Here is a 273,028-nt window from a genome sequence, read left to right as displayed (position 1 = left end):
ACAGGAGCAGAGCAGCAGACCCGCAGGTGGCGCGGACTAGCAACGGGGCACGTGCTGCCGGAGCGGCAGGCGGCGGGGCACGTGGCGGCAGCTCGCTGGTGAGGACGAGGCCTCAGCACCTGCCTGCTGCCGGAAGAGTCAGGCCTCCGACAGACCTTTTTCCACCCTCCCTCCCCTCTCCTTTGCGTTCCAGAGAAGTTTCAACGCAGATAGGACTTTAAAGTTAAACTGCCCAGTTCCTGGGAAAACGAGGTGATGTTCCTCGCTTTCCCATCACCAAATCCACAAAATCTGCTGCACCTGCTCCCTCCTGGTGCGAAGGAAGAGTGGCCTGGATCCCACCCCCGCCTGCTCGTGCCTGGTCCTTCCGCTGGTGCCTGCTCAAGGGCTCGACTCCTTTGGGTACCTCCGCTCTCCTGCACCAACCTTGCCTTGACTACTGGAGCTGCTGTGTGTCGTAAGAGCTCCGCTTAAAATGGACAAGCCTCCCTTTGTTCTGCATCGCTCTCCTGCTACAGGTGGTCCTCTTCTTACTCTTCCCAGAAAAACTTCTCAGAGGACTTGCTACGGAGGCTTTCTCACTCTTCTGTCTCCACCTCCTCTCCCTCTATTTTCTCTTCAGCCCACCTCCACACCGCTTTCCCCTGCTCCCTGCCACCGACGCCACGCTGGTTGCCAGATCCGTGAGACACCAGATTACTAGACTCTTGTCAGCATTTGATGAAGTTGACTTCTCTATTTTTTTGTGAGGAATGCTGGCCCTGAGCTAACATCTGTTGCCAGACTTTCTCTATTTTATGCAGGATGCCGCCACAGCACGGCTTGACGAGCGGTGCTAGGCCTGCACCCAGGATCTGAACCTGCAAACCCCGGGCTACTGAAGCGGAGCGAGCAAACTTAACTACTTGGCCCCGGGGCCAGCCCCCAACTCTGACTTTTAAATGCTTTTTTCTCTTGGCTTCTGTATTAGTTTTCTATCACTGTTAGAACAGATTGCCACAAAACTAGTTGTTTAACGCAACACCTGTTTCTTTTTTCATGGTTCTATAGGTTAAAAGTCCAATTCTGGTCTCACTGAGCTAAAATCAAGCTGTTAGCCTTACTGGAGGCTCTGGAAGAATTCACTTCAAAGCTCTTTCAGGTTGTTGGCCGCTGCAGATCCTTGCAGCTCAAGGCCACAGGTCCCTGTGTCCTTGCTGGCTGTCAGCCAGTGACCTCCCTTAGGTCTCAGAGGCCTCTTTCTGGTCCTTGCACAGGGGCCCCTACATCTCAGAGCCAACCACAGCATGCCGAGTCCTCCTTGTGCTTGAAATTTTCTTTTTTCTTCTTCTGCTGAATTGCTGACTCCAGCCAGGGAAAATTCTCTCCTGTTAAGGGCTCATGTGATTAGATGGGCCCCACTGGATAATTCAGGTCCATGATGGTAATTACGTCTTCAAAGTCCCTTTTGCTATGTTAGGTAACACATTCACAGACTCACAGAATTAGGGCATGGATATCTTTGGGGGCCATTCTGCCTGCCACAGCTTTCTTGTGACCACACTCTCCTGGTTTCCTCCTACCTCACTGGCTGTTCCTTCTCAGTCATCTCCTCTTCCTGACCTCTAACCGTTAGCAACCTCAGGGCCCTGCTCCTAGACCTCTGCCCTTCTCTAGTCTCAATCCCTGAGAGGTCCCGACCATTCCCACAGGCTTACATATGTGATGTACTTAAGGTGACCAGCGTAGCGCCTCCCCGAGCACCAGAATTCCAGGTGCCTGTGTCCAGTTGCCTTTTTCGGTGGTTCTCAAAGTGTACTCCCCACCAGCATCGGTGTTGCCTGGGAACTTGTTAAAAATGCAAATTCTTGAGCCCATCCCTGTAGGCACACCTCGTTTTACTGCGCTTTGCAGATATCGCAGTTTTTACAAGACCCTCCACCAGCAGAAAGATTATCACTCACTGAAGGCTCAGGTGATGGGTAACATTTTTTAGCAATGAAGTATTTTTTAACTAAGATATGTATGTTGTTTTTAAGACATGATGCCATTGCACACTTAATAGACTACGGTATAGTGTAAACGTAACTTTTATATGCCCTGGGAAAGCAACAGCTTCACGGGACTCGCTTTCTTGTGATATTCGCTTTATTGCAGTGGTCTGGAACCGAACCTGCAGTATCTCCGGCGTCTGCCTGCCCCTGAATCAGAAACTCTGGGGGTGGAGCCCAGAAGTTTGGGTTTTAACAAGCCTCCCAGATGGCTTCTGTTGTTTGCTGAAGTCTGTAGACCACGGGGCTACTCGGTCTCTCCCCAGGGTCCTCAGACATCTGACTCTGGGCTCCGCCATCTACCTTTTTTGCTGCGATCTCCTATATCACTTGTTGGCTTCAGCGTCCGTCCATGCAAGGGCTCAAGTCACTGTGATCCATTATCTACCCAGCGGCCAGAGTGATCTTTTAAAAATATAACTCAGATGATATTCTCTTGCCTTGAAACCCTCCAATGGCGCCCACTGCTCTTGAGATTAGATCCAAGCCTTTGCCCTGGTCTACAGAGCAGCCCCTGCTAATCCCTCTGGCCTCGTCTTCTCATGTTCCCTTTCACTTACTGTGCTCCAGCTGCCCAGGTCTCCGCTCAAGTGTATCTCACCAACACCGAGCTCTGTCCAGCCTCAGGGCCTTTGCACTTGCTGGCCCATTGCCTGGCCTGCCCTCCTGCAGCCTTTCAGGTGGCTGGCGTCTTTGCATCCTTTAGGTCACAGCTCAACCATCCTTCCTCAAAGACATTGCCCTGCCCTGTCTAAAGTGTACCTCACAAACCCACCAACCCCTGCCTTTCTCACCACACTGTTTACTTCTTGCATAACCTTTCACACTATTGTATTAACTTGTTTATTTATGACCCTACCCCACTCCTACTCCCACTATATTATAAACTCCAAAAGGACAGAAACCCTGTCTGTCTTGTTCTCTAATGTATCTTTAATACCCAGCTCAGTGCTTGACACATAGCAGGTTATCAACAAATATTTGTTGAATTAACAAATAAAATTAGCTTTTACCTGCCTCTGCCAGGTCTCCCTTGTTATGAGGTAGAGACCTCCCCTGCTGGCAGACTGGGCACTTGGGCCTGTGGGGGTCATGGCCTGCCGGCCCCAGAGTGCCTTGTTTCTCCACATTCCTGGACAGCCTCTCCCACCACTGTCCTTTCCAGTTAATCATTTCCCACCTCCCCCTATGATATGTGTAGTCTATTATGACCATAATATTTATTAATTATAACAAAATGTCATTGAACTTCTAAACCTTTGAAAGGCTTTATATGAAAAAGTTCATAATTCAATAATATTGAGTAAAAAGTCAGACACAAAAGAGTACATACTATGTATGCAATTCCATTTCTTTGAAATTCAAAACCAGGCCATGTTAATCTATGATATGAATCAGGATAGTGGCTGCCCTTGTTAGGGGTTCTGACTGGGGGCACATGAGGGAGCCTTCTGGTGCTGGAAATGTTCTGTATTTGATCTGGAGAGTGAGTATACTTCTATAAAGTGTGCACCAAGTGTATGCATGAGATTTGTGCACTTTATAGAAGTTATACCTCAATTAACAAATCTGAATCAGTAAATAAAAATACCTTCAAGAAAGGAGAGAGACTCAGAGAGAATTGTGTCAAAGCACAAGTCTACTCCTGTTTGGGGTCTGTGAGGTGTGGACAGGTGCCCAGTCCCCCTGTCCCCGCCCCTCCCTCTTGCCTGGACAAGGCGAGCACCTGCATGTTGCAGTTATCAGAGCCGGCCCGGCAGAGGCTGCCTCCCCAGTCCCGTGATGTGGCCCCGTTTCCACCTGATTCTGTATGACCTTGAGGACACGGGGGTGTTGCTGGGAAAGCAGAGGAGGAAAGGGGCAGATTCTAGGTGGTGGAGCAGGCGTCCAGCTGCGGTCCCCAGGTCTCTGTGCCTGCTGTCCCGTCCTGGGGAGAAGAGGCCCATTGGATCGGGTCAGTGATGCTGGTTTGAGGTCCCAGTGGGAGGCTTGGGGGATTGTGGGAAACCAAGTGGTCCAGTGAGGGGGCTCTCTTGGGGTCTACTGCTGACTCTGGCTCAGTGCTTCTCCTCTCTCAGTGACAATTGGTTTTCAGAGGGGAGCAGGGTGGGAGACTTGGAGAGAGCCCTGCTAGGTCCCAGGTTCTCTGGACTAGTGTTCTAAGACAGCACTCTCTGCCTGAGAACGGCCTGGGGCTGTCTGTGTAAATGTGGATTTCCGGGTCTCACTGGAGACGTGTGAAGGGGTGACTCAGGAATCTCTATAACCATGCTTCCCATGGTTCCCCACCAGTCTGAGCACCGATCTAGAAGGTGGGAAGGACCTTCGCTTGTTTTTGCTGTCCAGCTCCAGCTCAGGATGCCTGCTGGGCTGGAGTTTGCATTATTAGTGTCATTCCAAATGACCCTGAAGATGGCCCCTTTTGTGTTGACCTCCAAATCTGAGTAAAAAACGTAGAATCGTGTCTCCAAGTGACTACTTCTTTCATTTAAGTCCTTTGTTTTAAAGATGGAAAACAGGCCCCAGGTCATAGTGGGGCAGGACTGGAATCCCGGACTGGTGGCCTTAAGAGCCTCTAACGTCTAGGGGCCCTTGGAGGTTGGAAGCAGAGGATCGCAGGGAGCAGGCTCGACTAAGGCTGCCCTGCGTTGCAACCCGGCCCGTGCATGGCGTGGCAGGTGAGCGTGCCCGAGCTGGAGGACCGCCTCCAGTGCCCCATCTGCCTGGAGGTCTTCAAGGAGCCCCTGATGCTGCAGTGCGGCCACTCCTACTGCAAGGGCTGCCTGGTGTCCCTGTCCCGCCACCTGGACTCGGAGCTGCGCTGCCCCGTGTGCCGGCAGGAGGTGGATGGCAGCAGCTCCCCACCCAACGTCTCCCTGGCACGGGTGATCGAAGCCCTGCAGCTCCCCGGGGACCCAGAGCCTACGGTCTGTGCACACCACCGGAACCCGCTCAGCCTCTTCTGTGAGAAGGACCAGGAGCTCATCTGCGGCCTCTGCGGCCTGCTGGGCTCCCACCAGCAGCACCGGGTCACGCCGGTCTCCACCGTCTACAGCCGCATGAAGGTGGGTAAGGAGGCTGCTGCGGGGCGGGGAGCCCGGCGCCCCGGGGGACCACCCAACCCAGCTCCCGCGCTCTCTGGCGCCATTGCCCGGCACAGAAGGGTCCTGGGTCGGGACTCGATTTCGCTCCAGCCCTGTCCTGGAGCAGAACCCGAAGCCTTCACTCATTCATCACGTTTTGCGCAGCTGCCCGAATGCCTGGGTGCTGGGGATTACCGCGCTGGCATGAGCGGGCGCCCCCTTGCGTCAGGTGCCAGCTCCTCCTGCTGCTTTAGTTTTCTCTGCATCTCTCGTGTGTTTCTCGAGCGCTCCCCGGACCACACTCTCAGGCACATGGGGGCAGGACTTTGCTTTGTTCCCTGGGGTATTTCTGAGCCTAGAGCTGTGCCTGGCACGTAGTCAACGCTCAGAATGTGTTTGTGGAATCAGTGGATTCCTGCCCTCCTGGACCTTTGCCTCAGATCTAGCAGATTGTCATTTAAGATGAATAATGATAATGATGATAGCATCTTGGGTTAATACATTGATCTCAGGTTCATGAAGGGTGGGGTTATTATTGTATTTTACAAATGAGGAAACTGAGGCTCAGAGGAGGTAAGCGTCTCACCCGAAGTCATACAGCTTGTCAGTGGCAGAGCGAGGACTCAAACGAAGGCGGGTTTTCTTTCCTCCGCTAACGATGAAGAAGGGCAGGCGGGGCTCTTGGGACTGCATCGTTACAGGGCACCTGGCATGGTGTTGGGCGGGGAGAGGAAAGGTGAGGAATGACAAAATACAGGCGAGGGGCAGGAAGAGGAACGAGCCGGGGATCTGCAGGCAGAGGGCCCCTGGGAGCTGATCCAGGGCTTCTCTGGCTGAGCGCTCTGGGCAGCATCTTTTTGCTCCTTCAACCCTGGGAGGCAAGTAGGAAACATGCACAAGGCCAGCCAGGTGGTCCACCAGCCGCTCCCACCCATGGACGTTTACGGGGCCTCTAGGATGTGCTAGTGCCCTGGGGGAGCTCACAGTCTGGCGGTCTGACAGAGAGTCCCACGTGTCGGGTGCTGCTGTCCAGGTTAAATACAGGCAATGGTGAGATCCTGGAATGTGGATCCTGCATGGTCTCGGGCGGTCAGGGAAGGCTTACTGGAGGAAGTGGGCTGCTAAGCCAAGACCTGAACCACAAGGAGGACTTGATATGAAAAGAAGAGGAAAAGCATTCCAAATACAAAGACATCACGTGCAAAAGACCAGGAGGCAAACAGCATGGCTATTTGAGGAAGTGAAAGTCGCTCCATCAAGTTCAAGGGAGAGTGAGTTGGAAGTGAGATGGGGCAGGCTAGGTAAGCAGGAGCCAGGCCATCGAAGGCCTGTGTGACACACGAAGGGACTGGGGGTTTATTCCGTGGGCCATAGTAGGGGTTGGGGCACTGGAGGGTTTTAAGCAGGCTTGTGATATGGTCCGATCCCTCTGCAGGAGGGAAGATGGAGAGTGAGGCTGAGTGGGCATACTCTACTTATGGGTGGTAGCTGAAGCCACAGGAGTGGAGAAGACCAACGAGGAGAGTCTGCAGAGTGATAAGGGAAGACACACATGATGCCCCAAGGAGCACCAGGGTTTAAGATCTGGGTACAGAGAGAACCCCAGAAGGAACTGACAGAGGGAGCAGGAACACCGCCTGAGTACAGCTGTCTGGGGATCAGAGGAACCCAGCACGTTACCGGAAACGAGGTCCCCTGTGTGAACTGTCTGCCGAGGACTGAAGAGTCTGTTAGATTTGGCAGTAAGAACTGATTCTCTTGGCCAGAGTAGTTTTAGGGGAGTGTGGAAGGAAGAAGCTAAATTGCTTTGCAATGACATCGAGCCCACGTTTTATTAGCAGAGGGCTGCCCAGGAGAGGAGACACGGGGGAGCTTGCTCATCATTTCTGGCTAGGAGCTGGGGACAGCTTGGGGCCCAGTTTTAGAGCTGGCTTTTTGTGATCCCAAGACTCTTCTCTGTGATGCAACTAAATTCCCTTCCTTTATCAGAGCTCTTCACACATTCCTGCTTTCTCCTACTGATTGAGACCTGGGGACACTTACTTTACTTATTTGCATAATTCTGTTTCCTTTCACTGTGGCCCAGGTGACGGGAGAGAATTAGTCCCACCTCTCTCTGACTCCTCTAGAGAGGTACCGTTGGAATGCCCTTCTCGGGCCGCTGTGAGATCTGATGCCTCGTGATCCCGAGCAGGTCTCTGTGTCCGTTTATCCCCACACTGGCTTCATTCTTTTCCCAGCTCCTTTCCTGAAAGGCTCTTGCAGCTGACTTCTGCTTGGAAACTGTCTAAGCCAGAGTCCGTACACTCCACGGGCGCAGACCCGCGGGGCTCTGGGCAGGTAGAGCAGCCAGATGGTGGACCTAGGTCAGACTAGGGGCCAGGGCCGCCCAGGAGAAGTGAGTTTACTTCAGCCTGGGGAGGCCCCAGATCCAGATCCAGGCTGGGTCCGAGCCTGCTGGGGATGGATGCAGGTCTTTGTAGCGAGGGGGAATCACCAGGTGTAGCCTGGGCCCTTATGCGCTGTTGACCTCACTTGGGCCAGCCTTTCTGTGCTGACTCTTGATCAGATGACTGCTAGTTCTGGACGGGCTGGTGACCAGAGAATTTACTTGGTGGGTTCCCTACAGGCGCCATCCCATGCAGGGAACATTGGCTTCAGATTGGCAGGCGCCCCTCTTGGATGTTGTGTGGTGACTTCTGGTGGCTGTAACAATGTTTAGCATATCTCTTCACATCATGGAGAGATGCCTCTCCATGCCTGGGAGGTTCCTGCTGTCAATGCAAAAATATTCTTGAATAGTCTTGCCTATTTTGGGGTGAAGTGTACCTGGATAGCTTCCTAGTTCCACTAGGAGTGCTTATGGCCATTGGGATGCTCCCAAGAAGGTGAAGCCCAGGGCTGGCCCCATGCAGCTGAGAGGGTGAAGTGATCAGTTGCTCAGGGGGCCATGGCACATTGCCTCCAGGAGGAGCTTGCGGCCCTCATCTCTGACCTGAAGCAGGAGCAGCAGAAGGTGGATGAGCATATTGCCAAACTGGTGAACAACAGGACCCGGATTGTCGTGAGTGCCCTTTCCTTCTGTCCCTCTCCTGGGACTGGCCATATCCCCTTTCCTGCAGAGCCCAGTTCTCATTTGTCCTTTGCAGAAATCCTTTCCATATAAAGCCAGAATTCAAAGCATTCCAGGGCGGGGTGGGGAACGTGCAAATCCTCTTAGGGGAATTCACCACAGTTGTCAGGACTGTCTCCAAGTCAGCTTGTGTCCTCCACGTCCTTGGGACTGAGATAACCCAGAACCCAAGTCCCAGAGGTAAACAGCCCAAAGCGTGGGAGTGACTGCCCGCCCCCTGCCACCTGTGTCTGCTTGACCTTGACAGCTTATGTGGTGCCGTCCCAGTACCTTGGAGTGCAGACGTGGAAAGGTGTGAAGCCCTTGGTGGCTGGCTGCTTTTCCTAAATGAGAGGCACACTGGGGCTGGGAGGGTGTGGAGTCCCGGCTCTGCAGGAGGTCATAAAACAGGAGCAGGAGACGGTGTCCCCTGACATTATCTCATTTAACCCTCCTCACCCTTGAAAAGGAGGTGGCATTACTCCCATCTGATGGGGGCAGAGCTCACGGCCACACAGGGCTCTCTCACTCCAAAGCCTGCTCTCCCAGAGCCTTCCAGACTCTTTTCAGCTGTGGAACCCTGTGATAAAGCAAAATCTTATGTGCACACTTAACAGTCAAGACAGATGAAAGCAGAGCCACTGCATTTGAAGTAGGAGCTCGGGGCCCAGCCTCTCTCCTGCCACTATTGCCCTCCCCCCACAGCCACATCCGGGATCCCCAGGCACAGTGTGAACACCCTGGCAGGAGTCGGCCCTGGGACTCAGGTACCAGGACCAGCCCAGTCAGGAAGGCCCAGGAAGGCCTAAGCTGCCAGGCTCTGGTGACATTGTCAGTCATAGCCAGGTGGCTCGTTGAGGCTCCAGCTGTGACCAGCCCCTCCCTGTCCCAGAATGAGTCCGATGTCTTCAGCTGGGTGATTCGCCGAGAGTTCCAGGAGCTGCACCACCTGGTAGACGAGGAGAAGGCCCACTGTCTGGAGGGGGTGGAGGGTCACACCCGGGGCCTCGTGGCCTCCCTGGACATGCAGCTGGAGCAGGCCCGGGGCACTCGGGAGCGGCTGGTCCAGACCAAGCTTGTGCTGGAGCAGTTCAGTAACGAGAGTCACCACGAGTTCATCCGGGTGAGTGGACAAGGGAGAGTCCCCCATGATGAGGCCCCCAGGGTCCCAAGAGTCTCCCCCTTCCCCACAGATTCTGCCTAGTCTCCCCCATACCCTAACCCACCTCTCTTTTGTCTTCCAGAAGTACCACTCCATGGTCTCCAGGTAATAACCTCGGAGGGAGCTCTCAGTGAGGGTCTGGTGGCTGCGGGCACGGGCATCTCATCTCCATTAGTTTCCTCCTTCAGTTTCCCCAGGGCCTTGGGAGCAGCTGCCTACATCTGGCTCTGTACTGAGCCCAAGGGAAACAGAGATGAAAGACATGTCCCTGCCTTCAGGGTCTCAAAGACTGGTGGGAGGCAGACGGTGAACTGTGGCTATACCACCGTGGGCACTAGAACAGTACAGGTTCACACAAGCTACAGAAACATCCAGAGGAAGAGGTGACAGTGCCCAGGACGGAGAGCTGAGAAGGGCAGAGGACAGGAGTTTGCCAGGCAAGCAGAGCCACATGAAAGGGTGAAGTAGGGTACAGACTTGAGAGTATTGTGAGAAGTTCATTGTACCCAGGCATAAAGTATGACGCAGGGCAGAATGGGAGATGAGGTACGAGATGAGACGTGGGTAATGGGCGGAATGAGGGGCCTCGAAACCCGCACTGCGGCTGGTGGGCAGGAATGGGATGCACGTTCTAGTCCCTAACGTGAATAATCCATGAGTTCCTGGGCCTTCCTCAACCCGTTTAGGAGAGTCTTCTTGTTTCCTCAAATTTCCTTTAGTTCTAAGGACAACCCGTTTAGGAGCGTTGGTTTAAATGAATGGACAGAATCTCACTGGCTGAGTTTGGAGCAGGTGTCCACTCCAGCTGTGGCTAGGAGCTGGGGTCACCTGAATTAGAGAGGTTAGCGTACATCAGCACCTGGAGGGCTCATTAAAGCATTGAGCACTGCGTCCCAGTAATCAGTTTCTGATTCAGCAGGTCTGGGGTGGGACCCAAGAAAATCTGCATTTCTAACAAGCCCCCCTTCTAGCTAGCGGGTGATGTTGCCAGTCCCAGTGGTTTGAGAACCACTGATGTGGTGTTTACCCTTCTGGGAAGGAGGCAGGTCCTCTGAGAGTGGGGTGGCGGGAGGAAATGATGGGTGTCTTGAGTGTATGGTCTTCTGGGCTTGGGATTGGCTGGATGGACTTGCATCCGGACGCGGGGGTGGGGTGCACAGGATGCAGCTCCACCATCACTGTGAACCGTCGCCCCCAGAGCAGAGCTCCAGCAGGCCCGGCCCTTGGAAGGCGTGTTCAGCCCCATCTCCTTCAAGCCAGGCCTCCACCAGGCTGACATCAAGCTGACTGTGTGGAAAAGGCTCTTCCGCAAGGTTCTGCCAGGTGAGGCACCGGCCCATCCTCCTTCCTGAGGGCTGCCCCCAAGGGTGGGCAGCAGTTTGTCAATTGCATCCGAGTTTAAGATATAGAGAACTGGAAGTGAGGCTTGCATAGGCTGGTGGGGAGCGCACGGGAGGAGGTTGCCCCAGACAGCTTGGGCTCCAGCTCAGCTCCATCCCTTACCAGCTGGGTGACAGGGCGAGTTGTGTGATTTCTCAGCCTCGGTTTCCTCATCTGTAAAGAGGGGCTATTAACACCCACCTTGCTGGGCTGCACAGTTTATAAATATGCAAACATATGTGTGTGTGTGTGTGTGGTTTAGTGCTTTAATAAATGGTAGTTATTTCTCGGTCAAAAAATATCTCAGAGACATTTAATTAACCCCTTCATTACCAGCACATAAGGGAGGTCAATCAATAGACTGATTTCATCCAACAAAGGCAAAAATAGGGCTTATAAGAGAAATGGGGAGAGGAGAGAAAAGACTGCAGACATTGTCTAAAGTGTGAATGTTGTTTGCACATTTGGGGTGTGAACTGATTAGCTGGCAGCTGGCAAAGAGGTCAGTTGGGATAGTTTGTCCTTGAATAGGCTGCTCGGGTATCAGAGAAAACAACTGCCGTTGTTACGAGTTCTCTAAAAAGCCAGAGGAGTTTAGCCCTGGAGCACACATCATGGGCTATCTTCCAGATCCCCCCATCAGCACCTCTGCCCTAGGACTTCCCAGACTGCCTCGGCTCACAGCTGTCCCTTTCCTCCATCCTTCAGGCATCATTCATTCATTCAGCAAACATCCTTGGCGTGCCTCCTCTGTGCCTGGCCCCTTCTAGGCCCCACGATACAGAGATGAGGCTGACGCACTTCCACTCCTGAGGAGCTCAAGGCTTCCAGTCAGCCTCCCTCGGGGCAGGGTCTGCTGCCTTCTGGGTGGCTTGAAAACATGCCTTCTCTGATCTTTCCTAGCCCCGGAGTCCCTCAAGCTGGACCCTGCCACTGCCCACCCTCTCCTGGAGCTCTCCAAGGGCAACACGGTGGTGCAGTGTGGCCTCCTGGCCCAGCGGCGTGCCAGCCAGCCTGAGCGCTTCGACTACAGTACCTGTGTCCTGGCCAGCCGGGGCTTCTCCTGCGGCCACCACTACTGGGAGGTGGTGGTGGGCAGTAAGAGTGATTGGCGCCTGGGGGTCATCAAGGGCACAGCCAGCCGCAAGGGCAAGCTGAGCAAGTCCCCAGAGCACGGCATGTGGCTCATCGGCCTGAAGGAGGGCCGGGTGTACGAGGCCTTTGGCTGCCCACGGGTGCCCCTGCCTGTGGCTGGCCACCCCCACCGCATTGGCATCTACTTGCACTATGAGCAAGGAGAGCTCACCTTCTTCGATGCTGACCGCCCTGATGACCTGCGGCCACTCTACACATTCCAGGCTGACTTCCAGGGCAAGCTCTACCCCATCCTGGACACATGCTGGCACGAAAGGGGCAGCAACTCACTGCCCATGGTGTTGCCCCCGCCCAGTGGGCCTGGCCACCTCACCCTCCCACAGCCCACCAAGCTGTAGGGCTGCTCGCGGCGCTGCCTGACCACAGGCTTTCCCAGCTGGGCAAGGGGACTCAGAGGCTGCACTGGGTCCAGCCAGCAGAGGTGACGTCTTTACTGTTTAGGAAAGTCTTCATGCCTGTGTGTCCCTAAAAACATTTAATGATAAGGAGAAAAGGACCATAACCCCTTCCCCATCAGCCAGGGGCGTGGTTATTTGCCAGGTTACTAACCTGCTTGTTAACCAGCAAAGTCAGGCCTTGGTGTCCACGGGTCAAGCTGGGCTTCCCTGGGTCCCTCCTAACCAAAGAGTAACCTCTCTGCTTACTTTTCCGGGTGAGGATGGAAACATTCCCACACGTACTTTTTCCTTATCATTGTGAACTTAAAATAACTTTAATAAATTTGACATTCTTTCGTTCTCTTTAAATGATTTGCCACTTTCTGTCCCTACATACTGCTTTATGCTCAGGGCTTTAAAAGCAGCTCCAGTCTCTCGTGGAGCCAGATCTTGCTTCCACCCCTGTTCATTGGTCTACGGTTAGAGTCACATCAACTGCTCCGTCATTGCTCTGTCCTCGAAGACCTCTCTTGACCATGGGAGTGGGCCCAGAGACCCTGTCATCCATGGGGAGCCTGCCCCTGGCCACAGTTGATGGTGTCAACCCAGGCCAAGGCTGGGACAGCTGAATTCTCTCCCAAGAATCTGAAAATTGGAAGAGAGAGCATGGTTGGGGCTGAGTCATCTGCAGCCTGGTGCTTTAGAGAGAAGCTCCTCAGTCCTGTGCTCCTGAGGTCTGTGGAGCTGCTTGAGGGCCTTCCACGGAGGATGGCTCTTCCCTGGTGTGCTGGCATGTATCCACATGGGCCACATGGGCAAAGGTTTGACCCACAGCCTAGCTGAGTGACCCTCCAGGAACGGGAAAGGATGGGAGGCTTGTGACGCACTACCTCAGGGCCATCTCCACTGACCTCCTTATCCCCATGGGACATTCACACAAGCTGTGCGCTTGATACCTTCCAGACCTGGATTTTGGATGCATCTCTTCCTTCAGTTCCATGATTGGGCTAAAGAGTGTCGCGCCTCTAGACGCACGCTTCTCCACCCTGCTCTGTGTCCTGGGAGGCGGGCCCCAATGGAATGCAAAACTTCTGGCTCCCTGTTGGATTCCACTGATGGGAGGGACTGGCAGGAGATCTGAGGGCGGGAGGAGGGAGTTCGAGGTGCTTCTTTTCCTGGTTTCTTGCCTGCTGGTCTACGGCTTGCCAGCCAAAGACTCCTGGCAGGCAGCCCTCTCCTGTTACTCCTTCCTGCTCTTTCAGGCCCGGTGGTGAACAGTGCTGTCGCTAGCCCAGAGTGCTGCACTGTCTCCTGTAGGTTCCCTTAACTCTGACCATTTTTAAACAGCCCCCTCTTTAAACTCTATTCAGCTATCTTTTGTGTGCACCTTTCTGCCTCCAGCCAGACCCTAACAGACACAATGACATCCCTCTGCACCTATTTAATAAATCCCCCCCTTTTTTTTGGCTAGCCACTTAGTGTTTGTACTTGCAACCAAAAGATCTTAACTGATCCACATCCATATGGAGAAGGCAAAGGAAATTCTTCATGTGGAGTTGGCATTTGGGCTGAAAGAAGTGGAATACAGGCAGAGGAGAAGAGCCTTTGGGAGTCTAGGTTTGCAGAGGGATGCTGCAGCTGGGGCTGGACCACGGAGAACCATTGATGCTACTTCAGTGTATATGGACTTTATTGTGTGGTCATGATAGTGTGGGAGTGGGTGAGTCTGCCCAGGGAGAAAATATCAGACTGACAGAAAAGGTGGTCAGGAGATGGGACACCAGAAGCTAAGGAGCAGCTTACACAAGGCTGCCAAGGAAACTTAGAAATGGGAGAGTATGCCAGCAGGAGAGGTCATGGAAGCCAAAGCTTTTCAACAAAGAACGTGTGCTCAAAAGTGCCATGAAATCCCAGATTCAGCACGAAAGGCCTGAGGAGTATTAGGAGTCTCTTGGTGGCCTTGGAGGGAGGCATTTCAGTGTGGTGGGTTGGGAGACAGACTGCAGGGAGTTAAATAGCAAGTGATAAAGAAGTAAAGACAATGATTGCTGATTCCCTTTTTAGAAAGTTTGATGGTGAAGGGAAGAAGAGAACTGGGTCATGAGTCTGAGAGAAGGTGGGATTAGAGAAGGCATTTTTAGGATAGAGGAGACTCTCAAACAGAATAGAAATATATGAGCCATACATATAAATATATGTATGTTTAAGTTTTCTAATGGTCACATTTAAAAAATTAAAAGAAACAGGTCACCTAGTACCCAGATCTTGGTTTCTAATATCACTCTCCAATAAAAGGAGCCACAGCTCCTTGGGGAAATGGCTGATTTTAGCACTAGAGAGGACATACACAAGATGAGCCTTGAGTATCTTCTTGTGCCAGAGGCAAGGAAGTGCTCAAAAACAAACAATGATGGGGGCTCTCAAAAGGACTTAGGAGCCAACTGAAAGCACTCCCAGGAACAATTTGAGCAACAAAATCAAGTAGTACTGGTTTGTAACCCAAAGTATAAAATAAATATCCATGAGTCCATACTGATATAAATAAATGATCGACCAATTAAGTAAACAGGGAGAAGAGACCAGTCTGTGCGGAAGAATTCCGAATAGTTTATGTAGCTACTCCACCCTCAGGGAGGGGGAGCACAACCCCGACTCCTTATGTGTGGGCTGCCCAGAGTGACTTCTTCCCAGAGAGGACAAAGGGATAAAGGGTAGCTTTACAGTGGAGACACCTGACAAACACCACCTCAGCAAGGTGATCAAGGTCAACGCTGACAGGGACGTCATGTTGATACTATGTGCCCTGGATATGATGAGATGAGAATGGTACTTTATCTGTGGTCTTCCTCCCCAAACCCATAACCCCAGTCGAAATGATGCGGGGTCGGTGAGCTGAGGAGTCGAAAGAAAGATTTCTTGGACTCTCAAGATCTGGCAGTAGTGCTCGTTTTATTTAGAGAATAGTGTGGAATAGCATGGGGACAGGACCCATGGGCAGTCAGAGCTCCTGCTGCTGCTGCATGGGGACAGGACCCATGGGCAGTCAGAGCTCCTGCTGCTGCCCTGAGTTGAGGGTTAGGGCTAATTTTATAAGGCATGGGTACGTGACTTATTTTTACTGGAAAAAGAAAAGATGATGTAAAAAGCCATTAAATGATTTCAGTGCAGACGGGGTCTGGTTATTGTGCGGTCATATAACTTTTAGATACGAATCTGGCCATATAGATCGGCATGTAGGTGAGGATGCCCTGGCTTCTCTCCCTGGGGCGGTCCTAATTCATACCATAAAAAAATCCACTGGGTCATATAGTTTGGCATGTAGGCCAGGTCACCTTGGGCTTCTCTAGCTGGGGCAGCCTTAATCCACATCATAACCATGAGAAAAACATCAGACAAATCCCAACTGAGGGACACTCTACAAAATACTGACCAGGCCCCTCAAAACCATCAAGGTCATCGAAAACAAGGAAAGTCTGAGGAACTGTCACAGCCAAGAGGAGCCTAAGGAGACATGACGACTGAATATAACGTGGTATCCCAGATGAGAGTCAAGGACAGTAGGTACAAAGGAAATCTGAATAAACGGTGGCCTTGTGTCAACATCGGTGCACCTGTTACTCCCCTGAAGGAGGGGGATTGTCTTAGGATGGGTCAACTCTGCCACAGCTGGCTGTCCAGCGCCACATCATTTTGCGGTCCATTCATTCATTCGCTCCTTCACCAGGTATTTATTAGGTCCTTATCGCGAGAAAGACAGTGGTGTAGGAGGTAGGAACACATGACCGACCAGATAGACAAGGATTTCCCCTCATGGAGCTAGCTGGAGAGACGAATAATAAATCATTAAAAAAAAAAGCGAGGAGCGGGCGAAGAAGTGGAGAACTGCGCTGCCAGCGTCGCCCTCCTCGCCCTAGTAGGAGCGTGAACACACACACGCCCTGGGGGCACTTGGTTGAGCACTGGAGCTTCCGGGTCTGGAGCCTCCGTGCCCTTTGACCCCGGAAGTCTGGGCGCGCTTCGCGGCAGAGCCGTAAAGGCGCGCGGGAGCGGAGCATGGCTGTGTACGGGGTGGCGGCGGCCGTGCTGGCCAGCGTGGAGAGCCGCCAGGGCTCCATCAGAGGGCTGGTGTACGCCAGCGGCTTCCAGGTAGCGGGGTGGCGGGTGCGGGTCTGGGCGGGGGGCTGGCCCGGGCCGGCCCCCGCCTCAGCCTGTGTCCTCTCGGCCGCGCCAGAACGTGAAGCAGCTGTACGCCCTGGTGTGCGAGACGCGGCGCTACTCCGCCGTGCTGGACGCCGTGATCGCCAACGCCGGCCTCCTCCAAGCCGAGAAGAAGCTGCGGCCGCACCTGGCCAAGGTGACGCGCGGGCTGGGGCGGGCCATGAGCCTCTCCTGACCCGGTCCCAGCTGCGCACCGTCCTCAGTGTGACTTTAGCAAGTCGAGCCCCTGAAATGAGTCAGAGCAGCCCCTCGCTGGGTTATGAATTGAGATGGGAGGAAAATGCCTTAACTTCCAGCCTCGTGTGAGAGATTAAATAAGAACAGAAATGCAAAGTAGCAACGGCAGGGACTCTTCAGGTAAAACAAAAGGGCGATGTTGACCAAGAGGTGGGTTGGGATCCAGAGCTCTGCAGGTGAGCAGCCATGGAGAAAGGGTTCAGGACTGGGAAGCAGGACACCAGGTTCAAATCCTGATTCTGCTCTTAATTTCTGCTGTGATCTTGGACATGGTACCTCACTTTTACTGTCTGCACCGGTGGTCCGCTAGCCTTTCCAGTTCCGACACTCGAGTTCCAAGGCATTAGTGCTTAGGGTTTTTTCTCTGTTTCTGCATCCCCAGGTGCTAGTGTATGACCTACTGTTGGGAGGAGGCTTCAGAGGGGGCAGGGGCCGATGGAAGCGTCTGCTGCACCGGCACGAGGCAAGGCTGAAGGCCGAGTTGGCTCGGCTCAAGGTTCATCGAGGTGTGAGCCGGAATGAGGACCTGTTGGAAGTGGGATGCAGACCTGGCCCAGGTGAGCTGGAAGGAGTTGTGGGGGTGCGGGATAGCCATCGGGCCCTTAGAGGAGAGGGCCGTGTCCTTGCCCACTCACTGCTGCTTGCCCTCTAGCCGTGCAGGTGCCTAGATTTGTGCGGGTGAACACTCTCAAGACCTGCTCGGATGATGCAATTGATTATTTCAAGAGACAAGGCTTCTCCTACCAGGGCCAGGCTTCCAGGTGAGCCTAGAACTCTGCCTGGCCGCCCTCCTCCACGAAGGTGCCTTGGGGCATTGGGGAAACAGCAATCCACAGGAAGAGAGGCAGGGTGGTTGTGATTGCATGTGGGTTTTCTACCTACTTTTCCGGCAGTTTCTCCATCTCCTTCCAAGGACTATTCCTCCATCCCTTAAGCGCTGATTCTCCTAGAGTCCCATCCTACATTCTTCTCATGTATCCCTCAATTTCTTCTCTAGCTCTGACTCCTCCTTCTCACCTGATGATTCCTGTGTCCCAGTTTAGACTTCTCTTCCTACCCTCAGATTCATATCAGTGCTTCACAGACACCACAATCGCAGCAGGGGTCAAACTGAATTCGTCTTCCCTCTGAACTTTGCACTTTCTTCTTTTTTTTAATTGTTAAATCATGTTTATTCAAGATTTAAGAGAAATCCCAAACAATATTCTTGAACGTGTTATTGGGTTATTTTGCAGCACTCTCTCTTTTTTTTTGAGGCATAACTGACATATAACATATCAGTTTCAGGTATACAACATAATGATTTGATATTTGTCTTTAGGGCTGAGATGTGTTTCCTGGAGGCAGCATGTTGTTGGCTCTTGTTTTCTTTTTTCTTTCTTTCTGTTTTTTTTTTTCATTTTGGTGAGGAGGATTGTCCCCGAGCCAATCTTCCTCTATTTTACGTGGGATGTTGCCACAGCATGGCTTGATGAGCGATGTCTAGGTCTGCACCCAGGATCCAAACCTGTGAACCCCAGGCTGCCAAAGTGGAGCATGTGAACTTAACCACTCACCACTGGCCCAGCCCTGGGTCTTGTTTTTTAATCCATCCAGCCACTCTGTCTTTTGATTGGTGAATTCAACCCATTTACGTTTAGAGTGATTATTGATATAATCACTTATATAATCACTAAGGGCTTAATACTGCCATTTTATCTCTTATTTTCTGGTTGTTTTATATTTCCATTGTATCTTTTCCTTTGTATTTCTGACTACATTTCAGTTTGGTGATTTTTTTTTTTTTAAAGATTGGCACCTGAGCTAACATCTGTTGCCAATCTTCTTCTTTTTTTTCTTCTCCCTGAAGCCCCCCAGTACGTAGTGTATATTCTAGGTGTAGGTCCTTCTGGTTCTGCTATGTAGGATGCTGCCTCAGCATGGCCTGATGAGTGGTGCCAGGATGTGAACCGGTGAAACCCTGGGCCTCTGAAGTGGAGCATGCAAACTTAACCACTTCGCCATGGGGCCAGCGCCTCAGTTTGGTGATTTTCTGTGATGGTTTTCTCAGTTTTCTCTTTATTTATGATTTTTGGCTCTGCTCTGATTTTTTGTTTAGTAGTTGCCATGAGGTTTGTATAAAAGATCTCATAGGTGAAATAGTCTGTTTTCTGGTAGCCTCTTATTTCCATTAGCCTAAGCATGACCCATCCCATTTCTCTTCCCCTTTTGTGTTATTGTTGTCACAAATTATTCTTTTTCATCTTGTGACTTTGTGACTAAATTGAAGTATTTATAGTTTTTTTTTTTTAAGATTGGCACCTGAGCTAACATCTGTTGCCAATCTTATTTTTCTTCTTCTCCCCAAAGCCCCCCAGCACGTAGTTGCATATATTGTAGTTGTAGGTCCTTCTGGCTGTGCCATGTGGGACACTGCCTCAGCATGGCTTGACGAGCGGTGCCATGTCCACGCCCAGGATCCAAACCGGTGAAACCCTGGGCCGCCAAAGCAGAATGCACAAACTTAACCCCTCGGCCATGGGGCTGGCCCCTCTAGTTATTTTTGATGGTTTCCTTCTCTTTATCTTTTATGTTATAATAGTTTGCTAACCTGTTCTGATACAGAACTGTAATTTTCTGATTTTGTCTGTTTCTCTCCTTGCTCAAAGCTTTGTAAATCTTTGCTTTTTTGTTTCAGGTAGAGGGCTTCCTTCGTTGTTTCTTATAAGGCGGGTCTAGTGGTGAAGAACCTCCTCAGCTTTTGTTTATCTGGGAAAGCTTTTATTTCTCCATCATATCTCAAGGATAATTTCACTGGATAGAGTGTTCTTGGCTGAAAGTTTTTGTCTTTCAATATTTTGAATATATCATTCCACTCTCTCCTAGCCTGTAAGGTTTCTGCTGAGAAATCTGCTGAAAGGCTGATAGAGGCTCCTTTTTAGGTTATTTTCTTCTGCTTTGCTGCCCTTAATAGTTTTTGTCATTGACTTTTACCACTTTTAATATTATATGCCTTGGAGGAGGTCTTTTTGCACTAATGTAATTAGGAGTTCTATTGTCTTCATGTCCTTGGAAGTCCAGTTCTTTCCCCAGGTTTGGGAAGTTCTCAGCTATTATTTCTTTGAACAAGCTCTCTGCTCCTTTCTCCCTCTGGGATACTTGTAATCTTTATGTTACTTTTCCTAATTGAGTTGGATATTTCTCAAAGAATTTTTCAAAAATCTTAGTTCTCTCTCCTCCTCCACCTGAAGCATTTCTATATTTCTATCTTCTCATTCACTAATTCTGTCCTCTGTAAGGTCTGCTCTATTTTGTATGGTTTCTGCATTATTTTTTATCTCATTGATTGTGTTCTTCATATCCACAGTTTCTATATAGGTTTTTTTAAGGGCTTCAATCTCTTTGGTGAAGTATTCCTTCTGCTCATTGATTTTATTTCTGAGCTCATTGAACTGTCTTTCTGTGTTTTCTTGTAACTTGTTGAGTTTCTTTATGACAACTATTTTGAATTCTCTGGCATTTAGATTCTAATCTTCTGTGACTTCTGGTTTGGTTTCTGGAGAGTTGTCATTTTCTTTCTGTTCTGCAGTGTTACTGTAGTTCTTCATGGTGTTTGATGAATTGCTTCTCTGCCAGCGCATTTGTGGTAGTATCAGGTTGCAGATTCCACCTGCCACTGCTGGGGGTGGGGGCAGGGGCCCATCTCGCCGCTCTGCATTCCTGCAGGCTGGCCGCTGCCATTCAGTGGGGCGCATTCATGTGTGTGGGGCTGCCTCGGTAGGTGGGTGCTCCTGCAGGTGGGGCTGCTCCTGCCTCCACTCACAGTTGTGCTGGCTGCTGTGTGAGGATCCAGAGCCTGAATGGCTGGCGCTGGAGAGGAGGAGGGGTCAGCTCACCTAGTTCCACTGCTTCCTGGGGATCCAGTCCACTCACCTTCAGATGTATGGCTGCATGGATCTCTCAGGCATCCTGTTGTGTTGTGTAGGGAATCCTCTGCTGGTTAATGGATGTCTGTTTAGTTGTAACTTAGAGGGGTGAGACAAAGGGAACAACTTACTCTGCCATGGTGCTGACATCACCCCCCCTTTATTTCTGTATAGTGCAAAATGATCACTACATTAAGTGTAGTTAACATGTCACCACATAATAGTTTCAAAATTTTTTTTTGTGATGACTACTCTTATGATTTACTCTTAGCAGCTTTCAAACATACAGTCCAGTAGTGTTAACTATAGTTGCCATGTTGTACATGACATCCCCATGACTGATTTACTTTATAACTGGAAATTTGTACCTTTTCACCACCTTCACCCATTTTGCTCCCTGCACCTACCAATCTGTTCTCTGTATCTATGAGCTCAGGGGTTTTTTTGGGTTCCAAATATAAGTGAGATCATGTGGTATTTCTCTTTGTCTGACTTATTTCACTTAGCATAACGCCCTCAAGGTCCATCCATGTTGTTGCAAATGGCAAAATTTCATTGTTTTTTTTTTTATGGCTGAGGAATATTGCATTGTATATGTACCACATTTTCTTTATTCATTCATCTATTTATCAACACTTGGGTTGTTTCCATGTCTTGGCTGTTGTAAATAATGCTGCAGTGAACGTGGGGGTGCATATATCTTTTCAAGTTAGTGTCTTTGTTTTCTTTGGATTAGGAATTGCTGGATCATGTAGTATTCTATTTTTAATTTTTTGAGGAACCTCCATACTATTTTCTATAGTGGCTGCAGCAGTTTACATTTCCACCAGTGGTGCACAAGGGTTCCCTCTTCACATCCTCACCATCACTTGTTATTTCTTGTCTTTTTGATAAATAGCCATTCTGACAGGTGTGAGGTGGTATCTCATTGTGGCTTTGATTTGCATTTCCGTGATGATTAGTGATGTTGAGCATCTTTTCCTGTACCTGTTGGCCATCTGTATGTCTTCTTTGGAAAAATGTCTATTTGATCTTCTCATTTTTTAATGGGATTTTTTTTTTTGCTGAATTGTATGAATTCTTTATATATTTTGGATATTAACTGCTTATCAGATAAATGATTTGCAAATATTTTCCTCCATTCTGTAGGTTGCCTTTTCATTTTGTCAATGGTTTCCTTTGCTGTGTGGAAGCTTTTTAGTTTGATGTAGTCCCACTTGTTTATTTTTGCTCTTTGTTGCCAAATCCAGAAAATCATTGCAAAGACTGATGTATAGGAACTTACTGCCTGTGTTTTCTTCCAGGAGTTTTGTGGTTTCGGGTCTTACATTTCAAGTCTTTCATCTATTTTGAGTTAATTTTTGTCTTTGGTGTAAGATAATGGTCCAGTTTTGTTCTTTTGCATGTGGCTGTCCAGTTTTCCCAACACTGTTTATTGAGGGGACTGTCCTTTCCTCATTGTATATTCTTGGCCCCTTTGTTGTAAACTGACCATATATGCATCAGTTTATTTCTGGGCTCTCTATTCTGACCCATTGACCTATGTGTCAATAGCTTTGTAATATAGTTTGAAATCAGGGAGCATGATGCCTCCAGCTTTCTTCTTTTTTCTCAAGATTGCTTTGGCTATTTGCATCTTTTTTGGTTCCATACAAATTTTGGGATTGTTTATTCTATTTCTATGAAAAATACCATTGGAATTTTGATAGGGATTGCCTTGAATCTGTAGATTGCTTTGGGTAATTTGAACATTTTAACAATATTAATTCTTCCAATCCATGAACATGGACTATCTGTCCATTTATCTGTTGTCTTCTTCAGTTAATCACTGTTTTGTAGTTTTCAGTGTACAGGTCTTTCACCTCCTTGGTTAAATTCATTCCTAGGTATTTTATTCTTTTTGATGTAGTTGTAAATGGGATTCTTTTCCTAATTTCTCTTTCTGCTACTTCGTTGTTAGTATATAGAAACACAGCAGATTTTTGAATCTTGACTTTGTATCCTGCAACCTTACTGAATTAGTTTATTAGTTTTAAGTTTTTTGTGGAGTTTTTAGGGTTTTCTATATATACTATGTCATCTGCAAATAGTGACGGGTTTACTTCTTCCTTTCCGATTTGGATGGCTATTTCTTTTTCATGCTTAATTTCTCTAGCTAGGACTTCCAATGCGATGTTGAATTGAAGTGGCAAGAGTGGGCATCCTTGTCTTGTTCTTGATCTTAGAGGAACAGCTTTCCACTTTTCACCGTTGAGTATGTTAGCTGTGGGCTTGTCATATATGGCCTTTATTATGTTGAGGTCCATTCCCTCTGTATGCACTTTGTTGAGAATTTTTATCATAAATGGATGTTGAATTTTGTCACATGCTTTTTCTGCATCTATTGAGATGATCATATGATTTGTATCCTTCATTTTCTTAATGTGCTGTATCACACTGATTGATTTGTGGATTCTGAACCATCCTTGCATCCCTGAACTCTGCACCTTCTGCATTCCTTATTTTAACCTAACAGATATCACCATTATGTGGCCATTTGTTCAAGCCAGAAACTGAGTCATCCTAGATGCTTCCCTCCTCTCCTTACAGTCATTTACTACTCCGCCTTCTGCATCTTTTTCAGGTCCACTCCTTTCTTTTCGTCCTCCTGGACAGTGCCTAGGTTTACACACTCTTCATGATTGGCAGAAAAATCTAAACTGGTCTCCTCACTTCCAGACTTTCTTGCTGTTTGTCCTTGTGGTTGGCTGCAGACAGATCTGAAGCCAGATCTGATGTGTCACTTACCTGCTGAAAACCCTTTCTTGGCTCTCTGTTGTGCTGCTGCCTCTTCCCTTCCAGGCCCATTTGCCATTGTGCTCCATGCCCCTCGTGTTCCCACAGTGGTTGCCGCTCTCCGCCGCATTCTTCCCACACTCTCCCATGGACTCAGCTGCCTCCTGGTCTGTACCCTGACAGCTCTGGGAAGCTGCCTCTGCTCCCTCCCTTTCCTTCCATCTGTTCTAGATGTTCCTTCTGCTTCTAACATGTTGCTTGCAGACCAGGTGGTAGAGTAGAGAATGTCTGTTTAGGTTTGAATTCCAGCTCTGCCACTTGATAGCTTTTTGAACTGAGATGTTATTCTCTAGGCTTGTGTCTACGTTGGTCCGCTGGAGTGGACAGTGTTCTTCTGCAGAGTTTAGTGAATGTAGCTTTCACCTCAGCTCCTCACATTACTAATTTCTCATCAGAAATTAGCTCAGCGCTCCCCTTGCATAATGTAACCTCTCCCCGAGGTTATGTTTTAATGGTACTGGCTAATATTGAGTGCGTAATTTATACCAAATGTTTTCCCAAGTGTTCTGCATGTATTCACTCATTTAATCCTCACAATGACCATTTTCCAGAAGTGCAAACAGAAGCTGAGATGAAGGCACTTGCCCACGTTCCTGCCACTGGTAAATGGTAGAGGTGGGATCCTGAACCTGGAGTCTGGCCTGAGAGCCCATTCTCTTAACTCCTGCCTCTATCTTATCACCCTGTTTATTTCTTCATAGCAGTTTTAAACATTTGTTGCATGAGTGAACAGTTAAAGAGAGGTAAAGTGTAGAATGTCTAGCCTGGTGCCTGGCATGGAGGAATTTGAAAATGTTGAATGAATGGTTCTTATTTCCTGGCAGCCTCGAGGACCTAAGGGCCCTCAAAGGGAAGTGTTTTCTTCTGGATCTCTTGTTGCCAGAGCTGCTTGTGTTTCCTGCCCAAACAGATCTGCATGAACATCCATTATACCAAGCTGGTCACCTCATCCTACAAGATAAGGTAGGGAAGATGGGTGGAAAAGGGAAGAGCATATGGGAGTGACGAGCCTTTTCACCTCGCTGCTGTGCTCTGCCTGCCAGGCCAGCTGTCTCCCAGCTATGCTGCTGGCTCCACCACCGGGTTCGCATGTCATCGATGCATGTGCTGCTCCAGGCAATAAGACCAGTCATTTGGCTGCTCTTTTGAAGAACCAAGGGTGAGTGCTGTGGTCAGACAGAGGAAGGGGATGGGGCCTGATCGCCTGTACTTTGTATGAAGATATCAGGAACTCTTTATTCCTGATAGGTCATGAAGGCTGAAAGGAGGATTTTTCCTTTAAATACTTCCTTCTAGACCTAGGCCAGTTCATGGTATAGCCCCAAGCTGAGCTTCCCAGGGGGTTGCAGGTGTGAGATGTGAATCCTTTAGCCCTTCAGGCCGAGTCCCCAGGCCAGTTACCTCTGACTGCTTATCTTTGTAGGCCATTTAAATATTTTCTGTGCATCCTGACTTAATGTACATGTTATTATATGTTGGAGCTGTGGGCCCTTAGCTGCTCCATAAATTCTCAGGTAACCTCTACTCTGCCCTCTTCCCTAGAAAAATCTTTGCCTTTGACCTGGATGCCAAACGCCTAGCATCCATGGCTACTCTGCTGGCCCGGGCTGGAGTCTCTTGCTGTGAGCTGGCCAAGGAGGACTTCCTGGCAGTCTCGCCCTCAGACCAGCGTTATCGTCAGGTCCAGTACATCTTGCTGGATCCTTCTTGTAGTGGCTCTGGTGAGATGGGGAGAAAGCATGGCCGGTGGCCCCACAGAACCCGAGCAACCTTAGAGGGGAAGGGGTAGTCGTTCACTTTGGCCTTGGGTTTAAGTTCTGACTGTAATCATCTTGTGATCCCGGGCAAATGTTATCGTGTCAAAAATGGGGATTTCAAAATAAGGCAGTCTGTGATGAAAACACCGTTTTCCTTAGGTATGTTGACCAGACAGCTGGAGGAGCCCGGGGCAGGCGCACCTAGCAAGGAGCGCTTGCATGCCCTGGCGGGGTTCCAGCAGCGTGCTCTCTGCCACGCACTCACCTTCCCCTCCCTGCAGCGCCTCGTCTACTCCACATGTTCCCTCTGCCAAGAGGAGAATGAAGATGTGGTACGCGATGCCCTGCAGCAGAGCCCAGGAGCCTTCAGGTGGTGGCTCTCTCCCAGGGTCTCGGGGCGGGAGGCTGCTCTCTTTTGCCTACGAGCCTGTGCTATTTCTTCTCCACAGGCTGGCTCCTGTGCTGCCCTCCTGGCCCCACCGAGGTCTCTGCACTTTTCCAGGTGCCGAGCACTGCCTCCGGGCCTCCCCCGAGACCACGCTCACTGGTGGCTTCTTCATTGCTGTGCTTGAACGGGTAGAGGTGCCAGGGTGAGTGAGTAGGGGGCCTGCTTGGAAGATGCTGGCAGATGGGGACACATCTAACTGATGTACTTTTCTTGTAGCTCTGTCTCACAGGCCGAAGCATCAGCACCGGAACTTGTACCCGGCTCCGCCCCAAAGAGAAAGAAGAGGCGGCGAAAAGCAGTGGCGGCTCCTAGCACGTTGCCTTGCACATAGCAGGTGCTCAAGCTGGGTGCGCGGGAGGAAAGGAAGATACTAGTTCTCCCCTCAACTCAGCCTGGGGTCCTCAGCCCCAGGCAGCACTTTTGTTTTTGAAAGGTTCTATTCTTTTTATTGCTTTAGGAAGGAAACTGGTAACCCTGTTTCTCCAGCTGGACAGACAGAGTGGATTTCCTCGTCCTTTGGGTCCCCTCCCTGGGCTGTGTTCTTGCTGGCGAGAGAAGTGCTGCCCACAAAATAAAAAGCAGGACATGGTCTATGATAGATCACAGTTTTTTTTATTCTTAATGACATAAGCAAGGAGAAAAATGTCACATTCATACTAAAAATCCCAACTAGACTCACCAGGAATTAAGTCCATTTGTAATGGGGAGTCCCAGCCTCCGTTCCGGTCCAGTGCTCGTGCATGCACACATACACTCCACACACGCACACTCAGGCTGTGCCAGGACACCCTCTTCGGGGCTTTCCTGGACCAGCTGTCCTGCCTGTGGAACTGAGGTAAACTAGCTCAGAGTACTAAAACTAAGAGGATCTACCTTACGTAAGGTATAGGTAGAAGCTTGATTTCTAGACCCGTGCCCCACCCCCACCCCTCCAATCCTAACAAGTATTTGGGACTTGAGGTCAGGCCCCTCCTCAGCATCACGCACAGTGAAGTCTTAACAGAGCTCTTCCTGGGGGTGGGGAGGTGCAGCCCTGTGACAGAATGTTCAACCTCAGTCACAAAGGGAGGGGGGACTACTTACACCTACGTCACATTATTCATAAAATAAGAAGTACATTTCATATAATGTGTTCAGAAGGAGCTCTCGTCCCTCAGGAAAGCTGCCTGGGACAGCATTTGAGCTGCTTCTTCACACAGGCATAACTTAACTGTACAGCTAATTCCTAGTCAATAGCATTTACACTTAACCACCTCAATGAACCAAGCTTGAAGGAATTTAAAGGCAATTTAGCTTAAATACAAAAATAAATTTTTATTTTGTTAAAAAATGTTTAAATATTTTTTTCTTTTAATTTAGACACACGCATTCATACTTCTCCCAAAGAGGATGGACATGGCAGCAGGGCTCTTGGGCCTGGGGTACATGGTTTGGGAACAAAGGAAGAAAAGGGGAAGGGTTGGAGGCTTTGTTGGGGGGAAAAAACTAAGAATTTTAAAGTGTGGTTCGTTAGTTTAGGTTTCCTAGCATACGAGGGGTGATCTAGCCTCCATGGAGGTCAGGTAGGTGGGAGAGAGACAGGGAAGAGGTCTTTGCTTCCCCTCGGCCCCATCCTCCTGGGCTGCCAGCCCTTAAAGTCAAAACACCATTTGAAATCCAGGAGCCAGCACTTGCAGCCATAAAGTGGTGCTCCTTTCCACATTCAATTAGCTAGGCCCCAGAACTTGGAACAGTAAGTCCGGCACTACCAACATGCCGCCACTCATACAATTCAATTCTTCCTCCAAACTCGATTCAAAGAGCAATAGACATGAGCATCAGACAAAGTAACACAGGACAAGGCTTTAACATACAATCCCGGAGAGAGAGAGAGGAGCCCAATGAGGCCAGTGGGGCAGGTGGGTGAGGAGGCAGCTGGAAGCGGTGGGCATCCTGCCTGCTCCAAGAGCTTCCCTCCCTGGAGCGAGGTATCACCCTGAATCTGCCAGGCTAACAGTCTGGGCCACCAAGCTTTTAGGGGCCAAACTGGCAGAGGGTTGGGGAGAAAACATTGACTCAGACTTGAGCAGGAAGTGGAACAGCAGGAGCAGCACCCACTGGGGTTTCCAAGGTAAAGCAGATTCAAGGTCATTTCAAAAGGAATCGATCCTGCAAGGAACCAGTGAGGGACAAAGCAGCAAGAAATGGGGAAACAGAGTCCCCTAAAGGGACTAGAGGAGAACCACTTTTTATAGCCAAGCCAAGCAAGGTAAAGCTTTAGGGATAACCCATTTCCCTGAATCTCATCAAATGCATATCAGAGATCAAGTGGGTGAGGGCGGTACCTGCTACCCTCCAGCAAAGATGGGCTCTTGCGGGGGGGGGGGCGGAGCGGGAAGGGAGGCTGCCTGACTAAGCTTACACACTAAACGAGTGAGGGACACTATGTACAGATGTTTCCTTAGTTCTCTCCAGCCTCACCGGTGGAACTGTTCAAGTACAGGCATCAGGCGTCTGCCCTGCCACATCCTGCCTTCCCTTCCCTCAAGAGGCCTGAGGCTTCTGCTTCCTCGAGGAGAGGGAAACAGCCCCCAGGGCTGCCACTGCCTCCTTGGTGGCTGAAGCCAGGAATCTGGGGTAGGATTGCTTTATGGAACTAGAAGGGTCAGAGGCTCTTCCTAGCAGGTGATGAGGTCCAGATTTGGGTAGGGGTTTGGGGGGTGGGGGCAAGGGACAAAGTCTACTTCTTGCGGTTGTGCTGCCTTCGGGCCTGCAGGCGCTGCCGAGCCCCTGGCGTCTTGGATCCGGCACCAATGGAAAACGAAGGGGCAGCCGAGCCTGGAAAGATTCAACAAGATCTCATCAGGGCAGCTGTCACCTGAGAACACTTCTCTGGGTGCCCTAATCCCCAGGTTAGCCAGCAGAACACTGGGTGCTGGAATAGGTCTTCCTGAGCTGTAGCAATCGCTTTGGGGGAGGGGCCTATTTAAAATGCAAAATCCCAGAGTCCCAGATAGTCTGGGAGTGAGGCCCAGGAAGGCATTTTTACCTGGCTTTCCAGTGGTTGGGAAATTGTGCCTGAGATGGCTCCTCACTGACTCCTGCTGCCCAACTGCAAACCTGGGTTGTGCTGGATGCTCAGCCCAGCCGCATCTTTCTCATGCTTATGAGCCTGACCTTCCCTGGAGAGCCAGGAACCTGCTGTCCCAACCCACTCCCTCTTCCAAGAGGAATAAGCAGGTCATGCTGATGTGGATTAAGGCTGCCCCAGCTAGAGAAGCCCAAGGTGACCTGGCCTACATGCCAAACTATACGACCCAGTGGACTTTTTTTATGGTATGAATTAGGACCGCCCCAGGGAGAGAAGCCCAGGGCATCCTCACCTACATGCCGATCTATATGGCCAGATTCGTATCTAAAGTTATATGACCGCACAATAACCAGACCCCATCTGCACTGAAATCATTTAATGGCTTTTTACATCATCTTTTCTTTTTCCAGTAAAAATAAGTCACGTACCCATGCCTTATAAAATTAGCCCTAACCCTCAACTCGGGGCAGCAGCAGGAGCTCTGACTGCCCGTGGGTCCTGTCCCCACGCACCAGCTCTGACTGCCCATGGGTCCTGTCCCCATGCGGCAGCAGCAGGAGCTCTGACTGCCCATGGGTCTTGTCCCCACACACCAGCTCTGCCTGCCCATGGGTCCTGTCCCCATGCCAGCGGGGGCAGCAGCAGGAGCTCTGACTGCCTGTGGGTCCTGTCCCCACGCACCAGCTCTGCCTGCCCATGGGTCCTGTCCCCATGCCAGCGGGGGCAGCAGCAGCAGCTCTGCCTGCCCATGGGCTCTGTCCCCATGCCAGCGGGGGCAGCAGAAGCGGCAGCAGCAGAAGCGCTGCCTGCCCATAGGTCCTGTCCCCATGCTATTCCACACTATTCTCTAAATAAAAGAGCACTACTGCCAGATCTTGAGAGTCTAAGAAATCTTTCTTTCAACTCCTCGGCTCACCGATCCCGCATCAATGCTGGTAACAGAGAGACCTGCTGCTTACCGAAAGGTCCGACTCCAACAAAGCCTTGGGTGGGTGTTGAGGACGCTCCAAAGGAGAGGCTGCTGCCCGACGTGCCCACCCCAGGGGCAGGGGTGTTCTGACCAAAGGTGGGTGTGGAGGTGCCTAGAATGAAGAGGCAACAGAGAACTGTAGAGAATAGGCCTGTGAGCGGAGGGCATCAAAGCAGATGGTAATAAACCTAGCGGGGAGGTCTGCTCTCCTTGGGGGCATTCCATTCCCCAGAGGATACCTTCACCCTGGACCACTCTTCTGGTTCGCCCCACCGTAAGGAACTGTGTGGGATAATTAAGTCTGAACACCTGGTGCTCCAGGGGAGCCTACCCATCTCCCAGCCTGCTAACCACTGTGCTGCACCAGAAAAAAGGCCTCTTGGTGTTGCCTTCTGGCCACCTAAGGAGTAAGGTCTCTGTGTTTCCTTGGCCACCAAAGCACAGCAGAGGGGGACACCAGGTGGACTCCAACCTTCTAGCTTGACCAGGTTACCTCCCTTCTTCCATCGGCACTAATCGCTTTATGCCTCTCCTCCCTGTTTATTGGTCCCCTCCCCTCCAGACACCTGAGCCTTCCACCAAACTCCTCACCATTCCACCCTGTTGGTCCCTCGGAACTCAGTCATCAGCCACCACCTCCCTTGCCCTCACCAAACCCTGATGTTCAGTGCTGATGCTGCTTTCCCTGTGGCCCCTTCTCAGGACAGCCTGCGTACTCACGTGCAATTGTCTCAGCCTGGGCTGGGCAGGTATCTTTCTTGCTACCTGAGGCCCTGGCCTTGCCACCTCAATCTTTTCTATGCTGCCTCCGCCATCCACTCCTATGGTCACTTGTCACCACCAGGAACTGGTCTAGCTCCCAAATCTCCACTCTTAAAAGTCCTGACTTTCTTCCAGCTCGCTCTCTCTAGTGCTCCCTCCCCTCTGTCCCCTCAACCTCATGCACACCAGCACTCCACTGTCCCTCCTGCTACCCCTGCTTCAGTTTAAACAGGCTGGGTCTCACCAGCTGTCCACTCATTTGACGTCGACACCTCGACGGCTGAAGCTACTTGGGAAAGACACACAACAGTGCTGACTGGCCTCACTTTAAATTCACAACCAGTTTCCCAGCCCTCAAAACTGCCTGGCAACTCTCTTGCAGTTTCTCATTACATTACTTTCTCCACTCTCCAAAATGACTATTTCAAGAGGCTCTTCTTTGTATACATTTCACCCTAATCCACTCCCAAGATCTTCTCTCACATTTAATGAAGACGACAGAAGTTATCAGGATCAAAACTCCTTATAATCCATCTTCCACATGTCAATTAAGATCGCTTCATTCTTCTGCTTGAAATTCTAGTGATTTCCCTCAGTACTTCAAATCCAAACATTGAACCCTGGCCGTGAATGATCGCAACTCCGTCTGCCTCTCAACCTCATTTTATACCATCTCCGCTTTGAACCCTCTCGCCACCCCCTGCTTTTCTGTTTGTGAACACACCAGGCTTGTTTCAGCCTCCAAGCCTCTGCACTGGCTCTCTCTGGTGCCTGAAAAGCACGCTCTCACACACGCACCTACACTAACCCCTTTCTGTCACAAATACAGTCTTGGCTTAAACTTATTTCCTAAGAAAGGCCTTCTTTGATTCTCTAAATAGCTCCTCCAGTCATTAATTGCGTATTTTATTTTTTCAAGACAGTTATTGCTACCTGACATTCTATTTGTATATTTAACATCTGTCTCTTCACCACCACATAAAGCTCCATAAGAGCAGAGGCTATGTGAGCACTTACCACAGCGCCTGGCACAGTAGACCAATTCCTAGTCTTACCTCCAAACACAGGTTTGCTCTCAGGTGTGCTGGCCACATTGAAGGCAAAGGGTGTGCTCTGGCCGGGTGCGCCCAACGTGGTCTGACTCAAGCCTGCCCCAAAGGGGGTTGTGCTGCCAGTGGTCCCGCTCTGTCCTCCTCCAAAGCTGAAAGCTCCAGAGGTTGAACTGGTGCCTGGGGTAGCCACATTGATCCCAAAGCCCGCACTGCCAGCTGGGGCTGCTGATCCCCCAAATGTGAAGGGTGATGACGTTGTGCTGCCAAACATTGAGCTACTGGTCCCGCTGCTGGTGGTCTGGGTTGTAGCTCCAAAGCCAGAGGTGGTGGCTGCACCAAAGGAGAAAACAGCCGTGGTGCTGCCAAAGGCTGGCTGAGTGTTGGCAGGGGCACCAAAGGCAGAGGCTGCGGGTTTCAAACCACCAAAAGCCGACTGCCCAGCACTGCCGAAGGCTGGCTGGGCAGGGGCTGGTGCTGGAGTTGCAGTCAGGGCTGCGGCTGCAGAGTTTCCAAAAGTGAAAGAGCTGCCAAAGCTGGGGGCAAGAGCTGGCTTGGTAGTCCCCTGCTGCTGCCCATCAGTGGCCCCAAACGCTGGCTGGGCATTGGCTCCTGGATATGCTGGGAGAGGCTTGGTGCTTGAGCCAAAGGGAATGTTAAATGCTGGGGTGGTAGTGCTACTGAATGTCAGCGTCGGCTGGCTGGTGGTGACTGGGGCTGAGGTGGTAAGGGTGTTACCAAAACCACTAAAGCCGGCAGTGCTGCTGCTGGCGGCTGTCTGAACGGCACTGGGTAGGGACTGGCCAAAGGTGGTGACTGTTGTAGAAGTAGGCATGGCAGAAGGCTTGCCAAATTGGAATATGGAGCCCACGGCTGGGGTAAAGCTGGCCCCAGAGGCAGGGGGAGTCCCGAAGAGGAAAGACTGTGAAGTGGAAGTGGTGGTGCTATTCATGCTACTCAGGGTGCTGGTCACATTGCTCACACCAAAGCCAAATGCAGGCTTTGGAGCAGAGTCTGCGGATGTGCTGGCTATAGTCACAGAAGCCACTGTTGAAGCAGCACTGGCCTGGCCAATGAATAGAGGGGTGCTTGTGGTAGTGGCTGGAGTAGTTGTCTGATTGAAGGAGAAGGGAGTTGATAAGGGCACAGATGTAGGTGGACCCATGCTGCTAAAGATAGGCTTAAAAGTCGGGGGAGGGGTGCTGGTAGTCATGGGGAGGGCAGACGTGGAAGTTGTGGTGGTGGTGACCTTGGAAGGGCTAGCCTGCAAGGAGCCCTCATTCTCACTGATAGCTGGGGCCACAAAAATGGGCTTGAACATGGGAGATGCTGAAGACACAGCAGGAGCCACAGAGGCAGAAGGGTTAGCAGGCGGGGTGCTCAGCATTCCAAAGAGAATACTTTGCTTGGGGGTGGGGGATGGGGCAGACAGGGCTTGGGATTTGGCAGATGTCTCGGCTTGAGGGGCTTGAGGTGACTTGGTGGTGTCAGTGACTGGTATCGTGGAAGAAGCAGGGGTGAGCCCCAAGAAAGTGACCGTGGACTTGGAGTCTGAAGAGGTGCCTGGAAGGGGCCCTGACTGTGAAGACCCAAGAGAGGCCAGAAGGCTGGCTGTCTTCGGAGGCAAATGGGCCACAGTGGTTGCCACTCCAGCAGATTCTGGGAAGAAGAACAGAGAAAGTGAATTCGGAATACAGACGGTCCCCAACTCATAAAGGTTCGACTTACAATTTTTTGACTTTACAATGGTGTATGATGGTGCGAAAGCAATACGCGTTCAGTAGAAACCATACTTTGAATTTTGAATTTGAGTCTTCTCCTGGGCTAGTGATGTGCGGTGTGATACTCCCTCCTAATGCTGGGCAGCAGCAGCAGCGAGCCCCAGCTCCAGTCAGCCACGTGATCAAGACGGTAAACAAGTGATACACTGACAAGCATCCTGCACCCATACAACCACTTTCAGTACAGTATTGAGTAAGTTACATGAGATATTCAACTTTATTATAAAATAGGCTTTGTGTTGGATGATTTTGCCCAACTGGAGACTAACGTCAGTGTTTTGAGCACATTTAAGGTATACTAGGCTAAGCTATCATGTTCGGTAGGTTATGTGTATTAAATGCATTTTTTATTTTTAGGTTTTTTTTATTTTTTGAGGAAGATTAGCCCTGAGCTAACATCTGCTGCCAATCCTCCTCTTTTTGCTGAGGAAGACTGGCCCTGAGCTAACATTCGTGCCCATCTTCCTCTACTTTATATGTGGGATGCCTACCATAGCATGGCTTGCCAAGCGGTGCCATGTCCGCACCTGGGATCCAAACCGGTGAACCCCAGGCCGCCAAAGCAGAACATGCAAACTTAACCACTGCGCCACCAGGCCAGCCCCTAAATGCATTTTTGACTTGGGATATTTTCAACTTATGATAGGTTTATCAGGATGTAACCCCATCGTTAAATCAAGGAAGGTCTGTAACTCAAACGTGACAGTATTCGATGCTTTTGTATCCCACCCTGTGCCTAGCACAGTGCTAGGGATTCAAGAGTTGATTAACAAATATGACTAAATCTATTCCACAGGCCCTTAATGTATTCCTTCTTTAACATCAAGGAAGTGTTCATTATTTCTACCCTTCACAGATCATAAGAAAGATGGAAGGGGATAAAACTTGCCCTAATTGAGGGGGCTAAATGTGTGAAAACCAAGAAAAATCCAATCACTTGAACTGAGGTCCAGTTAATTACCTACATACATCTTACTCATCTAACAAAGATTTACTATCTTTGCCCACCATGTGTTAAGCAGAGCACGTAACCATGAATGAGACAGTCTCTGCCTTGAGCCCTGGGAGAGGCTGATACCTAACATGTACTACTTTATGATAAAGTGCAATAACAGGAGTGTGTACATATGCAGGGCCATACGCATGGGGCTGGCATAAGCAAGAGACCCTTGGCAACCTAGAGGGAAAGTAATTAATACTATCTTGTGCCTGTGGTCAAATAAGCACGTGACAAGACATCTTAACTATGTGACCACATTTACACTTCAGAGACACCTCACGAGGTCAGCATTATTCTCATTTTATAGATGATGAGAGTAAGACTCAGGAGCAGCTAAGAAACTGGGTTTCAAATCAAGAGCCATTTGACTACCACAACTGAGCTGCCCTCCTCAGCTGTAAGTATCGCAGCCCGTTTCCCTACAGTTTCCTGACCAGAGAATTCTGAGCTCTCAGGCTTGCACCAGCTCAGGTCTGGTAAGCCAGGGTAGGTTCTGCCCTTACAACAATTCCCAGTGATGCTTTTACTTCAACCTAAACAAAGGCTGAGGTCATTATATGCTCCGCAGGACGCTCTCCCACTAACCTGGGAAGGATGGTAAGCCCGGGGAACTCTGCATCTTCTTCAAGCTCTCCAACAGTGGGTTAGCACTTGGGGCTGGGAGGGAGGTTGGGGAGGAAGTAGTCCCAGCAGCAGGCAGGGTAAAAGGAAAAGAAGGCTGAGTGGTGGGTGGGTTCTCAGTGACAGAGTTTGAGGCAGTGTCTAAGGAAGAAAGAAAAGATTAAATCATCATCCACTGTTTGGGAAGTCTTTCCAGTGGCGTATCACAGAGCATGGGGATGCTCAGGTCTCACTATAATTCATTTAGAAAGGCTTCCCCTCAGTCTCAATAGTCATTCTTCTTCAGATTCCACTGAGGACCCAAATGGATATCTCAGATGAGAAAGACCAAAGGAAACAAACGCTCTCGAGTGTGTAACGGATCTATATTCCTTACCAGTCTCGTCCTCCAAGACCTTGTTAAACCATTGTAACGAAGCTTTCTTTTCCAAGTCTAGGTCTTCAGCAGTAATTGAATAACCAAGCTGGGGAGGTGGAGGCTACCAAAGAGAGAAAGAAGTCAAGTCAATCAGAAGAAACTAGAAGAAACCTGTATTTAGCCCTCTGAAGACTTAGGAGAGCTAAGCTGGGAGCTAAAACCTAAGCTGTGTTGAGCAAGAGTAGATAAACAAGACCGTACCAAGGTCAGCTGGTCCCCTCGCCTGGAGGGCAGCAGCTGAATCTTCCGTTTACGTTGCCCAGAGCTGCCAGGTGTAGATGGGGAATTCCACGAGTTTTGTTTCTTCCATGCAGTTGCATCTGCAACTAAAGAAAAATACAGACTTGTTTTCTTCTTTCTCTCTTCCAGAAATAGACAGGTTTGTCTATACACCTGGTTTTTAAAGTTGAATTTTCACTGAGTATCTCTGAAAGATTCTGTCTTCCATGGTTTGGGCTCTTGGATGGTGTTTGCAAGATTATTCTAACAGTCATGAGAATATAAAGAGAAAATTGCTCCAAATGCATGCATGTAACTTACTGGACAGTAATTACCTGGATTGCTCACAGATATCCCAACCTAAGCTTGTCCTTCCCTCAGTTATCCTGGGTTTTACTGTATTCGTCTGTGCCACCTTTCTCCCTTGCCGGACTATAAACTTCTGAGGACAGGAACCTCTATCTCTCTATCTACCAGACCTTACATATACCAATAATGCTCAATGTGTGTTTTCAAACTGGCAGAAGTCCATACATCCTCCATAAACACTTCGACCACCACCACGAGCCACTCCTGTGCATTTATCAACTCACCCTTTTCTCCCTGGGACTCCTTGTCTATTACCAATGGAGTTGAAGAACTAGAATGATGAGAAAGCTCCTCTTCTCTGTAGGAGGAAAAGGCAGAATTAAGTTTAGAAAGATTTTCTGACACAAAGTACTTGATAATTTCTTATGCCTTCCTAACTACCAACTGGCCAAAGTCTAGTACAACCATGATTTACAATCTCAGTATGCCAGGACAAAAAATTAAAAAAGTCAAAAGAAAACCTACAGAAGTGAAGGGAGGCAGTTCATGGAAGCCACGGTAAAACCTCTGTCGTAAAACAAGCACAAAACAATCATCTTCAAAACCTTACTTACAACCTGCCAAGTTCCTGAGAGTTCTAGTCACAGATCTGGTCCCTTAGAGTGGCATTCTAGTTGACTGTATGTACCTAAAGGGTCGGCTAGACTCAAAAACATGAAGTCTACTGCCCGCTGACATTATTCACTCTGTTCAGTCTATTCTGTGTGGCCTCTACTCTCACACCCCCATCACTCACACTGCAGTATGAGGAAAAGAGCCAGAGGCCTCTACAGCCAGTACATAAGAACTAGAAGAGATGAGAGCCACTCACGTTGCTACTTCACCATCCTTCTGGAAATAAATTTCTTTGGTTCTCCAAATCAGAGTTGCAGAAAGGCTAAGAGCCAAGTAAATTTCCCTCCTTTCCTGACCTCTCATTAATCCACACAGTAAATAATAACTGATTACCTTATTTTCTTTGCTGGCCTCTCTGGAGTCTGGGATCGGGATGAGGCCGGGCTTGAGAAGGGTGATGAACTGGGACCACTTCCCTTCCACAGCTAAAAAGTCAAATAAAAGTAACATGACTGACTCTAGTTTTGATAGTTTAGCATTCCACCTTCAATATAATATATATATATTTTTTTTTACCAAGGAGGTGAAAAGCTGACAGGGCAGGCAGAGACAGGGAGACTCCCGGGGAGAGCACGACGGACAGAGTGGGGGAAAGCCACTTAGGGTGACCGGGCAGGAGACCCGGGAACCCGACTCAGCACGAAGGTGCCGTGCGAGTTCCAGAGAGCAACTGGCCCGGCCAAGTGGCGCCTGCCCAGCCGGCGGCCATGCCAGCTTCCTGCCCTGCCCAGGACTGTGGAACAGTTGGGGGCATGCAGGCTGGCCTGGAATCGCAGGAGGACAGCGGGGGTAGGGAGGAGGGCGCGAAGCCAGAAGTTAACCATGACTAGAACTTGCTGCACACACCACCCGCCCCAAGGTTGGGCCCGGACCCGGGGCCTGTGGGGCGTCGGCTCCGGGCTTTTAACCTTGGAGAGGGGAGGGGGGAAAGGCTCAGGGAGCTCCCCCGTGCGGAAGGTGGGGGACAGTCTGGGGTGTCTTTCGTCTCACTTGATGACTGCTAACTGGTTGGGCTCCCAGGCCTGCCGTGCCGTTCTGAGGGGGTGGGCCAGTTCGGCCCTGGCAGGTAGGAGCGGGCAAGGGGATGAAGTGAAAGCAAACCTGGAGCTCGCTCGGGCAATATAATTTTATGGTTCTGGTCATCACTGCATATAAAGTCTCCTTTTAAGTGACTAAAAAATATTTCTTTGTGAAGAAATGCTCCGGAAAAAGAAGTCAGTTGCCAGTATTAGCTATGGGAAAAAAAGTCTGAAACAGTAATGGAATGCTAACTAATAAATGTAGAAGGAATGAACGTACTTTTTGCATATACTAAAAAGTGGAATATTACATTCATAATGGTTTAGAGCTACGATGCAGGCACATTTACTCTATACTGCCTATGGAAATAATAAAAATAAATTAAGAAACTGTTCCAGTGAAGATAAGCCAGTAAATCTAATTTAGTCTTGTTTTCATTAAATTTCCAGTTTTACCTTATTCATTTTTAAAAATATGCTATCATGACATTTATGACTTTTGCAACATCTATGGTATTTATTGTTACAGTGTAACTGTCCATACATCTGTCTCTTCTATTAGGCTGAGTCCCTTGATAGCAGAGTGTCTGTTTTCATCTCTGCCTCCTTCATAGGGGCCCAGCAGCAAAGTAACTGAGAAACAGCAAGCATTTTGCAAAGAGTTTCAATAAGTCTTTAACCTAATTACAAAAATACTAAACTATCACTGTAGACATTTTTCCTAGACAAGCCTCTACTGATTTCTTACTCACTTAAGCACAGGAAGACAACAATACTTAATAAAGTTCAAAAGAGGAAAAGAGGGATTTAAAATCAAAGACAAGTGGTAAGACAGTAGAACAGTTCCATATCAGAAAACCAAAGGCTCAGAATGACCTTGAGAAAAATGCTGAAATTAATAACAGTTTTTTATGTTATTCTTAGGTGAAGAACAGGCATTTGAAAAACAACAAATGCTTGGGCCTCACACTTTCCATTTTTAACCAAGTGCCAAGGGGTTCCAATGTTTAGCCAGGGTTGAGGACAACCTGCTTCAACAATTAGGGGGAAAAATGTTTTATCTCTACTTCACAGAACTGTACATACATACAATCCAGGTATACTAAAGATTTACATGTAACAAGTGTAACAAACAAAGAACTATACAAAAAAAATAGAAGGTGTTAAATAACTTGGGGTAGGAAAACGACTTTCTATTCCAAAAGCAAAAGAAAACAGACAGACTGTTACATAAAAACTAAGAACCTTTCCATATAAAAATAGTGCCACGCGGGAAGGAGACTTTATTGTATACCCTTTGTACCATTTGAATTTTCAACCATACTAATGTTTCCATAAAAGAGAAATAAAATCTACATGGGCAGAAGACAAACCCCAAAACAAAAACAAAACCACAAATAAAATTAAAAGGCAAATGTTTTCAATTAAAGTGATGAGTTAATATCCTTAACATGTAAAAATGGGAGTCTTGCAATTACATATACATACAGTAAACATATCAAGTGAAAAGTGGGCAAAGACTACAACAAGGCAAGTCATAAAAAGAAACAGTCCATGTGTCTAGCAGCCCATTTAGTTCTGGATTGTAATTCAGTTTTTGTCGAGTTTCTACTTCACACAGGCACTACACCTTTATACTTTACAAAGAATGCATAGATAAGCAAGACCATTCCCAACATCAAGAAATTTACAATCTGGAAAGAGATAGAATGGTATACAAATTGACTATAATAGCCAAAAGATAAAAGAGGTCTCTAAAAAGGAGCCCAGAAGAAACAGATTACGCAGACTTTGTTTAGAAGAATCAATAAAGGACGAAGGTGACATCTGAGATGGCTCTTCATGATTTGGCAAAAAACACTTGAAGAAAGACAAACTTTCCGGACCTGTAGTGGGATGGACACATCATTCCAGATGGAGAAGAGAACAAGCAAAGAGAAGGAAGCAGAAAAATTATTAAGTGCTCTTAGAAGATAATCAATTTTCTGGTTTGGCTTAAATATAGGGTATATACAAAGGAATAATAAAGGACAAGGTCAGAAACGCAAGCTAGAGGTTTAAAGTTTTAAAGGCCATGGTAAATATTCCTACTTTGGAAAATGACAAGTCTTATAAGACACATGGAGATATCAATGCCATGCACAAGGAGGTCAGAGGAGGGTTCACTTCCTAGAATTGGTACCAGTCTAACATTTGTAATGATTTTATAATATCAAAGCTAGAACTTTTGGTTTGAGCAGCTGTAGTTTGGGTCTTTGCTAGTGTTCCTCCGGAAAAATACAATTAAGTCAAATATCTATACTACCACTTGCACCTATCCATACTACCACTTGCACCAAATATAAGGGCTGTCATCTATATTGACTACTGGGGATATTCACTACTTCAGCGCACATTTCTTTCAAAGAGAAGCTTCAACATAACAAATTTTCATATTACGTTAATCTCCCCTTCCTAAGACTTACTTGTGAGAATTTAGCATATACTTAAATAACACACATCAATAGGGGACCGGTAAGTACTCACAATAGACTGCCCACCAGCATTAGTGTCAGTGTATTTCTTGCAGTAGATCACAGGCTCCCCTGGAAGGAATGGTGCTTAAAACAAAATGTGATCATGTTTCAGGCAATGGCTGATTATGTTGTTTTAGACCAACCCTCCTGCTGCGGACAAGCAGAAAACGCTTGAAGAAACACGAAATACATCTGTTTGAAAGTATGGTGGTATGGAAGAGCTACCAAGGCAATGAGGCCTTGTGGAGACAAGACAGAGAAGAGCAGCCAAGAGGTAAGCCCCACATTCCGGTTGACTTTTTCCCTCATGGTGATTGCCAATTCCAAAAGTAAAAGCTGCAGCTAAGAGGCTGAGAAAACTTTTTGGCAGTCTCACAAGGCTAGAAAGACAAAAACTGGAATTCAGGGCTTTCCAAAGTAGAGAGGCCCTAATAAACACCTCAGGCTTTTGGTTGGGATCCCAAAGGCTACACACTAGAATACAGGGCAAATCAGAAATAAACTAGCCCTGACAACAACTGACAACCGACTCACAATCACGTCGGTTCCGACTGGACAGAGGCAATCTGCCCCATCCTAGCTGCCCAGAGGCAAAAGCACCTTCCCTGGAGGAAGACACCATCATTCAGAGCTTCAAGTCATTGTTACATGTGTTTTTCAATATCCGACAGAAAATGAGAAACAAAACAACGAAATCAAGCATATAAAAAGATAACGATAAATTTGATCAACAACCAAGAGAAGAAAAACCAGAAATGGGAAACAGACCACAGAAGATTCAAACACTGCAGTTATTGAACAAGACTTTAGAGTAATTGTTTATTATAAGAATTAAACAACAACATGGAGAATCTTGGCAGACAAATGCTAACTAAAAAAAGAATACAATAACTGAAATTAAGAATGCAATAGATGGGTTAAATGGCAGGTTCCACAAAGCTGAAGGAAATTAGTAAATTAGGTAACAGAAGAACTGAAGTTAGGGAGACAAAATAATGGAAAACACAAGAAGAGACACACATGGGACACAATGAAAAGGCCTAATGTGTCCTGGAATACTAGAGACGGGTGAGAAAATAGGGCAGAACAGTATCTGAAGAGAACAACTGAGAGTTTTTCAAAATCATCAAAAGACATCAAGCCACACAACAAATGCCAAGGAAGATAAACCACAGCTGAGCACTTCATAATAAAATTTCTTTTCAAGTGAACTTGGAACATTTACCAAAGCTAAACATGTGCTGGGCCATAAAGCACATCTCCAAAGATTTTAAGGATTGATTTGAGTACATCTTGTGACCTAGTGGAATTAAGCTGAAAAACAAGTAACAAAAAGATAACTAGAAAGTTCCCAACCGTTTAGAAATTAAGCAATGGTCTCCTAAGTAACTGATGAGGTCAAAGAAATCACAAGGAAATCAGAAAATATTTTGAACTGAATAAAAATGAAAAGTACTTCTATTTCAAAACTTGTGGGATACAGCTAAAATTGAGTTTACAGGAAATGCATAACCTAAATGCATATATCAGAAAGGAGAAAAGGCTGAACAAACAACTGTAATCTAACAATCCAAATTAAAAAATCAGAAAGAGGGGCCGGCCCCGTGGCTGAGTGGTTAAGTTCACATGCTCCGCTTCAGCAGCCCAGGTTCAAATCCTGGGTGCAGACATGGCACCGCTCATCAGGCCATGCTGAGGTGGTGTCCCACATGCCACAACTAGAAGGACCCACAACTAAAAATACACAACTATGTACCAGGTGGCTTTGGGGAGAAAAAGGAAAAATAAAATCTTAAAATCAGAAAGAAATCCTAGAAAATCAAATGTGAAGAGAAAAAGAAAACAATATCTATAGGGGCAGAAATTAAAGAAATAGAAAAACACATAATAGAGTGGCTTCTAAAATTGGTTCTTTTGGCAATACAACTTTAGAAAAGGAACTTGCTTAATCCAATAAAGGCTATCTACAAAAAACCAACATCAAATGTCATATGTAACACAAAACATGGAAAATGCTCCCTCTCAGATTAGGAAAAATAAGACAAGGATGTTTCCTATCATTTCTACTCAAGGACAGAGGCCTACTTTATTGTACTGGAGGTCTTGTCCAAGTGCCACAAGGCATAAACAAACAATATAAGGATTGGAAAGAAAGGAAAAAAACCTGTCATTATTGTAGACAACATGATGTACACACAAAAATCCTAAAGAATATACAGATGAATATTCAGAATTTAGCAAATTTTCTGAATACAAAAATTAGTTGTATTTCTATACATCAGCAATAGTCAAATTTGTAATGTATTATCTATAATAGCAGCAAAAACATATACCTATGAATAAACTTGTTAAATCTATGTAAAAACCACTTTACAGAGAAATTAAAGATGATGTAAATAAATGAAGGATATACCATGTTCATGGATTGGAAGATTCAATACTGTAAAAATGTCAGTTCTCTCCAAAATAATGGCAGATTAAAGGCAATCCTAATCAATATCTTAGCAAGTTTTTTTTTTTGGTGGAAATTGACAAGTTCATTCTAAAATTATACAGAAATGCAAAGGGCTAAGATCCAAGACAATTCTGAAGAGGAATGACAGAAATGAGAAAGTTGGATGACTTAATTCTACTAGATATCAAAACTTAAAGACTGTGTGGCATAGGGTGGAAAAAAGACAGGCACAAGAGTAGAAAAACAGACCAATGGGACAGAACAGAATCTAGAAATGGATCCACACAGCTATGGACACTTAAATTATGACGAAGGCAGTGCTGTGGAGCAATAGGGAAAGGATGGTCCTTTCAATAAACGTTGCTAAGTCAAACAGATATTTTTATGGAAAAACACAGATTTTGATCCCTACCTCACACCATACACAAAAATCAATTTCAGATGTATTACAGATCCAAATGTGAAAGGAAAAAGAATAAAGCTTCTAGAAGGTAGCATAAAAGAATATCATCATGACCTTAGGCAGGCAAAAATTTCCTAAACAGTACACCAAATACACTAACTAAGTGAAAAGATTGAAAGTGCGTGAAATGGTGAGCCAGAGAGTAGGACACTTATTTGTTGCAACACACATAATTCCCAGAGAGCTTGTATCTAGAATATATAAAGAACTTACACAAATCAGTAAGAAAAAGACAGACAATCTAATAGAAAACAGCCAAGAAACAGGAATGGGCACTTTGTAAAAAAGGATGTACAAATGGTCAATGAACAGTTCATATTTTTATTTCACTATTAATCAGGGAAATGCAAATTAAAACCACAATGAAATACTAATTCACACCCCCTGGAATGGGTAATTAAAGAGACTAGCAACACTAAATGTTAGTGAGGACATGTAACCACAGGAACAAAATCTCATACTGCACTGGCAGGAGTATCTAGGGAAACAGCACTTTAAAAAAAAGTTCAACAGCATCTGCTAAAACTGAACATACACATACATTATATATGTGCAGCAAAAGACTTATACAAGAATGTCCATAGCAGCCTTATGCATAATAGCTCCAAACTGGAAAGCCAATTGGCCAATGGTAGGATAAATTAATTGTGGTATATTCATATAACAGAACAGTAGACAGCATTGAAAATGAAAGACCTGCTGCTACATGCAACAACATGGATGAATCTCACAAGTAAAATGTTGAGTGAAAGAAGCCCAACGTTATATAAAGTTCAAAAACAGGGAAAACTAAACATGGTGCTAATATTCAGGAGGGAAGGAGTAGTGAGTGGAAGTGGATATGAGAAGGGTGTTAGGGTGTTGAAAATGATTTATTACTTGACCTGGGTGGTAGTTACACGGAGCTATACACTTATGATATTTGCTTTCCCAGACTTATAATGTAATAAAAAAAAAGCCATTAAAAAAAGTAAGACAGGTTACACGACATGTAATGTTATGCAATATATAATGATTAAAATAATGGCAAAAAAGCACATATGCCATGATCCCATTTGTGTAAAACAGTCCAAAAACTCTCTATACTATGTTCATGCACACAGTAGGAATATTAACAATAGGTACCTATGAGATGGAGACTGGGATAGTCAGGACAGGGGGATTTTACTGTTTACTTAACAGTTATCTATACTTAAAAAATTTTGAAACGAGGAAAGGTAATACTTGTAGCACATGTTACAAATTCCAACAAGTAGAGCATACAGTAAAAATTAAGTTTCCCTCCTATCTCAATAGTTACTACCAGCTTCCAATATATCCTGTCAGAAGTATTCCACGCACATTAAAAGATTAAAGAAACCAGCAGCACAAATAACAGAGAACATTATACACGTGGTTCTGCACCTTGTTTTTATAACAATGTATTTTTGAGATCATTCACATCAATGCCCATTAAGCTGCCTTATTTTTTCAATAGTTACGTGGTATTTCAACTTACTGTAAATACTGGAAATACTGTAAGTTAGTTACTCAACCAGCCTCCTGAAAAGGTACATTTACATTGTTTCCAAGCTTCTGCTATTAAAATAATGCTACAATCAACATCCTTGTATATGTCTTTGAGTACATGTGTAGGATTAATTCCTAAAAGTAAATCTGCTGGATTAAAGGGCATGTGCATCTCTAACATTGGTAAGTACTCCCACTCTGCCCTCTAGAGAACTGTACCACCTGACAGTCCCACCAGCAATGCATGAGAAGCCTGTTTTCACAAACACTTGTACAGTTTAAATCTGTAGTTCATTTGGAATGTTTTTCTAACATATAAAATGCTGTTCAAACTCACTCAAGAGACACAAAATAAATACGATTCCTCACCTGTCAAACCGATAAAAACCCAATGGTATAACAACCTAATTTGTTGGTTGAGACTGTAGAGAAGCAGTCACTCTCAAACCATGCTGGTGGGAACACTAAGTGGTACACACTCTAAAGAGGGGAATTTAACAATATCCAGCAAAATTACACATGCAATTAATCTTTGACCTGGGAATCTATCTTCTAGGAATCTATCCCAGAAGTACAATGGCCACAGTGTGAAATGACATATGAACCAAAGTATTATCTGTAGCACTATCTGTAAGAGCTGAAGATTGAAACAACCCACTGTTTACCAATAGAGGACAAGAGTAACCACATGGCTGGAAAAAAAAAAAAAGAAAAAGAATGAATTTCTATATATACTGCCTACGGAGTGACCTCTAGTATACAGTAAGTGAAAAGAGCAAGGCTCAAACTTGTATGTATTACAACCTGAGATATTAGAAGGTGGGGGTTTAGAGATGGACACTGATTTGCACATAGTTTAAAAAAACAGACAAACAATGGAAGGATAATAAAAATAAAAATGGAGAAGACAGGAACAACGTGGAGTGAAAAGAGAAGAAATTGGACTTCGAGTCTATCTTGTTTTATTACATGTTTTTTGGAACAATTTAAGTATTTTACATAACTGAAAACAAACTATATCAAAAAGAAAAACATAGAAATCCCTAAAATGTTGAAACCTACTGAACAAATGAACTTCATTGTATATCAAGGCGGTCATGTAACCAACTGAGAACAAATTAATTCATGTTACTTTAAAAAACATACTCTGATTGTACATTCTCAGTATCTGTAGAGGGATATACACTAATAACAAAATGAACTACAAATACTTCTTAAGCTGATTTCTTAAGTCTTACTTTTAATAATGACACTACATTGTTATTTTGAAATTGTGTGTACTAGGATCAAGCAAATAATATGAACCAACATTTTTTTGTATAAGAGTACATAAAAATATAAAATCAAAGAAATTATGTAAAAAATTCTGTAATCCTAAATCTGAATTTGAAATATCAATAAGAATTAATGATTTAGAGTCCTCTTTCTAGAGGATATGTATATCTTAACTCTCCTAGAACCCAGCTGGTAGTCTCTAAATATCATCTCGAACTGAAAGAAACCAAGGCTATCTGAAGAAATAGCCAACATGAGTCTGGGTTGGAAATGTACAAGAAGGATTTTGGGGGCGAGGGGCAAAAAGCAATGAAGCTATCTAAGACTACTGAGGTCAAAAGGATACAGGAGCCAATTTGAAAGGGCTCCCACTGGCCAAAGTTAGAAAAGTTTGCACATCAAAAAGAACAACTACAATGTATTACGGATCATGTATTAAGGATCATGAACTTTACAAAAGTTCATAAATTCATAAAGATAATCAATAACAGCAGCAAAACCTTCATTGGCCAACTATGGAGGTAGCTACAGAATCAATGCCTTCTTATTATCCCGTCATTCCTACAGGTAGGGCATGTTCTTCTATACAGAATTTCAGTTAAAAATGCAGAGGGAACGATAGATTTAAAATATCACCATTTTGCAAACAATGGACCTAGGCAAAGATGATAAATGGCTGCTAAAATCATCAGATGAAAAGCTCACAGGAAAATTAAAATGAAAGGATCAGACGGACATCGCCTGAATGCTGTGATCATATTAACATCCCCAAAGGGAAGTGACCAGACATCATGTGCTCCTGAGGTGATGCAACAGGAAGTACACAGCCCCACCTACACAACATTCTGCCAAAATGCTGAACTTGAATGTAACCAAGCCTCAGGGTCCAACTACCCATTTACAGAGAAAGCAGGGGATAGAGTGTATGCTAAAATGACAACATAATGACGCAAACTAGATCCAGAATGTGGGGAATTCTACATAACAAAATGATCCAGTTTTTTCCAAAGTATGAAAAAAAGAGATGTAGTAGTACCACAGATTAAAAGAGCCTGAGAGACAAGTGAACCAAATGGAATGAATTGAGTTTTGGTCCCTGATTCAAACAAAGTAACTAATAAGATAGTTTGGGGTAATAAGGGCAATTTGAACATGGGGTGATATTAACTAATAGAAAGAATCATTATTAATTGTTTAAGAGGAATAATGATATTGTGGTTATTAATGTTAAAAAAAAAACATTTAAGGCACTGGTCCCATGGCTGAGTCGTTAAAGCTGCAAGGCCTCCGCCTCGGCGGTCCAGGTTCGCAGGTTTGGATCCTGCGTGTGGACCTGCTCTGCTCATCAGCCATGCTGTGGAGGCATCCCATGTACAAAGAAGAGGAAGACGGCACAGATGTCAGCTCAGGGCAAATCTTCCTCTCAGACACACAAAAAAGTTTAAAAATACACTGAGGTACCTATAGGTGAAATGACATTTGCAATTTACTTTAAAACAGAAGAGCAAAAACAAATGGGGGGCAGGACGGGAGAGTGGGGGGAGTAACGCTGATGGAACAGGACTGACAAAATACTGTTAACTATGAAGCTAAATGGACGTTCATCATATTTTCTTTCCTTTTGTGTACATCTGAAATTCGACAAAATAAAAAGATTTAGAAAATAAGGATAACGAGTATGTACTTAATAGGCCTGTTGTGATGATTAAATGAATAAATGTATGTAAAGTGCACAGCATAATGCCTAGCATAGAATAAGTGCTCAGGGTAAAGGTTACTATCATCCTCTTCTTTGTATTCCCACAACTGCTCTGTCTTGGGCCTTCATATTTCATTTATATTACTGTAAGAGCCTTCTGGATTGATTAACTTATCTCAAAATTTTTCTCCCCTTGAAAATCTTCCTCCACACATGCTTTATTTTTTCCTAGCTACTATATATTGGGTACCCACTTACCGACAAGCACTGTAATGGGCACTTTTCAAACATTACTTCCAATCTTTACAACAATCCTTTAGAGATGAGAAAAAGAGAGTTTAAGTGATTTACTGCTCAAGGCCCTATAGCTACTAAGTGTTGGAGAAAAGATTTGAACCCAAGTCCGTCTGGTAGCAAAGGGTGCTCGGTTCCCTATGTTATACCAAATTCTCTTTCCAAAAAAAAATTACAACCACTTCTCGTCTAGAAAACTTTCACTAAATTCTCAATGCCTATAGGATGAATTTCTTTTATGACTCAATGCAATCCGGACTCGATCTACCTTTTCAAATTAATATCATTTATTGAATTATTCATCTTGTGTCCATTTATCTGCAATCATGGCTCTGTCTTGCATCAGGTTTCCACAGATGCAGGGATTTACTCTCTGGGCTTTCTATTCTGCCCATTTGTCTACAGTTATCATTCAACGATTTGTATCTTCTGTTAGCTTAGAGGTAATCCCAACATCTGACAGATGGAAGGTGGTTAGTAAACACTGGCTAATCAATGAATGAACGCTGGGAGCCCATTTCTCCCAGCCCACAGGGTGAACGAACCTGAGAGAAACCTCGAGTCGAGCTGTAAGAACTGGTAATGGCATTGCGGCTGGAACTAGGGATGCCACCCGTGTACGTGCTTGTCAAGGAGCTCACAGAGGAGGTGCGGGATCTCTTATTCGAGTGGTCATCTGAGCTCTGGGAATTGAGACCTCTCTTCAGAGACCCAGGCCTAAAAAAGGGAAAAACATAGTTAGATGTGCTATTGAAGGCAACATTCTTTTAAGGCTTCATTCACGGTTACATTTAAGTTTCTTTTTTTTTTTTTTTTTAATTTTTTTTATTATTTTTTTTTTTTTAATTTTCTTCCTTTTTCTCCCCAAAGCCCCCCAGGACATAGTTGTATATTCTTCGTTGTGGGTCCTTCTAGTTGTGGCATGTGGGATGCTGCCTCAGCGTGGTTTGATGAGCAGTGCCATGTCCGCGCCCAGGATTCAAACCAACGAAACACTGGGCCGCCTGCAGCGGAGCGCGCGAACTTAACCACTCGGCCACGGGGCCAGCCCCACATTTAAGTTTCTTAAATAAACTTAATAAAAAGGCATACTGCTCTGAATTTTATTGTTAACAATTTGGCTAAATATATCTGACCAAAGTCAGAAAGGGAAAGCCAAATATTTTAAAAATTAGAAGTATGATTCCACTTACATAATATTCTAGAAAATGCACACTAATCTATAGTGACAGAAAGCAGATCAGAGGATGCCTGGGCATGGTGGAAGGACTGGAAGGAGGTATCACTAGGGGGCATGGGGAAACTTTTGGAGGTGATAGTTATGTTCATTATCTGCGGTAAAGGTTTCACAGGTGTATATGTGTCAAAACACACCACCTAAAACAGAACTTCCCCATATCTTTCCTGTGGAATAGTCATCCACGTTCTGTTACAATGCAGACAACTCACTGTCTCCTAGAGTGATGGATGTCCACCACGGACCACTTTATTCTTACGGTGAACGAAAATGTATTTCCTCCAACTTTTGCCCATGGAGCTGAACCAAGTAAGTTGTCTTCCTTCTTTCATGTGACAGTCCTTCAGTTTTTGGAGACCAAATATCCTTCCCTCCTTTGTTTCCTTATTCCCTTGAGATTTTTCTCCTCTGGGCTAGTACTTCTACACCTTCAAAACTCCCTCAGCCACCATCACCCCCCTTAACACCTTAGTTACTTCACTGAGAATGAATTTCAGTTTGTGAATTTCCTCTCTCCAAGTGTAGTACACTGAGCCAAAGGCAACATCCCACGGACAATCTGAGGCAACTAAGGAAAGCAGGACTACCACTTACCTGCCTCATTCTAGTCTTTGTTCTTCTAGGCACAGACTAGGAGCACATTAGCTTTTTTGGCAGCCATATCATACTGCTGACTCAAATTAAGCATGTAAGTTACCCCAAGTCCTTTCAAACATATTTCTGAGCCACTTTCCCTTCCATTCGATTCTTTCTCGAACGTAGAAACTTAACATTTATCTTAAATTTCATATTGTTGCATTTTATCCATTGCACAAACCTTGTGCTCTTTCTGTTTATATACTCATATATTAAATAAATTTACAAATCCTCTTAGCCTTAGTATATTTTATCCATATTAATGAAAAAATATTAAAAGGAATTAGAAGATAACTATTGTGGCAAATTACTGAAAATGTTCCTCTCTCATTTCCAAGCTTTGACCCTGAACTAATAAAGCAACACAAAAACCAAAGGAAAATCTCCAGGTCAATAACTCTGATAATGACCTTTTCCCAAACAGTCTCTCCCATCCAGATGGACTCTTACTTACTTAGGCACAAAGGAAGCAGGGCCTCCATTGGCCACCAGGGGCTCAAACGCTGAATGTCCACTCCCACTGCTATCATGGCGCCTGTGACAAATCAAAAAACTCTCAATTGAATGACTTTTTTTCCTAAAGTATAGTGTCACATTCCTGGGACCTTTCACTATTTCTGTAGAGCATAGGTTTCATGCTAGACAAGGAAAACGTTGCTTCAAATCCCAAAGATTCTGAAAGGTAAATTTATTCTAAGATTGTCCTGGCAATAAGGAAAGTATGAAAATACTTCAAGACTTTTTGAACTATTCAGGTTAACAATTATTTGCTAACTTCTCACCAAAGTATTACAATCACAAATTTAACCTACCATCCACAATTAAAAATGAAACACTTTAGGCACCAACCCACACATTCCATAGTGCTCTGGAGGTCAATAAGGCAAATCTGTCAGGGAAAAACTTTACATACCACATAGAAGCGTCTACGCATGGTGCACATAATCACTGCTTATGCCAATAATGGGAAAGATATTACAGAATCCTCAGTTATAGGCTGACTAGGATCAAGAAAAATTAGCATCCTGGAGAACACGAGAACCTAACAACACAGGAATAGTTATTCTTCTCCCCACAACTCCTGCTTAGCTAGCTGACATTAGCTCAAATGGCTCACTTGTAAATCATAACCTAGTCATCACCACCTGATCTTTCTATGATACATAAATGCACTTGCACTGATCAATATTTCCCTACTTAATTTGGTCACCTACAGTATCAAAGATGGTCAACTTTGAACCTGTCGGATCCACTGTCTCCTCAGAGAGGCTTCCTTGACCACCTTACACAAAGAAGCCCCCTTCTCATTCCTTGGTTATATCACCCTGGTTTTTTTTTTATCTCCATACACCTATAATCTATAATGACCTTGTTTATTTTATCTTTTTTTTTTTTTTTGTCTCTTTCCCTCAACAAGTCCTGTGAGGACTCTGTCTTGTCCACTGCTCTATCCAGTTACCTGTAATAGGCTCTGGCATGTAGTGGCTGCTCAATGTGTTGAATTAAAAGATGAGCGGAATCCTTAGCTGACTTCTTGGAAAGCCACAAGCAATTCTGCAGCTTAATTAGTGACTTTAACCTCCTCTCTTTCCAAACTTAGGAAACAGATTGTTTACTCCATTTTCATTAAGTTAAAGAAAACCAAATAATGAAATTGGTTTTACTCTCATTACTGACAAATCCACCATGCTCTAATCTTTACTTTTCTTTGCCAAGCGTTCCCTTCAGCACAATTATGTCATTTAAACTGGTGATTACCCAAATAATTGAACAACACAAGATTGTGGGGGAAGACTTTCAGCATTCTCCCTCAAAAATAAAACTTAACACATTTCCATCAAAAGTACAAGACTAAAGTGGCTAAGACTTCTTGGCTTATCTCTAGTACTTATGGAAAAGATAAATTATAAAATTCATCTAACCTGTGCATTAGGAAATAAACAGCATTAAAGCCCTATTACCAAGCTCTTCCATGAAAGCCAAAGAAGGGACCCTACTAAAGCTCATCACCTGCAGCTGGCCCCTGTGTCCCTCTGGGAGTGATCTCTAGCTCAATAAACCCCAGCAGTCCATGCGGGAAGCTGGTGTAGTACTCTGCTGGGTCTGTTACCTTCTTTTATTTTCCTGGCTGTCAGTGAATATTTGGTCCTCCTCCTCCTCCACTGTCCTTTTCTTCTTCTCTTTGAGGGCACTCAGTACAGTCTCCTTTGCACATGGGTCTGGGGCATTACTTGATGGTGAGGACAGTGTTGAGCTGATCATCTGCTCTGGTCTGCAACGAAAGACAAGATTCTCGCATTAAGATATTTTAATTATCATGCCATATAGCATAGACTTCAGTCACTGGAAATCAGAAGCTAATCAACAAGCAAAAGTATAATTTATACACTCAGAGAAATTGCCCTGAGTAATTAAAGCTACAGTTGAAGGCAAAAAGCAAAAAAATAAAAGATAGTTCAACTAGAATTTGGGATTTCTCATTTGATAAGCAGCTACTTCCTTTTTTTTGCTTTATAAGTTGTTTTGTCAGAGGAACCACCACAGAAGAATAAAGTAGACAAAACAGGAGTCAATTCTCCCAACAATTATACTCACCTTGGAGAACGAGTCAGTTTGCGGTCGGGAGGAGCTATCCTCACCGTCACTGGGCTGCACACCATCCTGGAATTCCGAGGAGAGAGCACAGCCTTCTTGTGACAACCATTCCAGCACACGGTGGGAAGCACCCCCAGAAAGGAATATTGAGGCTGCTGGATTGGATATCGTCTTCGAGGTGTTATTACAAACCGATTTGATAAAGTCCCACAATCCCTGTGGAGAACGAGACACGTTATGGAACCAAAGAAGGATTAAAAAAATATCAGAAAATTTAAATGACTAACGAAAGAACCATGTGGGTTGAGATTATTTTCCAGAGAGTTTAAACTTATTTCTAAGCAACACAGAACCAGTCTTTTTATGGCAACTTTCCCCCATTCCATCTAAGGGCATAAAGCGGCAGCTGCTTAACAGCTGTCTCTACAATGGACTTCAACAATTTGAGAGGGAAATTGAAAACCTTGCCCACACACGTAAAACTACAATGGAAGAAAAGTGTGCTTTAGGACACGCAGGGGGGAGCTTTTCAAATCCTTCAATCTTTCATGCCAAGTCATCAGTAATACACACCCAAAGTCAAACATTTTTAACGCCTAAATGTTCATCTTCTCAACTAAATGTATTTTTCAAGAATCTAGTATTTTCACCAAATTTTTGTGTTCTCTTGTATCACTCAGCTATCTGGACTAAATGAAAATGTCTCTTTAATTTGAACATCTTTATCAATCAAGTTTTACCAATCAAAGAGGTGTTTCTTGGGAACACCTCTTTGAGTTCGGCTGATAGAATTTCTCTTATTGGTCCAAAGAAAAAAAATATTAACAAAACATACTATGTGAATACACTGGAAAGATAAAGATATTTTCACCCGAAGTAGGGGTATTTTAGCGGTTTACCAGTATACTGCTAAATCTCTACTGTACTGAAATGTAGACAGTTTTATGAACAGCAAAGAAGGCAACAGCTTTGCCATTACATCTCCTTCCAAAGGTTAAAGGGGGGCAGGAGATGGGTGACACCCACCAAGGTGTTTAAAGAGCACAAAACGAAACAAGCCACTTTGGACTTAATGAAAAAGAAAATCGGATTCAAAGGTCAAGTGCTCAGTTCAAAGCCAGTCGACAGAAAGGAGGGTCTGGGGAAGGGTCAGCGTATCTTACCGGTGGGAAGGCCTCCTAGGGGATCGGAGAAGAGGGGTGGGGAGAGAGGGGTGAATGTGGCGAACGCGATGCGCCGAGGGAGCGGGCGGCGGGGAGCGGACGGGTGGGCGGCGGCCAGGCCTCTCTCGCAGGTCCCTGGCCTCCGGAGCGGGGGCAGGCTGCGGGGGGCCGGGCTTGCCCAGGTAACTGCCCATAAGGAGCAGTTCAGCGGGGTCGGGTCCTTCGAGCAGCGTCCGCGGCTCTAGGAGATTTCCGTTTACTGCCGACTTGGCCGGAGGCGAGACGAGCAGCGTTCGCTGGCGCCGCGCGTTCCGAACGAGCGAGGAGAAAGCGCGCGAACCTCGGGGCTCGCGGCTCAGCCCCCACCAGGCCGCGGTAGCCCCCACAGCCAGCCAGGCCAGCGCGGCCGCAGCCGGCACCAGGTACAGCACGAGGCCAAGCAGCGACAGCCCGAGGAGCGCCGCCCCAGCCGGCCCGCCGGAGCCCCAGCCCCGGCCCTGGGCCTCCCTGACACTCGCTATCGGCCGCCGCCGGTCGCCTCCTCCAGCCGCCGCAGCCGCCGGAGACATCGCGGCTCCGCGCCGCGGAGAAGACTTAAATATCCCAGCGTGCACCGCGCCGCGCGCCGCGTCACCGCGCGCCGGCTGCGTCACTGCGCACGCGACTTGAATGCGCGGCCGCGAGGGGAAACGCCGCAGCCTGGCCGCGAGCTACGCCCGACCCGATTCGAAAAATGCGGCCTCCTGGAACACCGAGTTCTGATTCTGGAGGTTTCCCGCGTGTTCACCCGCACAGAAGCCGTCCACAGGTGAGCCTGTGGAAGAATCGCGTTAAAAATAAAAGCTCCAAAAATAAACACTCCTGTAATGCTTAATCCACGGTATTTTCTAGTTATCAGGCACTTTTCACAATTGCTACCAGAGGTTGTGAGTCTTTTCAGTTACCCTCTTTTCTGCCAAAACTATAACCAGCTAAAGGGGGTTTACTTCAAAAGCAACAATGAGTAAGCAAGACCAACCCAAACCATCTTTGTTAAATGTGGATCTAGTTTTAATAAACTCCCGATCTGTCTAATAAAAAGTAGATCATACCTGAAACTGCAGTATGTTTAAATTTCTGCAGTGCAAGTTGGTAAAGTGGGGCAACTATCTTCCAAATTTCATATTATCGTCCAAAATCGGGTAGATGTTGAGGATTTGTGGTCAATTTACCTATGTTCAGTTTGGTCGTCTGAGAAAGTAGATTAGTGGTTGTCTAGGGCTGGGGAATGTGTTGGGGGTAGGAGAATGGAGAGTGACTGTTAAATGGTAGAGTTTTCTTTTGTGGGGTACAAAAATTTTTAAGAATTAGATTATGGTGGTGGTTGTACAACCCTCTGAATTGTATGGTATGTGAATTACATCTTAATAAACTGTTTTTAAAAACTTGGTGGTCTCCCAATTCTGACTTTGGCCTAGCTCAGCTTCCTCTGTCATTCATTCATTGATTTATTCATTCCATTGTTGATAATACATTAAAGAGATTAAAGGAGAAAAGACAGGGTCTCTGATCTATAGAAATTCTCACTTTAGTAGGGAAGACAGATGTGTAAATAGAAGGTTACAATTCAGTGTGGTTAAGTGTGATAATAGAGATACAAAAAAAGAAGGAATGATAAAGAGGAAGGTGGGCTGGGAGGTGCTACTTGAGCCAAGAGAACTGGCTAAATCAAGTTCAAGACAGATGAACGAGCATTGTGCAGAAGCACAGAGATGGAAAGGATACAAGAGTCTCCAAATAGTTCAGTATGGCTGGAGATTAGGATGTTTGCAGGAATAGAGAGGTTGGAAAGATAAGCAGGGCTCAGTAAAGGTGCCTCTGGAGCAACTTGGAGAGATGAGAAAAGTGAGCATTTCTTATCCTCCCCAAGCTATTGCCAAGGCACTGCTGCTTCTATCTGTTTAATATATTGTGATTTCACCTAAGACTTGATTTGAAAAGAAAAGGGAGTGGGCTGTGTTGCTTAAGAAAAAATCTCAACAGTATCAGTCAGTGGAATAGTAGGACAAAAGCCAAGCTGCTGTGGGCTGAACAGTGAGTGGACAACGAGGAAATGGAGGCAGTGACTGCAGACTTCCCATTCAGGAAACTTGGGTAATAAGAGAAGAAAGATAGTATCTAGCTCAGCAGGGGTCCTTTAAACTATTGTATATGGCTGGCATTCAGAGGAGGAGCTAGGTATAAAAGCCATCAGTGTACAGAAGAAACAAGATTAGATTACTTGGGTATTAATGTAGATAGAGAAGTCTGAGCCCTGAGCCTGTTCAAGGCTCAGTGTTCAGAGGCTGAGGAAATGGACACACAAAAAGCACAAATCGTTTAGTAAAATATAAATAAATGTGATTACATTAAAATTTAGTACTTCTGTATGGGAAAAGACAACCTGGGCAGCTAAAAAGATAAGCCAAGACTAAGAAAAATGAACTCATATAACCAAAAGAGGATTAGTAACTAGGATTTATAAGGAACCCCTAAGAATCAATAACAAAAAGATGACCCAATTGTATACTCCCCTATAAAAGGAGCTGTAAATTAACCACTTTTCCAGCAATGATTAAGTGGTACCAGGTTATTCCTCCCACCATAAACAACTATAAAAATGGACAAAATTTCTGTGGTAACTACTTACAGACAGGACAAAAGGAAGCACAAGACCGATCCTAAGAGAAAGGAAACTCATGAGGTGAGCCCCCAAATCACCTAGCTCCTCTACTTGGGCACAGTTTCCCAACTGTTATGCACAAAGTGAGAGTCTGAGCAGAGTAAGGAGATCCAACTGGGCTGAGGAGGCAGAGATCAGACTTCAAGACAGTTGAAATGGCTGGAAACCATGGGGCAGTGCAAGGGAAAGGAAGGCACCATGCAAAGGGGGGGTTCCAGAAGTCTATGTGTGAATCCCCCACAAAGCCATGGCTGAAGGCTGAGGTGATGGTTAATTTTATGTCTCAACTTGACTGGGCCCTGGGGTGCCCAGATATTTGGTTAAATGTTATATTTGGGTGTATCTATGAGAGTGTTTCTGGATGAGATTAATGTTTGAATTGGTAGACTGAATAAAGAAGATTGCCCTTTCCACTGTGGGTGGCCTCAACCAATCTGTTGAAGACCTGACTAGAACAGAAAGCCTGAGTAAGTCTCTCTCTCTCTCTCTGCCTGACTGTCTTTGAGCTGGGACAGCATTCTTCTCCTGCCTTCAGACTTGGACTTGGACTGGAACTTACGATTGGCTCTCTGCTTCTCAGGCCTTTGGCCTTGGACTGGAACTATACCATCAGCTCTCCTGGGTCTTCACCTTGCTGACTACAGATCTTGGGACTTCTCAGCCTCCAGAATTGTGTGCACCATTCCTAAAAATGATAATGATAAATATATCCTATTGGACCTCTTTTTCTGGAGAACTCTGACTAACATAGCTGGGCTATATATGCAGAGTAAGACCACCTGAGGCTTACCAGAAAGCAGGTACTATATGGAGTTAAGATTAGGATAGAGATACTAGAGTTAGAGCAGCCCTCGAATGAGAGTGTTGCTAGGGGAATTCTTGTAAACACATCTTTAACATCCTTAGCATCTAGCTGAAACGGCAGAAAGGTTACAACTTGGGGTAAGGATCATATTCTAGAGTAAGACCTACTCTAGATCTGCCCTAATAAAGCCTAAAATCAAAGCATAACAAGATCCACAGGAAAAGAGTTTGGCGGTTGAATCTTACCAGGTTAGAGGGGCTTGGGAAACACTTTAAGCTCTCCACTGATCTCTAAAAACAAAACAGAAAGCGAAGCCTAAATAAGTGTAAGGTCATCAGCCAGTAATTACACTGCCTGTTAAAACAAGAATCCATGGGGCTGGCCCCGTGGCCAAGTAGTTAAGTTCGTGTGCTCTGCTTCAGCAGCCCAGGGTTTTGCTGGTTCAAATCCTGGGTGCGGACATGGCACCGCTCATCAAGCCATGCTGAGGCAGCGTCCCACATGCCACAACTACAAGGACCCACAACTGAAATGCATATCTATGTACCCTGGAGCTTTGGGGAGAAAAAGGAAAAAATAAAATCTTAAAAAAAAAAAAGAATCCATATGCCTTGTGGAAGGATATCAGAATCCAGAGTGTTGTTCACATGTACAGTATTCAATAAAAAATCATTTAGACATACAAAGGAACAAAAAAGTGTGATCCATAGTCAAGAAAAAAGCAGTATATATAAATGAACCCAAGATGGTCAAACTCTTAGACTTAGCCAACCAAGATTTTAAAGGAACTATTATAAATATGTCCAAAGGATTAAAGGAAAACATGGTCCCAGTGAGTTGATAAGGAATCTGTAGAGAAATAGAAGTTGTAACAAAGTAACAGAAGTGCTAAAACTAAAAAATGAAATAATTGAAAAAATTCCCTGGATAGGCTTAACAACAGATTAGATACAGCAAAATAAAGTCAGTGAACCTGATGACAGATCAGTGCAAATTACCTCATAAAGACCTATGAGGCAATATAAAATAGTCTACCATATGTATAACTAGACCCATAAGGAAAAGTGAGATTGGGGCATAAAGAAATATTTTTAAAATAATGTCTGACTTTCCCAAATGTGAAAAATAATGTAAAGATTCATGAACCTGAACAAACTACAAAACTAATAAAAGAATAACTGCAGCTTCTCATCAGAAACAAGGCATGCTAGAAGACAAACAGTTTCTTTTAAATGCTGGAAAAAAAACCCTGTCATCCCCAAATTCTATCTTCTGCAAAAATATCCTTCAAAAATGATGGTGAAATCAAGACACTTCCTGATAAATGAAATCTAGGAGAATTCATCATTGGTAAAACTGCACTACAAGAAATGTTAAAATTTGCCTTTTAGACCAAAATGAGCTAAGACCAGATGGAAATCTGGAACTATAGGAAGGAATGAAGACCATCATGGTAACTGAGTAAATAAAAAAGACCTTGTTTTTTCATGATTTACTCTAAGAACTGATTGTTTCAAATAAAAATAGTAGAGACATTGTGAGGTGGGGTTTATAACAAATATAGAAGTAAAAGATATAATAATCACCACCAAAAGCTGGGTTGTGGAGAGGATAAATACATTTATACTATTATAAGGTTATTACATTTGTTATATGGGAAGGATGAGGTGGAAAGCAGGAAGTGGGACATTTGAAGTGCGAGGTGTGACATGAGAAGGGGTATGCTGAAATAGGAAATTGAAGTGTGAAGATGTTCAATAGTGACTATATTCTGGCTCATAAAACAAGCCTTAATAAGTTTAAAAAGATTGACATAAAGTATGTTCTCTGACCATAACAGAATTAAACTAGAAATCAATAACAGAAACATAAAGGAAAATCTCCAAACACTTGATAATTAAACAACACAATTCTAAATAATCCATGGGTCAAAGAGCAAGTTTCAATGGACACCAGAAAATATTTTAAACTGAATTAAAATAAAAATATAATCTGTATCAAAATCTCTGGAATGGGACTCCCACTTCTGACAATGATGGAACAACAGGGATGCCAGATTTGCCCTCCCACCTAAAACAAAAACAACAAAAATCAGACAAAACACATGAAACAGTGGTCTTCAAGTTACTACATGTTGGACAACAAAGGGCAGTGATCACTGAGAGTTGAGACACAAGGTGAACCCTACGATCATCTCAGCTCACTGTTGTGTTTCTGGGCAGTGGCCCAGAAAGGCAGGGAACTGAGGAAGATCCCGATGGACTCCCTGAATTGTGCAGATAGAGCTAAGGGTTTGAGGAGACCAAAGCAGCTAAAGTTGAAAAGACAATACCAGAGAGGAGAGAGCTGTGCACAGAGATCGCCAGAGATCTATAGAGGTTCTCCCTTGAGTATTCAGCACAGTACTCATTAGTACATACTTATGAGGGAACTACCCAAAGCCAAAGAAAAAAAACATCCAAAAGGATTAGAAGAAATAGAATCTAGCACTAACAGAGGGCCAGGAATAGTGTCTGTTCCCACCAGCCAGAAAAAACTCATAATTCTTAGGGCGTTGGGTAGAGTCCTGAGGAAGGCGTTGCCTCAGTAATGGGAAATAATCAGCGGTAGACTGAGCATTACTCTGTACCTACCTAACAAATCATAAAAGCAAAACTTGAAAGGATCAAACTGTTTCCAAGGACCTTAACTGCATTCCAAAACAAAGTTCAAGGAGATGTGCAGGAGGGCCAGCCCCAGTGGCCTAGGGGTTAAGTTCGATACGCTCTGCTTTGGCAGCCCAGCTTCGGTTCCTGGGCACAGACCTATACCACTTGTCTCTCAGTGGCCATGCTGTTGTGGTGGCTCACATACAAAAAGAGGAAGATTGGCAGCAGATGTTAGGGCAAAACTTCCTCAGCAATAAATAAATAAATAAAAGAAAAAAGAAAAGATTATAAAAAATAATTTTAAAAAAGAACATGCACAGGAATAAAAAATGACCAGTATTCAACAAGGTAAAATTCACAATGTATGGCATCCAAACAAGCAGGAAAACACAATCCATCATGAGAATAATCAATCAAAACTGACCCAGAACTGACATAGATGTTAAAATTAGTGGAGAACAACATTAAAAAAGTTATTTTACCTGCATTCCATATGTTCACAAACTGAGGTAGAGATATGGAAAAATATAAGAATAATGGCCAAAAACTTCCAAACATAATGAGAAATATAAACTCATATCTGAAGCTCAATCCCAAGAACAAAAATATAAAGAAAACAATGTCACATCATAATCAAATTGTTCAAAACCAGTGATACAGATAAAATCCTAAAGATAGCTAGAGAAAAAAGACATTACTTACAGAGGAACAAAGATAAGGATGATACCAAATTTCTCATTGGAAACAATGCAAGTGAGAATACAGTAGAGTAACAACTTTAAAATATTGAGAGGAAAAAATGGTAAACCTAGGATTATATACCCAGTGCAAATAACAAGGTGAAATAAAGATGTCTTCAGGCATACGAAAGCTAAAAGAATTCATCACCATCAAACTAACATTACAGGAAATGTTAAGGGATGTCCTTTGGGCAGAAGGAAAATGATCCCAGATGGAAGTCCAGATCTACACAAAAGAATGAAGAGCACTGAAAATGATAACCACATAGGTAAATATTTATGACTTTCCCCCTTTATTATTTAAATACTTTTTAAACATAACTGAGTGATGTAAGCAAAATAGCAGAGTAGGCAGCTTCAAGTTCCCATCCCCCTAGAGAAACATAAAAAAACAAGCAGTAACTGTTAGAACCAACCTTAGTAGAATTCTGGAAAACAGTCAAAAGGTTTACAACAAGCAAATAAACGCTGAATCAAGAAAACAGCAACTTAAAAGTAGTGGAAAGCTTTGTGGGGTTTCTACTTTCCCTTCTCCCACCCACTCCCTGGCTTAGCAGCAAGCTTGAAGACAGAAACTTGGATTCTTAGTTTGGGCCCCTGGTCCCTGGTGCCAGTGGAGCAGAGCAGACCTTATGCACAAATTATTGTGTATGTCTGCTCTAACCTATACAGGGGTTACCTGAAGGAATGACACAGGCACTTGTCTCTGTTTTGCTGAACTTAGAACTCACTGAAGCTGGAAAAGCAGCGGGCATTGCTCGAAAACACTGTAAGGCAAACAACCACAGATGCCTGGGGCAAAAGATTATAGTTGAGTCACACCATCAACTGCTGTTATGGACTGAATTGTGTTCCATCAAAATGTATATGTTGAACACCAATCCCTAACATAAGTGTATTGGGAGATAGGGCCTTTAAAGAGGTGATTAAGGTTATATGAGGTCATATGGGTGGGCCCTAATCCAATATGACTAGTGTCCATAGAAGAAGTAGTACAGACACCAGGAATGTGAATGTACAGTGAAAAGGCCATGTGAGAATACAGTGAGAGGGCAGCCGTCTGCAAGCCAAGAAAAAAGGACTCAGGAGAAACCAGCCCTGCCAGATATTGATCTTGGACTCCTGCATCCAGGACTGTGAGAAAATAAATTTCTGTTCTTTAGGCCACCCACTCTGTGGCATTTTGTTATGGCAGTCCTCTAGTAGACTAACACAGACTGCCTAAAGTGCTGGAGGTAAGCCCAGAGAGTTTCTTTGGGAAACCAGGGCATTCATAATCACCCATGTGTAAGAGAGAATTTAGAAGGCTACATGCATGCCCAGGGCAAGACACATGCTCAGAAAATACCTGACAAGACCCTAAGCTTTATGGTGGACTAGTCCCTAGGATCAGTGCAGGCTTGGTTGAAGAAAAGCCGTAGCACATAGGCAATCTGCAAAGACTAGAAGAAGTGGTTTTTTTCCTTCTACATTTAGCTCCTGGTGTTCAAGGAAATCTCTGTTAAAACATTAGCTGAACACAAGCTAACATGAGTAAGACACTTCAGTGACCATACAAGAAAGATACAGTCTTTACAAAAATAGTTTGGAAAAGTCACTAAACAAATAGGCTACTACACATCAGTGATTTAATTGAAAAAAAAACAAAAACAGCAAACATTTGGAGGGGGAGAACCAGATTCCAGAGTTACTACATTATATTATTCAAATGTCCAGGTTTCAGTGACAATCAGAAGTCATGCAAAGAAACATGACAGTATGGTCCATTCAAAGTAACAGAATAAATTGGCAGAAATTCTCCCTGAGGAAGCCCAGATATTGGACTTACCAGACAAAGACTTCAAAAGAACTTAAATATTTAAAGTCTTAAATATGCTCAGAACTAAAGGAAACTATGGACAAGGAACTAAAAGAAATCAGGATAATGATGTATGAACAAAATGAGAATACTGACAAAGAGATAAATTATAAAAAGGAACCAAAGAGAAATTCTGGAGCTGAAAAGTACATTAACTGAAATAAAACTTTCATCAGAAGGTTTTAAGAGCAGATTTGAGCAGGCAGAACAATCAGTGAACTTGGAGATAGGGCCATTGAAATTATCTACTCTGAGGAGCAGAAACAAAAAAGAATGAGAAAAAGTGAACAGAGACTAAGAGATCTGTGACACCATCAAGAAGACCAACATATGCATTATGGGAGTCTCAGAAAGAGAAAATATTTGAGGCAGGAAAAATATTTGAAGAAATAATGGCCAAAAGGTCCAAATTTGATGGAAGACATGAATCTGCACATTCAAGAAGTTCAACAAACTCAAAATAAAATAAGCTCAAAGAGATGCACACCGAGATATTATAATCAAACTATTGAAAGACAGTCTTGACAACATCAAGAGAGAAGCAACTTGTCAAGTACAAGGGATCCTCAATAAGATTAACACCTGATTTATCATCTGAACCATGGACGCCAGAAGGCAATGAGCTGATATATTTACAATGGTGAAGGATATTTGTACTCTGTTTATTGCAGCATTATTCACAATAGGCAAGATATGAAAACAACCTAAGCACCCATCAACAAATGAATGGATAAAGAAAATGTGGTACACACACACACAGACGCACACACACACAGGAATATTATTCAGCCATGAGAAAATGAAATTCTGCCATTTGCAACAACATGGATGGACCTTGAGGGCATTATGTTAAGTGAGAGAAGTCAGACAGAGAAAGACAAATATTATATGATATTACTTATATGTGGAATCCAAAAAATCTGAACTTGCAGAAACAGAGAGTAGAATGGTGGTTACCAGGGACTGGGGGTGGTGGTGGATGAATTGGGGAGATGTTGTTTAAGGGTACAGACTTGCAACTAGTAGATACACAAGTTCTGGAGAACTAATGCAAGCATCAAGCATAGTGATTATAGTCAACAATAGTGTATTATAAACTTCAAAGTTACCAAGAGACTAGATCTTAGTTGTTCTCGCCAAAGAAAGAAATGATAATTATGTAACATGATATAAGTGTTAGGTAACACTATGGTGGTGATCATATTGCAATATACACATGCATCAAATCAAAATGTTGTACACCTTAAACTTACACAATGTTATATGTCAATTATATCTCAATAAAAAAATTAAAGTGAAAGAAGTAACTTGTCAATCAAGAATTCTATATCCAGCAAAATTATCCTTCAAAAATGGAGAAATTAACTTATTCACAGATGAACAAAAGCTGCTGAAGTTTGATAACACTAGTCCTCTCCTATAAAAACTGCTAAAGTGAATTTTTTAGATGGAAATGAAGGATATTAAATAGCAGTTTAAAGCCATATGAAGAAACAAAGGTTTCTGGTAAAGGTAAAAACATGGGCATATATAAAAGCCAGTATTATTGTATTTTGGTTTGTAACTCCAAATTTTATTTCTTTTTTTTTTAAAGATTTTATTTTTTTCCTTTTTTTCCCCAAAGCCCCCCAGTACATAGTTGTATATTCTTCATTGTGGGTCCTTCTAGTTGTGGCATGTGGGATGCTGCCTCAGCATGGTTTAAGGAGCAGTGCCATGTCCATGCCCAGGATTCGAACCAACAAAACACTGGGCCGCCTGTAGCGGAGCACGCGAACTTAACCACTCGGCCACAGGGCCAGCCCCTCCAAATTTTATTTCTTACACGATTTAAAAGGCAAATGCATAAGAAGTAACTATAAGTCTGCATTGGGCACAATAAATTTAAAGATGTAATTTGGTGCAGCAACAACAACAAGGGGGGTAGGGTGGTATAGGAGCAGAGTTTTCGTGTGCTATTAAAGTTGTTGTCAATTCAAAATTGATTTTTGTAAATTTAGGATCTTAAATAATTCCATGATAACCACAAAGAAAACTATCTAAAAAATATGAACTAAAAGAAATGAGATGGGAATCAAAATGGTTCACTACAAAAAATCAACTAAATACGAAAGAAGGCAGTAATAGAGAAAATGAAGGACAAAAAAAGTGTAACACATACAGAAAAAAATAGCAAAGAGGCAGAATTAAGTCCTTCCTTATGAGTAATTATTTTAAATGTAAATAAACTCTTTAATCACAGGCAGAAATTGGCAGAATGGATAAAAACATGATCCAACTAGGTGCTGTCTACAAAAGACTCACTTTTAGGTGAAAAGACACAAATAGGTTGACAGTGAAAGGATGGAAGAGATATTCCATGCTAACAGTAACCAAGAGAGATCTGGGGATTGCAGCTATACTAATACCAGGCAAAATAGACTTTAAGTAAAAAACTGTTATAAGAGACAAAGAGATCATTAACTATTGATAAAGGGCCAATCTTATCAAGAAGATATAATGATTATAAACATATGCAACAAATTATATGAAGCAAAAATTGAAGGAATTGAAGGGAGAAATAGACAGTTCTACAATAGCAGTTGAGAGACCTCAATATACTACTTTCAATGGATAGAACATCTATACAGAAAATCAATAGGGAAGTAGAGGACTTGAACAACACTATAAACTAACTAAACCTAAAAGAAATATGTACTGTACTCAAAAACAGCAGAGTACATATTCTTCTTAAGTACATATGGAGTATTTTCCAAGCTAGAGCATAAGGTAGACCACAAAATAGTTCTCAACAAACTTTAAAAGACTGAAACCGCACAAAGTATTTTCTCTGACCACATGGAATAAAGGTAGAAATCACTAACAAGGAAAACTGAAAAGAAATTACAAGTATGTGGACGTTAACACTCTTTTTTTTTTTTTTTGGACGTTAACACTCTTAAACAAACAATGAGTCAAAGGGAAATTAGAAAAAAACTTATAGATAAATTCAAATGAAAATGAAATTCAAATGAAAACATAATTAAACTTATAGGATGGTGTGAGGGCAGTTCTCAGAAGGAAATGTGTAGATGTAAATGTATTTAAAATGAGGAAAGATCTTAATGACCCAACTTTACACCATGGAGAACTAGAAAAAAAGAGCAAACTATACACAAAGCCAGCAGAAGAAAGGAAATAATAATGATTAGAGTGGAGATAAATGATATACAGAGCAGAAAACAATAGAATTAATAAAACCAAAACTTTAGTTCTTTGCAAATATCAACAAAATGAACAAACCTATAGATAGACTGACCAAAAAAAAGACAAATAACTAAAATCAGAAATGAAAATGGAGACATCACTACCAACATTACAGAAATAAAAAGGATCATAAGAGAATACTATGAATAATTGTACACCAACAAATAAGATAGCCTAGATGATATGGACAAATTCCTAGCAATATGCAAATTACCTAAACCAACTAAAGATGAAATGAAAAACCTCAATATACTTATAACAAGTAAAAAGATTGAATCAGTAATCAAAAACCTCCCCAAAAATAAAGACAAGAACCAGATGGCTTCACTGGTGAATTCTACCAAACACTTAAAGAAGAGTTAACACCAACCATTCTCAAATTCTTCCAAAAAACAGAAGAAGAAGGAACACTTTCTAAGTCATTCTTTGAGGGCAGATACCAAAACCAGGTAAAGATGTCGGAAGAAGAGAAAATTAAAGTCAATATCCTTTATGAAGATAAATGCAAGTATCCTCAACAAAACAGTAGCAAACCAAATCCAGCAGCATGTAAAAAAGGATTATACACCATGACCATGTGGGATTTATCCTAGGAATGAAAGGCTGGTTCAACATATGAAAGTCAATGTAAAACATCACATTAATAGAATGAAGGAAAAAACATAAAATCAATTCAATTGATGCAGAAAAGGCATTTGACAAAATCAAACATCCTTTCATGATAAAAATTCTCAGAAAACTAGAAACAGAAAATTCCTCAACATGATGAAACGTATTTATGAAAATTCCATAGCTAATAACATACTCAATGCTGAAAGACTGAAAGCTGTATGCATAAGATCAAGAACAAGACAAGGACGCACATGTTAACTGCTGCTACTCAACATTGCACTAGAAGTTCTAGCCAGAGATATTGGACAAGAAAAAGAAAGAAAAGGCATCCAATTCCAACGGAAGAAGTAACACTATCTTTATTGTAGATGACATGATCCTATATGTAGAAAATCCTGAAGAATTCACAAGGAAGCATTAGAGCTAGTAAAGTCAACAAAGCTGTAGGGTATAAGACCAACTTACAAAAATCAATTGTGTTTGTATTTACCAGCAATAAATAACCCCAAAAGGAAATTAAGAAAGCAATTCCATTTAAAATAGCATCTAAGATAAGAATAAAATACCTAGGAATAAATTTAACCAAGGAGGTGAAAGATTTGTACAATGAAAACTACAAAACATTGCTGAAAGAAATTAAGACCTAAACAAATGGAAAGACATCCTATATTGATTGGAATACTTAATACTATTAAGATGGCAATACTACCCAAAGTGATATACAGATTCAATGCAATTCCAATAAAAATTTCAACAGTCTCTTTTGCACAAATGGAAAAGCCAAGCCTCAAATTCATATTTGAGGAATTGCAAGGGGCCTTAAATATCCAAAACAATATTGAAAAAGAACAAAGTTGGAGGACTCATGCTCCACAATTTCAAAACTGATACAAAGCTATGGTCATCAAAATAGTGTGGGTTACTGGCATAAGGACAGATATATAGATGAGTAGAAAAGAATTGAGAGTCCAGATATAATCCCATACATCTATGGTCAGTTGATTTTTGACAAGGGTGCTAAGTCCACTCAGTGGAGAAAGAAGAGTCTCTTCAACAGATGGTGCTAGGACAACTATATTTCCACATGAAAGAAAATTAAGTGAAACCCTACTTCACACCATACACAAAAATTCACTCCAAGTAGATCAATAACCTAAATATAAGAGCCAAGACCATAAAACTTCTTTAAGAAAAAACAGGGTTAAATTTTCGTGACCTTGGATTTTGTAAGAAAAGTATTAACAACAAAAGAAAAATAAATTGAGCTTCATCAAAATTAAAAACTTTTGTGCATCAAAAGACATTATCAAGAAAGTGCAAAGACAATACATAGAATGAGAGAAAATATTTGCAGATCATATATCTGAGAAGGGTTTAATATCCAGGATATATAACAAAACTCAACAATAAAAAGAGAAACAGTCCAACTAAAAAATGGGGTAAGGGGGGCCAGCCTGGTGGCATAGCAGTTAACTTCACCTGCTCTGCTTCAGTGGCCCAGGGTTCACCAGTTTGAATGCTGGGCACGGACCTATGCACCACTTACCAAGCCATGCTGTGGCAGGCGTCCCACATATAAAGTACAGGAAGATGGGCACAGATGTTAGTGCAGTGCCAATCTTTCTCAGCAAAAAGAGGAGGATTGGTGGTGGATGTTAGCTCAGGGCTAATCTTCCTCAAAAAAAAAAAAAAATGGGGAAAGGACTCAGACATTTCTCCAAAGACATACAAATGGGCAGCAAGCACATGAAAAGAAGCTCAGTATAATTAGTCATTAGGGAAATACAAATCAAAACCACAATGAGATACCATTTCATACCCATCATAATGGCTATAATTTAAAAAAAGGAAAATAAGTGCTGGTGAGGATGTGGAGAAATTGGAACCCTCATATACTGCTGTGGAAAACAGTTTGGCAGTTCCTCAAAGGTTAAGCATAGAATTGCCATATGACCCCATAATTCCACTCCTAGGTAAATGCCTCCAAAAATGGAAAGCAGGAACTTGACCAGATACCGACACACCAATTTAAAAAATACACAAATTAGCAAGTGGACAGAGGACTTGAATAGACATTTCTCTAAAGATGATATACAATGGCCAACAAGCATATGAAAAGATGGTCAACATCACTAATCATTAAGAAAATACAAATGAAAACCACAATGAGATATTACCTCACATCCATTAAGATGGCTATAATAACAATAATTTTTTTTAAAGATTTTATTTTTTTCCTTTTTCTCCCCAAAGCCCCCTGGTACATAGCTGTATATTCTTCGTTGTGGGTCCTTCTAGTTGTGGTATGTGGGATGCTGCCTCAGCATGGTTTGATGAGCAGTGCCATGTTCGCACCCAGGATTCGAACCAATGAAACACTGGGCCGCCTGCAGCGGAGAGCAGGAACTTAACCACTCGGCCACGGGGCCAGCTCCTATAATAATAATAATTTTAAAAAAACAAATAATAAATGTTGGTGAGGATGTGGAGAAACTGGAATCCTTGTGCACTGATGGTGGGATTGTAACATGGTGCACCTGCTATGGAAAATAGTATGGCATTTCCTCAAAAAAATTAAAAATAGAACTACCATATGGGGATCCAACTGTCCCACTTCTGAGTATATGTCAAACAAGAATTGAAAGCAGGTTCTCAAAGAGATATTTGCATACCCATATTCACAGCAGCACTAGTCACAACAGCCAAGAAGTAGAAGCAACTCAAATGTCCACCGACAGATGAACGCATAAACAAAATGTGGTATTTACATACAATGGAATATTATTCAGCTTCAGAAAGGAAGGAAATTCTGTTCAATGCTACAATACGGGTGTTTCTTGAGGACAACATTATGTTAAGTGAAATAACTCAGTCACAGAAAGACAAATACTCTATGATTCACTTATATAAGATATCTAAAGTGTGAAATTCATAGAAACAGATAGTAGAATGGTGGTTACCAGGGCTGGGGGGAAAGGAAAAAAAGGGAGTTGTTGTTTAATGGATATGGATTTTCAGTTTTGCAAGATGAAAAAGTTCTGGAGATCTTTTTCACAAGTATGTCAATATACTTAAGACTACTGAACTGTACAGTTAAAATTGGTTAAAATTGGTTTAACTGTACAGTTAAAATGGTTGGGGCTGGCCTGGTGGTGTAGTGGTTGAGTTCATGTGCTCAGCTTGGGCACCCCAGGGTGTGCAGGTTCAGATCCTGGGGACAGACCTAGTGCTGCTTGTCAAGCCACACTGTGGCAGCATACAACTCAATAGCAAAAACCAATCTGATTAAAAAAAATGGACACAGGACTTGAATAGACATTTTTCCAAAGAAGACATACAAATGGCCAATAGGTACATGAAAAGATGCTTAACATCACTGATCATCAAGGCAATGCAAACCAAAATCACAATGAGATATCACCTCACACCTGTAAGAATGGTTATTATCTAAAGACAAGAGACAACAAGTGTTGGTGAGGCTGTGGAGAAAAGGGAACCTTTGTGTACTGTGGGTAGAAATGTGAATTGGTACAGCCATTATAGAAAATTCCTCAAAAAATTAAAAAGGTGACGTCAGCGACATGGCGGAGTGAGCTCACCCGGAACTCTCTCCCCTCCTAATTACAACCAAAAAGAGAAACTGCTTTCCAACCAAAAAACAAATCCTAATAACAGAAATTGTCAGAGACCCACAGCAGCCAAACAACAGAGGGTGGAGAGGCTGGAGCCCCCCTTGGAGGAGCTGCAATGGGGTAAGAGAGAACTTTGCTCTGTCCCCCAGAGACTAGGATTGCAGCCATGGGTGAGGGAAGGAGTGGGGGAGGGGCCACGCATCCATGGAATTGTCCAGGACTCCCACCACCCATGCAGTGGAAACCCTCTAATGGGGGAAAACTTTCGTGTGGGGGGACCCCATCAAGCCAGGGCCCCAGGAAATCAGAAAGTGAGAGCTGATCAGAATCCAGGTCTGCGTGTGAGAGAAAGTTCCCCTCCTCCCCCAACCTGCCGCGCTGTGCACCACCATCGTGGCTGAAGGCGGAGGGCTCAGAACGCATGGCTCTCGACCACCCCCCCCCATCTAGTTGTGACAGGCTGTAACTGCAACCAAATAATAGCATCATGCACAAAAACCACTCCTCTACCATCCAGCAATTTATAAAAGCTCCAGTCGAAAAGGAAAACAATAAAAACAGAATTATGTCCTGAGGACTTGGAAATAGGTAAAGTAAGTGAAAATGAGTTCAGAATAACTATCATCAAAAAACTCAATGAGGTAAAGGGAAATATAGGGAAACAAGTCAACGAGTCCTGGAGTTACTTCACACAAGAGATTGAAACTATAAAGAAGAATCAATCAGAAATACTACAGATGAAAAATACAATGGATCAGATAAAACAGAATACGGATTCCCTGAATGCCCATGTAGACACCACAGAGGAGGAAATTAGCATAATCGAAGATAGACAGGTTGAATGGCTGCAGACAGAGGGAGAAAGAGAACTAAGAATTAAAAAAACTGAAGAAAATCTCTGAGAAATAGCAGACTCAATGAGGAAACGCAACTTAAAAATCATTGTAATTCCTGAGGGCATGGAAAAGGAAAATGGAGCAGAAAGTGTGCTCAACGACATAATAGCAGGGAACTTCGCAAATCTAGGGATTGAGAGAGAAATGTGTGTGGAGGAAGCTTTCAGATCTCCTAGATTTGTCAATGTAAAAAGACCTACTGCAAGGCATATAGTAGTAAAAATGGAAAAATGAATGACAAAGAATACACAGGGCAGCAAGCCAGTAGAAAATAAACTACAAAGGAACCCCTATCAGACTTTCAGCAGATTTCTCTACAGAAACCTTACAAGCTAGGAGAGACTGGAATGATGTATTTGAAACTTTAAAGGACAAAAATCTTCAGCCAAGAATACTCTAACCAGCAAAAATACCCTTCAGATATGAGGGAGAAATTAAATCTTTTCCAGACAAACAAAATCTAAGGGACTTCGTAGCCACAAGACCCCCACTACAAGAAATCCTCAAGAAGGTTCTCATACCTGAAAAAAGAAAAAAAGGGAGAAAGGGAACACAAAACACAGAGTAGGGAGACAGATAGAATCAGAATAGGATAGCAAATATTCAACTTTAGTATTAGGATAAAGGGAAGTAAATCACCAAAGCAAAGACGATCTTATCACTCTAACCACAAACTCACAACACAAGTTGGAACAGGAGATGAAAATAATAATTTAGGAGGGGACAAGGAAAGGGACTGAATCGGTCTAGGCTAAGGAAGTAACAGACCACCAGAAAATGGACGATGTTATACACAAGATTCTGAATACAAACTTCAGGGTAGCCACTAAACTAAAAAACAGAACAGAGACCAAAACATAAATAAGGAAAAATCTAAGAAACACAGCATAAGAAACTGCAAAACTCAATGGGCAGGCTAAAACACACAGGACGAGAAACAAAGGACACACAGGAAAACTGGAAAACGAGCAAGAGAATGACAGCATTAAGCCCTCATGCATCAATACTCACCCTCAATGTAAACGGATTGAACTCTCCAATAAAAAGACACAGAGTGGCAAAATGGATTAAAGAACAAGATCCAACAATTTGTTGCCTCCAGGAAACACACCTCAGCCCCAAGGACAAACATAGGTTCAGAGTGAAGGGGTGGAAGACAATACTCCGAGCTAAAAGCAAACAAAAGAAAGCAGGTGTCGTAGTACTTATATCACACAAAACATTTCAAAATAAGGCAGGTAAAGAGAGACACAGCGGGACAATATATAATGATCAAAGGGACACTTCATCAAGAAGAAATAATGCTTATAAATATCTATGCACCCAACACAGGAGCACCCAAGTTCATAAAGCAACTATTAACAAACCCAAAAGACGATATCAAAAATAACACAATAGGGGCTGGCCCCGTGGCCGAGTGGTTAAGTTAGTGTGCTCCACTGCAGGTGGCCCAGTGTTTCGTCGGTTCGAATCCTGGGCATGGACATGGCACTGCTCATGTAAACCATGCTGAGGCAGCGTCCCATATGCCATAACTAGAAGGACCCACAATGAAGAATATACAACTATGTACTGGGGGGCTTTGGGGAGAAAAAGGAAAAAAATAAAATCTTTAAAAAAAATAACACAATAATAGTAGGGGACCTCAACACCCCACTCACATCAATGGACAGATCATCCAGACAGAAAGTCAACAAAGTAACAGTGGAGCTAAATGGAAAGCTAAAACAGTTGGACTTAATAGACATATATGGTGTTCTCCATCCAAAAACAGAAGAATACACATTCTTCTCAAACATGCATGGAACATTCTCAAGGATAGAACATATGTTGGGAAACAAGGCAAGCCTCTACAAATTTAAAAAAACTTAAATAATAACAACCATCTTGTCTGATCATAATGCTGTAAAGCTAGAAATTAATTACAAGAAAAAGCTGAGAAAGGCACAAGGATGTGGAGATTAAACTATATGCTATTGAACAAGCAATGGATCATTGAAGAAATTAAAGAAGAAATCCAAAAATACCTGGAGACAGATGAAAATGATAACATGCCATACCAACTCATATGGGATACAGCAAAAGCTGTATTCAGAGGTAAATTCATCACAATACAGACACATCTTACCAAACAAGAAAAATCCCAGATAAGCAATCTTAAACTACACCTAACTGAATTGGAGAAATAAGAACAAACAAAGCCCAAAGTCAGCAGAAGGAGACAAATAATACAAATCAGAGCAGAAATAAATGCTATTGCAACGAAAAAGGCAGTAGAAAGGATCAATGAAACAAAGAGCTGGTTCTTTCAGAAGATAAATAAAATTGACAAACCCTTAGCCAGACTTACAGAGAAAAAAAGAGAGAAAGCTCAAATAAACAAAATCAGCAATGAAAGGCAGAAATAACAACAGACTCCACAGAAATACAACGGATTATAAGAGAATACTATGGAGAGCTATATGCTAACAAAATGGACAATCTAAAAGAAATGGATAAATTCTTAGACTCTTACAACCTCCCAAACTTGAATCAAGAAGAAATAATCTGGATAGACCAATCACAAGGAAAGAGATTGAAACAGTAATCAAAAGCATCCCAAAGAATAAAACCCTGGGACCAGATGGCTTTCCTGGGGAATTCTACCAAACTTTCAGAGAGGCTTCAATACTTATCCTTTTCAAGCTATTCCAAAAAATTAGGGAGGATGGAACGCTTCCTAACACATTCTATGAGGCCAACATCACACTGATACCAAAGCCTGACAAGGACAGCATGAAAAAAGATAACTACAGGCCAATATCGCTGATGAACATAGATGCAAAAATTCTCAACAAAATTTTGGCAACCCGAATTCAGCAATTCATCAAAAGGATCATACATCATGATCAAGTGGGATTCATACCAGGGACACAGGGATGGTTCAACATCCACAAATCAATCAATGTGCTACACCACATCAACAAATTGAGGAATAAAAACCACATGGTCATCTCAATAGATGCAGAGAAAGCATTTGACAAGATCCAACAGCCATTTATGATAAAAAAAACTCTGAACAAAATGGGCATAGAAGGGAACTACCTCAACATAATAAAGGCCATATATGACAAAACCCACAGCCAACATCATACTCAATGGGCAAAAACTGAGCACCATCCCCCTGAAAATAGGAACGAGACATGGATGCCTTCTATCACCACTCTTATTCAACATAGTACTGGAGGTTTTGGCCAGAGCAATGAGGCAAGAAAAAGGAATAAAAGGAATCCAAATAGGGAGGGAAGAGGTGAAACTCTTACTGTTTGCAGATGACATGATCTTATATATAGAAAACCCCAAAGAATCCATTGGAAAACTTTTAGAAGTAATCAACAACTACAGCAAAGTTTCAGGGTATAAAATCAATTTACATAAATCAGTAGCATTTCTATACTCTAATAACGAACTAACAGAAAAAGAACTCAAGAACACAATACCATTCACAATCGCTACAAAAAGAATACCTCAGGGTGAATTTAACTAAGGAAGTGAAAGACCTATACAACGAAAATTACAAGGCTTTTCTGAAAGAAATGGATGACGACATAAAGAGATGGAAAGACATTCCATGCACACGGATTGGAAAAATAAACATAGTTAAAATGTCCATTCTACCTAAAGCAATCTATAGATTCAATGCCATCCCAATCAGAATCCCAATGACATTCTTTACGGAGATAGAACTAAGAATCCTAAAATTCATATGGGGCAACAAAAGACCCCGAATTGCTGAAACAATCCTGAGAAAAAAGAACAAAGCTGGAGGCATCAGAATACCTGACTTCAAAACATACTACAAAGCTAGAGTAATCAAAACAGCATGGTACTGATACAAAAACAGGTGCACAGATCAATGGAACAGAACTGAAAGCCCAGAAATAAAACCACACATCTCTGGACAGTTATTCTTCAACAAAGGAGCTGAGGGCATACAACGGAGAAAAGAAAGTCTTTTCAACAAATGGTGCCGGGAAAACTGGAAAGCCACATGTAAAAGAATGAAAATTGACCATTCTTTTTCACCATTCACCAAAATAACTCAAACTGGATCAACGACCTAAGGGTGAGATCTGAAACCATAAGGCTTCTGGAAGAAAACGTAGGCAGTACACTCTTTGACATCAGTATTAAAGGATCTTTTTGGACACCATGCCTTCTCAGACAAGGGAAACAATAGAAAGAATAAACAAATGGGACTTCATCAGACTAAAGAGCTTCTTCAAGGCAAAGGGAAACAGGATTGAAACAAAAAAAACCCCTGCTAACTTGGAAAAAATATTTGCAAGTCATACATCTGACAAAGGCTTAATATCCATAGTATATAAAGAACTCACACAACTCAACAACAAAAAATCAAACAACCCGATCAAAAATGGGCAGGAGACATGAACAGACATTTCTACAAAGAAGATACATGGATGGCCAATAGGCACATGAAAAGACGTTCATCATTGCTCATCATCAGAGAAATGCAAATCAAAGCTACACCAAGATATCACCTTACACCCATTAGAATGACAAAAATATCTAAAACTAATAGTAACAAATGTTGGAGAGGTTGTGGAGAAAAAGGAACCCTCACACACTGCTGGTGGGAATGCAAACTGCTGCAGCCACTATGGAAAACAGTATGGAGATTCCTCAAAAAATTAAAAATAGAACTACCATACGATCCAGCCATCCCACTACTGGGTATTTATCCAAAGAGCTTGAAGTCAGCAATTCCAAAAGTCCCATGCACCCCAATGTTTATTGCAGCATTATTTACAATAGCCAAGACATGGAAGCAACCTAGGTGCCCATCAACTCATGATTGGATAAAGAAGATGTGGTATATATATACAATGGAATACTACTCAGCCATAAAAAAGAACAAAATTGTCCCATTTGCAACAACATGGATGGACCTTGAGGGAATTATGTTTAGTGACATAAGCCAGATAGAGAAGGACAATCTCTGTATGACTCCACTCATCCGAGGAATTTAAAAATGTAGACAAAGAGAACAGATTAGTGGCTACCAGGGGAAAGGAGGGGTGGGGGGTGGGCACAATGGGTGAAGGGGTGCAGCTACAACACGACTGACAGACAATAATGTACAACTGAAATTTCACAAGATTGTAATCTATCATTAACTCAATAAAAAAAAATTAAAAAGAGAACTACCATATGATCCAGCAATCCCACTTTTGGGTACATATCTGAAGGAAGTGAAATCACTATCTTGAAGAGATAGCTGCATCTCTATGTTCATCACAGCATTAGTCACAGTAGCCAAGACATGGAAACAACTTAAGTGTCCATCAACAGATGAAGGGATAAAGAAAATGTGGCACATATATCCAATGGGATATTATTCAGCCAATAAAAAAAAAGAAGGAAACCTTGCCTTTTACAACAACATGGAAGGACCTTGAAGGCATTATGCTAAGTGAAATAAGTCAAATAGAGAAGGACAAATACTGTATGTTCTCGCTTACATGTGGAATCTAAAAAAGCTGAACTCATAGAAATAGGGAGTAGAATGGTGGTTGCCAGGAGCTGGGGGGTGGGGGAAATGGGGAGAGATTAGTCAAAGAGTACAAACTTCCAGGTGTAAGATGAATAAGTTCTGGGGATCTAATGTACAGTATGGCGACTATAATTAAGAATACTGTATTATATACTTGAAAGCTGTTAAGAGGGTAGATCTTAAATACTATCATCACACACCCAAAAAATGGTAATTATGTGAGGGAATGGAGAGGTTAACTAACCTTATTGCGGTAATTATTTCACAATATATCCATGTATGAAATCACATTGTACACCTTAAGCTTCTGTATGTTATATGTCAATAATATTTTAATAAAGCTGGAAAAAAGTAATAATGTATTGTGGGGTTCATATCATATGTAAAGTATACATAACAATAGCATATGGGCCAGAAGGGCAGAAATGAAAGTATAATGTTATAAAGTTCTTATGCGATACATGATGTGCCTACCTATTACTTGAAAGTAGGTCTGATGAGTTTAAAATGTATATTATAAACTTTAAAGTAATCACTAAAATAACAAAACAAAGAATTATTGCTAGTAAGTTAACAAAGGAGAACATGGAATATAGGCATACCTTGTTTTATTGTGCTGTGCTTATTGCGCTTTGCAGAAACTGCATTTTAGAAGACCCTCCACCAGCAAAAAAGATTATGACTCACTGAGGGCTCATATGATGGTTAGCAATTTTTTAGCACTAAAGTGTTTTTCTTTTTTTATTTTTTAAAAGATTGGCACCTGAGCTAACATCTATTGCCAATCTTCTTTTTTTCTTCTTCTTTCCCCCAAATCCCCCCAGTACATAGTTGTATATTTTAGTTGCAGGTCCTTCTGGTTGTGCTATGTGGGACGCTGCCTTAGCATGGCCTGAGGAGTGGTGCCATGTCGGTGCCCAGAATCTGAACTGGCGAAACCCTGGGCCGCCGAAGTGGAGTGTGCAAACTTAACCACTTGGTAATAGGGCCAGGCCCCCAAAGTATTTTTTTTTAATTTTTTATTGAGTTCATAATAGTTTACATCACTGTGAAATTTCAGTTGTACATTATTTCTTGTCTGTCACCTCATAAGTGCTCCCCTTCATCCCCTCTGCCCATCCCCCCTCCCCTTCCTCTGGTAAACACTGAACTGTTTTCTTTGTCCATGTGCTTGTTTATCTTCCACATGAGTGAAAGCATATGGTGTTTGTCTTTCTCAGGCTGGCTTATTTCACTTAACATAATACCCTCAAGGTCCATCCATGCTGTTGCAAATGGGATGATTTTGTCTTTTTTATGGCTGAGTAGTATTCCATTGTATATATGTACCACATCTTCTTTATCCAATCATCAGTTGATGGGCACTTGGATTGTTTCCATGTCTTGGCTATTATGAATAGTGCTGCAATGAACATAGGGGTACATATGTTACTTTGGATGGTTGATTTCAAGTTGTTTAGGTAGATACTCAGTAGTGGGATAGCTGGGTCATATGGTATTTCTATTTTTAGTTTTTTGAGGAATCTCCATACTGTTTTCCATAGTGGCTGCAGCAGTTTGCATTCCCACCAGGAGTGTATGAGGGTTCCCTTCTCTCCACACCCTCTCCAACATTTGTTATTTTTAGTCTTAGTGATTATAGCCATTTTAACAGGCATAAGGTGGTACCTTAGTGTAGTTTTGATTTACATTTCCCTGATGATTAGTGATGTTGAACATCTTTTCATGTGCCTATTGGCCATCCGTATATCTTCTTTGGAAAAATGTCTGTTCATATCCTTTGCCCAGTTTTTGATCGGGCTGTTTGTTTTCTTGTTGTTCAGTTTTGTGAGTTCCTTATATATTATGGAGATTAACCCCTTGTCGGATATATGATTTGCAAATATTTTCTCCCACTTGTTGGGTTGTCTTTGTTTTGATCCTACTTTCTTTTGCCTTGCAGAAGCTCTTTAGTCTGATGAAGTTTCACTGTTATTTTTTCTTTTGTTTCCTTTCTGTGAGAAGACATGGTATTCAAAAAGATCCTTTTCAGTTCAATGTCAAAGAGTGTACTACCTATATTATCTTCCAGGAGTTTTATGGTTTCAAGAGTTATTTTCAAGTCTTTGATCCATTTTGAGTTTATTTTTGTGTATGGCATGAAATAATGGTCTACTTTTCTTCTTTTGCATGTAGCTGTCCAGTTTTCCCAACATCATTTATTGAAGAGATTATCTTTTCTCCATTGTATGTTCTTGGCACCTTTGTCGAAGATTAGCTGCCCATAGATGTGCGCTTTTATTTCTGGGCTTTCAGTTCTGTTCCATTGATCTGTGTGTCCATTTTTGTACCAGTACCATGCTGTTTTGATAACTATGGCTTTGTAGTAAATTTTGAAGTCAGGGATTGTGCTGCCTCCAGCTTTGTTCTTTTTTCTCAGTATTGCTTTAGCAATTTGGGGTCTTTGGTTGCCCCATATGAATTTTAGGATTCTTTGTTCCATTTCTGTGAAGAATGTCATTGGGATTCTGATTGGGATTGCATTGAATCTGTAGATTGCTTTGGGTAGTATGGACATTTTAACTATGTTTATTCTTCCAATCTATGTGCATGTAATCTCTTTATGTCATCATCGATTCTTTCAATAATGTCTATAGTTTCCATTGTATAAGTCCTTCACCTCCTTGGTTAAATTTATTGCTAGATACTTTATTCTTTTTGTTGTGATTGTAAATGTAATTGTATTCTTGAGTTCTCTTTCTGTAAGTTCGTTATTAGAGTATAGAAATGCAACTGATTTTTGTAAGTTGTTTTTGTACCTTGTAACATTACTGTAGTTGATAATTATTTCTAATAGTTTTCCAATGGATTCTTTAGTGGTTTCTATATATAAGATCATGTCATCTGCAAACAACAAGAGGTTCACTTCTTCACCCTCTATTTGGATTCCTTTTATTCCTGTCTCTTGCCTAATTGCCCTGGCCCAAACTTCAGTACTACGTTCAATAAGAGTGGTGATAGTGGGCATCCTTGTCTTCTTCCTGTTCTCAGAGGATGGCATTCAGTTTTTCCCCATTGAGTATGATGTCGGCTGTGGGTTTGTCATATATGGCCTTTATCATGTTGAGGTAATGTCCTTCTATCCTCATTTTGCTAAGAGTTTTTATCATAGATGGCTGTTGGATCTGGTCAAATGCTTTCTCTGCATCTATTGAGATGACCATGTGGTTTTTATTCCTCAATTTGTTGATGTGGTGTAGCACATTGATTAATTTGCAGATGTTGAACCATCCCTATGTCCGTGGTATAAATCCAACTTGATTATGATGTATGATCTTTTCGATGTATTGCTGTCTCTGGGTTGCCAATATTTTGAGGATTTTTGCATCTATGTTCATCAGCGATATTGCCCTGTAGTTTTCCTTTTTTGTGCTGTCCTTGTCAGGCTTTGGTATCAGACTGATATTGGCCTTGTAGAATGTGTGTTAGGAAGCATTCCATCTTCCCTAATTTTTTGGAATAGCTTGAGATTGATAAGCATTAAATCCTTCTGAAAGTTTGGTGGAATTCTCCAGGGAAGCCATCTGGTCCTGGGGTTTTATTCTTTGGGATGCTTTTGATTACTGTTTCAATCTCTTTCCTTGTGATTGGTCTATCCAGATTATTTCTTCTTGATTCAAGTTTGGGAGGTTGTAAGAGTCTAAGAATTTATCCATTTCTTTTAGATTGTCCATTTTGTTAGCATATAGCTTTCCATAGTATTCTCTTATAATCCATTGTATTTCTGTGGCATCCATTGTTATTTCTCCTCTTTCATTTCTAATTTTATTTATCTGAGTTTTTTTCTCTTTTTTTCTTTGTAAGTCTGTCTAGGGGTTTGTCAATTTTATTTATCTTCTCAAAGAACCAGCTCTTTGTTTCACTGATCCTTTATACTGCATTTGTTGTTTCAATAGCATTTATTTCTGTTCTGATTTGTATTATTTCTCTCCTTCTGCTGACTTTGGGCTTTGTTTGTTCTTTTTCTAATTCAGTTGGGTGTAGTTTCAGATTGCTTATTTGGGATTTTTCTTGTTTGTTAATGTGAGCCTGTATTGTGATGAATTTCCCTCTTAATAGGCTTTTGCTGCATCCCATATGAGTTGTTATGGTATGTTTTCATTTTCATTTGTCTCCCGATGTTTTTTGATTTCTCCTTTAATTTCTTCAATGATCCATTGGTTGTTCAATAGCCTGTTGTTTAGTCTCTACATCTTTGTCCCTTCTCAGCTTTTTTCATGTAATTAATTTCTAGCTTTATAGCATTGTGATTGGAAAAGATGCTTGTTATTATTTCAATCTTCTTAAATTTATTGAGGCTTACCTTGTTTCCCTTGGTCTATCCTTGAGAATGTCCTGTGTGCACTTGAGAAGAATGTGTATTCTGCTGTTTTTGGATGGAGTGTTCTATGTATGTCTATTAAGTCCAATTGGTCTAGGTTTTCATTTGATTCTACTGTTTCCTTGTTGATTTTCTGTCTGGATGATCTATCCATTGCTGTGAGTAGAGTGTTGAGGTCCCTTACTATTATTGCGCTATTATTAATATCTTTTTTTAGGTTTGTTGATAGTGGCTTTATGTACTTTGGTGCTCCTTTGTTGGGTGCATAGATATTTATAAATGTACGTGTTCTTGGTGGAATGTCCCTTTAATCGTTACATACTGCTCTTCTCTGTCTCTCTTTACCTGTCTTATCTTGAAGTCTACTTTGTCTGATATAAGCACTGTGACACCTGCTTTCTTTTGTTTGCCATTAGATTGGAGTATCGTCTTCCATCCCTTCACTCTGAGTCTGTGTTTGTTGTTGGAGCTGAGATGTGTTTCCTGGAGGCAGCATATTATTGGGTCTTGTTCTTTAATCCATCTCGCCACTCTGTGTCTTTTTATCAGAGAATTCAATCCATTTATGTTCAGGGTGATTATCAATATATGAGGGCTTAATGCTGCCATTTTATCACTCTTTTTCTGGTTCTCCTGCATTTCCTTTGTTTCTCATCCTGTGTATTTTGGTCTACCAATTGAGTTATGTAGTTTTTTATGTTGTGTTTCTTTGTTTTCTCCTTATTTATTATTTGTGTCTCTGTTCTGCTTTTTTGTTTAGTGGTTACCATGGGGTTTGAATTCAAAATCTCGTAGATAAGATAGTCCATTTTCTGATGGCCTCTTATTTCCTTAGACTAAACTTAGTCCCTTTCCTCTTCCCCTCCTAAGTTGTTTTTCTCACATCTTATTCCATCTTGTGTTGTCAGTTTGTGGTTAAAATGACAAGATTATCTTTGTTTTGATAAACAAGATTATGTTTTGTTTTGGAAAAGATTATCTTTTCCTTCCCTTTATCTTTAATGCTATTCTTGAGTATTTTCTAACCTGTTCTGATGTATAGCTACAATTTTTCTGATTTTGTCTACCTGTTTATCTCCTTACTCCTTGCATTGTAACCCCTTTCTCCCCCTTTTTTTTTTCAGGTATGAGGGCCTTCTTGAGGATTTCTTGTGTGTGGGGGGGATGTGTTGTGGCTATGAACTCCCTTAGCTTTTGTTTACCTGGGAAAATTTTTATTTCTCCATAATATTTGAAGGATATTTCCACTGGATAGAGTATTCTTGGCTCAAAATTTTTGTCCTTCAAAGATTTGAATATGTCATTCCAGTCTCTCCCAGCCTGTAAAGTTACTGTAGAGAGATCTGTTGAAAGTCTGATAGGGGTTCCTTTGTAGGTTATTTTCTTCTGCCTTGCTGCCCTTTGTATTTTTTTCTTTGTCATTCACTTTTGCCAGTTGCACTACTATATGCCTTGCAATAGGATTTTTTTTAATTTACATATTTAGGAGATGTGGTAGCCTCTTCCACATGGATTTACTTCCCTAGGTTTGGGAAGTTCTCTGCTATTATTTGTTTGAACAAGCTTTCTGCTCCATTCTCCTCCCCTTCTCCCTCTGGAATACATAAAATTCTTATGCTGCATTTCCTAATTGAGTTGGATATTTCTTGGAGACTTTCTTCATTCTTTTTAGTCTTAGTTCTCTCTCCTTCTCTATCCAGAGCATTTCAATATGTCTATCCTCGATTATGCTGATTTGCTCCTCTATGATGTCTGTTCAAGCATTCAGGGAATCCATATTTTGTTTTATCTCTTCCACTGTGTCTTTCATCTCCAATATTCCTGATTGATTCTTCTTTATAGTTTCAATCTCTTTTGTGAAGTAGCTCCTTGTTAAATTGTCTCTCTACATTCTCTTTTAACTGAGTTTTTGGATGATAGCTGTTTTGACTTCTCTGTCATTTAGATTACATATTTCTGTGTCCTCAGGACTGCTTTCTGGGTACTTGTCATTTTCTCTCTGGTCTGGAGATTTAATATAATTTTGGTTACTGCTAGACAGTGTGGCTGTTTTTGTACATTGTGGTATTATTTGGTTGCATTTACTGCCTATTGCCACTCGGTAGGGGTCAAGAGCCACGTATGCTGAGCCCTCTGTGTTCCTCCTAGATCCCAGGCACTGGAGCCAGCACTGTGTGGGTTGAGGGGAGGCACACTTGCTTCTGTGTGCTCTCGGGCTTTTCTCGCTCTGCTCTCGCTATCTGCTCTCCTGGGTGTTGGCCCGATGAGGTCACCCCTGCGTTAGCTTTCACCTTGGTAGGGGCTTTCACCTAGGCTGCGAGGGCCCTTGGGGATCTTTGACGTTCTTGCAAACGAATGTCCCCTCCCCCATTCCTTCCCTCTCAGAGGCTGCCCACGGTCGTGGATCCCAGTCTTTTGGGGAGGGAGTGAAGTTTTCTCTTACTCTGTTCCACCTCCTCCAAGGGGTGCTCCAACCTCTCTGCTCTCCATCATATGGCTGTGTGGATCTCTCAGACGTCTTTTGTGTTGTGTTTGGACATCCTGTTGGAGTATGAATGTCTTTTTCATTGTATGGTGGAGGGGAGAGATTACTGGGAAAGCTCACTCCGCCATGATGCTCTTTTGTTTCTATAACCTAAAGCGTTTTTTAATTAAGTTATGTACATTGCTTTTTTAGACAGAATGCTATCACACACTTAACAAACTACATAAAACAAACAAACATAACTTTTATATGTACTAGGAAACCAAAAAATTCATGTGACTTACTTTATTGTGATATTCACTTTATTGAGATGATCTGGAACCAAACCTGCAATATCTTTGAGGTATGCCTGTGATAAAAAGTACAGTCATGTACCACATAACAAAAGTTTTGGTCAAGAACAGACTGCATATACAACGGTAGTCCCATAAGATTAGTACAATATAGCCTTGGTGGGTACTAGGCTATACCAGCTAGGGTTGGGTAAGTATACTTGATGTTCAAATAATGACAAAATGACCTAATGATGCATTTCTCAGAACGTATCCCCATCATTAAGTGACAAATGACTGTACTGAATTAATCCAAAAGAATGCAGAACAAGAGGGAAACAGGAACACAGAATACAAAACAAATAGCAAGATGATAAAAGCAAACTTAAAATATCAATAATCACATTAAAAGTTAATGATCTAAACATCCCAATTAAAAGACAGAGGATATAGCAAAAAGTATCTGACAAAATTCAACACCCAATCATGATTAAATAAAACATCTCCCAGCTAGCTCAGAAAAGAAGGGAACCTCCTCAGCCTAATAAGGGACATGTTAGAAAGCCTAGCTAGCATCACACTTAATGAGGAGAAACTGATTGAGACAAAGTAAGGATGTCCACTTTCCTCAGTTCTGCTCAACATTACCAGGGCAATAATGGCAAAAAAAAGAATGAAATGTCATACAAATGGAAAGGAAGCAGTAATAATGTTCTTTATTTGCAGGTGACACAATTGTGTTCACAGAAAATCCTAAGCAATCTACAAAAATACTGTTAGAACCAATGAGTAAATATAGCAAGATTACAGGAAACAAAACAGGGTCAAGATACAAAAATCAATTGTATTTCTATATGCTAGCAACAAACAATTGAAATTTTATATTTGAAAACACAATACCAATTATAATATAAAAACATGAAATACCTATAGATAAACTTAACAAAATATGTGCAAGACCTCTACACTAAAACATTATACTAAATCTGCAAAACATTTTTGAGAGAAATTAAAGAAGATATAAATAAATGGAGAAATACATGTTCGTGGATTAGAACAGTCAATACTGTTAAGATAGTCATTGTCCTCATATTGATCTCGAGATTCAGATCAATCCCAATGAAAATTGCGGCAGGGTTTTTTTGGTAGAAACTGAAAAGCTGATTTAAAATTTATATGGATATGCAGAGAACTCAGAATAGCCAAATCAATTTTGACGAAAGAAACAATAATAGTAACAAAGTTGGAGGACTTACACTGCCTGGCTTCAAGACTACAGTAAAAGTTATAGTAATCGAGACAGTATGTTGTCGGCATAAACATCAGCATACAGCTCAATAGAACAGAACAGAGTCCAAAATAAAGACTAACATATATGTGGTAAACTGATGTTCTATATTGGCACCATTGTAATTCATTGGGGAACATGCTGGAACACTAGATATACTAATTATCTATTACTGCATAACAAATCACCCCACAATTTAGTTGCTTAAATCAACAAACATTTATCATCTCAGTTTCTATGAGTCAGGAATTTGAGAGTGGCTTAGGTGGGTGGTTCTGGCTCAGGATCCTTCATGAGTTGGCAGTCAAGACATCAGCAAGGGCTACAGTCATATGAAGGCTCAACTAGAGCTGTGGGATCTGCTACCAAGATAGCTCATTCACATGGTTATTTGGAGGAGGGCTCAGTTCCTTGTTAGCTGTTGGCAGAAGGCCTCAGTTCTTTAGCACGTGGACCTCTCCATAGGGCTGCCTGAGTGTCCACAACACGTGGCAGGGGCTTCCCCTAGAGCAAGTGATCCAAGGGAGAGAGAGCAAATGGGAAGCCACACTGCCTTTTATGCCTTAATCTTGGGTCACTCACCATCATTTCTACCACATTCGATTCGTTAAAATCAAGTCGTTAAGTACAACCTGCACTTAAGAGGAGAGGAATTAGGCTCTATCTTTTGAAGGGAGGCATAGCAAAGAATTTATGGACATATTGTAAAATGTCCATACTAGATATCCATATGGAAAAAAATGAATCTCAACCCCTACCTCATACTATTTACAAAAGATTACTTCAAAATGGATCATAGCACTAAATAAGAGGTAAACTATCAAACTTCTAGGAGGCAACATAGGATGTAATCTTTGTGACCTTGGGATAAGCAAAGATTTCTTAGACAGTACACAAAAAGCACTTACCATTAAAAAAATTCAATGTTGTATACATAGCAATATGGATAAATGTCAAAAACAATGTTGAGTGGAAAAAGCAAAGTGATATGTGCAAAATTAAAGAATACCAAACAATAATATACCTAATACGGATACCTATGTGTGTATCGAGAGTATAAATACATGCATGGGAAGAAGACACACAGCTTCAACGTTGTGTTTACCTCCGGAGAGGAAGAGAAAGGGGGAAATGGCATCCAGGTGGCATACACAAAGGAACTGCAATTGTATACTTAGCACAGCATTTTTAAAGATCTGAAACATGGCAAAATATAAACATTTGGTAAATCTAGGTGATAGATAGATGAAATGTTCATTGCATTACTTTCTGTACATTTCTGAGGTTTGAAGTACTTTATAATAAATCACATTTTTAAAGGATCCAGTAGCTTTGACAATGGGGGGTTATTGGTGAACCTGACTAGAAAAGTCCCTATTATCATTTTTTATATTGGGGTTGGCAAACTGGCCTGCAACCAGGCTGCCTGTTTCTGTAAATAAAGTTTTACTGGAAGAGAGACACACTCATTAGATTATGTACTGTCTGGGGCTGCTTTCCCTCCACAACAGCAGAATTGAGTAGTTGTGACAGAGACCATATGGCCTCTGAATCTAAAATATTTACTTCCTGGCCCTGATTTATATCATCTGCAGTGCTTCACTTAAACACAGGCTCTCAAGAAATGTGCTAGTGCTCATAAACTGTGTATGTTGGCTCATTTGTTCAATAAATATTAGTTGAGCTGCTACTAAATACCAAGTAATGTGGTAGGCGCTGATTATATGTAGTCAACAAGACAGAGCTAGTCCCTACACTCTACTTTTCTTTGTTCTGGCGATCCGGCTAGCCTCAGGGTTTAATATAGTAGGACTTTATTGTGCTACTTCCCACTAGAGGGCAGCCTGAAGTTTGTCCATAATGGCACAGTAATAGTTGTTAAACCCCAACAATCTAATACTATCAGTGAAGAACTGTCATGAAGGACAAAACACCAAATTACCTAAAGTTTATATTTATTCTCAAGATTGTCATTAAAAAAACTATAAAATGGGTTATTTTTGACTTTGGATTTCCTAGCCTCCTATTTCTTTACCCTTTCTACCCTTTTCCCTGCAGAGGTGGAGTGAGCCATTATCAGTATCACCTGTAAGTAAAAAATGTGGCAGACACAGTCAGATGCCACTCTCACCAACAGATCATCAGGGTGGGGAGAGACAGGAGATTCCTGGGGAGGGATGGATGAACCCGGTAAGCCTAGACCTGCAGGCCAGAAGCAGCTCTGGAAGCAGAGACAGACGTGTTTGCCTGCTTGCACACAGCTACCAACATGGATGTGTACCCACATTAAAAGGAGAGAAGAAACAAACACCTTCTATTTATTAGTTCACTATTTATTGTCCAGCCACTACCTATTTGTGCCATTACAGATATAGCAATGAGGACTACAGACACAGTACCAGTCCTCCAGGAGCATATGGTTTAACAGGGAAGTCAGACATTAAACAAATACAGTCATGCACCACATAATGATGTTTTGGTCAACAGTGGACTGCATATACAACTGCATAATCTCGTGGTGGTCCCATAAGATTAGTACCACACAGCCTAGGTGTGTAGTAGGCTATACCATCTAGGTTTGTGTAAGTGCATTCTGTGACGTTTGCACAACAACAAAATCGCTTAAAGTCGCCTTTCTCAGAACATATCCCCATCGTTAAGTGACGCATGACTGTAGTGAGAAATGCACTGAAAGTACCAAAGAAGTAGAGTGTTTCAGTTACAAATAGTGTAAGAAACCAATAAAGAGTATAGTGGAATAAAACAATCATTTTATTATCCTCAGAGATCCTGTGATACCAGAGGACTGGCTATTGTTCCACAATGTCTGGGACCTCAGCTAGGAAGACTCAAATGCTAGGGATGATTGATGGTAGGGGGCTGGAATCATCTAGAGGCATCTTCACTCATATAGCTAGTGTCTGAGGCTGGCTGTGAGCTGGGACCTCTGCGGAACTGTGGACTAGAACATGTACATATTTCCTCTCCATGCTCTCTCTCCATATGGGCTAGCTTGGGCTTCCTCAGAGTATGGTAGCTTAGTTCTAAGAGCAAGCATTCCAAGAGAGTAAGGTGAAGTGCATGGCATTTTCATGGTCTTGCCTGGGAAGTGCCATAGCATTGCTTCTGGCCTACTTTATTGGTCACAGCAATCACAAAGATCTGCATAGCTCCAAGGGGAAGAGACATACCCTCCCCACCTACTCAGCTGAAGAAGCATTAAGATCATGTCGCAAGAAGAGCATGTGGGATGGGAGATATTACCGTAGCCATCTTCAGAAAATACAGTCTGCCTGAGGCTGTCATGATGGCATAGGATGGGGGACATAACAGCCTAAGGGGTCAGTTAGCAAAGGCCTCTCTGAGGAAGGCTTGTCTTCAACTGAGGGGCTGAGGGGCTGAGAGGAGCCTGGGGAAGAATTTCAGGTAGAAGAATCAACATGTGTAAAGGCTGCAGTCCAAAGAGGCTGGTGTGTTTGAATGATGCGTTGCAGCGTGACAAAAGCACAGAGGGCAAGGAAAAAGTGCTGCAGGAGGAGGATACAGAGGGAAGACACCATGTGCTCTGGGTCATGCCCTCTGTGCTGGACCCCCTGAGAACAGAAGCAGCCTCCAGTCAGCAGTGTCTTAGGAAAAGAGAGGCTGGAGAGGTCAGTAGCAGGCAATGACCGCTCCCAGTCTGGTGGAAGTGGGCGAAAAGCTGCATGGTTTCATCACCACCCTACCCCAGCGGCCCCAGAATGGAAGACAAAATTGAATCTGCTCGAGTCTCATCCAGATGAAGAAGGGGAAGTCTGCAGAAAATAACTATGTCAAGTCTCCATGTGCCTCTAACAGAAGCCGGAGGCAGCTATGGATAAAGAGACTGCACAAGGCCTATCAACAATGCAGTGGGGGTGGGGAGATCCAGCAAGCCTCCAGTCAAAAACCCAAGTTGCTTGGAGCCGGCCTGGTGGCGTAGTAGTTGAGTTCACGCACTCCGCTTCGGCGGCTGGGGGTTCTATAGGTTCAGATCCTGGGCGCAGACCTAGCACCGCTCATCAAGTCACGCTGTGGTGGCATCCCACATAAAACAGAGGAAGACTGGCACAGATGTCAGCTCAGCAACAATCTTCCTCAAGCAAAAAGAGGACGACTGGCAACAGATGTTAGCTCAGAGCCAATTTTCCTCACAAAAACCAAAACAAAAAACCTCAAGATGCTATCACCTGGTTATCTGCCACCATGTACTCTTTCCTCTGGTCCTCAATTCAGATGAATGACTGAGTGGGTTTTCTTTTTTTCTCATTTTATCCTTTGGACTGAAAGTGTCTCCAGCTGCTGGTCTTGTCTCAAGAGTCAGATCCAAGAAGTTTGTAAAAAATGGATACTGTGTATCACTGTACAGGTATTAATACATTATATCAGACAAAATTATAAATATCTGCATGCAAATGACAAGAGAAAGAACCAGAGAGTTAAGCACACAGTAGATCATGAAGGATTTTGTAAATTAGGTCTGGCTCTTGTGTTTCTCTAAACATATAATTTCAATCCAACTGCAGACATGACACAGATTACGTGGATACTAAACCACCTGCTGCACTCATTAAGCTTCTGAAATTCTTGCTTATCCTGCTTCTGCATGAAATGCCTTTACTCACCCGGGGAAAAGCTACTAATTTGCTAAGAGTCAGCCTAAGTGTTACCACCTCTGTGAACACTCCTCAGCCCCAAACCTATGGCCACTCCCACCTTGGTGTCCCGATTCTATCTTGTACAGACTATTTTCATTGCATTTATTTACTTTATTGTGCTCAGGCACATATATGATGCCTTACTCTAGTCTCTGGGCTCTTCGAAGGCATGGATTGTGTCTTATTTGTTTATCTTTGGATGCTCAACATGGTGAGCACTCAATAAATGTTTTCAGACTATTGCATGAGTGAAAACTTGATCTTCAAATGGACACTAACAGAAATATGACTCCCCTACATTGGTGGGAGACCACAGACAGTTTGGACTATCATTTACTTAAAGCTGAGGCTATGCCAAAATTGAAGGGTATAACAACCACCACCATCACGTAATGGCTGCTCATTCTGTGCCAGTCACTGTTCTAAGTGCTTGACATGAATTAGTCAATTTACTCCTCCCAACAGTCCTACTGCAAGTCCAGGGAGGGGTGAAGAGGCTGAGGCTGGTCACCTGGAGAGGAGGGCCCAAATGGACAGGTGAAATGAGGAGAAGATCTGGAGAGGTGTCATGAGCCAGAATATAAAGGCAGAGGGGCTGAAGAGCCGGGTTCTTTAGGAATATGGTTTGGACTGTTGACTGGGGTTAGGTTTTTACTGCCTATTGCAATATGGAATCATAAGACACAATCAATACACAAAATGGGTAGGATTTTTTCATCACACGGGAGCAAATGTATCATTGCTAAAATGAGAAGTAATACTCTAAAACTTATCAAGAAAATAATTCAAAATGCCTTATGTTGTTTCTGGTTCCATAGAAGATGGAGTAAGCACATCTTCTGGCTAATTACAACCAAACTGCTGTGCAAAACATATTAAGTGGGCCACCCTGGTGACCTAGTGCTTAGGTTCAGGGTGCTCGACTTTGATGGCCTGGGTTCAGTTCCCGGGTGTGGACCTACATCACTCGTCTCAGTGGCCATGCTGTGGCAGCAGCTCACATACAAAAAGAGGAAAAATGGCAACAGATGTTAGCTCAGGGCGAATCTTCCTCAGAAAAAAAAAAAAAGAAAGAAAAGAAAAAAAAACATGAGGCAACTATCAAAAAACCTCTTGAAAGGTGGAGAAAGAAAGGCAGCTTGGCTAGGGGCCCTGGGACTGGAGGGATGATGCAGTGGTGAGTTCTCTGGATTAAAAAAAAAAAAGGCCCAAGAAAACATATTGACTGCCTGCTAAAATAGAAGATTTACATAGGAACAAGAGACTTATAACATAATACTCAAAATGTCCAGAATAAATAAAAGACTATTCCTCATGCTAAGAACCAGGAAAAACAACTCAAATGAGAAAAGACAATGGATGCCAACACTGAGGTGACAAAGATGTTGCAATTATTGAACAGGATTTTAGAGCAGCTATCAGTAAATGTTCCAAGAAATAATTATGAACACTCTTGAAACAAAGTGAAAAACAGTCTCATCAAATAAAAAGAAGATATAAAGACCCAAATGGAAATTTCAGAACTAAAAATTACAATAAGTAAAAAACTCACTGGATGGGCTCAATAGCAGAATGGAAATTTAACAAAGGAAAGAATCAATGACCCTGAAGATATATCAGTAGAAATTATCCAATCTGAACAACAGAGACAAAACAGAAAAAAATGAACAAGTGCCTATAGGACAATAACAAAAGATCTAATGTTCATGTTACTGGAGTCCCAGAAGCAGCGGAAAAAGAGTGTGGTACACAAAATATATTTGAAGAAATAATGGCTGAAAACTTCCCAAACTTGGCAAAAGACATAAATTTATCAATTCAAGAATCTGAGCAAACTCTAAAAGAATAAACCCAAATAAATCAACACCCAGATGCAGCATAATCAAATGTCTGAAAATTAAAGATAAAGAAAAACTCTTTAAAGCAGCTGGAGAACAAGTATTACCTACAGGGGAAGAACAGTTTGAATGACTATAGATTTCTCATCAGAAACCAGGGAGGAGAGAAGGAAGCAGCAAAACATTGTTAAAGTGCTGAAAGAAAAGAACTCACAATCCATAATTCTATATCCAATGAAAATATCTTTTAGAAATGAAGGCGAAATAAAGACATTATGAGATGAAGGAAAATGAAGTTATTTGCCACTATCAGACCTGCTCTAAAAGAAGTAATAAAGGAAAAGTTCTTCAAATAAAAGGAAATGACAGAAACTTGAAACATCAGGAATGGAGAAAAAGTAATTTTTGGGGTAAATATCTGGGTAATATAATCTTCTCTTGAATTTTTAAAGTTATGTTTGATGGATGAAAGAAAAATTATAACACTGCTCATGTGGTTCTTAATGTATGTAGAGGTAATATTTAAAACGACAGTATCATAAAGGAGGGAAAAAGCACCTACAGGTAGGAAAGATTCTATATTCCACTTGAACTGGTAAAAGGCCGATACTAGTAAACTATGATAAGTATGTATAATATAATCTCTAGAATAAACACTAAAAACCTATACAAAGAGAGAGAGCTTAAAAAACTATAGCTATATTAAAATGGCACACTAAAAAATGTTCAAGTATCCCATAAGAGGACAAGGAAAGGGAAACAGAGGTACAAAAAAACAGAGAGAACAAATATAAAATAAGTAAAATGGCAGGCTTAGATCCTAACCAATCAAAAAAATACATTAAATGTAAACCGTCTAAACACAACAATTAAAAAAACATGACTCAAGAGAGATGTCACACAAAATGGCAGAGTAGGAAATTCTAGGGGTTGTCTCTTCACTGAACCAACCATGAAGCTGGGAAGAGTGAATGGAATCAACTATTTTGGAACTCTGGAACATGACCAGAAACTTTTAACAACCAGAGGAATCCTTATAACAATGAAGGGAGAGGTTGCTGATCTTTCACAAGTAAGCAGCATGTGCAAACCCGCCACCATCCCCCATGCCTCAGACATGCTTCAGCTGTATAGATAGCAGCCTGCGTTTCTGAAAAAGCTGGCTGATGCCAGGGCAGGCAGTGGGAACCTTGCCCTCCCAAAATTTGGGGTTGTGCATTTTGGTCTGATGGATCCCTGAGGGTCAGCACAGATGCTTGCCTTGGATTTGATCCTCTCAGCAGCACCGGCTTGCCCCAGGGGCATCGATCAGATTTAAAGAGACAGAATCCCCTTCCCCTGCCTCCCTATTTAGAATCAGATAGCTATGACAAGTCACCGACTACAGAGAAAATGGAACAGAAACTTCAGTGACCATAGAAAAACAAGGAATACACACTTGGCAAAAATAGTTTGGAAAAGTAACAGCCCCAGCCCTCAACAAGCAAAAATTAGCAATCCCTGATGACTAAGAGAATCACATTTTGACAGTTACCACATTATAACACTTAGAATGTACATTTCTTAACAAAAAATTATAAAGCATACAAGGAAACAGGAAAGTATAAACCATTCACAGGACGAAAAGAATTTTACAGAAACCATTCTGAGGAAGCCCAGACACTGGACTACACTAAACAAAGACTTTAAATCAACCATCTTAAATATGCTCAATGAGCTCAGGAAACCATGGACAAAGAACCAAAGGAAATCAGGAAACAACAGATGAACAAAATGAGAATACCAATAAAAAGAATTCTAGAAAGGAACCAACCAGAAATTCTGGACTGAAAAGTACATTACATGAAATGAAAAATTCACTAGAGGGATTCAACAGCAGATTTGAGAAGTAAAAGAAAAGATCAGCAAACTTGAGGATAGGTCCTTGGAAATTATCCAGTCTGAGGAGCAGAAAGAAAACTGAATGAAGAAACTGAACAGAGCCTGAAGGACCTAGTAAGAACACAAAGAACAGAATGATGGTGACAGCTGTATAGGACCTGGCGCCTCACGAAACGATGGGGCTGAAGAGCTGGGTAAGAGTCAGATCTGACAGTTTCAAGCTTTGGCGACTGTGGTGAATTTAGTTAGTGAACACACAGGAGCTGAGAGATTGGGAGAGGAAGCGGATATCTCGACTTCAGATTTAGGCAGGGTCTGAGGTATGAAAAAAGGCACATAAATCTGCCCTACAAACAGATGAAATACAGTCCTAGAGCTCAGGAGAGAAGTCCTGTTTGAGAGAGCGATTAGGAGCCATCTAAACCACCTTGGAAACTGAGGCGATGGTGCAGCAGACCAGCATCTGTTAAGAGTGCCGTAGAACAGAACCCTCAACAGGGACATGGTGCTGAGCTGAGGAGTAGAAACCAGGGAAGGAGCGGCAGGAAGACTGAAGAGGAGACTGAATGTCATCAAAGGAGTGGCATCGAGGGACCCATGAGCAGAAGCATAGGAACTAGTGACCAAGGTGACAATTGAACTGTTGGAGTGACTGCTAAGCAGCAAACGCTGTGCACCGACGACGCGCTGAGCTGCCGTGCTTGACACACACAACACTCTGCGTCCACCACCTCATCTGAGTCGGAAGCCGCCCGTGACCAGCTGAGAGGCGAGCCCGGGGGACGCGCGAGGCGTAGGCGGCCTGAGGCCGTGGAAGGGGCTTACCCGACTGCGCACCTCCAGGCGGTGGCCTAGCCACGGCCCCGCAACCGGCCAGCCCGGGCGCCGGCGGCCCGCGAGGGCCCAACGTGCGCCAGGCCGGGCCGCCAGGACCTGTCCCCAGCGTCCCAGGCCCGCCCTCTCAGAGCGGGAAACCGCGTGGTCCCGACGTGCACCGCGCGCGTCTGCGTCACTGCGGGCGACTGCTGCGAGAGGGGCGCGAGGGAGCCGGTTGCCGGGCAACGGGGCTAGGCCGCTCCCGGCCGTCAAGGACCCCCAGAGTCTTGGGTTTCCGGAGGAAGAGCGCGCGGTGAGGCTCCCGCCGTCGGTCATCACCTTGCAGACCCTGGAAATCCGATTCCATGACTCCTTTCTACCGGAGCGGGGAATGTATTCAGTCCCAGTCACCCACGCCCCCTAGGGAAGTGAGTTTCTCCAAGGCTGTGGCTCTTTGAGAGCCCAAATTCCCCCTCAGCACTGCCCCTTGCAGGTGCAGGGTTTTTCTGGGACCCCAGGTACAGAGCCCCCGCACACAGCTGGAGATTTCCCACGGTTGGTTGTTTGGGTTTTATTCTGTCTTTGTAAGTTACTCCAGTTGTAAAGACTGCCTGGAAAATGGCACATTTAGAATGAAGCGAAACCCAACAGGCACTTTTTTCCACATATGCTAAGGGTACTCCCCTCCCCCCCCCCCCCCCCCCCCCCCCCCCGTCTGAACAGCTAACTCACGTTCTACTAGTCTGAGCTTTAAAGAAAAGCCCTTTTGGTGGGTTTCCAACTCTGAAATTCCTCCCTCCTACCACAAACTGTGATTCTGTCACCTCTCTTGCTCCTTCATTTTATTGCAGATAGTTCACATTCCTCCAGTTGTAAGTCAAATACACTTTTCATCCTCATTCCAGCTCTAGGTCCCTTTTGCTCTAACTAGCAGCTCTCTGGGCTTCTCCTTTGTCCTCAAATAGTTTGTATATTCTGACCAATCATTTCAGTTCTCACCTCGGTGATTTTTTACTTTGCCCTCTCTGTCAATCTCCATCCCTTGCTAAACCAGATTGTATGTCCAAGCTGGTTGCAGAGGTTGTAAACCAGGCTGCAGAGATTCCAAGTATTGTTGGTGAAAAGCAAGGAACAGTGCTGTCGCTCCTCCACAAATGCATGCTTTCTAACAACGTTGCGCTCATATGGCAGACTGGAAGTTCTTTTATCTGTTCTTGTGACCTTGCTGTCACATTGACAACATTTGTCCCAAACCTCCTATAGGCTGCCACAAACTTTCCACTCAATCCCACTCTACTTTCAGTGAACGATCTCACCTACATCTACTTTGCATCTGTATTTCTTGTATACATCTTTTAAAGAAAAATGTGAAATAGACAAAAGTAGGAAAATAACACAGATATAATTCACCACCCAAAATAAACAAATATTGTCATATCTCTTTCAAACCTTTTTTTTCCAAATATTTTTAAATGAAAAAATGTCTAGAGGAGGAAAATCATCTTTTTCCTCTACCCTTCTAAGTTCTCAGCTAGGGCCCCTGGAACAAAATAACAGATTAACAAGAGAAAAGCATACAAATTTATTTAATGTAGGTTTTATGTGACACGGGAGTCTTCATAAGGAAATGAAGACCCAAAGAAGCGGTTAAACCCAAGTGTTTTTATGCTAGGTTTGATGAAGAGTGGAGCGTCATGGAAAAATGTGATAGGACGAAAAAGGGTGTGAGCTGAGTGTAGTAAACTGGGGAAAATCTTGAGGCCAGTTCAGCTTCCCCTCAGCATCCCTCCATCTTAGAAATAAGGGTGTTTCTTTCCTCTGCATATAAGGAGGCCACTTCTCACATGACCTGCTTCAGGGAAAGGTCAGCAAGTCCTTCCTGCACAGGCCATTTCTCAAATTCCTTCAGCTTAAAATAGTCAGTATACCAAAGTGCCATATTTGGGGGTAGTATGTCCTGAACTCTGTCAAAAGAAAACAGCTCAGGTAAAAATGAAATTTCCTTTGTGCTCCACCCCAGCGCCACCCCTCATCCTGCTTTTCTCTAGAAGCAACTATCATCATAAATTTTCTGTTTTTGTAGACACCTAGATATATATGTATCCATAAAAGTGTAACATTTTGAGTGTTGAGATAGTCCATAATTTCCTCACTGGTTTATACACCATCTGTTTTACACTGTTGCCTGGAGACAGAAGACAGATTGGCAGTTCCCAGGGGCTGTGAAGAGGAGCGAAGAGGAAGTGACTGTTCAGTGACTACGAGGTTTTCTTTTTGGGTGGTGAAAATGTTTTGGAACTAGATTGAGGTGGTGGTTGCATGACAATGTGAAGGTACTAAATGGTTAATTTTCTGTTATGTGAATTTCACCACAATTCAAAGAGCAATGGGAAGCCATGGAAAGGTTTTAAGGAAGGGAGGGTGACTCGATCAGATGTAACTTTGAGAATAATGATTAGAATGAGGATGGCCTGCAGGGGCAGAGCTCCAGTAGGGAGCAGATTTAGGAGGGTATTGAGGCTATTTAGCTGAGTGGCGATAGCTGGTGCCATATCACACCCCTTAAAATCCTGAGCATAAAGCTCCAACCCTTCAAATGGCATTCAAGACCTCTACAATTTGGCTCTTAATTTGGTCACTCGGAGCTAGCAGGAGCTTCTGTCATTCTTCAATGTGCCAAATTCTCTTTCACTGCTGTTAGCTTTGCCCGGAGTATTCTTCCCCTCACTCCTCCCCTGCCAACTTTTACTTACTCTTCAGGTTTCAGCCTAAATGTCATTTACGTCATGGAAGCGTCCCCTGGCTCCTTGAATGGATTGGTCCCTTTGCCGTGTCCTCCTTTTCATGCACCCTTTGGGTCATGCCTCCCACAGGTTCAGTGTCAGCTGCCCCGCCAGCCTGCAAGCTTCAGGAGGGGGGGACGTGTCCTTGGCACTGTATCCCTAGTGCCTTAAATACGTAGACATTGAATAAGAATTTGTGGGAGGAAGGAATGAATTTGCATCTCAAGGAAGTTGCTTCAGCATTCCTCATTTCTCTCATACTTCAATCTCGACCTCCTCTGACTTCTTGTTAGCCTTTGATGAAGACAATAAGAATAAAAAGACGTTTTCGCATACTGAGGTATATGGGGCATACTGGGGTATAAGGGGAAACCATTCTGGTTTAAATCTCTTTCGGCCTGAAACTTGTTTTTCCCGGAGAAGCCCGACTTACAGCCCATGAAACGTGCACTGCGCCTCTGCCTCAAACATTTTCCCAAAGCAAAGATGGGCTCTTCAAAGACAGGGGCCAATGTTTCTCTTTCTCTGACATCAGTACCAGTACTTCTTCGAGGATAAGCTTTTCTTCCCAGAGGACCAAGGTCAACTTGACCTCTGCATATGTGCTAACTGCAGCACGACATCCCTTGTGACTTCGGGGAAAAAAATTGTATTCCTGTCATGCTTGATTATATGGTCTTTGTTCTGAAAGAGTATGTAATCACGCTGTAAACCACGCTTCCCCGGAGTGCTTTCTTCCCCGAGGAAGAGAGCGCTTCCAGGCTAGTCCTCTGCTCAGTGTCACTCTATCTTTCTTACCTATAGCTTGGTTATTGGTTATATGCATTGACACTGTGAGCATGCATAAGTCTTCTTTCTCTTCATTATTTTTTTAAGATTGAGCTAACAAGTGTGGCCAATCCCTTTTTTTTCTTTTTTTCCCCCCAAATCCCCCCAACACATAGTTGTGTATTTTTAGTTGTAGGTCCTTCTAGTTGTGGCATGTGGGACGCTGCCTCAATGTGGCCTGATGAGTGGTGCCATGTCCGCACCCAGGATCCGAACCAGCGAAACCCTGGGCTGCGGAAGCAGAGCTCGCGAACTTAACCACTTGGCCACGGGGCTGGCCCCTCCTCTTTCTCTTTAAAAACACTTTCCTTGATGCCATTACCTATACTTCAGTTTCTAATGTATGTGTCTGTCTTTCTTCCATGTTTGGAAGGTCCCTAAAGAATGGAGCATCTCTTGCCTATTTTTCTCTCTCCTACAGTCTCCTGTGTACAATAAGAACTCAGCAATGTTTGCTGAGTTGACATGATTTGAGAGGACACAGCTGTTGCAGTATTAGTCATTTTAAACAATATAGGAATTAAAGAAACTGTTTTCAAAATTTATTTTGAATATTGGTTCCATAGGAAAAAATGTATTTAATTAGAGGAGACGTGGAGATTTCAGAAGAGATTTTGCAGGACAGTCCGGGCTGCTGCCAAGGACTTTGGTGTTTACCTTAGAGACTTACACTCTCTCTAGAAGCAGTGCTGCTGTGTTAACCGTTACAGTTAGGCTCAGAGGGAAAACAGTGCACACAGAAGGAGGGAGAAGGGTTCCAGAGCCCGTGGGCCCCATGAGACTGCCTGAAGCAGACTTGCTGAATTGTGAGAGGTGACAGGCAAAGTAAAAGGGGTGTGTGGGAGATCTCGTGGGGTGACAGAAATGTGCCAGACTGCAGAAAGTGTTTTCAGTTGGCCAGTATGACTAGTGGACACAGGACACAAGGATGAGAGGGGGCCTGTCCTCCTCCCTAAGACCCATCAATGGCTCGCCACTCTCTCTGGAACCAAATGAAAACTTAGCCTGAGTCAAAATTCCTTTCGCTTGGCCATAACTTACCTTTTCAGCTTTATCTGCCATTTCTCTGCTCACATGTTCTATGCTTTAACGGAACCAGAGTACAGACCTTTTCCTAACCTTGCTGCCTCCTATTTATATATCTTTTGTAGAATTTTCCCTCACCTGGTCTGTCCTCTTCCCTAATTTCTACCTGTTGAAATCAGGTCTATCCCTTAGGGATCAGTTACAAATGCAGCCTTTCCCGATCTTTCCATGTGGGAACAATCTCAACAGCCCCTACAGCATTTGCTCATAACGTACATTCAGAATGGCAGCGCTTGGCACTGTCTTGCAGTTCACTCCTTGAAACACTGGCTTCTTTTGGTTTTCAAATGCCATCCTTCACCTGATTTTCTTCCTACTTCTCGAGCTGCTCTTTCTAAGGTCCTTGGCAAGTTCAGCTTCCTGTACTTGGCTATTTTAAATGCTGAAATGCCTCAAGGCTCCATTCGGGATCCTTTTCTCACACTCTTTCTTTGGCCATCTCAGCTATGATTTCAGTTACCACCAAATTCCCATCACCTCAGACTTCTCTGAGCTCCAGAGGCTCAGTTAACATCTTCACCTGGATGCTCAGCGGCAACTCATTTGAGAATATTCTATCTATGCCTGGCCTCTTCTAGTGTTCCCTCTCGAGTGGATAGTCGAGAGACTATCAGTTCTCATCAGTTCCACAAGCCAGAAACCTGGGAGCTCCCTCTCCTGAACCCTCTATCTAAACCCTTTTACACATCGCTGTGGCCTGTCATTTCTCCCCATCTCTACTGCCACTACCCTTGTCTCATCTTCCATCATCCTTTCGAAGACTACAAGTTTCCTTACTGGATTTTCCCATCGACACCTGATCCACTCTGATCTGTTCTCCACATTGCAACTGGAATAGTCTTTTCAAAATGCAAATGTGATCTTGATCCCCCTTTGCCTAAAGCTGATCAACTGCTTTCCGTCATCTGCATGATCTGCTCCTGCCTCGATCCAGACTCATCTTGTACCACTCTCTGCCTGGCCTCCAGCTACACTGGTCTTTCAGTTTCTTTAGTGTCCCATCACTGGGCCTTTGCACATGCAGCTCTTTCTACTGGGAGTGAGCTTTCCCTGCCTTGCTGCCTCATTCAGACCTCCTCATGCTTTGTATCTTAGTCCAGCTGCCACTGTATCAAGGAAGCTTTCCATAGCCCCTCCTTGTATGCTCAGAGCACTCCAGCACCCCTTTATTGCACTTACTCCACTTGCAGTTATACACTTGTTTTTGTGATTACTGATTGTCCTGTTTGTTTCCCTCAATAGCCTGTAAGCTCCAGAAGGGTGGGATCACATCTCTATTTGCTCTTGACTGTGTCCCCAGTCCCTGGGAGAGTAGACACTTGATAACAAGTAATGGATGTGTGAAATCAACTTTTGAGGACAAGGAACAGCAAGGATTCATCTTTGAAAATTTCAGCGCCTGCACAATGAATGGTTGCATTTAATGTGTGGATAACTAAGAAAGCAGCGTAAAAAGAGAATTCATTCATTCACTCCCAAATGTTCAAAGGGCTACCGTTTGCTGGGTAATGCGGTAAGAGACTGAGGACAAGGGCCACCTTGGTGAGCAGGATTAAGGCTCACGGGCTGTAAATCACAACGGTATGTAGTATGCTTCAGCTGTATGCCCTCGCCTTTGCTTTCATCCAGGCATCTTCCCACTTGCCCATTCCACCCCTTTGTCCCTTTTCACTTTGCCAGGGCCGCCCCGGGGAGACAAATTCGGCCTGTATGTATAAACCGTAACTCCCCCTCCCTTCTTCTTTATGACATGTTACCATCTTTCTGGTGGCCTGATCTTACGACCCCTCAGAAGAAATACTCTGCCGGCCAGAGTGACCAGCTGTCCGGGCTGTTACCTAGAACTGGGGCTTGGCCACAGGACCCTGGGATGACCCCTCAGGCGAAAGTACCAGAACCCCTGGGGCCTCTGGTCAAGGCCAGGAGCGGGTGAGGGAGTGGCGAGGGCTGGAGTGCACCTGGGAGAAAGGTTCTGCCCGGAAGGCACCGCTGGCCCACACCAGACCCACACCCTAGAAGGTACTTCAAAGCATGGGGCTGCTGAGGTGCAAGGGCCCCTGTTTGCTCAAGGTGGTCCCTGCCTGATTTCTGTACCCCTCAGCTTCACACTTGAGCTCCAGGAGGGACCTGCAAGACGGCTGTGACCAAGAACTGTCCATTTTCTCAGTGGTGTTTCTGATGGAGCAGCATCCCTCTGCATTCTGCTACAGGGAGCCGAAAAACCCGGCCGTAGGCAAGTGTGCCCCGTCTTCTGTAGGGATGCAGATCATCGTCCCACTGGGCAGTCTCAACACAATTTTCCTACTTGTTTTCCTGGTTCTGACCTCCTTAGTTATACACTAGCTTCTGATTACTTGCCTCATTCTCTCCTTACTTGATGAGTCATTTGGGCAATTCTCCTGCTTACCAAGCCCAGGCCTTCCCCCTCTCTCCCTCCCTTGTGGGTCCCCTTGGCTTAACGCATTGGCAGCATTAGATTGCAGACAGTCCTGCTGGGGAAAGGTCGCCTTGCAACCGGCCCCATTCTGTCAGCTCCCTCTGCAAATCCCCTGGTAGCTGACTGGCTTGCTCTGAATCCTCTTATGATTGGCAGCTTCTGTTCCTGAGCAGAATTTGTCCCATCCAATTTTAAGGTGGCGGATTATTTTTGTATCTCAAGGATGGAGGAGTATCCATAACCTGAGACCCCAGATTTTATGCAGAACCCTGCTTCTAGATAAATGACAGTATCGACCACTTTGGCACTTTCTGTTTTACAATTGCCAAGGACAGGAGATTGTAGAGAGGATGGAAGACGTTTAAGGAGTACAAACTAAAGCAGCAAAGAAAATGTGATAGCTGTTGCACCCTTCAGAAAATGTCCAGTTTTTAAGATACATTCTGCACCTGAAGGTGCAGAGCTTAAGTGGATTCAGTGAACCCCAGGATACAAAATAGGCTTTTTCACTGGAACCCCAGACTTCAAAACCACTTCAATTGGTCAGTTTTCACCACTCCTCTCCATTGCCATGTTGAAATATTTATTGGAAAAATTGAAAACACAGATGCAATGTATTATACAAAGAAATGTCTTAATATCATAATAAAAGCATTGTTGGAAGGAAACAAAAGCCAGTGGCTACCTGCCCTGGGAAGGTAGGCACTCAGTGAAAAATGAAATTCATTTTTAGGAACTATTCTAATGGAAAATTGGGGAAAAGGTTAAAAACGGAAGAAAAACAAACCCAACCCCATCCCTGCAAACCTAATGTGAAAGAGTTTGTTATAAGTTTGAGACAATTGCATTATCACCAAGATTTATCCGAACCCCCTCGGTTTGTCCCTATGAGTAGTAATCAGCTTAATTTAGGGCCTTCAAACCTGAGGTAGTTGAGGGTCACCTGAAAGACATGTCTGGAAATGATCTACTCTTAGAATTGGACCCAACGGCATCTGTTTCATGTTGCTCTGCCTCCTGGGGTGAGAGGCTATGCCACCACTGTGGGTTCTGGTCCTGTATTTGGTCTGGACCCGGGAGACGAAGGACGTGAGCAGCAGACAGCTGGCCCGGCTTGCTGTGTTGATGGCTGGCAGGCCGGGGTGGTGGCTTTCTATGCTATAGGTGGTGCAGTCTCTGGAGGACCGAGGATGGTGGAGAGAGGGCAAAGCTAATCCGGTTGGAAGGCCAATGCCGGGACTGAAGGCTTTCATTGGCAGGAGGATTTCCAGAGACTTGGAAAGGTGGTAGAAGGTAGCAAGAAATTTACCAGTTATCAAAGACCAGGGTAAGTGGAGCCAGTAGACCCCTCCAGACCAAGATACTGGCCAAGAAGTGAGCACTTCCCAGGAGCAAGCTCAGAACCAGCTCCCCATCAGTGAGAGGCTGGAGCAAACCAACCTGACCGACTGACATGCATCTGTGACCCCCGTGGTACCTGGTATAAACCCTGGTGTCTGACTTGGCAGCTCAAACAATTCCAGGAAAGGATGCTCTGGACAATGTTGGTTCTTCCAGCTACTGGGTTAGGGACTCATATTCATACAGGATCCTGCTGTGGGCAGCCGAATCAGGAAACAATCTAAATTACAGTCAAATTTAAACTCCTTGCTCAGATACAAAATAACCCCACAAAGGTAGGTTTTTTACTTCTATTTTTCCTTATTATGTACACACATATCCTTACTCTAGAAGTATTAGAGCACTGTATTACAAAATGAAATAACGGATGCAGCTTTATTTCAACCTCTCGTCTATCCTAAGCCACTGCTTTGTTGTTGTCCTGCCTCGTTATGACCCATTTACGCTGACCCCTGAGACTTCAGTCACTAGCGATGCTCAGGGCCTAATTTAAAAGGCTCTTAGGTTCATTTTTAGCCTTAGGGTATGATTCCTGTTCTAATCAAGGAATTTCACACCAAGTATAATATAGTCATTTTTAGAAAAGCCAAGGCAGGACAATTTAATTCTGGCTAGAGAACAGACTAGTTTCTAATGTGAGCAATGATGAAAGTAATACTATATCTGACAGGTATTTCCTTGTATGAGACTGAACGAGCCTGTGTTCCTGTTTAACTGCTTTCTTAACTGTTTTATTACTCAGGCTAAGCCCATGAAGCTTGTACAAATTACTGTGGCTTCTTTTTAGAGGGAGTGTTATTCAGAGAATCCTAACGTGGCCCAATATACTAGATTTTTTTCCCCGCTGTTAATTTGGAGCACGACTGTGTGAATGGCTGAGATTCTGGAAGGGAGGACTAGCTACCTCTGGAAATGTTGCTCCGTGCTGAGAACACACTGATTGGCTTAATTGGCACAACTGGGCCACGGATGCCACACAGCACTCCTTCTGAGCCTTGGATGGAAAAACGCTGAGCACAAAGCAGCATTAAACATCAGAGCACTCAATTGCTACTGCTGACGCCTCTTTAGCTCAGTATGGAGAGCACAGGTCCGAGTCTTGTCATCCGAGCTAGTGGGAGACAGTGGTTTGAGTGCCCTACCGAGAAAATGCAGAGAGGGAGTGGAGGGGCTTTAGGAAGGAGGTGGGTGATTCACAGTGATCAAACAGAAGTCTCACAACCTTTCATGTAGCAACACTTCACAATGTTCCTCTGGGACAGGTCCTGGTAAGTGCTTATCGGCTACTACCTATGAGTTGCTACAGATAAGGAAGGAAGATTCTGTTTGTCCAAGATTGGAAGGTCACTTAAATGCTGGGGTCCATTTGGAGGTGGAGAAGTGCTGTCAGGCTGCCCAGCTCCAGGAGGCTGTTAATGCGCCCTCTGTCCTCATCCTGTCCACAGGGCAGAGAGGGCCCGGGACATGAGGCTGGTCCCCCTTTCTCGTTTTCCCTGACCCAGATGCTCTGAAGAACGTGCCCGCTTCGGGATCCAAGCCGTCACAGGTCGAGATGGCATCTTAGCCTTGTTTCCGCTTCTTGAAGACTGATGTCCTGGGGCAGCAACACAAGCCTTGCCATAGTCACCCCTGAAATCCTGATTATTCCAAGCGTCTTTTTGTAGGCTGCTGCTTAACAGAGGTTAGTAATAAATATTAAAGGTACCAAACCAAGCATAGGGTTCTTTCCTGCTGGGAGCAAGTTTGCCTGATCTTCTGGGTCTGTCAATTAGGTAGAACATGGAACTGTCGTCTTCAGATTCAAGAGGATGCCAAGGCAGGCATTTGGAGAAAGGAACTGGAAACCCTGCCCACACTCCCTCCTAGGGCCCTGCCTGGGTCTGAAAGAGGGTGGCATGGAGAATTCATTCCATGGGGAAGAAACGTAGCTATTCTCACCAGCTCCATTCGAGCACGTGATAAGGTTTTTCAGCCTGGTCACAAGGAGCTCCCATGAAAGGTGTCTCCTGGAGACCTGGGCCGTGTGCACCCTCCTTTCTCTCATTTGTGAAGGTGGGCAGAGGCTTTCCGCTAAGCTCCAGCTTTAGGAAGGAAAGGCACTCGCTCTGCTTCTGCCTTTGGAGGAAAGCTGTGGCTCAGCAGCTCCGCCCGACCTGGGGAGTGGCCTTGGCTGACCCGCACTCGCTCAGCAGGACACTCAGCGTGGAGGCTGATGTGGAGCACCAAGGTGAAGCCTGAGCAGCACCATCGCTGTTAACTGCTGTGGTCAGGGGCCCCTGAGAGCTCAGAGCTCCAGGCGGGTTCCCTTTGGGAGAGTTGGCTATATGAATGACACTTGAAAAAAGAAAACCAAAAAACCCAACCAACCACCATAAGAAGCAGTGGGAATCCATGGAACTGCCAAAAGTGGGGAGAACTGCCTTGGCATTCTTAGCCAGGACACTCGTGCTCTTCTGACTCTGCGCACAGATTCAGGGTAGTGTCCTGGTTTGGAATCCACCAGCCCTCTGACGCTCGCAAGTTTGTGCAAATGATGAAACTGAAAAGACTGAGAAGAAAATAGAAAAGAAAATGCATAAGCTCTTCCCTCTCCGGGCTCCCCACAAGAACAACAAGCCAGTCTGACAAAGACACCGATTGTTTGGGGGTAAAACAGCAGGCGGGACTTGGAGGGAGGTCCTCTCTGTGGGGTGGCCCTGCTGCCCCTCCTCTCTAGCCCTTGGCCAGCCCGGACACTAGGGAGGTGGTGAGAGAACACAGATCACGGGTTCTAACACAAAGGGTGTCACTGTGGAGGGAGTCTTTGCAAGGCCATGCAGGTCCTCAGCACTGGACAATGAGAGTGGTGTGGCTGCCACTGGGACCCCCAAGGTTTAGCTGGTGGCTGGGGAACAACAAACACAGAGATGGGCGACAAGGATTTACACTCTGATGTGTGGGGCGTTGGTGTGGCTCTACTCTTTTTCGGTCACTGCTTCTTGCACTGCAGGTGGAGATGCTTCTGTTCCTAAAAGACAGTAATAATTTATGTTTCATAGCACTTCATGCATGCACGCATTCATTTAACCAACAAAAACTGCCACCATGTTGGGCTCTAAAATACACTATAATCATAACCCTCTATTCCCTGAGTTCAGCCTCCAGGAGTGACTGGGATACATCAGTGGTAGGTTCCCAAAGTCAGCCAAGTTCAACAAGAATCAGCCATCTTGGTTGTGATCAAGTTGGCCAAGCTGGATATCTGGAAGAGCTCCCTCCGGCCGATGAAGAGTCTCTGGGCTGGTGGGCTGAATATCACTCCACTCCACTCCACTCCATTTCTAGCTCCTGACCCATTGCTGCCCACTGCTGGCTCTAGACAGTCAGAACCTTCTAATTCACTAGCCCCTGTCTGCTAGATCTTCACTGACCAGCATCCATTCACTATTCAACTCTGCTGGCCAGAAACTAAGCTCCTGGGGAGTAAACCAGGCTAACTGGGCCTGGAAGGGAACGGAGGTGAGTGAGGGACCAGTCCACTGGTCAACGTTAAGGTCTTGAAAGGTGACAACAAAAGCTTTCGATTCGCAACAATTTATGCCAGTTTGGGGCTTGAAGGTAACCTATAACTGAAGACATAACATGCCGTGTGAGTAGAGAAGCACGGGTCCTCATTCTGTTACGTTTTCAGGGAAGGCCCTCATCATAGTGCCCTCCCCTCACTCTGGCCAGTGCCGATCCTCCGAGGCCTACCTTCTTCCCAGCCCTCAGCAACACCGGCAAGCTCATAGTGCTTTTTTCGAAGCTCTCCCAGTTTTTGGCGCTCCTTCTGCAGTTCATTTTCTAGCTCCAGCACCCTCACCTGCAGGGAAAGTGAAATTTTCTTTTGAGTAGCAATCTCAGAACTGTCTTATTTTGACTAATCCCTTTCCTCCACGTTCCGTTCTCTTCCTCCGTGTTGTTCACTCTGTTTCCATAGCTTACCCAGTTCTCAGTTTCGACCTGGCTCTGCTGATTTCCCCATGCTCTCAGTCATCATCTATCCCAGTGGCTCCTACGCTGTCTCACTGGGACCCTCTACAGGACATGAACGATGTTTTACCGTCCAATGTCTGACCGGCAGTAGGGCTTATCAGATGTTCCTCTGATACATCACTATCTAAAAACAACTCTAATCTTCAGCTTATCTGCATGGTGCATTCCAATTTACTTGTAACCCTTCTCCTTCAACCCCAGTTCCCTGGAAGTCCAGGCAGGAACCAAGTATGATGGTGCTGGCTTCTCTGAGGGGCTGGTGCAACTTACAGTTATTATTGTACAGGAAAAGGCACAGCCAGTCTCACTAAAGGTTGGTTCTTGGCTGTCCCTACTCCTCATTAATTTTAGTTATTAATTCAAGAAATACTTGCTGAGCGCCCATCATGTACCCCAGGCTCTGTTATAGCTGCTGGAGACATAACGGGGCCTAGACAGACACGGTCCCTGCTCACCCTGTGGGGAGAGACAAACTAACGAACAAGAAAAGATCAGACGTAAAGAAAATGACAGGACGATGTGATAAAGACTAAGGGTGGTCAGCAAGGGCTACCCTCAGGAAGCAACTTTGAGCTGAAATCCAAATGGCCGTAAGAGATCAGCTGTTCAGAGAACTAGGGAAGAACATTCCAGGCAGAGGAAGCAGACTCTAGGCAGGAACGAGCTTGAGGTGTCGGAAGAACAGAAAGAAGTCCTGTGTGGTTGACGTGTGAGAGTGCGAGAGGGTCGTGAGACGAGGTAGGAGAAGCAGGCAGGGATCATTTCACCCGGGCCCACAGCTGGGGTGCGGAGTTGGCTGTCACTCTAAGGGCAAGGGAAGCCACTGGAAGATTTTAAGCAGGGAAGTGACATATAGTCATTTATGCTTTTAAAATATGTAGAGAACGAACAACTGTAGAGAGGAAGGAGTAGAAGCAACTAGATCTGGTTAGTTGGTTCCCGTTTTTTGCTTTTCAACTTTTTATGATGGAAAATGCAAAACATACATAGAAGGATGGAGACTGGTGCAGTGAATGCCATCAGCTACCTTCCACCCAGTTCCACCCGCTATCAACTCATGACTGGACTGGTCTCCGCAATTTTCTTTCCTATCCTCCCTGCCACCGCCGCCCAGGCCCGCCACGGGATTACTTTGAAAGACATACTCGCAACCATTATAATTAAGTTCTCTTGCAGTAGCTCAGTGGCTCAGGACAAAGGTGGCTTAGACTAGGTTAGGAGGATGGTGAAAAGTAGACAGGCTATGCCGTGTTTTGGACATTTAGAGTTGATAACAAACTTGCTGGGGGACTGGCTGTGGAGAGTGAGGGAAGGAGAGGAAGCAAGGATGACTCTAGGTTCAGGGCTTGGCACCCAGCTAGATGGTCGTGGTGCCATTTACTGAGATGGAGAAAGCCAGGGGAGGGGCAGATTGGGTGAGAGGGAAACCAGGAGACTTGCTCTGGACACATTAAGTTTGAGAGACCTATTGGGCTTCAATTGGAGACATCAAGTAGGCAGCTGGACAAGTACAGAGCTCAAGGAGAAGATCTAGTTTGGGGGAAGAATTTGGCATTTATCAGCATACAGATGGTATTAAAGTCAAGAGGGACTGGAGGAGCCCACTAAGCCAGAGAGTGTAGACAGAAATTTAGCCATATGACTTTTCCTTAAGATGCTGAGGGACCCACTATAGACTTTAACAGTCTCAATCTCGACTTTACCCCAAGACTGACCAGTAATTCTAGAACAAGGATGTTAGTGTTTTTTCAGGATCCCACTGATTCCTATTTTGCATGGCATAACTTTACTGAACAACTGAGAGAAATGCCATTTGGCAAGTTAACACTGAATCAGTTTTTTTTAAACTAAAGGTCATGAACAAATAATTCATATTGGAAATTTTAGAAAAAAAATTGTCCATACTAAGACTATTAAATACCAGTTGACAGTCAGCTAGGAGATCCCTGATAACATCTGGAGGGACACCAGTCTAAGATTAGCGGGCAAGATTTAAGATTCTGACCTTCACTCATCACCTCTCTCTACCGCCACTGTTTCCTCCGGCATCATTTACATCCACTCTTGGGCTAATAGATACATCTGTGCTCATTTTTCCCCCAAGTCTCTCTCTCACTGGCTTCTCACCATGGGCGTAATATTCGGGGTCGATGTCATGGTCAATAGAGACTGACTAGACTGAGAGATGGAGTTCCTACCTGGGAATCCATCTCCTGGCGTTTGATCTGGGTCAGCGTCATGCTTGAGAAGTCCATGTTGTCTGCAAGGACGAAAATAAGGTCTTGTCAAATAACACCCCTCGCAGACTCTCACCTGAGAGGCAGCCGAGGCCAACGCTCTACTGAAATGCTTGGTTTGCCATTTACCAAGACGTGTGAAAGCAACCGAGGGATGGAGAGGAAGGAAGACACAGTGACAGAGTAATGAGGACCAGACCCCCCAGGGACAATCAGGCCTGTAGAGTCATTTCTTCGAATTCAGAGAAATGGCTAAATGGAAAACTACCTGAGGCCTGTCACTATAGTAATACAAAAAAAAATGCTTATGTGGTGTCCCACCTTACGAGAAAATAAGCATGAATGCAAAAAAGATGAAAAATGAGAGATTTGGAAAGAGAACTGTGGGAGTTTTTGATCATGGCGAGGAACATGAAGAGCAGCTCAACAGGATGGATAAGGAAAGCACTGCTTCTGGAAGGCTACCTGTCTCCTCAATCTGTGATTTGCCAGAAACGGTTGAGGCCACCACGGCGGCGGTGGCCTGGTTCACCCCTCGGGAGGCCTGCTGCAGCTGGGCCAGGTTGGGGCTGTCCTTATCAGCTTTTACCTGCCAGGACCAAGCAGATTTAGGTTCACACAACACAGAGCAGCAAGGACTGAATCACACAGTTGTTCTGCTGGGTCTTGACAAAGACACGTGACCCACTGTGGTCACCAATCAGCTTCTCGAAGATCGCTGCCTACGAGGCCAACTCCTAGCATCCCTCTAATATAAAAAGTCATTCCTGCTTATTTGCTTGGTGGCCTCAAACTCTAGCTTTATCAGTTATTTTGATGAAGTATTCCAGTTGTGGAAACCAATTTGGGACAACAGTAAATAAGGATGATAAAAGACCACTCCCTGGGGCACTATAAAATTCACTGAAGGACTTTGGTGACAAGCTCTGCCTTGGGACTGGTTGGGGCCGTGGTTCACATGTGGAGACTCTTGAGGAGAAGCAGACATTGGTTCTGCAAGCTCAGAGCCGAGCCAGGTAAGCAGCTTACTGCGCTGACAAATTCCTATTGGAGTGCTTCTTAAATGCTGAGACTGCCAATCAGAGGTCAGCACAGCTGGTACCCTCAAACGTCACGTGTAACAACAGTGGGGAGAGCCAAGAGGAGCACATGCGGCGCGTGGGTAGAGGGGCTCCTTGCTGACAGATGGAAGGCATTTAGAGGAGGGTAGTGTGGGACCCTTGAGAGCCAAAATTTGAATTTGAGACCCAACCTGCCTGGACCCTAGACAAGTCATCTGTTCTTGGAGCCAGTCCCTGGTCCAAGTACCTCAAACCTAGCCAGGGCTTACGCCGTCCTAGGGAGTCTGGCCCCGGGCCTACCTTGGATGCAGCCACAAGCTGGGCTGTGCTAGCAGCAATCTCATGTGAACACACCATTAGCTCCTCGAATTTCCCTCTGCCTTGTACCACCAGATCGGCTGCATCCCTGATAGTCAGGAAAGGACCAGATGGATCATGTCACTGCCAGCTGCAACCCTTTATGATCCCCCTCCTAGCTCACCCCCATCACCCTGGCGGGACAGAGACCTGCCTGCTCTGTCCTTGTGCTGCCCTAGGGGACTCCGGCTCCCTTTTAAACTGTTATCCTATTGACTCCTTATCGACAGTTCATTTCCAGGGGGCAGCTTTTTTTCCCTTAGTTATTCTCTGGGGTGGATCAATGGAATGCGGTGGGGCTGAGGAGTCTTGGGACTGACAGACACTTACACCATGACAGTGGCTCCCCAGCCCACAGCTTTGGACGCTGAGATGAGTCCTTCTGTCCATCGAGAATTCTTGGCATAAAACTCCTTCGGGGATGCTGTACCCTAGGGAAGTGAAAAATAAGAGCAGCTGCCTTTTACTGAGGGCCAGGCGCTTTTATGTACATTATCCCACCTAGTCTTCGCTGTAACCGAGGGGCAAGCATTATTATTCCCATTTTACAGATGAGAAAACTAAGATTCAGACAGGCAAAAATACTTTTCCCAAAGTCATGCAGGGAATAAATGGAAGTAAATCCTAGGCTTTTCTGACTCCAAAGCCTATAGCATTTGTTATATCACAATATTTCTATAGTGTGTATGTAAGAATACATATATTCATTGTATATATGAATAACTTATGATCTGAGCGGTCTAGCTGCTGTGATTTTCCAAAAGAGGAGAGTACACAGTGAATAATTAAAAAAAATCATTTCTACTTGGATTCTAAGAATTATGCTTCGGAAGTGTCTGATAGTCTGAGAATCTGCAGATACTCCTTGCTCAGTCCTTTTTTCTATTTTGGGGACAGAAAATATCACCTCTCAGACTGAAAAAAAGCACCCCCAAAACAGATATGGCTTTGTTCTTTATAGGATTATTTTCAGGCTCATAAACTGTCCCTGGACCTCCGTCTCTCCGTCTCCTCCTGCACGCAGGGATGTGAGAAAGGAAAGATAATGATAATGCCAGCGAAGGAGTGAGAAGCCAAGCGAGGTTGTCAACACGAAACTGAGGCAGAGTCTGTCTGTGATGACCGTCTGTTGACTGCCACTGGAAAGAGACACAGCAGAGGCCCCTGCGAAGGCAACACCAGGTTTGCTCTCCAGATTTGCCCAGTTTTCACAAGTCTTCACTTCCTCCTCTGAGGCCCAGACGAGTAACGCACAGGGGGTTTCCAGCAGATTCTCCAATGATGTCCACCTGGGTTAAAGAGCCTGAGGCTGGAGGCCTGGGCTGATGGCTCTCTGGGGACCTGGCAGTGCCCCAGTGACTTCCCATGGTGCCTGCTGACGTCCACAGGAGTGGCAGCTGCACCCTCAGATGGACACAGGATGAGACGGCAGCATACCGAGATTTCACTGAATGTGGACGAGCACGTCAAGTAGGCCTAGCCTGTCAGTGAACTGGACATCTGTAACTGATGTCCACAGGCCCTTGCACATGCTTACCCGGCCACTCTCCACTATCTCTCTCTGGAGGTCCTTCGAGGCCACAATCAGGACCTGAATGGCTTGCATTAGGCTGGTACAGGAACCAAGAATCCTGCAAAAAAAAAAAAGGTCAGGGACACAGAAACCGACCACAACAATGAAGAAGACTGTTCTGTTTTTCATTCCTCAACACAGGCAAACTTGGACGGGGAAGAAGGCAGGGAATGCTCTGCAGGTGAAGCCCTGAAGAAAGGCAGGTGGGCAAGGAGACCTGCTGGTGCCTCTTCTTCATAAGGATGGTGAGGAACCTTGGGGTTTCTTTCCCCGTGAATGCAACAGCAATATCATCACCGTTAATACTGTTACTGACAGTTACACAGACTCAGCCCTTCTCTGTGGCTGTTAATGTTCTATTCTAATTAGGATAATCCACCGCAGGAGAGATGGATCCCCATCACGTAGGTGCCACCATGCCGCTCAGACTGACCTTTCGTTCACCTCCAATTTGACTCCTGTGTCTCCCGCTCGGGATTTGCTGAGCATCTCCTGTTAAAAGGAAGCAAGCTTTCTCACACATGATGGGGACTGAGAATCCACGGGTGTCCTGCTATACATGTGTCCAATATCCTGGGGTGGAGGAGAAACCCACATCTAGAAGAGCCCAACCACGTCTTTGCAAGAGTCAGGAAATGAATCCAGACCTCCAGGCTACTCAGTGGGAAGCTCCCCAGCAGGCTGGCTCCAGTCAGGGAGTCTCCTGACGTTCCAGCACCTAGGCTGATGTGCACAGAACTCTGAGAGCTGTGGCATCATGCCAATAGGGACAGCTGCTCCCAGGTCCTAGAGGCAGGTACTCACACCAAGGTGGGTGGCCTGAGTCTTCCACCAAAGGAGCAAATGTGACTTTTGCAATGGTGCCTTCTCAGCTTTTCCCTGAGACAATCGTTACCATTGATTTACTGAGTGCCTGGCACTGAGAGAGATGTGCGTTATCTCATTTAACTCTTACATCCCTCTGAGGTGGGTACTATTGCTATTGCCATCATCTAGAAATGGAATCTGAATCTTAGCAAGGTTAATGCCACACATCCGATGTCATACAACTGGCAAGTGGTCAATCTGGAACTTGAAGGCAGGATGACCTGACACCAAAGTATGTGATCCTTAAGGACACTGTTCACCTTGCCTTGGTGAGACCTTCTCCCTTTCCACCCCTCAGAGATGCTAGTAAGTTTGGGTTTTGATTTGTTTCATAGGGGGCCTCTGTAGCCTCAGTGAACAACTAAGATACATCCAATGGGCAATGCTGCCAAAGGGAAGCTGCAGGAGCATCACTCGGAGACCTTTTTAGGATCACTTCCTTACCTCTATTCTGGCTGTAGCAGTTTCAATGGCAGCTGAAGTGGCGGCCATCTCCTTGTCTACCAGGTCCCCCAGCTCCTCCTGTTTGATGTCCAGGCCTCTGGGCAGAAGCTCCTGTGAACAGCATCACAAAGGCTGAAATGATCCTTTGACTTCCTCTCTATTCTCCTCTGGCAGACTTGTAATCCTCACACGACAGCAGAAGGTAGGAGAGGAGCACCCCACCATGTAACACACTTCAGCAAGCCATGGAAGGGCGTCCCTCACAGGCCTTGTCTGGAACTCTCTATGTGAACTCTGGAACCTCACGCTCCACCTCCCTCTACTCTCACTCAGAACCCCCTCCTTCTAGAAAGCCATCCCCACCTAACTCCACAAGGCCATTCAGTTGTAGCTGCTTGAACCCTAACCTCACAGTTGCACAGAGTCGATTATATTTGCTGCTTGGGAGGTATTTTAAAAACATCTTCAAATGTGGATGATTCTTCCAACTAGACAGTCTGCCCTTATCTAACTTTGCTTCCACAGCAATCATGATGCAGCTACTATCCTGTTCTACAGATGGGGAGCCAAGGCTCAGAGAGGTCAAATGTCTGGACCGCGGTTACACTGCTAATGAATGGCAGAGCAGGGATTTGAACTCAGGTCTGATGGTAAAGCTGTGATTTTTAAAAATATTATGTATTATATATACAGAAGTATAAAATAGATATGAATGGTTTAAAGCATAAGAACAATGACCCATGTTACCCACCGCCCCACTTAAGGAACAGCTTAAGAAACAACACCAGCACCTTTGAAAGCTCCTTTACATCCTGCCCTGATTCCATCTCCCTTCCTCCCTACTTCCCACCTCAAGATGAACTCAGAATTCAGGAGAATGCTTACTGTGTCTTTTTTGAAAAATTCCATATGAATGCATCCTTAAACAATATAATGTTAAGTTTGCATGTTTTGGTCTTTATTTAAAAGGAATCGTACTGTATGTATCTTTCTATGACTCGCTTTTTCACTCAGCACTCTATGTGAGACTCGTCCTATAAGCTAGTAATTCTCTTCCTAGGTATACACGCTAGAGAGACTCTTACATATGTGCATCAGGACACATGTACAAGAACGATCACAGTGACACACTCATAATAGCCCCAAACTGGAAATAACCCAAATGTCCATCAACAAGAGAACAGATCTGTCAGTTCAGCTATATTCACACAACGGAATACTACAGAGCAGCAAAAATGAATGCATCCACATGGATGAATCTCACACACAGGATGGAAAATGCAAGTTACAGAAAAAAGTCTATAATACATAGAACTAACAACATGTTACTTAGAGGGGAAAAGGACTTAGTCTTTCTATTATCTTCTTCTGGAACTCTCATTAAATATTCTATATATGACCTTTATTATCCCACTTATAAAATCTGAACATTCTGTGTAAATTCCTTCAGTTCTATCATCCAGTTCACTAATTATTTCTTTAGCTTTGTTTTTAACCTGCTGTTGAATCTATATACTAAGTTAATACTTTCAATAATCACATTTTTCATTTCTAGAAGCTCTGTGGTTCTTTTTCAAATATATCTGGTTACTTTTGAAAATATTTTATTCCTTTGTCACACTTTTAATACCTTTAAAAAACTTCCTTAACATGTAAAATGTATTTATTGTGATTCCTTGGGACTTTATCTGTGAAACTTCTTTGAGGTTTAGGTTTAAAGTATATTTCTTCAGAGACAATTTGGATGTGTTTCTACCAGGTTACCGGGACCTCTAACAACCTGGCCACTTTAAACTTGATCTTCTGCTTGGGGTTTTTCAGGCCATATGGGTAGTATGAGACTTGGACCCTGAACCCACAGGAAGGAGGCCTGTGGTTAGGAATTCTCTAGGCAGCTGTCTTTCCTTCTCTTCTCAGAACCAAGGCTGAGACAAGATCTTCCCTGTAGGGCAGTCTTTTTCCCATTCACCCAAGGTATGACCCTTCAGAATTTCTTTTTGGGGAGGAAGGCTCTGCATTCCAGTCTTTTATCCTACTTGGGCACAGAGTTTGTCTCTTGTTCTCCTCTGCATGTGTGGCCATTAAAATCCAAGCTCCAGGCCACCAGAGATAGACAAACACTGGCTCTAGCATCCTTTTGGTTTCTGATTCTGAGAATTTCCTTAGTTTTCAGCCAGTTCAGATTCAACTAAAAATTTTGCTTTTCAAATTTTATTCAGTATTTCCTATGTCCTGTGCTGGCAGTCTCTAAACATCTGGTCAGCCTTGCCAGAAAGGAAGCCTGCCCAGGATCTTTCTATCACGCTTTGCTTTCCTTTCATTAATTTAATTTTTTGTCTCCTCATGGCATCCTACATACTTTGCATGTGCATTCTGAGTTCTCAATTCTGCATCACACTGGGGAAGATGCTCTATCACCAACAAAAGGCAGACTGTGTAACGCTGCCTAGGCCACCACCAGCAATTTAATATCACCACGATCACGTCATCCTATTGAAGGCAAGGTTGGCAATTCCCCATTGTCCACAGCCTTCCTTCACCCAGACATTCAAGGTTCTCCACTTCATTGCCCACTTTCTCCCCAGTACGAACTCTCCTTCCCCATCCGAGCTACCTTTTAATCTGTTTTGCTCTCTCCATGTGCATACTCAATTAATTAAACATTTGCTGGGTGTTAACCACCTGCCAGATATCATGCCAGGGACCAGGGATACAATATGAAGAAGGTATGGGCTCTACCTTTGAGGAGTCACAGGGGGAAACAGACAGGTAAGCATGTTCATTACAGTGCTAGCCACCAACACTGTAAGGTGAAGGGGGGTGGTGGCAGGAGGGACCCAGAAAGGTGACTAAGGGCCAGATTGTGAAGGTCCTTGTATGTCAGGTTACATAATTTGTTATCAAACACATGGAATTATAATCAGATCTCTGTTTTTGGAAGACAGCAGAGGAAAAAGAGGCTGGAGGCAGAAAAATTAACCAGAAGTCTGTTTTGAGTCCAAATGAGAGATGAGGAGGATGTGAACTCTGGCCCTCATCTCTTTTTTCCCTGAGCTTCTCATTGCCACATAGTTTAGGAATTAATTAAATACTGCTTTGTACCACACTCTTAAAATAGATCTCCACCACAGTTCTCACCACACTGTACAGAAATGGTTGATTTCCTTATTTTCCTTCCCCACAGAGACCCTATCTTATTTGTCCCTAAATGACTACACCCAGAACAATTCCCAGTATCTAGGACACACTCACTACATCTTTACTGAATGAGTAAATACACAGTCATCTCCATTTTAGATGTTACCTGCTCAACCAGACAAAAATCCTTGCAAACAGGGAAACTGAACCGCTTCTTCTTGCCATTGCTTAGCACAGTGACGACCACACAGGAGCTTCTCAATTAACAGCCAATGAATTAAATAACTGGAAAGTCATTCAAGGGGTCAGATTTTTCAGCTCTAACTCTCACTTTCTAGAAGCAAGTTGTAAGGGCACAAAGAACTGGCTTCGAAAATCACTGATTCCCACAAATCACCAGCACGCACAGCCGAGAACAGTAGCAACCTTCCCCAGTAAGAGCACTACGATACCTCGCCGATGGCGGTGATCTCGCTGAGGCAGCCCCTCAAGGCTGTGCTGTCGGCATTCTCAAGGGCTCCGTCTTCCCCCACGGAAGCTAGATAGATGAGGGTTTCCCTGCCATACTGCTTACAGGCCTCGGTCAGTGCTGGAGAGGCAAGGCGACAGAGACTTTTAAAGGCTCTCTCTCTGCTCCCCCTGCTTTCCGGAAGGGCCCCCACCCCTAGTACTCACAGTCCGCAGGCTCCGGTGGGGCTCTAAGGCAGGTGGTGCTACCGTGAACAATGGTGTCACTGGTCAAGTGGGCCAGGAGGGTGACTGAGTGCAGAAGCCCACTCACGTCTGCCAGGAGTTTAAATGGAAGTTTCTCAGTCCTGCTTGAGGGCTGTCACTTTCCTACCCCCTCCTATCCCGCTTTGCGAGTTGTATGCACTCCCTTCTTGGTGGCTAGGAACCCGTCACTACTTCCACATTCAAGCGTTTCCGCACCCTGTCACCAGTGACAGACCCCGTCCTTCACCTTTCTTACCTTCTGGGCAGGCCAGATACTGGCTGCAGCTTTTTTCCAGTTGCTCAATGCAGCTGGAAACAGACTTGACCGTGGAGAGAAGGTGATCTGTGAGAGGGAAGGCAGGGCAAAGTCAGAGTTGTCACAGCTCGCTTCACTCCATTAAAGCCACCTGATGATGAGCCTAGCTAGTGAGTGGCCCCAGTCCTCCAGAGGGAGGAGGAAAGACTTGTGGCTACAGTGGTATGTGATTCTCCTACCATAGCTTCAAAAGCTGTGCTTCTGATCCTATCTGGTCCCTCAGCCAAAACCCAGGGCAACTGCATGGCCAGCCTAGATTCTGCCTCTCATTTCTCATCACTGCCCACTGTATCAAATCCAGGCTTCCCTGGTAAGTCTTTCCAGGCCCTTCGACTCTCATTACTCTCAAGCCCAGACCCTTGGCTCTGGGCATACAACACAGTCATTCCCACTGCTGTGCCTCTGTGCACAGGTCCACGGAGACACTACCGCACAGGAGTTAAAATACGGGCTCTTGAGTCACACTGCATAGGTGTGGCTCCTGGCTCTACCACTGCTGGCTGTGATCTCAGGCCACCTGTGCCTGCTCTCCCTCATCTGAAAACAGAGGCATAACAGTACCTCTGTTGCGATGATTTGCTGGACCAAGGCGTGTAAAGCACTTAGAACAGTGGCTGGCACACAGCAAGCGCTTAGTAAGCGTCAGCTATTTTATTATTAGTATTCCCCACTTTTCCTCCTCTCCACAGCTTCATGTCTCTCCTCTTCTTTCAAAACGCAGCTCATAACTTCCCTTCTCAGAATCCGCCCACGACTGCCCATTTCCTGGCACAACCTCAGTGAATTAGGTCCTCAGTGTGCCCTTCATCTGTAACTGTTGTTTCCTCACAAATGGGGTGCCTGCTGAATGACAGAATAGTCCTGGCTGTACACCTCACCAAACTGAGACCTTTCTATCCGATAATAAAAACCAACCATCAGTTGTTTCCTCCCGTCTGCCTTGTTCTCAATGGGACCTCTCATTAGCTTGCCAACATGTTCCCTCTGCTTGAGAACAAGCTGTAATGAGACCTGCTCGTCTCTATGCCCATGACTTCACAAACCTCCTGGGCCTGGATGCTGTGCACAAAGGCTCCCCTCTCATCCAGAGGCTTCTCTGACTTGGCCCCTGTACCACCCACATGCCCTTAGGACTCTGGTACATGCAGAGTGGGCCCCTGTTCATGCCTGTGACTGGGGATTTTTACCGTTTCTGTCCCTCCGTGCTTTATGACACCTCTCTGTCTAGACTTGAAGCTCACGATCAACCATCCCTTGATTCAGACCATATTTTCCTCCTTAGAGAGACACAGGACAGTCTGCTCCTCCTCCTGGCCTTTAGAATTGTTATGGGGCCTCTGCTCCCAGTGGGCCTTTCATCAGTGGGATCCATGACTAAAGCAACAGTTATCACACCTGGGGGCTTTAGAAAATCCTACTGCCCAGGCCCTGTGCCACAGAGCTTCTGGAGGAACTGATCTGGGGGGCAGAGGCGGGTAGGGATCTCCAGGTGATTTGGACACGCAGCCGGGCAAGAAGCCCTGGACTCAGTGTCACAAGGGATTCGACACCAACGCTGAACAGCATTCAGCTGAAAGCTTCGGCATCTGCAGCCGGGTGAGGGGAAGCACCTGCAGATCCGGCGCAGCTGATGAGAGTGGGCTCCTCCAGCTGCCTCAGGGCCTCTTGTACCACCTGCTCCGCAGCTTTCCTCGACTGCAACAGCAGCATTTTTCGTTGGTCCTTTGCGAGCTGACCCATAGATTCCTAGAAACGGTCCAGGGAGGTAAGAGTCTGCCATAGATCTCATAATCAGCCTCCGAGCAGCAGCCACTTGTGACACAGCTGGGATTCCTGATATCTTAGCCCAAGCCAGTTAGCTTGACACAGAGAAGAACTCTTTAACTTTGTCCACAGGCTCGTGCCACTGAGCAGAGGAGGCTATGAGAATGGACCACTGCAACCAGTTCTCCTTTCTAGGCGAGAGATGCACCCCGTCTCATAGGAAAGAGAGAGCGAGCTTTGCTTTCCCTCATCTGCTCTGTGGGTGACACAGGGTATGCTGGCATTAGGAGCTGTGCTGACAGAATGCCTTCACAGTCATGCCAGAGGCCCCAAGGGCCTTTCAAGCCCCCTGCCTCCATGAATACACCACTGAGGCCCATGGGTGTGAAGTCCGACTTGGTCAGCCCAAGCGGGTGTCCGTTACTTGCCTGTGTGCTGGACAGTTTGAGCTGGGTGTCTTCCAACTGTTTCTGAAGAACAGATAATTCCTCCTCTCGATGAGCCATGGTGTTCAGCAAGCTGTCTCGCTCCTTCTCTAGTTCAGCGATCTGGGTTGCCCATTTTTCTTCTGACTGCAAAGGTGACCATGTGGGAAGAGGGAGTTGCTGGGAGAATTAAACTGTCCCCTTTCCAGAAGTCCAAACCCACCACAAGGCCACAAGGAACAGGAGGTGATATCTCTTTACTCTGTCACTTCCATTCTCCTGAGAACACACTGATCAGAGATGGGACCAGCTTGGTCATATACTGGATGGTGATGGATGCTGGGTGACAGCAATCCCAAAGCTAGAGGGGAAAGCAAGAAGAAGGAATAGAAAGGAGGAGATGCTCACCTGGGCAGAAGTTTCCAGGCTGCCCTGGACAATGTGGAGTTCCTGTTTGCTGGTGGCAAGTTCTTGCTTCAAGTTCTCTAGTACTTCTGTCTGTTCTTGAGTCTGAAAGAGAAGAAAAACAGGAACACTCGGATCTGGGTGGTGGTTACAAGGGATAAACATATGTAAAAATCCCCAAGCTATAAATGTGAGATGTGTGTACTCTTTTGTATGCAAGTTTTGCCTCAACAAAAAGTGTGTGGGGAGAGGTGATGTCAGCGACATAGTGGAGTGAGCTCACCTGGGACTCTCTCCCCTCCAAACTACAACCAAAAACGAACAACTGAATTTCAACCAATAATTCTAATATGAGATCGTCGGAGACCCACAGCAGCCAAACGACAGAGGGCAGAGAGGTTGGAGCTGCCCTCAGAGGAGCTGGAACGGGGTAAGAGAGAACTTTGCTCCCTCCCCTAGAGACTGGGATCACTGCTGCGGGTGAGGGAAGGAGTGGGGCAGGGGCCACATGTCTGCGGACTTGTCCAGGACTCCCACAGACCAGTGCAGCGGAAACCCTCTAACGGGGGAAAGCTTCTGCCCTGGGGGGACCTCATCAAGCCAGGGCCCCAGGAAAACAGACAGCGAGAGCTGATCAGAATCCAGGTCTGCGTGTGAGAGAAAGCGCCCCTCCTCCCCCAATCCATGCTGTGCGCTGCCATCATCACGGCTGAAGGCAGAGGGCTCAGAAGGCACAGCTCTCGACCCCCATCTAGTGGCGACCGGCTGTAACTGCAACTGAATAATAGCATCATGTGCAAAAACCGCTCCTCTACCATCCAGCAATTCATAAAAGCTCCAGTCCACAAGGAAAACAATAAAAACACAGAAGTATGTCCTGAGGACTTGGAAATAGGTAAAGTAAGTGAAGATGAGTTCAAAATAGCTATCATCAAAATATTCAATGAGGTAAAGGGAAATATAGAGAAACAAGTCAACGAGTTCTGGAGTTACTTCACAAAAGAGATTGAAATCGTAAAGAAGAATCAATCAGAAATACTAGAGATGAAAAATACAATGGATCAGATAAAACAGAATACGGGTTCCCTGAATGCCCATGTAGACACCATAGAGGAGAAAATTAGCATAATCGAAGATAGACAGGCTCAACGGTTCCAGACAGAGGAAGAAAGAGAACTAAGAATTTAAAAAAATGAAGAAAATCTCTGAGAAATAGCAGATTCAATGAGGAAATCCAATTTAAGATTATCGGAATCCCTGAGGGCGTGGAAAAGGAACAGAAAGAGTGCTCAAAGAAATAATAGAAGAAAATTTCCTAAATCTAGGGATTGAGGGAGAAATGTGTGTGGAGGAAACCTTCAGATCTCCTAGATTTGTCAATGTAAAAAGACCTACTGCAAGGCATATAGTAGTAAAAGTGGCAAAAATGAATGAGAAAGAAAGAATACTGAGGGCAGCAAAGCAGAAGAAAAAAACCTACAAAGGAACCCCTATCAGACTTTCAGCGGATTTCTCTACAGAAACCTTACAAGCTAGGAGAGAATGGAATGACATATTCAAAACTTTAAAGGATAAAAATCTTCAGCCAAGAGTACTCTATTCAGCAAAAATATCCTTCAGATATGAGGGAGAAATTAAATCTTTTCCAGACAAACAAAATCTAAGGGACTTTGTAACCAAAAACCTCCACTACAAGAAATCCTCAAGAAGGTTCTCATACCTGAAAAAAGAAAAAAAGGGAGAAAGGGGGCACAAATCACAGAGTAGAGAGACAAATAGATAGAATCAGAATAGGACAGAAAATGTTCAACTATAGCATTAGGATAAAGGGAAGGAAACCACCAAAGCAAAGACGATCTTATCACTCTAACCACAAACTCACAACACAAGTTGGAATAAGAGATGACAATAATACTCTAGAAGGGGAAGATGAAAAGGACTAAATCAGTCTAGGCCAAGGAAGTAAGAGACCACCAGAAAATGGACTATACTATACACGAGATTCCGAATACAAACTTCAGGGTAGCCACTAAACTAAAAAACAGAACAGAGACACAAAACACAAATAAGGAAAAATCTAAGAAACCCAGCATAAGAAATTTCAGAAGTCAATGGGTAGGCTAAAACACACAGGACGAGAAACAAAGGTAATGCAGGAAAACCAGATAACAAGTGACAGAATGACAGCATTAAGCCCTCATGCATCAATAATCACCCTCAATGTAAACGGATTGAACTCTCCGATAAAAAGACACAGAGGGGCAAAATGGATTAAAGAACAAGATCCAACAATTTGTTGCCTCCAGGAAACACACCTCAGACCCAAGGACAAACACAGGCTCAGAGTGAAGGGGTGGAAGACAATACTCCAAGCTAATAGCAAACAAAAGAAAGCAGGTGTCACAATACTTATATCAGACAAAACAGATTTCAAAATAAGGCAGGTAAAGAGAGACACAGTGGGACAATATGTAATGATCAAAGGGAGACTTCATCAAGAAGAAATAACGCTTATAAATATCTATGCACCAAACACAGGAGCACCAAAGTTCATAAAGCAACTATTAACAAACCTAAAAGAAGATATCAAAAACAACACAATAACAGTAGGGGACCTCAACACCCCACTCACATCCATGGACAGATCATCCAGACAGAAAATCAACAAGGAAACAGTGGAGCTAAACGAAAAGCTAAAACAATTGGACTTAATGGACATATATAGAACACTCCATCCAAAAACAGCAGAATACACATTCTTCTCAAACATGCATGGAACATTCTCAAGGATAGACCTTGTTGGGAAACAAGGCAAGCCTCTACTAATTTAAAAAAATCAAAATAATAACAAGCATTTTCTCCGATCATAATGCTATAAAGCTAGAAATTAATTACAAGAAAAAAGCTGAGAAAGGCACAAGGATGTGGAGACTAAACAATATGCTATTGAACAAGCAATGGATCACTGAAGAAATTAAAGAAATCCAAAAATACCTGGAGACAGATGAAAATGATAACATGCCATACCAACTCATATGGGATACAGCAAAAGCTGTATTCAGAGGTAAATTCATCACAATACAGACACATCTTACCAAACAAGAAAAATCCCAGATAAGCAATCTTAAACTACACCTAACTGAATTGGAGAAAGAGGAACAAACAAAGCCCAAAGTCAGCAGAAGGAGACAAATAATACAAATCAGAGCAGAAATAAATGCTATTGCAACGAAAAAGGCAGTAGAAAGGATCAATGAAACAAAGAGCTGGTTCTTTGAGAAGATAAATAAAATTGACAAACCCCTACCAGACTTAGAAAGAAAAAAAGGGAGAAAGCTCAAACAAACAAAATCAGAAATGAAAGAGGAGAAATAACAGACTCCGCAGAAATACAATGGATTCTAAGAGAATACTACGAAAAACTATATGCCAACAAAATGGATAACCTAGAGGAAATGGATAAATTCTTGGACTCCTACAATCTCCCAAAGCTCACTCAAGAAGCAGCAGACAATGTGAACAGACCAATCATAAGGAAAGAGATTGAAACAGCAATCAAAAGCATCCCAAAGAATAAAACCCCAGGACCAGATGGCTTTCCTGGGGAATTCTACCAAACTTTCAGAGAGGATTTAATACCTATCCTTTTCAAGCTATTCCAAAAAATTAGGGAGGGTGGAACACTTCCTAACACATTCTATGAGGCCAACATCACGTGATACCAAAGCCTGACAAGGACAGCATGAAAAAGGAGAACTACAGGCTAACATCGTTGATAAACATAGATGCAAAAATTCTCAACAAAATTTTGGCAACCCGAATTCAACAATTCATCAAAAGGATCATACATCATGATCAAGTGGGATTCATACCAGGGACACAGGGATGGTTCAACATCCACAAATCAATCAACGTGATACACCACATCAACAAACTGAGGAATAAAAACCACATGATCATCTCAATAGAGGCAGAGAAAGCATTTGATAAGATCCAACAGCCATTTATGATAAAAACTCTGAACAAAATGGGCAGAGAAGGGAACTACCTCAACATAATAAAGGCCATATAGGACAAACCCATAGCCAACATCATACTCAATGGGCAAAAACTGAGCACCATCCCCCTGAAAACAGGAATGAGACAAGGATGCCCTCTATCACCACTCTTATTCAACATAGTACTGGAGGTCCTGGCCAGAGCAATCAGGCAAGAAAAAGGAATAAAAGGAATCCAAATAGGGAGGGAAGAAGTGAAACTCTTACTGTTTGCAGATGACATGATCTTATATATAGAAAACCCCAAAGAATCCATTGGAAAACTTTTAGAAGTAATCAACAACTACAGCAAAGTTGCAGGGTATAAAATCAATTTGCATAAATCAGTAGCATTTCTATACTCTAATAACAAGCTAACAGAAAAAGAACCCAAGAACACAATACCATTCACAATCGCAACAAAAAGAATAAAATACCTCAGGGTGAATTTAACTAAGGAAGTGAAAGACCTATACAATGAAAATTATAAGGCTTTTCTGAAAGAAATGGATGACGACATAAAGAGATGGAAAGACCTTCCATGTACATGGATTGGAAGAATAAACATAGTTAAAATGTCCATTCTACATAAAGCAATCTACAGATTCAGTGCCATCCCAATCAGAATCCCAATGACATTCTTTACGGAGATAGAACTAAGAATCCTAAAATTCATATGGGGCAACAAAAGACCCCGAATTGCTAAAACAATCCTGAGAAAAAAGAACAAAGCCGGAGGCATCATAATCCCTGATTTCAAAACATACTAGAAAGCTACAGTAATCAAAACAGCATGGTACTGGTACAAAAACGGGTGCACAGATCAATGGAACAGAATTGAAAGCCCAGAAATAAAACCACACATCTCTGGACAGCTGATCTTCAACAAAGGAGCTGAGGGCATATAATGGAGAAAAGAAAGTCTTTTCAGCAAATGGTGCTGGGAAAACTGGAAAGCCACAGGTAAAAGAATGAACATTGACCATTCTTTCTCATCATTCACCAAAATAAACTCAAAATGGATCAAAGACCTAAAGGTGAGACCATAAGCCTTCTAGAAGAAAATGTAGGCAGTACACTCTTGGACATCAGTATTAAAAGGATCTTTTTGGACACCATGTCTTCTCAGACAAGGGAAACAATAGAAAGAATAAACAAATGGGACTTCATCAGACTAAAGAGCTTCTTCAAGGCAAAGGAAAACAGGATTGAAACAAAAAAACAACCCACTAAATGGGAAAAAATATTTGCAAGTCATACATCTGACAAAGGCTTAATATCCATAATATATAAAGAACTCACACAACTCAACAAAAAAAATTAAACAACCCGATCAAAAATGGGCAGGAGACATGAACAGACATTTCTCCAAAGAAGATATACGGATGGCCAATAGGCACATGAAAAGATGTTCATCATCGCTGATCATGAGGGAAATGCAAATCAAAACTACACTAAGATATCACCTTACACCCATTAGAACGGCAAAAATAACCAAAACTAATAGTAACAAATGTTGGAGAGGTTGTGGAGAAAAAGGAACCCTCATATACTGCTGGTGGGAATGCAAACTGCTGCAGCCACTATGGAAAACAGTATGGAGATTCCTCAAAAAATTAAAAATAGAACTACCATACGACCCACCTATTCCACTACTGGGTATCTATCCAAAGAGCTTGAAGTCAGCAATTCCAAAAGTCCCATGCACCCCAATGTTTATTGCAGCATTATTTACAATAGCCAAGACGTGGAAGCAACCTAAGTGCCCATTAACTGATGATTGGATAAAGAAGATATGATATATATATATATATATATATATATACACACACAATGGAATACTACTCAGCCATAAAAAAGAACAAAATCATCCCATTTGCAACAACATGGATGGACCTTGAGGGAATTATGTTAAGTGAAATAAGCCAGATAGAGAAGGACAATCTCTGTATGACTCCACTCATATGAGGAATTTAAACATGCGGACAAAGAGAACAGATTAGTGGCTACCAGGGGAAAGGGGGGGTGGGGGGTGGGCACAAAGGGTGAAGGGCTGCACCTACAACACGACTGACAGACAATAACGTACAACTGAAATTTCACAAGATTGTAACTTATCATTAACTCAATAAAAATTTTTAAAAAAGTGTGTATGGGCAGGTGAGAACCCAGAGTATACCAAAATATTTTCTCCTGGCTAAGTGGAACGTCACGAGGGGAACTGTAGCATTTCCCAAATGTCATGCTTGAGCCCACAATACTAATTAAAGTAGAACTGGATTTGTTTGTTTTTTTAAGATTGGCACCTGAACTAACAACTGTTACCAATCTTTTCCTTTTTCTTTCTTTTCCATCTTCTCCCCAAAGTCCCCCAACACATAGTTGTATATTCTAGTTGTGAGCACCTCTAGTTGTGCCATGTGGGACGCCGCCTCAGCGTGGCCTGATGAGTGGTGCCATGTCTGTGCCCAGGATCTGAACGGTGAAACTCTGGACCGCCAAAGTGGAGCGTGCGAACTTAACCACTCGGCCATGGGGCTGGCCCTGAACTGGATCATTAATTCAGGCTTCCCAACACCTGGTGTACAGCTGAATCTCAACATCTTGAAATGATTCTCCTTTCCTTGCTAAGTGGTGTTTTTCAAAGAGTGGGTTGCAACCCATGAGTAAGAATTCACAGCTAACATTTTTAAAAAAATGAAACAGAGCAAAAAAATAGCCAAATGCATTCACATGGTAAAAATAAGTATTGTTTTGTGAAACTTTTATTTCCGTTAGGTAGATGTATTTTTTACTTTGGGTCACAGAAAAGTGTGCAAACCACTACTCTAAGTGTAAGGCATTCAGTTTTATCCACCTGACGTTTCTTCCTCCACCTTCACCTGCCTGCCCACCCCACCCCAACACACGTGTGTTCTCCTGGCGATAAGTCTTTGTCAGTGTTCATCCCGCTCTCTGATATCCATGTGCTTTTAATTCTTCAGACTCTCCTCGAGTTTCACCCTTGGAAAGCCTTTGCTGATGAACCCCCCTTGACTCGGGTCCCTTCAGCACTTTATGCCTCTGACCGTGTGTGCGCTGGGAACCACGTTGTGTCCTACAGGGCCTCTTGCAGCCCTCTCACAGGCTCTAACCCACAGAGCTGCTGTGGAGCAGACGAAAGGTCTTTCGATCTGTGAGGTGCCCAAGGTCCACCTCCCTCATTCTCCACATACCTCTCCTTCCACTCACCTTCCGCTGGGCCTGCTCACTCAGGCGCTGGAAGGAATCCTCTAGCTCTTTCTTCTCTCGTTCCAGATCCACCTGGGCTTGTCTGGCCACAGACACCTGTTTGGTCACCTCTGCATTCTGTAAGGGAAGAACAGTGCCTTGAACTGGCTCACCTCAGGCTTACAGGACATCTTCCTTCTAGAACAAATGACAGCATTCAGACTGTGAGTGTCCTAGCGTTGGACATAGAATCACTCTCCCACCCAGCAGGAAATCAGAATAAAGCTGTCATCTTCAGACACTTGACTCTCAAGTATTTACAAGAATAATAAAGCTGAAGGATAACGCAAGCAGGGTGGGCATCTAGGGTGGAGCTCGAGAGATGGGAGGCAAGGGAGCCTGAAGACCTGTGGTTCCCAAGAAATGGTGGTGACCCATTAGAAGCTGGTAGGGGCACTGGACTTGGAGAAGCCACGAGGCCTGAGCTGCTCTCTCCCCTGTTGTGCGGGCTCTGCGTGCAGCAAGGGGGCGCTCGAGGGTCCTACCTTGCGCAGCAGGTCAGCGTGGCTCTGCACCAGCTCGCTGTACTTTTCCTTGAGCTTGCTGTACCGCTGTTCATTGGCTTGGGCTTTCCCTGTATCGTCAAGGGCTAGGTGAGGAGCCCACCCTTGCTGGGACCCTCCGCCCGCCTTCCAATAAGCCTGGGTCCCTGGAAGATCCTCCTTTCTTTTCACAAATGCATACACCTTCTCCCTCAAAAAATCCTACTTCAACTCCTCTGGGAAGTGTTCTTGAATAAAGAATTCACCTGATTCAAACACTCACTGACTCGTGCCTCCTGAGCACTCACACCTGGCATTTACTGTACCAGGCCATCACTCCTCGGAGATCCACTCCCCCGGGCAGGCACCCCATCACCATCTTCTTCAGTGTTGCCCATCCCTGCACCTCACATGGGCTCTCCACTTGCGGGACTCCAATCCGCCCTCTGACTAGTGACAAGAGTTGGCATTCCTGACAGCTCTTCTGGGCAGAGGCAAGCCTGGGGCTCGGCCGCCCAGCCTCATCCTTCATCCTGAGTCAGCTAGACTGCACTCTGGACCCCCACCCTCATGCCCACACCCCCTGGCCTCTCACTCTCGATTTCTGTCAGGCTCCGCTGAGCCTTCTCTGTGTCTTCTCGCTTCTTCTTGAGCTCGTCCAGCTCCGCCCGCAGGAACTCGCTGTCGTCAGCTGCCTGCTGCCGCAGGTGCTGCTGCTCAGCCAGCTCAGCCTCCAGCTCGCTGATGCGGCCCTTCAGCTGCAGCACGGCCCGCTGGCTCTGTGGGAGGGACATACGTAACGCGTCCGCTCGCCGCATGCCTGGTCGGCTGTGCTGGGCAGGAGAAGCAGGTTCCACCACGTTTCCAGCACTGACCAAATACCTCAGTTTTCCTAACAAGTCCACTCCCAAGCCCTCATGAGAGTTGAGCCTTCTGGTCATACAAGCTACCCAGCCAAGAACAACAGGGGATGACAGCAGGGGAACTCTGGTCCTGTTAGAGTGGCCTGGGAGCAGCGAAGGATGAGCTGGAATGAGGAGGGAGAGGATGTCCACCTGCCCCCGTGAGTACCACCTCTGATCAGCCATGGGTCTGAGGGGCAGGCGCATTTACAGCACCAGACATGGCCAACAGCCGTTTCAGATCAAACCTTATTGCCATGTGAGAAGCACAGGCCTTTCTCACCACGGCGTCACAGCCAGTAGGTGCTCATGTTGATCTCTGAGGATCACAGGGACAGGGGAGTTTGGCTTAAATGGCATTCTCAAGGCAAGTGCAATGGAAATGCATTACAGTCCAGACCACGGGAAGACCAGGTGCTTCTGGCTTTGGCATTTCTACTCATGAACTCCCCCTTAAGATGCAGTCCAACAAGCATCTATGTGAAGCAAATTTAATATGAAAATCTGTCATGTAGTGGGGAAGCCAAGGAATACACTAGAGCCCGACTCGCACCTCAGTCTTCAGGTTCTCCAGCTGTGCTTTCAGCCCACTGAGCTCTCTGTACAGCTGCTCGATTAAGTGATCCCTAGGGACAGAAGAACAAGTTTGCTTCCACCTCCTTCTAAACGCGAACTGGGAGATCAGGGGAGGAAGTTAAAAGCTGGTGTTAATTTGGGGACAATTCTTTGAACTTCTGTAAATTATACCCTAAGACTATCAGTGTTACCAGATACTCATCTGACACTCACGGGTCCTCAGTTATTTCCGCCTCATTTGATTTTCCTCTGGGATTGAAGGGGCCAATATTTGAGGGTCGACCTTTATCTAAGAGCCCAAGCATCATTAAGAGTCGCTCTCTGGTTAGGTGTTGGGAGACAGATCATGGCTTAACTTAATTTCTGCACCATCTGGTTTACCCCAGCTTGGACTCACTTCTCATCCTTGTTCACACCGTTTTGACTGTTGAAATTGAAGGGATCACTGCTGAACGAGCTGCCAAAGATGTCATCAAACTTGTTGTCAAATAAATTCTGTGGTGACCGAAAAAGATTGAGAACAAAGTTAGAGATGCAGAGAATTCTGTGTGGGGGGTCAAATGAGTGACAAGGAAGAATGGACCCTTTCTGAATTCCATTCAAACCCATTTATGATTCCTCCTAGGGACCACGGGGCAGGGTGCTCAGTCTAGGTTACTGCTTATGTTAGAAGGAGGCGGAATCTGGCTCCAGCCAATGAGACTCGGCCAGAGCCTCTCCCGTCCTCTCCTCTGCACTTGGGGGCAACAGGAAGGGCCAGGTTTCTCTCCTAAGTGGTCCTCACCTGCTGGGAGGCATCCATGTCCATGAGGTCATCCTTCTCTAAGACGGGCTCGCTGTCAGGGGACGAGGCCTCGGCTGGGATTACCACCACAGGGCTGATGTGTTCTGACAGGGCAGAGGCTCGTAGGAAGTTGGGTGGGTTCTGAAGAGGGAAGACACAACCTCAAACCATGCTTACCTGCTGGGCTTGCCAGCCTGGATGCAGCAGCTCCCAGGGTGCAGCTGGGCGCGCTTACCTCAGGCAGCTGAGGGATCTGAATGAGCCGCTTGAAGTACTGTAGGTTGCTGGAGCGGTAGAAGAGATCTTTCAACCTAGGGATGGAGAAGGGCCTGAGCGGTGCTGGGAGACTTCCCCAGCCCCATGGAGGGGACAGTGCAGCCACCTGGCTTTCCTACTGCCTGCCCAGCCCAAAGGCACAGGCTGTCAAGGAGACGGCCTCCACGGCACCGGGCTTCAATTGTGATGCTACAAAGAAAGATGGTTTATAGCCAGTCCCCACTTATCTGGTGGTGAGGAAAGAGTAATTCAAACTGCGAAACCCTTTGGATGAGTAGATAACCCAAAAACTAATTTCTGTATCACTGTAGAATATACGGTATTGTTTGGCAGATGTATCTTCCCAGGAATGTTTGGCTTAGAGTGACATGAAAATAAATTTACTTTCTCTGAGGACAAACCAACTAACCATAGCAAAAGGGAAGGAAACTTAATTATTAAGGTAGATCTCCTTTTAATTAATTCCCTTTGTTTTAGAGCTTTGTTATCTCTCCAATTAGACTACAGTCATGCACTGCATAACGACATTTTGGACAGCAACGGACCACATGGGTTACAGTGCTCCCACAAGATTAGTGCCCTGTAGCCTAGGAGTGTAGCAGGCTATATCAGCTAGGTTTGTTAAGAACTGTAGGGGAGGAAGAAATTTCTCTGTACCCTTCTAGGTTCTTCTGGCCGATCTAAGAATTAAATTGACATGAGACAGATAAACAGGAGAAAAGCAAACAAAAGTTTACTAACACGTACACATGGGAGAAACCCAGGAAATCTGAGTAACTTGCCAAAATATCTGAAACCCTCACCTTAAATACCATCCTCAGTTAAAGACAAAAGATGCTGTGGGTGGGAAGACTCAGGGACTTCAAAGGGAAGGAATGCAATTCACAGGTAGGTGAAAAGGAGCAAATGTTTGGAAAGCAAGTGTTTGAGCACACAGAAACAGAAGGACACTGGCAGAAGCCCAACAAACAGGCCTTCCTAGCTTCCTCCCTGTGCACCACCTAGTTCACGCAATGCTAAGATGAGAGCTCGGTTCCTGAGGTAGGATTTTTTATCTGAATTCTTTCAGACAGTTAAGCGGGAGGTAAAAAACCTTTGAATCTTTTTTTTTTCCCTTAAAAAAAGTCAGCCTAAAATAATCCTCATGTTAAAGAGACACATATTGGGGTGGCAAATTTTGTTCCCCTTCAGCACGGTCTATGATATTTGCACGACAACGAAATCACCTAACAATGCATTTCTCGGGAGGCATCCCCGTCATTAAGTGGTGCACAACTGTGTGAGCTTCTAGAGGGCAGAGACCGGGCAGGCAAAGAGGAGTGGCTTAACAAGTACGTGGTGGAGAAAACACTCTATTTACACTGTGTCCTAATCTTGCATGAATATGCCAATGAAGAAACCAAAATCTTTTCTTATCCTCAAGTCTCTATTTTGAATCTAAATATGGAAGGCCAAGAAAACTGTGAACACAAGACATATTTTCTGAGATGAAAGAGGATCATGGATCTCAGCACTCTCTCTGCCTCACAGAATTTTCTCTAGCCCAGCCCAATGAACTAAACCCCTGGGGTCTCATGACAGCCCCTGGGACCCCAAGGTTAGGACTGTCCCTATGACATCATTGCTGCTTTCCTGAAATTTGAGGACAGGGAGGCCTCAGAGAGTCACCATGTCTGCGTGGAAGAGAAAGTGAGGCGGCAACTCAGGGGAGATGTTTCCATAAGCTAGAAGAAATCAAAGGAAATAAAATGACCTGGCCACACGTGCCCCTCTTTCTGGGCCGGAGCCAACAGTAATAGGCTTTACTGCTTTCATAAGCTACCGGAATTCAACGTTCCAGGAAATCAGCTCCAGGGCCTGTCTCCTAGGATTTAATAAGTCATTTATTATAGAATAAACATACAAGGCTTTCAAATGGAACAAGGAAACCAGGAGGTTAGTACGACCCCAAACTTGTCCTCTGATTGCAGCTCGGGAACCAGCAAGGCAAGCCTAAGCTTGGGATTTGCCTTCCCTGTTGTCAAGGATGGAGAAAGTAACAGGAAACACAGGAGGGTCAAAATAGACGGGGCTAAGCCATGAGGCCCTCTCGCTTCCTCAGGTCTCCCGCCTCTCGGGCCACTCCTTCTCCTCTTCTTGGACACACTTAATTGAAAGACGAGCTGTATTTCTCTTCGAGTCACCTATTGTCTTTCCCAAATGCACCAGAATAATTTACCCCTCTGTCAGACAAGCTCTTCCTCTTCTAGACTAGATAGCTGGCTTATTAATTCATTCAAATATTTACTGAACACTCTATGCTTGACTGCTATGTATCAGACGCTAGGGATGTACTAACGGACAAGACAGTCAAACAGAAATAAAGTTGTGCTAAGAACGATGAAGGAGATAAACAGGGTGCTGTGATGGAGAACACAGCGGGGGTGCTGGAGCTCGAGGGATAGGAGATGGAGAAGGCTCCACTTAAGTAAGGTGGCCAGACACCGCCTTTGTGAGGAGGTGACCAAAGATGACCTGGAGCTGGCCAGGCTGGAAGAAGAGCCCAGGGAGAAGGAAGAGCAAGCCTGAAGGCCCTGATGAGGGAATGTGCTGGGTGCCTCCCAGGAACAGGAAGAGGACCCCATGTGGCTGCAACAGTGAGCTCTGGGGACGAGGTCAGAGATGGCAGGCAGGGGCCGGGTCTTGCAGGGCCTTGTAGACCATGGAGAAGAGCGTGGATTTTACTCTCAGTGTAATCAGAAGACAGTAAAAGGTTCTGAGCATGGATTTATGTTTTCACAAGGCTCTTCTAACTGCTGGGTGAGGACAGGATGGTAGGAAGCCCCAGGTATCCTGTCAATGTTAGAGGGTCCTGTCAGGCAGCAATGGGAGCTGAAGAGATGGAGAGATGGGTGGAACCAAGATATATTTGTAGAGCATCAACTGAACCTAGTAATGGATGGACATGCGGACGACGAACATGCTGAGCTCCAGACCTCTGGCCTAAGTGGATGGTGAGGGTATTTATTGAGAGAGAAAAGACGGGAGAAAAAGGTTTAAATTTGGGGTAGAGATGTCAAATGATAATCGAGTATGTGAGACTGGAATTCAGAGGTGAGGTTCGGCTAAAGATACATATTTGGTAGTTGTATACATATTTGGCATGCATATAGTATAAGACCAAGAGAAATTATGGAGAAGAAAAAGCAACGAGATGAGGCCAGCCCAGTGGCGTAGTAGTTAAGTTCACACACTCTGCTGTGGTGGCCTGGGGTTTGAGGGTTCAGATCCTGGGTGCAGACCTACACACTGCTCATCAAACCATACTGTGGTAGCATCCTATATACAAAATAGAGGAAGACTGGCACAGATGTTAGCTCAGGGCCAATCTTCCTCACAAAAAACAAAAAAAGGAAAGAAAAGAAAAAAAAAACAAAGAGGATGAAACCCTGGGCATAGGGCAGGCGATAAATGAATACATGAAATCTCCTTCTTCTATGTGCTTCTATGGGATCTATTCGAGAACTGACAGCCTCCTCAGCCCCTGGAAGGTTTGCCAGCATCATAGTTATCTTCCTTCACTTTATTGCCTTTTTAAATGCAGATACCCTCATCCCTGCATTATTTTAAAGCAAGTGCTGTTGCATGGATTAGCTGATTATAGAGCACTTTTTGGTTCGCCTTCATTTCTAACTTAAGCCACTTACTTTGTGAACTGCTCCATGAAGCGGTCCCGGTGGCCTTGCAGGGTGTCAGCTGGGAGACCTGAAAGAAAGTGGAAAGGAATGAGAGGGAGAGGAGGACCAGTGGGCAGGCAAGCCACAGCAGGGCTCCGGAGGGAGGGGACCACCCTTCCTGGGGCTTGTGGCCAGCCCTGCGGGGGGACACTGCTGGCCTAGAGCTGCCCCAGGGCTGGTAACCACGGGGGCCCAGCAGGACAAGCAGGGAGTCTGGGGGCGCCTATCCCTCTAATCCTTCCTTCTCCCAGAGTTTGCTCCCAGAGCGCGACCCATTCTGGGCACAGTGGGCTGGGCGCTGTGTTCCTGACCACAGAAGCAGCAGCAGTGGCCTGACCAAGCAGCGGGATGGACGACGGCGGCCCTGGCGGTGTGGTTCTCTCCCAGGGGTGCATGCACTGGGGGGGCCCAGGGTGGACGTTAGTCTGGAAGAGATCCACAGAGCCTGCCCGGGAGGATGCCTGGCAGAAGGCAAAGACTAAGGACTACGACTCGGGGATCCAGGTCCACTGCCCGCCAGATGGGCAGTGGCCTCTTAGGGCCAGCCTCCTCCCCGACAGAGTGGGGTGTCTGAGGTCTTTTCACCTCCCAGATTGTGTGATTCTGTGTTATCTCAGCTACAGATCACAACTCAGCGATCTTTTTATTTTATTTATTTATTTGAGGAAGATTAGCCCTGAGCTAACTAACATCTGCCGCCAGTCCTCCTCTTTTTGCTGAAGAACACTGGCCCTGAGCTAACATCCGTGCCCGTCTTCCTCTACTTTATACATGGGACGCCTACCACAGCATGGCTTGACAAGCGGTGCATAGGTCTATACCCAGGATCCAAACCAGTGAACCCCGGGCCGCCAAAGCAGAAAGTGCAAACTTAACCACTGCACCACCAGGCCAGCCCCTGATCTTTTTATTTTTTAAATTTAAGTTTTAGTAATTTTTGAATATTCACTTGGTATAAAGAAGGAGGACACATATACAGTGTGATAATTCAAAATGGTAAAAGTGGACAGTGGATGACAATGGCACTTTACGTCAGCGATCTTTCTCTCAAGAGCCCTTAACCCCAGTTCAATCATGAGAAAAACATCGGACGAACTCAAATTCTACAAATATCTGATCAGGCCCCTCAAAACTGTCAAAGTCCTCAGAAACGAGGAAAGTTCAAGAAACTGTCACAGCCAAGAGGAGCTAAGGAGACATGACGACTGAATGTAGCCTGGTTCCTGGATACATCCGGGGACAGAAAAAGGACACTGCGTACAAACTGTGGAAATCTGGATAAAGTATGGACTTCTATACTCTAATAATAGCACATCAAAACGGGTTCATTAACGGGGCTGGCCCCGTGGCCGAGCGGTTAAGTTCGCGCGCTCCGCTGCAGGCGGCCCAGTGTTTCGCTGGTTCGAATCCTGGGCGCGGACATGGCACTGCTCATCAAACCACGCTGAGGCAGCGTCCCACATGCCACAACTAGAAGGACCCACAACAAAGAATATACAACTATGTACTGGGGGGCTTTGGGGAGAAAAAGGAAAAAAATAAAATCTTTAACACAAACAAACAAAAAACTGGTTCATTAGTTGTGACAAAATTATCATATTAATGTAAGATGTTAACAATAGGGGAAACTGGGTTCAGGGATATATGGGAACTCTCTGAACTCTTTATAACTTTTCTGTAGATCTAAAACTATTCTAAAATACAATGTTTTTTTAGAAGAGTATATACTGTGTGCAGTGTCCCCCCCACTTTTCCCCCAGGCACACAGTCGCCCCCCCCAGAGGCAATCTGTGCAGGTCTTGTGAATAATTACTTGTCTCTTCTGCTAACTCGCCACCTCATAAGGAAGTGGAAATGTTCCAGCGGGCCACTGGGTTCCACAGCACCTCAGAAACAATTAGAGGTTCGTCTATTCAGAGCTTCTGAGCGACCGCCGCCTTCTTTTCTTGGGCTTGAGTCCAATCTCTGCTCCCTTCAAGCATGCCCACTGCTCCAGAGCCTTTCTAACCTTCGAACGTCGAATTCCAGCCTCCCTTCCACGAAGCCCTCCTGGATTAATCAGAAGCATGCTGCTTCCCCTGGCCTGACTAAAGAACCAGATCTACTGCTTTTCAGGGACCACAGTTCCAGAGCGTCCCTTGTCCTAGACTTCTAAGATAAAAACTTGCTAGCATCCATTCATGCTTTGATCTCTCTTGGTTTTCTGTCATCCACATACTTTGCACGTATATGTCCTTCATGGTGGCCACCTCAGAGTGTGGCCCCGGGACCACTCCCATCAGATTCATCTAGGAAACGGTTTAATAATGCAGACCGTGAACCCGCCAGATCCACTAACAGGGACCTTGCAGGACCCACACACACCATTTCAAACAACAAGTACACGAAAGTATGAGAAGTTCTGCAAGACCAGTAGTTCCCAAACTACGCTGTGCGAAGCGTCCCAGGGGTCTGTGGCTAGGTAAGCGATGGCCCTCCATTTGCCTGAGCAGCTGTTTGATATTTTATATTTCTCCACAAAATTCCATTTGTACAAAGAGACTGTGATGATGAACACTTTAGAAACCACTGCGCCTTTGCTCCTGTGGTCTAGGCAATGGTGTGGTTCCTAGAATACGTGACACGCATGTCTGGAGATGAGATAAAGCCAGCAGTGGAGGGAGGGGACACCCTGGGACACCACTATGGCAAGCCAGGTGCTCACTGGGCACCCCCAAGCTGATGCCCTGCTCTTAAGATGGTCAGGAGCTCCAGGGCCTTCGAGAGAGCCCTGAGGGGAGCTGTATTTTTCCAGGGGCAGCCTCAGGCTGTGACCCTCCTTCTGGCCAGAAGCTCAAGGAGACGACCCGGCCCAGGGTACTCACAGGAGTGGAGTTTGAAGAGCAGCTTGACGGTGTAATCATAGAGGTGGCTGCAATCCAGTATGACCTGGATCAGCGGGGCAAGGCGGCACTGCCCAGCTGTCGTCACCGACACGGAGCGGGACATGTCCAGGGAGTTGAACACTGGGGAATAAAAGGCGGAGAGAGGCCGTGGGGCTAGGAATTAAGGTGAGCGTCTTAGGGGGGCAGGAGGCAGGGGTCTACCGTCTACCGAGGGCCTATTCCATGCACACACGGTCTCACGGAATGCATTTAACCCTCACGACACTCCTCCAGGACAAGTAAAGGTGTCCCCGCCACACAGATGAGGAGACTGAAGGGAAGTGACCTGAAGGTGGTCGCAGAGCCACGACGTGGTGTTGCTGAGAGGTGGTGGGCTAAAGGACAGAGCCCACGTGGTCAGCAGTGGCTAGACCAGGAGCCTGCGCTCCTGATGACCAAGAGGCCCCATGCGTCCTGGACGAGTGAACCCCACTCCACCCTGTGCCCAGCCCCACGGAAGCCCAGACAGAAGGACTCACTCACAACTGGAGGAGTGCCTAGAATGAGGAGGACCCTTCCGTCCTGTCTTTGAGGAACTTCGCGGTCCCTGCTCCCAGTGTGGTCAGAAAGACAGAACGCACCATCTTTCAGAGAGTCTGATTTAATGCGGAGACGGGCTCTTGTTCAAGGGAAGCCCTCCGTTCTATGGGAATCCCAATTTCAGGGTCGAAGGGGCTGCTGAGAGAGCTAATCCAGCCCCCCTCCCTCGCATGAACTCAGTCTGATGGTAACCCGGACCCCAAGAAGCACGCCATCCGGTGCCGCAATAGTTAACATGTGGGGAAAATAGCACAGATTGGTCGGAACACGAAGAAGGGAGTAAGTCAGCCTTGGCTTCCTGCTGGCCTGCCACAGGGTTGCTGGGACACCAGAAGGGGGGATGTACCGGAGCCCTGGGTGGACGACTGGAGAGCCTGCAAGGGCCTAGGCAAGGGGCTGGGAGGAGGATGAGCCATCAGGGTCAAAGGCTGACGGAGGGTCTTGGGGTGGCTGGTCAACAGAAGGCCTGCCGTCCACTCCCAGAGCGCCACAGACCCCCTCGCAATACCCTCTGCGCCCTGCCCCTTGCTCCGAAACCAAGCAGCTAGATGCCTGGCCATGGACCCTCGGCGCACCACTGGCCAGGGCCGATTTCCTGCCTGCAGTGGCTGCCCACCGCCTCTGGGGACTCTGCACGTGGCTGGCAACTTCCCGAGGTCCCTCAGTGAGTGGGACCGCCCCGGAGCAAAGCCCAGAGCTGCTGCGCTTGGCCTTCCTTGACGGCACTAATCCCTGCTAACTGGCTTAGTCTGGCAACTGGAAAAAAATCCCAAACTGTTCTAATTAAAAGGCAGCTTTTCTTCTTGACACAAATTAAAAGCAGCTGTCACTGCAAGGCGGCCATCCCCAAGTCTACCGGCTTCGTCAGGCTCCACTCTGGCAAGCAATCACAGAGCGCTCCATCTCCCGGCCTGCCTGCTGCCTTCTAGGAATGCCCCTTGGCATCTGGCAACTTCAGTGCAGTGTGACCGTGGACAAGTTACTTAACCTCTCTGTGCCTGCAGATGCTTTTCGGTAAAACGCAGATGGTTCTAATAGCACATACCTCATAAGGGTCTTGTAAGAACTGAATGAGAATGTCGTGTACAGTGCGTAGCATTGTGCAGTGGTTCTCAACTTTGGCTTTGAGAGTGATTAGAATCACCTGGGGGAATTTAAAAACTACCGTCTGCCTGCAACTCCCCCACCCCCCATTGTTTTATTTGGTCTAGGGTAGGGCTGGCACATTGGTAGTTTTCAAAGTCCCTCAGGTGATTATAATATGCAGCCAGGGTTGAAAAGTCTATTTCCTAGCTCACTGGTTCTCAAACGTTAGCATGCACCAGAATCACCCAGGAGCACTGTCTAAGAGAATTCTCAGACGACGGAAGTTTCTATACGGGCAGTCCAATATGCTAGTCCATGTGGCTACTGAGTGCCTGAAACATGGCAAGTGCAACTGAGGATCTGACTTCCCATTGTTATTTAATTGTAATTAATTTAAATTGTCACATGCGGCTAGTGGCTACCATATTGAACAGTGCAGACTTGGGGTGCTTATTAAAACACCACGTGGCTGGGCCCTACCTCCAGAGAGTCTGATTCAGTAGGTCTGGGGTGGGAACTGAGAATTTGCATTTCTAAGCATCCAAATTTCAAGTTCTCGGGTGATGCTGATGCTGCTGGTCCGGGGGCCACACTTTGAGAACCACGGCAAGTGCTCAGAAGAAAGGTTCACTATGATTTGCCCACGTTTCCCACAGTTGAAACCAGCGGCGCCCTGCCGGGATACTGGCTGCAACCTTGCAGGGTCACAGGCTAGGACTCAGAAGCGAGAGAGACTTCTTCCAACGCCAGTTCCCTTGATTTTTGTGGCATGCGGTAGGTGAGTGGGGACAGGCAGGGGAGCTGGGGAGACGTGTAGCAGAGGGCTCTTGATTCCAAATCAATGCTCGCCCAGGAACGAGACAGCCACCACCATTTAACCACGGAGGGGTTTGGGCAAAGACTGGGGGTAGCTCTCCTCTAGAAAACCCTAAGCAGCTAATTGACCCACATCATCCCACATCATTCAGCTGGATGTTGAGACCATTTTACAAACCCTGTCCACCTCTTGTTTCTCCATTGCTGCTTATCTGAAAGCAAGCTTGCTTGAATTTTTCTGTTGAGCATTGCTCTAAACCAGGCACTGGGCAAGAGCAAGGAGAATTCAAAGAAGAACAGGGCATGGTTCCTGCTTCGGAGGAGGAGCTCCCGTCTAGTGGTAACAACAGCAGTGAATCAATGTGTATCATCAAGTCATCAATGTGTATCAGCGCAGCCAGGTATCATGGGATGTGGGAGCCAAAAGGATGGCTGAGCTGGCCACTGGGGCAGGGCATTCACGGGCAGCGCATATGCCTTCTCGCGGCCTCCTCAAGTCCTGTCGGGTGTTAGCACATCTCTGCTCATTCCATGCCAAGAGTCTGTCAGGGCTGCAAGGGACCCCGCAGAGGCCGAAACATCTGACTTGCTTCCCACCCACTGCGGCATCAGCAGGCAGGCTCTGAGAAAGAGGCCAGAGCTGCTGGCAGAGAGCTCGGGTCAGCGGAATGGCAACTTCTGACTGGTCTCTCCCAAGCATGATAATTTCCAGAATATTACTCAGACCTGCATTCAAATCCAGCACATTCCAAGCTGAATGTCAACAAATTCTGAATTATCCACACAGGCCCTTCCCACCCAGAGCTAAATAACTGAAAGTTAGCCACACAACGTGCAGTTGTTTGCCTACTCTTACGCAAATGTTTCCAATGCATTAAAAACAAAAAATGTGTCTACACTGTTTCTCCTAGCTGGCTGGGAATGCCTCAGGGCAGGGGCTGTATTTTGAGTTTTGTTTTTACTTCTCTACTGACTTTTGTATAAGATTCTACTCAAATAGGTTGCTAACAGGCCGAATACCTCCTTATTTCTCCCACAAACCACGGTTTCTATTTCTGGTGTTTCTCTGACCACATCCTGCGTGGAATTGACGGGTCAACTATGAAGGAATGTGCTGTGCGGTCACAGGCCTGGTACGGCACTGGATCATAACAGGCCACTTGTGAGTATCTGCCGCACAGATGAACATGCGGAAGGAAGGTGAATTTGGGGTGAGAGCCTCTGTCCTTCCTGAGGGAATCGAAGCCCCAAGAGTGGGCCCTGCCTCTCCACACGTGGAGCAGATGGCCCAGCTTGTGCACGAATCCTCGCAGTGTGGGACGTACTCTTTCATCGTGCTGGATGCTTGTCGTGGGACATCTTGAATCTAAGAAAACGGACTCTTCTGTTCCCCGGGAAAGAAGGGGAGCCATGCGGGGCGCGGTTGGGAAGAGAGGGCACTGGAGAAAAGGGAACTTGCCAGGGAAGCGTCAGGGGCTGACGTCCTGCAGGCACCGGAACTCTCAGGAGAAGGGACCTGGAAGAGCGGGGCACTCCCCCGCGAGCAGAACAGGACTTTGTGGGCTTCTCGGGCAGACTTGGGGAACAAGTCAACTCGACCAGTTTTCTCTCCCGGCTGCTGACCAAACAGCAGACAGGACCCTTGCTCCTGAGCAGAAATCCACCCTGGGTGCCAGCCCAGCTGAGTAGCAGTCAGGGTGGGTCAAACAACCGGCCACAGTCTGAGGGCTGTCAAAGAGGTTGGACCTGTCTTTGGGCTCTGGGGAGGCCCGCGGGGGAGAGTGGTCCTTCTGCTCAGCTATGAAATCACCGACTCTGAAAACGCCCATGATCTTCAGCCCCTCCCTGCACGAGGGATGGAGAGAGCAGCGACAGCTGTGCTTATCTCCCTTCTCCTGGCCCTGTGCTGCACAGCTTGTAGGGAGAGGGGTCTAGGCCGGCTGGTCCAAGCAGGGAACGAGGCTGGGAAGGAGGCAGCTCCCACGAGGGCCTGGGCCAGGTGGGAGGGAGAGACTCACCAGTTTGGAAGAGGTTAAGTTCGCACTCCAGGTAGTCGAACATCTCCACTGTTAGCTGGAAACTGGGCCCAAGAGGAAAGAGGGCTTAAATGCCACCGCCCGAGCCCAGCGCTCCACCTGGCCCTTCCCCTACGTTCCGTGCTGCTGCTTCCGCCCCCAGTGCACATATGAGTGCACGCACACACACCAGCTCCAATTATTTGCTCCCACCTCAGCGAAGATTAAGGCCATTTGAAGATCCAGCAGGGCAAATTCAACAGTGACAGTGGCAATGGGAGAGGGCCACGCTGGATTGGGAGGGCAGAAGGTAACACAGAGAAGAGAGCCCTGGGGTGCGAGACAGCCTGGAAGGGTTCTGGATGAGGCCCCAGCAGCAAGCGGTCCCAAGGCCAACTCACCCAGGGACTTTAATCCCTACCCCAGCCACTGCCCCTGCCATCAGGCCCTCTGTGACCCTAACTGGAAGTGACAGCATCCACCAAAGCTTTCTTGCCCACTGGGTCCAAAGCATGAGGATGGCCACTCACAAGTTGTTAACGTCACTCTCTCCAGCCTCATCCAGCTGCCGGTCACTCATCTGAAGGTTGCCCGGGAACCTGGGATTCTGGAAGGGAGGCAGAGGAAGGAGGTCAGAACACAGCACAAGAGCTCATGGCCTGACTAAGCTGACACCCAGCAAGCTGTCTACACTGAGCTCGGGCAGCAGCAGGCTGGATTCTGCTTATACGGCATGTACTCATATGGCGCCCACACACACAGACCCCTTGAATGGCTCAGAGCAAAGAACATCCATTCCCCGTCACTGGAGCTGAAGGCTCCACCCCATCCCTGCGAGCCAGGGGACAGTCCTCCCTAACACTCTGTGCCCCAGAATGTTCTTCCAAAGATGCTCTCCCATGGTGCAGCGACGCCGAGCCTGTGAGAACAGTCCGCCCCCAGCCATCCACAAGGCGCAGGCATTTGTTCATCCCCAGAACATTCTGAATCCTACCCAGGCTTCCCACTGTCCTTTGGCCATTTCCCAAAGCTGCTGTTGTGAGTTCAGGAAGGCAAACCCACTCTTATATTAGCTTTAGCAAAACATAATTGGTAAAATAAGCTGGAAGGTGGGGAAATATTACATCCTATACCCCCAAAGTCAGGAGAAATTAGTTTGTCTCATCAACCTTGTTGAGCTTCTGGATCATTCCCTCTTCCTCAGTGTGGGCTGTCTGGAGTGGATGGGGCACAGGGCAAAGGCTCAGGTGGAGATGGGCACAGAGCGATGGGCAGCCAGTCCGCTGGGGGTTCTAGATTTCAGTGTGAATACTTTAGACTCTGAAGACAGAAATGGTCCACTCCAGCAGCTTACCTTCTGGCTTAACAGCCAGCCCTCCGTCCTTGAGGTCCTCTCCTGCCCTCGGACCCCACACTCCTGCTCCTCTGTCTCAGAGCCGGCCAGTTCCTTTATCGCCTCCTTCTGGCCATATTTACTTCCTCGCTCGGTCTGGACATTACGGTCCCCTCCTCCCATGCCCTCGCTGTTCCTGAAGCCTGTCCTTCCACTACAATGCTGTTAAACCTGGTGGGCCTGGATCTTCGTCACATGCTGTGTGCCTAGGAGCACCTGCCAATTTCCCTGGAGAAGGACTCATAACCGGCGTCACTATGAAATCATGCTCTCTAGCGTTAGTGCCCCGTAACTTGCTACTGTCCCGACTAATTCTTTCTGTCAACTTCTGTCCCACTCTTGCACCTGGGGCCCAGCTCCCAGCACCTGCCTCTCTTCTTACATCATGCAGGAACTCCCTCAGCATCCTGCTTCCCACTCCCTTCCCCACTTCAAAAGTACCCAGCTATCCTTCCACCCCTCCAGCTTCAAAAGAGAAGGGCCGCTTCTTTCTTGACTCAGGATCAGCCTCTCCTTGTGTGCTCTTCAATCTCATCCAGGTTCTGGTTCATTCTGTCACGCATCTAACAACTTCTGATTGAGCGCCTGTTCCGGGCTAGATGCTGGGCCGCACACGGGACACAAGGAGACACATGCGCCTGTTGTCTGTCCTCTTGGAGTCCAAAGTCCAGAGCGCCCAGAGCCCCACTCTGCCCCGCTGTGCTCCTGCCCCTCTTCCTGTCGCCCAAGCTTTCCCGCGGCCCCACATCTCCCTCCATCTATCACCCCCTGTCTCCTCCCTTTCCTGCCAGTCTCCAGGGGCTTTCACAGACAGCTGTCCTAGCTCTGGTTCTCACCATCTTCCACGCTGACGGCCTGGCTCTCCCCAAGTCACCCTCGACACTGACACTAGGTGGTCTCACGCGGCTGCCCTGTCACCTGCTGCTCTCCACTCTGCTCTTCGTACTACTGTGGATCTACTGCTGGTTGCACATGAACGCCAAATGGTTGTGGGGCTCACGCCCTAAGCCTCCGGCCGATTCCTCTGCCGGGAACGCCCACCCTTCTGTTCTTCACTGGCCCCCTCCTCGCTATCTGCTATGTGGCAGCCTGGGGTGTGGGGAGGGGCGAGCATATTCTGCAGGCGGGAGGCAGGGATGTGAAGTGTGGGGCCATGAGGAGGACCATGGCTGACTGTATTTTCCAGCGATGGCTAGTGCAACACATCCAGTCAACACGTTCTCTTCAAAATGCGACTCTGACATACCTCCCTTCCACTGTAGGGAGCTCTGTCACTGCCTCAGTCAATACAGGACAGTGAAGGGACGCTTTAGGACTTCTGAGGCTAGGTCATAAAAATGCCACGCACTCTACCTTGTTCTCTTGCGTATGCACCAGGCTGTGAGGAAGCCCTGACGAGCCCTGAGACTTCATGAAGAGAGAGATGCCAGGCCGGCCGCAACTGTTCCAGCTCCAGCCAGCATCTGCCTCAAGTGCATGAGAGAGCTCTGGCCAAAGCTGCCCAGCCAAGCCCTTCTCGAATGCCTGACCCACAGAAAGTGCACGAGATAATAAAGGATTGTTGTTTTAAGCCACTAAGTTTTGGGGTCACGTGTTACTCAGCACAGAGAACTGTAACACTCGAAGACCGAGCTGGGGTGTCACTGCCTCCGAGAGGCCGACCGGGTGGTCTGAGTCGGAGCTAGACGGCCCCTTACACGCTTTGTACCACCTTCCGCTTCTCTCAATTCCAGCGCTCAGTGTGCGTGTCTATCTTCTCTGCCTCCACCACCTCTCTCCCAACCAGATGACAACTCCCGAAGGCAGGGGCGGAGTCTATTCGCTTTTCTCTCTTCAGAGCCTAACCTAACTCTGGCCCAGGGCAGGCACTCAACAATACGCGCGGGGAGGGAGGGCTGGCCACTGAGCACAGAACAGGCTTTATTGTCATACAGGCACCTCACCACTGAGGAGCTGCATGGCTCAGGCAAGGGCCTTGACCACGCACACTCCAGATTTCATTGTCTTAGGCTATAATAATACCTACTTTATAGAGTTGCTGTGAGGATGAAATGATGTAGAGGAAAGATTTTACAGACTAGGATCGCTTTAATGAATCAAAACTACCTTCCAAGCACAGAAAAGACACTAAATTACGCTATTTCTCCTTAAATCTCCTCCCTTCTCCCTTTCCACTGCTAGCTCCCTAATCAGGCTGTTCCCTCCCACCTGGCATGCCATTCTCTCCCACCACCTTTTCGCACCACACCCATCCTTCAAGGCCCACCTTGAGCACCCCTCCCTCATCCTGCCCGTTGGGACACCATAACCCTCCATCATTTCAGAGCGTCTCCGGCCCCCATCTGCAGGCACGCACAGCTGTTCTGCACGATTACACGGCCACTGCAAGGACTTAAGCCTCTTCCCCAACGAATCCGCAAACTCCTGAAGAGCAGACTCTTTCACTTATTCCTATAAGCCACTTGGGACCCAGCACACAGTTTTACATACGTTAGGTGGCTAAAAAATACTGACTAAAGTCATAAATTGATAAAAGAAAGTTCTATGTGGAAACTCACTATATAAATGGAAGGAATTGTTTTTATTAACAGTAAAGGCAGGGCTTCTAAAACATTTTCATAAGGCAACCTAGTGCATAGGGTTCCTCTATTTGCAAAATCGGGAACGAAAGGTGCAGAGACATGGGCCCAAATGCCATTCCCTCGTCACACCCCGGGGCCCAACTGTGGTTGCCTGATAAAATGCGTTCCCCTCACACAGCTGGGATGTGGTGCAAAGACTCCCTGAGGAACCCAGGCTATCTTATTCCCAGAAAGACCTGACAATTAAGCCCACAGACGGGCAGGGGCTGAGGAGGAGGAGCTGGCGGCGGCCGCGGGGTCGCTGGCAGACTCACTTTGGTGTGGTACTCCATCTTCGTTCTCAGCAGTTTGAGGTAGATGCTGCAAAGCTGTCCATACCCCTCACTCAGATGGCCCTTCCAGGAAGCAGAAAGAAAGGAGGGGTCAACACCAAGGACCTTCAAGTTGAAAGATGTACAGCGAGGACTTCTTTTTTTAAAGAATGTATTTTTTTTCTGATTACGGAAATCACAAATGTCCATTGTTGAAAATTTGGAAAATATAGAAAAGTACATAGACAAACAAATCATCCTTAATCTAACCACCAGATAGAATCATGGCTAACATTTTAGGGTATAAAATGTTATTTTATTCTGTTTTTTTCAATTCAAATAGACTTTATTTTCTAGAGCTGTTTTAGGTTCACAGCAAAATTGAGCAGAAAGTACAGACAGCTCCCATATACGCCCTCCCCCAGCCCTCACGACCTCCCCGACTGTCAACATCTGGCACGTTTGTTAGAACTGATGAACACACACTGACACGTGATTATCATCCAAAGTCAAGTTTACATGTGGTTCGCTCTGGTGTCGTACAATCTATGGCTTTTGACAGGTGTATAATGACATGTATCTACCATTACAGTATCACACAGAGTAGTTTCACTGCCCTAAAAATCCTCTGTGCTCCACCTTCATTTTAAAATAGAAAATGGAATTCATTGTTTTTTACTTAATATAATGCAAATTTTTCTATCTTAAACTTTCTTCTGTATCATTATTTGTAGTGACTGCCCAGTACATACTGTCATCTACCAAACTGACTCCCTACTGTTTATTTGTAGGCTACTTTTTCTATCATAAACTATACGTCAATGAACATTCTTATAGTATGATCTTCTGTGCAAACATGAGGAGTTCCTTTGGATAAATTCTGGACAAGGCTTCTTATCTATGAACTGTAAGTCTCCCATCCTTAGTAATCAGTCTGGCTATGGGCTCTCTCCTTCCTTCTGTCTGTCTACCTAAGCACTGGGGAGGAAACACCTCCTCCAGATGGACTCCAACAGACTAAGAGCATCTACAGAACACACGTGGGATGGGGATTTGAATGCGACCAATCCTAGCTGAAGAGTAAGCCTCCCATGGAGGCCGCCCAAGCTGTCATGTCCTGGGAGCCTGGGAAGAATCCAGGACGAGCAGAGCGATGCTGGCAATCCCAGTTTTATACAAAGGAGGAGGGAAATGGGGGCACAAGGAACCCTTAAACTGAACACCTGTGGCTCCCACATGAGTCTTGACTTCCACGTTTCCTTTTTAGTGAATATATATCCTCTAGAGTAAAGGAACTCAGCTGAAACATGCCTCACAGGGCACCAAAGAAGGTGAATAATCAGAGGAGCTCAGAAATAGCAACGGCAGAGGTGACAGTATTTCATAATATGTTAATTTTCTATGCAAATTATATTTTATTAATTTTTATACTATACTTGTCCATTATAGAAAAATTAGTAGAAAAGGCAAAAATATGCTTATCATCAAACTATACTATACGTCACATGAAAATGCACAAGGATCAAAAAGTAAAAGATGAATGAATCATAGACTTAAATGTGAAATGCAAAACTACAAAACTTCAAGAAGATAACACAGGAGAAAACCCAGATGACCTCGAGTATGGTGATGACTTTTTAGACACCATACCAAAGGCATGATCCATGAAAGAAATAATTGATAAGTTGGACTTCATTAAAATTAAAAAACTTCTGTTCTGCAAAGACACTGTCAAGAAAATGAGAAGATAAGCCACAGACTTGGACAAAATATTTGAAAAAGACACATCTGATCAAGGACTGTTATCCAAAATACACAAAGTATAGTCACGTGCCACATGAGATTTTGGTCAACGATGGGCAGCGTACTCGATGGTGGCTCATAAGATTAGTACCATGTACCCTAGGTGTGTAGTAGGCTATGCCGTCGAGGTTTGTGTCAGTATTATAGGGGAGGAAGAAGTTCTCTTCTACCCTTTTAGGTTCCTCTGCCTGGTACAAGAACTAAATTGACATGAGACAGATTAACAGGAAAAAACCAAAACTTTAATAACACGTATACATAGGAGAAACCCAGGAAAACCGAGTAACTTCACCAAACGGCTGAAGCTTTCACCTGAAATACCATCTTCAGGTAAAGACAAAAGAAGATGTTGGGGGTGGGGAAAGACAGGCACTTCAAAGAGAAGGAAGGCAATGCACAGGTAGGTGAAAAGGAGCAAACGTTTGGAAAACAAGTGTTTGGCCACAGAAACAGAAGAACACACGGGAGCCCAACAAACAGGCTCTTCTAGGTTCCTCCCTGTCTACCACCTAGTTCATGTTATGCTAGGCTGATAGCTGGCTTCCCGAGACAGGATTTTTTATATGAATTCTTTTAGGCAGTTAAGGGGAGAGGTAACAAGAGAAACTTTCTGAGTCTTTTGCTTCTTAAAAATAACCAGCCTAGGGGCCAGCCTGGTGGCGTAGCGGTTAAGTTCACACACTCTGCTTCGGTGGCCTTGGGTTCACCAGTTTGTATCCTGGGTGTGGAACTACGCACCACTTATCAAGCCATGCTGTGGCAGGTGTACTACCTATAAAATAGAGGAAGATGGCCATGGATGTTAGCTCAGGACCAATCTTCCTCAGCAAAAAGAGGAGGATTGACAGCGATGTTAGCTTAGGGCTGATCTTCCTCAAAAAAAAAAAAAAAAATCAGCCTGAAATAATCCTCATGTTAAAGAGACACATTTTGGAGTGGCAGATTTTGTTCCCCTTTAGTACAGTCTATGATATTCGCACAATGATGAAATTGCCCAATGACGCATTTCTCAGAACGTATCCCCATCATTAAGCAACACGACTGTATTCTTAAACTCAACAATGAGAAAACAAACAAACCGATTAAAAATGGGCCAAAGACCTTAACAGACACCTCACTAAAGAAGATATACAAAGAAAACGGCAAATAAGCATATGAAAAGCCTTTGAAAAGATGCTCCACATATATCACCAGGGAACTGCAAATGAAAACAACGAGATACCACTACACACTTAGTAGAATGGCCAAAGTCTAGAACCCTGACAACACCAGGTGCTGGTGAAGATGTGGAGCAACAGGGCTCTCAGACATTGTTCTTGGGAGTGCAAAATGGCACCACCACTTTGGAAGATAGTTTGGCCGTTTCTTACAAAACTAAACATACTCTTACTATATAATTTGGCAATTGCACTCCTTGGTTTTTACCCAAAGCAGTTGAAAACTTCCATCCAAACAAAAATCTGCACATGGATGTCTGTAGCAGCTTTATTCATAACCGCCAAAACTTGGTGCAACCAAGATGTCTTTCAGTAGGTGAATGGATAGATAGACTGTGGTACATCCAGACAATGGAATATTACTCAGTGCTAAAAAGAAATGAGCTATTAAGCCATGAAAACACATGGAGGAACCTTAAATGCATAACACTAGGTGAAAGAAGCCAATCTGAAAAGGCTACAGACTATGTGATTCCAACTATAAAACATTCTGGAAAAGGAAAAACTATGGAGACAGGAAAAAGATCAGCGGTTGCCAGGGGTTGGGAGGGTGGGGAGTGACGAACAGATGGAGCACAGAGGATTTTTAAGTCAGAGAAAATATTCTGTATGATATTATAATGGTGGATACATATCATATATTGCCCAAACTCAGAGAATACACAAACCTAAGAGTGAGCTGCAATGTGAACTATGGACTCTGGGTGATTATGATGTGTCAGTGTAGGTCCATCAATTGTAATGAATGTACCGCTCTGGTGGGGGATGTTGACAATGGGGAGGGCTATGCACGTGTGGGCCAGTGGGTATATGGGAAATCTCCACACTTTCCACTCAATTTTGATAGGAACCTAAAACAGCTCTAAAGAAAAATAAAGCCTTAATTTAAAAAAAAAGTAAAAAGGTTTCTAACTTCAGAAACTCTTAGTCAAATGGAAGAGACAGAACTACAGAGGAAGAAAGACCCTAAATGAATTCCATTTTGAATAACAAGACAGCCTAGGTACCTGGGTTGACTGTCCCAGTGAAAACTATTAACAATATCACGTAAAATATTAAAACCTTCTTTTCGAAGGCATTAATGAGCTAACGAGAGTAAGGAATCCTTAAGCCAGGGACTGAGTAAACACAGATACCAGGAGAGTAAACGGTTTGCTGGGGTGACGGAGTTCGGGGGAGGGAGGGCTTTGCCACACCAGGTGAACGTGAGTGTTGGTTTTCTGGGCCTCAAGGGCCGGGTGGTGAACGGGAGGCAGGGCTCTGGCCCTCCCAAATCGAAGAGTCTAGTGGAAGAGCAGAAAGACCGCCTCCTTGGTGCAGGTGAGCTAAGGGTAGGTTGGAAATCATGTACGCCCACACTCTGGCACGGAAACAGTCCTCCCTGAGGACCGCAGAGAAAATCAAGCCAGTGTTCTGATCAGAGGGAGGAAAAGCTGCTGCTGGGAGCTGGCCCCATGAGCCAGTCCTCAAGGGGGCCTGCCTGGAATTCACAAAACCTTTAGCTGAGAATTTAATTTACAGTGATCTCAATGGAAGCAAATGCCAATTCTCTCTGGGGGAACCTGCCTTCATTGCAGACTTCAAAGAATTCCCACAAATAAAATTCCAAGGAAAATGAGCAGCTCATAGTAAGAAATAACTAAGCACACAAAAAAACTACACAGTATGAGCAAAATGCACCAAAAACAACAATGGCAGAAACAGTTAATAAGGGCTTTAGATAATGGAAGTATAAAAAGTGATATAGGAAATGACTATGTTTAATATGTCTAAATAAATAAGAGACTGTTTCAAAATATGTGCAGGGCACAAGAAATTATAGAGAATGCCAAGCAGATTTGAAAAAAACTCCAAGAAATGAAAACTACAGCAGTCTCCTCTTATCCATGGCTTTGCTTTCCGTGGTTTCAGTCACTTGCGGTCAACCATGGTCTGAAAATATTAAATGGAAAATTCCAGAAATAAACAATTCATATGTTTTAAATTGTGCACTGTTCTGAGTAGCACGATGAAACCTCATGCTGTCTCGCTCCGTCCCGCCTGGGATGTGAATCTTTCTTTCGTCTAGTATATCCACGCTGTACATGCTACTTGCCTATTAGTCACTTAGTAACTTTCTTGGTTATCAGATCGGCTTCACGGTTATTGTAGTCTTGTGTTCAAGTAACCCTTATTTTACTTAATAATGGCCCCAAAGAGCAAGAGAGTGATGCTGGCAATTCAGATATGCCAAAGAGAAGCCATAAAGTGCTTCCTTTAAGTGAAAAGACGAAAGTTCGCAACTTAACAAGGAAAAAAAAATAGTATCCTGAAGTTGCCAAGATCTATGGTAACTTTTATTACAGTACAGTCATATGTCACTTAACGGCAGGAATACATTCTGAGAAATGTGTAATTAGGCTATTTTGTCATTGTGTGAACATCAGAGTGCACTTACACAGACCTAGACGGTATAGCCTACTACACACCTGGGCTCCATTATAATCTTATGGGACCACCATTGTACACATAGTCTGTCATTGACTGAAACATTGTTATGGGGCACATGTCTGTATACTGTTATAATTGTTCTATTTTATTATTAGTCATTTTTGTTATTCTCTTATGTGCCTAATTTGTAAATTAAATTTTATCACAGGTATGTATATAGAGGAAAAAAAATAGTACACACAGGGTTCAATACTATCTGTGGTTTCAAGCATCCAGTGGGGGTCTTGGGATGTGTGCCCCGCAGATTAAGGAGGCACTATGCACACTGAGATTGAAAACCTTATGGAGACATTTCACAACAGATCAGACCCAGCTGAAGAGGGACTAAATGAACTGAAAGCCAGATCTCACGAAATTATCCAGGATGCAGGATACACATAAACAGGCAGGAAAAATGAGTTAGTGGCTAAGACATGGAGCGTAGAGTGAGAAAGTCTAACATACTTCTAACCCAAGTCTCAGAGGAAAAGACAGAATGGAGGAGCAAAGGCAATATTGGAAGAGACAACGAGACCTTTTCATAAGTGGTACTAACCCACATATAAGAAGTCCAAAGAACCTAAAATAAATTCACATCTTGACACATATTAAGGTCTTAAAAACGACCAGAGGAAAAAAACACAGATTAGCTGCAAAGGAGCAATGGTGAGTCTGACAGCTGACTTCACGAAAATGATGGAAGCCAGAAGTCGGTGGAAGGATATCTTGAATAACATCTTCCATGTGCTGAGAGAAAACAACCGTCATCTCAGAATTCTACAGTCAGAGAAAATATCTCCCACGAATGAGTATGAAGTAAAGACATTCCTAACAAGTAAAAACAGTTTGCCACCAGCAGACTTTCACTAAAGCAAGTTCTAAAGGAAATAATTCGGGCAGAAAGAAAGTGATTGCAGATGGCAGGTCTGAGACATAAGAAGAATGAAGAGCACAGAATAAAACAATTAAAATAAAATATCTTACAGGGTCTGAAAAGAAAAACATAACCAAAATTAAAACACATGGCAACAATAACACATAGGGGAGTGGATGGAGTTAAAATACATTAATTAGGGTCTTTGTGCTATACAGGAAACAGATAAAGATAGGAATTTTAGACCTTGATAAACTGAGCATGCATTTTGTAATTATTAGATAACATACCAAAAACTAAAAAATAAAAAAAGAGCTTTTTTTTTTTAATCTCCCAACTAGTAATGAGGGGAAAACGGAATGAGAAAAAAATACCCAATCAATCCAAAAGAAGGCACAAAATGAGAGAGAAACAGAACAGATGGGACAAATTGCACAAAATAAGATGGAAGACACAAATCTAAACATATCATGCATTATAATAAACGTAAATGGAGTAAATGCCCAGTTAAAAGATAACGACTGTTGTCTTGAATTAAAAAAATCCAACTAAATGCTATTTACAAGTGATATTTCTAAGACATAAGAATATAGAAAAGTTGGAAGTAAAAGGATGGAAAAGATATACCAGGCAAATTCTAACAAAAAGGACAAAGGCCTAAGCTTCCATGTCATCAGGATGTAACAGGAAGCTCTCTAGCATGCAGCTGGGAGACTTGGGGACAACTCTTAGCTTTCTTCAGGTTAACCAGCCTCGTGACTTATGGGCCTGTATTTCTCATCTGTAATAGTAAACTAGACTACATAATGGCTAACATTTTGTGGGTGCACACAGATACAGGTAAGAATTTGAAAGAAAGGACTAAAGTAGTAGTTCTCAACCAGTGGGGGCAAAGGGACACATCAGAATCGACTGGGGAGATCCTTCAAAATGCGGATTACCTCTTGTCCATACACATACTCCTTGAACACTCTTTTCAACTGATTCTGATATTGCCACCTACCTCCTTCCTCATCCTAAGACACTGAGAATCCCTAGACAGGAGAGAAAAGGCCCTGGCATTAAGAATTAGGAATGCTAGTTCTCAAGGTACTGTGACCCCAATGGGACCAGTGGGAGGGAAAGCGAGAACTGTGCTAACGTCCTGTTGAGGGATCCCAATGCCTGGCGAGTGTTGTGACATGAGGGTCCATCGGCAGGAGAAGCTCCCAAGCCCTAGAACTTCCCTACCGCTTCTACGGACCCCAGTAAGACTGTGGATATCATGGTACTATTTGGAGGTATCCTTGACCCCTCCCTGATGCTCGTGAGAGAAATCCTAAACAAGCTGAAAGAGATAACTGTTCCATTTCATAGTCTTTGTCCTGTGTCCTATGGGGAAGGATAAGGAGGCACAGGTGGCCCCTGGGAGCATCTCCACTCACCCACATCCTGCTCATGTCACTGAGTTCATTTTTGTATCTCAGAGAGTCCTTCAGGACCTGGAGAGGGAAGAGAAGAGCCTATGAGAAGAGGAGGAGAGGAGATGGAAGATGGTACGAGATGGGCTTATGGTGGGGAGGAGAGGCTGACCGGAGACAAACCCTCCTCTACGTGGTAACCAAAAGGCCAGAAGGGGGCAGATGCCACTCTCAGTGTGGGAGTGGACAGTGGCCTCTGTGGCCCAGGCAATCACACTTTCCTCACATGGGTCCCTGACTCACTGGCCATCTCCTGTGGCCCCAGGAACTCACGTTTGGGTGTCCATCTCGGAGGAGTTTGTGGAACACATGGCAGAATTTCCAGCAGAGCACAGCGTTGCTAGAGAGGGGCAGCCGGTTGACAACAGACCAAAAGGTCTGCGCCCCTTTCTCATGGTGGGTGCCCAGTATGCACGGTGAGGGAGGGTCATGGAAAACCAAGGCAGCCAGTCCCTGGGATGGAGCCTGCAACAGGCCACTGCGGAGGGCTGTGCAATGGTCAGGGCACTACCTAGGAGGGGACACTGCTTATAACTAAGACACCACAGATCTGTACACTTATCCTGGCATTTTTTGGGCAGATGACAATAAAGTGTCTCATACTAAAAGAATCCATTTTATTAGACAATTTCCCCAGAGACAGCAATGTCTTTTGAGAGGGATGTCTTTTTCTCATTTGCACAAAAGAGCTCTGGGCCAGCAGTGGCCCTGGTTCGCATTTAGCAGGAAGATGCTTTGGTTGGAACGAGGGCTTTGCTCCAGGAAGACAGACTCTGCCCTTCCTCTGGGCATGCTCAGTGTGCGATGGGGCCTTTGGGGCAATAATTACAGCGAACATTTTAACAACACAATGCAGTTTCTCAAAGTTCTTTCTTATCCATTATTCAAAAGTGAGGCCTTCTTCAGCTCTTCCTCACGGGCACTGGCTCCTGTTGGGGACCCCAAACCTGGCTCCTCTCCATTCAGGCACTCTGCTCTTGCCCAGCATTCTTTAAAATGTCCTTTCTCAAAACTTAAAATGACTCACACTCCACCTCTTCTATAAACCTTCCTGGCCTCGTTCAGGGGTGCCTTCACCTCCCAACACCTTGAATTCCCTGTGTGGAATCTTGGGGCCACTTCCTCCCCAGATCCAATTCCGAACACCACTCCACCCCGGGACCGCCTGCCATGGTTTGCACGTAATAAATGTCCACTGGCCTCTTGTGACTTTAAGTTAGGACTCCAGACCTCTATTATGAGCAAGCCCTTTTTCGGGGAGTAAAGGATGTCCACTTTTGATTGTTTGCTCAAACAGGCTTCACACACTCCATAACTGGGCACCATCAACGCCAGCGACAGCTCTTTCTCCAGAACTTCTGGCTCCTTTATCAAGGCTCAGGTAAGAAGCACGGTGCCACTTAGGAAAGAAAGACCTGTCTCGGGTCAGAAACTAGATGACTCATACAGAACACACCTTGTTTTGCTTCTGAACTGGAAGGTCACATGGATTTCCTTCCCTACAATGAAATTTGCATGTTGAGGGGGGAGGTTTGAACACAGACATCTGGGTCTGGAAGCTGAAATCAGCTTTTGGTCCTAGTGTGATTTCTGAAATAACTTATGGTTTTACCTAAAGCACAGCCCCCTCGGACAAGACGGAAGCCAAGAGGAGAGATGGGCAGCTCCCCGCCCTCTCCCGTGCTGATGGCCCCCGGCTGACCAGGGTTACCTGGCTCGAGAGCAGCCTGCTCAAACAGAAGCCAGCGCAGCTGCAGAGCCAGCCCAGCACTCTGACTTTGAAAGAAGCAAGAAGACCTTTCCAACTATCTTTGATTTCATAAGCATTTTTATTCACCAACTAAGTGTCAAGCACTGCAAAAGACGCTCAGGGATATAAAGAAAAATAAGACTCAGTCCCCAGCTCTCCAGGAGCGGATACCATGGTGGGAGGGGCCGACCTATTCATATCAGACAGCGGGACAAATGGTGATTCTACCGGCATTTCTGAAGTCAGACTTCCAAATGCTTATTCGGTTGCTATCGAGGGTATGCTCTTTAAAACAACTGATAAAGAATAAATGTTTTGTGATATCTTTAACTAGGCTTTAAAAACCCTACCGCATGGAGTTGATCTTTTCAATGTTTATGCATCGCTCAGAAATTGTGAATCAGAGAGACTCACAGAACGTTACAGCTGGAATATTAGACCTCTGAAATCTTCAGCCAACTCTTTCATTTGACAGACAAGGAAACTAAGGCGCACGGAGGCCCCACTGGGTCCACTCAAGGTCCAGAGCGAGCCAGAGAGCTTCAGAGGTGGGATTCTGGAAGCTCCCTGCGGGGTCCATCCCACTGCGCAGGGCAGCCTCTTTGGAGGCTGCGGCCGCAGGCCTGGTCCTCTCTGTGCCAATCCCCCACCCAGAGGAGCACACTGGCCATGACAACTGTCTCTCTCTTACTTCATATCTTGCATCAGACTGGTCGGTATTCTTAGCACACAGGCATCAGAACTGGGTAATTCCCTCCAAGAAAATCAATGGGCCACTTATAATGCAGGCTTTTTTTGGTTTGTTTTCAATCATGGTAAAGGCACCAAACGCAAGGCAGTAAGGGACCTTTCTGGGAATAAAAGGGCAAGGTCCCCTAGGCTCACGGTTGGGCCAGCCTTCTGGGGTACCCGGGAGAGGTTCTACAGCCCCCATCCACAGCAAAGCCCTAATTTCAACCAAACTGCTTTCCCTCCGGTGAAGAGCAATACATGCTGGCAGCAACATTTCCTGAGGGCCTGCCACGTTCTGGGCATCTGACCTGGAGGGTCTCCTCCAGGAGCTAAGGTAGGATGGCTTCAAGACGGCTGTTCTAGCCTGAATGGGCTGGCTGTGGTGCAGCCATCACGACGAGCCCAGGAAAGAAGGAGCTGCCCCTCCCAGACAGGAGCCCAGCTGCCACTGCCCTGGAGGGCACCCTGCTCTGGCCCCAGCACACACAGAGAGAAAGGCGCAGCCCCCCTGGCAGCCCCTCCTTCGGCCTTTGGGGGATTAAGCCCTCCAGCTCCTGGACTCTGTGCCTGGACTCTGTGCCTCAGAGGCAGATCCCAGGGACCCACCAGTGAGGGCTGCCTCACTTCTCTCCACCCACGATGGTGGTCGCTCAGGGCCTCTGCCAACTTGGCGTGGTGGGCTCAGTGCAAACTTTCAAGTCACCAGTCCCTAATCCACCGTGGGTCCCTGTCCTTCCCTTCTCACTTAGGGCGAACCCCTGCATTGGCTTAAGGCCAACCACTGCAGCCCGGATCTCTGTTTTGCTTTCATGCTCAGAAAAGGGGACATGGCAGGTCCCCAAGGGGGTGGTCCCTGTGGTCCTATGGGCAGACTGCAGGGCCTAGAGTGCCTTGATGACACAGGTGAAAATCCCTCCTGTGCCCCAAGGAAATATCTCAGAGGGTAGTAACTTAAAGGACTCCGAAGTTCTGAAAAGCTGAAGTCCTAGAAGATGAGTGAGATCTTCGGTAAGTAGCAAAGGACTGGACCGGATCCCCTTTGGGGACTTCCACCCTGACAGGCTGTGGTCTCGGACGCTGCTCAAAGCCTGCAGGGGCCTGGCCCCTGTGGGGGTTCCCCTTCCTGCAGCTGAGCAAGGGCGCCTCACCCTGACCTCAGTCCCCACGATCTGACCCCTCTCAGGGTCGGTCTTCCAAGCAACATGCAAAAGGATATTTCTGGCGTGTTTTTCCTTTACAGCCACTTCCTGCGTATTAATGGCCTTACTGATGCTGACAGTCTGAAAAACAAGAGGGAGGGGGAGGGGAAAGGAGGATGAGATGAATAAGCTTCTGAGTGGCTGAGACCCTCCCAGATGCCCCACCCCTTTCTCTCCCTCCAATGACTCCTCTCTGGTTCTCCACTCTCGGAAGACCCCTCTGCCCCACTGTCCCTGTGCAGGGCCCCCAGCGGGGGGCAGAGGCGGGCAGCACTCCCAGGCCAGCTGGCCCAGGCTGTCCTAAGGCAGTGGGCTTTGCTGCCTGGCATTGGCTGTGCCCAGCTGCTGTGCCCGCCTGCCACTCATTCACTTGGCACAACAACACGGCAATTAAAGCCCGCACAAAGGGATGCTTTTCATCCCCAGGGAAACATTATTTCTCCGGGAGCAGGAGGAAGAGGCGCTGAGATCAGGGAGCGACTGTGGTCCAAAGACCATCCAGCCGCCCACTCCTCCCCCGAGCCTTCCCTGCCCAGGTGGGCAGGGATGGCTCTCGCCTCGTCGCCCACTCCTGGAGGCTTTCCAACTCCTAACCCAAATCCCTTTGATTTCCTTACACCAAAGGGCATTAAATATTCACTCCTTTCCAGTCATTTTTAAAATCATAACTTTCTTTTTAATTTAGCAAAGCACGAATACAAGTGAATAGAACTGACATAAACGCACGGGATCATACCATGGAAGCTGTTCTTCTACTGCTTTTTCCTTTTTCTGATTTGTTTTGCTTCCCTTCCACACATGTCATCTACCGCAACCCATGTTAACAACCTGCCATGCATCACGCACACACATACACACACACAAATACCTACATACTGAAGGGGTAAATTTTGCCAGTTCTGTAAAAATGGGATTGTCATGTACAGAATTTTCTACATCTTGCCTTTCTCACTTGAAAATATCTCATGAAAAGCTGTCCACTTGAACTGGTAAGACCTGAGTCCATTCTTTAAAAAGATGACACACACTTCCATGGTGTGCGTGGGTGGTGATTCATATAAGCACTTCCACGTTGGTAGGCAATCAATTTATTTCCAGTTTTTTGTTTTTGACCACTGTAAACTCTTTTCGTAAACATTCTTATACAAAGATCCTTATGAGTTGATGCTTTTATTTCCAAGGGATAGATTCCTCGGAGTGAGACTACCATGTCAAAGTTTTTTTTTAAACTTTCTGTTATGGAAAAGTCCAAACACACACAAATATGAAGATTAGTCTAAACAGCTCTCACGTAGTCAGCCCCCCGCAGCAACGATCATGAACTTGTAGGCAACACGCTTCCTTATGGACGAGGGGTCACAAACATTTCCTGTAAAGAGCCGGTTAATAAACATTTTAGCTCTGCGGGCCAGCCACATGGCGTCCACCGCAACTACTCAACTCCGCTGTCGTAGCGCGAAAGCAGCCTCGGTGCTGCCAGATGGACCTGTAACCGAACGAGCGTGGCTGTCCCAGGAAAACTTGATTCACAAAGCAGTGGCGGTCTGGATTTGGCCTGTGCCCAGGGCGCAGCATCGGCCACCGACCTGCACTGCCTGGATTATTCTGAGGTAAATCCCAGGCGTTGTATCAATTTACCTGTAAATAATTCACTATGAACTCCCAAGAAAAAAAGGGACTTTTAAAAACTCACCGTAATAGTACAATCACACCGAAAATTTTGAGGATAATTCCTTAAAATCAGCACATGGTTAGTATTTACATTTTTTCAAAAAAACCCCAAACCAAACTTTCTTGCAGTTCTAGTCTGGATCCCAGTGAGGTTGCCATCCTGCCTCTTATAAAGGGCACATTTCCACCCACGACGTATGAAGGCATTCCCACCAACAACAGGGGTTACCGCGCCCTCTCGTTTTTGCTGGACTGATGGGTGTAGTGACATTTCATCGTACTGCAATTTGTCTTTTGCTGGCTGCTAGTGAGTTCTGAGTATTTTCTTACACGTTTGCATGGTTGTTGATATATTTACCTCATCTTTTAGAACTTCTACGTTTACATAAGGTTTCTCCTGCCCCGGATTATACTCGTAGACTTGTACATTTTCTTCTAAGTGTTTTATTATTTGTTTTTTACTTTTGAATCTCTATCTGGAAAAGACACATACATACACATATGTACATGTGCATATGCGTGCATGTGCTTGCACAGTATAAAATAGGTTATTTCTAAGGTTTACCAAGATACGTTCTTTTGCATCTGGTTTATATAACTTTGGGTTCCTTCAGTCCACTTTTCTCCCTACCAGACTCAACCCTTCAACAGCATAAGCTCTGCTGGGGGTTCAACTGTGTCTCCCCAAAAATGATACGCTCAAGTCCAAACCCCCCAGCATGGGTGACAGCAGCCTTATTTGGAAACAGGGTCTTTGCAGCTGTAATTAGTAAAGATGAGGTCATACAGGATTAGGGTGGGCCCTAAATCCACTGACTGGTGTCCTCATAAGAAGGTCTGGTGAAGACACAGGGACACAGACACACAGGGAGAAGACGGCCATGTGAAGACAGAGGCAGGGATTAATGTGTCTACACGCCAAGGAACACCAAGGATTGCTGGGAGCCAACAGAGGCTAAGGTGAGGAGAGGAAGGACTCTCCCCTTGGGCCTTCAGAGGGAGCGTGGCCCTGCTGACACCTTGATTGTGGACTTCGAGCCTCCAGAACTGTGAAGGAATAAACTTCTCGTTTCACGCCACCTAATCGGTGGTGATTTATCACGGCAGCCCCAGGAAGCTAACACAGGGTCCTTTCCCCTCAGAGGGAAGACCCGCCAAGAAGGAATCTCATACGAAACATGCTACCAGAAAGAAGAGCTTATTCCCCCCAATCTCCCAGCGAAGCAGCACTTGTGTCCTACGGAGGCCCAGGGCCAGCTTCCTGGGACGAGTCCTCCTCAGACCTCGTTTCTTAGCTCCTGCTTCCAGCCCGTCCCAGGCCACCCTCTTTCCCTCAGACTTCCTCAGGTGAGGGACACAGGTTTAAAGTATGTTTCTCCCCCGGCTCCAGGACAATGACAGGATCCCGGCTGCAGACAGGGCTCTGGGCAAAGTCAACACGTGTGCTGAGGCCGGAAAGGTCGGCCACATTCCGTAAGGAGTCATAAGGAACATAAACATGCAAATGACAAGAGACTCAGATGCAGGGAGGCGCTGACCTGGATGTGGCCAGGCTCCAGGTGGTTCGGCAGACGGTCAGTAGTCTGGGCCATGAGGAAGAAGAGGAAGCCATGCTGGCCAAAATTCTAGAAACCAGGTTAGGGCCTCGAGGGAGGATCTGTGATGGGTGGGACTTAGATTTATTCCACTAACATTTGTTTCTACTGACCGATTGCCCCAGGTTGTGGTCATTATGAGTCTTGCTCGCAAAAAACCTCCACAACAACTTAAAATTCCCTTAAGCAACATAAAATAATATACCATGAGTTTGTAACTACAGATCTTACGTGTGTGTGTGTTGGCTGAAAATCAGGAATGTTCTGTGCTCTGAATTTTGAAAGTAGGGAGAAATCCCTTGGAACTTTGATGCTGCTCAGGGAAGCCTTCTTACAGGAAGAAAGGGATAACCTGTCCCATGTGCCAGCTCTGTAATTTACCTGCTTCTTCCATTTACGCTTCATACATACTTGGGGGCATTTAAGATGTTGCACAGAAAGGCTGAGCAACTTGCCCAAGGTCATACCATTCAGTTCCAACCTTGGTGGGCCAGATCCTCAAGCCTAGCCCTGACCCACTGTGACAGCTCTGGACCATGGAGGGGCTCACGGGGGGCTGAGTCTAGGTCAGGGTGGCAGAGGACAGGCCACCCAGGCGGAGGAGGCACAACGAGAAAAGGCACCAGAATGGAAAGGCCCAGAGCATGCTGGCTGGTGCGGCTGGAGGGCACCGTGGAGGCAAGGGAGGATGAGGATGAAGTCAGAAAGGGAGGTGGCGCTGGGTGAGTGAGGCCAGTGGGCTTCCAAGAGGGCAGGAAGGGACAGAAGCAGCTGGTGGACGACGGGCCAGCAGCAGTGTGAGAGCTGGAGGGAGGGTGATGGAGCCCGCAGGTAGGGAGCTGACGGAGGGAGATATTAACTGCAGAGAAATGAAGGAATAAAGGCCTCAACCAAAATGGCGGAAGTGAGTGCTGGGAAAGGACCCAATACGAAGTGGGCTATAAAGTGCACATCAATAGGAACGGCCAGTAGGAGCTCCTGGCTACAGGGGACACAGCAGATGGAAGCATCTGAGATGCTCAGAGGTTTTGAACCTCGACAGGTGGGAGAGCAGAAGCAGGGTGTCACAGGCTGAGGGGACGCTGTAAGCAAAGGATGAGCCCAGGAGGGTTTTGGGTGAGAAACAGCCATTTTTAAAACAATGAGGAAGTGATCTGGCTGTAGCAGTGGTTATACTCAAGATAACAGCAGCTAGTGAGTGCTTACTATCAGGCCCTGTGCTAATAAATAAGCACTTCGTATCAATTATCTCGTCAAAGTCATATAATGCTACATCCTACAAGCAGGTGAGTTTTAGTATTAACAGTCTCCATTTAACAGATGAGGAAACCACGGCCTAGGAAGGCTGTGTAAACTGCCCAAGGCCTCTCCCAGCAAGTGCAAAGCTGGGACTCAGACTGGGCAGTGTGGCTCCAGGGCTCAGGCTCTGAGTCACAGGCCCCAGACTTAGATGCGGCCCTCCACACCACAGAGACACAGACTCACAATCCAAATGATCTCCACAGACTGGAAAAATGGGGTAAACTTCACAAGGTGCAATCCAGTAGGTATAAAGGAAATTTCCTGTATTTAGATCTAACTCACTGGCACAGGGGAGATATGACTCAAAGCGGCGCTTACAAAAGTGACTTAAAGATGTTTTCTTTGGCTGCTAACTCAATATAAGCAAAAACTTTGACGTGGTTGATCAAAATGCAAGTCTGAGCTCTGGATGCCTTAAAAGAAGTATAGCGTTCAGAATGAGGGAGGGGATGGGTCAATTCTTTATGCAGATCAATTCATACATAAAACGCTATTTAGTTTTAGGCTTTATACATTATGAAGGAAACTGACAAAGTAAATCACTTCTAAAAGAGAGTGACCTGGATTCGAATGGACCTGAGACCTGGAAAAAACTTAGAAGAATATTAATATTCTGAAAGGTGGTCATGTGGGAGGAGGAATGACTTGAGAAGATCAAAGCTGGACCGATGGGTAGAAGTACAGGGAGGCACTTTCTGAGTAAACTTAAAGCCGTCTCGTGAAAGACAGAACCCCTCATTATTAGCAGCACACAGGCAGAGGGGAGGCGACCTCTCCTCATCTCCTCAGGGCTGTTGTGAAAAAGGCTGATGGCTCAGGCTGGATTCGTTGATGTTCAGGTTTCTTCTCGTTTTTAGACTCCATAAAGGCCCTTCAGATGGCGGAGGGCTCTGAGATCAGAGCAGGAAACTTTCCTGACGGATCCCGGGATCCACAGAAGGCTCTTGAGCAGGACAGAGACCTGATACGAACGCCCTCCATCCTCCTGAGTGTGGGGAGCTCCCTCTGCGGGGCCCGACTAAGGAAAGCGTGGAGCGGCCTTTGTGTGCACATTACAGCCCCAGCATGCGTCCAGCACACTGACAAAGGGCCAGCCTAGCGCTGGGCCGTGCAGCAGAGTCCCTGCCCGAACCCACCACCACGAGGCACCCCAGGGCTCGCCTGGCCTTGCCAGGCCTGCCCCGGCCCTTCCCTTGCAGCTCTGGCAGGTGCACAGGAACCCCGCCTACTGCAGCCAACACACCCAGCATCTCCCACCAACACATCCCCAGCAGAGGCGCCTAAGAGGCAGGGTCCAGCCCAGGGGGCAGGCCTGCTGCCCGGTCTCCGTGCCCAGGTCTCTCATGCTCGTACGTGAGGCTGAGTCCAGCATTCTGGGCTCTTGAATGCAGGCTGTGGTTCTCCAGGGCCCTCAGAATGTTAGGCTCCAGGATGTCTCCAGGGCAGAAGTGCCCCGCTACGATGGTTTCCTGTGCTTACGTCATATTTGGTGCCTGGAATGCCATCCCGCGTCACCCGCTCCTCCGCATCCTTCTGCATTCCTAGTCCCGCCGTCTTCCCGGCACAGACCAAACTCTACCTTCCTTTAGGCTTGCCAGGCCGCTCTGGCCAATATTTCATCCTCTTTCCTTCTTTCATTTTGAATCCCTATTTCTCTGCATGTGTTTGACACCTAGTATATTATATCGTCTTACCTCCCCATCACGATTAAAATCCCGGGCAAGCACCCTGCCCTCCTCCCCGGCGGCCCACAGCTGCTAAGGCAGGACAGAGGATCTTAATAAATCATTAAATCCTCGAGGGCTGACGGCTTCCTGGGCTCCTCCCTCCCAGAGGACCAGGTACCTGATTCACGGTCTCTGGGCAAAATCCGCTCTCCTTCCCCCCCTCCCCAGACTCTCTCTGAAGGAATCACTGGGTTCTGAACTGGGCACTGCCTGGGCGACCTCCCCTGGGCAGAGGGTGGGAAGTTTGGGCTTGGTTTCTCACCTCCGGTCTAGGTTGGAGAACATCCTCTGAGAACAGGCTGTTCTCCAGATTTCTCTGGAGTCACACGGGACCCAAGACCAGGCACTGTCCCCCTGAAAGAGCAGCATTGTACAGCGCTTCCTGACCCAGCTGGCCCCCGCGTCCCAAGCTGGTTCCGGAGGGCCAATTATCCACAGGCACCGCAGGAAGGGCGGCTGTCTCAGCCTCTCTTCCTCCTCCCTCCTCGGGGCCTCTGATCCCTCAGGACAGCCTCAGCCAGGCCGCAGCCAATGGCAAACCGTCGGCCTTGCTTCTGTAGGGAGCAGGGCCCAGCCCGGCCTGCAGGGGCCAGCTGGGCACTGTCCGGTCACGCACGCAGCTCTTGGCTGGGGCCCAGCACTTGGGCTGCCAAGCCTGGGCTGGCTCGCAAAGGGTCCACAGCAGGGGCAGGCACAGAGGAGGTGCCTGGGTTGGGGGGCAGGTCCTGATGCAAGAGACCAGAGGGCCCACCGGCCAGGCCAAGAGAAGGAAAATCCGAGACCAGGCAGGGCAGGAGGGGAAAGTAAGACAGAAGGGAGACAGAGAAGAGAAATGAAGAGTACACGGTGGGGAGGCATGTGCTCAGCCAAGGCAAAGAGGGCCACCACCAATGGCCTCGCCAATGACCACCCACCTCGGGGCTGAGGCCTGGGAATCGGCAATGCCTTAAAGATGAAGAGGTGGTCCTGTCAACACGTGCGACTTAGTCTGGGCTTCATCCTTCTCCCACCCCAGCCTCCCACCCAATACCCTCCAGAGTCCACGAGCCAAGATCAACTAACACAGGCTGAAAGGATCTTCTTCTGGACTGCCTGATCCTGAGATCAGGGCAGAAAGAGATCCTCCAGGCCATCCATCTGATCCACACGGGGAGGAGCAAGGCTGGCGATGGGGGGCGGGTGAGATTCCAGGAGAGACTGATGCAAAAAGCTGCTGCACGTCACGGTCAAGGTGGGGACAGCTCAAGTTCACAGCCGGGCCTCGAGCCTGAGTGAGGATGACAGAGTTCAGAACCAAGTCGAGATCACGTGAGCCTCAGGGGAGGAACAAGCAAGGCACAAAAAGCCAGACGCAGCCTTCTGGGGCTGGGCGCCTCAGCACTGAGTAAGATGGCTCTGGTCTTGGCTGTGATACTTGGAAGTTGGTATCTAACAGCAAGTCTTTTTAATTCTTCCCTTGATCAGAAATAATAATAGTAGGGTAGTCATCGTCATTGTCACCAGATAAGCGGGAGCAGCAGCAGCAGCAGCAGCAGCAGAGCCTCTACCAGGCGCTGCGCTCGGTGATTTGCTTCTCATCCGCCCTTTGGCCCTACGGCCCCCCATTTTCCGAGCCAAGTTGCCCAAAGCAGCACAGGCGCAGCAGGTGGAACAGGATGCAAACCCAGGGCCCTGTGCCCACCCTGCGCTGCCTTCAGCAACTCCCTGCAGTCCAGCACAGGGCCAATGCCGGCCACTATCTGCCTCGCTTCCTACCCAGGAGGGCTGGTCCCTTAGTTTCTTTGGTGGCTCATCCCCAGATCTCTACCCATCTTCACTCCTTCGTGATGTCAGGCCTGTGGCTCTGAACTCTCAACGTCCGCTGGCGCGCCCATCTCCCCAGCTGTTCCTCTCACAATCTCCCCGGAAGTCATCCTTGATGGTGCCTTGGCCTCCTGCTCCCAGCCAACCCAGCAGCAATGATGTCCTGTCCACCCGGCAAATCCCTCTGCTTCTCTCCATCGTCTCTGCCTCCCCCAAGCCCAAGCCACTACTTCATCCCCACTGGACCCCTGAAATAGCCTCCCAAGTGGATTGGCCCTCCTGAAGCTGCTCTCCACCCAGCAGCCAGAGCAATCTCCACAAACCAAGCGTGAGATCCCACTGCCCCGCTCAGAGCCCCCCACCACACGTGGAATGAAGTCCGCACGCCCACGTGGCCGACGAGGCCGTGCGCGGGCACCAACTCCCGTTCTCCCTTCTACTCATGATGCCCCAAGCACACTGGCTGCCTCTGCTCCTCAAACTTTTTCAACTTTCTGTCTCTGATGCTCCTCGTGCCTGCAAGGGTCTTCCTCCCATTCTTCACCCAGCTGGATTTCCCTCCTTCTTCAGGCTGTTCAAATACCACCACCTCCCGGGCAGCGGCTCCAATCTAAAGCATCTCCCCACCCCCTGCCCTGCAACATCTCTTTATCAGACTCACAACCAGCCTGGTCATTTCCTGCAGAGGCCCTCATCACCACCTGAAGTTCCCTTGTTTGTTCATTTGCTTATTGTTGGTCTCTCCCCACTAGACAGTGGGCTCTGTGAGGGCAGGGCCTGGGTTCCTGCTGTTCCCCCAGTGCACACACTGTGCCTGGCACGTGGATGGGCTGACAGAGTGAGAAGGCCTGCTCTGCTCAGTCCTCTCCAAGCCGACGTCCTGAGCAGCACTTCATCCCTCATTTGCCCCACTCTCCTGTCTAGGATGCTCCATCTTTTCCTCCCCCGAGTCACCTTGCTTTCTCTCCTGTTAAAATTCTTGCTGATATTGAAGTATAAGCTGCCTAACTAATGATATCCAGCTCTTCTTTCTTACGCTTCCTTTGTACCGTACTTAGCAAGGCTCCAGAGAGCTAAATACTTTGACTCATTTCCATGTTTTGATAAAAGGTATTTGCTCTGGCCTGAATTGTGTGCCCCCTAATTCATACGTCAAAGCCGCCCCCCCTCCCCCCAGGTGATGGTATTTGGAGGTGGGGCCTTTGCAAGATCATGAGGTTTAGATGAGGTCACGAGGGTGGGGCCCTCATGATGGGATCAGTGCCCTATAAGGAGAGGCCCCAGGCACTCTCTGTCTCCTTGTGTGAGGGAGTCTGCCAGTCAGGAAGAGAGCCCTGCCCGGGAGCTGAGTGAGCCAGCACCTGGATCTCGGACTTCCAGCCTCCAGAACTGTCAGAAGTCACTTCCCGTGATTTGAACCACTGAGTGCACAGTATTTGGTTACAGCAGCCCACACTAAGACTATTTTGTTTTTCCTTTTAGTATTTCGTGTACCTTATCTGCTTCCTAAGCTGCGGACTGCAGAAATTAGGATCGCAGCTCCCCGCTTCCTTCTCCCTCAAAAGCCCCTAACCAGCCTCTGCTTCTGATAGGTGGAGAGCAACGGAACCGTCCGGGTCACACAGACTCCAAAGGGTTTAGCACAAAGAAAGGCGCTAGCCTGCAGTCGGATAATCTGGAAGGGAAGATGGAGGAAAGAAGCTGAGAAGATTCAGAAACGTCAGTCACTCCTGCAATTGACGAGGTGGATGGCCCCGTGCTGGGGGGAGGGCGGCCAGGACTGTGAAGCACCCGGAACAGCTGAAGAAACAGGGGTGTTCAAAGGGGGAAACACTAGGGGAAGTGACCCAGGTGTCCACCCTCGGAGGAATGGACACACAAAATGTGGTCTATCCACGCGGGGGAACACGTTTCCGCCTTAAGAGGCGATTCTGACACATGTGACAACATGGATGAACCTTGATGACATTATGCTGAGTGAAGTCAGCCAGACATAAAAAGACAGATGCTGTCTGATTCCACTCGTATGAGGTCCCTAGAATAGTCCAATTCAGAGAGACAGAGTGGAATGGGGCCGCCAGGGGCTGGGGGGAGTTAGTGTTTAACAGGAACAGAGTTTCAGTTTGGGAAGATGACGAAGTGCTATGGGCGGATGGTGGTGACGGTTACCCAAGAATGTGAATGTAGTTAGGACCACTGACCTGGGCGCTTCAAAGTGGTTAAAACGGTAAATTTTATGGTACGCATATTTTAACACAATAAAAATACACCCCCAAACACAAAAAGGAGGAACTGATTCAGCTACGACATGGATGGACCTCAAAAACATTATGCTCAGTGAAAGAAGCCAGACACAAAATGTCACATGTTGTGTGATTCCATTTACAGGAAATATCCAGAATAGGCAAAGCCATGGAGACAGAAAGCAGGTTGCTGGGTGCCAGGTTCCAGCAGGAGCAGAAAATGGGGAGTGTGCTCACTGGGTATGCGGTTTCCTTTTGGGGTGATGAAAGTGTTCTGAAACCAGATAGTTGTGATGGTTGCACAACACTGCGAATGGACTAAATGCCATTGAATTATACACTTTAAACTGGCTAAGATGGTGAATTTAATGTTATATGTAAAATAATTTTTTTCAAAAGGTGGAAATGCTGAGGAAGTGTGATTTTGAGCGAGGACCCACTACACACAGGGCAGGGCCACCATCTAGGCTGTGAGGCTGTGCTACACGACTCCTGGTGGGCCTTTCACACAGACTGTGAGGGACACTCTGTGCAACTGGACCAGCTGCCCGGGTGCAGGACGCTGTTCTAGGTGCTGCTGGAGGGCACACAGACGAAAGAAAGTGGATCCTGTGGTCAATGAGTGAACCGTTTTAAGGGAGAGAAGGAGGGTCCTCTGTCCTCGTCCTGTTCTTTCCTTCCTTCTCCTCTGATTGTGCAATTTCAGAAGTACTTTATGAAAAAAGAAACCAGTATGGGTGCACAAGTTACTCATGCCTTTGTCTGCGAGTGGCACAGACTGATGAGTAGTATCAGAAGGCTAAAGCCAAAATGAGATGAGGCTTCCTGAAAAGCCTCTCTTATTACATGACAAAGACCACAAAGAGATGGGTACACAGCTTTCAGCCAATGGTGTAAAGTCGATGATAAAGTCCTGTTTTGCTTTAGTCTTTTCTGTTCAGAATGCTTTTTGAACTGAAAAAGGCAGAAAGAGCAGCGAAAGAGAAAACCCAGGTGAGTGGGGAGATTGTCAGGGAGCCCTAGGGCGCTGAGGGAGCTCAGGCTTCTGACTCCGATGAGCAACAGACAAGGGGTTAGGAGAGCGAGCGAAGGTGATGCACGCTCTCAGGGGTTGTGGCGGGACTGTAGGGAGAGGGAGCCCTACCCGAGACCAGACATGGGTGAGGGTAATTGTGATTTACCGGAAGAGAAGAAGGTAAAACTCCACACATTACCCACAAGAGATTCCCGAAAGAAAAGCCAGCACCGATCACCGGGAGCCAACATGAGTTCTCGGAAGCCAGTCCTGTGAGACTGACCTCATTTCCTTCTCAGACTCTAGGCTGACATTTCAGGAAAACCAAGTAGACATGGTGTGTGTCTGAATTTCCAGCATCAAGGCATTTAACAAAGTCTCTTAGAACATCTCACAGGCAAGGATGAGAAACGACAGGCTCCCACGGGTCCCAAATTACTGACTGTCAGCCAGATCTGGCCTGCAGACTGTTTGTGTACGGCCCGTGAGCTAACAGTGGTTTTTACATTTTTAAAGGGAAGAGTAGGAGGAGGAAGAGGAGAAGGAAGGGGTGGAGGGGGAGAAGCGACAGCCGCAGCAGCTGGCTACAAAGCCAAAAACATTGACTATCTGACCCTTGGCTGAAAAAGTTGGGCAATTGCTGGGCTAGACAGGGAGGGCCAGGAGGGGAGATGTCTGCTGGTCCAGGTGCTGACTATTGGTTACCATCACCTTAGGGACAAGGCATACAGGCACCCCTGCCTGTGTCCTCCTCCCTGTGTTTACCAGTGAGGGTATAGAGAAGGCACAGCGATTGATCTGACTGATGTTGGGAGCAACAGCAAAAGTAATGTGGATGATATCAGTAGAGTATGACCATGGATGAAAACCAATAGGACAGAGTCCACCTGGGCCCTGAATGCAAGGGCATATGGTCGAACGGGAGACCAGGTGAAAAGGGCTGAACTTATCCCTGGGAGTTCCTACTAAGTTCGTTAGCAATATGAAATGGCTACTGTAATAAAGTAAGATTTAAAGAGCTAATTTCATTTTGAGCTACATCACAGAATTATGAGATCTAGAACAAGAGCCAATCCTTGGGTTTACAGCTTTCAGCCACACTTGGAGTACGGATCCATCCTACCATGCTCCAGAGAGTCTGCCGGCACTGAATAATGCGTTCAGCTCTGGGCACCCCATTCTAAGAGGAATGCGGATAAAGTGGGCATGTGCGAAGGAGACCAGCTAGGATGGTGAACCACAGAAGGCTGGGTAAGAGGACAGAAGTCAGGGAATGTGGTGGTGGAGAGGAGCGATGGGGAAGAAAGGGCACACAGGTCTCCAGATACCTCAATTCCTAACACCTGTGAAATGGAAGGCCTCAGGGCTGGAAGGGGACCCTTGAGTGAGAATTCAAGGCAGCCAGGTTCTGTATTCAGCATCTCCCCAACTGGAAACAATCCCAATGTCCTTCCACTTGGACCCAGATCAACAAACTGTGGTCGAGCCACACCATGGAAGGCTACTCAGCCATAAAAAGGAATAAACTACTGATTCAAGCCAACAATATGGATGACTCTTACATTATGTGAAAGAAGTCAGACTCAAAAGGTCACGTACTACATAATTCCATTTACATGACATTCTGGAGAAGTCAGAACTATAGAAATAAACAGATCAGTCATTGCCAGGGGCTGGGGGAAGGGGTGATTACAAAGGGCCATGAAGGAATTTTGGGAGTGATGGACTTATTCTAAATCTTGATTGTTTGGAGGTTACCTAATTGTACGTGCCTGTCAAAACTCACAGAACTGTATGCTAACCATGGTGAACTCTTGTTGCTGTTAGTGCTGTTGAGTCCATTCCGACTCCTAGTGACCCTGCGGACAGCAGAGCAGAACCCTGCCCGGTCTTTTCGTGCCATCCTCTCACCTTGCACTGCTGTACCAGACGATGCTCCCCTGCTACTCATAGGGTTTTCATGGCCAATTTTTTCAGAAGTGGTGGCCAGGTCCTTCTTCCTAGTCTGTCTGAGTCTGGAAGCTCCACTGGAACCTGTCCACCATGGGTGACCCTGCTGGTATTTTAAAATACCAATGGCATAGCTTTCAGCATCACAGCAACACATAACCGCCACAGTCTAACAACCAACAGACAGGTGATGTGGCTCCCTGACTGGGACACGAATGTGGGCCACAGTGGTGAGAGCACTGAATCTTAACCATGGGCTGGCCTGGTGAACTTGACTGAGTGTAAATTATGTCTCAACACACCTGGCTTTAAAAATAACGAAGCCAGGTTCAGTGAGAGGTGGACAAGGAGACCTGGGGTGGTGGGCACTGATGCGTGGCCCAGGATGGAGGTGTTCAATCACGGGAGCAGAGTTTACACAAGATGCTTTTTAAGACCCTGTGACCCTAGGATTCACGGACATCACAATTTGCCTCTCCTCTCTTAAAGTTGATTCGTTCAACCAGATTTTGCGCCTGACACTGCTCTAGGCACCGGGGATGCAGCGGTGAACAAAACAAAGCTCTTATGGGACTTGCACTCTAGCGGATAGAGGCGGATAATCAACAAAGCAACAAGCAAGTACAGTGTATCAGATGGTGATCAGTGCTCACAGGAGAAAAACGATGCAAAAAAGGGAACTGGGAATGTGGGGCAGGACAGCTGCAATTTTATATGTGATGGCCAAAGATGGCCTCCCCAGTGAGGTCACATTGGAGCAGAGCCCTGAAGGGAGTGAGGGAGGGAGCCGTGTGGATATCAGGGAACAGTATTTCAGTCCAAGGGAACAGCAAGCCAAAGTCCTGAGGCAAGAGTGTGGCTGGCGTGTTTGAGGAAGAGCAAGAAGCTTGGCAGGGCTGGAGCCGAGTGAGAGGAGGGCAGGAAGCAGCCAGATCGTGCAGGGCCTTGTCGGCCACTGTAGGAACTCTGAGCAGAGGAGTAACAGGGTCTGACTCTTTCTTTAAAGGATTCCTCTGGCCACTGTATTGACAACAGTAGGAGGAAGCTGGGGTGACAGCGAGGAGACTGTTACAACAATCCAGAGTGGACAGGCAGTGGACCAGGGTTGTGGTGGTGATGGAAGGGGGGGAAACGGAGAGGGTCTGGACAGATTCTGAAGGCAGTGCTGCGCAATGTGCTGACGGTTTGGATGTGGAGTGTGAGAAAAAGAGAGGAATCAAAGACAGAAGCAAGGAATCCAGGTTTTTTGCCTTAGCAACTGAAGGATGAAACTACCATTTACGGGACAGGGAAGGGGGGGAGGCGGGATTGTGGGGGAAGCGGGAACGTGGTTCAGATGTAATTAAGACTCAGGTGCCTGCTGGGCATCCTTCGAGCTGGACCTCCCAGGAAGGCGGGGAGAGGGCCAGGCTGCACACAGAGATTTGGGAGTTATCAGGTTAGAGGCGGATAGAGCCATGAGGCTGAGACCACTAGGACGAGAGCCATTAAAAAGGAGAAGAGGCCCAGATGGAGCCTGGAACATTCCAACCAAGTCGGGGAGATGAGGAGGAACTGAAGAGACTGAGAAGCAGCAGCCAGCGAGGCAGAAGGAGACCCGAGGGCGTGGCGTTCCCTCTCTCCATGAAGAAAGTCGTTCAGTCAGAGGGAGCTGTCAACTGTGTCAAACCCTGCAGAAGGGGCAGGGAGAGGGGGACTGAGAACGGGCCACAGCGCATGACAAGGATGGCACTGGTGACCTGGCCAGAGCCGCTGCAGGTGAGTAATGGAGGCAAAAGCCCGTGGGGGGAGGGGTGAGAGAGGGTGGGAGGAGAAGGCGGGGGGAGACAGGAGATAGTCTGGACAGAATAGACGTCCCCACTCCCAGGGCCTGGGGGTCAGCGGGGGGCATGTGGGACACAGGAACAGCTCCTCATCTCTCCCCTGCCCCCCAGGGCCTCCCCCGGTGTCCCCATTTGGAACGGCAGCTCCATGGCTGGTTCTCCTTCCCCAGACAGGGCCAGGTGGACGAGGAATACAGACACACGGAATCTTTCCAGGCTCAGGTGAAGGGCTGCAAACAACTGAAGATAGTAGTGGAGTAATGAATTCCCTTCACGTGAAAAGAAAACTGATTTTTATTCATTGGTTTGAACCTCTGCGAAGTCACAAATAAATAGGAAGTAAGTCCTATAAAAAAAAATTGCTCTCAGAGTTCTTGCCAGAGACAAATACCTATCTTTCCTTCTCTGAAACTGTCCAAGATGCTTGTAAACCCCGAGAAAAACTCTCTCCCTTTCTACACAAGACCCCTCTCCATCCGCCCCCCCATTACCAGTCCCAGGGTTCCTCTTATTCTGTGAGACCAAGTGAGAGAGCCGGGCGAGCAGCCCCACTTCTGGAATGTTCTTCCACATACTTTCAAACCTCTGGGGGGCCTTCCCTGGTCAACCCCCCCTCACTGCTGTGCATCCCTCCTACTCTTTTCTGTCACCACGCTGGGAGACCCCCATCCCCAAAGCTCCCCAGAACTTTTACCACAGGTTCCAAACCAGACCATCGGGCACGCGAGCGACCGTTACAGAAAGGGGGAATCCCATCCTGACCTGGAGAAGATGCCAACAAGCTCAGTCTTACTGGCCCTCCTCATTTATCATTACTTCTGCTCAAGAGTCCCCTTCAGCCAGGTCATCCTGTCACATCCTTAGGCAAAGGTCACATTTGCCTATACTTTTGTCCCCCGACCTAAAACCCCATGCGCATGTCACCCACTGACATGAATAGCCCAGTTCTCATGTGGCTCTTAGAGCCTCTCCTTTCCCCCTGCACACAAGCTGTCTCTCCCCACAAGACAACTTCGATGACAACGCTCACGGTGACCACACATGCCTTCAGAAGGCCCTGGAATGCAGGGCATGAGGACTAGATACTTAGACACTGGGTCCCAGGGAATAGGACAAGCTGGCCTCTCTCCCCTGTCCCCCATCTTCGGAGGCCATGGCTTCGGAAAGGCACCCCTCCCTTATAGTTCTGCTTTCCTGTCACAAAGGAAGCCTCGGTTCTGCTTCCCAAGCAACCTGAACGCCAGTGCCACGTACACAGGTGTCGCACCGAGAACTCATCAGCATCACTCTTTGGGCAAGTCACTGCTAGAAAGGGAGGCCCAGGGCACACCCATCAGACATATCCTCATCATCCAGTATCGCCTGGCCAGGCTGGAGCGGCCTTTTGCAACGCCCTGGCCTTCCAGAGAGACCGCTGGTGTGCAGAGTTGAAACCTGCGCCGACTCTTCCTGAACCACCAGGACTGCCCAACTTCCTCCCTTCCCTCCCCTCCGCACGCCCTCCACACTCTACACTCCCCAGACATCTAACTGGGAGCTCACTTTTGCGTCTTTTCTTTTAGTAAAACAGAGCAACTTTTCTCTGACTATCTCAAGACACAGGGGAGGTGGTGCCTCACTGACAGCTGGTCCCTGAGCATACTAACTACCCTTTCTTTACCGGCTTTGTGCGCCTCCCAGGGCCCTTTCCTAACAGCATCTCCGTCTGTCAAATGAATGAGTCAGGAGCAACTTGTCATCTCCAGACAATGCCGAGGCCCGCCACTTCTCCTCCCAAACATCCTTCGGACCTTTATTTTTTGTGCTGTTTCTACAGCAAATACCTCCATCTTACACTCATATACTATATAACTGGCCCTCTACCTCTCGTCTCCACAAATGACCCCAAGAACTGGCCCCATGAGTTCTTGCAGTAGAGGAACCTGGAGCGGCTCGGACCGTGTGGGATCTCCAGCTGGGCGTCAGCAACACCCCTCTCCATTCGGCGGCTTCGCTTTCTTGCTCCAGATGGTGGTCTTCACACAGCTCTGATCCAATTTTCATGAAATACAGTTTATAAATAAATAGAATCCCATTTACACAGTGGGTGGCTAAGCAAGGATATCTTCTTTGACTCTAGCAAAGAATGCTGTAACATTAAACATTCCCAATTTACCTGTTTGGCTCATTCAAATGCGTAAATACCAGGTTTGCTTGAATAATCACAACAATCGTGTTTCTCATTTATTGTCCGACCCTGCACAGTCTTCAAAGAGCTTTCACGTGCAGCCTTACTGATGCTGAGAAAATGATGTGAGGGAGGCAGGGGACACTTTATGAACAAGAAGGCACAGAGAGGTCAAGCCACACAGCGGGGCTGCTGCCTGCCCTCTCAATCAGGCACACGCTCTACATTCTGCTATTCAGATGGTTACAACTGAACTCTTAGCCAAAGCCGACTCGTTTCCTCCACCTCTGCCCTGACCTCAGCACACGTTATCTTGAAGGCAGATTCCTCTGATCTTATAAAAATTCCAACCTGCCCTACTGGAGGTACATAATTTTTGGGTTTAGTGAGAACCAAAAGGAGAAAGTTTTTCAGAAAACCGACCACGGTTTTCTGGAAAACCACAAGTCTATCTTCTCCTATTGAAGAGACTGTCCACCTTCCACTACCTCCACACAAGGCAACTTTCTATTATTTCCACACAAGCAGGTTCTCGTTTTAGTTGCTTGCACACTTTCCACCATGCCCCATAATGCACGGCTGTGCTTTCTTGGAGGGACCCATTGCAGTTTAAAGGGAAACAGAGCTGGGGTGGTGGCCCTGGGAAGCCCAAGTTCACTGCAGGCAGACACTCTGGAGAGCACCTGAACAAAACTCAATCAGGCAGTGGCCCCAGGCCCTTGGTCTCATCTAAGATATCAGCAGGATGGATGATGTACTGAGAGGGGCTATTTCTGAGCCCTAAACTGCAGCCTCCAGACAAATCAGCTGGTCCTGTAAGAGTCTATGGCCAAATTTACCCCAGCCATCTTCTGCAAAGAGGGAGATGCTCGTCCAGCCTGTCAGTTCGGCAGAGTGTAAGCTCAGAGGTGGGAAGGGTAAACGGCACAACGCTGTCTCTTTGGTCAGTGGTTCTCAAACCTGGCTGTGCATGAACATCACTGAGAACCTGACCTTGCACCCCAAGTCCCCGTTCACTCACCCCTAACAGACTCCTTTGCTCCACCCCCAGACTGGACTCACTGGGTCTGGGAAGCGGCCACTGCCCATCACATTCTAATTCTGGTTGTGTTTCAGGAGAAGATTCTACGTCAGCGTCTCAGAAAAAACTCACCTAAAGGAAAAGCAGGAGTGAAGAGGAGGAAGAATGAGGCAAAGAGAACAGGAGTATAAAGACTGTAGAAAATGGAAAGTGAAGAGATTTCCTCAGCTCAGACAAGCATACCTTGATTCAAGTAAACATAAATTTGGAGGGGGAATATGAATTGACACTAAGGACAAATGAGGAGACGGTTATTCATTTTACAAAAGAATTTGGCATCAGATTCCTTTAAATAGCAATCTCTGTTAGTACATTTAAAATAGGATTCCGTTTATGGAAGTGTGATTTATACAAAATCACATCTGTTACATAAAGCTCAGAAAAGGCGCTCTCCTCCCATGTAGTCTGGCTAACTATAGAGCCGGCCGAGTGCAGATGGTCACCTAGTTTCTTCCCAAAGACACCCAGCCCTGCTCTGTCACCCATTTCTACATTTTACCTGATCATGGTTAACAGACTCAGGGGCCACCCCATTCTCCTCTGGGCTTCCCTAAACTCAGAGAACAGCTGCTGAGTCCTCTTCACGTGCACTCATTCGTTCCACCATATTTCCTGAAGGCCCATCAGGCACTGGGCACTCCCCACCTGCCCTCTCAGTCAGGCACACGCTCTACATTCTACTAGTTAGATGGTTATACGTGAACTCTTAGCCAAAGCCAACTTGTTTAGGGAGCTGTAAAAAAATGACATCTCTGGTCCTGTGTATCTTATATTCTAGTGAGAAAGAGAGGAAAGAAATAAGTAAAACGTACGGGGCATGAGATGGTGACAGGTACTATGGAAGAAAAATAAGGCTGGGGCTGGGGCACACCAGGCTGGTCTTAAAACCTTCCACAGGGTCATCAGGGAAGGCTGTACTAGAAGGCACAGAGGGACACATGTGGAAGTGAGGAAGAAGCCTGGCAGACACCTGGGGGAAGAACTCCGGGTGGAGGAGCAGGGAGAGCCCAGCTGGCAGGTGCGAGTAACAATTAGCAGTTAGGTGTGGCTGGAGTGGAGACGTCAGGGGTGGGACCTCACAAGGGACCTTGTGGCCACTGTAAGGACCAGCCTTTGTTCTGAGCAAGACAGGAGCCACTGGGAGGTTTTGCGCAAAGAGGTGACATGCTTTGACTCACTTTTTCAGAGGACCCCTCTGGCTGCTCTGCTAAGACTGCAGGGACAAGCATGGGAACAGAGATGACAATTAAGATGCTGTTGGATGAATTCAGGCCAGAGGTGATGGTGGCTCAGACCAGGCTGGTAGTGGTGGAGGTGCTGAGATGTGGTCGGATTCGGACACATTTTGAAGGCAGAGCTGACGGGATTTGCTGACGTTTTGGACACAGGGTGTGCAGAAGGAAGCAGTCAAGGATGGCACCAAGATTATTTGTCAGAGCAACTCAAGGGATCAAGGTGCCATTAACAAGATGGAGAGAACCATGGAAGGAGGTTTGGGGCAGGGGATAGGAGCTTGTTTTCAGACGTGTTAAACAGGAGATGCCCAATGGAGGTACGAACGAGTGTGGGATGTACAGTGTGCAATTCCGACGAGGTTCGAGCTACCCATATCAATTTGGCAGTCATCAGCACAGAGCTGGAATTTAAGATCAGCAAAGACTGAATACAGATGAGAAGTGTGGGGACAGCCTGGGGACCCCCAACATTCAACACAGAGGGATGGGAGGAAATGAGGAGTGGACACAGAAAAGAAACAGCCCAGGAGGCAGGAGAAAATCCAGGAGAAAGTGGCATCCTGAGAACCACATGAAGAAATGTATTTCAACTAGAGGTGAGCGACTGTGCTGAACGCTGCTGAGAGCAAGCAGGATGAGAGCTGAACGCTGACCAACGGACTGAACGCCGCGGGACCTTTACCAGGGCTGTGGGTAGAGAGGAAGCGGGAGAGCCTGACGGGGATTCACGAGAGAAAGGTGGGGAAGAGAGCTGGAGGCAGCAAGCGCTGGCTTGCAAGGGGCAGAGAAAGAAGAAGGCGGGGTCTAGGTTTCCTTGTTTTAAATGGGAGAAATTACATCACGTGTGTGTAGATGTGAGGGGAGACAAGGGAGACTCTGGAACAGAGAAGGTGTCTAGCGCACAACAGGAGGTGACCACCCCGGTAGTGTAACAGGCCAGGTCACAGATATGGACGCACGTGTGGGCAGACGCGCTGGCGAGAGCTCACGCAAGCTTTCTGGGGATTGCATCTCTTTTCACTGCGAAACAGGAAGCAAGGTCAAGGGCTGAGAGTGAAGGTGGGGGAGGAGAGGCATGAAGTATTGTCTAGGAAAGTGGTGGGCTACCCGGGCGAGGGGAGTGCACGGGCCAGCCACGGAGCAGCACCGAAGGCCCATTCCACTGTGACCTGAAGAAAGACATGAACCAACCCTCTGCCTTCTCCTCTCCAGGCCAATTCTCCCCCACCCCTTTACTCTGCCTCATACCAACTCTCCTCCTCCTGCTCATTGCCTTCCCAGCTTTCAAACAGCTTGGACTTCGAAGGAATCAACATTCAGATACACTTGGTCACTGTGGCGTCCTTGTTCTCCAACAAGGCCTTTCAGGGAGGAGATGGAATGGACAGGTGCTGGCTTTGGGAAGGCAGGCGCCAGGGTCTTGGAGTAGACATTCGCATGTTGGGGGGAGCGGGGTGTGGGGTGAGGACAGGAGTCCAGGGGAAGCAGAGGAAGTCTAAGGCAAAATATCCAGACTCCCTCTCAGTTCTTCTCTCCGTTTCCTTCCTTCTCTCCTCCCCTCCCCCTTCTTCCTTTTGGATTCCAATTTCCGAATCTAAGACAGACTGAACAGTCTCCACCTTACTGTGCTTCAGGCTCTAATTCTCTAACTCAACCTCTCCGGGCCTGCAACGGAGCCCAGATTCATCTGCACACGTTATTTCATTTAACCCTCACGGTAACACTGGGCCTGCTCACTCCCTTGATGAGATGGGGGAACTGAGACTCAGAACGGTTAACTGACTTGCCCAGTGGATGGTGATTTGGCTGGTAAGCAGGAGGGCCAGGATTTGAACGAAGATCTCACTCCAGGTTCAGGCCCACCCATCCCAGCTCCACCCTTCCAGGCCCGGGGAGACTCCTTCTGACTCATTTCCACTGAGAGAACACACCGGTCAACATCAAGCCCTATGTTCCAGGAAGTGAAGTCCTTCAAAGCACAGGCCTCCCCGATCTCAGGACAGAGCCAAAGAGAAAAGCGGAGTGAGCAGCGCACGCCCTGGTCACCCTCGAGAGGCCATGGAATGTTCCAGCTGGCAGGGAGAAGCCCTGACGGGTATTTCCTGCGCCGGACCCAGCGGGTAGTAACAAGCTGGGAGGATCTGATAAGAAGTTTTCTAAAGTGGACAGAGGGGTGGCTGCTAATTCCGGAGGTGGATTTCATCATCAGCTGTGGGGCGGTGATGTGACTTCCTCAGAAAGCAGAGCAGCCAGGAACTCTCACTTCTGTTTCTTGAAGGGTGAAAGGGCCCTTCCTTAAGGGAGGAGCCATGGGTTTAAAATAAGTGTAGGGGTGTGGAGGGAGGCACCCAAAGGGCCCCAGGCCTTTTGGCAGGCCAAAAGTCAACCCAGGCCCCAGGCACGGTGAACCCCCACTGGGCGTCCAGGCCTGACATCCCACTGGTTTCTGGGCTGCCAGCTCCTGGGGGTCACAACATGGCCAGACCTCTCTTCTAAAGAACAGCTCCAACTGCGCTACAAATGTCCAGGGGCTCACCATGGCACCCCATGCCTTTGCATCATGCCACCCCTATAACCTAGATTAACCACCCTCCCCAAACCATCTCCATTTATTTAAGTCCTGCCATTAGTTAGTCAGTCATGGTTTTATTCATTCACTAAATTCACCCACCAAACATACATTGAGCACCCATGTATCAAGTGCTATATAACTTGAGCTACTAAGTTAACTTGAGTAAGACCCAAGTCCTGGCTTCAAGGAGTACGGTCTAGATGGGGAGCAAGATGGAGGCACTGTGCGCACAGCCAGTTAGAGAAGAGATGCCGGTGAGTGCAGACTGCAGGGGGGCCTAGGGGTGGGCTCTACCCAAGGCTGAAGGGTCGGCTATGGCTACCCATCCCTAGAGGAAGAGCCGGCCTGAGCAGGGCCCTGCAGGAGCATTCCGGTGGAGAAGCCAGCGCCAAGGCACAGAAGTGGGGGCCAGTGCCCAACACGGGGCCTGGAGAGCTGTCAGTGTTGCTGGAGTGTGAAAAGCAAAGAAGAGGCCAGGCCTAGAGAGCCCAGTTTACAGAGTCATAGGGCAACATAAGAGAGGACAGCCCGAGCAACCTGCCCCTGGATGTACCACTTGGCTCAAAACGCATCAATAAAAAGAATTCTTAAAAGCCAAAACCTTAAAGCCCAAGTCCTTGAAGCATAAAGCAGTGAATGGATAGATGCTCTTAGATGTGTGTACAAGGATGTCACCTCAACAGTGGGAAATGGATACAGCTAAACGTCTATTAACAGGGGACAGACGACAACGAAAGGATACATAGTCTGTACTCACCTGGAAATACAGTAATAATTGCCAACAGTTACTGAATGCTTGCCACCCACCAGGCAATGGTCTAAGCATCTGACATACACACTAACACGTCTACCCTCACAACAACCCTATTAGAGGGTACTGGAATTATCCCCACCCTACAAGAGGGAAACCCTGGCACTGGGAGCCCCCCATAACCTGCCCAGGTGAGTAAGTGATAGAGACAGAATTTGAACCCCAGAACCCAGACCCTTGACCACTCTGACACACTGTTTCTAGATCTACAGCAGAGTGAAGGCTAAAACACAAGTTTGCAAAACTGTAGTACGGCACGGCCCCATTTTGTTTCAATGTGTGCATATTTGTCTATGTGTATAGCCTTGGATTTGGTTGAAACAAGTGAAAATTTGGCCATTTTTGACTTATAAAAACAGTGGTTTCATATGGTTCAACCTAACACATGTGCATGTGTGCAAACACATATACACACACAAAAAAGTCTGGAAGGATCTATACCAAATTGTTAGCAGTAGTTATGGATGGTGGGAGTATGCTTGATCTTTATTTCTTTACACGTTTTCATATTTTTTGAAAAATAGCAAAGTTAAACGTTTTCCTGTGGATTACCTGTTTCCTCATGGCAGCTACTGAGGACCACAGCTCTGTGATATTAAAATGTACCCACGGCGCAGGAGCACCGGCCCCCCAAAACTATAGCATCGGAGGCCAGTATGCTCATGCCTGTCTCCCCCGGGGGGCTGAGAAGCCAAAGCGTGGGCAAAAAGCTGCCATAGGAAGAGCCCAGAATTCAAAGGGAGGAGTCCGACCAGCTGTGTGACCTCTCCGAGCCTCAGTTTCTTCACCTTGAACATGACAGTAGAAATCATGCTTTTCTGAGAATCAAATGAGATATGAACCAAAGTGCTCTGCCACCCCACCGGCATTCTAGTTGATGTCACCTGGGCAGGGCTGAGGGGGTCTCCTAAACTGTTGACAGCACCACGTCCACACCCTGGACCATGGCCCGAGAACCGCTCATTTGACAGTTGGCTCCCTTAATGGAGATTTGGTGGAAACAAAAGGCAGTATCTTCCCTCCAACATCCATTAAATCTGGAAGGAACTGAGGAGCTTCCAGTGCTCTCTATAAAGTACAGCTGACTCCCGGATCCCAAGTTGAATGGACTGCAGGAAGTCAGCAAAGGGGAGCTGGGGCACAGGGCAAGTGTCCTGAGGTCGAGATTCAGGCATCTCTCAGCAGCCACCCAGGGGCGGCAGTGGGATGCACAGCTTTAGCCAGACAGTAAGCCACCAACAGACCATGACCAGGGGTCCCAGCATGCACCAGCAGCCGAGGAAAATCCCTTTAGGAATGACTGGGCCACCCCTCTTGAAGAATTATCCAAGTATCCTCAGGGCAACTGTAGCCACTTCTGCCTCTCCATTCCCTCTCCTGGATCACTTACCACCTTCCAACATCCTACACAATTTACTCACTCATTTTAATTGTTCCAGTATACCCCCCACCCCCACCCCACCCCAATACACACAGGAGGTCAGCTCCACTAGGCAAGGATCTTTGTTTGGTTCACTGAAGCACCCCAAGTGCTCAGAACAGCCCCTGGCATAGGGAGGGTATTCCATGTAGATATTTTCTGAATAAATGAATGAATGAATGGCCTAACTGAAATGTCACCGTCCCCAACCCACTTCCTATACCACTGGCAGAATTAATTATTCCCACCTCTGAGTTTCTACAGAAGTTTCCCCGAATCTCTAACACGGCACTTATCACACTATGTTATAATTATTTGTCTCCTCCACCTCCTTAAAGGCAGGAGCCTTGAAATTTCCCCATTCTCTTTTATATTCTCTGTGCCCTGCAGAGGACCTCAGTGCTTACTGACTCAGGGAACAATCTTGACATATGTACAGGACAAAAAGGACAACAGCCAGGACCCTGGCTGACCCCAGTGGGAACATCTCTGTCAGGCACCAAGACTGCCGATGTGGATCTTTGAGCTGGTGGGGCAGAGAAGACCACTTTCCAAAGAATCCAGTCTGGGAGAAATTCAGCAAGAGCAAGCAATTTTAGGCCCCAGAAAATGAGGCTGAACTTAGGGCTCCAAAGAGAGGTCATAATGGAAAGTTAATGAAATGTTCATTTCAAAAACACTTTCTCCCAACCCACGGTTTGTGGCCCCCATGCTTCTCTTGGTCCCACTGAGGACCATCTCCAGCCCTGGGACCAGAAGGAGGTGTAAGCCTGCTGGCCAGAACAGCACATCCAACTGACTGTCGAGGGGAGACGGCCTCGTTTACTGGCGGTACTGGACACTTGCTGGTTATTATTAACTTGGGCCTCACAGCCTGCACCCACTCATCTCTCCTCTCATTCCTCTGGCCCTGATCCCAACAAACCTACTCAACATCCGTTCGCTTGCATATGGCGCTACCCTTACCTGGGATGTCCTGTCCTCTCAACACTCCATCAGCCATTCATTCAGCACCTACTGTGTGGGTTGAGTTTTCATCAGTGAAATCGCTGCTCTTCTTCAAAACACATCTTAAACACCACTTCTTCCAGGAAGCCCTGAGGCATAAAAGGATTTGGATCCCCTGTCCTGGGAGCTTTGTTAGTCCCACGAAGGCAGGGATTGCACCTGCTCTTCTAGCACAAACCGCATGTGGCTCCTGAAGACAGCACAGACTCATGACCCTGTGCTTTGGCGTATGTGGTTCTCTCTGCCTGAATGCTCTTACTTTCCCTACCCCCTGGGCGGGGGGGGGGGGGGGGGGGGGGGGGGCTCCTTCCCATTCCTCCAGCCTTCTCACTGAGGCCCCTCCTCTAGTGCCAGGTCATTAATCCCACCCTCTCCCATGCTAGCACATCCCTCAAAGGGACTCTGTTCTGTGCCTTTTATCACATGTACCGTAATGACTTATAACACGTCTGATTGCCCTACTAGACTGAGCTCACCCAGCAGAGGGGTCATTCTGAAAGAAGGAACGATCTATCCCTTCACCTAAAGTTTTAAGACTTTATTTGTTGCTTAAGTGAATCAGCAAAAATATTCATAATTATAGCCACGGCTTACTAAACCCCTCTCGTGTGCCAAGAACTTTAAATAGAACATCTCAACACCCCACAGGTCTGCAGACACCAATCCAGCAGGAAGCTGATGCACAGCGAGGTCAGCTAACTTGTCCACAGTCCTAGAGTGGCAAGTGGTGGCATCAGGATTTAGCCCCTGGCCCATGTGACTCCAAAGCCCCAGGTCAGCATCCAGGGAGGTGTCAGGACACAGAAGACGCTCCCTCATTCCCCGTGTGCAGGGGGTGGTGCCGTGGAGTCCAGCTGGCCCCCATTCACATTTACAAATATGTCTCCTACCCTCTAACCCTGTCCTACTTGCCCACAGAAAGCACCTCCAGATCAAAGACTTGTTAGCACTTCAGGGAATCTAAAGGAGTCATGGGGATTTTTTCTTTCTTCTTAAAAGACCTACGGCTTAATTTCTCCGGGGCCCTGGGCAGCATGAATTTTGTCTGGCTGCTGGAATCCTTTGGCTCAGGGGCAGCTGCCAGACCACATGCCTGCCTGGCTTTGGACTGGGACCTCTCAGGCAAGAAAGGAGACAAAGGTGGAGCGGAACAGCCCCTGGACGTGCTCTTTAAGAAAATCACCCAGCTGTGTGTGTGTTGGGGGGAGTGGAGGAGGAAGACAGAGGGGAGGGAGGGTCGCTGGTGAGCTCAGCTGTCTAAAACTTACATTTGCATCTGAACTTAGCCCCCAACAGCAGGGTGACTTGGAGGGGTCTCAGAGGACATTAAATCCTGCTTCTCAAGGCTCTTTTGAGGTAGAAAATAATCCAGGTGAGATTATCTGACAGACAGTAGTCTGTCAACTAAAGTGTCATCCCACTCAATGCATTTCAAGAGAATCTCTGTCTCCCTCTCGACTCTAAGCCTTTCGACGGATGACTCAGCCATCCTCAGCTCTGCGTCCCTCACACCGTAACATCCACACCCAGGGGTCTGCGCATAAAGTGGGTATTCAATGTGTGTCTGAATTGCACTCAACCTCATCTTGGTAGGATAAAATCTCAGTGACCAGTGACAATAAGAGAGAGCAATCGTATGATAAATCAAAACCTCTTTTTTCCTCAGCATTTTTTTTAAGATTGGCACCTGAGCTAACATCTGTTGCCAAATCTTTCTTCTTCTTCTTCTTCTTCTTCTTCTTCTTCTCCTCCCCAAAGCCCCCCAGTACATAGTTACATATTCTGGTTGTAGGTCCTTTTGGCTCTGCTATGTGCCGCCCCAGCACGGCTTCATGAGCGGTGCCATGTCTGTGCCCAGGATCCAAACCGGTGAGATCCTGAGCTGCTGAAGTGGAGTGCGCAAACTTAACCACTCGGCCACGGGGCCGGCCCCCTCTAAGCATTTTTAAAGGAGGGAAATAACAGGTTTCCTTTCCCACTGGCCCTTGGCTGAGGCCAATGTCACCTCTGCTCCCTGCCCTTACTCCAAGGGCTGGCTGGAGAAGGCGGCTGATCCACGATGCTCGGCTGAGTTTTAGAAACCGTGGCGGGTGATGCAAAAAAGCCAGAAGACGGGGACTCACTCCTCCGGAACGGCTCCCCAGTGTGACAACGAGCTGCCCTTCCCACGTGGCCAGCCACACCAGACCTCAGCCACAGAACTCACAGGTCTCTGAGGGCTGTCCCAAAGCCTGAGGGCTGAGCCAGAGTCTCCAGGTTGGCAAGGACCCAGAGGCCGTGCTCCTCCAGGGTCCCTGAGCAGCCCCAGGGGCCACCTCTCCCTCTTCAGGGAGTTGATTCTGCCATAGGAAGGCTCTGCTGTGGGGAAGACCTGGTCAGCCAAAATCTGCCATCTCCTGAAAACAAACCCCACCTTCCACAGCCACGCGGAGTATGGACACTACCTCTTCCCCTCAGCAGCCCTCAGTGAGTCAAGAGAGTGATTGGCCCCCTTGGGTCCTCTGTGGGCTGAACTACTCACCTGACGAGGCCGACACCCCCTCACCTCCTCTGCACATCGTCCCCAGGTTAGAGGCCTCAAACCTTTTTTCACTCCGACCACAGTAAAAAGGACATTTTACAAGGCCAGTCCTTGTGTACACGTGTGTACACAACAAAACCAGCTTCATGAACTAATGCTTACCCTCCCACGTGGCACACACTTGGATGTTTCCTAATCTATTTCACTCTCAAATGCAGGCTGCAATCCACTAAACCGATTTTGTGACCCAGAGCTGAAAACACTGCTCTGGTTTGACCGAGCAAGTTATCTAGGTCCAGCTTTAACTGATTATTCAGCTCAGACACTAAGTGGGAGGATGCCTTCCTTTGCACGCTGCTATGAGCTGATGTGAGCTGTGAGCAGAGTCCTTGGCACCATTCTACATAGGGTTCTCCCCGGCTCGGCATTTCCTTCCACCGCGCCCCTCCTCAAGCCAGCAAGTACCCACGCACACCGGCAGTGACAGCAGGCTGACATGAAGCTTTTTCCTGCCCCGGCATCAGTAGCACTTACGCAGAATACCTGAAATGCTTTTCTCCATTCCTCCCATCTTTCTGCTGTGTAGGCTGGAAGATCCGAGGGGTCAAGTGTCTCCCATTTGAGCAGCTACGATTCATTAAGAAACTCAGAGTTTTAAAAACAGCTGTAGGTGACTAACGAGGCGCAGTCTGCATACACCTGGGCGCTAATTCCCTCTCCCTGGTCTTCCCCCCAAAGGGACCCAGAGGCCACCTCCAGCTCATCGATTTAGATTACCTTGTGTCCATTCTAGAATCTAGTAACTGCATCTTTTTCCTTACCCTTTATTTACTTTGTCACCATAGCATACATTTTGGTCATCAGGAGAAGTGGGTACAAGATCTGGTCCCACCACTTGCAGGGGACCAGGACTTCCCTTTTCTGAACTCCAGTTTTCTTATCCGTAAAATGTAGCTAATTATTTCTGCTCTACCTTCCTTACAGGGTTGTGGTGATCATGAATAGGCATGAAAATGCTTTGCAAACTGTCAAGCACTGTGGAAATACATATTGTTACACGAACTATATGTTCTTTTGTAATAAATGACAGGGATGACTGCTCCCCAAATTACAGCGCTGTGCACTCCCTGTGTTCAGTCAAGGCACAGACTCCATCATCAACCTCCAAAAGGCATCTGTACTTTGCCCCTGAGTGCGGGGTTAAACTAGCGCTCCCTTAGGCAGATATCTCATGTCATCAAAAATTCATTGGTCACAGCAGCTGGTAAATCCACTGTTCCCCTCACTGTCATTTGTACCTTCATTCAGAAGGATAACCAGACCTGGGAGAATTGGTCCCAAGGGCAGTCAACTGAAATACAGCCTACGCTCAGCTCTTCAGGCCAATCAAGAAAATAAAGCGGTGTGTGTGTGTGTGTGTCTGTGTGTGTGTGCGCGCGTGTGTGCATGTGAGGGGAGGGAGCTCAGAGGCATCTTAGACGAAACTTCGGAGACATTCACAACAGTCACCATGTACGGAGGACTGACTATGCCAGAATTATTTCCAACCTTCACTAGGATGCTCAAGGCTGGTACTATTGTTGTCATTTCACAGATGAGGCTAAGAGGTTAAGAAACTTGCTCAAAAGCATGCAGGGAGTCAGGTGAACTATAATTTGCTTTTTTCTCATTCAGCGATAAGCAAGAGAAACCTCCAAGGCTGATGTTGGGCTCTGCCAAGGATGTGGCTGAAACACTGGGTGTGAGGTCGACCCTGGAGCCAAGGGCCCCCAGAGTGAGGACTTCAAACCAGAGAAAGGGCTTTCATGGTCAGAATGGAAAGTAACTCGGACCTTCTGCAGGAATGGGAAGCAGGTGCCAATCCCTGGGGAGGGGAGGGTTCTCCTTGCAACACAGTCCAGAGTCTGTGCTCTTTACAAAGAGCAGAGGACAATTGTTTCTGAGCTAGGAGCTTGGCTGCTCAATGATTAATGAGAATCGAATATCACTTTTGTTTGGACCCCAAGCTAAAAGAGGAAAGAGGCGATACCTGTGCCTCTCCTCTGCCCAGAATTCTCCAGAGGTTTCTCGGTGCCTACAGACCAAGGTTGGGAAATGCTGGCTGGCACTCAAGACCTTTCTGGTCTGGCCCCAACCGATGATCTCAACATTTCCTCAAACCTCTGTCCCAGTCTGACGTCCTCAGCCTCCGCCACAAGCTCTGCCCATTCCTCTTCCTGTGACTCTCCCCACAGGCAATGCCCTCACTGCTCTCAAAATTGCCAACTCCACCCGGCCCTGAAGAGCCAGCCTCGGGCTCCTCCTCCTTCTGAACTCTGCAGCCCGGCCCTTCCACGGACCTCCATAGCCCATGGAGCTGTGGCCTTCTGATGGGGGCTTCCACTGACAGCTGTCAGCTTGGACCACCTCTCTCTGACCCTTCACCTAGATGCTAAGCGCTATGTTTCTTTGCATCTTTCACACAGCACTTGCTGTAGAAATGACAGGAATTCAATAAATGCTGATGAGTCAACGAGGAGATGGACGGAGGGAGGTGGTAGTGTCAGAAGTGACCCAGATCTCAAAAGACAGAAGTCCCTGAATCCTATGAGCTGGTCCTTTGGAAGGAACCTGGGCTCAGGGCCAGAAGGAAGCTCAGAGGTGATGTGGCTCAGGTTCCCTGTCGCCCCCACCATAATCCAGGCAGGTGACTCTGGTCTTGCTAAGACCCCTCTAGGAAACGGCCCAGCTGCTGCTCAGTTTTCCACCTCCCCGCCCCAATGGCTGAATAGAAGATTTTTGTGAGGTAGTTCTAAAAGTAATAGTTTCTTTTTTAAAAGAAAATGAACTTTTATGGCATATAAATAGGGAATGGTGGTCCAGCCTCTCAGCATACCAGGTCACATGAAGACGGGAGCCAGTGAGGCCCTCACCCCAGCCCCCAGCCCCAGGGGCAGCACTAGGTCAGTCTGAGACTGGTTTCCAGCCATGGGAAGGAATCACTCTCACCTACCATCTGCTCCCCATCCCACTGGCCCCTACCCAAGATAGAATGGCAAAGGCCGGCAGGGCCAGGAGCTCACCTGCCTTCTCCACGAAGATGGTTACTTCAAAAAGGCATTCTCTGGAGAAAACCAGCCTGATTCTGTACAAGATGAACATGAAATTCCAGTACCTTCTCTTCCCTAAGGGAGAGGCAGACCCAGACCGGCCTCTCCCCAGACACACAGACACACCCCAACCCAGCTCCTTTGGTCTGAAGCCCTGGGGCCCCCACAAAGCACAGAACATCAGGGCATCTCTGGGGCATCTCTCCAGCCTGACACACAGGCCCTTAAAGGCTATGAGGCTGGTGTGGAGGGGCACCCTGGTCTAAAGCTGAGGTCAAGGTGGTAGTGATCCCAAGGGAACCGTTAAGTCTTTCTTCACAGTGGGAGCCAACTGGGACCCCCGGGAAAACCCGCAGTTCCCAGGCCTCCAAGCGCTCCCAGAGACCCCCTCCCTTCAGAGTCCCCCAAACCACATCTTGCTATCCTCAAGTATCCAGCTTGAGGGCTGTTCCTTATCAATCAGTGCATGGCAGCTCCTACTGTGTTCCTCCGGGTGGAGGGATGCCCCGGGGGAGGGAGCAGCCCCCTTCAGGGACTCAGATGCTGAGGAGGCAAAGGTGCTGGCTGCTCCCCAGACCAAGGCAGCCGGGTCTTACAAGTGGTAAATCTACGTCCAAAATTCCATTCCTGCCCCCTCTCCTGCCAGGATGGTTAAAGCCCTGGCTCCCCTGCCGCCCTCCCAGGCCGCCCACCTGTGCCACCCTGCCCACGGGTTCGGTCCAAAAATCTTCTCATAAATCTCAAATAGGTGTCCGAGCGGGGGGCTCCTCAGGGGTAGGACGAGCCCTCCTCCCGCTGCCCTGCCCTCCCACCACCAGGCTGGCTTCCTAAACTGAGAGGTGAGCTGTACAGCCCTCTCCTTGGAGTCTAGCGAGCTCTCCCAGGCAGCCCTGGCGGCAGCGCGGCGGGAAACCGGGAGCCCCATCCCTGTCCGCCAGCCGCCTCCGGAATCCTGGCCCGGCTCCCTCCTCCAGCACGCCTGCAGTTGGGGCCAACAGGCAGGATCAACAATCCAGAAACTTTCAGTGGATCAAGCGGACTGGCGTGGGGGGGGGAGGGGGCGGGGGCGACTCCAGGGCTGAGCCCCAGCTCTTCACTTACCATCTTGCTCACATCCATGACCGAGGCTGCAGGGCACCCCCCACCCCTTGAGATCCCGCTTCCCCCAAATGCTGCTCCCGGCTAATTCAGCCCCGATGATGCCATGCTGCGGGGAAGGCGGCCGGCAGGGCCCCCGCGGACCGGGTAAGGCGGCGGCGGCGGCGGCAGGACCGAGGCTGGACCGGAGAAAGGAAGGGGAGGGGGAGGGGACGGGAGGGGGAGGGGGCCGAGCGCGGAGCCGCAGCGCGCACCGGGGGCGGGGGAGGCGCGGCCCCGCGGGCGCACCGGCGCGGCCGAGCCCCCGGGGGGCCGGGGAATCCCGAAATCCGCTGGGGGCGCCGCGGTGGAGGGGTGGCGCGGGGGCCCCTCGGTCGGGGGCGGGGACCTATGGACGGATTCCCGGGGCCGGAGCCTGCGGCCCGGGCGGGCGCGCGGCGAGGGTGTGATTTGAATAACAAAAGGTCGCTTCTCCCCGAGCCCCGGCGGCCGGGATCGCCGAGCCGGCAGCGAGGCGGCGGGGCCCGCCAGGAAGTGTGAGTGTGTGTGTGTGAGTGTGCGCGCGCGTGTGCGCGTTTGGGTGGTGGGATCGGTGGGACTCAGGAAGTGAGCGGGGGAGGCGGGTGAAAAGGAGGGAGAGCTGGGGGGCGCCGCGAGCCGACATTCCAGTGGGGGCAGGGGGTCCGCTCGGCCCCTCCCCACTTGGCTTCGCTGGACAAAGGCGGAATTCAGAGCCAGTTGTTGGCCTCCCGCGGCTAATCCGGAGGGGACGCCCAGATGAGGCTGGGGTCTCCAAACAGATGGGCGAATAGAAGGAAGTAGAACAGGTATCCCCAGGAGGCCCTGAGGCCCCCCGCAAGTGAGCCAGAGCCCAGCCCTTCCTTGCGAGAGGGAAAGTGGCTTCTAAATGATGTCTGCCCTGAGCGCCGAGCTCCTTTCTCTCCAGCCGGAATCCCTGAATCTCCATTCCTTCCTCAATGCCTCCACCGCCCTTAGAGAAATGGGAGGCAGTCGCTCCGCTCCGCAGGAGATGCAGCTGATGGCGCAAAGGGGCTCCCGCCAAATGCTCTTTTGGGACACAGTCTCCAGAAAAAGCCTGGGTGCCCAAGCCTATGGCTTCCACACAGGCTGCCTCAAATCCTCAGATGCGCAGGAAGGTTTTGGTCACAGCTGAGTCAGCAGAGACCTGAGTCCACTTATACCAACCCTGGTTTACACAGAGGGCAGTGAGTCGCCCAGGTCACACACCTGGCACGGACTGGGGGCAGGAGAAACCTCAGTAAGGACAGTGCAGCCCAAGCTGGAAAGAGCTTCCCGTGCTGCCACAGAGCATCCAGCTTCTAAAATCCTTTCCAGCGAACACGTGATGGGACCCAGCCACAGCCCTGGTGCTCTGGACCCACACCACAGGCCGAGAATGCAGCACTGGCAAGCCCCCCATCCTGGCCCCCTGGCCTGCTGGGCAGACCTGGCCAGCCCCTTCGCCTTCTCTCTGAGTGCTCAATCTATGAAATAGAGACTCTTTCTCTGCCTCCCTCCTAGGGGGATGTGAGAACACCATGATATAAAAGATGTAAAAGCTGAGTACAGGAATGTAAGGGGCTTTTGTGGTGTTGGCTATTTCCATTTCCCGGCTCTGGAGCCCAGGAAAGGGTCCCTCAGCTTCAGGTCTCTCTGTCTAACCCTGACTGACGCCCCTCCCAGGGCTGCCCCTGGCAAGCCCAGCTTCTCCTGTGCTGTGCCCCAGCCAGGAAAGTCAGGAGGGCTGCCCTGGGCTGTCCTGGTGTGCTGGGCTCCCACTGTCCCTTCTACCAACTCATGTCCTTAAGAGTGAACCCAAGGGCAGTGGGAGGCAGAAGGGAAGCATGCCCCCTTGTCCTCATCCTCCAACACTGACACCCAACGGAGAGCAAAGCCGGGGGAACTAGCCTGAGTCACTCAATGCAGAAATAAGTTTGGGATTATCTGCTCCTTGATGAAATGTACCACCATGTTTTTTTCTAAAAAAAAAAGATGGATAGATTCTATATGTTTAAAAAATATTATGAACACTTAGGTCTGGGGTTCATCAACAGATCAACGTCTCCTACTAGGTCTTGGCACCTCAGCTGGCAAAGCCCGTTTTCTCATTGCTCAAAGGGAGATAGTGACACCCACTTTGCACACAGGTGGTAAAGGTCGAATGAAAGAACTTTCCCAAAGCCCACTTTTAGTAGGCTGAACAATGGCCCCCAAAGATATCAGGTCCTAATCCCTGGAACCTATAAATACTGCCTTATATGGCAAAGACCGTGCACACATGATTAAGGATTCTGAGACAGGAAGATGATCCTGCATGATCCAGGTGGACCTAGGAGCAATCACATGACTCCTTATAGAGGGAGCTCAGACTCAGAAGAGGCACAACCGTGCACCACAAGGGCAGACTGGAGGGATGGAGCCATAAGCTGAGAAATGCTGGCAGCCACGAGAAGCTGGAACAGGCAAGGAACAGGGAAGGAGCAAACAGCTTCTTAAGAGATTGGGCTTCTCTGCCTTGGTTAACCATGACCTGCTGGGCCCGCCCAGCACACAAACACCTTTGGGAGCCTGCCTTTCCTACCATTCCTCTTGGGGAGATAGGTTCATATTTCGAGAAGAGGTGATGAGGAAGGGCCTGCCCTGGGGAGTCCCCATTCCAGAGTGGTTGTGCCACGAAGCATCCCATGGTCTCAGGTCATTAAGGAAAGACATTTCTAGCTATAACCACCACTGAGACAAGCAATTTGAAACATACAAGATCACCATGAAACACACATGATCTGGGGCTGTGGGCCCCAGAAGGGGGAGCCTCTTTTGAATAAATTGGACAGAAAGAGAAAGTGAGTCCAGAAATAAGAATGCCGTGGCCCTCAGGCTGCTACTGCGTCCTTTCTGCACCAGCTCCAGGCCACTATATGTGAGAGCCCACTGGACATCTCCAACTCGGGGCGGGGGTGGTCTCAGTCTTATGGGCACCTCATACTCAAGGAGTCTAATGACAAAATTTTCTTTTCCCTCTGTTTTCACATTCTGTTCCCTCTCCTTTGTTTTCTATCTCAACTAGTGGCTCCACCTCCACTTAGTTGCTGGAGCTAGAAACTTCAAAGTCAACCTTACTTCTTCCATTGACAACCCCCCACTCCTACTTCATCTAATCAGGCCCCAAAACCATGCAATTCTTTCTAGCAAATAGCTTCCAATCTGTGTCTTTCCTCCCAATACAGACTGCTCCTGCGCTGGCTAAGACTTTCAACAACGGCCTCCTGATGGCCTCCCTGCCTCCAATCTCTTCTTAATTCATCTTCCACACATCTAATTGCGACTCCCCACTGACCCATGGTTCATTACCACTCCAGGTCCTTATGAATCTGGCCTCATCTCCCTCCATTCTAGTCTGCCTTCTCCCATCCTCCCTGCTCCACCCCATCAGCGAAGTCCTGGCCCATCAAATTGCTCACGAGAGCTCAGGATGCTCCTGGAATGCCCTTCCCGCTTTCTCAGCTTGGAAGATTCTTTCTCACCCTTCAGGATCCATCTCAGATGTCACCTTCTCTGTGAAGCCATCCCTGACCCATCCAGACATAGCGGGTCACTCAGGAGACCCTTGCTATAATAGACAGCCCCTGGGTTTGGCCTGCATCACTCTGGGATGGATGGTCCATGCCCTGGGCTCTCCCTGTTCACCTGTGAGCTTCCTCAGGTAGAGGCTGGGCTTCACTAGCCCTGCATCCTGAGTGCCCCGCCCCTTGCTAACCTGCCCCAGGGCTCTTTTCAGCGGGATTCCACACCCACATCTCTGCTCCACCTTTAACATCAACTAAAAAGTACAGAATGGACGCTCGAGGCCTGTACAGGAGGTGCAGAGGACCTGTCCTGGTAGAGGGTGACACCTACTGGAGAACCGTGATTCTGCAGCCGAGCCCTACAAATAGCACACTTAACTCAAGCGGGACCTTACAGAGTACCTTACAGGCTGAGATTCCATTCATTCCCAGTAACAAGGTTTGAACTAAACAGTACTCCCTACAAAGGCTTTATGTGCTGTATGTTACTATGTTACCACTAACACTTAGCATATGCAGAGGGCTGCAAAGTTTACAAAATGTCTTTTTGTCCATTATCTCATTGGATCCTTAAAAAACTGGGTAAGGCAGACAGAATGGGTATTATTATTCCACCATCTATTTTTCAGGTGAGGTGTTGTAGAAGAAAGAGTGTAGACTGAAGCCTGGGGAAGGCAATGAGATGGGAGGGAGGTCCTGAGGTGCTTTAACTTAGCTTATAGTATTCGCATATTTGCAACGGAGAACAGGATGAAATATTATTACTTGCATACTAACGATGGATATTAAAGAAGAAAGAAAGTGCAGGCCCTGGAGTCAGACAGATCTCAGGTTGAATTCTGGCTGTGTTACGTTCTCGTTCCTTTGCCTCTCTGAATTTCAATTTACTCACCTGAAAAGTTGGGCTAATAAGTATTATGCCTCCCAGGGTTGATGTGGGAATTAAGCAAACCAACGCATAGAAGGCACATGGCACAGTGGGAGGCTGGCCCCAGGCTCAGCTCGACACACTTGGTCTCCATTTACTTGGTGGCTAGTTCCTGAAAAGTCCTGGATAATTTTTTTTAAAGCTTAAATCATACAAAAGAAGGATAAAAAGCCAAAGATGACAGTAGTCACTCTGATTAAAATGACAGTAAACATGAATAGGTTTATAGGGAGAAAAAATAAGTAACTAAAGCCACTGATCTAACCGGCTGAGCTGCGGGGACATCAGCTGACAACCACTAGCTGAGTGGCTCCTAATCTTCCCATGGGCATCTCTGCAAGCAGAGCCTTGGCCGGGCTACTGAGATCCCAGCACAGCCCGTGGTCCTATTGGCTCCATCACAGAGTATTCCCACAGGGATTTCCTTGGGCAGAATGTGGCCTTTTCAAGGAGTCACTTTGACTCCAGTGGGAAGAGCCTCCTGCCACCTCCCTTTCAGGAGCATGATTACATATAAAAGCTGGAAAAAAAAAAAAAAAACCACAAAAAACTCAAGAAACACAAGAGTTCCTAGATGTAGAGTGTATCTCAGAATACCTGAAGGGTACCACATCACATCTAAGTGGGAAAGTGGGTGCTGCTGGGGGAGAGGGGGCACTTGTGTCCTGCTATGAATAATAACTGATACTAATAACAGATAGGTAATAGCTGATTATTGAGTTCTTACCATGTGCCAGACACTATGACAAGCACGTGACAAGCATTGTTTCTTTTGGTCCCCGCAAAAACCCTGTATACTAAGTCTTACTATTATTATCCTTATTTTACAGAGAAGGAACCGAAGCCCAGGGAGGTTAAGTGACTTTCCCAGGGTCCCACAGCTAATAGGCAGGGGAGCCAGGGTTGAAGGCAGGCAGTGTATTGCAGGGGCCCCACTTGGAGCCCCCACTCTGGGATCATGCTAAGCTGCGCTGTAGAAGATAAAAACACCAACAAACAATCACATAGAGACAGAGATTGGATTGGTGGTTACCAGAGGGGAAGCGGGAGGGAGGAGGTGAAAGGGGTGATTGGGCTCATGTGTGGTGATGGACTGTAATTAGTCTTGGGGGGCGAACATGATGTAATCTACAAGAAATCGAAATATAATGATGTACATCCGAAATTTATGTAATGTTATAAACCAATGTTACTGCAATAAAGAATAATAAAAAAAGAAATGATTCCTTAAGTAATTTAAACATTTCCCTGAACACAGTTTTCATCATTAACACACTACACAGGCCTATATTTTAGAGAAACCTGGCATTGTCCCAGGTATCCCAAATTCTAAAGCTGAAGTTAAAATAAATGTTGACCATAAACACCAGACAGAAAGAAAATGATTACAGCTTAGGCAGGAAGCTGTACAATGAATGAGATTCTAGGACATGACCGAGAAAATCCCACAGCCACAGGGGAACGAGGTCAAGTAAGATAAGCAGAGAACGCAGATGGGAGACCCCAGAGTTAAGAAAGTGCTAGAAAGGAGAGTGAACTGCTAGGTAGGGACCAAAATTCCCACTGTAGGTTACAGACAGCTTCAGCTTCCATCTCAACATTTTCCTAGGCAAAACTGTTCAGACGGAACCACTGGGAAGTCTTTCTCTTGACCTCCTGGAGCATACCTCTAATTTTATGCAGAATCCTAGTTATTTGCTTTTAAAATGCGAAATTCATTTTATGGGAACCTCTCACCAGTATCCAGGTACTGGTGACATGGAAACAGTAAAATGTGAAGCTGAGTGACTCTCTTGGGGAAACCCCAGGCTGGTAGGGGCAGTTGGTGGAACAGAGGTTCCCCACCTGGACATGCCTACCGAGTTCTGATCTCAGCCTTCTGAGTTTCCACAGCTGCCCCCAGAAGCCTCATCCTTGGTGGTCCTGAAGGGCCAGGTGAGTCACCTGATCAGAGTCCTGGGCTCACGCCACAGCCAGGTGCCTGCGGGAACCCCTGGCTTCCCTGTTGATGGGCCACCAGCTCTCCTCTCACCTAGACCAGCCACACGTGTATTGATATTCACAAGACAGCCCAAACAGCAGCATCTCCAAATCTCTACTGTCAGCACTGGGCAGGCACAGTGCCACCAAATCCTCGCAAGGGCTCTGGCCTGGCCTCCGAGCAGTCATTCAATGAAGACTTAGCTACTGAAGTGTGGTCACAGTGATGTGTTGTTGAGCCTGCATTAACCCTAATAAACCTCTGTGCCGTGCTTTGCCCATCACAAGGTGCACAGGAGCAAGGAACTCACCTGTAATGTGCCAGGCACCAGACCCGATGCTCTGCCTATGCTGTCCTGTCTAATCTTCCCAAGCTCACGCTGCTCTCTCTACAGATGTGGATGCTGAGCCACAGAGAGACTAGTGACTTCCCAAGGTCCCATAGAGAGTGGTTACTACAGGTCGTCTGCCTGCAGGTTCCCTGCTTTCCCTCTGTATCCACGGTCCACCTTCCCGGGGGGGAAACTCGGGCACAGCAGGGGCTTGGATCACTGTCACCTGACAGTCAGTCAGCCTGCTAGAAGTGTGGCCACAGAAGCCTCTCCATCAGCTGGGATGTGTCAGCCCCAGGACACTCTCTAGGCACCAGCTGGGGATGTCAAAGCTGCCCCTGGGGAGCCTTGGGAGCAGCAACATAAATGAGTAATGAGATGAGGCCTGAAGTGCCACTTGGAGCCAGGAAAGGTCAAGTGTTCTGCAATCATCAGGCCCCCTCCAGGACCAAGGGCTTTCCAGGGGATACCCAGGAGCCCAGGAGTGCAGCCGACTAGAGAAGGTACCTGGAAATATACCCCCCTGGTCAGGGAAAGGGCTGGGGGTCTCCTAAGAGGAAGGGCCAGCAGTCTGGGGTGCACCCCTCATTCTGGAACTAAGTGTGCATGAACCCGTGGGCCTTAGCCCCGGTTTTATCATCCATACACCTTGAAATCTAGAATTCTGTTCTAGTCCTGCCTACCAGTGGAAATGCCTCTAGGATTTCGGCTGCTGCAGCTGCTAAGCCATCCCAGAAACGTGCTTCTTTCAGAGGCATGGATACACAGAGAGGGTGGATGAGTGGGCAGATGACAGTTCCAAATGGAGAAAACCAGAAGTGCTCCCAGAGTTCTCAGGCAATTCAGGAGGACGAGACGGGCCGGGCAGTGCAGGGCTGCTCCCAGGCCCCTGCTGGTCCTGGTGGGCAGCTGGCTTGTCTGCACAGACAGGGATGGCCCCAGGCCCCCATTTAGGGAAGCGCCATGGGCACCTGCCCATGCCACTTTACTCCTGTGGGGTCCCAAGAGAGCAGCATGTGGACAGAACTGTGAAGGGAGATGTGTGGTGGGAAAGACTAGGGCGTGTGCAGGAAGACCGGGCAGCAGGGGTGACCACAACGGGCAGTGTGGCCAAGTGTGACCAAGTGGAACAGGCCAAGCGCGGCTGTGCGGAAGCAGAGACATCTCACTGAGCAGACGCATGGGAGGGAGGGGGAGTTCCTGCTAGAAACTTGGGCTCTGCCATGGAGGCAAGAGAAAGCCAGGCAGGCTGCTGTGTGGGAAGACCCACACAGGGACATGAGAGAGAGCAGGACTACACTCCTCTTAACATCTGGAGCTCAGGCTGAGGCTGGCGGAGCACTGGTGAGGGTGGAGGGGAGTCACGTGGTGGAGGGCAGGCCAGGTGATGCTCCTATGGTCCCCCTAGCCCATGGATTCTCGTGCTCAGCTGTGTCTGAGGCCAGCCGCTGGGAGTGGTGCCTGGGAGGTTCTGGAGGGGAGCCAGACTGGAAGCCGCGGCGGTCAGGGCGAGGCAGGAAGGCAGGAGCCTGAATCAGGGCCAGGGCTTCAAGAAGTGAGCAAGGGGAGAGACAAGCCAGCCGCAGGGATGAAGGAGGGGCAGAGGAAGACCTTGGTTCCAAGGACGAGAACCCGGCTCAGGCCAGGCCCAGGTGAGGGCTGCAGAGCTCTCAGAGGATGGACCATTTTGCTGGCGATGGGCTAAGGGGAAGTTTTGTTTTTAACCCTTTTGGACCTTAAGTGCAACTTTCAAACTGATCCTTTCCCTTCAATATTTTTAGGGACACTTTTTAATGAAGTCCTAGAAAAGCACTTTTCGAACGCTTCTTGCCCTTAGAATGTGGCCTAAGCCATCAGCATCACCATCAACAGCACAGCATCCCTCCACATTATTTACCAAGCCCCCGTGATGTAGGACGTGGTGCCAGGAAATCAGAAGTTAGGAAGCAAGGCAGAGGGTGGAGGGAAACGGTGGCTGTCGTTGCCAGCGGTGGCTCTCTGCCCCAGCTGCACACTGTAGTCACCTGGGAAACCTGGGCCCGGCCCCAGGAATGCTGATGTAAGTGGCATGGGGACAGCCTGGGCATCAGCATTTTAAAGCTCCCCTGGGAGATGCTGGTGTGCAGCCAAGACTGGGAACAACTGGATGACTGCAGCTGGGGCTCAGGAACCCCTGCCTCACGCCTCGCTGAAGCCCAGGGGTGCAGGAGATGAAGAAACGAAGCACCTCCCTTACCACTTCTCCTACACTGGGAATTTCTGAGCCTCCACTTGGAATTTTCCATCCCTTAACCAAAGGCTCAGTGTAAGGCGGGACCTCGGAACCCTCTCCCCCGGTAGACTTCTTTTCTCTCTTTACACTGCCATTCCACACCCCCCCAGACCATATTAAACATGGGTGTCCGTGGGTCCTCTTCACACATTTGACATCACGGGGGAAAGACAGACCCCCAGGCTGAGTGACACAGAAATGCCTAGCGTGCCCCTAGAACCCATATCGACTCTGCAAGAGAGACCCACTGAGCAAGAAAGATGGCCTGGTCTCAGGACACCGCTCTCAGCCGGTGGGTCTAGGCAGCAAAGATCCGCTGGGTTTCTAAAGCCTCTCCAGGCAGGCTGTGGGTGGCCAGTGGGGGTGAGGGGGCCTGTTAGAGGCACCGAGACAGACGGGAGCCACTCAGCCAAGCCCCTTAGTCAGCAGATGGCCTGGAAACCTCGACTCAGGGGGCCCAGGCTGCCAGAGCTCTCTGCCCCTGCCCTTCCGGCTCCTCCCTGGAGGCAGGAATTTGGGGGCATCCTCAAACCGCCCAGCCCAGAAGCTGCCAGCCTCTCACTCGGAGGAATTTTTCCACTGCTTCTCCCCAGGAGGTCAACTACTGGAATGTGTCTCTGCCCAGTTATCAAATAAGCAAAGACCTGTCCCAGGGGCGTGGACCAGGGCAGGGGCTATCAACTCAGGGATGTCTGTAGTGACCAAGCGCCGGCATTTCCGCACTGGAGAGGCGGCAGCCAGACTAATTCCATGTTATTACAGCCTTACAGGAAGCCAGCCTGGCCCAGCTGTCAACCAGCAGCAATTTATGGGCCTTGGGGGCAGAGGGAGGAAGAAGAGGGAAAAGAAAGGAAAACACAGTCCTCCTCCCCCCACAAAAAATTGATCCTGAGTTATTTTTAGGTGCTTATTCATCCCACACATTTCTTTTTAAACGCCGCGACATGGGCTCTGTACAAAAGCCAGTTAGCAGGAGGAGCTGCTCACACAGGCACGATGGGGCGGGGGCACCTCTGAGCACTGGGCCTGCGTGAGAAGGAGGAGTGAGAGGGTCTTCAAGGACCCTCCTCACAGTAAAAGCAGCCCAGGATTCTGAAGGCAGAGTAGGGGGGCCGAATGAAGAGAGGCTTTGAAATCAGAGTCCCCAGTTCATGTCCTCCCTCCAGCCTTCTCTTGCTGTACAGCCTTGGGCAGGTCACTGGGAAAGTCAGATGAGACCCTGGGCTGGAACCCTGGCCATGTGTGGCTTTGGGTAAGTCACTCAACCTCTCTGTGCCTCAATTTTCCCATCTGCAAAACAAGTCTAGTTAATGTACGTAAAACCCTTTGGAAAATTGCCTGGCCTGCCTAGTGTTATGTAAGAGTTGGCTATAGTTTCTATTATAGCACCATACATATGTTAATTATACTGTCATTTAAAGTAGTGTATGGAGTAGGATAGAATATGAAGCCACAGAAGGCCTGAGGTGGAAAAGAGGTAAAATTACAGAAAGGTGTATCCACAACCCAACGCCTGCCAAGGATGGGCGTGGAAGAGGCTCTGCCTCCCTTGGGTGTGAAGGCTGAGACGTAGCCCCTCCTCCTGTAAGCAGGGGAACACCCACTCTTGGGTATTCTGCAAATGGAGGCTCACAGCTCCGCTCACAGGAGGTGCTCAGTGACGCCAGTTGACACTGAAATCACCTATCCTAGTGTGATGGCTACTTTGATGGGTAAACTTGACTGGGTCACAGGGTGCTCAGATATTTGGCTAAACATTATATCCAGGAGTGTCTGTGAGGGTGTTTTGGATGAGATCAGCATTTGCATTGGTGGACTGGGTGCAGAGGAAGGCCTCCCCAGCGTGGTGAGCACCATCCTGCGTCGAGGGCCTGAAGAGGACACAAAGGCAGAGGAAGGGAGAGTTCAGCTCTCTCTGCCTGACAGCTGCAGCTGGGACCTTGGTCTTCTTCCCGGCTGGGGACTTACACCAATGGCTCCCCCAGTTCTCAGGCCTTGGGACTCAGACTGAATTACACCACCGGCTCTCCTGGGGTCTTAGCTCGCAGATGGCAGCATGAGTCAGTTCCCTATCATCAATCAATCAATCTGTGTGCGTGTGTGCGTGTGTGTTGTTTCTCTGGCTGCCCACTGAGTCAGATCCAGACCCCTCTAGAATCTAGCCTTTCCCTGCCAGCAACACTCCTCTCTGCATGGGGCCCCCTCGACCTGCCCCCTCCCCAACACCCGCCTGCCCCCTGGCTGCTCCTCTGCCCTCGACACCCTGTACATATTAACCCAGCCCTTACTGGGTTCCATCTCCCTTCTGTTCCATCCAGTAAACCTTTATTGAGTGTCTACTGTATGCATGGCACTGGGTTAAGTGCTGTGACTACTGAGACAAATGAAGCCAGGGTCTCAGGCCCCCAATCACTTTAAGACAATGTGGAGGTTACCTGCATAAGAAGATGGTGCAGGTGCCCAGGGAGCACCAAGGAGGGGCTGGGGGAAGGTGAGGGAAGGAGCAAGAGGCCAGGGACATCTTCCTGCAGGAAGTGACATACAAAGGTGTTCCAAGCAGATTCAGCAGGGCCCCTGTGGCAGTGGACTTGCGGGGGGGCACCAGGAGAGGAGCTGGAATTCCCGAAGCCCTCACTGCCTACCACCCTCATGCAGCTAACCCCGGTCAAAGTGGTCTGAGGCCCACTCTTTCCAGGTCTGTGCACCTCCCTCAGGGTTGCTCCTTCCTCTCTCAAGTCCTCCCAGGCTGAGCACCCCACAGGCCTCAGCAGAGCCTCTAGGGTCAGAGTCCACTCTGTCATGGCATCATGGTCTTAGTGGGTAAGATGCTGGGGACAGCAGTCTCCTCACCTCCAGACCCCCCACCTGCCACCTCAGGGGTCATTCAGAAACAGACCAGGTTACCTCCTTAAAAACCCCAAGAGGTCCCCATGCACAGCTTTCAAGGGGGACCCCAAGGGTCTTCCTCTGGCTTGTTGCCTCCCCCCAAGCCTCATCTCACATCACTCCTGCCGCAGGGCCTTTGCCTCAGCCGGCCCCTCTCCCTACAAGGCCACCTCTGTCCTTTTCTCTGCATCCCTTCCCCTGGCAGAGAAACACACCCTTGCTTATCACTTCTGTGGAGTCTTCCCAGGCTGGCTTGGTCTCCCCATGGCATGCCGTGCACATCTCTAGCTCTGGTGGGAATACTTGGGCCGGCTGACCCTTTGAGGGTGGGAACCTGCTCTCATTCCAAGCCCAGCCCTCTTCCAAACTTCAGGTGAGGCCCTTGAAGCGTATGTGTGGGAAAAATTCCGCCATTACTAAATATACTGACATCACTAGAGGTGACAATCCCTTTAATAAACGGCGATAGTATAGAGGCAACACTTACTTCACGTTCTAGAGAAAAGATTGGTAAATAACATATACATATATATATATGTCAATTGTATTCAGTAGAAGACATGATTTCACTATTATAGTCATGTGCCGTATAACGATGTTTTGGTCAATGATGAACTGCATATACGACAGTGATTCCATAAGATCAGTACCATACGGCCTAGGTGTGTAGTGGGCTATGCTATCTAGGCGTGTGTAAGTATACCCTATGATGTTTGCACAATGACAAATTGCCTAATTGATGCATTTCTCAGAACGTATCCCCATCATTAAGTGAGCATCACTATAAAGACTTGGGGAAAAAAAACCACCGTGACCTCATTAAGCTAAGGAATTCCTGCCCCTCCCCCAGGCTGGGGTCACCTCTACTCTGAAAATCCCACTGGTGATGAAACACTTGATAAGGTTGTTGCCCACACCTGTCAGACCCCCCCACACGTCACGCCTCACACACACACTAGTAGTATCACGTGAGCCATCTTACTCTCTGTGAGCCACAGTTTTCTCTGCCCATAAGATGGGTATGAAAAACATTGCTTTTACAAGAGGTTGTTTTAAGGATCAAGTGAAAAATAACATATGTGAAAGTACTTAGGAAAGTATTAGTGCCCCTAAAATTTCCTGAGCTCCTAAAAGTTTCCTTTAAAGCTAAGTTTATTAATAAATAATAAAATCTGTCCTTGTGGGTGTAACGGGGTTTTATTACGTAAAGTCTCTTGCCAATCCTTGCCCCATCAGCCTTGCTGCACCTCCCTTTGCCTGGCTCCTAGGATCTGACCCAACTAGCGTCTTGGTAGGGCAAGGATTCTGGCTCTCTCATGCATTGCTGCATGACCTAGACCGAGGTCCTCCCTCCCTGGGCCCGTTTTGTGGAAATGATCCAGGGATGTGGAGAGGGTTAAATGAGATGATTGACATCCACTGCATGGGACGTGTGCTCAGTGGCCATGAGCTCCTGGGCCACCTTGGAGGGCTCCTGGGAGGCAGGGCTCAATGACCAAACCAGATAAGCAGACCTCTGTCTCCCAGTGGGGCCAAAGTGGGGCCAAGGTGTCAGTTGGCACCATTCCTAGTTAGATCTGGTGTTGCCAAGAGGCTGGTGGCAGTCTTACTCCCTCTCTTCCCTAAACACCTCTAAGAAGAGGCCTGGGGGCCACGGCTCTCTCATGTTTCCTGGGGATGGCAGTGGGGGGAATCTCTGGAATCTTTTCTCTCTCCTCCTCCCACAAAGGAACTCCCAAAAAAAGCTCCCCTCATGGAGTTTCAAGCTCCTTGACTTGCAAAGTACCTGGCCTGTTCTTTGTTTTACATTTTAAAGTCCATTTTTCTCCTTAAAGATGGAGACACCTCCTTAAAATACAAGCTCTCCACCAGCATTTCTTGCTGTGTTTTTAAAAGGTCTAGAGCTGGTACCAAAAGAATGGGAAAGGAGTTGGACTTGCTGTTGGACCAATGAGTGAGGATGAGGCCAGGGACTTTTTCTCTGTCTTGTTCATGGCTGAATCCTAGCCTCCAGCCAGTGCCTGGCACAGAGAAGCCACTCAATTAACAGTGATTGAATGAATGAATGCATGCAAGAAATCGTTTAACCGATGTGCCAGGCCCTATTTGAGTTCTGGGGCATACACGGGGGGCTCTGCAATCCCCAACGTTGGTGGGTACCTTTGGTTCTAGCAAAGGGCTTTTGCACCCAGATCTCAAGTCTCCACACCCTGTGAATCAGGAGTGGCAATTGCCTTTACAGATGAGCTAAATGAGACACAGAGAAATGAAGGGCTTGTCTAAGAAACAGAACTCGTGTCTCTTGGATTCATTCACCAACATCATGGCTGCAGGGTCTTTCCACTGAACCTCATTGCTTCTTGCTGTGCTGTTACACAGTAGGGACAATCTCGATCTTCCAGTGGTCTGGAGTTCATCTGTCCATCCACCCACCCAACCAGGCCAACCTTTGCTTGGTACCACCATGTGCCAGGTTCTGAGCTTGGCTCCAGGGGAGGGGGGAATGTGGGCAGGCGAATGCAAAAATGGAGTAAGATCAGGTCTTAGGGATGGTTCTTTCTGCTAATAACGCAGGAGATACAACACCTCTGCAGCCACTGTGGAAAAGAGTTTGGCAGCTCCTCAAAAAGTTAAACACAGAATTACCATATGACCCAACAGTTCCACTCTAGGTATATATATACCCAAGAGAACTGAAAACAGGGACTTAAACAGATACTGTACACCAGCATTCACAACAGCATTATTCACAACAGCCAAACGGTGGAAGCAACCCAAGTGTCCATCCACAGATGAACAGATAAATAAAATGTAGTGTATACAGCCAATGGAATATCATTCAGCTAAAAAAGAAATGAAATTCTGATACATGATACAATGTGGATGAATCCTGAAAACTTAGGCGAAGTGAAATAAGCCAGACACAAAAGGACAAATACTGTATGATTCCACTTATTTGAAATATCTAGAATATGCAAATTCATAGAGACAGAAAGTAGATTAGATATTACCAGGGGACGGGGTCAGAGGGGAAAAGGGAGCTATTGCGTAGTGGGTACAGGGTTTCAGTGTGGGCTAATGAAAACTTTGGAAATACTGGTGACAGTTGCACAACATTATGAATGTGGTTAATGCCACGGAACTGTACACTTAAAAATGGTTAAAATGGAAAATTTTATGTTATGCATATTTACCGCAATTTTTTTAAAAGGACAAACACAGGGCCAGCCCTATGGTGTAGTGGTTAAAATCGGTGGGCTCTGCTTTGCCAGCCCAGGTTCACGGGTTCACATTGCAGGCACAGACCTACCACTCATCAGCCATGCTGTGGCGGCGACCCACATATAAAGTGGAAGAAGATCGGCACGGATAATCTTCAGGGCTAATCTTCCCCAGCAAAAAAATAATAAAAATAAATAAAAGGACAAACACACACAAAATATGATAGCTATAGTACAGGTGTAGACATGAATCAGTGAAACAGAACAGCAAGTCTAAAAACAAAGCAGACTATTCAGGCGGTCCCAACACAATGGGAAGTTCTCACGGTGCAGGGTGCCAAACGTAAAACAGCAAAACTGCAAACTTAGAATAAAATATAGAAAAATCTGTTTATAACTTTAGCAATGAAAAGATCTTCTTATGCAAAAAACAAAATGATGACATCATAAAGGAAAACATTTTTCCTGTGTCAGGACAGTCATTGAACTGGACAATCTGGCAGGATCTAATAAAATTTCAAATACCCATAAATGCACATATCCTCTAACTCCTGGGCATCTATCCCAGAGAAACGCTCCCATGAGCCAGTTCAAGGGCATTCCCTGAAGGATTGTTCCCAAGGAAAAAGCGGAAACAACTTAAATGTTCCCACAATAGCAGAAAGTGGAAACAAACAAGGGCACTTCAATTCTAAGGAATACTATGCGGTAGTTAAAAAGAATGAGGTTGGTCTAAAAATGCTAACAAAGAAAATTAAAAAAGAACAAGACACCCTGGATCACTCCAAATGGATTTACTTGCTTACCAGTCTCTTCCTCATTTTCAAAGGATTCTGCAGGTGGAGCACATCAGGGTGATGCCATTTGAAGAGACACCAGACTTGAGATAAAGGCTTGGAATGTCCTACCCCAGCAGCTAAACTCTGAGGGAGGGAAAATCAGGACGGGGGCAGCTGGGGCTAGGGTATTGGTATTCATGCACGTAGTAGGGGCCAAGAGAGGGAAAGAAGCAGGAAAAAACCTATAAAAACAGCAGGAAAGCAAGCTAAGGCAAGAAGGTGTGAAGTTCAGAGTCCATACCAAATGCAGGAAAACTCCAACCACTGGCCAGTCCTTTACCGGCAGAGACACATGAAGCCATACCAACATGTCCTCAGATGCTGCTTTAGGTTATTTTGTCTCCTACTTCTAGCCAGTCCCAGGGGTGAAACTGTAGGTCATTCATGGAGGGCAGCTTGCAAATGGCTTTTCCCCAAATGCCAAAGCCTGCAAAAATGGTTGGCTTTGGTCTCACTGGGTGTCCTAGTGTCCCCATGCTGGTGCCCACCCCACTCCCCTTCTTTCAGCTCCTTCCCATCTCTGGAAGGGGCGGGGCCCCACATCTTCTGAGGATCTAGGATCATATTTCAATCTCACAATTACTGTAATTAGAAAGGTAAGCAATGTGCCCAAGATCGTGCAACTAACAAGGATGGAGGCCAGGATCAGTGTTAGAACCTGGGTCTGTTGACATCTACAGAGCATGCTCTTCCCCTTAGCTGCCGCTGCGGAGGCTCTTCCTGAGCACTCACTATAGGCAAGAGTGTCTGCTGAGAGCTCCAGGGGGTGTAAAATTAGTCAAGTCCTCATCTCAAGACAGTCTGTGACTGGTGAGGGATATGAGCGAGAGCACATGGGAAATTGACTGTAATCCCATTCAGTTGGTAAGAGAAGCATTACCAGAATGTGACAGGGGTCAAGAGCGGGGAGAGAACACAACAGGTAGAGAAAGACCGTGAAGACAAGGAATGCTGTTTGTTTGGGGCACGTCCAGAAAGCAGCAAAACATGTGGTTTGCTGGGCCCCTTCCAACCCTTTCCATTGTGCCCTAAGGAATCCCTCATGCTACTACCCCCCCCCCCAAAAAGCAAACAATAACAAAAAACCAACAATATCACCAAACCAACACAAAGAAGTCCCCATCCTCTGAATCTTCTCAGCATCCTCTCTCTCCATCCCCTTGTTTATTATTACAGATAATGGGGAAAGTGCAAAGAAGAGAAGAGACCAAGGACAGAGCCTCAGAGAAAGCCTCTGTCTGGGATGGAAGGAGTGGCCTGTGCAGGAAGCCGAGGAAGCAGACAATGCGGGAGGAGAAGACAAGGACTGGGGACTGCCCTAAAAGGAAGCAGACGTGGTCAAATCCTGCAGGAGGAGAACCAGGCGGGGGGGCCTGGAAAGGCACGTGAGGCGCTGGTAGGTCTCTCGGGCCATTTGAGGAGCAGCTGCAGCAGAGTGACTTAGCCCCGAGTCAGCCCGCGTGATGTTGAGCGACTGGTGATGGGGAAGAGAGGCAGTGAAGTGGGCTTCTCTTTGGGAAAGGCTGAGAATCTCAGGGATTTCCTAAGGGGATGGAACAATCCCGAGAAGGCAGCGGGGTGTTTAAGGATGGGGAAGATTTGCACATGCGCGTAGGCAGAAGGGATGGAATGGAGAGGGACTGAAACAGAAGAGAGATGGATGGTTGAAGAGGAGATGGGCTCAGAAGTACAAGTGGGTGAATGAGCCACCATCAGGGGAGGGGAGGGGCTGCATCCAATGACATCATGGTGGATGAATTCAGAAACGGAGAGGAGGCTCGAATTGGAGGGTCTCCATCTTTTCAACAAGGCTGAGTTACCTCTGGAGAGGAAGGAAGGAAGAACCAGGACAAAGTGGTGTCCTGGAAGCTAAGGTGGGAAAAGGGTTTTCAGATAGTAATGGGTGGATGGTGAAGGGGGGAGTCAGTGAGTATCGAATCTTCTTTTAAGAGCATAAAAGGAAAGGACAGAGGGAGGCACCCTGAGGAAGAGGCAGGGTAGGACAGAGGATTTTAAAGGTTGGGGGACCATGGCCATGTTCATAGGCTGATGGGAGGGGAAATTGCTGAAGACACAAGAGAACGGGGTAGACGACAGAGCAACGTCTCAGGGACACCAGTACGGTCAAGATGCCAGCAGCGTCCTGCAGCCTCACCACACTGGTGACACCACCAGGCTTCCTCGGGGAAAATGTCCACCTCTGCTCCAGGAACTGCTGCAAAGCCCCAGATGCCCACCCGATATTTGCATGCCTGCTATTTTTGGATGTAAATACAGGATTTTACACTTATCCTAATGACACTTCATAAATTGTCTTTATGACCATCTGTTCTGGTACAATGACCAAGAAAACATTAAACTCAGTCTGTGGTTTGCCAAGTTCCTTTCCAGTTCAGCTGTGTGCCAGGTACGTGCCAGGCCGCATGAAGAACAAGACACAGTCCTTGCTCTCAAGATGCCTATAGTGCAGTAGGGGGGGCAATAATAAATCACATTAATATAGTTTCAATATCATGGCAAGTGCTATGAAGGAAGGAAGCAGGGCGTCCCCACTGCCCCAGGACTGGCTGTGGCACAGCAAAGCGGGGCCCAAGTGGTGGCACGCGTTCCACATTCTACAGAGTCACACAGCTCCCCACCAGCTTCCGCAGAGGCAGCCAGACCGCCAGACTGCTCAACAAGCCACTTAGGTTGTGCAGGATGCTAGGATTGCCCAGGGGAGGGGGTCTCACAGACCCAGCCTGGGGCTCGGGGGCGATGATGCCTGAACTGAGTTTTGAATGAGCAGTAGCCGTCCTGGTGAAGCAGGACGGTAAGCGTGTTCTCGGAAGAAGTGGGATAGGTGTGTGGCAGGGTGGTGTCACCTGGACATAAAGTCCAAGGCAAGGAGTGCTGGCAGGTAAGTCTGGAGAGCTGGACAATCAAGAGCCAAAGAGGAGATGGCCTGCGTGACAAGACTATCCTGAAGGTCTGGACTCGAATGGGATGGGGCAACTTTTCCAAGTTATAGGTGCCCCCTCACCAACCAGGAGATTCCTTACACGCTGCTCCTGCCCCCGAAATATAGCAGACGAGACCGACTGATGGAGGAGGAAGGTGGTCAGTGAAGGGTGTTTGGCAGGGGTCATGAGCAGGTCCGAGGTTTAGAGGCACCGCTGGCAGCTGTGCAGAGGACAGCTCCGAGGATGGCCAGGTTGAAACAGAGACCAGTGAGGAGGCTGCTGCAATGGTCCAGGCATGAAATAGCAGGCCTGACCGTGAGCAGTGAAGGACGGAAAGAGAGGAGAGAACAGAGCAGGATATATCTAGGAGGGAAAACCCAGCAGGACATGGTAATGGACAGGGCAGGAATGCAGAGTACAAGGGCAGCTAACTTGTAGTTTTCTGACTCGGGTAATTAACACAGCAATGGTCCTACTAAGGCAAGATGGGATGCGTTCCCAGCACAGAGGCGGTGTCAGCTTCAGACAAGAGGAGAGACACCTTGCATGTGAACACGCAGGAGGTGGCATGGATGGGTTTGAGTTCGCGTACATTTAAATGTCTGGTGGTAGGAAGCAGAGACCATTTGCACCTGGTGACTTTGGTTTTCCGTGTGAAGCAGAAGACAAGTGAGCAAAGAAGGATGAGCCCTGAGGAGGAGGAAGGTCAAAACAGTCACCGTTGAGAAAGAGGTGAGGCACCGAAGAGGATCACCGAGCAGGACTGGAGGCCCAGGTGCATGTGGAAGCCACTTTGTCTTTTGATTTTGTTTATGGTATCTTTTCTTGTACTAAAGTGTTTAATTTTTATATAGCCAAATCTATCAACTATTCCTTTATAGCTCCTAGGTTTCATGGAATGCTTTAAAAAGCCTGCCCCCTTATATGGCAGTTTGAAATAAACAAACAAAACAACAACAACAACAAAAAAACAAGGCAGGGCCATATGTGATGATATAAAAAATATCCATATATAATATGGATAATATATATATTAAGTGAAATAGCTCAGCAAGTCTACATCGATGATATCCTCGCAGACATACAGACAGTCTCAGGAAGATCAAACAGACTGTAAGGGGCCTGCCTCTGGGGAGGTGACTGGTTGGAGTGAATATTATAGAAATCAGAGGGCAAAGGATGAGAAGGGATATGAGCAAGATGGACTGAAGGCAAGGACCCACTGGCCAATGGGAGAGAGAGCAGAGATGTTTCATACACAGAGCAGTTCCTGACCCCAAGAACAGAGATCACCAGGGATCAGAGGAGAGTACATACGACAAACCATATTTTGTACTAAGGTTTGTAATAAACCTATTTTGCACTAAGCACAAAAAGGTTAAGTAGCATTCATCAGGGTACACAGCTAACAGGGCATTGCATTCTGGAGCCAGGGCCTAATTAACCTTCACCGTTATGCTACGCCACTTCTCACAACATCATACGACATGGAAAAGCAGGACACCAAACTGCTTACAGTGTGAGCACAATTTTGTAAAAAAAAATTATAAATATATATGCGTGTGTGTCTATATATATGTGTATGTGTGTGTGTATATATATTTATAAGTAGTATATTTATTGGCAGACACTGGAAAGAAATACATCAAAATATTAATAGTAGTTATCTGAGTGGGATTTTAAAAAATATTTTTAGGGTTTCTACAATTAGCATTAAAATTATTAACACAAAAAAGTGTTATTTAAAATAACCACTGGAATGGGCAAGCATTAAACACATTTCACAAAAATAGACTTCCTGGAAAAAGATACCTTGGCAACATACCCTGAGAATTTGAATAAACAAAAAAGCATCCTGCTTGATTCATAGGGCCATAGTGGAAAGATCATGAGATTTAGAAGACCTGGGTTCAGGATACTTGGAAAAGCGTTACCTCCCTAAGCCTTTCCTTATATAAAACCAGTGTGAGAATAACCAAACTTGCTTCACATGGTGGTTGTAGAAACCAAGCGAGACATTGCAGATGAAGAAAATTCTATCAACCAATTAAACCATGTTAGTTTAACACTATTGTTCATTGGACCTTTTACTCATTTATTAGTGCATTGGCACATACCCAATTCAAAATTGAACTATGATTGTAAAACTCAGTGCCAATTCATGCCTAATCACTTTGATTTCATAAAACAGACATTCCATCAAAATTAGGCTGTGGCTTGTATTACTGAGCCATAACAATAGGACGAATATCCCAAGTTTCCCCTATTCCAACTCAAAAACCACTGTGAGGACAATCCTGGACTAGTTCCCCGACAAGCAGCCCTCGGCCTCAGTCCCGGGGCTCCAAGATCTCCCAGGAAGCCAGGGCCATGTTCTCTGCTTGCCCACAGTTATTTGAAGCTCTCAGGCATCCTCTGCCCACAATGGCTCATAACCCTTTCTGGACCAAACCAAAGACAGACTCAGTTTTCTAAAATGCCTACCCCTGTGTCCACATCCCTTCTTCCCTCTTGCCTCAATGTTGGGAGGTGTCCCTCTTCCTCTTGAGGCCAGCTTCTCCAAAGGATTCTTGTCCTGAGCCTTCCTGTCTTTTAAAGCCACCATCCCCTTGGGCTCAGAGCACCACTGGCTCACCCCTAGACTAGACTGCAACAACCTCCCAGTTTCCACTCTCAGCCACCTAGCGTCTAGCCCTACACGCAGTCAGAATAACCTTTTTGTAAAAGTTCAGCTGTAATTCAGATACCATAGAATTCACCACTTTGCATTCTCATCAGCAAAGGACGAGGGTTCCAATTTCCTTGATGGGCCCAAAGAGGGTGATGGCTTTAAAACTAACCTGTTTCCTTCTAAGACTTATATAGCTTTGGCTCTGACACTTAGGGCTTTGATCTATTTGGAGTTCATCTTCGTATAAAGTGTGAGGTAGGGCTCCAACTTCATCTTTTGCCTACGGATATCCAGTTGTCCTAACACCATTTCTTGAAAAGACTATTCTCTCCCCATTGCATGGTCTTGGTGCCCCTGTCAAAAACCAGCTGGCCACAGATATATGGGTATATTTTTGGACACTCGATTCCATTCCACTGATCTGTTTCTATCCTTATGCCACTGCCACACTAGCTTGATTAATGTAGCTTTGTAGTAAGTTCCAAAATTGGGAAGATTGGACCCACCAACTTTGTTCTTCTTTTTCAAGATTGTTTTGGCTATTTGGTTGAATTTCCACATGAATTTTAGTGTCAGCTTGTCTATTTCTGCAAATAGGCAGTTGAAATTTTGATAAGGGTTGCCTTGAATCTGTCAATCACCCAGGGGGATATTGCCATGTTAATAATATTAAGTCTTCTGACCCACAAACAGGAGCTGTCTCTCCTTTATTTAGGCCTTCTTTAATTTTTTCAACAATGTTTTATAGTTTTCAGTATACAACTCTTGAATATCTTTGGTTAAATTTATTCCTAAGTATTTATTCTTTTTGATGCTATTAGAAATGGAACTATATTCTTAATTTCAATTTTGGATTTTTCATAGTGTATAGAAATAGAACTGATTTTTAAAATGTTGATCTGGTATCCTGCAACCTCACTTGACTCAATTTATTAGGCCTAATTGATTTTTTTTTTTTGATTGTTGTAGTTGGACTCTTTCTATATATATAAAGTCATGTCATCAACCAATGGAGATAGCTTCATTTCTTCTTTGCCAGTCTGGATGCCTTTATTTCTTTTTCTTGCCTAACTGCCCTTGTGAGGCCCTCCAGCACAATCTTGAATTAAGTGGTGAGAGCAGACATCCTTGTTTTGTTCCTGATCTTAGGGGGAAAACTTCAGTCTTTCACTATTAAGTATGATGTTAACTGTAGGTTTTTTGTAGATGCCTTTTATCAGGCTGAAGAATGTCTTATTTTCTCCTTCATTTTTGAAGGATAGTTTTACCAAATACAGAATTCTTGGTTAGCAGTTCCTTTTCTCCTTTCATCAACCCACTGCCTTCTGGCCTCCATTGTTTTTTTTTTTGTTTGTTTGTCTGTTTTAGTGAGAAATCAGCTGTTAATCTTATTGAGGATCCTTGGTACATGAGTCACTTTTGCTATTTTCTCTGTCTCTGGCTTTTGATAGTGTGATTATGATGTGTCTAGGTGGCGATCTCTTTGAATTTATCCTACATGGAGTTTGTTGAGTTTCTCAGATGTGTAGATTAATGTTTTCTCATCAAATTTGCCACGTTTTGGTCACTATGTCTTCAAATATTCTTTGTGCCCCTTTCTCTCTCTTCTCTTTTTGGGACTTCCACTATGCGTATGTTGGTCTGCTTCATGGTCTCCCACAGGACTCTGTCCAACAAGTTCATTCATCTTCATTCTTTTTCTTTCTGTTCTGCAGACCAGATAATCAAAGTTCGCTGGTTCTTTCATTTTTCCTTCTTCTTCTCCTCCTAAACAGTACATAGTTGTATATTCTAGTTGTGAGTGCCTCTGGTTGTGACATGTGGGACGCTGCCTCAGCATGGCCTGATGAGCGGTGCCATGTCCGCACCCAGAATCCGAACCAGTGAAACCCTTGGCTGCTGAAGTAGAGCGTGCAAACTTGACCACTGGCCATGGGGCTGGCCCCTGATTCTTTCTTTTGTCTTCTCAAATCAGCTGTTGAGACACTCCAGTGAGTTTTTTGTTTGAGCTATTGTTTCAATTCCACAGTTTTCTTTTTGGTTCCTTTTTATAATTTCTATTGATTGTCTCTATTTGAGATTCCATTTTCATACTTTCTGTTCATTCTTTAGATACGGCTTCCTTTAGATCTTTGAACATATTTAAAATAGCTGATTTAAAGTATTTGTCTAGTAATTCCAACTTCTGGGCTTACTCAGGGACAGTTTCTATTAATTGCTTTTTTCCCTGTGTATGGATCATATTTTCCTATTATTTCTTTACATCTTTCATAATTTTTGTTGAAAACTTGACTTTTCAAATAATATAACGTGGCAACTCCAGAAACTGGACTCTGTTCCCTCCATAGGGTTTGTTGTTGTTGCTGCTTATTGTAGCTAGTTGTTTGTTTAATGACTTTCCTGAACTAATTCTATAAAGTCTGCATTCTATTTCATGAGTGACCACTGAAGTCTTTGCTCAGTTAACTTAGTGGTCAGTTAATGATTAAACAGAGATATCCTTAACCTCCTGGAACCAATAAATCTCCCCGTCTTTGCTGCAGGGCCCTGTGTGCGTGTTGGGGCATACCTTCACCACTCAGCCAGGCCGTTTCTAAGTCTGTCTCAGCTTTCACGTCCTGCTTGCACAGAGCTGCAAGGTCAGTCAGAAGTGAGAGATTATTGCCTTTTCAAGTCTTTTCTGAACACACACACAGCCAACACATGTGCATAGCCTTCTGGATTCCAGGAATATGTCAGAGCTTTTAAAAGCCCCCTATACACATCCCATTCCTCCCATCCCATCCCATCCCCATCCTTTTAAGCCTTATGTTAGTCTATTGTTTACCCCAACTGTAGTCCATTGCCTCAGGCAGCTGTGATGTTAAAATATTTAACAAATGTCCCTGGTGAAAGGCTTTTAGCACTGGGACAGTTTACGTAAGGTCAAAAAAGGACAAGCCTTCCAAGTGAGGTCTTCAAGGAAACTACTGGAAAGGTCAAATAATGACTGTTCTATATGATCTGGATGCTGCCTAACTCTCTAAGTTCATTTCCCACCCCTATCTGCCTCACTTACTCTGCTTCAGCTACTCTGGCATTCTTGCATTTTCTTGAACAAGCTTGTTCATGCCTCAGGGCCTTTGAACATACTGTTTTCTCTACCTGAAAAACTCTTTCCCTCGTGATCTCTGCTTGGCTGGTTCCATCACTCCATTATGGTCTGTGATTAAACAGTACTTCACCAAAGAGGTTTTCCAACAATCCTCCCCTTATAACCTCCTTCTCATCTAACCCCCACCTCCAACACTTGCTATTCTATTTTTCAATAGTATTTATCACAATCTGGCATTTACATGCACTTGTTATTGTCTGATTTCCCGGTTGGAACTCAAGTTCTATGAGGATGAACTCTAACTTGCATTGTATCCCCACTTCAAAAGCAGTACCTGGAGCGCCTAATAAATACTTGCTTAAAAATGAAGTAGCTCCTAGGATGGACTTGTATTGTGTCAGCTTAGCTAAACTGGACTATACTTCCCAGAACTCCTTTCCATATATATAGTTCCAAGTCAGAATGAGACATTTTGCCCAAGATTGGAAGGCAGCCACGGAGGAGCAGCCTTCCTCCTTTATGCTCAGGAAGTTGATGCAGGACACCAAGCACAGTTGTAGCTCATGCACAGTGTCACTTGTCTGCTGGGTCATCTGGTCGGCATGGAGCAGCAGCCAGGCCTGCAGCTCCTTCAGCTCTAGCTTCTCCAACTCCTGGGCCAGGCACATGGTGAGCTCTGTGACAAAGAACACCGGTAGTCTTCATGACACCATCATTATCGAAGTTGGAGGAATGGAATCAGTGAGAAATCAATATGGGTTCCAAACCATCCCTAGTTACAGCTCAGCCTCCAAGGTTCCAGCTTTCTCTTGCTTCCCCTACATCACGTCCCTGTTCCATTCCCAGCTGTCTCCCTATGGCCTTCAAAGTCCAGCACCAGACATGGAGACAACAACTCCACACGGACAGGGTAACGGGCTCCCACAACTGCACAAGGCCAAATCTTTATAATAGATCCCTTACTACACACATCTCCCAGGGGCTCTGCTTCTCTGACTGAACTAACTGAACACCCACTCTGTCCTGTAACTTCAACCATTCTCTGTTAGTTTGCTCCCATCTGATGTTTTAAAAACGTCCCTAACTTAAAAAAAAAATCCCTTCCCAACGTCACACACCCCGCTCCCTTTCCCAATCAAACTTCTTCAAAGCCCTATATGCACTCGCTGTCTGCATTTCACAAACTCCCCTTGCTCTTGCTGGGTCAACAACAATCTCCATTTGCAAAACCCAAAGAACACTTGCTTTAGTTCCCATCTAACTAGAGCCCAGGTTCTCAGCAGCGTCTTCCAGGGCCAAGTACTCTGACCTCCATGAAACTCTCTTCCCCTGGCCTCCATGGCATTGGGCTTTTCCGGTTTCCCTCCCTTCTCTATTCATTTTCATTTCCTTGGCTGACTTCTCCACCTGTGTGTTAAATACTGGGGTCCTTGGGACAGACACAAACCCCCTTCGTCCTCTGTTTTTTTCCTTTGGTGGTTTACTCCACCCCCACGCCTCCAATTACCACCCATACGCCAATGTAACTTCCATCTCTCTGACCTCCAGATCTTCTTAGCAATGTCCACAGTGACCTCAGACTTAACATGTCCCCAAGCCACCCGACTGTCCCTGCAAATCTGATGACACCATTGTGCTTCCGACTGTGGCCAAAGCCAGAACTCTGAGAATAATCCTGGACTACGCTCCCTCTCACATCTAACCAACTACCAAGTCTTGGCAACTCTCTTTTAAATGTCCCCATCCACTTCACTCCATCTCTGTGATCTCCACCCTCATCCTCCTAACTGATCCCCTCCATCTCATTCTTCACAATGAGGCCTCTCTTACATCCACCCTACTATTTCATTCAAATATTTATGGGGTCACGACTATGTGCCAGAAGGATCTTTAAAAAGTGCAGATGCAATCATGATGTTCCTCCGTCTCAAACCCTTGGAAGGTTTTCCATTGTCCTTAGGATAAAAGAGAACACTCTCAACAGGGCCTCAAGGACCCGTGCATCTGTCCTCACCAATTCATCCCCAACTTAAGCCCCCTACCTCCCTGTCTGCCCTGCAGGCCCTCACCATTCCTGGAATGAGCAGCATCTTCTCTGCCTTCTTGCAGTTGCACCCTCTGCCTGGAATGTTCCTCTTGGCCTCCTCTCCCAGCCAATTCCTGCTCTTCCTTCAGCTATTGGCCTGAACCTCCCTTCCTACCACGCCCAGACCAGGAGGGTTCACCTATTATTCATCCCCACAGCGCCTGCTCGTCTTTACGGAAACAGCATGCCCGTCATCACATGTTGAACATCTGTCCACCCACCAGACTCATGAAGGTGGCACCTGGCCCTGTCTTGTCCACTCACCATATGTGCCAGCAGGGCTGGCACAACGCCTGCTCATGGCAAGCAATCAATAAATGCCTGTTAAATAAATAAGTTTAAAAGGTTTAAAAGCTATTTATCTGGGCCAACAACCTCATTTTACAGACACAAAACAAAAACAAACAAACGAACAAAAAACTAGCCCAGAGGGAATTCCTATTTCCCAGGAGACAAGAGTCTTATTGGCTTAGGCAGGCCTTTGGCCCTGGAATGCTTAAAGAGGCATTGATAGATAGACACAGACATACATGCACACACGCGCACTCCAAAACACAGCTGACAAAAGTCACAAACAGGAGCACACTGCTCTGACCATGTCCCCAGACTGCTGGCCTGCAGGGATTTTGCTGCTAATCCATTCCTGCTCTGCTGGTCAGGCAAGGGCACGGTACTACGGGAGGGGGCATTCTATCCAAGGACTTTGGGGGTGAGGCTGGAGGATCTAATGAGCTCCAAGAACAAACATCGGTATTCATCATTCACTTGAGATTTATGAAGGACCTGGGAGGTGCTGAGGCCCTGGATAGGGGCACTGCAGAGAAAATCCAAGCAAGTTCGACCAAATGAGCTGTAAAGGTCCCTGTTGACCCCTAAAGGCCGTTCCTGTGAGTTGCCTGGGCAGGCAGTGATCTGAGCAAGAGTGAGGAAGATGCTGTTGGTAGCTGTGTAAGCGTTGGAGAGGTGGCCTGCCAGGAAGCAAAGGCTTCCACTCCAGCTTGCGGGAGAGATACACACGACAGCAGGATGTGTGTATGCGTGCACGTGGATGCACGCGTGCGTGTGTGTGGATGCTCCTCAGAGAAGCTGGAGGGGTAAGAGGAAAACCAGCTTGGAGGAAGAAATGAGACCACTTGGGGGCCCCATTTTCCGGCACGAAGGAGAGAGGCATCTTGAAGCTCTAAGCCTCTGGAAGGGCAGCTGGTGGAGGTCCAGAGGTCATGGGCATCTGCGTGCCCACCCCCCACCCCCACCCCTGTCCTCACCACCTGGTGTTGTGGAAAGAAGAGCACCTGTTGCCTATTTGTTAAAGGGTCTGTTCTGGTCTCTGAAGTTCACCATGGAAAAACTAGAAACAATTGAACATTTGTACAGCACTTGACAGTTTATGTAACACTTTCACGTGCATTATTCCATAATAGGAGGCAGCGTCGCTTAGGTCAAATCCCAGCTCTGCAGCCAACCAGCTACATGAACTTGAACAAACTATGTAGTTCTGCGAGCCTCAGTGTCCCTACCTCTCAGTTAGGGTCTGAGGTCAGCTCTCACTGCCTCGGGGGTCGGTGATTAGATGCAGTAAATCTGCGTCTGGCACCAAAGGCACTCTATACACGTCGCTGATCTTTATTATTATTATTTAGCCTTCCTAACAACTTTGCAAACAGGTATTATTATTATCCCCATGTTCCACTTGAGGAAACTGAGGCAGAGAGGGGTTAAGTGATTCCCTGGGAGTCTCACAGGTACGCGCTACGGTGCCACTCCTTCCAGAGCCCCACAGCGACATGACTGGTACGAGGGTTTCAAAGAGGTTTCCTGGTATGTGAGTGTAGGGCAGAGTTAAAGGTGGAAGACCACGGGCCACACGTTTCCAGGGGCCAGCAGGCTAGAGCCAGACGACAGGCCCAAAGCTGGCTGCCCAATACTGGCTATGCTCCCCAACAGGGGTGCTGCCCTGGGGTCCCCTCCATCCTTTGCCACACAGGGGAGTGGCAGAGCTGACCCTCTGGCCTCCCGAGTGTGGACAGGACAGATGACCAGAAGGGAGCTGTGAGCTGGGCTGGCAGGGCAGAGACCCGGGCGGGCTGGCTCTGTGCTTTCAGGTCTGCACTCCCTGAGCTGCGAACTCCAGCTTCCCTCAGCCCTGCCCCGCCCAGGCTGCTGCTCTCCTGCCCTTTCATCAAGCACAGTTTCTCTAAGAAGTTCCCACTACCATCCACTCTGAACACTCGGCGTCTGCTTGCAGCCCTCTCCACCACCCCAGCTGCTTGCTTGGTTGCCATAACTCACTGCCAAGTTCAAAGATCTCCTTCCAGGGCTAGACGTTCCTCCCGGAAGTTCTGGTCTTCCACACCCTGTCTGTCTCAATTCTCCTGTTCCCGCAGCCCCTGCATGAGCCCCTCTTCATCTACAGACCCCTCAAAAGTGGGTGCTCCCCAGAGAGCTGCTCTTGGCTCCTGCCTGCTTGTCACCCCCAAATCATCATTCCCACCACCACCTCTCCTCTTTGCTCCAAGCCTATTTTTCTCTCCCTTTTCCTTTAACTTCAATCATACAGAAAAGTAAAGAAAAATCCAATGACACCCATATACTCATTAACCAGCATCACAAATATCAACTTTCTGCCTATTTGGCAGAGTGGAAGCTCCTTGGGCATCCTTCTCCGACTCCATTCCATTCCCTTGCTCCCCAAACGTAACTACCATCCTGAATTTGGTGTTTATCATTCTCCCGCAGGTTTTTACATTTACTCACATGTGCTGTTTTTCATGTTTTCAAACTGTATATAAATGGCAGTACCATTTCTGCTACTTGCCTTTTTTTCTTACACCCTAATGGGAAGCTGAACTTCCACTGCTTCTTTTGTGTGTCCAGCATTTATAGTTTTTCAGAGCTGTCTGTATTGATAGAGTATAAACCACTGATCAGGATCCCACTGTACCAATTAACTTGGCCATTCTCATGTAGACAGACACGTAGGTGGTTTCCAACTTTTTATAATTACAAACAGATTATTCAGTGTTTCAGTAGATAATCCTGTTTACACGTCCTCGGACGCATGCCTAAGAGCAAAACTTCTGGTCTCAAGGGATGTACCTTTTAAACTCTATTTCCAAACTGATCTCCACAGTAGGGACAAAGTCCACACTCAGCACCAGGAAAGGGTGCCCCACTGGCTCCATCTACTTGTCGGCATTCTTGTTCTGAGACTTTGAGATTTTTGCCAATCTAATGGGTGTGAAACGGTCTTTCATATGCTTGTCGGCAGTTCACATTTCCTCTTCCCTGGGATGCCTATTTATGTCTTTGCCCACTTTTCATTGGGCTGCCTTCCCCTTTCACATAGATTTGTACTAGTTCTTTATATCTTACTAATTCTTTGTCAGCTTTCTGTATCACAATATCTGCTTCAACCTGAGGGCTGTCTTTTTATTTACAATGGCATCTTTTGTTGACAAAGTTGACAATTTTATCCATGTTTTCCTTTATTTTTGTGCTTTTGGTGTCATATTTAAAAATTTTTTCCTTACTCTAAGATCATAAAGATATTCTCTCATATTTTCCTCTAAAAGTTTTCAAGTTTTGGTTTTCACAGTTAGGCCTTTAATACACTTGGAATTTATTTATTTTTTATTTTACTTTTCTTTTTTTGGTGAGGAAGATTGGCCCTGAGCTAACATCTGTGCCAATCTTCCTCTATTTTGCATGTGGGACGCCACCACAGCATGGCTTGATGAGCCGTGTACAGGTCTGTGCCTGGGATCCAAACCAGCAAACCCAGGACGCCAAAGTGGAGCATGTGAACTTAGCCACTACACCAACCAGGCTGGCCCCTGGAATTTATTTTTAGTTAAGGTAAAAAGAAAGATCCTAATTTTATTTTTCCCCATGGAAAACCAGTTGCTTCAGCATCACTTATTGAAGAAGCCATCTTCACTTGGGTTCCTCCAGAAGAAGGATTCAAGAGGAAATCATTTATTCGGGAGGGGCCCTGGCAACCTGGAAGCGGATCTGGAAGGTGAGATAGGAATTTCTCTTACCATCCATGAGCGTGTCCTTGCATCTGAAAGGATATTTGTTCTCTTTCTAGCTAGCATTTCTAAGTGTTTGTGGCAACACGGTTCTGGTCCCCCAGAAGGCTGGAACCCAAAGTCTCCAGGGGCCCCATGACCTCTCCCCCAGGAGTCCAGCTGGCGCCTCACAGAAACAGAGGCCGGCTCTGCTGGTGCCTCTAGTCTGCTCCCTCCATGCAATGCCTTTAAATCTCGGATGACACACACATAATCTGGGCCCAACTTTCCTTCCCAGCCCCATTTCCCCTGTGCCTCCTCCTTCCCAACCCACAGCCCCAAACTCCGCTGTTCCCAGAATCCGGCCCTTTTCATGCTTCTGAGCCTTTTTCCATTTGATGTTTTCTTCATTGAACTTTTTCTCTGGTGCCCTTGGCTGTTAACCTTCTTCAAGGCATAGCTCATGCATTACCTCCTCTGTGAGCTTCTCCTCCCCACTCAGGAAGAGTCCTTCGCTTCCTTCCTGGGGCCCCTGCAGCATCCCGACACGCCCCGGCTGGTACACTCACTCTGCCTGCTGATGAGTCTTGCCCCTCCACTAAACTATGGGGAAAACTGGGGTCTTTCCCACATCCTGGATGCAACGTGGCACCTGCCCATGCCGCTTGTGCCCCAGCGTGTGTGCCACAATCCTGGGAGGTGCCGAACCCACCAGGGTTTCCTTCCCTCGGGCAGGGCAGGAGCGTGCAGAACTTTCTGTGATCGGAAAGTGAGACCTCCCCCACCACATAAACAGAAGGTCCTCAGCCCGCAATGAGGGGCCAAGGCTGAGCGGTCGCAGGGAATGTGGAGTCCGGGCTCCAAAAGGGAACCCACCGTGCTGTGTCTGCAGGAGTAGGGGAAGAGGAGCTCTTGGCAGAGACCCTCAAGGAGTAAATGGCTGGAAGGCGGCCAAGTGCAGCCCGGATAAGAGGAAGCTCGGTGGAGGAGAGATCTGCTTGGCTGCCCCTCCGGATGAGGGCACCAAGGACACAAAACTCCCCCTGTCAGGCCCTCCACACAAATCCTCCGCTCGGTTCTCCAAGGCCTGGCCCCATGCCCGCCGCCAGCAGCTGCGTCCCTCCTTCCCTCCCTCTGCGGGCTTTGGTCCTCTCCCGGGGACAGCTGCATCACACCAGCCAGTGGGAGGTGGTTCACCACAGGCCTCCCAGCTCTCGCTCCTAGTAGCAACCTTCAAATCGCTGGGGCCTCCCCAGGAGCCAGCAGCAGAGTGCCCCCATGGCACCTGGGGGTCCCCGACTTGAGTGACAAGCAAAGAACTACTGTTTCCAGCTGACCGGGGGCTCTCTTCAAGGCCCCCTTCATCCTCTCCGAGGTCCCCTTGCTAAGCTCCACACTGTGGCCATGCCCAGGACCCCTGTCGTCCCTCTGCAGAGCTTTCTGGACAGCCTGCAGGCAACCCAGACAGTAAGATGACAAAGCAAACGAGCAGAGTGAATGCCTGACAAGAAGCACAAAGCAGACTTTTATTTTTTAAAAAAGCAATACCAACTCATTGTAGAAAGTTATTTACACATGTATATATGCATGTATGTATGAATATATGTATATATGTACATACATGAATGTTCAATACAAATAGCATTTTTGGCTGAGTCCTGGCATTTGGTGGCAGTCATCTGCGTCAGTTTCCACGAGGAGCCCATGCCACAAACCACGAGAACAAACAGGGGGTGACGAGTGTCAACAAAACAAGCGCTCAGGTATCCTAGGCCTGGCTGTCAGGAGGGAGATGTCAAGTGAGTGGGTGTGACAGGTGCATGGAGCGCGCCATCAGGAAATTTGAAAATAGCCTCATCCTTTGCTATGCACGCATGGAAGATGGTCTGGAACCCTGATGGGTTTTCTTTGGTCTTGAATGTGAACTCCCTGGGGTAAGGGACTCCTTGAATTTTGTGTCCTTGGTCCCTGGTGCAAAACAGGTGCTAGTGAGCGAGAATAAATTTCTTACATTTTGCATTTCCCAGCATGCTCAGCAAAGAGTCAGATGCCCCAGCCCTAGTAAAGGCAGAAGGCTTTACTTAAATAATCCCATGGGGAAAGCAAGAGCCCAGCAGAAGCTGTAGCCTCTGCTTTCGGATCATCCTTCCCACCCAGGTGATGGAGTTCTGGGAAAACTGTCCTGAGACGGGTCGGATAATTGTGCAGCGCCTAAGGAGAGGGGATATTTTTGATTAGTTAATATTCCACCACACAAAGGTAACACTTTTACTTATTTCCTTTTTCTTCCTATGGTTTCTTTTTATCTTTATTTCTGCCGATAAATAAAACCTTTAATAAAACGTGGTTAGACCATATTGCAGATAAAATTTTAATGTTAACTTCCCTAGAATTCCAGAATTTCACATTATTCAAAACAATATAAATATAGTTTTACATGATTGCATAATATTGCATCCTATGGAGGCATTCATTCATTCAACAGCTACTCATTTTATTCCTACTATGTGCCAGGCATTTTTCGAGCACTGGTTGTATCAGAAATTACTCATCCACCTTCTGTTAAATGCCTAGGATCTTCACAGTTTTTCACTATTAAACCAACACTGTGATAAACATCTTCGTATGGAAGTGGGTTTTGTATATTTCAAGTTATCTTCTTAGGATAGATTCTTAGAAGTCGAATTATTGGGTCCAAGAGTAATAACATTTTTCAGATTCTTGACACATTGTGCCAAACTGCTGTCCAAAAAGTTACACCAATTTGTACTTTCTTTATCAGAAGAGTGTCTGTTTTGTACATCCTGATATTATTCAGTTTTGTCACTAGAAAAAAAATGTAGAAATAGCTTATCAGGCTAATTTTTATTTTTTACTTACTAATTTTCCTTGTGTTTGTGAATTATTTTCTTCCTTTGTGAGTCATCTATTTATGTCCAGTTATCTACTGGAGTCTGTGTCTGACTTAGAGGATTGTGTAAATTCTTTATATACCCACAATATTTACTTTACCACTTTGAAAAACATACTACCTTTTTTTATATCTATGATTTTTATCCTTTTACTAATTTTAATTTTTTAATGATCATCAAAATCATACATGAATATAGTTTAAAAATCAAGTGGTAACACTATCAAGAAAGTGAAAAGATAACTCACAGAATGGGAGAAAATATTTGCAAATCATACATCTGACTGGAGTCTAGTATCCAGAATATATAAAGAACACTTACAACTCAGCAACAAAAGCAATCCAATTAAAAAATAGGTAAAGGACATGAGTAAACATTTATCTAAAGAAAATACACAAGGGGCTGGCCTTGTGGTGCAGCGGTTAAGTTTGCATGCTCCACTTCAGCAGCCTGGGGTTCGCTGGTTCGGATCCTGCATGCAGACCTACACACTGCTTACCAAGCCATGTGGTGGCAGGCATCCCACCTATAAACCAGAGGAAGATGGGCATGGATGTTAGCTCAGGGCCAATCTTCCTCAGCAAAAAAAGAGGAGGATTGGTGGTAGATGTTAGCTCAGGGCTCATCTTCCTCAAAAAAAAAAAAAAAGGAAAAGACACAAATGGCTAATAAGCGCATGAAAAGATGTTCAATATCATTAGTCATTAGGGAAATACAAGTCAAAACCACAATGAGATACCACTTCACACCCACTAGGGTGGCTATAATTTAAAAAAAAAAAAGAAGAAAATAACAGGTGTTGGCAAGGATGTGGAGAAACTGGAGCCCTCATCCACTGCTGGTGGGAATGTAAAACAGTGTAGCCTCAGTGGAAAATGGTTTGGTAATTCCTCAAAAAGTTAAACATAGAATTACCATACGACCCAGCAATTCCCCTCCTAGGTATACATCCCAAAGGAACCGAAAACAGGTATTCAAACAAATACGTGAACACGAATGTCCATAGCATCACTATTCACAACAGCTAAAAAGGGGAAACCATCCAAATGTCCTTCAGTTAATGAATGGATAAACAAAGGTGGTGCTATCCATGCAACAGAATGTTACTCATTCAGCCCTAAAAAGGAATGAAGCACTGATACACGCTCTAACATGGACGAACCTCAGAAACAGTCCGCCAAGTGAAAGGAGCCAACATAAAAGCTCACAGATTGTAGGACTCCAATGGTATTAAATGTCCAGAATGGGTAAACCCATAGAGACAGAGAGCCAGGAGCTGGGGGATGGGGGAACAAAGACTGAGGAAGGGGGGGACTCCCCATTGGGTATGCAGTCTCTTTTTTGGGGGGTGGGGTTTGGGGGGATGAAAATGTCTTGGAACTGGAGAGAGGCAGTGGTTGTACAACCTTGTGGATGTGCTAAACACCAGTGAATTGTCCACTTTCAAATGGCTCACGGTTAATTTTATGTTACGTGAATTTTACCTCAATAAAACAACAGCCAAGAGGTAGGTCAGCTTCCAACAAGCTGTCACTTGTCACCCTCCCAAAGGCAGTCTTGCTTTTGACCTCTTTTTCCCTTCTAGCAGGTAGGAACAAATTTGATTATTTCCAATTAATGTGTTCACACTGCTATTTGTTCTTTTATTAATTTTAAATGCTACCTAATGACTTCCTATTATGACAGATAAGACATAATTCCTTTAGATATCCAAACACCTCTCTTTCTTCCTCTTCTCAACACAGTCATACAAATATTTCAGTTAAGTAATCAGTGTTTAAACTATGACCAAATAAATGTCATTCAGCACAGAGCCGAGTGGAAAACTATGATCACATTTCCAATCTTGTTCAATTTTTTGTTTCCTCTGGAGTTAATAATCCCTTTGTCATTTTCTTGGCATAATTTTCTACATACACATTCTGAGATTTCCCAAATACCCTACTGCGTCAGATATTCTGTGGGGTGCCCACTTTCCAGGAGGCACCCCCGGGTGCCCTTGCCTGTACCGGATCCACTCTGCCTGAATCTCACGTCCTCCTCTTCCTCTGGTCTCGCTGAAGTGCGTCCCCCAGTAAAAAGGATTCACACAGAGAAATTTTCTTTGCATCCTAGCTAACCTGGAAATATCTTTGTTCTGCTTTCACACTTTATTAGTCATTTGGCTAGGTACGAAATAAGAGATTGAAAATCATTTTCCCGCACAATGCTGAAGGCACGCAACTCCTAGCATCCAGCGTCGCTCTTGAAAACTTCAGCAGCATCCAATCCTCCTTCCTTAACTACTGCCTGCTTTTCCTCTCTGGAAGCCTGGAGAATGCCCTCATCAACCCCAGTCTTCTAAAATTTCACAGTGCTGTGTCTTTTGTCATTTTTTGTGCGGGGCACTTGCGGTCTGCAGATGAGTTCCTTAATTTCCTCATCTCTTTTGCCTCCATTTCTCTTTCCGGAACTTTAAACATTTTGATATTGAACCTTTCAGATTGATTCTCCATGTCTCTTCTCTGTACTTTCCAACTCCTGTTCTTTTTGCTACTTTGTGAGAGATTGCCTTGACTTTATCTCCTCTACCTTCGACTGCCCTCTTGAACTCCGTGAGAATACTATTGGAAGTTTCAAAGTTTTCTTCTGAACTTGCATTGTCTTTGTTTCTTACAGATGGCTTTTTCCTCATTGTTTACTTAAAGCTCTTTTGTTTATGCACAGGCTCTCCTGGCCTTAAACATCAGCTGATCCTTGGTTAGCTGCTTATATTAGTGGCGAGGCTCTAAAAAGTTCATTGGAACTTCAGTGTGGAAGTCCCAGTGGTGGAGCTCATCGACTGGCAAATTTCATTTTAGGGAGAGTGGGTGGGGAGCCAACCCTCTCACGGGGGCCTCCAAGAGATCTGGATGTGGAGGGTTTTGCTCTGAGACCTTGGGTTTCTCCAGAGAAGCATCTCCTGATTGCCTGCCTGGGAGGGGAATGTACTTGGTTCATCTGGATGGAGTGAAGGTTCCAGACTCATCCCCTTGTTTTCAGCACTGCGATACCCGACCCTCTGCCACATGGAGTTTCTAAGTTAGGAGCTCCCCCGGGTCAGTTTCTCCAATCTGGTCCACAGCTGCTGGAATGCGGGGGGGGAGGGGCGGGGGGGGGCGCGCAGTTCATGCAGACTGATATCCTCTCCTCTAGATTTCAGTCTTGCCTTCCCCCGCCCCCAGCTCCCACCATGATGCCTCCAAGCTCAAGCCCGTCTGGGCCCAGCAGAGCATATTTGCTCGCCTCCTGTCAGCATCTTTTCAATTCTTTCCAAAATGCATTGAAATATCTCATTTGATAACGATCCTGTTCCCATTCTTTGTCCTCGTGGGTCTTTATCATTCTTCTTCCTTTCCTCTTATCGTGGCAAATCTTGGGAGATAAAGGTGTATAATCAATCTGCTACTTTAGCTGGAGTCCTTTCCTGTGCTTTGACATATGAAGGCTTTTAAGGGTTGAATTATGTCCCCCCAAAAAGATATGTTGAAGTCCTCACCCCCAGTACCTCAGGATGGGACCTTATTTAGAAATAGCGTTGGTGCTGGTTTAGTTAGTTGAGATAAGGTCATACTGGAGTAGGTCGGGCCCTTAATATGACTGGTGTCCTTATAAGTAAGAAACACACGTGGAGAATCCCGCACGAAGATGGAGACAGAGGTGGGAGTGACGCGCCTACAAGCTAAGGAACACCAAGGATTGCCAGCAACAACCAGAAACTAGAGGAAGCAAGGAAAGATTGTTTTCGGTGGGTTTCAGAGGGAACACGGCCCTGCAAACAGCTTAACTTTGCCCTCCTGGCCTCCGGAACAGTGAGACGGTAAATCTCGGCCGCTTTAAGCCACCCAGCGTATGGCACGTTATTACAGCGGCCTGAGGAAACGAACACAGAGACCTTAACTTTTTGCGATCACCTAAGTTAATGTTTTTGTCACTGTGATATTTTTGACCGCTTTAAAACTCAGAGGTCCTCTCCTACCCCAAAATGCTTCCTCTTACCTTCTTCTAGGGTTTTTTATTTTTTTAATGGTTTGATTTTTTTCCTCCCTCAAATTTAACTTTTTAATCTATCTGGAATTTATCTAGGCATGCGGCCTGAGAATCTAAAACATCCTCTTCTCCTCCCAAACAGCTACCCAAATGAGCCTCACCCAATTTATCAGATGATCTTTCCATTCCCGCTGACCGTGAGGTCACCTCTGTCATGTAATCAATTTACATGTGGATAAAAGCATGTTTCTGGGCTATTTATTCTATTTTACTGATCTGTTTATTCTTAAGCCATTAATTAAGTCACTGTTTTAATCATTAAAATGTGTTTTGATATTTAGTAGGGCAAGTTTCACCTCACTACAATCTTCTGCAAAGTTTTTAAGTTATTCTCACTTATTTATCCTTCCAGATAAGTTTTAGAAAAACTTAAGGTCCAAAATAAATCCTATTGGTGTTTTGGTTACAAATGGGATAAATATAAATTACACCAGGAAGAGGTGACATCTCTACAAATCCCATAGTTTCGATTGGAAACAACATACATCTCTCCATTAATTCATCCGCTTCACACCTCTCAGGAGAGGTTTATAATTTTCATCAGGGCTCCTCTGTCTAAAATACCCCCCACGTCACTCCTTATCTCTTTACCCTACTTTGCATTTATAACATTCACCATTATAAGAAGAAGAAAAGCAGTGAATATTTCGGGGGCTTTAGACGCCAGGCGCTGTTGGGAGCCCTTTAATAAGTATCAGCTCACTAAATCCTTGCAATAATCTGAGTCAGTACCTATTGTTTCACTAATAATAATAGTATATTATATTATTTAACAATAATAATTATTATTGTTGAACAAGAGCTAAGAATAATAAGTGTCATTGTTGATTATTGAAACAGCAATCATATTACTTCGACAATCCAAGTCAGTATACATGAAAAAACTGAGGTACAGAGAGATAACTAGTTCAAGGTCATCACAGAAGAGCCAGCTTTCAAACCCAGGCAGTTTTACTCCCAAGCCCATGGTTTTATCTAAAAATCAGTATTTTTACTATTCGACTGTAAAAAGGAATGAGGAAGCCTTTTATATGCTGCTATAAAACAACTGCCAAGATATTTGGTTCAGTGAAAAAGCAAGACTCTGAACTATCATTTGTATCAAAGTGGGGACAAGGGTACTGTCCCAATCTATTCATATTTGCTTGCATATGAAAATAAAATATTCGGATGGGCACCACAAGAAATTAGGAGATGAGGGGCATAGCGGTCAAGTTCACACGCTCTGCTTTGGTGGCCCAGGGTTCACGGGTTCAGATCCTGGGCACAGATCTATGCACCATTCGTCAAGACATGCGTGGCGGCGTCCCACATACAACATAGGGGAACACTGGCACAGATGTTAGCTCAGGGCTAATCTTCCTCACCAAAAAGAAACAAGAAAGAAAAAAACAAATTAGGAGATGAATGGTTCTCTCTTGGAGTACAGCAGGAACTAGGCAGTAGGGGGACAGGAGTGAGAGGCAGGCTTTTCATTTTTTTTAACCATGTGAATGCATTACCTATTCAAAAATTAAATAAATTTTTAATTTAAAATAAAATACATAACAGATGCTCAGAAAATATAGTTTGAGTGAACGACTGGAAATTTCACAGATTCTTACAAAGGTATATTATGGTCTTGTTCCCTTGGTGAACAGGATCTGTTTTCTATTATACTTTCAAGCTGACTGCTGATATGTAGGAAAACATCCTATTGCTTTTTATGTATCTCACTCCCAGCACTTTGATTCCTCGTACTGAACTTGCTTATTAATTCTCTTTTCTGTGACTCTCCTGGGTGTTCAGTGGCCAGCAGGGGCCTAGGCTGGTTCCATAAACGCATCCGGGCAGGTGGGGATGGAAATGGGGAATGACGAGGACTGTGGTGAAGGAAAGAGTGTGTCTCCACAGAAAGACATTAAGTTCCAATTTTTGAAAAACACCACGTGGGCCAAGCAAAACAAGCCCACAAAGAATCCAGCCCTCAGACGCCAGTCTGCGGCCTCTGCTCGCAGGAGTCCCTGTTCACCCACACACTCCCCACCCAGCCTTCAGCTACCCCCCTCTGCCCTCGGAAGCCTTCCTCCAGGCCCGCCTGTCCCCGGAAGGCTCCCTGGCTCCTCCAGTCTCCTAGGAGCTTCTCTTCTCTGTGGCTGTCAGCTTTAGAATCACTGCGAGCCACACTGTGGCCCTGCGTTCTTTGATAAGCCACTTGAGACAGTGAACCCTGCCTCCCTGGGCTCGTCCCACTGTCTGGCATCCTCTGCTTCCGTGGGTAGTGGACTGCAGTGACAGTTCAGTCCACCCGTTCTTGCTCGGGTCTAGGAGCAACTTGGACTCAGCAACCATGTCTGGCTCATCCCTGACTGCTCGCGCCTGGTGCTGCGGGCGCTCTGGAAACCTTATCTGCTGAATGATGAACGCTGCCAGGGCAGGTCTGCTGGGCGGGCGTTCCAACCAGCCCACTTGTCCAGAACCCTGACAGAACTCTGTAGGACAAGCCAAAGAGGACAACAGAACCCCTGCCCTCGAGGGACCCGGCAGAGTCGCTGTGAGCACAGGATCTGGTTTTCACACCTGACACTCAGAGCAAGCCCTCGGAAAGACTTTTGTTGGCTGACGGACACAGAGCTTGCCATTCACGTAGCCACCCGAAATACAGCCACAGCAGAGACAGAAGACAACATACGAGGAACACCAACAAGAAGGGGCTCAGCACAGGGGGTGAAAAACGTCTCACAGGGCTTCATGACCCTGGTAGGGAGCATCCATGTAGCCCCTCACTGAGATAGGAATACTCTTTTTTTTTTTTTTTTTCCTGAGGAAGATTCGCCCTGAGCTAAGATCCATTGCCAATCCTCCTCTTTTTTTGCCTGGGGAAGATTAGCCCTGAGCTAACATCTGTGCCAACCTTCCTCCATGTTTTTGTATGTGCGACACCACCATGGCATTGCTGGTGAGTGGAGTAACCTGCGAACCTGGGCCCCTGAAGCAGAATGCGTGGCACTTTAACCACTCGGCCACAGGGCTGGGCCTGAGATGTGAACACTCTTATTCCTGAATGAGAATGATGGCTGCCATCTCTCCCAGGACTATGAGAACACTCACATTTCCTTCTTGCAAAAACTCTACCGTGTACAGTTGTCCTCTGTTTAGAGCTGAGGAAATGGAGCCCAGGAGAAGGTAAGTGAGTTGCCCAAGATGACACAGGGAATGTGCCTTGCAGTCAGAACTGGAACACTGATCCTTGATTCCACCCCCAGTGCTCTTTCCTGAGAGCTTCCAGGTATGAGTCCTGAAGAGAAGTGGCCGCGGTTTGAACGACCTGACCTACAGAGAAGCAGCCCGGGGCTAATGCTGCCCCACTGCCCTGTGGGGGAGGCCGGGGACCAATGGTAAGTAAGACAGACTCTTCCTGTGCTCTTGGAACCCCCAGGCTGGCAACGGTGGGGAAGGGAGACAGATATGAAACCCGAAAACAAAGAAATGACAAGATGATCCTACTCAGTGGTAAGTGTTGTGAAGAAAAAACAATGAGCTGATGAGATAGAGAGTGGGCGTGTAGCTTGTTAGGGGAGTCATAACTCACCCTTGAAAGAGGTGGCAGTTGGGCAGAGAACATACAGCAGACACAGAGTTTCTAAGATGGGAGGAAGAGAGGCAGAAAGGCCAAGAGGCTGAAGCATAGTGAGCAAGACGAGGCTGGTGAGGCATCAGGGGCAGTTTATAGTTAACTTAATGAATGTGGATTTTATTCCAAGTGATTAAGAAGCCACTGGAAGGTTTTAAGCAAGGCAGTGAAATAATCTGATTTATTATTTTTTCAAGATCTCTCTGGCTGCTTTGCAGAGGACTAAGACTTGGGAACAGAGAGCAGACTGAGCTGTCACACATGAGAGCTCTCCCACATGATATGCAGACATGCTAGAAAAAATTTTTTTTAAATATCATTAACATGTAGATGAACTTGAAAGCATCTTCAGGTATGAGAAAGCTACTGCAGCAAATGAGATCTGAAGCCACATGCTACAGGACAAACAAACCAGATATACGATATGAGGGACCAAAGTAGAGGCCACTAACTGTATGATCTAGATCTGAACTCCTGGCCAAAGCCACAAGCCCCAGACCTGTTGTGGGGAGACTAGAGAAGCCAGGGTCTCTGGCCTGGGCTGCATGTATGAGAAGGTCCCCCACTACTCATGCAGTGTGGAAGCCCTGTCCTGGAAAACCAAGGAAGCTTGACCTGGAACCAGTAAGCCCTGTAGGGCCGAGCAGAGACAACCATAAAACTGTCCCAATGGACATGTTCATAAGACAAGGCACATGCAGGACCCCACAGAAAACAATCTCCCCCAAAGAGGATCCCAGAGACAAAAACAACAAAAGATATAAGGAAAATCAAATGCTATGCAAAGAGCAGATTCAACAAAGAGAATGAAATACTACAGCGACTGTAAATAATAGTACCCCGAAAGGGACTTTAAAATAAGAATGTTTAAAATATTCAAAAAGATGATGGAAGAAATAAAAACCATATAGCAGAAATAAGACATTGTGGAAAAAGAGCAAGTGAATTTTAAAAAGAACCAAATAGAAATTCTAGAAATCAAAGAGTAGATTTAGACACAACTAAAGAGAGAATCAGTGAATAGGAAGATATATCTGAGGAAATCACCTAGAATAAAAACATGAGGGAAAAATAAACAGGAAAAATGAAAAAGAAATTAAATAAAATGGAGAACAGAATGAGAAATTCCATTATGCAGTTAATAGGATTTACAAAGGGGAGAGTAGTGAAAAAAAAATCAGAGGTAACAACCAAAGAGATAATGGCTGAGAATTTTCCAGAATTAAAGTAAAGGTTAAAACAAATCCCAAGATATCTATCCTAAGAACCTGATATCAGAAATCTCAAGAGTCCGTTGCACCCCTATGTTCATGGCAGCATTATTTACAATAGCCAAGACGTGGAACCAGCCTACATGCCCAGAAACTGATGATTGGATAAAGAAGATGTGGTATATATACACAATGGAATACTACTCAGCCATAAAAAAAGACATAATTGGCCCATTCACAACAACGTGGATGGACCTCGAGGGTATTATGTTAAGTGAAATAAGCCAGTCAGAGAAAGACGAACTCTACATGACTCCACTCATAGGTGGAAATTAGTATATTGAGAAGGAGATCTGATCGGTGGTTACCAGGGAAAAGGGGGGGTGGGGGGAGGGCACAGAGGGGGAAGTGGTGTACCCACAACATGACTAACAAAAATGTACAACTGAAATCTCACAAGGTTGTAATCTATCATAACATTAATAAAAAAAAAACAAAAAACAAATCCCAAGAAAAACACACTAAAACACCCAGTGCACATAATGCACCACATTAAAGGAAAAGAATTTTGAAAGCTATCAAAGAGAAAAGGTAGATTATCCACAAGGGATTGACAATTACACAAACAAGTGCCTGAAGACAACAGGATAACAGCTTCAAAATGCTGAAGAAGAAGAACGAATTGCATGGGGAGAAGGCAGCAGGATTCTAACCCTGTTCCATCTGTTACTCCACCTCCACCTTTTATCCCAGCAGCTCAGGTAGCAGAAGGGGAGTGCCCAGGATGCTGGCTTTGGGAAGGGTCTCACATGGTACCCATGGGCACCTGGCCCCGCCCCTGCCCCACTGTGTCCACAGGCACTGCTTGCAGCAAGACGACAAGAAGGAAAGTCAATTCTGCTGGATAGGCACTAAGGAGAAACCGCTAAAAGATCAGTAAACAGGCATCTAATCTGGCCACGGAAAAAATGGAATCTTAGGCAAAAAAGGCAATAGGAAAGGATAAATCTTCTGACCAAAAGAGTCTCAACAAAAGAGGAAAAGCAAAAGAAAAGGGGCAGAGGAGGACCAGCAAGCAGAGATTCAAGAACACCTAACAGCAGAAACAGAACCTAAAAACGAGCATATTTCAGGCCCCGGGGCAGTGGAACATGAGGCAGTCTCAGACCAGTCTGAGCAGGGATTCTTTCACGCCCTTTCTCCCACAATTTTAAGCAGTTTCATCTGTTTGGAAATGCATATTTTCTAGAGTCCCAGAGACATATTTTTAAGAAGCATGGAATTCTACCCTATCCTATGCTTTAATACATCTTTAAATAAGTACAAACGCCTTTTTAAGAGGTAAAATCATGTGCAGTTAATTTCAATAAAAACAGAAATTAGAGGAATCTTGGATTAAGGGAAGTTTTGTTGGATGTAAACTTAACATTCCATGGATTGTGAGGAGCATAATAAAAAATCCTCTAAAATACACAGAGTCCAAATGACACAGTCACTTTAAATGGCCCATCTTTCACAGTCATGCTTTTCCCTACTATTGTTGTCTCTGTGTCTTCCATACAGTCTTTCGTTTCCTTATCAGAATTGCGCACTATCTGTGGCAATATCCTGCAAAGGAAGGTCCAGAATTTCCCAAAACCTGTTAACGCGTCATGGATATAATGTGTAAGATAACACATCCTGTGTCATCAGGACATTCCTCACAAAACGCGTAAGAGTTAGCAACATTTGAAGATTCTGAGCTCTGGTGTCCTCTACTTGTGGATAAATTGTCTCCAAATTTTAAGCTGGAATGGGGGTTAAGTAATTCTTCAGCGATGGATTGCAGCTACATTGCATAGAATTTTTAATATGAGCACGAATTCACAACGTTTGTGTACTGACCAGCAAACAAGCACCAATAAAATCTTGGTTATAACAGAAAAAAAAAAAGATGGTGAAATGTAGACATCTTCAGACACACAAAGACTAAGATAGTTCACAGCACAGAGCTTCTTACAGAAAGAGCTACAAAGTTTCTCTCCCAAAGAGATAGAAGTTCAGCCCCAAAGAAAGTTCAGAAGAACTCCCAGCAGAGTCCTATTTATATTCTAGAAGGAACATTTGAGAAACAAAAACGGCAACAGCCCAAAGTCTTATATTGACATTATCCTGACCATTCAATGAGCCCAAGGTGGAGGCCAGAGGAGAGAGTAGGTGGGAAGCCATCGGCCCCCACAAAAGCCACCCACCCCTATGAAAGCCCACCCCCGTGCACGCCATCGTGACCAGCACGAGCAGAATTTCAGTCCGGACCTCTCTCTAAGGCATGAACTGTTTCCTGGCCTCTGCATCAGCTGCTCGATTTTCACTGGTAAAGAGCCCAGGGCCCCATTCCACTCTTTCTTTCACCTTGGTCACCTGCTGCTCGTCAACCAGCACTCAGAAGAGAATGATGCGAGGTGGGCTCCCCCACCACCTGCCCCCTGCTGGTCCTGGGGCTGGAGCAGAGCAGATCTTATGGGTACTTCCCTGAGCACCGCTCTCCTGGGCTTGGCAGGCAGGGCACACTCGTCTGAGGTCACTCTCCAGGGCAGGAGGCATTTTTAAATAGAGCTGAGAAGGAATGATCAAGAAATGACTGCCTGGCAACAGAAATCTAAACCCCAAGGCCCAAGCTGGTGAAAAACATCTGGTGATTCCATAATTAAGACACTGACACCACACCATCGTGCTGCTCCCTGTGGGCCCACAGAAAATCTGGTGTAACTTCACTCTTCTTTCCAGAAAAAAAAAGTTATTTTCTTCTCTGTTCAGACATAACATCATCAACACAGCTCTTTAAATATCTGTGCTGGGAGGCTATATTTAGTGACTATCTGGCCCTTAAAATGAGCCTGATTTCCTGTGGCAAAAAGTTCTCAGCAAGGAGAGAGGCCCAGAGAATTCTCAAGCACTGACGAACAACTTTAAAGCTTGTGTAAGAAAAGCAGTTAAACTGCTTTTTCTGGGTAGGTGACTGGCACCCAAGATAGGGGAGAAAGATCATAATAAAGGGTGTGTTTGGTCTGAACACTTCCAAAGTCATCATGGAGAACAGGGTGACATGGGCAACCACCTGGGCCAATAACCATATGTGGCACACAGCCCTCACTCAGAGAGGCAGGAGGGCATCTGTTTACCACTCACTCATTTACTCATTCACCCACTCCCTCATTCGCTCACCCACCCATTCACTCACTCACCCACCCACTCATTCGCTCACCCATTCATCGCTCACTCACTCACCCACTCATCCACTCACTCATTCACTCACTCATTCACTCACTTGCTCACTCACTTCCTCGCTCACCCACTCTTTCACTCACCCACTCATTCACTCACTCACTCACCCACTCAGTCACCCACTCACTCATTCACTCACCTCCTCACTCACTCACCTGCTCACTTACTCATTCACTCACTCACCTGCTCACTCCTTCATTCACTCACCCACTCATTCATCTGCTCACTCACTCATTTACTCACTCACCCACTCACTCCACCTGCACCAGAAATCTAAAGCCCGTGCAAAGCCCTGTGGTCTACTGGAGCTCTAGGTCCTGGAGCAACCAAGGCACATAAACCACGGGACTTAGGCCATCCCTAGAAAGGGCCCATGGAGGGGCACAAAGTGAGCGCTACAGGGAACCTGCAGGGTGGCGGGACTGGGGCCATTCGGGCAGGCATGAGGGGGAGGGGAAACACCACCAGCACTGGCCACTGCTCTGGACCCTCTCCTTCCACCCACCCAATGAGCCCAGACGTCCGTACATTATCTCGTGTTAGAGATGAGCAACTTTCCCCAAATCCCCACAAGATAATAAGTAACAAGCTGGAGCTGGACCGAAGATTGCCCCACTGCAAAGCGCCTGCCCATGAGTCCCAGGCCCACTGCAGCAGGTGAGGCTGACGGGCGCCTGCCAGACTGCCACCAACGTCCCACTTCACTTCCGCCTCCGAGACCTGGGCACACGGAGCAGCTCCCCCTGGGCGGGCACCGGCTTCCTCCCTCCTCTGACGCAGCCCGCACTATTCACACTGTCCCTTCTCAGAAAGCCCTGTCCCGTTCCTCTGTGTGTGCGCGTCCCCAGTGTCCCCAGGATGACCCAAGGGAGTGAGGGAATGCACATTTACTAGCCCGAGAGTTTGCCAAGAAACGTGCATTCTTTTTATTTTTAACATTTTAGTTTGAAATAATTTTAGACTTTCAGAAGAATTGCAAAAATAGTACAGAGTTCCCGTACACGCTTTGCCCAGCTTATATTAACTAACATCTTACATAACCACAGAAAAATTGTCAGAACTGAGAAATCAACCTTGGTGCAGTGCCATTAACGACACTACAGAATTAATTTGGATTTCTCCAGTTTGTCTACCACTGTCTGCTTGCTGGGCCAGGATCCCACCTTGCATTAACAGTCGTGCCTCCCTAGCCTGCGCCAGTCTGTGACAGCTCTTTAGTCTTTCCTGGTCTTCTCTGACCTTGACATCTTTGAAGAATACTGGGTGGTTATTTTGTAGAACGTCCCTGAGTTTGGGTTTGTCTGATGTTTTCCTCACAATCAGAGTGAGGTTATGTACTTTCGGCAAGAAAAGCACACAGGTGATGTGCCTGCCTCTGTGAATCATGTCAGGGGCCATTCGTCTGAATACTATGTCTTGCTGAGTGTCTCTGGATCCCCAGGGCCACCCGTGAGACAGGTGCCAGCATCCACAGGCAGGCCCCCGAGCGCAGGTCACAGTCCAGGAAAGCGCCTCCTGAGATCGCCCGCTAATTCTTCCTGTGGTTCTGCACACCACCCTCTGGAACAGGGCACCGGAACCCGGGGACTTCCCAGTGTGTGTCCTCGTCCAGATGATCCTTCATTCAGGCCTAGCAGGGAGCAGTGACACCAGGAGACCAGGACCCATTCATTTACTTACTCAAAAGCGACATGCCTGCTCTGTGCCAAATAGTACACTAGCCCCCAAAACTTACGAGTTACTAAGTCCTAGTAAGAGAATACTAAGAGCTGATATTCTGAGCACCCACTCCATGTAAGGCAATGTGTGGAGCATTTTTTCATGCATTTTGTCATTTAATCCTTTCAACAGCCCTATGATGTAGGTATTTTTATCACTGTAGATGCTCTTCCAACGGATCTCTACTTTATCAATTGAGATTCACCTATGCCTGCCAGCATCGCTGTAAAGCAGCCTGCGTGGGACCCACACTGGGTGACCTGTCCGGCTCTAAAGTCCACGCTCATCACCTCTGCAGAGTCTTGGGGCACAACCTGGACCAGACACCAGGCTGGACCTGCCTCAAATTTGGGCACTGACTTGCAGTATGTCCCTGGGTAAGTTATTTATTTTTTTCCTAATCCTCACTTTCCTCTAGGAAACTGGACTGAATCAGAGCCACACACTCCCAAAGTTGTGCAGTGCTCAACGTGTGCACATGTACCCGGCAGTCCTAAGCAGAAGGCAGCAAATGGGGCATGGGCAGAAGTGACCAATTGCAAAGGCTTCTCACTAGGTAAGTTTTCTAAGTGAGTGACTTTGGGAAGCCAGTTCTTTAGGGGGGCATAGGCCCATCTGACTAATGCAGAAGTTATCCATTAAAACTAAGCACAGCCAGGGTCATCCAAAAGGAAGGGTCTCAGAGAGAGCGAAAGTCAAATATTACTCAGCGTCAAAGCTGAGAAGGAGGAGGGCAAAGCTGGAGTAATAAGCTCCAGGTGTTATTAAAAGGCAGGCAACTCTGGCAGGGCTGCCACGTTAGCAAACGCGCTTCTACGGAATCACCAATTCCCTAAGCCTTTGGGGAGATCGCATGCAATCCCCCTCATCTCACAGACCCTGACTGAAGACCTCGGGAAAGGCGGGGCCAGGGCAGGGCAGAGACAACCACAGCCAGGAGAAGCAGCGTTTCCCGATTCTTCATCCAGCGCCCCGGGAGCTCCAGGCTGCTGTGCAGCAAAGCCTAGGAATCCCGGGACGTTCCAGACCACCATCGTGGGCCTGAGTAAGCATCAGGACCCAGCAGGCCCACCCTGAGGGGGCCATCCGCTCATTCCCACCTCTGCTTCCTGACTTTAAGTCAGCTCTCTTTCTAGCAGAGACACCGCCATGATCCTATAGCAACACTGGGATTTCCCACCTGCCTTTTTTAATAGACAGCACAACACTCGATCAAAAACACATTTTTTTAAGGTTAAGTAAATTATATCTGTGATCCTCGAACTTGGAATTGCACCAAAGAACTCCATGGCCCAGCAGGAAAGAATGTTTTGAACAGGCTGCTGAATTGTTTTTCCAGGATAAAACTTCTGTGAGTAAGTGCCAAGCGTGGAAATCCGATGTTTCATCTATGGCCACAATAAGCACGGATGAAATAACCAGGGTGCCTCTAGATTTAAAAGGGCGGCCTGTCTGCGCAGCGAGGCGTGGGCTCCATTAAGGCCTTCTTGCCCTGGGGCAGGAGTTACCTGTTATCATCCTGTACCAGGCTTTATCGCTGCCGGAATAAATGACCACAAATTTAGCAGCTTAAAACAACGCCCATTTATCAGCTCACAGGTCTGTAGGTCAGAAGGCCAACAGGGTCTCACCCGGCTAAAATCAAGGTGTCAGCAGGGCTGCAGTCCTTACTGGAGGCTCTGGGAAAAATTCATGTCCAAGCTCATTCCGGCTGATGGCACAATGAGATTCCTTGTAGTCAAAGACCTGAGGTCCCTGTATCCTTGCTGGCTGCCAGCCAGAGGCCTCCCTTGGGACCCTGCACGTGGACCCCACATCTCAAAGCCAGCAACGACATGTTGAATCCTCCTCACACTTGGAATCTCTGCCGCATCTTTCCACCACCTGCAGCCACAGTGGTTCCCTGTTTGGAAGGGCCTGTGCCATTAGATTGGGTCCACCGGGAGAATCCAGACTGCGCTCCCTAGTCTTAAGGTCCTTAATGACATGTGCAAAGTCCCCTTGACCATGTAATGTAACATATGCACAAGTGGATACGTTGACGGGGTGGGGGTGGTGGGGGTGCACTGTTCTCCCTTCCACATCCCATTTCACACTTCTGAGCCGCACAAGGAACACCCAGCAGCCGCCCTGGGCGCATCAATCAGGAATACTGGCTCCCAGTCCGCTGGCTCCAGGTGTCCCATGACTGGACATGGAAGCTTCTCTCCATAAATACGTCCCTCCCACTGATTTCTCCACTCCTAAAACACACTCACCTTTATCCTACCAGCGTTGCCAAAACTTCTGTTTCAGTCTAACGTGATACAGATCAAATACCTTCAGCTCAGTGTCGGGCACCTGCCTCCAAGCGGGAACTGGGCCTATTCCATTTTCTGTTATAGCAACAACCACATGCAATCAGGTCCTTAATATGCATCTTTAGTTCCCTCGACAAACATGTACCGAGGTCCTACTGGGTGTCGAGCTCTGTGCTGGGGCTGGAGAGGCCCACAAAGAAGGCTAAGCCACTGGGAAGCTCAGAGTCCACTAGGGCACAGACACCCAGATAAACACATTAACGACACAGAAGCACACAGGACTACCACCAAATAAATCTGCCTGGAAGCGTGCGGGAAAACTTCCCAGAGGAGGGGCCATCGGAGGTGGGACTGAATGGATGAAGACGAGTCGGGCAGGTGGATAAAGCAGGAGAGGCAGTCTTGGCAGAAAAAAAATGATGCCACCTGGAAAAACAGAGAGGCGTGAAGCAGGGGGCTGTTCCGGGAGAGCACTAAGGGGCTTGGTGCGCTGGGGTGCAGGGGAGGGGCAGGACACGAAGGCTGGCACGGTTGGCTCATGCCATGCCAATGAGCTTAGGTCTCAGCTCAGAATAATGCATAAGAAAGAGAGGTTTTTAAAACATGGAGTGATGCACACACATGTGGCTTTGAAAACAGAACTCTGACAGCCAAGGAGAAGGTAGGTCTCACGAGGGTAGGGACGGGGGGGCAGGAAGGCCAATTGGGCCATGCAAGAAAGAGTTCAGGCTTGAGATGAAGGCCTGAACTAAGGCAGACGCAGTGGGTGGAGAAGTGGGAGCAAAATGGAGAGCCATCAAGGAGGGAAACAGTAGGACTCTGTGACTGGCTGCAGGGGTGCAGAATAGAGGGGCGTCAGAGATGACTGGGAAAATGTCAGCTTGAATGGCCAGGGATGGCCTATAAACTGAGATTCTCCAAAACCGAGAAGTAAGGAGAATGAGCAAGTTCGTGGCAGGAGACAGAGCTCAGGTTTAGGTGTCAGGGGTTTCTGATCAGCAGCAATGGGCCCAGACTGTACAGGGAGGTCCCATCCTGGCATAAGGATCTCAAAGGAAGCGGGAGATCTCAAGCCACTTCCAAGCATGAGACAGGGAGTTGACATTCCACAGGAATTCCCAAGAACCACCCACAGTGATGTCAGAGAGCTGGTCTCTTCAGGGGCCTCCTGCTGGTTCCAATCGTGCTCACGTGGACCCAGATTCAGGCTTTGCTCATTGGGGTTCACAGTTCAGAACTGGGACCAAAACTGGCTGATGCTCATTCAGTCCTTTATTCAAATATCTTACCTTCATTCCAGAAGCCCTTATCAAGAGTCACTCGGGGCCAGACACTGCACTAGGAAACCGAGGTTACAAAGAAGAATAAGGGACTCAAGACAGATTTTTTGAATGCCTACCATGTGCCAAGCCTTGAGAGGTGGAGCCCCAGGCTGACCTGTTACTCCCACGGAAGTTGCCCTGGATCTTGCTCAGAGAAGAAACCACACAGCTCATGCCCATGTGTCTCTTTCGGAAGGATTATGAAAAATGGAGGGAAGAATACAGCACCAGTCAAGACATGCCAAGGAAAACCAAACAAGAAGGCATTTGCTTTCAGTCCAATATGGGAGAGAGGGCACAGGGCAGATGAGTAAGACACAGCGACCGCCTGACCTGAGAACTGTCACTGTGGGCTGGCCCCAGGGACCACACCAGATAGAATCCCAAAGATCAAGTGTTAGAAGGTCAGTGTTTCTGCCATGTTCCCACGTGCCATGCTCCAAGCTCCCAGACTCTCCCAGTGGCTCATCCTGCATGACTTGATCTAAATCTTTAGAACAGGAGCCCAGCCTGAGGTTATGTGTTCCAGAAGTCTACCACCTGGGTCTCGGGTTTTATTCGAATGTGCTCCTTTTGAGCCTGGAGACACACTTTCTTCTCCCATTCTCTCCTAGGAAAACTTTCACCACCTAATCTATTTTGTATTTAACAGACATCCTGAGCCTTAGCTGGTGTGAAGCCCTCTGCTAGACACTGGGGAGCTCGCTAAAAGATGAGTGAGGGACAGAGGGCCCGGCTGCCTCCCAGGAAGGGAGACACGAGACGCAAATGAATGGAACCCAGGGCAACACAGTAGGTGTGGGGAAAGAGAGGTGTCACCTTCACGGCTGCATGTTAGAGCAGTGCTCGGAATACGCCGCTGGTGTACGCACGATTCATTCGTCAGGTCTCGGCCAGCATCAGAAGTGCTTTCTCGGGCGGCTGCGTCTGGAAGAGCTCTCAAAGGGTGGCTGTGTCAGTGGCAGGTTCTCAGCCTCCTCCAGACCCTGTCTCCTACTTCCTGGGAAGAGGTTTTTTTCAACCTTTTTTTGTTTTGAAATATAATATAAACGCAGAAAATGACACAAAACCGAAATGTACAGCTTAATGACTTCTCATGAACTACCACCCAGGCCAATAAACAGACGGATGGCAGGACTTCCGAAATTCCCCTTGCACACCCTCACAATCACTAACGCCCCTGAACCCAGGATAATCTTCATCTAGATTTTTACGGTAATCACTCTTTTTTCTTTACAGTTTTACCATCTAAGTAAGCACCCCTAAACCCTAGTTTTGCTTTGCCTGTTTTTTGGACTTAAGATAAATGGAAGCTTACAGAAGGTGTCCTCTTGGGTCTGCCTTTTTTTCCCTCCACATTATGTCTATAAGATTCACCCATGCTGTGACCATAACTATAGTTTATCCCTTTTCCTTGTACGGTATTCCAACGAGAGACTATATCACAATTTATTTATCCAGCTATTGTCAATGGGCTTTTGGATTATTTCCAGTCTGGGATTATACAAAATACGATTATGAATATTCTTTTAAATATCTTCTGGTGCCTGTGTAGGATTTCTGTTGGGTGTAGCTAGCAGTGGAATGGCTAGGTTATTGAGTATGCAGATCTTCAATCGTAGGATAATACCAGACTGTTTTCCAATGTGGTTGCACAGTGTGCAGCCCCATCAGCAGTGCATGAGCATTTTCATTGCTTCACACCCTTGCCAACACTTGGCACTGTCAGCTTTTTTTTTTTTCCACTTTTATTTCAGCCATCCTAATCCGCATATAGTGGTATCTCATTGTCATTTTAATTTGCATTTCCCTGACTACTAATGAAGTTGCACCCTTTTCAAATGTGTATTGGCCATTTGTTTATCCTCTTTTGTGACATTCCTCCTGCCTATTTTTCTGTTAGGTTGTCCTTTTATTTCTTTTACATTTAAGTTTTTTACATATTCTGGATACAGGCCCTTTGGTGGTTATTCATGTCACAAAAATCATTTTCTGGGAGGAATTTCAAATGTCCAAATAAGTCAATGGAAAAAGACTTAGAAACAAAAATCTCTGTACCTTTTCTAAGCTACCAGTCCCACACCAGGCTTCAGCTTTGGAGAGAGATAAGCTTTGAAGGAGTCACAGCTTTGAAAGGAACACACACACTTTGTGATCAGACCCCCAGGTTCGAGCCTTGACTCTGCCACCTCCTGAAGGCTCTTAGGCAAGTCACTTAAGTTCTCTGAGCCTCAGTGTCCACACTTGAAAACTGACCATAATCGTCTATTGCACAATTGTTCTGTGGCTTAACAGAGGTTATGTGTAACGGTGCTTTATAAATGGCAAACAGTGTTAGCTGTTGTTAAATCAGAAAAACTCAGCCGCACCGGCTTCCTGAATGGTCCAGAGCAGCTTCCTGAGCTGTCTTACAGCACTAACAGCAGAGGCGGCAGCAGCGACCTTTCAGAGCCAAGAAAATCCCTGCACTCTCTTCCACTGTCTGAGCCAGAGGACACCTTAGATCCCCATGCCTCTCCCCACGGTGTCAGACTGCACTGCCCACAGCTGGGAACAGGGCTCCTCCCTGCCTGCCCAGGCAGGAAAACAGGAAGCAGCCCCCACCCTGCCAGGAGGTGGGGCTAACAAGTTCCCTCTCCTAGGTGGGCATCTCTCCAGGCCATCAACCTTCCTGGATGCAGGAGAGGCACTGGCCGCCAGCCCAACGCACCACCGCACCAGGCTGGGCCCTGCGCCCCACCCAGGTCTCCTCTGCGCTGTCCTGAGGTAGTGGAATAAGCGGGCCAATGGATGGAGAGTGTAAAGCGGTCCTCATCAGCGCCTCACAGGCAAGGAACCCCTTCAGTGCCCAAGTGGAGCTGGGAATCTGGTCTCCTGGGCCACGCAGACACTCCCCATCCCTCCCTAAGGTGTGGCGCCAGCCTTTCATGAGACCCACATCACTGGTATCTGGGCCTCATTCCACACACGGGGGGCCCTTGGACCCTCTTTTCGAGAGCAGTTGAGAGCTCAGAAGAAATGCGGGTCCTTCTTACATGCTAAGGAAGCCTACTACAGGAGTTTTATGAACTAAAATATTTGAGAGCTGGAAAGACCCTCAGAAATCTCTTTCAGCCTCCTCGTTTGAAATGAGAAATTCAGTAGCAGAGGCAGGTTCTCCCCTCTCCAGGGAGCCTCCCCTATTACCCTGGACTCATCCTAACGGCCCTTACGCCCTGCTGCAAACTCCAGCAGGCACACAGGCCACGGCCGTCAGCCACATCCAGGTGACACGGACAGTTGCTCTCCCTTCCTGGTAATATCCTCCAGCTCAGAAAGTCCCACCCAAAGCAGAAAGAAGCCCTGGGAAGGCCAAGACCACATTTTGAGAATGCTCATACACTGTTCTGAACTTTACAGAAATTCAAATAACTGACCTTGAGCCCTAATTCTCTTTCTAGATTCCGCGGGCTCTCTCCTAACTGGGTTCCCCGGCCTAGCTCTCAGGAATGGGCGGGGGCTTCCATGGTACCTGGTACACAGGCCTGCCACACGGGGCAGGCACTTAGTAAGAATTCATTATTGGAAGAATCAAACGAGACCGAGGGAGAATCTCCAAAACGTACAAAAGAGAAGGATTTTGCAAGCAGAGGCCTGCCCGCACATCCTCTGAGGCTGCACATTCACACATTCGGCAGGCAGGCCCCGGCGCCTGCCGCATGTGAGGCCCTCTTGGCATGGAGACCCAGCCCCTGCCCCCAGGAGCTTACAGTCTGGACAGGAAGCCAAGACGTGGGCTTGGAGGACGGAGAGAGACATGCAGGAGCTAAGGGCCTCTGCTCACTTGAATCCACACATGATCTAGCAGGAAGCAGACCGCGGGGCTGTCCAGTTGGGGGATGCCGTGTAAGTTAGGGACTGAAAAGGACAGGGACTAGGACCCTGGTGGTGTCACATCATACAGGGCCTCTAGGGAGCCAGCACAGGTTCCTGAAAAAAGGGAGTTCCAGAAGCAGCATTGGGCTTTAGAGACAATCCATCTGGCACCAGGCTATTTGCGGGGCAGGGACGATGGGATTACAACGATGCAGGCAAGAGGCAGCGAGGGCAGGAATGGGGAGAAGTAAGGAAGAGAAACATCACAGAACAGAACGTGGCTGTGAGGTTACAGAGGGCGGGAGGACGCAGGGAGGTGATGCCAGGGAGATGACGGGGGCCAGTGAGCACCGAACACGGCCATTCAGAGGCTGGGGGGCCCATGTTGGGTTTGGGGCATGTGTGGTTTATCCAGGGGCAGATGTCCAATGGGAAGTGGTCACACAGACCGAGAAGTCAGGAGGCAGATGTGGGGAGCTGGCGTCCTGGTGGTGAGAACAGAAACCATCGGATGGAGGTGAGGGCAGAGGAAGCGGACAGGAGGCAAAAGAGAAGTGGGGTGAAGATAGCGCCTGGGGACCCCAACCACTAGGGGGAGGAAGGAAGAAGAGAGCTGGAGGGGCCAGGCAGTGACACAGGGATGGCGATCGTGTAAAGGTTTGGCTCCCAGCGCTGACACTTATTTACTTGAGAACTTTGAGTTACTTATTAACTTTGAGCTACTTAGCCTCAATTTCCTCATCTACAAAACAGGGAGTATAATTTGTAAGTTTGCTGTAAGAATTGAGAGCAGTGGCTTGTGTAAGGTCTTTACCACTTATACAGAGTAAGTGCGGTGAATGTTGGCTATTCTCATTGGTATTGGTGGGAGGAAACCAGAAGAGTACAAAACCATGGACCCAAAGAAAGCTCTTAGTGTCCTTTCTACATTTTCAATACCAACTAGGGGTACAGCGCCTTCTACGTTAGAAGCCATTCCTGTGCAGCCAGGGTGGAGAAACATGGATCCCTCTGGTGCAACCCTAAAATTTTTCAGCTGGTGAGGTGAAGGCTGAGCATCTGATGAAGATCCTGAGCAAGATGGTAGAAACAGCCCCTGACTTAAACATGGAGAAGAGGACTTGACCACCTGATTTTGAAGCCTTGACTTCTCTGTTGACTCGCTGTGTGACCTTGGACAAGTCACTTGGCCTCTCTGAGCCTGAGGTATTAAATAGGATAATGGATATAAATCACTTAACATGTTCCTAGTACCCAGGAGGCTCTCGATAAATATTTGCTTCTATCTCCTCCTCTCTAGAACCCAAGTCTCCTGGCTCTTCCCAGAACATGATTTGTTAGGATGCTGTACTCTGTGGTGGGCTCCACCCGAAGAGACTGTGGCTCTCTGAGGATCCTTCTGTGCGTCCAGAGCCCCATCCTCTCCTCTGATCCTAGCATTCACCTGCCACAGAGCAGAGCTGCTTAAGCCTCGGTGAGCACAGGACCAGCGGGGTCTGGCTGAAACGCAGACTCTGAGTCAGCAGGTCCGTACCGCTAACGGCTCCAGCGATGCGGGAGCCGCAGGTCCTCTGTCCTCCCTGGAGGGGAGCCCCGCAGTGGCCGGTCCACCTCCCTGCTGACTCACGAGCTCCTCTGGGGCTGGTCTCTGTCTTACTCATCTCTGCGTCCCCTCCACCGTCTGTGCTCACTAAATGAGTGCTGAAAAAATAAACAAACCATAGAGAAAACCATCTTCCGGCTCAGGAAATACAGACAGCGTATTTTGTTTGCGAGTGGCAGCTGTCCTGGTTCATTCCAGAATCGCCTCTTGGCGATCGTGAGTGGTGCGTGGGAGGAGCCAAGATCTGGAACCTGGAGTCCTGGGTTTGAATCCTGACCCTTCCACTCGCCACCCGGTGGCTGGGCAAGTGACCAGCTCTTCTCCACAAACTGAGGGTGACCTTACCCACCCCCATGCAGCCCAAACAGGCTTTATGAACTGTAAAGTGCTCCAGGCAAGGTGTCATTAGGACAGCAGCTCTTTTGACGGCAAGAACTACTTTTCATCTCCCTAGAGGCTGGAGGTTGCCGGTGACGGGCTGGGTGGGGGACACACCAGGGGTCTGGTTGGAGATGGGGTTGCGGCAGGCGGGTCAGGGGTCCCCACTCTGGCTGGGACAGTGGCCGTGTGAAGTGTGACAATGATGCCAGGATTGTTAAGGACGGAAAGCCGCCTGGAGGAGGCTGGCAGGAGTGAGGGGACTAGCTGGTCTGAGGGCACAGGCAGCCGGGATACTGGCCTGACCAGAAGGCAGGCAGAGAAATGAGAGTCCTTGACGGGCATGGGCAGGGCTCCTGGCTGGGACTGTAGGAGGCCAGGCTGGACCAGGAGGGAACGTGGGGCCAAGAGGGAAACACGTCAAGTAATTACAGATGTGCCCTGGAGCCGAGTGACCCACCCAGGCCAGGGCCCGCCTGATGGAACCAACCAGTCATTTTCTCCCCTCGACTACAGCCAGTTCACCAGTAACACAAGCCTCAGGCGTCCGGGGACACAGGCAAGAACAAGACACAGTCCTGCCCTCAAGAAGCTCGTCGTTAATGAGAGCGACACAGAGAAATGGTGACCGGACAAGGTAGCACGTGCGAGGAGGCCAGGGGTGGGGTGGCCAGCTCTGCCCCTGCCTCCGCCTCGGCCGGGGAGTCCCCTCCATGCTGGCCTCCCACCTTTCCTTACGCCATTCCGGATCCCTGCGATGCCCCAGCCCCCAGCTCCCTCAGCAAGTGCTAACTCCTGCCGAAAGGCAGGGGTCAGCCCTGGGTGAGGGCTCCCAACCTTGTGCCACCCCATGGCCTGCACTTTCTGCACGGCTCTTGGCAATTATCCCATTCCCTAGGGACACGTCTGTCCCCTGACTGAAGAGTTCATCACAGCCTGCACGAATACTACACTCGTGCTTTCTTGGGTCTCACTCCCCAGTCAGATTATAGCAACGATCAATCACTGTACAAAATGCCTCCGTGCCTATTGTTTAATTTAATCCCCAAAATAAACCTGCCAGGTAAGTACTATCTTTATTTTACAGTAAGGAAACCGAGGCTTAGAAAGGTTAGACAACTTGCCCGAGGCCACACAGCCTATCCAAATGTCCACCTGTACAACTCACCAACCTCTTCAACCAATGCCCCTCCTGTGCCCAGTACTCAGAGGCAACACAAGGCAGTGGTTAAAGGCTGGGACCGCTTCCAGCTGTGTGACCTTGAGCGAGTTACTTGACCTCTCTGTGCCTCAATTTCCTCTAGGTAAGATGTGACTGATACCCACCTCACTGGTCCTCATGGAGATTAAAGAAGGTAATGAAGAAAGTAATTAGAACAGTTGCAAACCCAATAATTAGTTACAATTATCATTCTACTGATTCTCATGGTCTCTTAACTCATTAAAATTTTTTTCTAACTTATTTTTATACCTTCTAATACATTTCATAGACAGTCATGAAAAAAATTCTGCAGGTTGACTAAAGCTAAGTTTTAGGATTGTTCTCTTTTGTTTTTCTTCACTCTCCTATCCCCTAACAGTTTCAACAACAGAAGACTCTCTTTTCCTGATCAAGTCGACCCCCTCTCTCCCCCCACCCCAGACCACTAGATCAAACGTGGCCCATTACCAGCGTCTCACTGAATGTAAAACACCGGGAGACACTGACCCAGACTCTCCTTGCGGGCTGTCCCTGAATAGCGAGGGGACGTGCAGACATGGATGGAGACTGTCACAAACCTAATTTCCATCACTATAATGGGTCAGTCTTATGCATATTTCTCTATTGCTCCAGTTTTTGCTCATTTGAGACTCTAGAAGGAATAAGTTATCACAAAGCAACACCTATTTATTTTTCTTTTCCATTAAGAAAAAGAAAAACATTCACACCATTTCCTGGAACAAGAAGCCTCGGGTGACCAGGCAGCCAGGCGAGGCAGTAACACCCGTGGCAGACGGGCAGAAGGAAAGCTTCCTTTTCAGTGGTCCAGGCCACAAAGCCAGAGAACAAGCCTCACACTCAGCTGGACGCCAACGGCCATCTCTCCCATCCTGCCTGGGGTAGGATGACCCAGGGAGGGGACACTCCCAAATTTACATCACCCAGACACACCTGCGACAGGACAGGCCGGCCACAGGCGTCTGGAAAGAGAAGAGGATGAAGTCCCCAGGGGTGAAAAGCTTTAATCTTTGCAAGATTCCATATATAGAACACTCCGACAGGTTGTTATAATCTTTTCTATCCAAAACCCCAAAACTCTTCCCTCACGCTGTCCCGCATTTCGGGGAGAAGCAGAACGCAGCAGGGGAACCCACCTCTGGCAGTGGTGGCCCAGCTGGGTCTCCAAAGCTTCCACTCCGAGCCAGAGGACAGAACGAATCTGCCCGGCGGACTCCGGCACTGGGATTAAAACAAGTGCTGTGCCCTTTCAAACGGATTTTGCACACGAACGAGCTGATGCACACCAGAAACGTGTCAGCTTTATTCAGTCAAATCGATACACCAGGCACGAAAACTCGGAGGTAAAAATGGATTGTGGCTGTTTGTTGATGACACTGAGGAATTTTGGCCCCCAGCCCTGGCCGGACAAATAGGGCAGTCTGCCTATTAGCTGTCAGGCATATCTTGGGGGATGGAACCAAAACCCCAAGCTGGGGCTCTGGGCACCCCTGGGCAGCTCATCCTGACCAGCGGCGGGCTGTCCGGCCAAGCGCCTCCATTCCTGCCCCGGGCCGGCCCCCTCCTCCAGCCCCCAGTCACTTTCCAGGCTCGGCCACACTTCGCATTTCCTACATTCCTTCTCACCGCTCAGACCCCTTCGGCCCGGCCCGGGGAGGCCGATGGCTGGGGTGGTGTGAGCCAAGCAAGAGGCACCAGGAAGGGGGTGCTCGGCGTGGGGGGAATGTCAGTGCAAGCGAGAAGCGATCGCGAGGGGAGGAAGGGGCTCCCCATCCTTCACATCCCCAACCCAGCGCCCCACTCTCCGCCGCCACACTTGCGTCTCCGACTGGCCCCCCAGTGCGCTTCCCCTTCCATTCGGCCCCTTTTCGGCGTCTTCCCCTCTCACCTCTCCCGTGACCCCTGCCCAGTCCCGCCGGGACCAGCCACCCTCGGTCGCGCCGCCCTGATCACGCCAGCTCCTCGGAGCCGCCCTGCCCTTTTCCCCAGGCCAGCTGGGATGCCCGGGTCCCCGACCTTCCCAGGATCGCCTCGACCTGAGCACCAGATGCACCCTCCCGCCCCCCTTGACCCGTCCTCCTCTGGGCCTGCAAGACCCTTATTCCCTTCAAAGCCCCTCCGGGAGACTGCATCTCTCCTGGTGCCCCAGCCGTGCATATCCCGGGGTCCCCCGGTCCTCACCTGAGTTCGCTCGAAGCTCTCCCGCTCGGCCGCTTCCATCCCCGTGCCCACCCCGCGCCGGCTCAGCACCTTGGGCAGGGGGTTGGGCACCTGCTTCATGGAGCTGGCCATCCGGTCCATGTCGCCGCGCAGAGCCGACTCAGGGGCCCTCGGCCGCCCCGGGATCCCCACGGCGCCGCCCGCCCCGCCCCGCCCCACCCGCTGGGATCCGGCGCTAACGGGACGGCCCCCGCCTCCCATTGGCTGCGAGCGCCGCTACTCTCCGGAGGCCCCGCCCCACCCAGAGGCTTCCCCGCCCGCCCCCGCCCCGCCGGAGCCCCTCGGCGCGCCCCGCCCGGCTGGGCCCTGGGGACCGCGAGGCGCGCCGTGACCGGCCCGGAGGCCCGTCCATCACCGGGGGCGGGGCCTGGGGCTGCCCTGACCTGCCCCCGCCGCCCGGCGCGCCGCTCTCCGCGCCCCCGCCCGCGTCCGCCCCCTCCCCACGCGCCGCGCTCTGGGGCTGCTGGGGGCGCTGCGCCGTCCCGGCGTGGTGGGCGGGGGTCACGCCGGCCGGGGCGGCGCGCCTCCCGCAGGGAGCCCGGGCCTGCCTGCGAATAGCCTGTTTACACTTTTCGTGCCGGGGATGAGAGAGCGCGGGGTGGACCGGCTCGGCGGTCGGAGCCCCGGGAAGCGCTGCGCCCAGGCCCGGCGCCCGGAGGCAGGGCCCGCGTCTGCCAGACCTGGCGGCCGTGGGGGGCTCCCCGACTTCCTCCCTCATCCTGGCCCTGCCCTGAATCCCTGCCCGTCCCCTTTGGAATCCTCGCAGAGCTGGGAGCGCTGGGCCGGGTCAGTGGGTACCTCCCGGCACCTTCTTTGCAAACCCCTCATCGTCTGGACCCCGCCAGAACGTATTCGTTAGCAGAAGGCCGTATAGACACTTGTTTATCCGCGGCTCTGGGCCAACCCTCCCTTCCTGCTCAGAAGTCAGCCGAGGTGCCGACAGGCGGAGGGAAGTGTGATCCTCAGCGGAGATGCTGAAGAAAGAAGTTTTCTATTCAATTTTGGTGTTAAAAAAATGTTTTGCAACTCAAAGAAAGGCATTAAAAAATTTTAAGAGCTTTTTGTAAAAATTCACACACTCAATAGAGAAATGAAACGGGTGGGCCTTTGCGGGCACTAGGGAGCCACCGAAGGCTTTTGCGCAGACCTGTGCTTTGCCGGGCTGGCCCTGTGTGGGCGGGATTGTGGGCAGACAGGGAGGGAGGGCACTAACGGGGAGACTCCAGCAGTAGCTGAGAGACCAGGAGGGGCTACCCGGGAGTGGAGAGGAGAAAGTTTCCTCCTGTGGGAGGTTGTGTGAGGAGGCGTGGACAAAGGGAATGCGGAGAGGGAGGAGGCAGTGATGGGGCCTGAATTTCTGGAGAGGAGGGATTGATTGACAATGTGATGGAAGGGAATTGCCCTGAGACTTCATTTGCATAGCAAGCACGCTGGTTTCACCGTTACTTAAATTGAGGGCCGCGTTGGGGAGTGTTTGGGGACCGTGATGGGTGTGTGAGTCGGAGCTGCAGCGGGAAAGGAATTGCACCCTGGAAGGGCTAATTGAATTGAAGAAGGAACTATGTGCAAAATTGTGACCTGGAATAAGGGGATCAGCCAGGGAGGGCAAAGCACCCAGGGATTAGAACAGTGGGAAGCTGTTACCAGCCCTAGACCTGAGGGGACACGGGGAGGGCGCTGTACCGGAGCCAGTCGGAGCTCTAGTCGTGAGAGGGGAGGCACCTGATAAGGGCTGTGGCCTTAAGTAGAAAACCAGTCCTTGGGAGAGCCTGATCGCTCTCCCGTTCTCTGATTTCCTACTAGTGCCTCCCATTGGCCAAACCCAGCGGGAAGGAGGGCAAGGAGGATGCGTGAGTCCTGCTCCCACCCCTCCTTCCAGGCACAGAGCCGAGTAGAGAAGAGTGGAGGCTGGACCTAGAGCGGCCAACGGAGGTTTCCAGCAAGGGCTACAAGGAAAACAAACGAGGTTCATCAGAATATTACCCCTGTGTGCCCATTTTTTGTCCGGCCCCCACCCCACGCTTTGGACCCAGCTTAAGAGTGATTTATGATCCTTTTCCCAGAGTTTATGGTTTCAATAAACACGGGCCCTTTAACCAGGGATTAAGGGATCAGCCTACTTCTTATTAGAATAAACCCGCCTAGGAATCAGGAATTCGTGGTTTGGAGACACCCTTTGGAGAAAGACTCAACGAATTACCTTCCTCTGTGAAACTCGGAAATAAATAAAAATAAGGATTTCCCACTTGCTGCAGCAGCAAAAATTCTTTGCCAAGGGCTGAGGGAAACTCTCCTCCAGGATGTAAACTACAGGACTCTACTCGCCTCCTTCAGCTGCCCGGCTTCCAGACATGGAATCCTGATCTCTGGGAAGCCGCAGTGGGATGTGTGCGATTGCCTGCCTCTCCGTAATGGTAAATATTCCTACACCACACCTAGTTTGGATCTGACTTTGCATCTGGTATGAGGATAGGTAAGCTGATCACACTATTTCTACAGGTTTCTGGAGGCCAGGTACACGTTTTAGTAGTTTTAATGAGATATAACAATATACACTGAACTGCATATATTTAAAGTATAAAATTTGATGAGTTTTGACATATATACACCCATGAACCCACCAAAAAATCAAGGTCATAAACATATTCATCACCCCCCAGGGGTTTCCTCTGCCCCTTTGTAATTCATCCTTTTCTCCTCCCAAATCCCTATGCTTAGACAACTTTTTTTTTTTTTTTTTGGTGAGGAAGATTGGCTCAGAGCTAACATCTGTGCCAGTCTCCCTCTATTTTGTATGTCGGTCACTGCTACAGCATGGCGTGATGAGTGGTGTAGGTCTGTGCCCAGGATCTGAACCCACAAAACTGGGCTGCCAAAGTGGAGCCTGCCGAACTTAACCATTATGCCACCCAGCCAGCCCCTGCTTAGGCAACTATTGATCTGCTTTCTGCCACTATAGGTTAGTTGCTTTTTCTAAAATTTTATATAAATGGACTCATACAGGATGTAATTCTCTTTGGTGTGGCTTTTTTCACTAATAGTTACTTTGAAATTTATGTATGTTGTTATATATATCAGTGGTTTGTTCCTTTTCATTGCTGAGTAGTATTCCAGTGTATGGATAGTCTCCAATTTGTTTATGCATTTATCCACCTGCTCATGGACATTTAGATTCTTTCTAGTTTTTGACTATTACCAAAAAATCCCTGCTATGAACAGTCACGTATAAGTCTTTCTATGAACATATGTTTTTGTTTCTCTTGGGTGAATACCTAGGACTGAATATCTGGGTTGTGTGGTAGATTAATGTTTAACTTTTCAGGAAATTGCCAAATTGTTTTCCAGAATGGTTGAGCTATTTTACATTCCTACCATCAGTGTACAAGAGTTCCATTTGTTTCACATCCTCGTCAACACTTGGTATAGTCAGTCTTTTTAATTTTAGCCATTCTAGTGAGTGTGTGGTTATATCTCATTGGTGTTTAAGTTTGCATTTCCCCAGTAACTAATGATGTTGAGTGTTTTTCAGATGTTTATTTGACATCTGTATATTCTCTTTGGTAAAGTGTTTACTTAAATCTTTTGCCCATTTATAAAAACATTTTATATTGAAGTAATATAGACTTATAGAAGAGTTGCAAGACAGTACAAAGAGTCTGCATATACCCTTCCCCTAGCTTCTTCTATAACCCATGTTAGCATCTTACACGACCAGGGCGCAATTTTTAAAACCAAGAAATTAACACTGGTACAGCACTATTAACTGCAGACTTTGAATTTCACCGTCTACTAATGTCTTTATTCTGTCCTAGGACCCAATCTAGCATTGTACGTGTCTTTCGTTGTCACGTTTTCTTAGTCTCCAATCTGTGACGTTCCTCAGTCTTTCCTCATCTTTTATGACATTGACACTTTTGAATAGTGCTGACCACATATTCTGTAGACAGTGCCTTAATTTGAGCTTACCTGATGTTTCTCTTGATTGGATTGATGTTATGAATTTCTGGAAAAAATACCTTCTCATCACATTCTCTATCAGGGGTGCATACTGTCGATGTGTCTTGTTACTGATGATGTTAAGTTCCATTCTTGGTTAAGGTGCTGTCTATCATGTTTCTCCACTATAACATTACTATTTTGCCATTTGTAATTAATAAAAGTTTGGGGCAGATACTTTGAGACTATGCAAATATCCTGTTTCTCCTTAAATTTTTTTGCCCATCTTTTAATTGGGTTGTTTGTCTTCTTATTGAACTCCTAAGTGAGTTTAGCAAAGCGGCGGGAGTCAGAGTCAGTATAAAAAATTTGATTGTATTTCTACACACCAGCAATTAACAATCAGAAATTGAAATTTAAAAAACAATGCCATTTACAATAGCATCAAAAATATGAAGTACTTGCGGATAAATTTGACAAAAGATGGAAAGACATATGCACTGAAAACTATAAAACATTGCTGACAGAAAGTGAAGATTTAAATAATAGAGAGATGTACCATGTTCATGATCTGAGACTCAATTTTGTTAAGATGCCAGTTCTCCCAAAATTGACCTATAGATTCAATGCAGTTCTGATCAAAATTCCGGCAAACTTTTTTTGTAGAAACTATTAAGATGATTCTAAAATTTACATGAAAAGAACATAGAACATCCAAAACAACTTTGAAGAAGAACACATTTCAAGTACTTTCATTATAAGATCAAGACTTATTCTGAAGCTACAGTAATCAAAGCAGTGTAGTATTGATGAAAAGGTGGATATGTCAATCAGTAGAACAGATTAGAGTCCAGAGACAGACCTGCGAATATATGGTCAATTGATTTTCCGCAATGGTGCAGGCAATGCAATGGAAGAAAGAAAATCTTTCAACAAACCCTGCTAGAACAATTGGATAACCATATGCCAAAAAAAAAAAAAAAAAAAAAAGAACCTCAATCCTTTCCTCACACCATATACGAAAATTAACTTAAAATGGGTCATAGACCTAAGTGTAAAAACTGATACTATAAAACTTATAAAAGAAAATAAGAGAAAATCTGGGTGACCTTGGGTTTGGCAACGAGTTCTCAAATACAACACCAAAGGCATGAAGCATAAAAGGGGGAAAAATCAATAAATAGGACTTCATCAAAATTAAAACTTTTGGTCTTCAAAAGAATGCTATGAAAATGAAAAGCAAGGCACGAAATTGGAAAGATATTTCCAAATCATTCATCCAACAAAGGACTTACATTTAGAATATACCAGGTATACATTTTTTAAAAAATTATTTTATTGAGGTCATACTGGTTTATAACATTGTGTAATGTGAGGTGTATATTATCATATATCAGTTTCCGTAAAGACTGCATCGTGCTCACCACCAGTAGTCTAGTTTTTATCTGTCACCATACATATGTGCCCCTTTACCCCTTTCTCCCACCCCGCACCCACTTCCCCTCTGGTAACTGCTAATCTATTTTCCATATCCATGTGTTTATCTTCTACACATGAGTGAAAGCATATGGTGTTTGTCTTTGTCTGGCTTCTTTCACTTAGCATAAGACCCTCAAGGTCCATCCATGTTGTTGTGAATGGGCTGATTTTTTCTTTTTTATGGCTGAGTAGTATTCCATTGTATATATATACCACGTCTTCTTTATCCAGTCATCAGTCAATGGGCAGTTGGGTTGCTTCCACGTCTTGGCTGTTGTGACTAATGCTGCAATGAACATAGGGGTGCATAAGTCTCTTTGAATTGTTGATTTCAAGTTATTTGCATAAATACCCGGTAGTGGGATAGCTGGGTTGTATGGTATTTCTATTTTTAATTTTTTCAGAAATCTCCGTATTGTTTTCCATAGTGGCTGCACCAGTTTGCATTCCCACCAGCAGTGTGTGAGGGTTCCCTTTTCTCCACATCCTCTCCAACGTTATTTTTTGTCTTGTTAGTGATAGCCATTCTGATGGGTGTGAGGTGATATCTCATTGTAGTTTTGATTTGCATTTCCCTAATAATTAGTGATGTTGAGCATCTTTTCATGTGCCTGTTGACCATCTGTATCTCTTCTTTGGAAAAATGTCTGTTCATATCCTCTGTGCATTTTTTGATTGGGTTGTTTATTTTTGTTGTTGTTGAGTTGTATGCATTCTTTATATATTTTGGAAGTTAACCACTTGTCAGATATACGATTTGCAAATATTTTCCCCCACTTGGTGGGTGGTCTTTTCATTTTGTTCCTGGTTTCCTTTGCCTTGCAGAAGCTTCTTAGTCTGATGTAGTCCTACGTGTTTATTTTTTCCTTGGTTTCCCCTGCCTGAGTAGACATGGTATTCAAAAAGGTGCTGCTAAGACTGATGTCAAAGGGTGCACTGCCTATATTTTCTTCTAGGAGTTTTATGGTTTCAGGTCTTACATTCAAGTCTTTAGTCCATTCTGAGTTAATTTTTGTGTGTGGTGTAAGATAATGGTCTACTTTAGTTCTTTTGCATGTGGCTGTCCAGTTTTCCCAACACCATTTATTGAAGAGACTTTACTTCTCCATTGTATGTTCTTGGCTCCTTTGTCAAAAATTAGCTGTCTATAGATGTGTGGTCTTATTTCTGGGCTTTCAATTCTGTTCCATTGATCTGTGAGTCTGTTTTTGTGCCGGTACCATGCTGTTTTGATTGCTAGAGCTTTGTAGTTTCTTCGAAGTCAAGTATGAAGTCTGATGCCTCCAGCTTTGTTCTTTTTTCTCAGGATTGGTTTGGCTATTCGGGGTCTTTTGTTGTTCCATACAAATTTTAGGGTTGTCCATCTATTTCCATGAAGAATGTCGTTGGGATTCTGATTGAGATTGCATTGAATCTGTAGATTGCTTTAGGTAATATAGACATTCTAACCATGTTTATTCTTCCAATCCGTGAGCATGGAATATCTTTCCATTTCTTTATGTCTTCTTCAGTTTCTTTCAATAATGTCTTATAGTTTTCAGAGTATACATCTTTCACCTCCTTGATTAAATTTATTCCTAGATATTTTATTCTTTTTGTTGTCATTGTAAATAGGATTGTATTCTTAACTTCTCTTTCTGCTATTTCGTCATTAAAGTATAGAAATGCAACTGATTTTTTTTTCAAAGATTTTATTTTTTTCCTTTTTCTCCCCAAAGCCCCCCCGGTACATAGTTGTATATTCTTCGTTGTGGGTCCTTCTAGTTGTGGCATGTGGGACGCTGCCTCAGCGTGGTTTGATGAGCAGTGCCATGTCCGCGCCCAGGATTCGAACCAACGAAACACTGGGCTGCCTGCAGTGGAGCGCGCGAACTTAACCACTCGGCCACGGGGCCAGCCCCAAAATGCAACTGATTTTTGTAGATTGATTTTGTACCCTGAAACTTTGCTGTAGTTGTTGATTATTTCTAATAGTTTTATGATGGATTCTTTAGAATTTTCTATATATAGAATCATGTCATCCACAGACAGCAAGAATTTTACTTCTTCCTTTCCAATTTGGATACCTTTTATTTCTTTCTCTTGCCTAATTGCTCTGGACAAAACCTCCAGTACTATGTTGAATAAGAGTGGTATGGGGCCGGCCCGATGGCACAGTGGTTAAGTTCGCATGTTATGCTTCTCGGCAGCCCGGGGTTCACCAGTTCAGACACTGGGTGCAGACATGGCACTGCTTGGCAAAAGCTGTGCTGTGGTAGGCGTCCCACGTATAAAGTAGAGGAAGATGGGCATGGATGTTAGCTCAGGGCCAGTCTTCCTCAGAAAAAAGAGGAGGATTGGCAGTAGTTAGCTCAGGGCTAATCTTGCTCAAAAAAAAAAAAAAAAAGACTAGTGAGAGCGGGCACACTTGTCTTGTTCCTGTTCTCCGAGGGATGGTGTCAGTTTTTCCCCATTGAGTATGATGTTAGCTGTGGCTTTGTCATATATGGCCTTTATTATGTTGAAGTACTTTCCTTCTATACCCATTTTATTGAGAGTTTTTATCATAAATGGATGTTGGATCTTGTCAAATGCTTTCTCTGCATCTATTGAGGTCATCATGTGGTTTTTATTCCTCATTTTGTTAATGAGGTGTATCACATTGATTGATTTGTGGATGTTGAACTATGCCCATGTCCCTGGTATAAATCCCACTTGATCATGGTGTATGATCCTTTTAATGTATTGCTGTATTAGATTTGACTCTCTCTCTCTCTCTCTCTCTATATATATATATATATATTTTTTTTTTTGGTGAGGAAGATTGGCCCTGAGCTAACATGCATGTCCATCTTCCTCTGTTTTATATGTAGGAGGCCACCACAGTATGTCTTGATGAGTGGTGTATAGGTCCGTGCCCAGGATCCAAACCTGCGAACCCAGGCCGCTGAAGCAGAGCGTGCAAACCTAACCACTATGCCACCAGCCTGGCCCCAATGGTTTGCTATTATTTGTCAAGGATTTTTGCATCTATGTTCATTGGCAATATTGGCCTGTAATTTTCCTTCTTTGTGTTGTCCGTGTCTGGTTTTGGTATCAGGGTAATGTTGGCCTCATAGAATGAGTTAGGAAGTCTTCCATCTTCTTCAATTTTTTTTGCAATAGTTTGAGAAGGATAGGTATTAATTCTTTGAATGTTTGGTAGAATTCTCCAGAGAAGCCATCTGGCCTGGATTTTTGTTTTTTGGGAGGGTTTTGATTACTGTTTCTATCTCTACTTGTGATTGGTCTATTCAGATTCTCTATTTCTTATTGATTCAGTTTTGGGATGTTGTATGAGTCTAATAATTTACCCATTTCTTCTAGGTTATCTAGTTTGTTAGCATATAGTTTTTCATAGTATTTCTCTTATAATTCTTTGTATTTCTGTGATATCCATTGTAATTTCTCCTCTTTTTTCTTTTTTGCTGAGGAAGATTTTCCCTGAGCTAACATCTGTTGCCAGTCTTCCTCCACTTTGCATGTGGGTTGCTGCCACAGCATCACTGCCGACTAGTAATGTAGGTCTGTGCCCAGGAACTGAACCCAGGCCACTGAAGCAGAGTGTGCTGAATTCACCCAAGACCCACAGGGTCTGCTACACCTCTTTCATTTTCAATCTTATTTATTTGCACATTCTCTCTTTTTTTCTTAGTCAGTCTGGCTGATGGTTTTTCAGTTTTGTTTATTTGCTCAAAGAATCAGCTCTTAATTTCATCGATCCTTTCTATTGTTTTTTTTAATGTCTATTTCATTTATTTCTGCTCTAATTTTTATTATTTCCTTCCTTCTGCTGACTTTGGGTTTTGTTCTTTTTCTAGTTCTGTTAGGTGTAGTTTAAGAATCCCTACTTGTTTCTTGTTGGTTGAGGTAGGCCTGTATTATTATAAATTTCCCTCTTAGTACCACTTTTACTGCATCTCATAAGAGTTAGTATGTCGTGTTTTCATTTTAGTTTGTCTCCAGGTATTTTTTGATTTCTCTTTTGATTTCTTCATTGATCCAATCAGTAACACCGTGATCAGTAGCATGTTATTTGATCTCCACATATTTGTGACTTTCCATGCTTTTTTCTTGTAGTTGATTTCTAGTTTCATAGCATTGTGATATGAAAAGATATTTGATATGATTTCAATCTTCTTAAATTTATTGAGGCTTATCTTGTTTTCCAACATATGGTCTGTCTTTGAGAATGTTCCATGTGCACTTGAGAAGAATGTGTATTCTGTTGTTGTTGGATGGAACGTTCTATATATATCTATTAAAGTCCATTTGGTCTAGTGTTTCATTTAAGGCCACTGTTTCCTTGTTGACATTCTATCTGGCGATCTATCCATTGATCTAAGTGGGGTGTTGAGCTCCCCTACTGTTATTGTGTTGCTGTCAATTTCTCCCTTTAGGTCTGTTAGTGGTTGCTTTATGTACTTTGGTGCTCCTGTTTTAGATGAATATATATTCATAAGCGTTATGTCGTTTTGGTGAAATGTCCCTTTTATCATTATATACTGCCCCTCTTTGTCTCTCATTGTCCTTTTTATCTTGAAGTCTGCTTTGTCTGACATAAGTATGGCAACACTTGCTTTCTTTTGCTTGACTATTTCTTGGAGTATTGTCTTCCATCCCTTCACTCTGAGCCTGTGTTTGTCTTTAGAGCTGAGATGTGTTTCCTGGAGACAGCATATTGTTGGGTCTTGTTTTTCAATCCATCCAGGCACTCTGTGTCTTTAGATTGGAGAATTCAATCCATTTATATTTAGAGTGATTATTGATATAACAGGGCTTAATAGTGCCATTTTACCTCTTGTTTTCTGGTTGTTTTATATTTCTATTGTTTCTTTTCCCTTCTATTTCTGACTGCCATTTCAGTTTGGTGATTTTCTATGATGGTTTTCTCAGTTTTCTCTTTATTTATGACTTGTGGCTCTGCTCTGATTTTTTGTTTAGTGGTTACCATGAGGTTTGTATAAAAGATCTCATAGATGAGATAGTCCATTTTCTGATAGCCTCTTGTCTCCATTAGCCTAAGCAGGTTCCATCCCTCTCCTGTTCCCCTTCTAAGATATTGTCACAAATTATTCTGTTTTGTGTTGTGAGTTTGTGATTAAAGTGAAGTGTTTATAGTTATTTTTGCTGCTTTCCTTCTCTTTATCTTTTATGTTATAATAGTTTCCTAACCTATTCTGAGGTAGAATTGTAATTTTCTCATTTTGTCTATTTGTCTCCTTGCTCAAAGCTTTGTAAAACTTTGGTTTTTTGTTTCAGGGAGGAGTTCGTTCTTTCTTGTAAGGTGGGTCAAATGGTAATGAACTCCCTCAGCTTTTGTTTGTCTGGGAAAACTTTTATTTCTCTGTCATATCTGAAGGATAGTTTAACTGGATAGAGTATTCTTGGCTGAAATTTTTTGTTTTTCAGTACTTTGAACATAACATTCCATTCTCTCCTCACCTGTAAGGTTTCTGCTGAGAAATCCACTGAAAGCCTGATAGGGGTTCCTTTGTAGGTTATTTTCTTCTTTTTCTCTTTATCATTGACTTTTGCCAGTTTTAATATATGCCTTGGAGAAGGTCTTTTTGCATTGATGTAATTAGGAGTTCTATTGGCTTCATGTACTTGTAAGTCCAGTTCTTTCCCCAGGCTTGGGAAGTTCTCAGCTATTATTTCTTTGAACAAGCTCTCTGCTCCTTTCTCCTCTTCTCCTTCTTAGATACCTATAATCCTTATGTTGCTTTTCCTAATTGAGTCAGATATTTCTTGACTCAATGAAGAATTTCTTCATTTTTAAAAAATCTTAGTTCTCTCCTCTCCTCCATCTGAAGCATTTCTATATTTCTATCCTCTGAGTCACTAATTCTGTCCTCCATAACATCTGCTGTATCTTATATGGTTTCTAGATTATTTTTTTATCTCATTAATTGTGCTCTTCACATCCAGAATTTCTGTTTGGTTTTTTTTAGAGCTTCAGTCTCTTTGATGAAGTGTTCCTTCTCCTCATTAATTTTATTCCTGAGCTCACCGAACTGTCTTTCTGAGTTTTCTTGTAACTTGTTGAGTTTCTTTATGACAACTATTTTGAATTCTCTGTCATTTAGATTGCAAACTTCTGTGACTTCTGGACTGGTTTCTGGAGACTTGTCATTTTTGTTTTCCTCTGAAGTGTTACTATAGCTCTTCATGGTGTTTGATAAATTGATCCTTTGCTGATGCATCTGTGGTAGTATCAAGTCACAGATTCCACCTGCAACCACTGGGGTGGGGGCAGAAGCTGTATTTTCTAATTGCACTCTGTCTGCTGGTAGTTGTGCCAGTAGAGCCACTTGGCATTTGCGTGGGCTGGCCACAGCCTCTTGGCAGGTTGTGCTCATGTGAGTAGGGCCTCTGCACTTGGTGAGCAGTTTGCAGACCACAGGCGGGGTGTCTGTGCTCTGCCAGCAGGTCACTCTCATGCTGGGCCACTGTGCTCAGCAAGGGACCAACTGAGCTGCTGCACCAGGAGGAAGGGGTGCTTTCTCTTGTGTTGGTCAGTGCTGCACTCATGGGCAGTTCAACTGAGCTGCAGTACTAGGCTGGAGGGGCGCCTGTGTGAGGGCTGAGTTGCCACCACTCAGTGGGGAGTGTTACCACAGGCAGGGCCATGATGGCATGGTGAGCACTTCTGCAGACCAAGATACAACTCTCAAAGCACTCACACATGGGCCAGGCTGCCCCTACCCCCACTTACAGTCATGCCTGGCCAGCCACTGTGGGAGGATCTGCAAAATGGCTCACTGACACTGGGGAGGAGGAGGAGTGCAGTCACCTCATTCCATTGCTTCTCAGGGATCCAGTCCACCCACCTTCAGATGTATGGCTGCATGGATCTCTCAGGCATCCTGTTGTGCTGTGTAGGGAATCCTCTGCTGGTTAATGGATGTCCGTTTAGTTGTGACTTAGAGGGGAGAGACAAAGGGAACAACTCACTCTGCCATGAAGCTAATGTCATTCCCCCAGGTATACATTTTTAAAGTTTTCTTGGTTTGGGTTTTGGATTGTCCACAGAGATCAGGATGATTTTGGTACAAGAGCACCACATAGAGGACCACAAAGGGGATTTACAGGGACAGGGATCTGCGTCTGAGCCTCTGCTCCACTGAATTTTCATTGCAGTTTCTTGGGCAAGTTACTTAATGCTCTGAGGCTCTTACCCAACCATAAAGCAGGAAGATAGTAATGCAAGCTTTCATCCATTCAGCATACATTGCTGAGTGCCAACTCTGGAGGAAGCACAATCCTACTCAGGCTATAAGTTTACTGCTTGGTCGTGGATGCATGTCCTACACAAGGAGGCAAGTGCTAGAGTAGAGGAATGAGAGCGGCATGTTTCTCCAGATATTTGGGGGATTAAAGAAGAATAGGATCCCATTCATGCAAAATTCTCTCTCTATATGTGTACATGAATACAGAATAAAAAAAGGATAGAGTTAGGTCTATATTTATTGAATCATAGGGATGTCCATGATAAATTGTCAAGTGGAAAAGCAGGAAGATGCAAAGTAGTGTGTATAGAATGATTCTACTTTGGTAAAAACCAGCCAACAAACTTCCCATATAGCTGTATAGATGCTTTCGTGTGTGAATGAACACAGAAAAGGGGGTGAAAGGATATAATCTAGGCTCCACAGGGTAGAGGTAGGGTTATATAGAGAGGGAGATTATTGCTTCCGTATATCTGTTAATTGAAAAAATGAAAGTAAGAAAGTTTAAACATAATAGTTGATAAACACAGAAACAACAAAAACACACCCCAAGAAGAGGTTTGCGTGTTGGTTAAGACACACTCTTAGCTTATTACTAGCTGGTGCATGGTGTGAGCTCTAAGACTGAAAGCTTCCCTTTAGTTATGTAGGAATGACTGATTTGTAAATAAAGGCTTTGCCAGGTCCTGAAATGTTCATGCCAGTACTCAAACTGTTAAGAGTGTGCGTGGGGCAGGGGGGAGTCACAACAGATCGGAAAGAAGGGTGGTGACCAGTAAGGGGCAGCAGACCCCACCAGGCTCTAGATCCTGGTAAGTGCTCCACACCTCACCAGGGCAGATAAGCTGGAATGGAGTGCCTCTCCTGGTTGAATCAGGAGCTAAGGCAGAACCTGAAACAGGAACCAGGGGCCGTGTCAAGTCAGGAGCCAGGGAGACAGGAACTAAGCCAAAATGGGAAGCCAAGCCAAAGCCAGATAGGCAGCCTGCAGGCCAGGAGTGGGCAGACAGCATTGAACTGACCCCAGTGATGGACCAGGGTCGAGTATCTGCAGGGTAAGCTGGTCTCATCCTGCACTAGCTAAATAATGCCATCGACCAAGATGAGGAATACTTTGAGGGAAAGGTAAGTTCATTTGTGGACACACCAAGGATCTCATGCCACACAGAGATGTCCATCAGGCTATGGGAACATCACGGGGGCTGTCAGAGCTGTGATGTAAGTTGAGTGTCACCCTCCCACAGATGGCAGGAGAAGCTGTGGGCCTGGATGAGAGAAGAGAGGAGGATCAAGACAGAAACTTGGAGCAAGCCACACACTGGGAGAAAACATTTGCAAAACATTTATCCAACAAAAGACGTGTATTTAGAATATACCAAGCATACATTTTTAAAGTTTACCTGGTTGTAAATTATTCACACAAGTCAGGATGACTAAGGAACAAGAGGACAGCGTAGGACACCAAGTCCAGGATTTGCAATGACAGGGATCTGGGCCTGAGCTTCAGCCCCACTGTGTTTAGTGATCACTCGGGCAAGTGATAAGAAGCATCCACAAGAAATGGTCAAGGAAAAGAAGCTAACGGAGACTGAGGAGATGAGGTAGAGACTGGGGAAATGAAGAATGAGAGCTAGAAGGGAGGCCAGCAGATTGCAATGTCGTGGAGCCCAGGCAGGAGAGCATTGCAAGGAAAAGGGTGGCTTTCTTTTTGAGAGTCAAAGAATGGAGAGAGGTCAGGGAAGGACGACTGGGGATGAGACCTAGAAAGAGGAAGTGTATGCCTCTGACAGAGCAGTTGAAATAAATGTATGGAGGCTGCAAAGCTCAGGTGTCCCCAAGGTTTGATGATTCGCTAGGACTCAGGGAACTCACTGCGAGCTGTTGTATTCATGTCACAGTTTATTACAGCAAAAGCATAAAGGATACAGATTAAAATCTGCCAAGAGAAGAGTCCCAGAGGGTTCCACACAAAGAGCTCTCAGTCACCCCCTCCTGGTGAAGTCACAGACAGCGCTAACTTCTCCCAGCATTGACAGGTGACAACATGCCAACCAGGGAAGCTCCCCCAAGCCTGTGTGCAGAGTTTTATTGAGGCTTCATCACATAGACATGGTGGCCATGTGTGTGGCTGACCTTTAGTCTCCAGCCCCTCCAAAGGTCAAGGGGATACTGCGTGGCCCAAAGCCTCCGTGAGAAATCACATTGTCAGATTATCCAGTGTGGCCAGGCCCCCAGGTAAACAAAGACCCTCTTATCAGGCAGGTCATTCCAAGGGCTTCGAGATCTCCCAGGAGCTGAAGGCAAAGGCCAGACCTCTCTTTGGGCGAGGTCAATTCTTTACTACATAGATGCTGGATTGCATTGAGTTGAGAAGCGAATTAAATATGAGCCGGGGAAGTAGTCGCTGTGGCACTATTCCAAAACATGTTCCAGGAAAAACAAAGGTAAAGGGCTCCATGGAAAAACGGGGAGGAGCAGATAAATGGAAAGATAAGGAGGGGCTGCCGGGCTGCAGGATTCAGGGACAGTGCAGAGATAGTCCAGGACCATGAGAGAGACGATGGGCTGGAAGAATCTTGATTGTGTCCAGAGAGGACTGAGTTTGGGAGAGGAATTCTACAGCGAGGGTGAGGCTCCCCGTCTGGTGGTAAGATTCTGAAGTGGGACAGGGTGTCTCTTCCTAGAGAGGTAGAAGCAAGGAATTGAGTGGTGGGAGTTGATAGGGCTGTGAGAGGCCAGAGCAAAATTAGAAGCAAAGTTGCCTGAAGGGAGAAATCTGTGAACAGGGGTGTGGCAGGGTACTATTTTGAGAGACGTCCCTGAGGTCCTCCCTAAGGATTCCCTTTCCCTCTGCCCCTTACCCAGTGGCGTTTACTGCCTCAGGGGATGAGATATACTGCAGAAAAGCAGAAGAAATGCTGTGGGGTTACAGAAGCCTAGGGTTTGGGTTTCAAAAGCCTGGAAGGGCACAGCTACGCCGTAAACAATGGATTGGGAAGAAGGGCAGAAGGGTCAAGCTATGCCATTCCCAGACCAGAGAAAGTTCTCTGACCAGGGGTCTGGGGAGAGCCAGGAGGCGTGCAGATTGCTTAGACAATGGTCTGGTTCTTGCAAATGGGCTCTTTATCCTGGCTGCCCAGGCTGAGTCCTGGGGTTGGAGGGGCTTCTAATGCAAACCACAGAGAGTTCTGGAGAATCTGGTGGAGAGGGAATCCACATTCTCCTTTTCCTGGGTGGGTCCCAGTGCAGCATGAAGGTCCTGGAGACCCCCTGAGCTGGCAGGGAGAGACCCGAGAGAGCCCCCGGAGCCCCATGTGCTCCAGCTTGGTGCAGGGAGCCCCTGAAGATTTCCCGTGAACCCAAGAGCTGTGGGCTGTGGCCCAGGGAGCTGGCAGACCCGGAAAGGTGGACATGGAATGAACTGAAGGGACCAGGCTCTGAGGGCAGGGAGGCCACAAGGACTTCTCAGGGGTGTCAGTGTGGATGGACCATGACAATCAAGGGCCTAATGTCCCCCCCCCCCCAGCCCCAATTCCTTGGCACTGTAAGCGCCCCCTGGAGAAAGTCACCAAGAGGCCCTGAACTGCTGGAGATGAGCTCTGCCCTCTGGAAGGCCAGGAGCTCAAAGGAGAACTCCAGCTCAGTTATGGAAAAACAAAGCACGTTTCTTATACATCTGACTGCGAACTGTCTAGTCTGGATACCTAAGACTTATCGATCTGCGAAGGACTGATTTCTGTTGCAGTGTTCGGACCAAACTGCCATTAGTGTTGGCCCAGGATTCCGTTTTTCAATGCCCTATCAGTTTTTCTTTCTTTCTTTTTAATTTGCAAAAGGATTTTTAAAATTAGGGTGTAATTGACATGAAACATTATATTAGTTTCAGATGTACAACATAATGATATTCGTATATATTGTGAAATGATCACCACAGTAAGTCTGGTTAACACCCATCACCATACATAGTTAGAATTTTTTTCTTGTGATGAGAGCTTTTAAGACTTACTCTCTTAGCAACTTTCAAATATGCAAGACAGCATTAACTATAGTCGCTGTGCTGTACATTACAGCCTCATAACTTATTTATTTTATGACGGGAAGTTTATACCTTTTGATTCCCTTCACCCATTTTGTTCCCCCCCCACTTCTACCCTCTGCCTCGGGCAACCACCAATCTGTTCTTTGTGTCTACGAGCTGGGGTGTTTGTGGGTTTTTTATGGATTTCATGTATAAGTGAGATCATATGGTATTTGTCTTTCTTTGTCTAACTTTATTTCACTTAGCATAATGCCCTCAAGGTCCATACATGTTGTTGCAAATGGCAAAATTTCATTCTTTTTTGTGGCTGAATAATATTCCATTGAATACATATACCACATTTTTCTTTAGCCATTCATCCATCGATGGACACTTAGGTGGTTTCCATATCTTGGCTATTTTAAATAATGCCACGATGAACGTGGAGGTGCATATATCTTTTCAAGTTAGTGTTTTCATTTTCTTTAGATAAATACCCAGAAGAGGAATTACTGGATCATATGGTAGTTCTATTTTTTTTTTAATTTTTTTTTTGCTGAGGAAGATTTGCCTTGAGCTAACATCTGTTGCCAATCTCCTCTTTTTGCTGAGGAAGTTTTGCTCTGAGCTAACATCTGTTGCCAATCTTCCTCTTTTTGCATGTGAGCCGCCACCACAGTATGGTCAATGACAAGTGGTGTAGGTCCATGCCTGGGAACCAAACCTGGGCCACTGAAGCAGAGCGTGCTGAACTTAACCACTAGGCCACCGGGGCTGGCCCGGGTAGCTGTATTTTTGATTTTTGAGGAAGCTCCATGCTGTTTCCCATAGTGGCTGCATCAATTTACATTCCCACAACAGTGCACAAGGGTTCCCTTTTCTCCACATCCTCACCAACACTTGTTATTTCTTGTCTTTTTGATGATAGCCATTCCAACAGGTGTGAAGCAATATCTCACTGTGGTTTCGATTTGCATTTCCCTGATGATTAGCGATGTTGAGCAGCTTTTCATGTGCCCGTTGGCCATCTGTATGTCTTCTTTGGAAAAATGTCTATTTGGATCCTCTGTCTATTTTTCACTCAGATTGTTTGGAGTTTTTTGCTATTGAGTGGTATGAGTTCTTTGTTTTGGATGTTAACCCGTTATCAGATATATGATTTACAAATATTTTCTCTCACGTAGTAGTTGCCTTTTCACTTTGTTGATGGCTTTCCTTTGCTGTGCGGAAGCATTTTAGTTTGATGTGGTCCCACTCATTTATTTTTGCTCTTTGTTGCCTTTGCTTTTGGTGTCAAATCCAAACACTCACCACCAACAGTGGTCAGGGAGCTGACTGCCTATGTTTTCTCCTAGGACTTTTATGGTTCAGGTCTTACATTCAATTCTTTCATCCATTTTGAGTTAATTTTTGTCTTTGGTGCAAGATAGTTTTGATGTAGGAGAGGCCAGTTTTCCCAACACCATTTATTGAAGAGACTGTCTTTTCCCCATTGTATATTCTTGGCTTCTTTGTTGTAAATTGACCACATATGCATGGATTTATTTCTAGGCTGTCTCTTCTGTTCCATTGATCTATGTGTCTGTTTTTGATACCTACCATACTGTTTTGATTAATATATCTTTGTAATATAGTTTGAAATAAGGGAGCATGATGCCTCCAGCTTTGTTCTGCTTTCTCAAGATTACTTTGATTATTCAAGGTCTTTTGTGGTTCCATAAAAATCTTAGGATTGTTTGTTCTATTTCTGTGAAAAATGCCATTGGAATTTTGATAGAGATTGCGTTGAATCTGTAGATTGCTTTGGGTAGTGTGGATAAGTTTGCTTGATGATGAGGAAACACAGACTTTCTTGAATAATACTTTTTCTCTGTAGTTTCTAGCTGTCTCTAACCAATGAAACAGGTTGCTAAGATCATTTTCGGGAAGGATGGTAGGAGCCAGCCAGACTCCCGCAGCAGAGAGCAAGAGAGGGTGGAGGCCCTGTGAGTGGGGTGTGGGGCTTCTGTAGGCAGCAGGAGACTGCCCCATAGTGGGTGGCAGGGCATATGGGAAAGAGGGCCAAAGGCAATCTGAGTTCTCAATTCCGCCTCATGATGAAGCAAGGTCCCCTAAAAAACCCATTTCCTTGAAAGACCCTTTGTCCTTCCCAGGGCCACATCTGTGTCTTCCTGAACATGCAACAGGGCCTAGGAATGGGCTATTATGAGCTGAATTATGGACCCTCAAATTCATATGTTGAAGTCCTAACCCCAAGTCCTTCAGAATGTGGCTGTATTTGGAGATAGTGTCTTTGGAGCGGTAATTAAGTTAAATGAGGTCATTAGAATGGGCCCTAATCCACTATGACAGGTGTCCTTATAAGAAGAGGAGATTAGGACACAGACACACAGAAGGAAGACCATGTGAGGACACAGGGAGAGGGGGACCATCCCCCAGCCAAGGACAGATGTCCCAGAAGGAACCAGCCCTGCTGACACCTTGATCTCGGACTTCCAGCCTCCAGAATCGTGAGAAAGTAAGTTTCTGTTGCTTAAGCCACCTGGTCTGTGGCGCTTTGTCGTGGCAGCCCAAGCACACTGAGACGCTTCCCACCCACAACCTTAACCCTGTCCCTCTAATGCGAGGCTCTCACCTCCTCTTCCGGGACTTACACACCTCTGTAAATATACTCAGTTGAGAAACACAGGAGAGCAGAACTTTGCTTGTATTTCCATCTTGCCACTTGTCCTGTGTCTCCAGTCCCATCTCCCATTCATTCACTGAATGTCTCTGGCTGATTTTGTGCGGGGCACAAGGACGTTACAGGCAAAGGAACGGACGTGGTCCCCGCCTACGTGGAGATTTGAGTCTGGTGACAAGACATTGTTAGCCTGACACATAATACCATAGACACACAAATGCCATGGATTCAAAAACAGGGTGAATCGCTTGAAGCAGAAAGGTGTAGAGGGAGGAGCAAGAGCTTTGGAGTCAGACACAGCTGGGTTCTAACCTTCCATTCTTGCCTGTTTTTCATCAGTTACATATTTAATGACCAATTACTATCCGTGTCCAGAGACATAGAACATATACGGTCCACAGAGGATACCATCCTTCCCCTTAAGTACTAGTCAGAAAATGTTCTTAGGATCTGGCACATAACTTATAACTGTGTCAGTTTCCAGTGATGAAGAAATACTGGCCGAGTGCCTACAATCTGTTGGTCTGCAGTGGGTCCAGATATGAATGAGACAAGCAACGGTATCATAGAGCTTTGGTGGCAAAAAAATAATAATAGTAATTCTGGCTAATTCAAACACAAGGGAATTTATAGGAAGACTATCTGGCAGGACTAGTTACACAATTTGGAGAGGCTGGTGCAAAATGCAAATACAGGGCCACTTGTTCAGAAAGGATTATGAATTTCAAGACAACAACAGCAGAGCATTAAACCAAATGTGGGAACCTTCCAAGTGCAAGATGTTGTGCAACTGCCCACATAGGTCACACGTCCGTGAAGCAACGCCAGCCCTGCAGTTAGAGCAGAACAGGCAGGAGAATTAGGCTTGTAAATGAGGGAACCGTGGCAACTCCCAAGGACTCATACAGTGATTTTAAAATATGTTCACAAAATCTTTAATACTCCTCCATTCAAGGGGTGGAGCCTAGTTTTCCTCTCCTTGAAAGTGGGCTGGACATAGTGACTCGCTTCTAATGTAGAGAACAAAGTAGAAGTGACAGTCTGTGACTTCAGAGACCAGGTCATAAAAGACACTGCAGCTCGTTTGGAGGAGGATCAGCTGCCATGTCATGAGGACCCTCAAGCAGCCTAGGGAGAGGCCCACATGGAAGGAACTCAGGAACCCTGCCATCAGCCACGTATGTGACTGAGTCATCATGGGAGCTGATCCTGCAGCCACAGTCAAGCCTTCAGATGACTGCAGCTCCTGCCGGCCCACTGAATGAAACCACATGAGAAACCCTAAGCTGCTAACACCTGGCTAAGCTATTCCCAAACTCCTGACTGTGGGATAATAAATGTTTATTGTTTCAGTCACTACGTTTTGGGGCAATTTGTTACACAGCAGTAGATAACCAATACAGCGCAGAAGCTGGAGTCACAGGAAATGTCTTGTAATAGAAACTGTTGGGTGGATCCATCCATTCCTTCTTCAGCCTTCACTCACTTGCTCAAGATTCAAAACCTTTGGAGAGAGTATCTGAGCTTAGGTCAGGCTGAGGAGGACAGTGAGAGGAAGGGTGGCGTCCCTTCGGCAGTTTTCTGTTTGAATGGGCAGGCACTTGGGTTTCCCCTTCCTCCACGGCTGTCCCTACTGAGAGAGGAACGAGGAAAGAGCCCAGGTTCAACAGGAGTCTGCTACTTCTGCTTAGGGCACTCAAATTCTTAACACAGGAAAGAGGAACTCACAAGAAAGGTGGCCAGTGAGGGTCAGAGGAGAGCTCTTGCTTTCCTGAGTCTGTGGGATGCGAGATGCTGCCTGCCCTTAAAGGAGTTGCAGACATCAGTAGCAGACAAAGAAGGAGATGGTGGGTCTGGAATCTTCTCAGCGCCCAGTGTACCAGGCAGCTGGCCACTTCTCCTTGGACAGTGAGGCTGTGCAGCCAGGGAAAGTGCAGACTGTGGCATCAGCTGACCTGGCGCCAAGTGCCAGACCCACTTGCTAACCATACACTGATCACTTCACCTTTCCGATGCCCAACTTCCTTATCTGTAAAATGGAGATTGAACTAATTCCTACCTCAGCAAACTGTTGGATCCAAGAAAATAATGCTGTCTTTTTCTTTTTTCCCTTTAAAAAATTTTATTTTTATCAAAGTTGTAATGTATAGATACATTACATGTTACATTACATATACATGTAATGTATAGTTGTAATGTATAATGCATATTTTTAAATATCAAATACTTCTCTAAGCCTAATAACCAAAAAAAGCAGTCTTCTTCTTTTCCTTCTTCTCCTCTCCTCTCCTCCTATCATTTCCCAGAGGCAGCCACTTTCAATTCAGTGTCCCTTGGAAGCTCCAGGAATTCTAGAAACATTTTATTTGAATTTCATTTAAATATTTTTTTGGAGGAAGATTGGCCCTGAGCTAACATCCACTGCCAATCTTCCTCTTTTTGCTGAGGAAGACTGGCCCTGAGCTAACATCTGTACCCATCTTCCTCTGCTTTACACGTGGGACACCTACCACAGCATGGCTTGATGAGCGGTGCCATGTCTGCACCCGGGATCCGAACCAGTGAACCCCAGGCTGCCAAAGCGGAAGGTGTACACTTAACTGCTGTGCCACAGGGCCTGCCCCTTAAATGATATATTTTTAACCCTTTAAAAAGCAATGATCCAAGCGACACCTCACCAAAATATGTTATAAAACAAATTTTGACATACAGGAGATTATTGATTGATTTTATAACTTCACTTCTTTTTTTCTTTTTTTAAAGATTTTATTTTTTTCCTTTTTCTCCGCAAAGCCCCCCGGTACATAGTTGTATGTTCTTTGTTGTGGGTCCTTCTAGGTGCGGCGTTTGGGATGCTGCTTCAGTGTGGTTTGATGAGCAGTGCCATGTCCACGCCCAGGATTCGAACCAACGAAACACTGGGCCACCTGCAGTGAAGCGTGCAAACTTAACCACTTGGCCACAGGGCCAGCCCCTTCACTTCTAAACTTGAAATTATAAATGTCAGTTTTACTTGGTTTTCACATTGTGGTTCTGTAAAAGATTTTATTTTGAAAAAAGTTTCCCTAATTAAAAAAAAAAAAGATTTGAAAACCTCTGAGATGATGGTTTTGAAAATGCTTCATATACTATTAGACACCGAGGAGAACATCCTGGCCCTCAGAGAGTGGGGAGCAGCATCTGCAGGGCAGCCGGGCGCTCTGAAGAGTGTGGCATGAGTCCCCCGCCCTGGGGACCTCTGATCCAACGCACCTGAGACCCTCCTGCCAGAAGTTAGAATCCAGCTGTGCCACCAAATCCTGGAATTCAAGACCTCCCATCTCCAGGCGTGCCCACCTCCCGTTCCAGGCCCCTTACTCTCCACTAACAGGGATTGAGAGGGATCCGATCTTCCCTGAGTCCATTTTGGCTTCCCTGGGCATCAAGACCCTCCAGGGCCAGCAGGGAGTCTTGCCCACTAGGAAAAACCCAGCTCCCCTGATGCATCTCGTCAAGAGAGGCCCAGAGAGCCCTGCACAGTGGGGGTAAATCCACCCTCCTCCGGCAGAGATCAAGCGTGAGAGCCACATGGGGAACCAAACCACACCTCCAGGGCTCTTCCTCGCCATCCAGGGGTCAGCAGAGGGCCTGCGTGCTCTGGGTAACTGGCTGCCCACCTACCCCCTTCCTGGCCTTGCCCCACCATCTGCCTTGACTGCACAGGACTCACCTCCTTGGGCCTCTCATCCTTGTTACGTCAGCAGCCCTGAGAAGCCCAGACCCACAGGTCACACCTCTCCTCTCTGCTCTAATCCCCACACAGCTCCATCCATGCCCATCTTGTCCCTACCTCCTACCTCCCCCCAGTTCTAGAAACCCCTCTACTGTATACTCTGGAACTCATGTCCGTCAGCAGCAAAACTCCTTATCCCCTCGCCCTTCGCTCACCTTCCCGCTAATGAAAGCTGGGTCTCTGCTCAGGCTGCTGTTTTGCAGCTCTCTTGGAGGGGGGGGTCTCTTTCTCCCAGGCCCTACCCCTGGGAGCGGGGTAGGTGTCTTCCCGGCTCCTCAGGGGTGCTTCCACACTATCCTCCCTGCCTCTCTCCTTCACACCCTCAGCCTCCACTCTTGTGTCATCAGCTACACCGCGCAGCACTCCTCACTGCTGGTGCCGTTTACTGCCCTGCCGCGGTCACCCTGCCTCACTTCCTGATTGT

General features: G+C 46.5%; 4 protein-coding genes across 8 annotated transcripts; 2 read left to right on the top strand and 2 right to left on the bottom strand.

Moving 5' to 3' along the window:
* Positions 1–4,621: 4,621 nt before the first annotated feature.
* On the top strand, positions 4,622–12,665 carry TRIM50 (tripartite motif containing 50). The gene is made up of 6 exons (XM_044747192.2): positions 4,622–5,095; positions 8,082–8,177; positions 9,118–9,348; positions 9,470–9,492; positions 10,586–10,710; positions 11,671–12,665. Exons 1-6 carry the CDS (start codon positions 4,697–4,699, stop codon positions 12,258–12,260), a joined length of 1,464 nt encoding a protein of 487 aa, XP_044603127.2. The 5' UTR covers positions 4,622–4,696; the 3' UTR covers positions 12,261–12,665.
* A 3,623-nt stretch (positions 12,666–16,288) lies between these two features.
* NSUN5 (NOP2/Sun RNA methyltransferase 5) lies at positions 16,289–26,295 on the top strand. The gene is made up of 11 exons (XM_014850438.3): positions 16,289–16,445; positions 16,531–16,653; positions 17,137–17,311; positions 17,407–17,515; positions 24,319–24,457; positions 24,538–24,653; positions 25,037–25,215; positions 25,411–25,621; positions 25,701–25,841; positions 25,916–26,033; positions 26,157–26,295. The coding sequence occupies exons 1-10, from the start codon at positions 16,353–16,355 to the stop codon at positions 26,028–26,030; spliced, it is 1,401 nt and encodes a 466-aa protein (XP_014705924.3). The 5' UTR covers positions 16,289–16,352; the 3' UTR covers positions 26,031–26,033; positions 26,157–26,295.
* On the bottom strand, positions 26,291–54,056 carry POM121C (POM121 transmembrane nucleoporin C). Its single transcript, XM_014850437.3, has 13 exons — positions 53,435–54,056; positions 52,272–52,487; positions 51,787–51,948; positions 50,131–50,211; positions 48,349–48,520; positions 36,907–36,998; positions 36,183–36,256; positions 35,572–35,696; positions 35,329–35,431; positions 34,917–35,093; positions 31,557–33,209; positions 29,729–29,851; positions 26,291–28,516 (listed from the first exon to the last, which is right to left on the bottom strand). Exons 1-13 carry the CDS (start codon positions 54,001–54,003, stop codon positions 28,419–28,421), a joined length of 3,645 nt encoding a protein of 1,214 aa, XP_014705923.2. The 5' UTR covers positions 54,004–54,056; the 3' UTR covers positions 26,291–28,418.
* A 48,792-nt stretch (positions 54,057–102,848) lies between these two features.
* Positions 102,849–249,612, bottom strand: HIP1 (huntingtin interacting protein 1). 5 transcript variants are annotated; one of them, XM_014850434.3, is made up of 32 exons: positions 249,428–249,612; positions 156,824–156,887; positions 153,399–153,541; positions 153,090–153,146; positions 145,306–145,386; positions 141,547–141,623; positions 141,020–141,081; positions 136,500–136,640; positions 133,606–133,663; positions 129,879–129,954; positions 129,644–129,784; positions 129,257–129,354; positions 128,837–128,909; positions 127,977–128,160; positions 127,385–127,473; positions 126,861–126,977; positions 119,596–119,697; positions 119,191–119,334; positions 118,609–118,744; positions 116,939–117,025; positions 116,644–116,751; positions 116,421–116,557; positions 112,831–112,941; positions 111,953–112,011; positions 111,484–111,577; positions 110,277–110,377; positions 109,890–109,995; positions 108,994–109,117; positions 108,490–108,551; positions 106,010–106,118; positions 105,203–105,284; positions 102,849–104,825 (listed from the first exon to the last, which is right to left on the bottom strand). In XM_014850434.3, exons 1-31 carry the CDS (start codon positions 249,545–249,547, stop codon positions 105,232–105,234), a joined length of 3,114 nt encoding a protein of 1,037 aa, XP_014705920.2. In that variant the 5' UTR covers positions 249,548–249,612; the 3' UTR covers positions 102,849–104,825; positions 105,203–105,231. The 5 variants fall into 5 exon arrangements, with proteins under 5 accessions (XP_014705920.2, XP_044602538.2, XP_070340527.1 ...); XM_044746603.2 differs by lacking the exon at positions 249,428–249,612 and adding an exon at positions 188,941–189,079; XM_070484426.1 differs by lacking the exon at positions 249,428–249,612 and adding an exon at positions 163,364–163,503.
* Between the last annotated feature and the right edge of the window lie 23,416 nt (positions 249,613–273,028).

Source organism: Equus asinus, chromosome 14, assembly GCF_041296235.1.
Source record: "Equus asinus isolate D_3611 breed Donkey chromosome 14, EquAss-T2T_v2, whole genome shotgun sequence".
Taxonomy (NCBI): Eukaryota; Metazoa; Chordata; class Mammalia; order Perissodactyla; family Equidae; genus Equus; species Equus asinus.
This window is presented reverse-complemented; position numbering and strand designations above follow the sequence as displayed.

Bases quoted from the DNA above. Each gene is read 5' to 3' on its own strand.
- NSUN5 (XM_014850438.3), top strand. From the start codon at position 16,353: ATGGCTGTGTACGGGGTGGCGGCGGCCGTGCTGGCCAGCGTGGAGAGC. The intron at 16,654-17,136 runs GTGACGCGCGGG...CTGCATCCCCAG, and splicing joins TGCGGCCGCACCTGGCCAAG to GTGCTAGTGTATGACCTACT. The intron at 25,842-25,915 runs GTGAGTGAGTAG...CTTTTCTTGTAG, and splicing joins GAACGGGTAGAGGTGCCAGG to CTCTGTCTCACAGGCCGAAG.
- TRIM50 (XM_044747192.2), top strand. From the start codon at position 4,697: ATGGCGTGGCAGGTGAGCGTGCCCGAGCTGGAGGACCGCCTCCAGTGC. The intron at 8,178-9,117 runs GTGAGTGCCCTT...TCCCTGTCCCAG, and splicing joins ACAACAGGACCCGGATTGTC to AATGAGTCCGATGTCTTCAG. The intron at 9,493-10,585 runs GTAATAACCTCG...CGTCGCCCCCAG, and splicing joins TACCACTCCATGGTCTCCAG to AGCAGAGCTCCAGCAGGCCC.
- POM121C (XM_014850437.3), bottom strand. From the start codon at position 54,003: ATGTCTCCGGCGGCTGCGGCGGCTGGAGGAGGCGACCGGCGGCGGCCG. The intron at 35,094-35,328 runs GTAAGGAATATA...TTTCTTCCTTAG, and splicing joins GGTCTTGGAGGACGAGACTG to ACACTGCCTCAAACTCTGTC. The intron at 28,517-29,728 runs GTAAGCAGCAGG...GAATCTTTCCAG, and splicing joins TGTTGGAGTCGGACCTTTCG to GCTCGGCTGCCCCTTCGTTT.
- HIP1 (XM_014850434.3), bottom strand. From the start codon at position 249,547: ATGGACCGGATGGCCAGCTCCATGAAGCAGGTGCCCAACCCCCTGCCC. The intron at 118,745-119,190 runs GCAAGTAACGGA...GACCGTTTCTAG, and splicing joins TCAAACTGTCCAGCACACAG to GAATCTATGGGTCAGCTCGC. The intron at 112,942-116,420 runs GTATCGTAGTGC...TGCTGTTCACAG, and splicing joins AGATCACCGCCATCGGCGAG to GAGCTTCTGCCCAGAGGCCT.